Source organism: Doryrhamphus excisus, chromosome 9 (genome assembly GCF_030265055.1).
Source record: "Doryrhamphus excisus isolate RoL2022-K1 chromosome 9, RoL_Dexc_1.0, whole genome shotgun sequence".
NCBI lineage: Eukaryota > Metazoa > Chordata > Actinopteri > Syngnathiformes > Syngnathidae > Doryrhamphus > Doryrhamphus excisus.
Window position 1 is genome coordinate 14,279,834 of NC_080474.1, and position 288,358 is coordinate 14,568,191.

A 288,358-nucleotide genomic window follows, 5' to 3' on the forward strand; every position below is an offset into this window, starting at 1 on the left:
AAAAATGGCATTACTTTTGTTGTACTGGGTCACATTTTTTTCGGAACTGCGATCTGTTTTATTCTTGAATGCTGAAATTAATACATTAATGTGAAGACAAAAGCAGGAAGTAACTTTTCCCCCGCATCACTGTGCTCTGGTCTCTCTGCTGGCTGCTCATAGTGCTCAATGTAAGTCATTCTGTGCAAGGCCATTTTCACATTTTCATTTCTGAGTTACCACTGTTGGAAAATGGTTTTGTTTGCTGTCAAACAAGTATCTGCATGGGAGTTCCTGGTCTCAAAAGTTACCTTAGTTACCTCACTTTATTGGCGAACTTGAATAAAGATGGAGGGGGAGAAAAAATTGTCCTAATGGTCTTAAATTGAAGAATCAATGGCACCATGTGCTGTTGTGAAATGCCAATTACAAGCCATTTCTCAGAAGATATACAGACATTTATGTATACATTGTAAATCGGAAGGCGTGTGTGTGCGTATCTGCAAGGTGGAATATTTTTCCTATAGGTCGCATGACAGTAGTATGCCTGGGGCAAAATAGTTTTTCATTGTTATAGAATTGTTTTTTTGTACTTGAACATTGTTCTGTTTTTGTACTTGTATGATACGTACATCCTTCAGTCACTATGAGGAAATCTACACTTCTACACTCCACAACAATACACAAATGGTCAGTTAACTCACACAGGGCATCCTCCGCGTCACCTCCAGAGCCTTCTGCTTGGCCGTCTCCACTGCATACTCTTGTGGCGCTTTGAAAAGTCGCTTGTCAAGAGTTTCTTTGAAACAGGATGGCACCACCTCAAAGCGCATGCCCTGCCACAAAGGAGAAGACAGTAATTTGTATTTTGTATATTTTGTGGCGCATTCCAGACACTTACAGCATTACGGAGGATCTCCAGCCGTCGTGGAGATGAGCTCGCCAGCACAACCAGTTTACCGGCCAGCTTGGAGATGACAGGGTTCATCACCATGTTGGTATTCTAGTCACCTCACTGCCCTTAAAGAGGTAAATGAACATGTCACCAGTTACCAATTACAGTGGAAATAACATTATATAAATATCACACATTTTGGCTTTACAAAGATAACCATATGGATGTATATAATGTGTTTATTCTTGTGCTTGTAGATAGCTGTGGTATAAAGCGCGATAAAATATTTAAAAAACAGCTCCAATACTGCATTGCAAAATACACTAGTAAAAAAGGTCAATTTGCGGTTATTTTGCTGAGTTTTTTTTCCCCCGAAAACATAACATGTATCTCTGACGCCTTTATTACGCGTAAAATATCTAAAACAAATTTGGCTTACAACGAAAACTTTAGTCATCTTAGATGCCAATATGGGCTAACATGTCACTTTATAGACTTCATACTCACCGACAAAAAATATTTTAAGCTCCTTTTGAGTTGTATAGATGGTAGCACGACCGTGCCAAAGCAAAATATATTATTTTCTAGCTGAGTGCACTACTATTCGCTAAATAAATGGACAGGAACGTTTAACACTTACCGAGAACCACACAGGAAGTGAACTGCTTGTTCCACACGGACGCATTTGTGATGACGTAACGCGACGAACGAATTGACCAATCAGACAGTAAGAACGGCGACAGAAAAAAACACTTTATAAATATACATTACATATTCATATTCAAACTCATCATTAACTTACATTTGTAAAGATATATATTAGCAATTGATGTGAACGAAAGATGGGGTGGGATTAAATAAACTCTGCTGCTTCCTACTCCTTTTGAAAGCTCCATGTTGAAGTGTGATTTGTAACATGAAGTTCCAACGTAACCTGTATGCATGTTTCAAACGAAAACAGACCAAGGCAAGTTTTTCAATACAAAATAATGTAAACATTTTAACATGTGCAGTTTTATATTGACTATATATATATATATATATGAAATGAGAAAATTAACATTTAGCACAATTTTACTTGGAGGTGACACCCTTGGCAAACAAGGGCAAGGTTGGTGGTGTTTGGAAACAAGTTTGTTTTACATTTTCAAACCAGCCTCTGCTTGCCTTAAAGGGATAGTTTGACATTTTTTTGATTTTTGACAGGAAGTGGAATGACATCACTATCAGTGTACAGCGTAGTGCACCAAAAATGACTTTTCTACTTTGTATTGTGGAGGAAAGTAGTTCCAGGTGTCTCTTAAAGGGGGACTGCACTTTTTAAAAATTTTACCCATCATCCACAATCCTTATGTGAAACATATTTCTTTCCCTTTTCTGTGCATTACACGAGAGAACAAGTTAATATCAGCTAGCTAACAAGGGACGTCAATAGGACAACTATTTCAACTATGAAGCCTTGAAATTTATGTACTATGTACTTATGTATGCTAAAGCTACCTAAAGCAACACATTTTAGCGTTGGTAATGTCTCATGTGGTCATTACACGTTTTTTGGGGGGACTATCAGTAGAGCCACTAATTGTGGTAGGAAACAGCTGTTAGCAACTCTGCTCCCTTTATGCACACTATACAATGCTACACAGACAAGAGCTTTTGCTCCCTGACTTACACAATATAAAAGTTAGGACACTGATAAACGGTTACTTACTGCTTTCTCATTCTGAAATAATGCTGGAAAGGAGTCGGGCATCAGCAAGTTTGTCGGCTAGTCCAGCTGCATACTGGCCCATGTTCACGAAACAGTCCAGTGAGGAAATGCCTTTGACAGATTAAAATGCTTTTCTTTTGCTTGTGGGGAATCGGGAACTCCAACCACTTGTGCCTGATGGTGGCGTCTTTACACAAATGTGGCTTTCTCTTACAAATGCTAGCAATTAAACAGAGAAGCAGAGCTTGGGGGAGAGCAGAGAGTCCTGCCCATAAGGAAGGCTGCCCCTCTATGACATCACAAAGGAACAGTTTTGCAACACCCTGTGGAACCGAGCGTTTTGAGCCATTGAAAAACTTCTATTGGGGTCCACTTCCAAATACGCAAACCTCATTATCTGAAACTTTAGCAATTTATATTTACATTTACAGGTCAGAAAAGTGGAAAATGTGCATCATGTGGTTTATTGTCATACAAAGCAGCCAATTCATGTGCAAAATAAGATACCTAAAGCTTGGAAAAAAAAACAGCATTAGCTTAGCTTTCGCATAGCCTGACAATAACTGGAAGTGTTGTTGAAATGCAATGATGTTTAAATTTGCATTAAATAAGTTTACTTTCTGGGAAGTTCCTCATAGAAACATTTCTCGAATTATAATATATAAATATTTGCTCTGGATTAAACACACATACACAGGTGTCCTTAGGAAACTAACCCTTAATGAATATACAGACTACTAGTTTAGTTCGCATGAGTAGAGGTGACACATCTGGGAAGCTTACGTAAGAAAATAAGTCACAATTGGATAAAAACAAGCTCTACGGTAGCCGTACTTACAACAGTTGTAATAAATATGACACAGTTGTGATGATAAAGGTGACGATAAGAGTTCTTACAAACATCCAGAGCGCTCGTGCTCGTCTTTATTGTTGTAGCTTTTATCCATCACCGTTGCCATGGCGACCACCTCAAAACAGCGCTCCACTTCAGGCTCAGGCGGCATGCAGTCGTACCCTTTGCCCGCCGAGTTGATGCGCTTGCGATTGCGGGCGCCGGGCTGATAGAGCTGCATGGCCGGACGGTCCTGAAAAGAGAGCAGTGAAGGGGGCGGGGCAGGTTACACCAAATGGTTTTATTCAATTCCGTGCATTACAGTAATTAATTAACAAACTGATGACTGTTTTGGTTCAGTTTGTTGCAATATGCTTACAAACTTATCAACTGATTGATGAGAGTCCACTTTCTTGTTAGTAGATTGGCTCAGCTTACAGTAGCAATTATAACTAGGTCGCTAACTAATTAACTAGTAGTTCAGTACAGTACTCATTGTTTGGCATTTCCATTATTAACTGCCCCCTTTTGTTTGGGTACACTCTACCCACTGCTCCAACTGCTGGTTCCAGTGGCCCCCAATGCAAGTGGAGTGTAACAGCAAAAAGTTCAACCTCATAACTCCGCACCTCTATCCAGATCTGCAGCAACCTTCCACCTAATAACTGCCCTGTTTCCACCAGGTTGGACAATAAAAGTTGAAAAGCACAAATACGACGTCCATCTCATGCTCACCTTCTGGCTCACCTTGTTTCGGAGGCGCTCCTTCCTGTTTCCGGGGTCGTCCCTGTCCTCCTTCATCTGCTTGTCACCGCTGTCGGGGCAAAAGGGGAAGACGTGGTGATGGCTCTCTTTCTTGGCACGGTCCTGGCAGTAGCCTTTGCCCCACTTGGTCTCGTCTCTGCGCCGCGGGAACTTGTCGAAGTCGTAATGGTGCCGCTGGCGTTTCCTCTCCTCGTCTTTACCGCGGTGATCCTTGTCTCGCTGTCTGCGACACTGCTGCTGCTGCTGCTGCTGTTCCTTGTCACTCTCAGCCTGACCTCTAGTGAAGACATCCACTGCAATTTTTGCTTTTTTGTCCTCAAAGTTGATGATCAAAATACAATTAAATAAAACTAAAAAGGTGAAAATAAAACAAAAAGTAAATGACAGGAATTTTCTAACTTTATTAGCACGTATATTAGCACTTATTACTTAAAATGATTGAGGCCATAATGTAATTTAATTAATTAAATTTAATTAAAAATTTAATTCTATCTGCCCATCGATTTTCTCTACTACTTGTCCTCATTAGGGTCACGGTTAAGCTGGAGCCTATCCCATCTGACTCTGGATGAGAGGCTAAAAGTGGAATTAATTCATTCATTATTAGTTTGATTAAATGAATTTGAAATACAATTTATGAATTACGCTGGCGACCAGTCCAGGGTGTACCCCGCCTCTCGCCCGAAGACAGCTGGGATAGGCTCCAGCACCCCCGCGACCCTCGTGAGGAAAAAGCGGTAGAAAATGAATGAATGAATGAATTTATGAATTACGTTTTTACTATTATCATCACAAATTTCCTATTATAATTATTAGTAGGAGTATTAATATTGTGATGAGCAAGTCAAGGGTTGTAGCTCTTTTGTCTCTACACTACATGACTACATAAGTTATATTTCTGTATTTCTGGTTCTATGGTTATCATCACACTTTCCCTATTTGCCTTTTGGAGTGTCCTTGTAAGGTGGCATCAAAAAAACATGAAAAAAGCAAAATATTTGCCCATGCTTACTTTTCCTTGGTGTCCTTGACCTTTATCTGTCCATTTGATTTGTCCCATTTTCCCCTCTCTGTCTCCTCGCTCTTGTCCTTCATGCGGTCCGAGTCAGCGTCCTCATCACGGTCGCTCTTCTTCAGGAGCTGTAAGTCCACTCTTACATAATCACAGGAAACACTATACAAAATGTACCATTTTTACCTTAATTTTTATGTCTTTGTCCGACAGTTTCTTCTGTTTGTCCGCCTCTTTACGTTTGCGCCTCTCCTCCTCACGCCGCTTTCTCTTCTCCTCCTCCCGTTGACGCTTCTTCTCAAATTCCCTTCGACGGCGCTCCTCTCGCTTCTCCTCTCGTATTCGCTGTTATGATTTTTTTTTATTATCATCACAAAAAACTAACATTTATATGTTTTTATTGATGTGTCTTACCTGTTTCTCCATTTTCTTGTTTTTGATGTACTCCAGCAGGGGTGTTGTCCTTTTGGCTGAAGCCAAATATTAATACAAAATATTAGGGAGAGCTTTGTGGAGGATGCAGCTAAACAGCTACCTCAATCTAACCTCAAGAATGCTCTAATGATAATGTTGCCTGTGATACATACTGTACTGTACTGTGCTGCTACTGCCATCTCGTGGTGTTAAAAAAATGACACCATGAATAAGTTGAGTTTGACATGCATGTTAAATGACGTTACCTATAAGTTCTTTGGTTTTGGCTTCGATCTCCCCCAACAGGGTCTCGGGGTTGGCCATGGATTTCTCCTCATCACATGAATAGTTCTCCAAGAAGCGCTTATATTCGGGGTCTAAGGGGATGAATCGACATTACATTTCTCTGCCTCTTCATATGCAGCACATGAAGAATAGCTCATTACCTTCCTCAATACTTCCGGCTTTAGCATCTTTCTTCTTTAGCTTCTTCTTCGAGATCTTCTGGAAGGGGGCAAACTCAACCACAGCAGGGAACTCCTGGCCTGAAAAAACATGACATTGTATTTTATGACACTGTTACACCAATACACATCACCTGTAGAGAGATGTGGCATCTGTAAAGCTGTTCACAAAGGAGTGCTACAGTGCTGTATGCAAAGGCTGAAAGAAATAGAAAAAGAAGATCACATCATCACCTTTGTTGTCGATGAAGACGTAGCCATCAAATCTGTCCCGAAATAGAAGGATGTCCTCCGGGTTTTTAAAGTTGATGTAGGCTCTGGAGAACAGGTGGGGGTACAGACTGAGGACACAGAAGAGAAAAGGGGTTGGTACAGTTTAAAAAAGGGGTGTTTATGTTGATGAGAAAAAATACCTCTGATCGGCCGGGAAGAACTCAAAGTAGTCGTAGGACGGCAGCGGGCTGAGTTGTTCTTCTAGCTGCTCCTTGGACAAGTGAGGTGGGAGCCTTCGAATGACCACCTGCAATCAGTCAATCAAATATTAGTTAGTATTCTGGATCTATTACAAAAGACACCGAATGAATGACAAAATACCACAAACTATGACAGCACCCACTTTCAGTACTCGAAACATAACAACATGGCTCTCAACCGAAATTAAATGAATTTCATATTGTACTATATTTAGGTAGGTACTCACAACTACTGAATGATCATAAAAGATGATGATGAAATTTTCTGTGCCTTATGATGATTATGAAGACGTATCAACAACCAATCAGCAGGAAGTAAAAATGAAGACACAACATTCAAACATCACACTAACATTTCAACATTCTATTCCATAAATGAACAAAACAAAAATATTTTCTTCATTTACAGGTATTGGTATTACAGGTATTATAAGATAAGACACATGTCATTATACTTCTACTATCTCACTATATGGTAGCATCCAAAGAAGCTGCTGCTGGAGTACCCAGCATGCTTTGCAAATCTCACAATTACTGTAGTAGTAGTAGTAAGTATTATTGCTATGTGAGTCTCCCAAATTTCCCAAGGGAGGATACTGTCCACTTTATTAGGCACACCAAGCACATACAGCCCCTCCAATACAAAGACTGTACTACAAAGATAATCATGACATGCATCCGTGTAACAGTTTATTATTGTTTGGTGTAGAATTACTGAGAGATGTTACTTATATGCTAGCAACCCCATTTAGCATAAAATGTAGTATCATGCCTGTTTATACGAGTGTGTTTCAGTGCATTGTTGTTTCTGCTGGTCTTGTCTTGGAATGTGAGGATGTACCTAATGAACTGTCCGTGAAGATAGGTTGTTAAACGCTTTCGTATATGTTTTTCAATCTCCCACAAAAGTCATACATGTGCCAATACTGGCCAAGCTGAATGATTGAATAATGTAAATTCGGGTGGTAATAGACCCTGCCTCTCGCCCAAGAGTCGGCTGGAATTGACTCCGGCATTACTAGGCGAAGCTGGTGGGAACGAGCGGTATGGAAAATGATAGGTATTTGAGTGAGTCTCTGTCCGCGGTGCTGAAAACCTCCCGCCGTCCGCCATGTTTGTTCCAACAAGCAACATAAACAATAATAGAAGAGGTCGCTTCCATCGTACCTTCGTAAAAACCTCCTTCTTCTCTTCTTTCTGCTTGGGAATGTTGTCCAGCTCCCCCGAATCGTCCCTGAACTTGATCTCCACGACACCCTTGTCCTTCGTGGCTGTCATTTGTTCTTTTTCAGACCTCATCTCGATCCATTTCTCGAGCTTTTTTCTCGCCTGCCCGGGCAACGTAGGTCTTTGATGTGTTCTCGCGAGATGGAGCAAATCTCGCGAGCCCAGTTTGCCTTTGTAACGAGTTTTCAAAGAGGTGCTTCGTCAAAGGATATTATTTTAGGAAGAAATTCAAAGTCATTATTTAAACTAGGCTTACTGCAGGCTAAGTAAATCATTTCAAATGTAAATTAATAAACGGGAATTATGTATTATACATGTTTATATCACAATACGGTGGCCAGTTATTAAAATATTTGCAATGCTTCATCTTTTAAATATTTGTTCAATTTAATATTAAACTTCCATTCTTTTTAAACATACTATTATACAGGTCTTCAATGACCGGCTTACTCACCAGACATGTCCATGTTGGACATCAGAATATAAGGTGTTTGAAGCAAATGGTGGTCACACCAGATACTGAACGGTTTTCGGACCCCCACCCACTGTAGTTAAACTGCACATTTTAGAGTGGCCTTTTATTGTGACAATTGTGGCCTGTGCAATAAGGTTAATTTCTTTTGTCAGATCTCAAGGTTGATGATTATAATTCAAACAAATGTTTTTTTGAGTGTGAGAAAATGTTATTGTCTGTGTGAGAAAAGTCTAAAAGTGTTCGGTGAGAGGTTTTAAAGCCTTAAAACATGTATTCTTATTGTAAAAAAAAACAAAAAAAAACATGTTACTTGGCAGATTTCACTGATTGGAGCCTATTTTGGGTACACAGCCCCGTAATAAAGGAGAGAACACTGTAAAACAATACTAATTAAACTTTCCAACTGTTCTTATATTCCTAAATACCTGCATTGAAATAAATGTATTTAAATATATTGATTGCAATCTTCTCATTCATCTGTTGTACAGTACATGACGCATACACATATCTATTAGCTAAAATCCTTAAAGATGAATGAATTATTTATTGAACTTGAGTTGCTGGGCGCTTCTCTTCTGCTTTTATGGCTCTGATGCCATGGTAAATATCCACAGGTCTTGTCAAGAGGAAGAGCATTAAAAGTGACTACAAGTGTATTTAATACGGTTAGTTTGTGTCCTTCCAGAGTACAAGGCACAAGCTAACTTGTCTCTTAGCTTTTTGGCTTTGCATTGCCATATCTTCAAAGTGGCAACACCAGGATCTACTGCACAACCCAAGAAACCTGGCTTATCTTCTGGCATGCGTCTCCGTGACAAGCTGTTGCTATGACAGTTCTGCCGCCAGGTTTGATGTGTGGGTATAAAAAAAAAAAAAAAAATCACGTGCTGGTGTCCGACAAGGTGTCCAACATCACGTCGCTTTCATACATGTCGCACTCCAGTGTCAACGACAACCGCAGGGGCATGTCCAGCACCATCTTGTCCTGACTGGACAGCGGTGTCTCCGTCGACATGGCGCTGGCGTCCTCAAGCCTCGGTGAGGCCAGCGTGTCGCCAGGCTCGGTTTTGTGGAGTACCTTGATCAGGGCCGGAGTGTCCATGCTGCCTTGGACCTTGTCATCAATGTCGGTTCCTGCTTAGCAGATGAAATTGCAGATAGTAGATAAAAGTTATATAGTAGTCAATAAAACTAGAAAAATATTGAAAACCACTTAAAGACAACCACTGAACTGGAGATAGACATTTTAGCGACAGAAAGTGGCATGCATGTCTCTGTCCTGGCTGCACACCAAAATAGGGCTAAAGCAACAATACATCAATGTCACTAATTAAAAGTCACGCAGCATCCCAATAAATATCAATAGATTAAATCAAAAGGTGCATCGTACCTACATAGGCGTCCGTTTCGCCAATGTACATGTTGATGCAGTGACCAAGCATTGTCACGGAAAACGCGTCATCTCGTTTCAGTCCAAGTGCCTGCGTAGAAACCACCCCAACAAAATTAAAAATGTATTAAGAGTATTTCCATTAAGTTCAAGCAACACAATGCTCTATACACCCATTTGTTTTTTCTACCGTGTGGAAGTAGTCAATGGCGCTCTCAAAGTTGCCCATGAGACTGTGCACGTAGCCTATAGCAGCATAGGTGGAGGCATGCTGGGGGATCAGCACCAGGGCTTGACGGTGGTACTCCAGAGCCTGGTCGTACTTTCTACAGAAATACATATATTAGTTAAAAACAATAGTAAAAAAAAAACATATTATAGGGCCCCGCAACCCTAGTGAGGATAAGCGGCATAGAGAATGGTTGGATATTAGAGGGATGGTGCAGGATTACTTACTTCAGTTTACGACATACGTGACCCAGGTTGTTTAGCAAAGGCTCCCATTTGTCTACAGTCACCTTAAAACAGTAGTAATAAAACAGCTGAGTCACTTTTGTAAAATAAAAAGATAATTTGTTTTGCTGGCACTTACTTCATTCCCGATGGCTTTTATCTTCTCCATCGCATCAAGGAAATACTTCTCAGCCATCTTCCAGCTAGAGCATAGTGGGGGAAAAAAGGTTTTTTACACAACTAAACATCTCCACAAATGGGAGCTGTCCCGGATTGATGCATTTGTATAATGTGTGTGTGTGTGTGTGTCTGTGTGGAAGAGTGACTCACTCTCCATTCTGAAATGCAACCACGGCCACCTCATGTATTACAAATGGGTCCTCTGGAGCAATACTCAGCGCTTGGCTGAAGAAGCGCTCTGCCAGCTTGGAATTGTTGGTCAGGCCATACTCCAGTCCAATGTACAGCATAGGTAGGTGGCATCTACATGACAAAACAAACACTATTATTGAACACTATGTTTTGTAAAACTAATCAAAATGTGGCCGATATTATTGGTAAAGATAAAACACAGTGGCATAATTTGAACACTATGGTGAAGAAAAAAGTTGCACCACTTGACTGCTGCTTCGGGGAAAAGGAGTAAAATATTGACTGCTTGGCACAAAGCAACAGATGGTGCTATAACCACTCAGCATAAGGCCAATTTAGTCAATCAGAAACCTTTTTAAAAAGGCATGTTTGACACAACCTTTAAAGGGGACCTATTGTGCCTTTTCCACTTTTCTAACCTATAAATGTTAAACAATAAACGATAAATTTTTTTTGCTCATTTTGAAGTGAGCTCTGAAAGACATTTGGTTTCAAAAGGTTCCCGGGAGGGAACCAGTACATTTGAGATGAGCATAACCAAATTTGTGAACTCCAAGCTCACCCTTTCATTAGCTGGGCGGCTGTGAAGTAGGCAGCCATGGCCTGGTCATGCTCGCTCTCCATTGCAAACGAGTGACCATAGGCAATCCAAGCAGGACCGTACGTCCTCTCCAAGGTGGTAGCTTTGCTGTGGGAAAGGCAAAACAATCACCATCGAATTACCAAATGCCTTACCTCTAGATGTGCACTTTATTGTGCACTGGCTTAATAAATAAATACCTGAGGTAGCGACGGGCGTTTTCGTTTTTATGGCCGACCATCAGATAGTAGCAGCCCACGGCAAACCAAGACACCTGCAAACATGTATATATATTTTTGTCTTAGCTCATAATTGAAATGAATGAAAACCTAAGTGGTGTAGAGGCAACACTTACTGGGTTGTTGGGATACAAGTCTACAAGTTTGTGTGAGAGGTAAAACAACTCTGCAGGACAAAACATACACATAAATAAAAATATTTTTAATTGAAATTTCAGTATTGATTCATGAAATACTGTGTGTTACCGTTTGCTTTTCCGAGTTCTACTAGCGTTCCTATATGCACTGGTAAACAGGTAGCATGGAAGGGGTCTTTCACCATTACCCTAAAAATGCACAAAAGGAAGACAAAGTGGGCTGCTGCCGTACACACACACACACAGGCACGCACACAAAATCACATTTATACAAGACAGTGACTTACATGGATGTAAGCTTGTAGCACATCTTAAAGTCACAGTTGTAATAATGTCTCTCTGCAAGAGACACCACCATGTCCAGATTGTCCTGGAGACCATTGACAATGGCGGGCACAACCAAGTCACTGGGCTTGTTGTACTGTAGCGAGGATACACAAAAAATTAGCAGGGCAATATGATGCATTCACAGACCACAACATTAGTTAATCTGCACATTTGCTTTTACACTCAGTTTATCGGTCGTATTTGATCAATTAAGACATGCTTATTATTGTCGTTGTTTGAGGTGTGAGAATTGCACTGCATGATGTCAATAGTTGTTTCTAAAATGGTAAGCAATTGTGAGAGAGTGGTCTGGATGGACATTTATTCAAAATTAGCCACATGAGAAATTAAAAATGTGCTGCTTTGTGTCTTCCCTATCTAACAAAAGACATCAACAGTCTCCTACCTTCTTTAACTTGTTCTCAAAGAGAAAACGAAGCAGCTCCTCTTCTTCTTCTGTGCACTGCTGGCTCAGAGGTAGTGATTCCAGGAAGTCTTTCTCTATTAGAAACAAAGATTCGTTGACAATTTTGCATGACTGACAGGATGGAAAATTAAAAACAAAACATATCTGGAACTGGCCTTCACCTTCCTGGGCTGTAAGCATGTGGTGCGATGTCAAAAGGTCGAAGGCTTCAAAACAATACACATCCAGCTTCAAGGCCTCTTTGTAGCTGGAGGTGGCCAACGGCCTGTTGTCCATAGCGTCATAGATCTTGCCACGCAGGAGGCAGATGGAGCTGCTGATCTTAAATATAAAAACATGTTTCTTGAGTCCACTTGTTTTTGAACCTTTTGCTTTGAAGTGCCACTTCCCCTTCCGGTTTGTGTGTGTTTATCAGTGCAGAAGTTACTGCTGATATAAGTTTTCAAATGTTAGTTAGAATATTTACAACACATTTGAAGATTCAATGGCGAAATGATTTATGATGTTATGACACTTATTATATGCAGGTATATTTGATGCCATTGTTACCAATCAAATTAAACTTATTTATAAACCACTTTAAAACAACCACAGTAAAACAAGGTGCTGTAAGAGAATAATAAAATATATGAAAAGAACAGAAACCTCACAAAAACCAAAATTACCCCAAGAGCGCAGCAACAACTCATTCAAGAGATCAAAAAGTCCCCACAACAACATCCAAAGATCTGCAGGTCTCACTTGCCTCAGTTAAGGTCAGTGTTCATGACTCCATCATAAGAAAAACACTGGGCTAAAACGGCCTACATGGCAAGTTCCAAGACGAAAAACTACTGCTGAACTAAAATAACAGGCTCCTCTCAATTTTGCCGGAAGACATGTTTATGATCCCTCAAAAAAACACTCTGTGTGTGGTCTGACTAGACAAAAGTGAAACTTTTTGACAGATGTGTGTCCCATTACATCTGGCATAAAAGTAAAAACAAGTTGTACCAACAGTAAAATACAGTGGTGGTAGTGTGATGGTCTGGTGCTGTTTTGCTGCTTCTGAACCTGAAAGACTTGCTCTGATAAACGGAACCATGAATTCTGCTGTCTACCAAAAAATCATGACAGAGAATGTCTGGCCATATGATCGTGACTCTTGAAACCAACTTGGGGTGTGCAGCAGGACAATGATCCAAAACACACCAGCAAGTCCACCTCTGACTTGTGGCTGAAGAAAAAGAAAATGAAGACCTGAAGATGGGTGGTCCGCTTTACGAGTCAACGATATTCCGTGTCAGAGGGAATTCGTTTACATAGCGCGTTAGATGGGTGAGGGTTAGCTGCCGGTGCTGTCCATTTCTTCCAAGAGGAGCCTTTGGAGTGGCCTAATCAAAGTCCTGACCTGAATCATATTGATATGGTGTGGCATGACCTTAAGATGGTGCTTCATGCTGGAATACCCTACAATGTGATTGAATTACAACAACTCTGCAATGATGAGTGGGCCAAAATTCCTCCACAGCGCTGTAAGAGACTAAATGCAAGGCATCTCAAATGCTTGCCTGAAGTTGTTGCTGCAAAGGGGGGCTCAAGCAGTTTTTATGTTAAGGAGGCAATCACTTTTTCCCCACAGAGGGCCATGTAGGTTTGGATTTTTTACCTCCCTTAATTAAAAAAAAAAGTTTCATTCAAAAACTGCATTTTGTGTTCATTTCTGTTGTCATTGACTAATATTAAAATTTGTTTGATGATCTGAAACATTTAAGTTTGACAATCAGGAAGGGGTAAATACATTTTCACACCACTCTGTGTGTGTATGAGACAGTCATGAGTGACAGCCACGTACGCCTGTCATCGTATTCGGCCTGGATTGAAGTGTCCCACAATAATTTTTATGCAGTTTTGTTTGCAGCTGTGAAAAATATAGACATTTGTGAGGCGGCTGCAGTCTTCTAAGACTTTTTGAATTTTTAAAAATGCCATCTTTCACCACTAGCAAACAATCCCTTTGGGAGAATTGTGTGATATAAATAGAATAAATAGTTTTCTTCCTGAAATAAATTTTTCAGTACTGAAATTTACTTACAGAGGCAGGTGACATGTCCCAATCCTTGTTTGGCTCCGGCGTCTCAACCTCCTCCTTTGTGTTCCTCTCTAGTGGCTTCTTACAGCTTGGCTCCTCTGCCAGAATATCCAAGGCCTGCTGGAACTCTTTCGCAGCATACTAGCAAAACAAACAGTCCCTAATCAGTTCAATCCAACTCCAGCTTCCATTATTATTATGCTTAAATAGGAACTTACATGGCACCGTGCAGCCAGACACTGACAAGCTCCATACAGCTGCATTGGAGAGAATAACAGTCACAATAGTTATCAATGAAACTTACATGTCCTTCTATGTATATCTAATTAAACTTTGCTACAAGCAGACATTCTGTGTGACACATATCAGCCAAAACATTGGGTCCGCTTCAACTGTTTAAAATGCTTAAATAACTCTTGGAAATACCTTATCAAGTTTCCTGGATCGGAGTGCGTGTGAGGCTCTGTGATATTGTGATGTCAGGAAAAGGCACTGAGCAAGCCAGTAGATGTCCTGGGGATCCTCTGAAGGACATAAACAGAAAAATAGAAAGTAAACATCTAATCTAAACATCATTTTAATTTGGTCTTGAATGCAACATCAACTTTGAAAGAGACAATCTGAATCAATAATGTTCCTCACTGGGGCTGACCACATGGCGTTCCTTTACTTCCTGAGACCCAGAAAATAAACAGCATTGCTGTTTTTTTTGCATTAAATATGCCACAATAGTGTTTTCTACATTGTCCTTTGCAGTTTTCTTACATTTTCTTTCTTTCTTTTTTTAAATAAAACTTGAATTATTTCCAATGAAAAGCAATTCATAACTGTTGGCATACTTTTGTTCCAATTGTTTTCTACAAAACATGTTGGTTGGTATGGCAGCCGTTTCGGGAAGACATGTGTCCGATATCGTTTGACAAACCTCAACAAGGATGTCCTCTCCACAGCACAGCAGCTTTCATTTTTAGTAATTTATTTTTCTTATGAATCAATATTGTTCACTGAAACGCACAATTGCGAAATTATTTCCGGATACTGATTAAGCAATAACTTATCTGTAACAAATTTGATAGTAGCAGTCCATCATCACGCTGGCGGCTATTGACTTACCATGAGAAAGAGATGCTACCTTGTCGGCCCAAAACAGCGCAGTTTGATAGTGTTGCTGTAATTACACATACATACCAAACAGGCACTCCAATGTTATTATGTTAAAATAAGCACGTTGACAGCAGTTTTTAACTACACTTCAACGCAAGCTAACACTCAGCTAGCATCAAGCAAACTACCAAATAACACCATTACCTGGTCAATGAACTGCCGTACTCGCTTCCGAAGTCGCTCCAGATTCATGTTGAATCTTTATACGCAGCAGTTCTGGATATATATCACAAATAGGTCATTTTAAAGAGCCAATAACAAAGTTACCTTAATGTGCTACAAGTACTACCTTGCCACTGTGTGAAACCACGGCCGTATACAAATTCAGGGTCTGCAGCCTTCGAAGTGCGCATGTGTGGTATACTGACGTCATAGTGAGCGAACGCTATAGCCAATTGCAGGGTACGACGCCTCCGAAACACCCATCCGACGCGTTTGACGTTTGGCGACACGTTCGGGTGCTGCTCCCATTGAAGCCACTCCTCATGTGTCGGGCACTAATGGATTGTTTAGTTTATATATTTTTTTATAGTAGCTATCTGTTTAATACTGAGCATTTCAATAAATGACCATATAAACAATAAAAGTGGACTTTTTGGACTAGAAATGTAATTTATAGGTATATCGATGAGCTGTTTACGAGTCGACAGATTTGATTCTTTTTTACGGAGTTGAACCAAAAGAGTGAGTTCAACTAGCCGACCTATCCAAAATTTCCATCACTGAAAGCCACGATCTGGTCAACTAAATCAGCTAAATAAACTGAACAGTCCTAGAAGAGCACCACCCCTGATTAGTAGTTTAAAGCTATTGCTAATATGAAGTGGAATTAAACAATTGCAAGGAATTGTAAGAGCAGAATATCTTCCTTATTCCCAAATCTTAGCAATGAAGGCAGCGGATGCAATATCAAGGACATGATCTTCATTTAATTTGGTACTCATTATTATATATAGAAACACTCAAATAAGACATTTGTTTCCTCTTTTCAACTGTCATCTGTAGAAACAGGATTGCCTCAAAACCTGGTGAAAGTCTTCTGTTGCATCGTTACGTAGTTTTCCTATGGCTTCTTTTGCTGTTGTTATCATGTCAGTTTATTTTGTCTTCATTTTTGTTTTGCTTTCAACTTCATTGTCAACACTTTAATGGTGTTGTGCTGTAGCTTCATCCATTGCTGCTACTTTGTCGCTACTCTTTTTGCTGGCCGTCTCCTTATTGACACACAGAATATTATGCAAATAAATACAATTTCAAACAAACAGAATAATTTATCACTATTTCTACGCAAATAAATTAATTTTTTAAAGTCATTTTGTTAAATAAAATACATTTTAATTGTTAAAGTGGCCTGTTGATAACAACAACAGTAAAAACCTGTTGATGACGTCTTTTTCCTCCTGGGTAGCGTGCGATGGCATCCATCACTGTCAGTTTTTTGAGCCAGTCTTGGTGCCAGTTCCTGACGTCATACTGAGACTTACACCGGTTCAGACGCAGCAGGATCTCTTGGTTCTCTCTAGTGATTCGGTCCAACTCTCGTTGTCGTTTCTCCATACCCAGACTACACAAAAAAGATGGGTTTTATCGCCATGTACGTAAATACCTGTATATTCCTAATTTATTTCAAGACGTACCTTTTCCTCTCGTAATCATTCTTGTTGTCGATCCTCCCAGTGGTCATCATAATGTGGGATATTTTGCCTTGGAGTCGACTGTTTTCCCTCTGAATCTTCATTGTCAACTCATCTTTTGAAGTCTTCTATATAAACAGTCGATAGTGATACCTTCATTCCTGTCCTCTGCAAGTTATTACTGATGTCATTCACTGTTATTTAAGGTCTTTCTTTACAGCTCTTACAATGGTTCTCTCATCAATTGTTGTTGTTTACCTTGATATACCTGGTCGACCTCTGTTACTTTGTACACCAATGGTTTATTTCTTGTTCACAAAATTCCAAATGGTTGTACTGGCTATGACCAATGTTTGTGCAACAATTCTTTCCGTCTTCTCTCAGATTCACAATTGTTTGTTTTTCACCCATATCGTTATTTTGTGGGCCGCACAGGGGTTAGTGGTTAGCATGTTGGCCACACAGTCAGGAAATCAGGAACACCTGGGGTCGATTCTCCGCTTGGGCATCTTTGTGTGGAGTTTGTATGTTCTGCGAGCATAGGTTTTCACATTCCAAAAACATGCTAGGTTAATTGGCGACTCCAAATTATCCATAGGTATGAATGTGAGTGTGAATGGTTGTTTGTCTATATGTGCCCTGTGATTGGCTGGCGACCAGTCTAGGGTGTACCCTGCCTCTCACCCCAAGACAGCTGGGATAGGCTCTAGCACCGCCTGCGACCCTCGTGAGGAAAAAGCGGTAGAAAATGAATGAATGAATGAATGTGAGTGTGAATGGTTGTTTGTCTATATGTGCCATGTGACTGGCTGGCGACCAGTCCAGGCTGTACCCTGCCACTGGCCCAAAGTCATCTGGGATAGGCTCCAGCATACCCCAGCTATATTCTCGTGAGGATAAGCTCCATAGAAAATAGATTGATGGATCTTTGTGTTGCTTTCACTTCTATAAATGCAGTCAACTGAGCATAGGCATTCAGTGCAATTGATTGATTGAATGAACAATGTAATAGGACACACCTGGGCAACAAAACACACCTGTCACATGCTCCAATAATTGTGCTCACATGAAAAATGAGTGGGTTCAAACAAAAGGGGCTATCTTCTAAGTTGAGCATCCAATCGAGATGTAAATGATAGTATTGTACATGATAAATTGACAAGATATGATTTGAGGGCTATGTCAGTAGCAGCCTCCTCCATTGCTAAGAATTAGCAATAAGTCTTTAGATTAAGTGATTGTAGAGATATGCACCGAGTATCACACCCCTAGCAATCGGTTGACTGTGCTTCTCTAAAACATCCAAGACCCTGGGCCATCACGCATGTTCCTTTGCTTCCAATGACCGAAGATGAAAATGGCTGTAAATAGCAGTATTAGTTAGATACCGTGAAAGATTTTCAACACATCAACAAAACCAGAATGGAAGTTTGCAACGTCTGTGGATTTTACAAGAAGGATGGAAAACTGCCATCTATAAGAGCAGCTGTGAAGTATCCTGTCAGCACAACAAATCCTGACCAGCAGATCAACAGAGGCAAGTAAGCTAGCCTTTTTTCTTGGGTGACTGCTTATGTTTTTGGTTTGTAACATGTTCGCTTTTAAATGTTACACCTCAAATGTTCAAAACATGATGCTAAGGCTGATATGTTGCATGCTGACTATAGGTGTGGACTCAAATCATGTGACTTTGACTAAAGTTAGTTAGAACTGGAGTCAGTGTTGATGACTTTGGACTAGACTTGACAATATCATCACTGACTTGGACTTTCACTGCAGTTAGGTTTTTTCAGTGAATTTGTTGAGTAAAATGTTTCATAATTATTATATAATTTCTAGTAAGACGACATATTTTCCATTTGAATCTGCCTCATTGACTGCATCTATTAACGTCCAGTCAGGTTTAAGGACAAACAACAAATGTGTGGATTATATTTTTATGCGCTGACTCAATCCTGAATGTTAGGTCAGCACTCTTTTGTGACAAAGGCTATGTTCACACTGCAGGGCATGATGCCTAATTCAGATTTTTTTTGTTCAAACCCGATTTTAGATCAAATTTTCATTTCTCTCAATTTTTGTCTCAATTTTGCCAGAAAACATCTGGATGATTCCCAAGACTTTTTATAAAATATGGTCTGAATAGACAAAAGTTTGACTATTTCTAAGGTGTCTGTCCCATTACATCTGGTGTAAAAGCAATGCAGCATTTCTGAAAAAGAACATTATACCAATAGTAAAACGTGGTGGTGGCAGTGTGATGGTCTGGGGCAGTTTTGCTGTTTAAGTACCTGGAATTCATGTAACCATGAATTCTGCTGTCTACCGAAAACCCCCGAAAGAGAATAGCAGTTTGTTAGTAAAATGAACTTGGGTCCTACAGCGGGGCAATGACCCAAAACACACCAGTAATCATTTTGAGATGTTGTGGCATGACCTTGAAAAGGTGCTTCATGCTGGTAAACCCTCCAATGTGGTTGAATTACAGCAATTCTGCAAAGATGAGTGGACCTTCACAGCACAATGAGGGTCTACTCATTGCAAGTTATCGCAAATGCTTGATTGCAGTTGTTGCCCAACCAGTTATGTTTAGGGTGCAATCACCTTTGCACACAGGGCCATGATGGTTGGCATTTTTTTTGTCTTCCCTTAACAGTTCTGTGTTCAGGTGTGTTGTCAAAGACTACGATTTAAACTTGTTTGGCGTTGTTTGGATTAATAAATTGAAATCTCACAGTTCCAATACCTTTAGTATCTTCAGCCTCAAAGACAGGTGATCATAAGTCATTGGAGCTGTTGTGTCTACTGTTGGTTTCATGGTCATCAACTATAGGAGACATAAAGACAGAATATAAAGACGACATAAGGTGTTTTTTTTAAAGTCAAAATTACCTTTTTTCTGTGTAAATCATATGAGAGCTGGTCCCATTTCTGTTGAAGGTACTTGTTCCCACTGGGCAGCACTGGTTGATATGCCAGATGTGATAACATACTGAAAAACAGGGCAACACAATAAGGTCTAATTGCAGAAAATAAGTATAAGTACAAATATGCGTATTCACCTCACTGAAGTTACACCTGCAGGAGAATGTTTTCAAGCCTGAGTTTGTTTTTCAAGGTAACTCCTGGTTACCTTGGCAACAGCAACAGCAGTAGACAGCTGAATGGTTTCTATTTGGACACACACGCACACACATGCACACACACAAAAAATTTTAATATAACATTATTAACAAATGTAAAGTGCATTAGATTAGAGATCTGAATCTCAATGGGGGAAAAAAATCTTTGGTATGTTCCAGCACGACTACAATCAGACCTTGAAAATGTACTGCTTAACTAATACACTCAGAAACACACTCAGCCACAGAATAGAACAAAATACATATTAGTATTACATATATTTGCGCCAGAGAGAAAATTACTATGATTTTGTTGAATGAATCCCATTGATATGGTTTGTGAATGAATTTGAATACAGGAAAACAGTGTCTCCTACTGGTCATATCTAGCTATGGCAGCTTGTATGTTAATTTTAATATCACTAGTTTGAAGTTTGCACTGGTGTAGCAGTAAAATGCACACTATTTAACAAAAGGAGACAAACAGAATATTAATATAAAACACAATAAAATATGATAAAAATGAAAAAAACGGGTTGTTTTTGCTGGACAGCACATCCAATCAATTCAAGTTAATTTATTTTGCATCACTGACAAACACTAACCCCGCAGCACACATTCATAAACTACCTTGCATGTCTGATCCCTCACTCTGTCAAATAATATATACAATAGTGTGTAAAAAATGAATAATAATTGGCGACCACTGTTCTTATAGCAAAAGATGAGCTCACTATTTTCCTAGCACATTTCATGAGGTATTTTGCACTTTCAAATTTGTATAAATGACCAATATTATTGAGTAATAAAGTGTATAGGCTATTGAACCCTGTTTTGGTTTCTTATTCCAAATGCCTTGTGCATACGAGCAGTCGCCAAGGTGATCACCATTCATGTTTTTACAGAGTTCCACTCCCAAACGTCTGCAGTCAGTGCTGAAACTGTGACAAATGCCTGCATGGCTGCTCATATTTTCCTAAATCGTCCATCCCCCGGGGGTGAAACTGTGAACGAGATCAGGAGTCAGTGCATTTCCCCAAGGTCACCATAAAGGCGTTTTTTGCGTGTCTGTGTGATGGAAAGTGACTAAGGTAACACATCCCATGAGGGCATCCTGTTTAGAGGTGCAGAGCTGCATCACACTCCTTTGTCAGATCCCTGAAATCCACACCTCGTCTCTCTTGCTGACTTTATTTTGTCACATTAAACTTGCAGAATAAAAGAAAATGTGTCTTATTTCCACTTGTTTGCAGTTTCTGCAATTGGCAGCATGGGCTTACTAAGAATGAGATGATGCAGATGATGATATGCTGTACATTTTATATATATATATATATATATATATATATATATTATTTTTTTGGTTAATATCGCAGCATATTTACACCATACTTGCAGATCTGGAAAGCCCTCATCAAGACCTTCAATTTTACATATGACTCGATATGCTTTGTTACAATTCGATTTTCAACCTTCTTCCTAGTGAACTTTGACCTCAGGCTCACCTTAAGGTTGAAGTGAATCACCACTCAAAACATCTTAGGTGGGCAGCTAACCTTCGCAATACGTTTTAATCCGCCAATTTTGGAGAATAGGATAAAAAGTGAGGCTGCACGGGTGGTTCGCAGACACGGGTTCGATCCCCCGCTCAGGCATCTGTTTGTGGAGTTTGCATGTTTTCTCCGGGTACTCCGGTTTCTTCCCACATTCCAAAAAGATGCTAGGTTAATTGGCGACTCCAAATTGTCCATAGGTATGAATGTGAGTGTGAATGGTTGTTTGTCTATATGTGCCCTGTGATTGGCTGGCCACCAGTCCAGGGTGTACCCCGCCTCTCACCAGAAGACGACTGGGATAGGCTCCAGCATGCTTGCGACCCTCGTGAGGATGAGAGGTATTGAACATGGATGGATGGAGGATGAAAATTGAAAACACCGAAAATTTTGTGAAGATTGTTTGACATTGCTATGACCTTGAACTTGAGCTGACACATTGATGCTTTGACATGCAGAAAGCTCTCAAACCAAATAATCTATATTATGTGTAAGAAATGATTTTGGTATTGACTTTAGCTCACAAACTTTGCTGAAGAAGTACCAAACATGTGTGCCATCACTTCATAACACAACACTGCTTATATGTCAACCGCCTGTTCTTTGTTTTCATTAGCAGCTGTTCACTATCTAGGGGCCTGGCATGAATACTACAGCCGTTCCCGTCATTTTTCAATCTGAATTAAAAAAAAAATAGCAAGCTTTTCTGACTGTGTGTGTTACCAGTGTAAAATAAGTATAGCAGCTGTTTTTCCCTGCATGGCTATTATTCCTTACCATTACTTCTGCACGTCCTGCAAGGTCAACAGGAGTCTGTGGAATCAGCACAAGTGAAAGATCTTTTTTTTCCTCAGTCATCTATGCTATTGATCCATCCACCGCAATGTAAAGTATCATTGCACCCTGGAGGATATTGTCTGACAATGTTGTCAGGAATCATTAGAATACTTGTTGTTGATTGCCAAGGCAGGAAGTGGCCCCCGGTGAGCACTATAACGGCCATCTTTTCTGGGTGAGATTAATGGACGGGGTCAAATTTTTCCACTTGGTCCCGAAGGCTTTAGTGTACACGTTTGCTTCCTGACTAATGACAATGTTCACTGCCATTACTGTACGAAAGACCTCATTCAGGATGGAAGTAGTACTGTGTCAACAAATAGAGAAAAGAAAGGGTTAGAGGTTTTTTCACTGAATTCGCTATCCTGTCATTTTGCATGAGAGCAAGTCTTACTGGCTGTCTTACTGTCATTGTTGCTTAATTCTTCAGAAAAATATTTCTAAACGTTCCATCATTTGTCATAAATAATTAACATTTGTCATACTTTTTTGCACATTACCATTTTGACATTTTTGTTTTGATCAAATAACGGAATTTGCATATGTTGTATATTACCGCAGTCCTCAATAGCTCATTTGTTGCCCTCGTATATCACTCCACCGTTATGCAACCCCAAGTCTTGTTAACTCGCTTAATTATTTATAGCCTTTTACAGCCGAGAGCATTAAATAAACTGCAGCGTGTATGTGCCAAACTGTCATCAAAACAACCACTTTTGGGGGTCAGGGAGGGTTGTCGAATTTGGATAAAGCCTACTTCCCAGTCAAATCCATTCCTCTAGAGCTTGGAGGCATTAATGGCCCGTCTTGATGGAGCCTGCGAGCGCTTTAAGAGTCGTTGACTATTCCGCCATCCATTAGCTGAAAAATGTGTTGACTTCAAAACAGGTTTTGATAAATCAGCTCGGACGGCTTATTCAGGTTTTGTTAAAGTCAGCCTTGCCTCTGTGGTTTGTTTTTTTATGGTTTGTGATTCTGGTAAAAATGATTACAGATGCTTTCCTTGTCTTGGAAGGAAGACATGCCTCCCTTAAGATGGCTCGAATGTCCATTTCCATTTGTAAAAGGTCAAGGTTGCCTTTGTAATGATTCCATTACACTGATTTGAGGGATACCACTGGGGATAGAGGAGCAAGCTTTGAACTCCTTTTTTTTTGGTCTTTTAAAATAAGGCTGTTCTTGGTTTGAATTTAATCTAGCCCTAAAACAAGGATAGTGTTGGAAAAAAGCAAACATAATACCCAAGTAAAAATGAATAGTGATGGTCGATGTTTTTCTTTATGGCGGCCATGTTTTTGAACCAATCTTAAGCAGGAAGTGAACAAATGTAACAGTTACTGATTGTAAAAGTACCAGATGGAGTGGTATGATTTAATACGATTTGCTTCTTCCTACTCCTTTTGGACATGTGGAACTGTGAACTGATTATATGATGCACTCAATTGTAATCTGATGCATGTTCAAATGAAATAAAAACATTACCATTACTCAATTTTTACGCACTTGTGCTTGTGAGTCCCTCTAAGGTGTATACCATATTCTACAGCAATTCGGCTGAACACCCTAAAGTTCATTCATTCATTTTCTACCGCTTTTCCTCACAAGGGTCGCGGGGGGTGCTGGAGCCTATCACAGCCGTCTTCAGGCGTGAGGCGGGACTGGTCACCAGCCAATCACAGGGCACATATAGACAAACCACCCTAAAGTTATGAAATGAAATGTTTGTAAAATGTCTATCACCTTTTAAAAGCAAAGCCAACATGTTTCGAACTCAAACTATGAACAAGCTGCTCTGCCGCTGTTGCTTGATGCAGTGTTTTTTGAATTTTTTAAATTTGAATTTTATGATGTTTTTCACCAAAAAACATCTTGTCAAAAATAAGTTATTCATACATTTCATTCATTTTCTACTGATTTTCCTCACAAGGGTGCTGCGGGGGGTGCTGGAGCCTATCCCAGCTGTCTTTGGGTGGGGTACACCCTGGACAGCCAATCACAGGTCAGTCTGACTTCCAGGGATTAATATCAGAGCCACAATGTGGTTTAAAAGTAATAACAAAAGCAACAGTGTACAACTGCATATTTTACATGTAAGGAGTGGAATAGTTAGTTACTCCAAACAAACATACAGTCACACTGTGAGGTTGGGTGGCTGTACTGATACTACATTAAATGTAGGAGGCCTTGTTCTTTAAGATAAAGAGCATATTACAAATTAATAATGCATGACACAATACAGGTTAACACAATGAGGGAATATGAGCTGTGTAAAACCTTGAAATGTTTTGAGAAATGTAGTCGTTCAGCACTAACAGTAGCCACGAGCGACACTTGATAGCCTCTGTATCATAGAGCTACAATATATGAAGGAAACAACATCAATCAATCCATCCATAAGCATCTTACTGTATGTTGTTGTCTACACATCACCCTGATCTACACCATGGAGCTTGCCCCTTCAGAAACATCCCATCACAGTGTAAAGATGACTAATGGAAAAGTGCACTGCTTAGTTACTTGGTATGTGGTGCACACACACCTTGCCTCACCACTTCCATCACTTGCCCCAGATCATAAATATTTTCTCTATGGCTGACATGACCAGGCACAAACAAAGTGTTTTACATCATGGAACACCATTCTTTGTTTTTGGTATTTGATTGCTGAAAATATATCTCTGATATCATGCTGCCAAACAGTACCTAAACCAGGCATTGGTGACTCAGACTATGTTCACACTGCCTGATTCAGTTTTTGTTAAAATTCAATTACTCATGTCGTATGTGGTATTACATAAAACAATTTTTTTGGGCATCATACTCTGTAGTGTGAAATTAGCTTTAGCCGCTGACTAGGGAATCACCTTTTATTATGGGTGTATGTAGTTTATTTGGTCATAGAACCCACACAGAATGATGAACTGAGTTTCTCTGTCCTTTCTTTCGCTTAATAAGCAATGCACACTGTGTATTTCTGAGTGTACTTGCGTGTGCTTGTTTAATATGGCTGCAAAGAAACCCCCAGTGATGCCACAAGAAGTTGCCAGAACCCAGAATTGATCCAAAACCATAAAACTACAAAGACCATGAAATAAATGCATGGCAAAATGCTGCAAATTAAGAATACTGTAATGCATCAAAGCTGCAAGATCAAAAACAAATGCCAAAGAAATACTGCAACTACCAAAAACACACACAAAACAATACATGACAGAACGGCTACAAATTCAAGGAACCAAATGGATGTTTGCCAGGCTACCAGGGGAGGCAACGGAGAGACATCCATCTTTAACCTTCTGGTACCCAGAAAAGAAAAGCATGGAGCCCTTAGCATTCCAGGATTTTATGGCAAAATTGCCTAAAAAAGTCATACCCAAAGTAAATTTGGAGAAGAGCCATGGTATTAAGCTGTTTTGAAATCTAACAAGCTGAATTTTTTATCTGCCACAGAAAGAATCTAAGGGCTACTGACATTAAGGAAGATAAACTAAACACTGAAAACAAATGACTTCAGGGACGTGTATATATTTTTTGAAGAATGTGCATTCAAAATATCCAGTATGATGGAATGAAGTGGACAAAGGTATGAGCCCATATCTTGAGTCCTTATGTTACAAAATTTACAACCAAACACTGATTTTTAACATCAGGTGTTCCACATGTGTGCAATATGAAGACACAAGTCTTCGCTAACTTAAACACAGCGTCATTAGTTTGGTAAAATAAAAATACAGAAAAAACGCCAATGTCAGTTTGAATGTACTTTGCACGGCGGACGAGTGGTTAGCACGCAGACCTCACAGCTAGGAGACCAGGGTTCAATTCCACCCTCGGCCATCACTGTTCACATGTTCTCCCCGTGCATGCGTGGGTTTTCTCCGGGTACTCCAGTTTCCTCCCACATTCCAAAAACATGCTAGGTTAATTGGTGACTCCAAATTGTCCATAGGTATGAATGTGAGTGTGAATGGTTGTTTGTCTATATGTGCCCTGTGATTGGCTGGCGACCAAAGACAGCTGGGATAGGCTCCAGCACCCCCGCGACCCTCGTGAGGAAAAGCGGTAGAAAATGAATGAATGATTGAATGAATGCATGTACTTTGAGTTGATCTGTTGAGTTGGGTGAGGTGTTGGCCAAAAGTTTGATGTCCAGAGGTACAAACAATAAAATGTAGTAAATATGCACATCTTATGAATATAATGAAAGTCTCAAGCAGCAGTTAGTGTGTCTTTATGAATTAAGGCTTGGTGTTGCCTTACTATATACACATACTATACTCACTATACTTTACTGGATCATTGTCAACATAGTAGAACCTTTATTTGCTGTTGGAATATTGTGAGGTTTCAAAGGTTTTCTGCAATCAATTTTATATCTGGTTTAACATTAGTGCTGTGTGAGCATACAGTTATAATTGTATCAGCGAAATAAGCTTTCTAATGATATATTACGACGGCACGGCGGCACAGACCTCACAGCTCGGAGACCAGGGTTCAATTCCACCCTCGGCCATCTCTGTGTGGAGTTTGCATGTTCTCCCCGTGCATGCGTGGGTTTTCTCCGGGTACTCCGGTTTCCTCCCACATTCCAAAAACATGCTAGGTTAATTGGCGACTCCAAATTGTCCATAGGTATGAATGTGAGTGTGAATGGTTGTTTGTCTATATGTGCCCTGTGATTGGCTGGCGACCAGTCCAGAGTGTACCCCGCCTCTCGCCCGAAGACAGCTGGGATAGGCTCCAGCACCCCCGCGACCCTCGTGAGGAAAAGTGGTAGGTAATGAATGAATGAATGAATGATATATTACAGGGAATGGTATGCAAATAGGGGGCGGTTTCATCATGGTAATAAAAGATGGCCTGTGTGCTGGGGTGTTAATGGGTTAAATACATTTTTTTTTGCAGTGGATAACAGTGTCTTTGCGGCTGAATCATTCTTTAATCTGACTTTTCTCCTGTTTTGATGAGCTGTGTTGTGATTTTGGATGATTTTTGTGTTTGAAGTGGATATTTTAATAAAATATTTGATTAATAATGGATTAATTTCACTTTCAGAAGACGGCAAGGTCCAATAAAATTTATGTTGTGGGTCCCTGGACCACACTTTGGACACCCCTAGTGTACAATAATCCCCCCTACACAGTCTATAGCTGTACTCCCTCTGTTTTTTTTTAACCCCAGTATCTTAACACACTACTTTATGAATAGCACTAAGAGATGTAATGTACTACAGTATATGCTTACAAGGGCACTATGACCAGCATATGATGATAATGCTTAATGTCGCCATGTGATGCACAGCAGCAGCATCAGCATCAGTCTGACATGACGGGGCACAAACCACGTGTTTACGTAATGGACCCCTCCTCCTCCTCCTCTTCATCATCATCATCACCATCATCCACCTCTTTTCCCCAACACTGGCTTACACGGGGGGACTTTTTTTATTTTATTTTTTTACAATTTTGTAATTTTTTTTTTTGTTGGGAGCTGGGGGGGTGGAGATGCGAGTGCACGCACAGCGGGAGGGTATCCAAGCAAGTGTATCTCCGGCTCAGACGCATCGGTGCGGGACTGCTTGAGACATGCAAACTGCGGTGTCTGATTTGGACTTGGGGAGGTTCGCTACATAGGATGCATCCTCCCCTGACTGCTGTGACGCGGTGCTGATCCACCCTCTGCTTCTTCTTCTTCTTCTTGTCCTCCTTTTCTTTTTACAACTAAAAAAAACACCACAAGGCTCTCTCCTCGGAAGCCTGCCGTGGTTTTATTGTTTTAGTTGTGTGTGTGTGCGTGTGTGTGTGTGTGTGTGTGTGTGTGCGTGCATGTATGTGTGAGTGTGCTTCCTGGCGTCTCCTCCCCGGTGCGACACATGCAATTAAAAGAGTACATTTTCTATGATCGAAAAGAAGAAGAAGAAGAAGAAGCAGCACCAGAGGATTACATGGTTGTCTATTTCCTGCTTCCTATATGATACAATTGGCAGCCTCATCCTGGAGGACTGGTCCAGCTGTGCTGCTGCTGCTGCTATCATTACTACTACTAACATTCTTCTTATTATTATTAATATGCAACGGCAAGGATCTCATCTCTGTTTGGGTGTCTGAGCCACTGGATTCGCCCAAATCAATCAATGTGGTTTCTTTGGAACATTTTCAGCAAAGGAACGCATATGCTGCAGTGTCTTTGTGGCAAGAGTCTCAAGAAAAACAAGAATCCAAGTGGTAAGCAGCAGAATTATTTGTCATTACTGGATGGTGTTTGTGCAGCTATGTAACCTCTCACTCACACACACACACACACACACACACACACACACACACACACACGGCGAGGAACTTATTTTGTGCACCTTTTTTTGGAGAAAGAGGATGGGGGAGGGGGGCGGCATCCACCGGTAAAAATACCACACAACTTTTAATAACTACAGTTATGACAGCAAGTAGGTGATGCCATCCTGCTTCTTACTGCAGCACTCTCCATTAAATGGGTTCACCCCCTCCACCAAGTCAGCTGCATTGGCAAAAAAAAAAAAAAAGCAATGCAGGGTTTTTTTTTTATAGGGGGAGAAGGGGTGCTGATGCTAATGAACAACAGGCTGCATCAGGTGATATTGTTGAGAATTGTGTGTGTGTGTGTGTGTTGGTGGTGTTGTGTAGTGCTACTTGTTACTTCATGCCCTGGCGAATGGAAGATGATGAGCTCAGCATCAGCAGCAGCATCAGCAGCACTCCACGCACACACACGCCGCAACTGCACCACATCTGACACTGCAGGAGAATCCGTGAAACACACACAAACACGAGGGGGGCCATAATGTGAACCCCCCCCCCCCCCCAAACACACACACACAATAAATCAAAATATGTCAATTAACAATTACATCAGTAATGTCGGATTGACTATATGTTTGCTGCATCATACAACCATTAACATTTCTAATGTTTTGCATGTAGCCAATGAAGCTAACTGAAATATTGGTAACAGCGAGGTGTACTTATTTTTTTTGGCTCAGAAAAAGTACACAACACCAACATCAATTATTTTTTTAACAGTTGTTTTTTCAGCTAAGCCATTGTCTGATAAAATGGTTGACTTTGGAATTGGGCTAATTGTTAGCAACGTAAGCACAGCTTAAGTATCAAGTCTCAATAAAAAAACAAACAACTTATTTACTTTTTCCCCCCCAAGATGCCACCACTAGCAATGTTTCATATATAATCCAGTTTAGATAACATGTGACATTGCAAAGTTTACCTAGAACAGAAAAACATTTGAATGTATCTATTAGCATTAACTTTGTATTTCTAAAATACCCAAATTATATTACTGTCTTACTAGCTACTACTAGCTTACTACTACTAGCTTTAATGCAAATGAGTTTTTTGTGGGCTACACGGCGATCGAGTGGTTAGCGCACAGAATTGGATTCAATTCCACCCTCGGCCATCTCTGTGTGGTGTTTACATGTTCTCCCCGTGCATGCGTGGGTTTTCTCCCACATTCCACAAACATGCTAGGTTAATTGGCGACTCCAAATTGTCCATAGGTATGAATGTGAGTATGAATGGTTGTTTGTCTATATGTGCCCTGTGATTGGCTGGCGACCAGTCCAGGGAGTACCCCGCCTCTCGCTTGAAGACAGCTGGGATAGGCTCCAGCACTCCCTCGACCCTCGTGAGAATAAACGGTAGAAAATGAATGAATGAGTTGTTTGTCCAGCAATGTGTATCTCCAAGCAGCGTTATTGTGTACTTTTATCCACTTTTTTCATATGCACTGTACCCCTGCGCTCTCTCCAATGTAATGGATGCCATTTATCACATAGAACAATGTAACATTAAGGGGAGTGGGGCAGGAGGACGTTAGCGACACTAGCCAACAATCACATTTTAATTGCAACATCATGCTTGGGTAGCCTATTAGCTGAAGGAAAAACAAAAAATATCAAATCAAAACTCCCACGTTAGTAACCTCCCGATTTTCAGATGTGTAGAAAAGCCTGCAAAAAATAATAGAACTTCAAAAAAGAGCATTTGGGTGCCGCTTTTCTCAAAAGTGACTCAAATAATGGAGGAACATGATTATCTTTCTCGTGTTTGGTGCTTCTAAACGGGTTTTAGGGACACATGTTAGTGTTAGAATGTCATTAAAAGCCACTTTAGCATACTAAGGGACCTTTTTAAATACCATCTCCTTATTCTATGCCAAATAAGCTGCATATTTCCCCTAGTCCATTTGTAGAAGACATCAGTACTTGCTTCACGCACACACAGCAAATTGTAGTTCATGTTTCTCATTTTAGCTTTTATAGCAGCTGACCAGTTAATTTGCTGCTCTTTGCCTATTAAGTCAATTAAGTCATTGTCTAGAGATGGAGTTTCAGTAAGTTTTGAGTGACGACACAGATGTCGTCTCAAACCTTCGCGAATGTCATTTTACGAGGGAAGACGGCAACAGTGATCTAATGGGGTCAGTAATGTGGTTAATGTTGGAGGAGAAGGTTATGTCATCAGCTGTCCTCACCAATAAAGGCTGGAGATTTGCTTGCTGAAATATCAGGTGCCCATTATTGGATGCATATGATATTATTTGCATTAAGGTGTATGACATCATGATTCAGGATGCTACTGTTGTTGTGATTCCCTACCTAACTACACTGATGGCTGTAATCCAGGGGTCTCAAACTCAATTTACCTGGGGGCCACTGGAGCTAGGGTCTGGGCAAGGCTGGGCCTTCCCCCCCCCCCCCAAAAAAAATGTATTAAAAACAGAAAAATATACAAACTTTTTCAGTGCTTTGGTTCCGATTTTCTACAATAAAAGCTCTGATAAAACATTCCAATGTTCTCAAATATCTTAATTTTTATTTTTCTGCACAAAATAAGATGAAAAATAAACTAATCAAGAATAAAGAAAATCAATCAATCAATCAGTAATAAATACATAAATATAATAATAATAATAATAAAATGGCAAATAATAAAAACTTAAGAAACCACATATAGTTGGGTAGACAAATTATTTTTTTCAGATTAAAATTAACAAAGCATTATTAGAGCCCTGTAGACATGACAAAACATGACTATAGTCACATTTATACTTTTTTATTTACAACATATTGCGCAACTGCAGGGTCTTGAGACACATGCTAACTCGCAAACTAGAGAGCTAGCGACCTAAACGGTAGCCTTCAAGTTATTTCCTTTAAACTTAAATAGCCAAAAACGTACCACTTCCACACGGATAGGGAGGGTAACTATTAACAGTTATTTAACCTTTAACATGAACATTAATCAAACATAATTTTTTGTGGGTACATGATACCATACAGCATCCATATCAAACTTGCGTGGGCCGCACTAACATTAAACTTTCATATCAAGGCGGGGGCCTCAAACTAGTGTCCTGCGGGCCACATTTGGCCCGCGGGCCGCATGTTTGAGACCCCTGCTTTAATCCTTTGTTCAACAACACAGGTTCTACAGGATGTGAATCTTGTGCTTAACTGTTGCAACATTCACACATTTGCATTCATCCCTACGGACAATTTAGACTTGCCACTTAACCTAGCATGCATGTTTTTGGAATCACAATCTTGGAAACACCAATCTCCTGACTGTGTGGACAACAAGCTAACCATTTTGGGTATGGCAAGTTTATTTGTGGCATCACAACTCTTTGTACACTATGCGTAACAAAATGTGGTGCTAAACAGTAGCTTAACTCGCAAAACACAACTCTTACAATTAGAAAAACGACAACAACGTTTGGCTAAAAATCCCTTCCCCCCAACCAGCATGGCACATTGCTAGTTTTCACCAGAGTGCATGAGTAAAAGGCTTGTTTTTACAGATTCACAGGAAGGAGTTATTATTAGTAGCGGTAGATTCTGGGAATGTACTTTTGTTTGTTTGGATAGTCTGTGGTGTGTCACAAATTTCTTAACAGCTGTGCAAAGTTGTCTTTAAAAAGGACAGCAACAGATTAAACACATTAGTGATAATGATGGTGACTAAAGTGCGGTCGCCCTAGTAACCGCTTTTTGTATTAAAATGGGGCGGGGGTTATGCTCTTGTGTCTATATACATGCAATCACAGCTATCATTTATTGAATAGCTGATCTGTGTCAGTTAACCTCTCCTTTAAACTGAACTCCAAGAAGATTGCGAGTGTGATGAGAGCTGCTCGGCATGGGAATTAGAGGCGTAGATATATATATATATTTATATCTGCAGCACCTGTGGAGTCAACAGCTGCTCATTTGGAAAAAGAATGACAATATGACTAAAGTGACTGATGCTGATCACGTCCAGAATGTCTTACAACCCTTTTTGGACTTGCTTGCTTGTTTTATTTTGAAGCTCAGGCTCCATGCATTTGTATTGTTTGCCCAACCCTAATGTGCCTCAGCTGTGCCTTACTTAATGAGGAGTCTTAATAGTCCCGCCTGCCTGCTCTCATGCAGTTTGTTGTCGTTTGTGTTCATTGTGTGCATAAGCTGCCGTGGTTATTTTCAGCTGGTGTCATATCTGGATGTTTTACTGCGTGGTACTTTAAATATGTGGTCTGAAATATACTTTTCACATGTAGTAATGTATTTAATTTGTGAAAGACAGTGTGCTATACAGTAATCCAATGTCAAACAAAAGAAATGGCTGTTGGTAGATGTTGTTTTTTATTTGTACATGTACATTTGTGCATGTTGCGCAAGTGTAAAAATAAGTTAGTTAAAATGTAAAAACAACAAACTATTGTAGCTTAACTTTGATAAAAATATCAAGATTTCAATTTTTTTTCTTTTCATTGTGGCCCTATTCCTGCTTTGTAATGTTCCGACCAATAGTAACACTAATGTTTTGTTATGTAACAAAACAACAACTAACAGGTGCAGAAATCTCAGTGCAGTCACATTCTTCAGTGTTTACAATAACACTTATGTTGGGTTGGGGGAAATGTCTATTAGCAGTCCCGCTTCCTGTATGCACACTCTATAATGCTACAAAGACAAGCGTTTTTGCTCCATGAGTTAAATAACATAAACACAGTTAGGACGCTGATAAATTGTTACTTTCTGTTTGCTCTTCTAACTCTTCCACATGACCAAGTAACGATGGAGAGGCATCGGGCTTCAGCAAGGCTAGTCCAGCTGTATAGTGGCTCAGGTTCACAAAACAGTCCCTTGTGAAATGCCGTTGACTGATCAAAATGTATTTATTTTGCTGGTAGGGAATCAGGAACTCCAACTACTTGTTCCTGTTGGTGCCATCTTTTGGGATTGTAAACAAATGTGGCTTTCCCTTTTGAGCCATTGCTACCAATGTAAACAGAGAAGAAGAGTCCGGGAAAGGGCTGATAGCTTATCCGGCTTACAGACACGAAGAACATATTCAACACTATTTCCCCTGTTTATTCAATGTTTTAGCCGTATATGTTTATATAGTTATTGCTACAAATCACCGTAGTCTGTGTGAGAGTGTCATGCTCCTTGAAGTGATGGCACCCTCTCTGGTACCCCTTTTCAGGAGACTGACCATTTACTTCATCATTCTGTTACTTGGTCATTTCTCTAAAGACATAAATATATTAATGATGCTGTTCAATCAAGGCAAATAACACACCCGGTCCTCTTTGTTTTTTTTTGTTTTGTTTTTTTTTTTAAGTCTGATGATGACTGCAGAAATACACGTCGAGGTCCACCGGGTCCTGCTGCTTTCCTGTGCTCTGAGTACATCTCATTGATTTGATTATGATTGATTGCTGATATGATTTCATGAGTCACTGCTGGCCTGCAGCTCATTTATTACGCTTTGTCCATAATGTGAACTGTGCAGGAAAAGCTCCATGACACCATGCTGCTCTCGCTCTTACACTTCTGAGATTCTTGTGTGTTTCTGTTTCTCATTTTGTTGGAAAATATGTGATAGTTCATAAACTGTGTGTGTATACATAGATAGATATACAGTATCTACAGGGTCCAGCATACCCCTGCGATCCCAATGAGTATAAGCGGCATAGAAAGTGGATGGATGAATATTATCACTCACAAGAAGTTAGGGATATTTCAGACACATTACAGGATGAACCTAAAATGTACTAGTCTATAAACTTCACGTGAAGTTAATTTGAGCTTCTCTAATTTCGACTTGTTCAATGCTTAAAGACAACATGCTGCGTAACGTAACAGTTGCGCATATGTGTGATTTTGTTGTTGAGTAGTAAGTATGTGGAGTGTAGATAGGCTTAGGCTGCTTCGGTCGATTCCGGTCAATTTCCATAAAAAAAAACATGTGATTGGCGTATGCCGATAAACGCCTTACAGAACTGATCACAAAACTGTGCAGCGGCAAATCCTACATGTCGCCTGAGTTGCTAACAAAATGGCGTACACAGGCTACGCCAATCAATGCTTTCACTCGCTTACCAAATCTATCTCAGTTTGACTATTCTTGCATCTTTGTTTACATGTTTTGCCTAGCTGGAACTGGCTGTACTTCTGCTCTTCGGACTCCAAATGAGACTTTTTCCCCACAGTTGTTTTTAAAACAAACACACAATGCATTTCGGCACTTTTGTTTCATGAGGAAGACCCAATATGGATATCATATTCATGGGGTACGTCCTAATTTGTCACAAAATTCCTTTCACTCTGTTGTTGTCATTAAACTAATTATATCTTATCCTCAAAACACAATTTTTGTGTGGTTGTTTAATGAACATAAACACATAGCGTGTACAGTCTTATTATGGTGATACCATGACAGGGTTCTCCTATCTCACCAGCTGATTTTGAGTTGCTCTCCAAAGAATATTTGCTTCAACTCTCAGTACTAGAATTCAGACTTTTTATATAATAATAAATGAGCACAAAATGGCATAAGACGATGAGCTCCAAATGTCATAAACCTCTAATATTGATGAAAGGTGGACACTGAATTTATTCTGTTAATTGTGTCATCTTGTTATCCCTCGCGACTTTGCAGTCTGAATTTCTCTGCTTCATTCTATTGCTTTTAATATAAAAAAATATAGTAATTAGTCAATCATGTTGCTTCGTCATTTAATAGGTCTACCATTGGTCAAAATGTAAGCATATGCACAATGTTAAAATTTTTTTGGCCTGAATTAGTCATTTTCAAGCATAGCAACTGGTAAATAAAAAAAATAAAATATTAAAGTTATTTAAATATTAAAAATTAAAATATTTAAATAAATAAAATCAATAAAATCAATAAAATCAAAAAAAATCAAAAAAATAAAATCAATAAAATCACTGTGCAATATCTGATCAACCTCCATGTGCAATATTAAGGGCTCTAAATGCAATATACGAAGTTCTATGTGAAGTATTTCCATAATGCCTCCTATTAACTCACTAGCAAGATCTCAGTGTATAGACTGGTCATATATCTCATCTCGTTTCATATTATCGACATACTGTATTTGTATATAACTCTGGACAAAAACTGTTGATTTTGTTAATACTTGGGTTGTTTATAATGTTTATTTTTCTATATTGTGTATTTTTGTACTGCTTAACTGATTCTGTACTCTTGCTGCTGTGCAATACAAATTTCCCCACTGAGGACGAATGGCATATCTTAATTAAATACTCAAATTGTGTGTATGCAACACAATAACAATAAAGGTGATTCTGATTCAAAAGACACATTCAAAGATGTTGACGTAGTATTCCACACTAGTCACCAGGTGTCAGTAATGTCTCTAATAAAAACACGCGAGCACACACGAAAAAACACACACAAGCATGAGCTTAAGTAAGTAAATAAAAAGTCCTACTTCATAAAAATTCTCTTATCACGGTCGGTCATGAGCCAATTCACTGCAATGAACGATTCATTGTATTATTGTATTGATTATCTGTTGGACATTAGGATACAAACATACAAAGATTTGTGCTTTTTTTTGGCCAATGGGACAACACAATGCTGCCTTTGAGCTACTTCGGTGTCCAACATCTTGAATTTGATTTCAATGCCCAGCACTAAATGGGATCATTGTGCTGGCATCATTTCCTTCGCTATGATCACTAAATATATTTTTAAGCTATTAGAGGAGTTTTATTTTGTTTCACTTGCCTATACAGCCTGCCTTAGCCCCTCCAGTTTTTTTTTTATTTTTTTTATCCTGGTTTCAATCATATTCCCACTGCAGCCTGCTAGGCGTCCCTGTGTGTATCTACCTCAGTGATCGTCTGCCTCCTGCGTCTTGATTACGGGGCCGTATCAGCCTCTACTTTGTGAGTTAGATTGAGTTAGTCCAGTGACAGTCGTCTTGTTGTCTTTGTTGTCATGGCGGTGTGTAGAGCAGTGCAGGAGGTTGTGTGCTGGCTGAGGTCCGCTGTGTAGATTTTTACTGCAGTGCAGCAGGCTTGTCTTGTGCTGCTGTGGTCTCTTTTAATGCCGCTTTCTCTCACATCTCGACTTCTCTATAGTCATTTTTTTGTGTGTATGTATGGTTTCAGAGAAGTAGAGGGGGGAGGACATCAGCTTCAAAGGTTTTATTTTATTCATCCCACCAGGCAAGTCTCGTGCTTTGCTGCTTTTATTTTCCAGGCGACTCACGCAGCTTTGGGTACATTTTTCTATAAATTTCATGTCTCGTTGGACCTGTGGCATTTTTATATGAAAAAAATGGGGCCACCAGCCACTTAGGTAGACTGCAGTACTCTATTTTGTGTTCTTAGCCTTTTTACCTGCGGCAGTGTACTAACCCATGCAGACAACAAACACTGCACAGGTATAGTTCCATTATGTTCCTACTACAATAAAATGTCAAATGGCAAAGAGTTGTGGCTATCTAAATCAGCAGAATTGGCCGGATTGTTGTTTTCTGGTCAATTGGTTACTCTGTGGAATTTGGAAGCACCCAATCACTTATCCTGTTTCCTTGGCAACATTAGCCAATGAAACACATGTTTTTGTAGTTTTAGTTGTAGTTTTACATGCAGAAAACAATTTTTAAATGCAATACATAAATATATATAAATCATGAAAATGTAAAGTGCTCCTGTTCACAAAATTAAAGTTCGCACTTAATAAAACATTTTTATCATACTGCTGTCGTAGATATACAAAAATTATGAAATGGGAGTGAAATGAAAGTGATTTTTCTGAACGAACGACATCTTGATTATGACATCATGACCAGAACACATTCGGAAAAACGGATTCATACACATACAGCCTCACAATAACATCTAAGATTCCTAGAACATTTATAACCAACACCAGAAATTCAGAGTAGAGGAGCAAATATTAGAGATGTGAAGGTGAAGTTCCTGGTAGGACCGTCTGGTTCTGATGTCTCTTTCTCCACCTCATCTAGACCTGGAAGAAGTGACAAAGTGTAAAAAATAATACATATTTCAATATAGGAGCACTGGAAATACGCTTTTCAATGATATTTTTATATATAACAAGAAATAACAATATTAACTTGGTATCTTGAGTACTTGAAGGTTCCGAAAGACACAGTGTGGCAGCTAGACACACGTACACCACTTCCTTGTTAATAGTGTTCAGTATACAAGTATATGCATGTAAGAGTCAACTGCTGGTGATAGACAGGTGATACAGTGTATTCACAACATGGCATTTTACACACCGTATTGTATGCTAACTAGAAAATGTACGCAAACATAGGCAAAATTTTGGTGGTAATTTTTCTCTATAGCTATAGAGAAGGAAGACGTAATTTAGGTTCAGTACAAAAACATTCAGGTTAAGTATGATACAGACTCTATATTCCAGTCCAGGGTGCACCCTGGACTGGTCGCCAGCCAATCACAGGGCACATATAGACAAACAACCATTCACACTCACATTTATACCTATGGACAATTTGGAGTCACCAATTAACCTAGCATGTTTTTGGAATGTGGGAGGAAACCGAAGTACCCAGAGAAAACACGGATGGGGAGACCATGCAAACCACACACAGAGATGCCTGGCTGAGAATTGAACCCAGGTCTTCCCGATCTCCTGACTGTGCTAACTACTTGGCCACCGATATTTACCAAAAAAAAAGCAGGCAATCTTTGTGTTGAGAAATGTTGAATTTGGTCAGGTTTTGACTCAACGTTAAAGAAAGGTGGCAATGATCATGTGGACGTCTGTCAGTCCTATGATTGACAGGTGATCCAAAATCGAAAAGTGCGCCTTTAAGCTTTTTGCCAGCAGCAGAACTACGATTGTAACATTACATCACCATATGTTAAATTAACCTGTTTCATGTCGGTCTAATCTCAACACACATTCCCTATCAGTGGGTGAACAATCTGCAAAATTGTAAAGACCATCCATAATTGTTCATTTAAGAGCATGGAAGCACTATAGTCACATCATTGTTCTATATTGGACTCAACTGTTACGGAATTGTCACCACCATACAGAACAAACAAGCTTTAGGTTTCCACAACAACACCATGAGCACTTGACATACTGCCACCCGCTGAGAAGGTGTCGGCGTTATCAGTGGGACGTAGTTGACTCGCGTTGTGACGCTAGCATTTTTACAAGCGTGTGACAGTTCAGGCTTAAAGGGTGATGCCAAGCTGGTTGTGTCACATCAGCAGAAGCGTAAAAAAAAAAAACAAAAAAACTTGAAAGCAGAAATATTTGCTCTGAATTGTTGACTAGAAGTACAAAAAGACATGCTTGATCATTTTTAAGAGGCAAAATATGGAGGTGACTTCTTTCACTCGGATTGTGGAACGACGAGTACGCAGGGTACTTAAGACTGAAGAGAACGGTGAGTCCCAAAAAAAGAGATTGATAAACCTTCATTAACTGCATAGGTCCGTTCGAATTCTAAACTGTCAGACCGTCATGCATAAAACCACTGATTTTAAAATGTAAATGACGATATGAAAAATTAAGTTCATGCATCCATACCACAATGTAGTACATAACAAAACATTCTCACTTCTGTAGCAAAACATAATCATTATTTCCTCAGACCATTCTACACTTAATACAGATCCACGCATACCCCTAACTTCTAATGGAAATTTATTCATATTTTTGCTGTAAAATTGCTCTAACAAAAATGAAAATACATTCTTGGATTCATACAAACTATAACCACCAATACTATGTTCGGAAATAAGTTTAAAGGGGACCCATTATGGTCATTTTTCAGCCGATTGTATTGAGTGGAGGACTCATATAGACACATGATAAACAGCACAGAAAGCTTTCTAGATCTTACGGAATCTGCACCTACTCCTGCTGTATATTTGGGGATTTTATGCTTCCAGTGAATACGGTCTGTGTTAATTTATTCTGCCCACTCCGCTGTGGTTGGTCACACTCTCAAATGCTTAGGGGGGCTTCCGGTGTTGTACCGCCTACTGCCGAACCCAACTTTATAAGAGTTGATAAAAATGTCCACTTTTAACATACAAACATACGTGTTGGATCCCGAATTGTATTCAGGATTAGAGACTGGACAGTACCACGTTTCTCAAAAAAAGAGGTGACTTCAAACTCTAGTAGACCCACTGATTTGTGTGGGAAATGCACACTATATAATGCTACACAGATAACCGCTTTTGCTTCATGAGCAAAAGAGGACACTGATAAATTGTTGCTTACTGCTTGCTCTTCTGACTCTTCCACACGACCAAGTAACGTAACCAAGTAATAAAGTGAAAATAAATTCCTACATGCATTACTCACTGAGAATAAAATACATTTGTTGAAAAATGGCATAACACGTAATGATAAGAGCAAAACATTTCTGGTTACAAATCCACATTTTCTTCCAAATTACTTCAGTAGTGTTTGCATGAAAACAAAACCTTCTTGGGGTAGATTTGACATAAAGAAGCCCACAGTGACAGATAAACCATGTGATAACAGAACATTATCAATGCCCTCCGCCGTTACGTCAATAAAAGTGATCACTGCATTGCAGAAACCTGAAGGTCAGCCATTGTAGCATGTCTCTGTGTGTGTATGTGTGTGAATGTGTTTCTCCATGACAGCTAAGCCTCCTCCTACGATTATGAGAAAGAAAATCAAAGCAGGACAAAGACACACGGGAATACAATCCGAAACCGTGTTTTGCTCAGGTCTCACATTCACAACGTTTTACTTAACTGTGAGACTTTCAAGTAACATACCACTGGTGCGGACATAAAAAGTGGTACCTCGTTTGGGTGTTTGATACTACAATTATGTATCAATTATAGATTTATGCTCAAATGTACAATCTTGCAAATATTTATTTTGGAGATGCACCTCATGCATTTTGAACACATCTAGTTAAGACTGCTATGTCTTTTTGAATAACCTTTGGAAAAAAAGTGCTCTTATGAAACATACAATTGGCATCACATGCTGTCCTTCTTTAAAGGTTATGCCAAACAGAATATTTTTTTCTTTTAACATATTGTGTAGAGTACCTCTCCACATGCCAACATTCTACAACAATTGTAACCACAAAATGACAATGCTTTCCTTAATCTCTTCATCTGTTTCGCTTTTCAACAGCGCCTCTATTTGGTTTAACCTTAGCTGTCGATGTCAAAGGTTCCGGTGGTCTGGCTTGTCGGACTAGGTCTCTCTTTGTTGATACTAGGCTTCAGTCTTGCCTTGTATGCCAGCTATCTGGCAACACGGCAAACTTCTTCAAAGCGATCATCATTAAAATGCACCAAATATAATGATGACCACTTTGATAGGACGTTTTTTTCTGTACAGTTTTTCAAAACTTTTTTGTCTTTTGGCCAATTTAAAAAAAAGATAAAAAAAAAAACTGAGTCGTACCATTACTGCACTGCGACACAAGGTCTCTGGATTATCTCCAAAAACGGAGATTACACAGAAAAATATATATGAAATATAAAGTGATGTGCAATGTTTTTTCACCATAATGTCGCAGAGGTAGTACAACTTCTAATGTTAACAAATATTTAAAAAAAAATGTACAGGTTCTTCCTCAGCCTGTGTTGCACTTCCCTGGAAAGTCTGGTTGGGTTTGGTTCAGTATTATTTTTTTCATTCAAATTTTTCATTCACTTAGTAATTGACACAAAAATGCCTTGCTTTGTAAAGTTAACAAAAAAAAGTAAATTTTTGAATCCACTTTATGTCACAATTTATTAGTATACAGTTATTTGGTCAGTTTTTGCTAAAAATGCCCCACAAATATTGCACTTTAGTCGATTTGTACTCCACTCCACTATGGGTGGTTCCAGTGTAAACATATTGTTAAATGCATTTATTCTTAAGGCAGTATTGTATTGGATCTCATCATCTTGCTAGCCACTCTATGTGATCAGTGTAAAGCAGGCTGCGGAGAACAATGAGACTTTTTCTGCAAGGACAGTGATTACATAACAGCCTCTCATGGCTTTAATCACTTTTCTTGCTAAATTTATACATCATCTTCTCTTGTTTTTCCTCTAACTAAGTGTAACATAAAGCATATGGTTGTTGTTGATCTATCTGCTGACTGATTTGAGGAGGAGGCGATACGGCAGCAGCAAAATAAAAAGGCCACTTAGCGAAATCGAATCCCTCCGCCAAGTCCATGAGCACTTAGAAAAACGTCATCCCTCATGGAAAGGAATGTCAATCACTCAGCATGCAAACATGCACTCGTCGGACACTTCATTAGGTACACCTGCACTATGTAATGATATCCATCACTCTGTGTACATTAGGGACAAGTTCAATTTAGTAACCAAAGCCAGTGGGGTAAAAGAAGGGGTATGCTAGTGGGACAGCAAAGGTGACGTCCTCCTATCTCTGAGGATCAGTGACAAGGAGAGAGGGAGAGGGAGTGAGAGAGGCGGTCTCTGCTATCAATCAATGAGGCAAAGAGACAAAGTTTCCGTCGCAGAGGTCACCTGCCCTCAAAGCAAATAATAACAGTGCTCTAGTCGTCTGCAACCGCTTGTAATCGTAGCATTGGAATGGCTCTCAAGGTACTACAAATCACAGGACGTGAACGGATGTCTTGGAAATGTCTGACATAGGTGATTTATATTAAATAAATTGCAATTAAACCGCATTAAAATGAGTTAAAATACTTTTTAAATGAATTTTTGGCCATGTAAAATAGTTTTATGCACTTTAGATGTGAAACCATATTAGGTTCCTCAAGTGGGCGTTTGGTAAAATGCCTTTATTTCTCCCTGGTATGAATCTTCATAATTCAAAATAAACAAAAATGAAACAAAATAAAATGGTTTTTGAGTGATTGGTTCCTGACTTAAGGAAAGGAAGGGGGGAAGAAAATTAAATCAAATAAAATATTTGATTTTTCGGAACCATATTTGGTTCCTCAAGTAGCTATGTGCATGCATCACTATGAGGCATTAAAACCACATGATTCCTCCCAATCAAAATAAATGACAATATACGTTAATAAAATATTTTGTAGGTAGGAGTCTTTCATAGCGTATTGAACCACATTTGGTATGAAAACATGATAATAATAATAATACATGATTGTATATAAGGAATATTTAAATGTAAAAAATGCAACAATAAATTTAAATGTGAGGCATTTTATGGTACATGGAACCTTATTTGTTTCCAAAAAGTAACATCAGCAAAAATACATTCGAAGTGAAATATAAAACATATCATATTGGTAGCTGCTAAGTTTGTAAGGATGACAAATTGAAGCAATTGGGACTGGATGATGGTATAAACGGCATTATAGCAAAGCACAAGTACCATATCTTATGATAGAGATACTATCTGTAGCAGTGCACAAAGTATTCCATGTCAGCCTTGAACCAAAGGGTACTACTATATATGTACTATTTACACTACAATAACTTTATTTGCTGTTCCTGTTCCTCTGCGACTATTATAATCCTTGTTGCAATCTGTTACAATATTACACCGCCTTGCTCCTTACCTGGTGATATTTCTGTACCTTTTCTCATGCGGTCTTATCTGTTTACTTTTCCTTTTTCCACGGCTGTGTCGCTTCTGCAAAATGAACTGACAGTAAAAGCTTATCTTTCTAAGACCGAGCAGGACTAAACGTGGGGTCCAAAGGTCCTCCGAGGCTTAAAGACAACATCCAGAAAACATCGTTGCATTTGTGATGCTCAAGAAGCAACTAAATTGTCTTAATCTTGTTTTGTCAGGACTAACTATGATAGGTGTCACTCTTTGGAATGGGGGATGTTCCTGCTGTGGCACCACTACATGTTTTATATGAAAGATCCTGTGTGTTTTCCTATTCTTTTTTTATTGATTTTCCACATACACCTTTGTCTTCATCTTTAACCCTTTTGAATGAGCAAGTCTTAATTTTCATGTCTTTTTTTCCTGACAGTTGTCACTCTTTTGGATAGGAAATGTTTTAGCTTCGGACTCATTTTCTGCATTTTTTTATATAGTAAGTGAGTAGTAGTAAGGAAGTAAACGTTAGTAAACAATGCCTGGTGACACTTTGGGGTGTTTATGTTGTTTTCACGACTCCTATTGTTTGGTCTGTGGTCGCAACAATGTCCTTGTGAGTAGGCCCAAAATGGCGACAGCAGCCACTATAAGATTTTTTAGGTCTAAGGTTACTTGAGGGATGTTCTGTAAAGGTCTAACCCAGGGGTGGACAAACTTTTTTACTCGAGGGCCATATTGCTTTAACAAAATTGACGGGTGGCCAGACTATATATTTTACACGTAACAGTCCACGTAGAATTATTGCATTTGTAAAAGCAATAATGCAATCTGCTATATGTGCCTGTTTCCCTTTTTTTAGGAGCACTTTGAAAACCGCAAACCACATCAAATAACAAAATTGATAAAACAGATAGTTAAACCATCAAAAGGTTGTCTCAAGCCATGATGCAGGGTTATATGTTACGTTTAAATGAAAGAACAGGTGGGCCGTATTCAAACACTTGGCGGGCCGGATGTGGCCCCTGGGCCGTAGGTTGCTCACCCCTGATCTAACCGAATAATTCAACTGATGTACCATAAATTCCAGTGTATAAGCTACTACTTTTTTTCTTACATTTTGAAATGTATGGCTAAATTCTAATCTGCTAATTGTTTAAATACTTTAAATCAGTGAGGAGGCTCTTTTTTTTTTTTTTAGCAAGAGCTAATCACAAGCAGTATATCAGAATATCAGTAACAGCATAACAGTCTGACTCATGGTGTCATTTACAAAGAACACTTTTAAACTCATCACAAAGCAACTCAAAACGTATACCTGACAGATATACAAACATGTACCAATATGAGTATAAAATGTTAGTTTTCCCAAAATGCATTGCATCTGAGCAACTCACTCTGTTGGACAGAGGCAGCATTGCTGAGCCATCCATCCATTTTTGATGCTACTTCTATACTTAAGAAATTATGGGAAAACATAATTTTTAACTTGTATTGGTACATGTTTGTATATTTTTGTTTTGTATACTTTTTGAGTGTTGCTGTGTGATGGATTTAATGTTTTTGCAAGATGACACCGTGTCTCAGACGGTTATGTTGAGTAATGATGTCCTGCAATTTCCAATGGATTGACAGGCTTGGGGTGAGGTTTTTCATTGCTCATGATTGGCAGCTGTCAAATAAACAGATGCCTGGTCCACACTGACTTGTGTGTGCCATTTCATGGCATGGACACAATTTAGTGGGTTTCGCTTATACACTGAAAGTTTTTTTTATGTTACATGTAATGCTAGCATACTGTAGTTACTGTAGTCAAAGGCTGATGGCTAACCTAGTCAAACTAACTAACTTTGTTGTCATGTGCCTAGGTTGTCGTCTTTCCAATTACTGTATTTTTATTTATTTAATGGCATATTTAATTTCATGATCTTTTAAATTATTTAATTGCATTTGATTAAAACCAAATTAATAAAATTGTTAATTTATGTAATTATATGGGAATTCATTTAATTGAATTCTTAATGATTGTTTTATGTATTTTATAACTTTTACAAGTTTTACTTTTACTCTATGGACTTCATGTCAATGATCATTGCAATCCATTCATTCATTCATTTTCTACTGCTTTTCCTCACGAGGTTCGCGGGGAATGCTGGAGCCTATCCCAGCTGTCTTTGGGCGAGAGGCGGGGTACAACCTGGACTGGTCGCCAGCCAATCACAGGGCACATATAGACAAACAACCATTCACACTCACATTCATACCTATGGACAATTTGGAGTCACCAATTAACCTAGCATGTTTTTGGAATGTGGGAGGAAACCGGAGTTCCCGGAGAAAACCCACGCATGCACGGGGAGAACATGCAAACTCCACACAGAGATGGCCGAGGGTGGAATTGAACCCTGGCGTCCTAGCTGTGAGGTCTGTGCGCTAACCACTTGTCCGCCGTGCCGCCCCATTGCGATCCATTGCCCCCAAAATTGATGTTAATTTAGACACCCCAAAAAAACGATTCAAAAAGGCTTGATACAGTCATCTGATTTACTGATTTGCACTGCTCTATATTCGATTACCACTCTGATGTGTTACTGTAGTTTGGCGCCAATGCCAAAAGACAATATTTAGCGACAAGGACAGCCAGCAAAGCACCATTGTCCTTTAAGTTACAACACAGTGCCAGTATTTTGTTGCTGAGCCTTTCAAAAAAGTGCCACCTCACACCTTCTGCTTATTGTATGTTTGCAGCTCATCATATTAGCGGCACTGATGTATAAATAGAGCAGCACTATTTGGGAAGTTGAAGTGGTGTGATGGGTGAGGGTTAATGGCATGGTGGCAAAAGAAGTACAACATAAGCAGAAAAAAAGCTGCAGCCAGATGAAACATTATGCAAATAACATGACGTTGCAGTGAAGCATCGTCTTTATGTCAAGTCTGTAGCGGTAACACACTAAAAGCTATCCCTGATGAATGGTGTGTGTGTTTGGAAGGCTCTGCCTCACGTTATGTCAAGAAGGTCCTTCTTTATGGCTCAGTCCATCACATAGGAGACAATATGTCCAGGGCCAATGTACAACAGGATGATATATAGTGCGATGCGAGACGACTGAATACATGATAAATGATAAATGATGTGACACTATTAAGAAGATGCTAGCTAAGTCATCTTTGTTGAAGTATACATAAGGGACAAAATAACGACTTTTATATTTTTTTATGACTGTTCTCTGCTAATCTGACTTTTGAATTGTTCGGCGGTTAATTCTCTTTTACATGAAAACGTAATGTGCTAAATGTTAGAATTTGGTTGATTAAGGCGCAGTTGATTCAGTTTCTGCAGGAGCTACATTCCTGCAGACCTTTTTTGCAGCATCATTTCGCCCAATACAAAACTGGCATGGAAGCAGAAGTTCAGAACACTCTTTTCAGTCTACCTGAAAACAGTTTTTCAAATTCTAATTAAAGGGGACCGATCATGTACTTTTCGGACCTATAAATGTAGTTAGAATGTTGTATTCTCATGTTAAATGATGCCAAAGTTTCAGATAATGAGGTTTGCGCATTTGGAAGTGAACCCTGAAAGAAGCTTAGGATGGTTCTGTCCACTCGTTTTTTTTTATAACATCGAGTTCTACCGACGTACTATTGCCCACACTCACACACACTAAGCGTGGCTCTACATAAACAGAAGTCCTCAGAAGAGCTAGGTAGTGTGACCAATCACAGCAGAGCGGGCGTACCTAGAGGATGGCTGAGGATGGAGTATACTAAACAGACTGTTTGGGTCTGAAGCAGGAAGCACTGCAGAAATAGGTGCATAATCAGGAAGATCTGGAAAGTTTCTGTGTGAGAATGACTCAAAGTTGGATTAAACAAACTGTACCTGAAGGTTTGTCCTCATCAAATATCATGACATCACTACTATTAACAAAACATTTAAAAAAAGAAGTACAAACTTTAGAACCGAAGGGTTTATTAGATTAGATTGCTGTAGCACTTGTGTCGTCTCTGGGAAACGTTTTTGTACTTGTCCACAGCAATAGGACCAAAACCCCGGGCCCTGGGCTTTGTAGTAATGGTGGCGTTTCAGGTGGCTGTTAAGGTTTGATGTGTTGAAATGTAGTGTTTTTTTTCCCCTCATCGTGGAATGTTTACAGATTATTCGGCTTCCTCTGAAACGGTGAGAAGACCCTCACAATCTGACATTTTTGTTTACAAGTGAGCTCAAGGGAAGTTTGCATCATGTCACAGAAAAGAAGCACATGATTTGTTCATGCTAACCCACCTACAGCACAGTATGGGTATGGCTGTTTTTTAATGTTATCAGATTTATCAGTATGACGATATAATACCTCATATTGTGTGCCCTTAATTTTTACTTAATTTTTAAGTGTCGCCAAAAAAAGCTAAACCTGCTGAACAGAATCTTTGTGTGACATCATGCAGTTTGAAAGTTTTGTGTGACGTTACAAGTGTATTTTTATTGGAAACATTTGTTGACTGAATTCAACCCTTTTTTGTTATATACATGAGCAGCTAAAAGTTTGAAGACACTTTCTCCTGCTATCAAAGCAGAACGTGTGTCCAAATTTTTGACTTGTACTGTGTATATGTTCCCCAAGTTCCCCAACACACTTTTTGTGTGAAGACTGTAAAAAAAACATGAAGTATTTGTGTGCAATGTGGAAAAACAATAAAGTGAAATATTCATAATGGGATTTTCATGGTTGAGAGAGAGAGAGAGAGAGAGAGGTGTTACTTATTGATGCAATGGAAACATGTTTATAAGACTAGCAGCATCTGGCCTCATTTCTCAACACTTGGCCTGAGCTACATTAGACAGGCAAGCACGGCTTTGTGTGTTTGTGCTTATCTATCTCCAACCTGGTGACCTGTACATGATAACTCAACAACAAGGAAGTCCCACCTGCTCTCCTTTCTCTCTAAAAATAATGATGACTATGATGGAATCATTTTTCTTGTCCTCACAATATTGCTCTCCCCCCCACTGCACCTTCCATTTATATTGCTGCTAGTTTTCTCTATGAACAATACTGCTGTCACAGCAGCTGTATATTACTTTTATCACCGGTAGAGATGAATATAATAAATTGTCATAATAATAGTCATCTGTCGATTGTTTGGAATTGAGGATTAATAGCGTCTTGAGGTAGTGGAGGAAAAATGGAGTGCACTAAATGTTATTTTAAAATCTGTATTTATTTACTAATATTATATAATTAATCACTCCGGTTGCCCACATTCCAAAACATGCTAGGTTAATTGGCGACTCCAAATTGTCCATAGGTATGAATGTGAGTGTGAATGGTTGTTTGTCTATATGTGCCCTGTGATTGGCTGGCGACCAGTCCAGGGTGTACCCCACCTCTCGCCCGAAGACAGCTGGGATAGGCTCCAGCACCCCGCGACCCTTGTGACGAAAAAGCGGTAGAAAATGAATGAATGAATATAATTAATCAAAATAAATGACAATATATAATAATAATTTAAATTTAAATGTAATTAATATTTACAATTGAACAATTAATAATTAAGTAATCATTAAGATTATATTAAATGATTAATTAATATTATAGAAGGGTGACAGTTTTTCCTATTTATTTAATTTATTTATTACAATTTTCGCACTGAAATGTACCTTACTTATCATTCGTGAAATCCATATATTCAACTCTAGCTACTCTAAAGCAAGAGGTATTGTTTTGATTTCTTTTGACTTAAATTGGATGATTCCATTTTTTTAGAAACCTAATTTTGGCCCACACTATGTCGGGATTTATAGTAAAGAAAGACTGACTGACCAATGCGTCTCGCTCTTCAGGGATTTCCTTATCCATTAAATAAGTTGATCCAAGTTTAAACTCAGTTCCCCCTCAAATAAGAAGAATGTTGAATTATTCCAAGGTGAAGTATTTTATCATGCACAGTTATTACCATTATCCTGTCGTGTTCTTTCCTCTCTTAAAAACCAAATGTACCCCCCGTGTTGAACACATGGCCCGTCGTCCACACAAGCACTTTAAACTCCCAATGTTTTGAAATGCACATCAAATATAAAGCAAGCACTGTAATGCTGTGTAAACTTGGTACAAGTGCGTGTACATTTTGGCCTAGCTACAGTGGAATATAATAGAGCAGCTCTTATCTTGTGTTCAATATATAATGATCTTAACTCCACCTTCCTTTTTTTAGAACAGAGAATAAAGCACTTTTGTTGCTTGTTGGAAGCACGCAGGCGTAGCGGAAATGACGACGCTTATTTAAACAATTAAACTGAGCTTGGATAATTTAAGGGGATTTGACACAAATGGCAATGCACTGTACTAAAGGCTTTGTTTTTACTTGTCCTTATTTAACCCAAAAAATATCGCAAAATTGCATGTTTTGGAGTGACCTTTTATTGTGGCCAACCTAAGGCACACCTGTGCAATAGTAATGCTGTCCAGTTCAGGTCATGAAAATTGGGAGGAAAAATAAAAGTTGTATTTATATTCTTGTTGTGTTCGTTACCTCACTTCAAGTTCATCATATGCGTTCCACAAATATATAAAATATTTTATTATTTTTATGGGACACTTATGAAACAACACTTTTATAACAATGTAAAGTAGTCAGCGTACACCTTGGATAAGTTTACTGTCTTTTCTAAAGAATTTAAATTAAAATTCATTAAATTATTATTAAATTCTAAACCACTGACAACAAAAGGGAGTATACCCCTACTAAAATTGTATCCAAAAAGTGGAAAATTTAATGTGGATATCACACCGCCTTAAATGTCTTTGGCATGGAGTTCACTGGAACATCCACTGTTACAATTGTAATGATGTGATTTTATTTGTTTGTTTTATTTGAAACAAAGTTATTGTGAGAACACTAACATTGTGTTACTCAATAAAAAAATATGAGGATGATCATAAATATCCTCAATTTGTGTATTTGTCAGTACTATATGTACGTATTATAGTGTTCTTTCATTTATCGTTGGGAATAGGTTCCCAATAGGTTCCTGCAATAAGTGAATTCCGTAAAGTAGCCGTTATTTGTGTGCACTATACGTTTTAAGGCTGCAACACCCCTCGCAATACAATTTATACACTATAGACTCATGTTAAAATTCAAATTTTGCTTGAATTTTAATGATCAATCTCTTCCACACAAGAAATTATGAAGTGACTCAACTCTGGCACCATTTGGCTGCAGGATTTTTGTATCCTTGTTAAAACATATTGCTCTTGTTGTAGTATTTTACTCGTCCTTATAGTCCTCAATGATCTGAAGATTCATTTACAGTATTTCATAACGGCGCCTTAGCGATCATACTTATAACAGGAAACAAGACAGTGGTGCACAAAGATTTTTTTGACAATGGTCAATCAGAACGCAGTACACAATGGGCAGGTTCTCCATTAGCCAATCAGGACTGTTGTGGCGCTACATTTAGCCGGTACATGTATTCTTTAATCCAGCAGCAATGGGTCATGTCTTCAACTCTTATATGAGTATACAACATGTGAGGGTTGTAGCAGTCGTTGACACAAAAGAGCACTGATAGATCACTCTAATATGTACAACACAAGGAGGTAGAGCACAATGCACTTTAATTAGCTGTTAAAAACGAAGCAAAAAAGATGTAGCAAGGGAACAGTATATGTATTTAGTTTTCTCTTTGGGCTTTTCTCATCCCATGAAGATAAATTAGGGTTGCCAAAGGAACGACTACCACCCTTAGTCGTGTAATCTATTGCTGTTGATCAGTAACACCGTTTCAACTTTTAAATGCAACCATTAATACATCAATATATTTAGTAATTAAAAACATTTTATTTCTGTGATATCAGGTGTGCCACCAGGATTTGTGGGCCCTATGACAAATGCTGTGGAATTCTCCTAACTTCTCTCATCATACAGTGCCACTGACTGTGGTTATACTACAGAGATTGTAGCGTACTAGCCATTTATGGCCTGTGAAATCATTAGAGGTGGTCCTTTCATGAGATTCTACAATAAATAAAACCTCAGATGAACACAGTTTTTTTTTTTTTTTTGTGATTACAAGAGTGTACAATAAAAACGAAGTAAGTTTCTTTGTGCCAGAGGGAAGAAATAGAGTGCTTTCCATTAGGTGTTTGCAGTATGGGAAGGTATTGTATCTGTGCTACACACTGACTGGACTGTAATGCAAGGCTGTTGTCTTTTTCCATACAAATACCATAGTGTAGATTCCCGCAATTACACCCCGAGACCTGACAATCACAAAAAAAGGAAAAAAAAATTGACATTCTAATTCTTACTTTAATACGTTAAAACACATTTAAATTGACTTTAAGTATTCACCACCAATGAATGATAGAGGATCCAGAGGAGAACAGACAGAATGTGAATTGAGCCTGGTCATCAGGCTACCGCATCAGCTGTACGTCTGTCTCCTGTAGTGCCGTCTCTCTTTAAAGCAGCTACGTATGCGGCTCTGCTGCTCCACAGGGGGCTAACTCCTCCCGACAAGCAGTTTGAGATCATGTACTTGCGTCTACCTCACTGCAAGTTTTGGAAGCTTGTGCTTCTGTGAATGAGGTGGTCTTTGTGCAGAAGAAACTGTCTATTTTCAGAGAGGAAAAAGTAATAAAATAATAAATAAATATTTTTAAAATAGATAATATGTGAATATGCAGGGGTTGTGAATACTGAATCATAAATAGGCGGGGATCCACTGAAGTGAAGCAGCTCTTTTTCACACTTTTTAAAATAAAAACAAAAGCCACTCATCACCACTCACTATCTCCCACTTGTGTTGCATATGGAAACTAATAATAGGACGTGTGTGTGTGTGTGTGTGTGTGTGTTTGTGTGAGAGAGTGTGAGCCACCATTAAGCAGAGGGGATCATTGTGATGTTGACATCCACAATTGTATTACCTGTTGTCATACACTTAGACTGCACCTATTCCACCCTTTTTAAAGTCATTTTTAACCCGCTTTTTGGTCTGGTCTACCCGTGTTTCTATGGTTTAGTCACCATCTAGCCATTTTCCACGGCTCTTTCTTCTCTCTGAGTCACCTCGTCAATATCTTTGTGTACACTTAACCTTTGCACCGACTTTCCTCTGCCTCCTCTTGCCTCCCCCCTTTTTTTCTGCTCATCACACACACACATATTGTGATGACGCACACGGAGTATTGAGTATGGAGGGCAGGTACAAACATAGCATCCAGAATCAAGGGAACAAAGATTATTAATTAATTAATTAATTAACAAAATGTGTAAACACTCGTTAAATAGAAAATAAATCTGATTTTTTCCAGATTTTTTTTTTTGATTTTTCATTCATTTTCTACCGCTTATCCTCACGAGGGTCGCGGGGGGTGATGGAGCCTATCCCAGCTGTCTTCAGGCGAGAAGCGGGGTACACCCTGGACTGGTCGTGCCAAATTATAAATTCCGAAAATGCAAACAATCAGAATTAAGATATGAGTGAAATCATTAGAATATTGGTGTTTTTACACGTGTGTGTGTGTATATATATCACCAAGAGAAGTTCAGATTAGAGATGTCAAATGATTAAAACTTGTAATCAAATTAATCTCTTTTCAAATTAATTAATCATGATTAATCCTATTTGCCATTATGTGGGGAAATATGCCATTTTTTTTATTTTATGAAGAGAAACATACTGTAAATGACAGGACATAATAGTAGCGGAACATTTGAATCACACTTTTATGTTATTATAAGCCAAAAAGGGTTGCGTTCAAAGACACCACATAACATAAATTGAATTCACATAGTTTTTCCGAGCCTATTTAGATGCAGCAAATTGCACTTCCACAGTAAGAATTACATTAGTGTAAATAAGAATATTCACTTACTGTTTTTCTTTGTCTCTCCATCTGCCGTCATAACAGAGATATATGGCTTGACGTCATGTGCAAGCGTTAATGATGGTAAAAACTAATATATACAACAATAAAAATAATACAAGACAAATTAATTTGTTACTTAAATGAAATGTTGATTTTCATGCAAATAAATATGAAGCAAATTAAATATAAAATGAGATATGGACAGATTTTAAATATGTATTTTTATTGTATGTCAAAATATAATGAATATGAAGCCCATTAAAATGTAAATATTAATTAATTAGAGGGTAGAGATTTTTATAGATTTTTTGGGCGAGAATTAAATCAAAATGAATTAAAATTAAATTAAAATTTAAATCTAAATTAAATAAAATAGAATTAAATGAATAAATTCAGAGTAACTGATCGTTTAAAATATCATGTAATTTATTAGAATGTGGATGCATTTTTGTGTCCTCAATTAAAGACAAAAATGTACATGTAAATTAACTAATTCTAATTCAAATGTGGAATATTTTGTACTAGAATTGTGAAAAAGCCATTAAATTATAAAAGTAATGAAATAGATAATTTCAAATGTGGATTCATTCATTAAAATGTGCTAAAAATGGAGTCAATGTAAAGTCTATTAAAGAGAAAAAAAATTATATTATGTTCATTAGAATGTAGATACAATTTCATAAATATGGAGCTAGTTACATAAACATCTAAAATATAAATGAATTAATAAAATTCTGTATGAAATAGAATCTGCTTGCATCATAGTTTTTAAGAGAAAAGCACATTTTATGTGAATAAGTTTCAGTTATTGTGTGTGGAAACTAATTTATATTTCTGGTTAACAAGATAAATTAATATGCCAAAAGGCCCTTTTTTGTACATGTCACATTTAAGCCAGGATCACTACTTTGTGTTAACTTGTCACTTTGTTCGTCATCTTTCATCACCATCCGCCAGGAAGGTGTGAAGCCTTCTCGGGGGCCTGTAAACACCTCATGTTTTGCCCCTTTAAACGTCTACAGATGATTCTCTTTCTGCATCCTCTTTTGAATTAGTAGCTGTCACATCATGTAAGAAAAGCCATGCATTAACCATCAACTTGTTTTGCCGTCATCACCATCAACAGAGAACAGATGGTGTTGTCGCAAGATCGTGTAGTGTTGATCTATTTTTCATGTGGCATAAGTGCTGAGAGGCTGAGAGGAGAGCTAAGGTCACAGCCTTGCCTCCACCTTGAAAAGGAAGACCTTTGAAGGCATCATGATGATGCCGTCATTAGCATTATGTTGCCAAATATAAGACGATCCTGAATCAACCCTAAATATAAGATGACCCTTGTTTTTTTTATACAAAATTCTAAAAATTCTGATCTTTGTGTGTGAGTGACAGGAAGAAAAACTCAGACTTCATCTTGAAAGTTACTTTTTTGTATATTTTAAGTTTTTTTTTCCCAGAATTTGTGTGCACCATCCCCATCTGCTTTGTTGTCAACATGCAAATAAGAAAAGCACAATCCGCAGTAATGACTTTGCCACGGACCTTCAGTGTGGTCTGACAAGTTTCTCTTGTGTCTCTCTGAATTTCGTGTCTCCTGTTGACTTTAAACAACAGATGGCCATGAATATGTCCAATGACGGCTAAAATGTGCTGGAGCTTCCTTGCTGAGCTAGGTATATATGTGGAAACGCTATACGTGCTAAATACAATCATAACACACCACAAAATCACCACTTTATGTTAAACCATGTCTAACAGTAACAGAAATTAGACCTACTTATTTTCTATTATTATATATGCTATGGGGGGGGCGGCACGGCGGTCAAGTGGTTCGTGTGCAGACCTCACAGCTAGGAGACCAAGGTTCAATTCCACCTCTGTGTGGAGTTTGCATGTTCTCCCCGTGCACTCCGGTTTCTTCCCACATTCCAAAAACATGCTAGGTTAATTGGCGACTCCAATTTGTCCATAGGTATGAATGTGAGTGTGAATGGTTGTTTGTCTATATGTTCCCTGTGATTGGCTGGCGACCACTCCAGGGTGTACCCCGCCTCTCGCCCAAAGACAGCTGTGATAGGCTCCAGCACCCCCCATGACCCTCGTGAGGAAAAAGCGGTAGAAAAAGAATGAATGAATATATACTATAGGGCAAGTGGTTAGCGCGCAGGCCAGACAGCTAGGTCACCTGAGTTCAATTCCACTCTTCCACCCTACCCTCTCCGGGTACTCCGGTTTCCTTCCACATTCCAAAAACATGCTAGGTTAATTGGTGACTCCAAATTGTCCATAGGTATGAATGTGAGTGTGAATGGTTGTTTGTCTATATGTGCCCTGTGATTGGCTGGCGACCAGTCCAGGGTGTACACTGCCGCTCGGCTCCAGTACGCCCGCGACCCTTGTGATGATAAGTGGCAGAAAATAAATGAATGAATGTTTACTATTGGATAATACAAGTGTAAACATGACTGTAGGGGTGTTATTTCCTGTCTACAGGGCTTTAATGATGGTAAAAATACTTATTTAGGTTTTCCATCTATTGATACTGACTCCTACTTTGCAGAAGTTAAATTATAATGGTCGGATCTGGAACCAATTCACCACGATAGGGACGTCTGTAAAGTATCTGTGTAAAGAATCTGTGTTGTGAAGCTTACCACCCAATTGTAGGCAACCGTGGGGCTTTGCCACCAATCCACCAGACGACCAGCTCTTCCTCCTTTGCCACTGCCACTACGCCACTACGCCATTATCAAACAGCACAACCTGTTATTTAAAATCGTGCATTGGTGAAGTTCTAATGCTCTTCTGAGTAACATTTCTTTTTAATCTAGTTTGAATTTATCGCATGTAGAGTCTCTTAAAATATCTCCAGATGTATTATTTAACACATTTGTGCATTTGGGCTTGTGCCTTTTGTCATGTTCCATCCGTCAAAAGTCATTCCTTTTTGGCTTAGTTCATTTTGTAGCTGCAGTACAGCACATTTCCACTATTGGGTGGAATACGTTGTTGTTGTTGCTTTCTTGTCTGTTTAGGTCGTTGTTTGCTGCTTGACATCAGCAGACTTCCTCTGCTCGTTACTGAGTGAGTCAGTGTCATGTTTGAGTGAGTGATGGCTCAAATCATTAAGCGTCTCTCACTGCTAAATGGCTGCCAGGACAAGGCAACAGAGGTCCTATACGTCCTATATTATCAAATGAACTATGGTTTGGATGAATATTAGAATATTGTCAAAAGTATTATGAGAACAGCACTGAACTAATAGTCTTCTTTGTACCTTCTGTCACCAAAATGCTTGCCCTTGTGTGTTAGTGCACAAGCCCGTTCTGTATTTTATGTTAATTTTTTTATTCATTGACAAGTTACTAGTTGCACATATCCACACTCTTTATGCAACCAACGGTATCTGTCCATTATCTATCGCTGCAACCACCGCTATCCCTGCAGTCTGTCACATCTATCTGTCACCATTGCTATCAACATGCCGCTTTCCTATCTATTACCGTAATCTATCGCCCCAAAGTATATATTGGCATAACCACCACTATCTGGCTTCCATCTTTTGCGGTAACCACTGCTATTGATGTAACCTGTCACCCCTACCTATTGCTATCTGTCACGATCTGTATGCCGGTATCTGTCACCACAATGTGACGGCCTTGCTGAAGCTCCTGGGGCTATCCACATGGAAACGTTTTCAGGTCAAAATGGCAAAGTATTTTATCGTTTTATCCTTTCATACACACAAATGGCGTGTGTGCTTAACTGTCTTTGTCATAACCCATGAAACAGCGGGGTGCTGTCTATCAGGACTCTCAATCGGCACTACCTATTGGCGCTATCTGGCCGCTATATATCTTTGCCACCATTGCTATCACTACAATCTGTCAGCTCTATGAGTGGCCGCTGCTATCTACATGCTGCTATTTATCTGCTGCTATCAGTGACGTGTGTTGAGGTCTATGGCTGATGAAGTACTGACTCCTTTGGAGTTATTAGGGTTAGCGTGAGGCGGCTGCCTTTTCTTTTGGAGTTTGCATGTTCTCTCCATGCATGCATGGGTTTCCTCCCACATTCCAAAAACATGCTAGGTTAATTGGTGACTCCAAATTGTCCATAGGTATGAATGTGAGTGTGAATGGTTGTTTGTCTATATGTGCCCTGTGATTGGTTGGCGACCAGTCCACGGTGTAGCCCGCCCCTCGCTCAAAGTCAGCTGGGATAGGCTCCAGCATTCCTGCAGCCCTCGTGAGGATAAGCGGTACAGAAAATGGATAGCTGGATATTAAGATAACATAAAGTTAAGATAACCTTCCTATTTTATGTTGATATCCACCCAAGTGGCAATAACTATAGTTTTGAATTGGGTTTGTAACCCCAAGATTGAATAGAAATGTTGCTAAATATGCCTGAATATTTTTTGAATTATATTGATAATTAAAGTGCACTTACAAACTGATAATGTATGATCTTGGTCAAAGTGACTCATGTTGAATACATTCATATTGATTATGAATTATGTATTTTGGTGCATCTTCTATTACTTGCTTTATTCAACTCCATTCTTTAAAGTGTCTGAGTATTTTGAAAAGCGCTATACAAATAAAATGTATTATTATTATTATTATGCTTTATAAAATGTAGCATGATTGTTTAATTTTGTTTTATTTGCTACCACTAACAAAATCTGTAATATTTATTTCTTAGTAATATTTACTCAGCAGCTAGGAATGCACCACATGGATCTCCATCAGATAAATTTGTCTGAGCTAAAGTTCCAGCTTTAATGTTACTCCAATACTTTATCCATCTTTGGTGGTCTACCAGTGTACTGCTGGACCATTAATAAAAGTGGTCTCTTTCTAATTGAGGGTGTTTATTGTAGGCCAGGGGAATATTGAAAAATACGTATTTCTGTTTGCCAAGACTTGCTGGAACCGGCCTGATTCTGTCTGGGTGATTTACACCACCTGTAGTAGTAGTAGTTGTTGTAGCAGAGCTTCCTCTATAGCAAACAGGATTTGAGTGGGGACCTCGGCTGGGGGTTGACTGTACGTGTGTGATGAATTACCTGGTTTTAATGTGCTAACACGCATCAATGTGTTGCTGTCACACCCTCATAATGTGTGCATACTAGTTGCACAGCAGCCTGGGAGGGGTGTCGTCTACCCCCACACCCTCTGCAAAGAAAAGGCAGTAATGGCGTTGAATGGATAGGAGGCAGTGACTGACTGGAGACTTCAGGCAATTTTACAATGCGAGTACACATTAAAAGACCTTTTATGCTGAAATAAAACAATTAATGAATAATAATAATAAAAAAAGTAAAGTAACTTAAATTTTATATATATGTGTGTGTGTGTGTGTGTGTGTGTATATGTATATATATATATATATATATATGTGTGTGTGTGTGTATATATATATATATATATATATATATATATATATATATATATATATATATATATATATATGTGTGTGTATATATATATAACATTTTTTGTTGTAATTTTGGTATTTTTTGGTTTTACTTTTTGTAAATGTAATTCCGAGTCCAGTTGTCATTTGTTTAGCTAGCAAATATGATGCTAACAAGGATTAAAAAAAGGGCATTCAGAACACAGTTGGACGCAGTATATTAAAGGGGACCTATTATGCTTTATTCCACTTTTCTGACCTAGAAATGTAGTTAAAATGTTGTATTATTGTGTTAAACGATGCCAAAGTTTCATATAATGAAGTTTGCACATTTGGAAGTGAGCCCTGATAGAAGTTTGTGATGGCTCAAAACGCTCTATTTCAAAAGGCGTGGTAAAACTGCCCCTTTGTGATGTCACAGAGGGGTGGACTTTTTATATGGTTCATAGTTAGGAAGCACTTTGGGCGTGCGCCCAATCACAGCAGAGTGGGCATGCCGGGAGGTGGCCCGTGGGTGGAATAAATTAAAACAGACTGTTTTATCAGATTAGATTAGATTAGATTCAACTTTATTGTTATTGCTCATGTTACTTGTACTGGGCAACAAAATGCAGTTAGCATCCAACCAGAAGTGCAATTTTATAAATACCTTAGTAGTAAGTAAATGTAGAAATAGAATAGAGCTGTAAATGGACAGATCTATGTACAAACTATAACAGGCTGTGACTATAATACAGTGAGGATATATACAGGGATATAAATGACTCTTATATGGCTATTGCAGATTATACAGATTATAAACAGTATGCACAGTATGGATGTAACAATATATAATAACAGTAATATGTACAGTATTGCAATGAAGTGACTATGATGACAGGAAGCACAAATCAAAGGAAATACAGCTGGAAAAGTTTTCCAGCAGATTCTGGAAGATCTAGAAGGTTTTCTGCGAGGGGTATTGTGTATAGCTGCTCTATAGGAGTCCACTACTCAATACAACGGGTTGAAAAATGAGCATAATAGGTCCCTTTTAACAATACTACAAGATATGTGCCGAATTGTATTATATTTTGTAACTGGAGAATAAAAGAATGCCGAGATCTCACTGTAATTCAAAACTAAAAACAGAATAACACATTGAAGCATTTCTGCCATGCCTGTGTTTTGAGGCTTTATGGCATTTGCAGAATTATTTTCGTTTTGATGCAGCATGGACGTAGCTGTGGACATTACGTTTGCAAATACCGCCCACCATATGATACATACATACCAGTCATCTCTGTGAGAATGTATCATTCAATTCATTTATTATTATTATTATTATCAATTATTTGATAAGAAATAATTTGCATTGTGTGTGTGATCATATTGAACTTAACACAGAAAATAATACAGAGATTAGAATAGCAATTATATAAATATAATAAAAATCATATAATAATGAGTGCACAATTTTATGTAAACCAAAACATATTTTGTGATTTTGTGATTGATTAAAAATATATATATTTTTTATTTGATCAAATATAAATATAATTAAGATTTTATAGTATATATTTTTTTCTTATGCTGAAAGGTGGAGTTGTCTCATATACGTAGCTCATGCTGGATTAGTGCACATTGCCAGAAGCGGTAGTAAAGCTCGGTCTAGATTCTGATAGCGTGTTCTTAATCAGCTAATGCAGTCCAGCATGTTGGCTCATGGCGATGAAGTTCCTCCAATGCTCATTTTGAGTGACCGTCCCACTCCAGCCCATCCATCCATCCATCAATTCAGACCATTCTCTATCCAAAGAAAGCATGCTCTTGATAAGATACTTTTACTGGGAACCGAGCTCAGCTTTTCAAGTGATACAGTGGGAGGAAGGAGTGGGTGGGTTTATGGTGGGAAGATGCATGGGTGGCTCTGGTAGCAGGCACCAGACTGAGAGAATTTATTAATATCATACCACAAGGAGTTGTTTATGTAACTAGCCTGTTTGTGTGTTTTTGGGGTGCTTTTGATATGTTTAATATGTTTGTGTTAGCAAGTTAGCGTCACACTTGAGTGTGAATGGTTGTGGGCGGATGTTGTGGGAGCAGCAGTGGGGGTGCATAGAAAATGATTCAGCACTCCATGGACAGAATTCATGCTTTATGTGCTTAGTCTTCCATAAATATGTGTGACTTTTATGCTGCTGCAGCATGGTGGGTATTGTGTGGACCAGATAAGCTATGTCCCCCTAACCATCTTGTATGCTCTTTAAGGTACTTGTCCTTCCAACTTGGGCCACGCTTTTCAAAATACAAATATTGAGACTTTGCTTTGCCAGAATTAAAAATAGACAGCATATAGGACCAAATGTTTTACATACATGTAGCCTACCAGTGCTATTTTTATTTGATTTATTATTTAATTGTTTATTTGAAAGTAAATTGTTTGGCGTAATAACGAATAACATTCATTATTCATTTTCTACCACTTTTCCACACGAGGGTCGCGGGGGGTGCTGGAGCCTATCCCAGCTGTCTTTGGGCAAGAAACGGGGTACACCCTGGACTGGTCGCCAGCCAATCACAAGGCACATATAGACAAACAACCATTCACACTCACATTCATACCTATGGACAATTTGGAGTCACCAATTAACCTAGCATGTTTTTGGAATGTGGGAGGAAACCGGAGTACCCGGAGAAAACCCACGCATGCACGGGGAGAACATGCAAACTCCACACCGAAATGGGGTGGGATTTATTATTTAATTGTATTTAATTGTTTATTTGAATGTAAATTGTTTGGCGTAATAATGAATAATATCGTTTCTAAAAAGTGTTTGGAAAATTTATAGTCATCGTCTTTGATATGGAGTTCCACAGGGTAGTATCTTTGGTCCACTCACATTTCTAAATCAAAAAATTTTTTTTTACTTATTTAGTGATTTAACAATAAGACAATATTTTTCTTCAGCGGGTGAGCTTATTAGTGCTTTTATGCAATCAAAGCTTTGTTCGGTCTTATATCATTTTAAACCAATTGTTCAGATGTTGTCTTCCAGATAAGAGCGATGACTTTAAAGCAATCTAATTCAAGCTTATCGATTTATAGGCAGCGTTTCCCTGAGCAGACATTGACCACTTGTCAGGAGGAGGCTGATGGAAACGGGCTGTGTTTTTGTTGTCGTTTATGTGCTAATGTGCTTGCTTGTATGTGTTTGCGTGGACCTCCACTTCTTACTTATCCTCGGTGCTAACCCCCACCATTTCTGGCACTCTAGCTATTTTTGGCATTGGGTGTCGAAAAGGTTAACGTCTGTATCAGCCATAGAAACGATGGCTTAAGAGAAGAAGAATACATAAATACAGCAAGGATACTCTGTACATTAGACAGTTACAGTCACTTACTGAATGTAAGCCTTTATACTGTTTTTGGATTTTTGATATTATTCATGACACTGTCAGCTCCCATTCCTGGAAGATATTATTTTATTTCATCAGTCCATTAAATCATTTTCTTAATGTAGAGAAGCAAATTTTCACAAAAAGCCACATAGCCTTGAATCATCTCAGAGATAATTAAAGCTAAACACAGTGTTCCTTCTTTAGTTCTATATACTCTCATTATCTTTCCCTTCACAACCCAAATTGGGTTGTGTCTACTTAACGGAAGTAGTATTGTTTAAATAATCTAATACGTTTCATGGTGAGAGAGTGCTATCCATTTTCTATAAAGGTTAATGTCAGCTCCCAATGTTATATCAAGCTTCCATGTTCACATTAACAGACAGCTGCTCTCCGAGTTTCTGTAGTACTACAGCCCTACTACTACTACAACTACTGATTGTGATTGGAAGCATTGTGTGCTGAGGCTGTGATCTACGTATAGTATGTCCTCCAGCACTAGCCTCTATTGTGTAACACACAGAAATGTCTCTTTCGGCTACTCAGTAGCCTTTGGTACACCTGGGTAATACAGTAGGATTATTAATGCCACTCAATAACATGGGAATGTCTCCGTTACTTAAAAGTGGAAAAGGAATTTTCAGTATCATTTTTTCTGATTACGATTTTGCCTGTAATCTCATAATGGAACATTTCTACTCATAAGTTTAGTTTGTTATAGTTTTAACAATATTTTAATGCTGTATTTAAGTTTAATTTTATTTAAGATATTGTTTTATTATTAATGTCTGGCTTAATTGACTTTTTAGTATGACTTAATAACTTCATTTAAAAGTGGTCTTTTATTGTTAATTCTCATTAGTCTAGAAAACATTTTGTTTCTTGAAGTGTGTTGATCACAACACAGTTTTTTCTCAAAAACCTACTAAATTTTACTAAAAAAAATAATAAGACTTTTTTTCCTCAATTTTTTTTTTCACAAAAAAACATTCTTCAAAAATATTGCAATCCTCTCGAGTTGCCTTGCATTACATCACCTTGACGCTGCATGAAGTTAGCCATGGCATGTCCGACATGATAGAATGAGGAAAAAGTTCTATTACTATTGTGTGTGGAAGTGGTAAGTTTGTGGTTTAAGCTTAAAAGTTACAAAATACATTTTAGGCTAACTGTTTTGCTCCCCTGTGATTGGCTGGCGACCAGTCCACCTCTCACCCAAAGTCGGCTGGGATAGGCTCCAGCATACCCCTTCAATCTTAGTGAGGATAAGTTGCATAGAAAATGGATGGATGAATGTTTAGCTCGCCAGAGTTGTGCAATGTGGTGTAAACAATGAATAATAGGAGTGTAAAGATGACTATTGGTATTCCTCTATTAATGAGTCAACACAGTTTCTATGCTCTAACTATGAAAATATTCCATGTATTAATATCCATCCATCCATTTTCTATGCTGCCTGTCCTCACTAGGGTTGTAGCGGTAAGCTGGAGCCTATCCCAGCTGTCTTCGGGCGAGAGGTGGGGTACACCCTGGACTGGTCGCCAGACAATCACAGGACACATATAGACAAACAACCATTCACACTCACATTCATACCTATAGACAATTTATAGGCTATAGCCTATATACAATGAACCTAATATGCATATTTTTGGAATGTGGGAGGAAACCCGAGTACCTGCAGAATGAAATTCTATATCATGGGAATTCATTCATCACGGTTAGGTCTGGAACCAATTAACCAATACTACTTTTCACAAAATTAGATTTCATTCCAGCAAAAGTCAAATAGTTTTTCATACAACTTTTTCCACAAATGTTTATTGTAAGAAAATCCAATTTTTTTAATTTATTCTCTCAACTTTCTGACTATGTGACGTTATTCTTCTCATCATTGTGGACCTAATACTTCTTCATTGCAGCGAGTACTGATAAGAAGCGTCTGCGGATATTTAACGGTGTCACCAATGAGATGAAGGCTTCTCGGCCATCAAGTTGACACAGCCATAAAATCTTAATTAAAGGAGAGATGGAAAGATTTGACAAATAGATTGAATTGGTTTTGCCGTCGGAGGTGTTATGATGAGATGTATAGATGTCAAAACACACCCTGACCACTTGAAGCTTTTTTTTTTAGTTGTCTTCAGCTTCTCATTTCATCCACAGGATGCGATTGAACTGTAACATCCACTTCGGACACAAGGCTGTTTTTTGCGTATCTTGCCTCCCTTGGATATCTTGTGGATGTTTAATTCATGATATCACTCCACGCTGTGTTGGCCCTCGGCAAATTGGACTTGATGGGTTTCCATTTAGAGGTTGCCCCCCTTTTACTTGTTTCACTGCTGAAGTCAACCATGAGGCTTGTAGTCTTTAGGGGAGGAGGGGGGGAGGGCATAAGGATGAACACGTGTGTGTGTGTGTGTGTGTGTGTGTCCTGCAGCACTGTGATTATGCTGAGCCCCACACTGCCCTCTAGTGGTCGGGTGATAGTACAGCAAGTGCAGCATTAAACAATATACAGTATTATAATCTATGAGAATAATTCCATGTTTATCCTTTTAGCTTCAGTGCAGTTATCATTTCCATAAAATTTGCATGTCATTTATTTTTCTTTTTAAGCTTCACATCACCTTGGTTAATGACGCCTAAGGCTGTAACATTGGCCTTCAAAGACATCATTAGTGTTTGATTACCAATCTTCAGTGGACTGTGATGCAAGCAGGATTCATATTATCACCCGACGGGACTTCTAACAGGAGATATAATATGTTTTATGGTGATGGCATGACCTTCTTTGTGTAGCATTTGACAGGTTGTTGAATTTCTATATGACTGCAGTTGAGTACCTGTGCAGAATGATAAAATACATACAAATCCAACACTAAAAATAAATAAAATAATGAAAAATAATGCTATACTATAAACAAATATACATTTGTCAGTAATGTCATTCCAAAATGATTAAAGATTTGAAACTATTACATTAGCAACAACTGGAAATTCTACTTCCTGTCAGACCAAAAACTCATTCACTGATTTCAGTAATGCAATTTTTTTTTTTAGCTTTAAGTTTGAATCCTGTGACGCTAATCATTTTGATGTGGTTGCTTTACTGCTGCTGGTTATTAGAAAGGAATGAATAATGAATTATGTGTGTGGGGAAAAAGGGACTGAATTCTGAGAGAGTTAGTTTCATGTGGCCCCCGTTAAGAAAATCTTATTTTTTGATTAGCCAATCAGTGGAAAAAGCCGACGAGTGTACTGCTCACTCATGTGTGTGTGTTCTTGTATTTATGTCTTTATGGGGACAAAGTGTTTATGTCAAGGGTGAGTCTGTTTGTGCCATGAAGTGATGGATGGAGCTTATACAAAAGCTGCTTTTCTCCATTCCACACGGCCTCACCTGCTGTCACCCTCATTAGCATATTATTAAACCCTCACATGCATCCGGCAATAATAATTCATAATAATACACATTTTCTAAAAAGTTACATCGTGTTTTGCTCTGAGGCAAAGTTCCAGTCAAATGCAGTTGTCCCGTCCTCGCCACAAGCGTTCCGACGAATTGATATTCTCCCACGTTGCCAATGGCTTCCCGACGGAGCGCCAAAATGCTGACAAAGCATCTTGCTTCCTCTTCTTCTGCCGCAGACTTAAAAATAGGATGTCACAGTCAGGATATGTGATCAGAATGCAGACGACATGTTGCTTTACCTTGTCTTCCATGAAGCCAGCTATTCTGTGCTAATGCTAATTCTTTGCTTATGCTTGGTTAGGAACCAAGCTTAATCAAGGGGCTGGGAATGAGTATTATTTAGTTAATCAAATAAATCAGCCTATTATTCCGCCTGCTTTTGATGTAATCAGGTGCAAAAGTCGCATAACAACCAACGCCCACCAATTAGTAATAATAACCTGCAACTTACATGAACATACAGTATGTAGTGAAAAAAAAATCAAATTTGCAAAATGAACGATTGTTTGTTCAACATCATGCATGTCATCTGTTCCTGACAGGATTAAAAGTGTCTGGGGTCTCGTTCTCGGTTTAGGGAAGGTTGCAGCCTGACGTCCACAGGCGGATCGGTGGAGAGTCTGGAGTAATGCAGTCACTGTACTGGTTTCAGATAGGGAGGTTTTAATATTTTTGAAAAAAAACAAACATTTGTATGGCTCAAAATACATGGTTTCAAAAGGCGTGGTAAAACCGTTCCTTTGTGACATCACAGAGGGACAGACTTCCTTATATGGTTCATAGTTAGGAAGCACTTTTTATGACAGGTTTTGGCAGGAAGCACAAATCAAAGGAAATACTGGAATAGGTACAGATTCTGGAAGATCTAAAAAGTTATTGTGTGTAGCTGCTCTATAGGAGACCACAACTCAATACAAAGGGTTGAAATATGAGCATAATAGGTCCTCTTTATCACAAATTTGAAAAAAAACATAATCTCATCACAACGGCATCAATCCAATATTATTGTTACTATCAATATTTGGATTGATCCACCCATAATTTGTACCCCACAACCTAATGAAATCATTAGAATGTATGTAAGTGACACAATGAATGAATAAACCTGGCGATGGGCTGCACGGCGTACGAGTGGTTAGCACGCAGACCTCACAGCTAGGAGACCAGGGTTCAATTCCACCCTCGGCCCACTCTGTGTGGAGTTTGCATGTTCTCCCCGTGCATGCGTGGGTTTTCTCCGGGTACTCCGGTTTCCTCCCACATTCCAAAAACATGCTAGGTTAATTTGACGACTCCAAATTGTCCATAGGTATGAATGTGAGTGTGAATGGTTGTTTGTCTATATGTGCCCTGTGATTGGCTGGCGACCAGTCCAGGGTGTACCCCGCCTCTCGCCCGAAGACAGCTGGGATAGGCTCCAGCACCCCCCGCGACCCTCGTGAGGAAAAGCGGTAGAAAATGAATGAATGAATGAACTCGGCGATGACGGAAACAGGAACATGTTTGGATTATGACTTGTTGCTAGGCGGAATTCCCTCCCCTTGCGTCCTCTAATGCCGTCAGCACTATAAACACTTGACATGTCTCCTGTAAAGGTACAGCACGGCATATCTAATAATTTCATTGTGTTGTCATCACAGTTCAATCACAATGTTCTCAAGGTCCAATCACCCCCATTGCTCCCCCCCCCTCCATTATAAATAGCATCTTCAGTGTTAACTATGTAATTCAAGCAAGAAATAGGCTATTTTGGAATGTAGCTTGCCGCGTTTCATTAACATCCCTGTTGGAGGGCTCCACGCTACGGGCCTCACTTTAATCTGCTCCAGCCCGAGTTGGTGGCGGCGGGGGGGATGGACCAGCACGCCATCACGTTCTCGAGAGGGGAGACAAATTACAACATGGCTCGATATAGTAGTGCCCGGCGGCCATTATGGGACGTACACTTAAATGATTTTATGACACATGCTCACAAGATGATGAGCCAGCCAGTTAAAGGTTTGCGGCCTGGGTCGCAGCCTCCGCAGCCGACCATTTGGATCATTCCCCGGAGGACGTAAAGTGAATTATTAATGGAGTGCGTTGGCAGCGGAAAGACTCATTGGATGTGTGCAATGAGCCAACGTGCTCTTAATTGAATTTACTAGGAAACGGTACAAAAACATTTGAGCTGGACTATTTTATTTTCTGGTGGTCTCTAAATGACCAGTCATGACGCAACACGCTCCATGGCCGATATTTGCACTGACAATCCTACATTTGGTCAAGTAAAAATTCTACACAGTACAGTGGACTCTGTAATACAGTGGAACCTCAGTTAGAGTCCACCCTGGTTAGTGTTTTTTTACACCAAAGGCTTGCCTTGGTTTGCGTACATTTTCTAGTTATGGTACAATATGGCGTGCGTCTTGCTGTGAGTCCAAGTGTGTCCAATGTCCTTGTTAGCGCACAGGCCACACAGCTTGGGGTTCGAGAGCCCGCGTTCAATTCCCATCTCTGTGTGGAGTTTGCATGTTCTCCCCCGTGCATTCATCGGTTTTCTATGAATAGTTTGTCTGTGTGCCCTGTGATTGGCTGGCGACCAGTCCAGGGTGTACCCCGCCTCACATCCAAGACAGCTGGGGTAGGCTCCAGCATACCGTATAGAGGGTCCTTGTTTTTTTTTTCTTTGTTGTTGACTGGAAAGGATGTTCATGACGAGGTACACATTTGAAAGATTTGAGTTTATTTTTCCGGAGAAGAGATCAGGTTTTTCTGCACGCTGGGTGAGTGGTTATCGCGCAGGCCTCACAGCTAGGAGACCCGAGTTCAACTACACCCTCGGCCATCTCTGTGTGGAGTTTGCATGTTCTCCTCGTGCCTGGGTTTCCTCCCACATTCCAAAAACATGCTAGGTTAATTGGTGACTCCAAATTGTCCATAGGTATGAATGTGAGTGTGAATGGTTGTTGAATGTTGTCTATATGTGCCCTGTGATTGGCTGGCGACCAGTCCAGGGTTTTCTCCCGCCTCTCGCCCAAAGACAGCTGGGATAGGCTCCGCACCACCACAACCCTCGTGAGGATAAGCGGTAGAAAATGAATACTCCAGTGTAACCTGTATACATCAAAATAAACTAAACCATAACCATAGTAACTTTAAATGTTCATTTGTTTCTTTCATTCATTGTTTTATGCATGTAAAACCATAAAGCGAAAAGTATAAAAATGTGTTATGTGCTAACATTTTTGGTTATCCGGAACAGATTAATGGGATTTATATGATTTCTTATTAGAAAAATGTATTCCATTAGCATCCATTTCAATTAGAGGTGGCCCTCCTGGAACCAATCACTCAAATGTAAAAAGAAGTTAATGACTGTAAAATGCTAAAACGTGACTAACAAGTGACATGCGGTACACTGGAGTCTGGCTTCTCTGAAAACCTAACTTCCATGAACATACGTACATTCACTATTAATCTTTGCTAACGTCGCGTAATTAGGGCATATTTTTTCCCTGCAGTCCCTGCATCGAGTCATGGCACGGCGGGTTGATGACAGAACACGGCCCGGAGGCAGAGCTCTGGCAATAATCATCAAATAGCTTATTTATCCGGATTGTTTCGGGTGACATTTTGCCCTGGCCCCACCGTAGGACATTGAATGAACGCTAATGACATTTCCTCAGAGCTGATTACATTAGAATGTTTGCTGCTGATGAGACGGTCGCATCACAGCCTGCGTACAATTGTCTTCCATTGCAGCAATTCAGTTTTATATATATTTTCTTATGCAAATCATTTTTAATTATGTTTACTATGATGCATCTATACGTACTTTGTTTGTCACATACTTTGTATTTAGCACCTTAATGTCAGCTTAAGTGCTCATTTAGTTGCTTTACATTGTTTTAATTGGCAATCTGCAAAATAAATTGCAACACATATACTTAATATGTGTTGTTATGCCACTAAATTTAAAGAATGCACAGGTTTCTAAGCTTTCTTGTGAGCAATTGAATGCAAACTGCTCGGGGGGGCCAACTGTCAGTTAACCGTAACCATGTTAGGTTGGAGGAAGAGACGGTATAAATGGCCGGCATGGCATCGGCAGTCGGAAAAGAAAAGAAAAAGAGTTCTTTTAGCTAAGAGGGGCTTTGGAATGGGACCGCCATGGAGACTCGCTCGTTTACATGCCGGAGGAAAAAAAATGTAGGTACGTGTGTGCTCGTAATGCTCGTTTGATGGGTCGTTGGGGGCACACAAGCCTGATGCATGGAAAAGATGGTGTTTTTATTTATTTTGTTTTAATTGAGTCACTTTGTGCCTGAAATATTGAACTTAAAACAATAACTTATATGTTAGTGGGCTACTTTTTATTACAGTCAATCAAAGTAACTGCAATATATCTCATCTTTTTCATTGTATGACACTGAACTGCAAGATACAATTTACTGAGGTCTCACTGTTGCAAAAATATCATTATTGGTAGAAAAAAAACCCATACCAATATGATCTGATTTTTCATTTTTATGGCAATATCGGCCAACAAATCCTGACAAATGTAATAATGGCTTTTGATAACGAAAGCATCGGAACAGTGTCAAACTTTGTAAAACAAAATGTAAAAATGTGAATGTATGTGTTTTTAAGGTCAGTTTTGGCAGCGACTATAGATACTTTATTATCATTATTCGAAAAAAACAACATTCTTAAAGACTTTTTTATTGGTTGTATAGTTACACTGTTTGATTCTCCGCTTGGGCATCTCTGTGTGGAGTTTGCATGTTCTCCCGGTGCATGCGTGGGTTTCCTCCCACATTCCAAAAACATGCTAGGTGCATGTTATGGACTCCAAATTGTCCATAGGTATGAATGTGAGTGTGAATGGTTGTTTGTCTATATGTGCCCTGTGATTGGCTGGCGACCAGTCCAGGGGTGTACTCCGCCTCTCGCCCAAAGACAGCTCCAGCATACCCACAACCCTAATGAAGATAAGCGGCATAGAAAATTATGGATGGATGGATAGTTTCTCAGATAGCAGGCAGGTCAACATATGGAATCCTATTATTTTTATCAAATTATTTATCAAATTCTTCAAAAACAATACAGTTCTTTCAAAATAACTTATGTATCGCTTCACAGATTCTGGTATCCGCAAACCACACATTTTTTTTTTTTGTATAGTGATGTTGCTCTCTCTTTTTTATTCTTTTGTTGCTGCACTGAAGCAGAGCACTTGTGTGATTAGAAGAGTAGATCATACACACACACACAGAGCCTCTCCCTCTGAAGGCTGTCACGGTCTGACAGTGTCCGCTGCTGGTTGGAGCGTTTTACTGCAAGTCAAGAGGCTTCATCGCCTTAGGAGAAGCGTAGCGAGGCATGACATAAGAAGCAATCTATGTATAATGTATACTTTTTTTTTTTTTTTTTGGTTGATAAAAAATCGCATCAATCACTCCGAGCGAATGAGTGTCCTCTCTAGTAGGGATGGATGACCGTGAATGAATGGGTCATCTGTCAGCTCCCGCCATGCAATAATAGTACAGCTGGATTCAACAGGTGTGTGTGTGTGTGTGGCGTGCAGAGACCACCCCCATCCAGTCCTAGGTAACATCCATTCTTCTCCTTTCCTCCCTCTTTTTTTGCAGCATAGAGCTTTTAATTACAGCCACAAACAGCAGATGGCTCTCTTGAGTTTTAATTTGGCTGCCTGTGATTTGGAGCATGCAGGTTGTTCTTTCACCTTTTAAATCTCCAAAAATATGAAAAAAACAAACAATTGAATTCAGTTTGGTGTTTTAAACAGTACATACAGGAAGTTCTCAAACCGAGTGCATGTCTCTGTCCAGGGTGCTGAAAACAGATAGCACTATAGATATATTGAGTTTGGAAATTCACATTATTCGTGTCAATAATATCATTCCTTATGTACTAGACTTTATATTACTATAAATACTACAATATGTGGTATTGTTAATGCAAAAAACTTCAACAGATAAGATATGATAAGATAGTATTGATCAACATTTTTCACATTTGTATATTGTAATTTGTGTTTAAAAATATATAAGCATGCATATACACACGTGTGTGTGTGTATATATATATATATATATATATATATATATATATATATATATATATATATATATATATATATATATATATATATATATAAATGATTATTTCTTAAACTATAATGTTTAGTTCGTGCAGTGCATATATTTATGTATGCAGCTTATCACCACACAGGTTCGATAGCATTACAATTCAGTGCAGTCCTGATTCACCCAGATTCACTCAGTCCTCGCTGCTGCTGCTCATGGTGCACATGCACGAGCATCGCTTAAACAGCAGAGACTCCCCAACCCCTCCTCTCCACCTCCACGTGAACGCGCCTCGGCTGACAGGAGGAGGGAGGAAGAGGAAGAGGAGCCCCTCTGGTGAAAAGGAGGGAAAAAGGAGTGCATTTGCCTTCCAGCACGCTGAAAGCTGCTAGGTTTTTTTTTAGTGATATTTTTACTATTTTTAAGGGAGGGGGGCATTGGAGAGTATCAGTCTGGTCTGGAAGAGGACAGAAAGGAAGGGTCCGATTCTTCTTCAAGAGTCTTATGCATGCATGCGGGATTACGCACAAGATTCCCTGGATGTTTTTTTTTATCATGTAGTGGGAATTCCTTGTCTCTGAGTTATAATAAGGAGATCTTTAGACACTAAAGTGGACTGGACGGGTCAAGTCGCCACCATGCAGGGACCGTGACCCAGTGGCCGTTTAGTGCGCACGCCCTCCAAGAAAACGGGGGGTGAGGGGGGGTGCTGGTGCTGGTGGTGATATTCGGTGGGAGCCATGGCCGCTGCCATCGCGAGCGGGCTGATCCGGCAGAAGAGGCAGGCGAGGGAGCAGCACCTGGACCGGCCGTCGACTAACCGGCGCCGGAAGAGCCCCAACAAGAACAAGGGGCTGTGCAACGGCAACCTCGTGGACATCTTCTCCAAAGTGCGCATATTTGGTCTCAGGAAGCGCAGGCTACGGAGACAAGGTGCAAGTCAAGTTTGTTTTTTTTTTTTTTGTGGAGAGGGGAGTGGGGGTGCGTCCACCGGTTGATAGCTGTTATTGGACCACCCCTCCCCTCTCATCTGTTACAGGCTTTAATATCATCATTAATGAATTTTACGCGTGCGTAAAAGGTGCTAACATTTGACCACATGTGTGCTGCTTGTGATGATCAGTGGTGTCCTGCATGGGGTGGTAACGAGCTAGAGAGCATAGATTATATGCTTCAGCCCAATGTGAGAAAAAAAAACGTATAATATTGTATATTGTAGCTGGCTTTTCTGTGATGCATTCAAGGACAGCTCCACCAGTTTTGTAAAAACAAAACAATACATGCATTTCCTTTTTAATTGTGGCGATCATCAGGTATCATCTGAGGGAACCTGTTGCTCCAGACATGCATGGCAGCTGGTGTATCAAGTCTGACTGTCTGCAAGCTTACCATGCAAAGGGTTAGAATGTACGCATGAGTGGATTAAAATGGCTTTTCTATGCACATGTGTGTGTGTGTGTGTGTGTGGCAGATAGGAGGACACATCTGGAGATAGGGTCAGGGTGCTTCAAAATGGCAGATGAATATTGCTGTTGTCCTCTGTCACCTCCAGTGCAAAGCCTCCCTATATAGAACCATACTGTGTGTGTGTGTGTGCGCACAGACGATTCTCTCATCTGGTGTGCAAATAAAAGCTTTGGCTTGAGACCAACAAAAAAATTCTAATCATGCACATGGAGCTTCAAAAGTCGAATGCAATCTCTTTCGTAACAAATGCTCCAATTGGAAATAATGAAATTATCTGTTCCAGGGTCAAACTGTCACACTTATAAGACATGTTCAACGCCTTAACATAATTTCACTGGGCTGTACTGAATTTTTTAATTGAACAATACTTTGCATTTGTGATGGCTGAACAAATTGACACTTAGCATATTCCTAATCAATCCAAAAAGTGTTTGTAAAATAGTCATATTTGAACCTTTTAATGTAGTATTTCTTACATGATTATAGGAATATTTGACATCACAAATTTCATGTGCTGTGTGGAAATTAATTCAGATTGAGTGGGGTGTCCAAAGTGTGGACACAATGACTTATTTTTTATTGGCCTTCACTATATGCTATACTAGTGGTGTCCAAAGTGCGGCCCTGGGGCATTTGCGGCTTGCTTTTTGTTTTTTGTTTTTTTGGCCTGCAGTAAATTGTAGAAATGACATTAATTTAAATTAAAAACAACAGCAAAAGGCAAAATGTAAAGAGAAAAAGCTGAAATATTGATAATAACAATCGATAACGTTTTCTTCAGAATCAGCATTTTTACAACATTAAAATATCAAAGTGGCCCCCATATACTTTAATTTTCAGTATGAGGCCACCCTTGAAAGATATGGCCACCCCTGGTCCATATCCATCAGAATGTTCACCCCTGGTGGTGTAATGATACACGTGTCTGTCTTTCATTCATAGCAGAGGGAATGGGGTCGATTCCCGGCTGGGGTTGCATCAGAAAGGACATCCGGCGTAAAAACTAAGCCAAAACCTTTCATGTAATTGACTTTCTGTGGCGCCACCCTATTTGCTCTGTTTGTGATAATCCACAATTAAGATGTGGATGTTTTGATCAGATAGCATAGCATATATTGGACTGACCATCAGAAACGCGAGCTTTCCCTTTGTCGAATTATTAATCATCCGTATAAAAAATGTGTTAACACCAATCTGTTACATTGATATTCATTATCACAAGTTGACCATGTATATTTTGTGCAAATTCAACAAAATGTGACTCCTCTTCCTCTTGTCAAGATATTTCTATTTCCGCTTTAATTGAAATTAATTTGTTTGTTTTGGTAGCTAGCGATTGCGCTCATTATTTGAGAATCTGAGGATTAGTCTCAAATGTGATTAAACTGGAAGTGATGGGATGAAGGGGATGCAATGTGTCTGTATTCTCATTTCTCAATTAGACGCATTCATTTTCATGCATCTTCCTTCCTGTAGACCACGTCTGCGAAGTTCCAGATCTTTCTTACTACGTCAGCTTTTCCACGACAATAATAATAATAATAATAATAAAAATAATTGACACATAGCTGTGAAAGACCTGCCCGCCTTAGCCCGCCCGCCTCAGAGAAAGGTCTGAGATTGTTCTACTGGTTCTACTGTCATCACCTCACACTCCACCACAAAGTGCCTCAGGCTGTACAAAAACAAGGGGAGAAAAGCCTTTTGTATGCCCTCTGTGGCCATGTTCTGTTTTTTTTACTCTTATACACACACACACAGAGTTCAGGTGAAGTTGATTGTATTCTTCCCCCTTGGGGCTTTCTGGGAAGGAGCACAATGTGGTGTGATGTCTTGTCATAATGTCGATGGCTTTACCACCTTGGTTCGTGCTCACATGGCCGAATTGGGAAAAAAAATCTATACATAGTGCAGCTCCAAGCAGAAGATAACTGCACTGTAGTTACTGTATGTTATTATCCCTTTGGTGCAGTACACAAAGCTGCCAGAGAGGGTGGTGTTGAGCTCAATATGACAAAGTAAACCCTAACAGCCTGTAATTGGACTTCCAGGCTACAAAGTGGTATGGAAACAAACTTTTCATTCTAATTTTTTATTTTTCCCCCCCATACAGATCCCCAGCTCAAGGGTATAGTGACCAGGTTATATTGCAGACAGGGATACTACTTGCAAATGAATCCCGATGGCTCTCTTGATGGCACCAAGGATGACAGCAGTAATTCCTGTAAGTAGACTACTTTTTTTTCATTATTTTCTTCTTTTCTGGTACGTTAAATTGTCATTTGTTGCTGGGCAAAATCATGAAGGGCTAAATCATGTGTGCCTATGCCTGTCACACCCACTCAGATGGTTAATTGACACGATAGACAGACATGTTTGAGTGGTCACTTGTTGCTAGGCAGACCTGGGGCACCTCAGGCAAATTACCATAATAAAAAAGTTTTTTTTTTTTGCTTTGTCCAAAAATATGAGCGAAATATCTCAACACATTCTGGGATGTCAAAAGTTAGCACGCTAATGACAGTAAGAGATTTTAAATAATTAACTTCCTGCGGCACCTCGGTCAATTTGGAGAGAGTCATTCATTATCGCTCAGCCATTATTCATAGACCGCATATAAATAAATGGGATTCATTTTCATTGAGAATAGGTGAATATATTCACCATGTGCACACACTTTGAATTTAAAACATCAAGTCAGGGGAGAATTGTAATTTATTTACCCTCATTAGCATTAATAATGATCCATTTGGGCTGCAAATAAGCTAAACCCTTGCCCGGATTTGATTTATGTGAGCAAGTGGTGAAACTTCCAAACCACACAGTCATCCTGGAAACAAGACGAAGTAGGGGAAAAAATGTGGGTATTAATAACCATGATATGACACAGCTCTGGGCTAGCTGCTTCAGTGCGACACTTCTCATTAGCCTGACAGCTTGAGGAGATGTGGCACATGTCACTTCACATAGGTTAAAAAGGCCCAGTGCGATATATTTATTTTAAAATGACATAGAGAGATTTGTTGCCATTTCTACATTGCAGTTTTTAAGTGTTTCTAGCTTTGTAAGTACCATATTAAATAAAAAGTTGGGATATTGAGTAATATTAATAATAATATTAAGATTGAAATGCAAAAAAATGCAAAAAACACCTATCACAAAAAGTAAAATATAGTAGAATGAAATGGAAGAAAAAAGTGCAAGAAGAATTAATGTAAATACAATTTCATTCATTAATTTTCTACCGCTTATCTGGACTGGTCGCCAGCCAATCACAGGGCACATATAGACAAACAACCATTCACACTCACATTCATATCTATGGACAATTTGGAGTCACCAATTAACCTAGCATGCTTTTGGGATGTATATAAAAGTATGTAATTGTGTACAAGTATATAATTAAGTACAAAGTATATAATTACAATATAGTTATACGTTGTTTAATGCAACATAAAAGCAGTTGAAAACAAGATGAAAGTAATACTACAGTGGTTGACTTCCATCCATTTTTTTATACTGCTTATCTTCATTAGGTTCATGGGTGAACTGGAGCCTACTGTAATATTACTGACACCATCATTTACCATGTAGTGCCAAACTAGTTGGATGTGAACTTTGATGAAAAATACATGAAGAAAAGTTGGACTGATGCAGCGACTCCAAATTGTCCATAGGTATGAATGTGAGTGTGAATGGTTGTTTGTCTATATGTGCCCTCTGATTGGCTGGCGACCAGTCCAGGGTGTAACCCGCCTGTCGCCCGAAGACAGCTGGGATAGGCTCCAGCATACCCGCAATCCTTGTGAGGATAAGCGTTACAGAAAATGGATGGACTGATGCAGTGTGTTAATAATACCACAAGCCGCACCATAATGTATGCTAACTGAGAAAATGTCATAAATGTTTTCTGTTGGCTACCCAGGGAATCCGATAACCGAGGTTCCACTTCATTCAGTTTCTGTGGCATTTTTATTTTCAAAATTGGAATTCTAGGGTCAAACTGTGGTCATCATAAAACCTTTATTAACTCCAGGCACATTTTTTTAATTGAACATTTTTACACCCCTAACTGTCACACAAGGGTAAAAAATAATTTCATTATCTTTTATGGTCCAGAAGCCACCTAACTACCAGATCTCCAGTCTTGCTGACACCAAAGCCAACACCAATTTTCTGTGGCCTTTTTAAAATGTCCTCCATACAACACATTTAATGTCCCAGGCCAGATAAGTTTCTGTTGCAAGCAGAGTCCATTACCATCCTGGAACATGCAGTCTGTTATAGCAAACAACAGGCCTATTAAAGTCCACCATGCGGCCATGATGGGCCCCAGATACACCATCAACCTTTTCATTAGCACTTTTACAGGAAGTTGTATGTGGATGATACACTGTTTTCCTACATCTGAGGATACCATGTGGTGTACTGGTCAGGTGTTTGATGATGATATTGTTATCTTTCAGCTTTGTTCAACCTTATTCCCGTGGGCCTCCGTGTCGTCGCCATTCAGTCTGTGAAGACGGGCTTGTACATCGCCATGAACGGGGAGGGTCATCTCTACACATCTGTGAGTACAAAACATAATGTTCATAATTTTGTTTCACAAATTATGAAGGGGGGCGGCACGGCGGTCGAGTGGTTAGCGCGCAGACCTTACAGCTAGGAGACCAGGGTTCGATTCCACCATTCTCCCCGTGCATGCGTGGGTTTTCTCCGGGTACTCCGGTTTCCTCCCACATTCCAAAAACATGCTAGGTTAATTGGTGACTCCAAATTGTCCATAGGTATGAATGTGAGTGTGAATGGTTGTTTGTCTATATGTGCCCTGTGATTGGCTGGCGACCAGTCCAGGGTGTACCCCGCCTCTCGCCCAAAGACAGCTGGGATAGGCTCCAGCACCCCCGCAACCCTTGTGAGGAAAAAGCGGCAGAAAATGAATGAATGAATGAAATTAGGAAGGAAAAATGCTGCTTACAAAGCCAATTGTCACAGTTAATGAGCAGGGTGAGCTCCTCCACCACACCTACTTTTCCCATCTGGGGGAAAAAACTACCCATCGAGATGGAGAGCCTTCGTTCTGACCATCAACACTCAGACGTTTGGTCGGCAAAGTAAATGCAAAGGGAACAGTCATTGCAAAAGAAATGCTTCAGCATCTGAAGAAATGCTGCAAATGTTTGACACCCCTACTAATAAAGTACAATGAAAAAATATATGACAATATTGCAATCTACTAACATAATGTCGACTATGTTCTACTTTTCTGCACTCTGTGTGTATGCTAGGGGCGCCTCCGCCTACTGAGGCAAAGAGACGGTAAAGCTCTCTCTCTTCATGCTGTTGTTCTATGGCAAAAATGCGCTAAAGTACTCAAACCAATGCAGAGTGAACTCTACTGAGAGATAATGAAAACAAACACATATGCACATGGCAATGTATTTAGGGCAGCAAAATTGAGTTAATTTTCAATTTTCATTTATTATGTGATTGTGGGGTACATTTACCCCAAGGGGTATACTAATTGTAATAGGGGGTACGTGAATAAAAACACCTAACACTCACATTTCTGACCCATAATGTTACAATATACAATATTATGCCTACAAATGCCCAAATTCATCAACACCAAAAAAAAAGGAAAATCAGGTGATGTTTCTCTTTTTATCATGTTGTTTCGGCCAAGATGGGCGCCGTTTCAAGAGGCTCTCATTGAGTTGGGAGCAACGTGTTCTTCCTCGCCGCTTGCTTCTTCTTCTTCTTCTGTGTGTGCTAATGGAGGTTGTGATCAGCCGCCCACTCCACCAGGCCTTTTTAGTCTGGTAATGGCAGCCTTGTGAGATTCTCGCTCCTTCATCCCCCTCCTCATCCTCTGTAAGGAAGCTTTTCTGCCATTACGGCTTTGTCGACATGCTTCTTCTTACCCATTAGTCCTGTTTGATGGTAACGCAATCACATTTGAAGTTTGTATTCATGCTCCTAAACATGTTGGGGGGATAAAGCTTTTAACCAGGTACACTTGCATAAGACCAGAAATGACTCACAAATTAAAGCCAAGCAGAAGAAAAAAGTATTTCAGGGTGATGACGGGTTTGAAAAATGGCGAGTCCATGTATCATATTCCTTTGTGTGCAAGGCCCTCAAGGCGCAGCGTGGAGATGCTATCAAAGCAGAGCACAAAGGAAGCACCTCGGAACAAAAGGAGAGCTTGCTCATTGGACTGCCGCTTTTCTATCCGAGCCAATCTGGCAAATTTATCCTCGCCGGCTCCATCCTTTGGGATTCTTCCAGGAGTTTCTACGAGGATGATTTCACGAAAGCCTGAAAACTGACCTCCTTCATTTAAGGATCATGTTTATGTCACGTTTCGTGGACTCGCTGTTTTGCAAATTTTTGTTGTTGTTGCTATTTTAGTGCTTTTTTAATTTATAGCGTATGAATGGTGTTACGGCCTGGCCCTTTAAGAGAAATGCAGTGTCCATCTTCCAGTGTTTTGTTTATGACTGGCAACATTTAAATTGTACACGATTCTATTTGTGGTCATTTGTCATTATATAAGAGCATAAAGTCTGAATTCAAGCGTTAAAATACAAAACTGCTCAACTGAGAGTTGAAGCTAATTTCTTTGACCCTTTGGTGAGCTACTCAAAATCAGCTGGCAAGCTAGAAGACACCTTTGGTAGTATTACCATCATGACACTAGACACGGAATATGTATTTGAGCTTTATTTTCGTGGTGCAGTGTAGCGGTGCATGGTAATTTCGTCCAGCGCACCACTGTGCACAGCCAATTTGGTAATATGGTAGAATGGACTGCGCCTGTCATGGATTAACAGGATCCCAGGATGCATAGACAGGTCTTTATTCTTAACTTGATCTGAAAAGATTGTACATTAAAATAAGAAGGATGAGGAGGAGATCCCGGGAAAGAATATACCATCAAATCTCCTATTTGATAAGCAAGCATGATGCCTGGATTAGCCTGCTGCTGTGTTTAATGTAATTATCACTTAACTTTGTACTCCTATTCATGACACAGGAATAGATTACATATGTCCCACGAGGTGGTCCATGTGGTATTGCGCATAGTGGCCTCTGATGAGCAGTCCAGTGGGCCCTACGCATTTAAAGGCAGAGAGAGGTCTCTTACGCCTTCTTAAACCATCTCTCCTCCGTCTTTGCCATTTGCACCAGTGAGAGGGACGGAGGTGTCGGTGCGCTGCACTGCGTCAGGCTGATACGATAATTGCAAAGTGCGCTGGCCACACCCCGTTGTTGCAGCGTCGGCCAGGCAAGTACATTGGACCTGGGCGCTACAATTTTAGAGTCTACAGTTCTGCAATTTTCCAGACAATTAGGAGACGACAGCCCCAAAAGCTGTTAATTTTAGTGCTTTTCACACTGAACAGTGACACAGACGTCAACCCCCAAATTTGTTAGCTTCTGAGGTAGTGTGAGTGGAGTCCCAGGTGGTACGCCGCCTGTGTGAAAGGGTGTTCCACTATACCACCATCGCTTCTCCTGCAAATATGCCTCTCATGCAGCATCTCTGTGTGAACTTGTCTTGTTGGACACGGACAAATAAAGGTCAGATCAACGTCTGGTGTGACATATACAATAATTGTCGGACCTCAACAATTGCTTTCAACACAACAGCTTGTTTTTATTTACTTCCTGCTGTCCTGCCACATCCGATCAGTAGGAAGTGTTCAGATTCCCATGGGAGTGTTTTGATTGGCCATGAGTGAAGAAGTCCAAACAACCAGACAATGCTTGTGTAGGGGAATCATCTCAGTATGGTGTTGGTACACACACGTACTTTAGGTTCTAGCAGCATACGGAGAGCATCGATGTAAATTCGCAGCTTCACACATGTATAGCACCTCCTCATACGCCACCTCCAGTGTAGTGTGTGTGTGTGTGTGTTTTGTGGTGTCATTGCCTAACAGATGGCTTTGTGTGAACCTGTTTAAGTGGTGTTGATGGCAAATTTGCTGTTACAGTTGCATAATCTTTTTTAATGACAGTGGTCATGTAGTCAATCAAATTTCTTGTTTACTCCTGTTGTGTTGACTTGTGTTAAAAACTCAGTCAAAGTCCAAGTCCTGGTCCACCATGTTCTTTTTACTATTAAAAAAAGTGTCTGTCTCGCCGCATCCGCAAAAAAGAAAACAATTTTGTACATATATAAGCTGTAATTGTCTTTAAGCTGCAAGTGCCTGTGTTGTACCATGAGATATTTACACAGAAAGACACACTATAAACCTTGCAATCCTACTTACACTCAGCGTTCTCAGTGAGATGCTTTTTTTCATTGATGAAACAAAACGTAATTATTCTACACATGATCAAACTTAAGATTTGTCAGATGGGGTAGGAGGAGTACCAGGAGTTTTGCCCTGATGGTGTTGCTCATTATTTTCCAAAGCGTTGCTCTCTGCTGCCTTTAATGCCACGACAGAGAGAGTTTGGGTCAGAAGGGCTGCAGGGAGAGTGGCCTCATGCATTAATAAATAACAGGGTTAGAGGTAGACGTCTAAACTGCCAACCAGCAGCAACCACCTTTTTAACTCCTTCCAATGATTGGGAAAAGTACCTCACGGGTTTAAAGCTGAGCTTTGTGCTCTGACAGGGTCGTATTTGTTTTACACCAACTCTCTCTCTGCACAGTAAATCTAAATTCAACACAGATAATTTTGTCATTAATGGCTTGTTCTTGTTCCCTGTCCATCTATCATTCAGTATTCCCTAACTTTCTTTGTAGTAAAGCTTTCATCATGTGCAGAATTGTAATGGCTAGATGTGCCAGAAGGAATATCACGGCATAAAACATTGTCAGTAAACAACAAACTATATATTTGAATGATATTTTAATATTCATGGCTCCCCCAACCTAATTTTCATGCAAAACAAATCCTTAAAACATAGTATGGCATAGCTTCATTTTTAAATCAAAGTACAAAATATATTTTTTAAATGGGCCTACATTAAAATTAAAAAATATGTAATTAATTTTCACAATGAATTTAATTAAAATAATTAAATATAAATAATTAAAATAAAATAAAATAATTAAAAATAAATACCATAAATCTGAAAAAAAAGAATTGTATTCAATGAATTCAATTATTATTTTTTTTTTAACTTCATTTGAAGTTCAAAAAAGTCATGTGCCAACTTAACTGAGAACAAAACAATTTTTTTGGTCATTTTTTTATGACAGTCACATCGCAGTGTGACTACTTGTTGCTAGAAAGAACAAATCATCATCAATGGGTTATGGTTATGTCATGACATATTTTCATAACATCTGTTATGAAATGACTCAAAAAAGGCATATACTGGCGTCCCTTGTTTATAGTGGTTAAATGGTTCAAGACCCATCCGTGTTAAATGAATTTCTGCGATATAGGATTCAATGTTAATACATTTAATATTTTCATGGTTCGAGCATAGAAAAACCTGCTTATGTCTTTCTAAATAATGTTTTTAACATCATTTAGAGCCCTGTGGACATGAAGTAATACCCCTATAGTGACCATCATCCGATTATTCAATGTATACATCACATTGCAACTCTTATGCTGCAGGGACTCGAGACCAAAAAAGAAACTTTGTCATCGTTTAACACGAGAATACAACATTCCAACAACATAAATAGGTCAAAAAGTGGAAAAAAGCATAAGAGGTCCATTTTAATATTGAACATTTTCAAGATAATTTATGTTGTGTGCTAAAGGAGAGATGGTCTTGTTATATAATTATTACGTCATTTTTTTGTTTGTAGTGGATGCACTATGTTAGAAAGCCAAAATTGTTATTTGTATGTTTTTTAAGTGTGTGGCAGTCGGGGTCCGAAGGGGGATCTGTGAAAACTTTGTGAACTACTGTACGACAGTAAACACTTGTGAGGACATCCTCCCAAGTGATTCCCACCCAATTAATGTCTGGAGACTACTTGCTGCTGCTTTACAAGCTGCTGCGACTCGCTCGCAGATTAACGCTGCTCTCGAGGCAAAGAGTGTGCAATTTGTATTTGTGCGGTGCTTGACATTCATGCAATAGGAAGGCAATTAGGACACAACAAGGGTCTTTAAAAGTGAGCTTTCTGGGAGTGCTTGCTCTCTGATTGCCTTACTGCAGCAGTCAAGACGACGTGACAATCACACCGAATGCTTATGTCCTTTGACGATATATCCATAACTGGAAGGAAGGAAACTGAAGGAAACATAAACTGACATCAGAGATTTTGCTATGTTACATTAGAATTTGGTATTTACTTTATACTTTAGAGCAGGGGTCTCAAACTCAATTTACTTGGGGGCCACTGGAGCTAGGGTCTGGGCGAGACTGGGCCGCATCAGGTTTTCCAAAAAAAACAACAAAAAACGCATTTATTAAAAACAGAAAAATTAATTAACTTTGCTTTGGTTTCGATTTCTACAAGAAAAGCTCTGATAAAACATTCCACTGTTCTCAAATATTTTGCTTTTTATTTTTCTACACAAAATAAGATGAAAAATAAATAAACAAATCAAGAATAAAGAAAATCAATCAGTAATAAATAATAATAATAATAATAATAATAATAATAATAAAACGGCAAATAATAAAAACTTAAGAAACCACATATAGTTGGTGGGTAGACAAATTATTTTTTTCAGATTAAAATTAACAAAGCATTATTAGAGCCCTGTGGACATGACAAAACACGACTATAGTCACATTTACGTATACTCTTTTTATTTACAACATATTGCGCAACTGCAGGGTCTTGAGACACATGCTAACTCGCAAACTAGAGAGCTAGCGACCTAAACGGTAGCCTTCAAGTTATTTCCTTTAAACTTAAATAGCCAAAAACTTACCACTTCCACACGGGTAGGGAGGATAACTATTAACAGTTATTTAACCTTTAACATGAACATTAATCAAATGTAATAATTTTTTATAGGTACATGATACCATACGGCATCCATATCAAACTTGCGCGGGCCGCACTAACATTAAACTTATATATCAAGGCGGGGGCCTCAAACTAGTGCCGCGTGTTTGAGACCCCTGCTTTAGAGTATACTGTATATTTGCATATTTATACCATTACCTGGTGTTTTCTTCAACATTCCAACGAATGAATATATTAAGATTATGCAGGAATCGTTTTTGTGCATCCTTGCTGCTATAAGCTTGTGTTTTTATTTACCACAGCCTTAGAGGGGGGCTTTGTGTTATTATGCTGTCTTGTTCATGCTGTTGCTTGGATCAAAGAGTGGGTGTGTGAAGGATGGGGATTCTTTCACTGTGACAGAAAAGCCCTTAGTGTTTCTGTTGCCTGCCGACATGTAATAGCTGTCTATATTTTTCTTTTTTCCCCCCAACCCTTCTTCTCAAGCGTCCCAGGCAGAAATGAAAGTAACATTTTATAAAAGGTTCCCTGCTTCCCTTGGAGATGCAAATAATCAATAAGTGTGAGAGTGCTTCAGAAACCTTCTAACGCATGCTTGTACCGTATGTTCTCTCAAATGTGTGCTGTCAGTGAGTCGCATGTAAAAAGAGGCCAGAAGGTTATCGTGACAAGGGTGTCCAAACCTTTTTCATCAAGGGCTGCATACTGAAAAATCAAAGGATCTGGGGAGTTATTTTGAAAATCAACAAAAAAAAGCACAAGCAGTCATCAATTTTGATTAGAATGCACCACGCACCACTCCTAGTGAGTTCATTTTACCGCCACCAACATTCAACCGGCTATAGTGAACAGATGGATGAAGCGAAAGAAGCCAAAAATGTACCACTTTCACACAAATTGTGAGGAGAACCTTTTTCTTCACTCTGTTTCATTCATGGCACGTCGGCTCTCGTGTCCATGCAGTGTGAAAGGTAATGTAATCTAACGTCTAATGTCAACAGTACTGATCCATAGTGACCAGAATACTACATATAACTTGTCTTTCAATATATATTTATTACAAATAATATACCATAGTAAACCACAAAGCAGCAACCATTTTTCATTCATTCATTCATTTTCTACCGCTTTTTCCTCACGAGGGTCGCGGCCGTGCTGGAGCCTATCCCAGCTGTCTTTGGGCGAAAGGCAGAGTACACCCTGGACTGGTCGCCAGCCAATCACAGGGCACATATAGACAAACAACCATTCACACTCACATTCATACCTATGGACAATTTGGAGTGGCCAATTAAACCCACGCATGCACGGGGAGAACATTCAAACTCCACACAGAGATGGCGGAGGGTGGAATTGAACCCTGGTCTCCTAGCTGTGAGGTCTGTGCGCAAACCACTCGCCCGCCGTGCCGCCCTCTTTCAATATATATTTATTACAAATAATATGCCATAGTAAACCACAAAGCAGCAACCATTTTTAATATATATATTTTTTTAACATGTTCTAGAGAGGGGGTAATATTCAGGCCAGGTTTGACCCTACTTTTATCTTGGATTTAAAGAGGTCTTGTCTGTAGTCACTTTATGTCCTCTAAGGGATTCCATCTATAGAGGGGAATCCTCTTGTGTCCTGGATACTAAGATATACTGAGTGCCTTGGCTTCTTTCCTGAGACAGAAAAGAACGAAGAGGGAGGAAGGACAAGAGTCTTTTTGTGATCAAATCCTGCAATCTTATTAATTAAATGCAGTAAAGGATTAACGCGGGTAATTTGAACTACTAAATCGATCTATTAAAAGTCTACAGGCACTCTAATCTGCATTTTAAAGAGCGGCTCTTTGAAAAAGAATCCAATTTGAAGTACAAAAGGCATAAATTTGACCTGAAAAGGTTCTCCGGCTGATACATTTCTTGTTGTGTAAGCGTATCTGTGTCGGATGAGTCAGTCAAGCTGCTTTGGGTCAGTGTAAAAAGGGGGGGTGTTGCTCTTGAGGGAAACTTTTATCGAACACTTAAGTGCTTCAGGTGACCAAACACCCATAATGTGTCAGAGCCTCTGCTGGCCTTTCGCTACCAGGAAATGATGACATATCGTTAGATGCTGTTGCACTTTAGACAGACTTTGTTTATATTAAATGGATAATTAACTTTAGCACTTATTAAGTACTGTTTACACAATGTAACATTTTCATTTTTTTCAGTAATGACATTGTTAATACATTTAATAGAGTTTGACCTAAATCATCATCATCACTGATTTGTCATTAATTCAACTAATCATCCAGCGAAACAACGCCATATTAAAGTACGTATATTGTCTGTCCTGTTTATTTATTTACTTGTCATTGGGAAACTTAAACTATGGTCTTTTGGACTATATATTACTACAATTAATGGCTGAACAGTGTACAAAGTACATGTTCACTACACACTATTTCTGGATTCTGCTCACCATCATGGCAGCCAAACCAAACCAGGGTGTAGCAGGCACTTTTTCCTAATGTGGAAGTAGGGTTCTTTATTAATAAAGCAAGTAGTTTCAGGTCTCACTTTGCAACAAGGTACACAGAAATAGAGTATATTATAGCGGAATTTTGAAGAACTAACTTTTGGAGTGTTGTGTTGTCAATCGCATTGCTGCTAACTTTAATGTTCTGGTTGTGAACAGACCGATAAGCCCTGGAAATATAGTCGGTTATAATTTCTCACATTTATTTAGTTCTGCATTGAGTAATAAAACATTGTCAAAACATGGATATATCATCGTGAATCCGTCCATCTTTCCCCCCTCATTGATTAATGGGTGTTATGGTGGCAGCATGAATAAACAATTATTTGTTTCCATGGCGAGTGATCGGTTTATGCTGCATACTAATGTGCATCCTGCTTCCTGTTTAAGGGAAAAATACAGCTGATTCTGTCTTCTTATTGTTCTTCATTTGTCCTCCAAAAAAAAAAAAAAGTGTGAGTGCTTATATTTGGGATTTTCCTACACTTTGCAACTTGATTACCTTGATTAACGCATGAAGACTACCTTTATTTTTAGCCGGAGCGGGGCGGACAATATGGAAATGCTTTTATGAACCTTCTGCCTGGAGATGAATGGGCGACAGCACAGAGAGAGATTTGACGCCTCCCAATTCATTTGTCTTTGCCACTTTGAGGCGGAGACGGAGGACGGAAGCGATACTCGGCTAGCTCCATCATCATTTGCGCAAGACCCATGAGGCTGACTAATAAGTTGCTCCAAGAAAATGAAAGAGTTTTGTGGATTTAACCAATTTAAAAAGAGGCAAAAATCAAGAATGCTAGCTGAGGTGATGCCAAACAATGTATACTTTCTATATTAAAAGGACATAGAAAGTCAAAGTTGAGGGTCAAGGTAGGACTGAGTGTTAGGCCCAGGTGAAGGTAATTAGCAAGACATACAACACCTACGCCGCACTTTTTCCTCACGACAGGAAGACATATGACGGCCATTTCATCTGGCAGTATTTTTCTCTTCTTCACATTAGGAGTGTACGAGGAAATGAGCCTGATAACCTCTGCTAAGGTCGAAAATAGATCACCATTGGGAACATCTCTTATATTCTCAAATAAATCCCCGAGTAGGTATTCAATCATCTTTTGGTTATTAGCAGAAAAATCAAAGAAAAATCACACTAACAACAAACACCAAGCAGCTTGCTAGCTAAAACAACAAACAGGAAGTAGCCTGTTTGTTGAGTGGGTTTGTCAAAGTTAATGCCTTTCGTTTATACAGTCTTAAATTAAATATCTTTAAATATCTTTGTAGAAAAGTGAAGTTATGAAAGTAAGTATTTACGTAAGTATTTACTTTTTACTTATTAATTTTCAGAGCAGCCTTGACACATCCAATAAAGTGGCCATGTTGACATAAGGCTCAGCGCTTGATGTGGTGTCAATATATATAATACATTCTAATAATACATTTTATTTGTATAGCGCTTTTCAAAATATTCAAAGACACTTTACAGAAGAATGAAGTTGAATAAAAGCAAGTAAACAGAATAGAAGACACACCAAAATACAACATTCATTGGTTAATACACAGTTAAAACATGAGTAAAAGCGGGCGGGGCACATGCTTCTAATTACCAAACATATCGGAGGTACAAAATAAACAAATTATCAAATGGAAAGTAGTTGCCTGCTAACTGGATAATAAACAGGAAGTATCCCTTTTAACTACCCAACACACAAAGAGTAACCCGCTAACGCAAATTTAATCAGTTGTTTTACTGGCAAAAAGTAGTTTCTGATCAGTCATTGTCGTTGTTGTGTGTGTATCTTTGTAGGAGCTCTTTACGGCCGAATGCAAATTCAAGGAGTCGGTGTTTGAGAACTACTACGTCATCTACTCATCCATGTTGTACCGACAGCAGGAGTCGGGCCGGGCCTGGTTCCTGGGTCTCAACAAAGAGGGTCAAGCCATGAAGGGGAACCGAGTGAAGAAAACCAAACCGGCCGCTCACTTCTTGCCCAAGCCATTAGAAGGTACTGTACATGCAACATTAGGTGGTACAAGTGTAAATACTGTGTAAATAAACTGGTCTAATTATTAGACTTATGGTAATGTTTTAATTTCATTTGAACATGCATCAGATTACAATTGAGTGTATCACATAATCAGTTCACAGTTCCACATGTCCAAAAGGAGTAGGAAGAAGCAAAGCTTATTAAATCCTACCCCTCCATCTGGTACTTTTACAATCAGTAACTGTTACATTTGTTCACTTCCTGCTTTCCTAATATATTTTACGTTTTTTAATTTTTTTTATTTTATTTTTAATTTTATTTTTGTCACATACCGAAGTTCGAGGTGATATAACTTAATAGGACGTTGGATTACTGCCTTGCATGACTAATGCTGTCCAGAGATTAAAAACTAAATTGAGAGATTAATTAATTATGAGCTCAAATTAATTGATGTCATTAAACTCACTGAAACATTGTTTTTTTCATTTTTCTGTGTTCTTTTGTCAATCTCCAAATAATTACAAAATGTGTAAAAACACCAAAAAACAGTAAGAACACGTTTCTGAGCAACATACGTAGGTATTCAACCAGCCAAGTTCCAGTGATCTTTGGTTCTAAGAACACAGTTGGACAAATCTTCCACCAAAATCTTTTGTTGTGCCGTTGTATATCTTTCTGATCTTGGTTGTCACTGTAGTCCTACGCGGTGGCTTGTATAATGGGTCATTGGACGTAGTTTGCAACACCTCTGTTAATCCCTCATCTTCCACCATGTTTATTGGCTGAAGTTCATCACAGTCCACTTGGCAAGAACATTCCTCAGCCTGTCGGTCGCAAACTTACTCATACGTGGGGTGTTTAGCTTGGTGAAGAGTATCGCTTTACAGCTATGGTTGACTGTTCCTGCACTCACAACTGGGTGCTTTTCTGTTGATGTCGTACACAGAAGGCATATGATACTCCTTTATCAATGGTGCCATCGTTAGTGTTGCCAACTTGGCGATTTTGTCACAAGATCTAGCGATATTCCAATCCCCGTTGATTACATATTTTCTCAAAAGCGACTGGCGACAAATTTAGGGACTTTTTCTGCCGTCGTTGGGATGTTTTTTGGTATTTGAGGACTCAAAAGTGAAAGCATTTTGTGTTCTCACTGAGCCGTTGACAGGATGTTGTGAGCTGTGATGTCCTGTTTTACATAGCAAGATCTAAAACATCATCTTCCGTAAGCCTCCATGTGGATGTGTGTTTTATTGTTAGTCTATTGCTACTCTTTATTAGTAAAATGAAGTGGGTTTAGCTCACAATTCTTTGGGTAAATGTAAGTAGTTGGGTAAATGAAAGCCTATTGTATTCCTATGTTGTCAGTTTCTCAGTTGCTACTACATATACTTACCAGAAGAGTGTGCTCCTCACGAATCGCACTGACTAAACACAGCATAATCTGTTATGTTAATATAATGTATGGCCAAGTCATGTGGCAGTTATTTTTTCACAAGTGGACAGTTTTGTTTTTCTTTTTTACTCCACCATGCGAATGAGTGACTGTAAATTTACAATTTATCATGATGAATTAATTGCAGACCCGATAGTAAACTATGAATCTCCACGAAGTATTATTCCTTATTCATAGATTAAATATTTTGAGTTAGAGCATAGAAAACTTGTTTGCGACCTTCTAAATGCAGTTTTTAACATTATTAGAGCTCTATAGACATTAACTAACACCCCTATAGTCACCTTTACACTCATATTACCCAATATAGTACACATAATAAGACAAAATAAGCAATTTAAGACATAAATAAGACTTGTGCATGTGTGTTTTGCTACTTCTGATTGTTCTTTTGAGTTTTTTTTTTAGAAGATATTTGTTGACGTTTTTTCCCTTGTGTCCGCAGTCGCCATGTACCGAGAGCCATCGCTGCACGACGTGGGGGAGACGGTGCCCAAGGCGGCCGTGCCTCCCAGTAAAAGCACAAGCGAGCCTGTGGTGATGAACGGAGGTAAACCCGTCAGCAAGCCCGACAAACCAGCCACATAGCCACACCCTTCCACCTCGACTGTGTGCGCTGTCGTGTGGAGAGGGGCGGGGCTTGGTGATGATGGAGGCGGGGCCCTTTTTTCCTTCCTCTCTCCCATCTCACTGGCGGATCCATTTCTTCTCTTGCTCCTCCACTTGTCTCTCTTCTGCCTTGTCCTCCCCCCTTTTTCCAGCTGTCTGGTGGAGGGATTCTGAGCTGGGGGAGGGAAGGAGGGTTCTCCAGCGTAGGATAACGGACCTCTTTGATCCTGGAATGCCTTTAAAAAAATTCCCTCTGGAACTGGTGTGAATGTGTGTTTTACAGCCACTTTGCTTGCTGAGGGTTCCTACTTAAAAAAAAAAAACAAAAGAAAGAAAAAAAAACTTTTCCTTTTCTTTAACGTGCACCTGCAGATCTATTTTCTATACCACAGTTCACCAGCTATGTCCTGGGATAGCGGCTGTATAGATAGAGTAAATATTTGGGCCACGGTCCTCTATTTTTTATTATGCGTATGCTCGCTTCCTTTCCGTCCTCCTCTTTCTCTTTTCTAGAATCCTCAGTTTATCAGTTAAACACACACCCACATCCACACACACACACACACACACACACACACACACATACATATACACAGCTTGGGAGGCTGCAATCTTCACATTGATGGAGTGCTAGTTACTGCCACTCCAACAATCAGTGTGAGGGGATGTGGGTGGGTGTACGGAATGGTGGATACATATCACATCAAGCAAACAAGCAAGCGGTTCTCTCCTCCATAGAAGCCTGAAATCTATTTTTCTTGATGCTTATATCCTAGAGTGTGGGTTCTAGGAGTATCTCTAGGCCTTGTGGGCCTCCGTTGCCGCCGGCTTCTTGGACAATTAAGAGACTTTAGTCCGTGCGACTGCGGCATCCACAACTGGCTGAAACATTTACATCTGCAAACTAAAAAGCATGGGTTAATCTTGTGTTCTCTATCTCTTGCAGCAACAACTTACTGTATATTGTAACATTTTCATTGTATAATAAAAAGCTACGATGGTGGGGGTGGGGGGGGGATGACTCTTAATAAAACTTTTTAAAAGATTATTTATCTAACCAAGAGGATGCGTCTCCTAGCTCAGCATGCAGAGTCCAGTACCGATCATTCTGGCCTATCACGTGCCTGTTTTGAACCTCGATATATATATTTTTTTCCCGGCATGCAAAAACCGGTTCCCAGTCCCCTACTGGGCCAAAAAGGTGCCTCGCCCTCCCCTCTAACCCACCCATTCATTTAGAGGACACGTAGCACTTGTCAGTATAGCAAGAAACACCCTGTTCACTCTGAAATGACCAAAGGTTTGTTTTTCTTTACCACCCGCCAACTTGTCAGCCTGCAAATTGTAGTACTATGGAAAAAAGTAGTCATATTCAAAAAAATTGGGAGATTAAAGTACTTAATCCTGAGAGAAAAAAAGGTTGTTTTTTTGTTGTTTTTTAGGAAAAGGTTGATCTCTTTAAAGGAAAAAGTTGCAATGATATGAGAAAAAGTGGTACTCTGGCGAGCAAGATTCCAGTTGAGTCCACAATGCTCACTCTGAAATTTCTTTATGGCCTTTCAAGCAGACTTGCTGTAGTCTGCAAGTTGTAAGCCCATCTCAACTGTCTTTTGGCGCCTGTTCGCCTGGCCAATCACAGGCCACATACAGTATAGACAAACAACCATTCACATTCATACCTATGGACAATTTGGAGTCACCAATTAACCGAGCATGTTTTTGGAATGTGGGAGGAAACTGGAGTACCCGGAAGGAACATGCAAACTCCACACCCGATCTCCTGACTGTGTGGCCCAACCTGCTAACCATGTGGCCACCGTTACACCCAAAAAATTCAATTGAGAAAAGTTAGAATGTTATAGATGTCGGTGTATTAAAATAGAGAGAGAAAAGCTCTCATCTTGGATTACTGGTTTAAAGTTGTTGGTCTCACAAGATACACAAAAATACAGTAGTTATTGAGGAACTAATGAAATAATGAGGAAATCACGAGTAACTAATGAAGGACTAATGAGTAGAGTAGTTACAGAGGAACTAATGAACAACTAATGAGAAACTAATGTTTTGAGTAGTTACTGAAGAACTAAGGCACAAATTCAGAGTAGTTACTGAGGAACTAATGAACAACTAATGAGAAACTAATGTTTTGAGTAGTTACTGAAGAACTAAGGCACAAATTCAGAGTAGTTACTGAGGAACTAATGAACAACTAATGAGAAACTAATGGTTTGAGTAGTTACTGAGGAACTCAGAAACACATTCAGAGTAGTTACAGAGGAACTAATGAACAACTAATGAGAAACTAATGTTTTGAGTAGTTACTGTGGAACTCGGACACAAATTCAGAGTAGTTACTGAGGAACTAATGAAGAACTGAGAAACTAATGAGTATAGTAGTTACTGAAGAACTAGGGCACAAATTCAGAGTAGTTACTGAGGAATTAATCAACAATTAATGAGAAACGAATGAGTATAGTAGTAACTGAAGAACTAAGGCACAAATTCAGAGTAGTTACTGAGGAACTAATGAGAAACGAATGAGTATAGTAGTTACTGAAGAGCTAAGGCAAAAATTCAGAGTAGTTACCGAGGAACTAATGAAAATCTAATGAGAAACTCAGAGTAGTTACTGAATAACTAAGGCACAAATTCAGAGTAGTTACTGAGGAATTAATCAACAATTTATGAGAAACTAATGAGTATAGTAGTTACTGAGAACTAAGACATACATTTAGAGTAGTTACTGCGGAACTATTGAACTGATGTAGCTCTAATGGCTAAAACACATCAATGTAAAGTAGTTACAAAGGAACTACTATAATCATGCGTATCTTACTAAGTGTTACCAAACTGGGTTACAAGCAAGTTGTTCTAAATTTTTTTTTTTCAAAGTGATATTAAAGGCGTAATTATGCGGGAAAAAAACATAAATGTAAAGTATTGAATACCATAAATTTGACTTTAAACCTGTCAAAATTTTCCTTGGAGATTTATGACTTTATTCTCATAAAACGATGACTCTTTTTCACCATAGTACCACTTCATTCCTCTAAGATTGCGACTTTGTCCTCACAATATTACTTTTACTTTATTCATCATCACCCTGCTCACTCTGAAATGACCAAAGGCTTTTTTTTTCTTTCAACCCAGAAGACTCTTTGAAGATTTCACTTTCACTGTGATAGCTTTTTTTGTTCCAGATTATCTCCCCCCCGCACCCGCTCTTCTACTCGGAAAGGTCTCTACTTGATGTCATTTTACTACAGAGCTTTGTCTACCTTCAATGAGTCGCTTGCATGTCATTATCAGGAGGGATATACAATAAAGTACGTAGTGTATGACTACTTTGACATGGGCATGTTGCAGGCTACGCCGCCCCTCGTAAGCTATTCTGCACTTTCACCTTGTATCCTCGTCACGACTGTTAGCGGATAATGACCAATCCTTTGTCTTGCGCCGACTTGCTGTTTTTGCATCGAGAAATGTCTACTTTATCGGAATGAGACGTGACCATATGGGGATATTAGTAAAGATGTGTCCACGTGGCGTTAGATATGTCGGTGTGGCGTTCAACAAACCCCAATAAGTCAACTTCATAGGCAGTTGGACTTCTTATTGGTTGTTTAGCAAAAAAAAAAAAAAACAATGTTTGGATCCATGTTGCCACTTTCCTTCATCTGCATTTCTCTACCAGATTTGTGCAATTTTGCCACCTAATGTACTGTAGTTCCATAAGATTATTTTATTTGTTGAAGGAAGAACTGTATGTTGATCACCAAATTGTTGCTTTGTACTGCTTTTCTTTAAAAAAAAAAAAAAGGCATATGCAATATGAGTTTGTCCACAGTTTGTGTTGTGTTGTATACAAGCGTACAATATGTTGAATATGTACTGTATGTGAGAGTGTACTAGAGTGTACTGTACTGGTGTGCAGTACATATATTATTGCACATTAAAGAGAGGTAAGACAGTTCAACAATTGGTGGTTTAAGAGTTGCGTAAGAGTATTAGGGCCACACTGGAAAGAAAAACAAAATTCTGAGGAAAAAATCGGCATGACACAAGAATATGTTTTCAGTAGAACTTGCACGATAGGGCGAATTACGCATGTTGCTTGGCAGGATGAAAGTTTGTGCGTCGTGCAGGCTTGTGACGCCGACTTTTTCATCGCTTTTTGCCCAGGACCATCCAGCAAGAGTTTCATTGATGGACCAATGAGCAGACAGGATGCTAATCAATATGTACGACTTGCCGTGTCAGATTTACAGCTATCTGACATTTCTCAAAAATAATCTAGTGCTATTAAAGAAGGCGGCATTGGAACTCGTTGGTGCCATAGCGGGTAAGTTTATCAATTACATGGACAATTTTTGTAAGTTTATCGGCAATATTAGCAAGGTCCATAAGACCATGGAATGTGAAATGAACACATCACTCACCGGTTTGCTGCTTGTAGTCACTTGTCGCCGCCTGTGTTGCTGCGTGTTGGCGATGAGTCTAGCCAATCGCAGTCATTCGTGTGTGGCGGCCATAAGTGGACCAACACATCAAGTCACAACACATCAACTTTTCCACAGTGGCCACTTAAGCTGATGTCGTTACATAGTCAACACCTTAGTTGTTGTATTATCACTTCTACATTTATTCAATTCAATAAAAGAAACAATGGAGGCAAACCAGTTCAACAAAATTTAAAAAGGTTAAAAAAAATCCTTAATTTTTATGTCTCTGGTCAAGTAAATCTGTAAGTAATGGCTTGTTTTGGTGTGAGGGATATCGACCTAAATTGTTGGTGAAATGAGGACAAATGACACATTTCACTGCACAATAAAACAGTCGGAATGTTATGATTTGTTAACACAATTTCATAGTGTTATGTGAAGGAAGTTTGAAACTTCAGTGTGAGACTGAAGTCATATTACAAGAAAAAGTTGTTGGCATAGAGAAGTCAGACTTTTGGAGGAAAAATTGTGGAAGTAGAAAAAACAACGTTGTTCAACAAGTGCATGTCAAAATTTGCCACCTAAAGCAATATTACACTATAAAGCTACGTATTTGCAATTGTGATATTACAATAACGTTCTTCGAAAAAAAAATATTGTAAAATGTACAATTTTATTCTTGCAAAATTACGATTGTTTTTCCCTTTAGCATTAGTCACATGACAACGTGACTGTGTTCTCCACCCAATTTATTTACGCATTTCAGTGTGGCCCTAAGACTAAACAAAAGTAAAACAAAGGCCATAGTCAGATGTTGTTATTAGGCATCTTTCTCAAGTGTGATACGTTATGGACAAACATTTTTTTCATTAATGACCTTGGATCCTTCTCTGGATGAATGAACGAAAATCCCCTCTTCTAAATTTTAGAAGGTGTTCCCAGAAATGCTGTTTAGGTAAAAAAAAATGTCACACATCCCGATGCTTTTGATCATCAGTGCATGTAGAGTAAGTTGTCTTTGTGTTTTATTTTCTCCATACCAGAAAGTCCCGAGAAAGAGTCACTATTGAATTTTTTTGGGAAAAAAATATACATAGTTTGTCATGTTCTAATAACTTTGTAACCATGTATGTTTATTCGTATTTGGTTTCCATGCAAAATGTCGTTTCATGCGGCACATTTAATGTTTTATTATTTCAAATAAAAAAAACATAAAAGAAATTACAAAGCTTGATTTTTATGATTTATTTATGGATCCGACATTTGGATTTGTCACCAACTTGCTGCCTATATGGTGGAGCCATGTGCACATAAGCGTTCCTACATAATTAAAATTGCATTGATAGCAAAAAACAAATTGTGCAAGATACATTGTAACCAGTACAATTAAAATAAAAAAAAACAATAGTGAAGTCCATGTTTAGCGTCTCCAAGCCTGGTTGTGACCTTTACAAGTCATGACGTTACGGCGTTTTTTAATATTCTGATCACCATCAGATCTCAGTACTCAGTCCCCACCCAGATTTCGCAGGCGTTCCCCGTCCATCCATCCCAACACTCACAAGTGCCACAGTTGCACAGTCCGTTCCCTGAAAGGAGGGGGAAGAAGTCAGTGTTGATTAGGTAACTTATTGCATCCATCCATCCATTTTCTATAGTGCTTATCCTCAGTGTTGTGAGTTATGCTAGAGCCTATCCCAGCTGCCTTCGTGTGAGAGAGGCGAGGTACACCCTGGACTGGTCGCCAGCCAATCACAGGGCACATATAGACAAACAACCATTCACACTCACATTCATACCTATGGACAATTTGGAGTCACCAATTAACCTAGCATGTTTTTGGAATGTGGGAGGAAACCGGAGTACCTGGAGAAATGACCGTGTGGCCTACATGCTAACCACTCATACACCGTGCGGCTCTAAATTCATTGCAGTAAAGTAATAAAAAAAAGTTTTATCCAGGAGGAGAATAAGGGCAATCAGATAACAGTGTGTTGCAGCAAAGTGGAAAATATAAAGTACAGTTCTGCAACATGCAGAGCAAAGGCACGGCAACCCTAGAAACTAACGTTAGTTCTCAGATTTGATCCAAGAGGACAATGAGGGCAGTGAGAGAAAACACTGCAACAAGAAACGTATGATACTGCAACATCCAGAAATTAACGCAAAAAGTTTAGATGAAATTTTATCTAAGAGGAGACTGGGGGCAGTGAAAGAAAGTAGGGCGGCGTGCAAAGGAGAGACTGTCAAATATACATAATAATGCAGCATACAGAGATAAGAAATCAACAGGGAAAGATGCTTTAAGCATCTGTCCTCACGTTTTATGCAAGACTGAGATTACGGGGTATAATATTGTATTAAGACCCAGCTAAAATTAGCATGTGTCATTTCCAGCCGTGTATGCTCTAATGTTACAATGACAACCGCTCTGCCAATGGATAAAGGGAACAGGAGCTGAGCTGAGTAGGTATCGTGCAGTGGAAAAGTGATAGCTGGTGCTCACCTGTGCATACGAGATCGTCGTGTTTGTCACACTCTCTGTCATCACACTCACAGTACTCCCCGGATACCCACCATTCTTTGGGGGAGCAGATGCACTGCCCACAGTGACAGGAACCTGTAATTAAATGTCATTTATTATAGTTTTATTATTTTATAATTTATTTCTATTCATGTATTTATTTTAGTATTTTTTAATCAATATTTTAAAAAAATGTTTGCCTTTGCCACTGCACAGGACGCCGTCCGAAGTCTCACACTGCTCCTTGCTCTGAGCGTCGCTCATGTCACATGACCTGGGGTAGCGACACAGCTTGCCGAACCAGCCCTCCTGGCAAATACAGCGTCCGCACGAACAGTAACCGTGACCTGGCAGCGTAGGGTGGAAACACAACTCAGTGTTTTGATTTTTCTTTTTTTCTTTTTTTTTTTTATAGCATCACAAAAGTTTCTTCATGGTTTAGAGTCAGCATACGCCATCCTTTGGCCTGTGGATGCATACACAGTATGTATTTGTACATGTGTGTACCTCCGCAGACCTCTCCAGAGAGGTCCTCACACTGGCGGTCATCACACTCGCAGTTCTTGCCGTGAACTCGACTGTCCCCAGGTGGGTGACAGGTACACTGTCCACACTGGCACTGACCTACAAAGACACAGGGACAAAGTGTTCTCACATCTTGGTCGTCTTTTTATTATTGACTCTAGAGTGTGGGCAAAGAGGTATTACATTTTGTTTTGTGTTTAGTTTTGTAATTTTCCCCACCCATAAATAATATAAGTAGAAATAATACGTTCAAGGGCCAAACTGTGGACATTTGAAGCCCTTACCAATTACACAGGCAATGATTCGATTCGGGGGGATCACATACCACTATCAACTTCGAACTTATGAAAGTACGTATGAAAGTGTACCCTCCTGACTATAAGGGGATGCTGAACATACATATTTACATGGAATGTAAATGTGTAGCCTATTTTAATATAAAATCAGCCAAATTTACACCCTAAGTATTTTGAAATGGAACATGACCCTAAAGAAGTACAGTGCAATTTATGTGTGCAGCTTCTTGCTAAACAGGCGAGATCATTTCAAACACGTAATGCTGTTACGCCATCTTTGTTTCATATATCCACTGTGGATTTTAATCAAACAAATGAGGCTGCAAACTGAGTGTTTTGCCAAGTTGTTGTTTTTTTTCCAAGACATTTTTTCATATGCACTTTTCTGATGTGTGATATGCCCACTTGCTGACGCCGACCGTGTTTTGATTTTGACCATCTTGCTTTCTGAGTCATTAAATAAATTAAGGTACTGTTGTTGCACACCTACCATGTTTATTTATTTAGTTGAGTGTTTTAGCCTTTTTTATTTTAGGTTGAGAAAGGCTCAAATGAGATCTGTTTACTTGTAGGGATCCACATTAGCTGTTCTCTAAAACAATAACAATGACATTCAGTGATTAGTTAACTATGGACAAAATCTAAGTAAACCTCACTATGTAGAAGTCCACCAATTATACATACATATATCAGGTGTAGAGCTTATCTGACTCACTGTCACCTCTTCAGGAACTAAGTGGTATTACAAGACCAATGGTACTAATAAACATTGTTGTAGCATTAAATTTAGTGACTTCTGATTTAGAAAGTTTTACTCTGAAACTCAGTAAACTGAATTTGGAAAATGTGCATGCAAAGTCAAATTTTTGCCATAGATCACAGCACCATCTGTGCAAGGGACTGAGTTACCATGACAACCCCTGATGTCATAACACCCCTTGCCTTATTGATTCTGTATGGCCGTCAAAGTCTCCACACCTGGAGTGCCTGTTTGCGCATGTGTTTGTGTGTGCGTGTGTGTGCGTGTGAGACAGACGATGGTTTCACTTGTCACACTGCTCTCTGATAAAGTCACATCAAGAGAGACAATTTTGGCTATGTTTTCATGGCTACGCCTCCAGATGCACGTTGAAAATTGTCGCTGCTGGTTTGAGAGCGTAGCAAATTAAATTGTGCAATTTTGGAGCATGAAGGCACAAGCTCTGTTACTAGGGCAGCGTTGTGCACCATCCTGGAAGAAGAGAGGGAATACAGATTGAAGAAGAGAATGTGTAGCAGTTCAAGATTTTAGTTGGGTTCAGTTCTATTGACGTTTTTCTGTTTGTATTGTTATTAACATGGAGGGGTAGAATTTAATAAGCTTTGCTTCTTCCTACTCCATTTGGACATGTGGAACTGTGAACTAATTATGTGATGCATTCAATTGTAATCTGATTCATGTTTAAATGAAACAAAACCATTACCATTACATACGTCAAGGGGATTGGATTGGCCGATTTTGATTATACTGCAGTAGTACTGCTGACAAATGGCGTCAGAAGTGGTATCCAGAGAGTAAGGCACATGGATGCTTGTTCTGTGATGTCAGAAATGGGATATTTAGCCATGTGGTTGTCAGTGTCAAGATCTCTTGGATCAGATTTTGTGACAAATGGTGTCAAAAGTGGGATCTTTAGATGGGTGGGCCAGTTTCTGGAATGTGGAGATAATGGATTACTACTAGTTGTCTTAGTTCTGAGTCAAATAGTATCAGAAGTGGGAGACAGAGATGGTTGATGCACTAGGATGGTTGAAGTGGGGTATGGGCTGGACACAAAAATGGGGTTATAGTTCAAGTAGGGTACAACTGACTTTGGAGATCTGTAAAATAAAAATGACTGGCCAATGACTGACCACCGGGGAGGGAAGAGAACAGTATCGGAGTTGAAGGTGCGTCGTTGAAAAATAGTGACAGATGTGGCTTTTCAGTTGGGTCATCTGTAGCACCCACGGTGTGGTGGGACCTTTAAACCTTTTTCCAGAGTATTATTAGAACTTCAAAGACACAATAATGGTGTCAGTAGGATCGTTTTCTACAAGATAATCGGTAGTTTCGAAGGAAACATTCAACTTTTGGAGAATCTTTCTGAAAATTTGCCGTTTCCAACTGGCACGTTTACGGTTAAAATCCACAGGAGATGGTCAACATAATCATGTGTTACTACAACCTTACACTCAATTTTTCTGGAGGCTTACGTCCTTCAGGGATACCCATCCACAGACTTCCATGGCAAACGGTGTCAGAAGCGGGATGTTTAGTTGTAAACAATATTTCCAGAGCCTTGGTTCTTCAGTGTACATGATGTCAACTAGATAAACCTGCGTTCACATCACAGTTGAGGGTACTAATGCTTGGAATTGCATGAGAAACGTGTGTCAGAAGTGGGACACTTAGCTGTGAGGTCATCCATGTCTTGCACATTCATCCTGGAGTCATCCTGAACTTTGTTAAAACCCATCCCAGGCAAGCTGTCTAAACGCCAACCCCAATAATAAGTCAGTCAGTCAGTGACCTTCAGTGTAGTCCCAAAGTGAGTGTAGCAGAGCCCCGATGGAGTTCAGTCAAGTGGGAAGTCATCGGGATGACACATACTGTAAGAGGCAAGGCGCAGAGGAAAATCACATCTCAAAATGTCAGTCATAGTCTGGCTTTTTGTTTCGCATCACCTCACTAAATAAGCTGCAACTGTCCCGCCTTTAACTCTGACCTTCTTTGGTGTTATCAAATGCCATCTGCGACAATTCCGCGCATTGACATCCTCTACTGAGGAATCCCGATGATGAAAGCAGGTGTTTCCTTCAGGAAATACCACAGGGAAAAAACTGCTTTCGTGAGGAACAGAGGGGAAAATCCTTCAAGCTGCTGGTTCACATTTCAGGGCTTTTCTACGCTCAAGCTACCATCTGTGGCATTCATTCATGCCCAGGCCATTTTCTCCATCTTGTCCCTCTCCTGCATGGCTTCCCTCATCTTGCCACTGAAGCTGACGTGATTGCAATAAAGTCCAGCCTCCAACAAGACCCATGGAGAAAAAAGAAGCTTCTGTTTCTTGACTTAATTGAAGCTGTCAATGAATTACCAGCACCGTAATAGCTGAAAGCAATGCCATTTTACATGGCAGGACTCTTTGGATTCTCTTTCATGATTCTAACAAAAACCTATATTGTTCTGTTGCCGGCAGGAATAATTTAAAGGTATACCGCTGGAGGTATTGAAGTTAATTAACTCTTCTGTCACATTAATCTGTGCTGTTTTATTATGTTTAATAGGAGGATGGTATTAACACATAACCAAAACAAAAGCTAAAATGGCATGCAGATATCCAACACGGCCGAGTAAATCTAATTTGGGTCAACACATTCATGGCTAATCCTTGTCCTGTATCAGGCTTGATTTTGTTATTCAAATCCATGCATTGTTCACTGATAAATTAAAGACAATACCACAGTATTGTGGTTTTGGTTCATTAAATATAAGAACATCTTTGGAAGAGATGCTAATGTACAATTTTTTATGTACAAGCTGTTTATTTGAAGAAAGGCATTATGAAAGGGGCTGCTAGTACATTATTGTACAGTATTCTGACAAAAAACATGTCTCGTGGGCACTAGGCCTGAGAGATAATTAATTAATCACACAATAAATGAAAATTAATTCCTTGTCTCTCATCTCCAAACAGGCAGGAAGAGAGTTCACTCTGTGCATTGGTTTCAGCACATTGGCACATTTTAACAGCGTGAAGAGAGTGAGCCCTTTTATCAGTCTTATAGTCTCTGTCTCGGCGGGTGGCGGCGGGGCCGCTAGCATACACACAGAGTGCAGAAGAGTGAAACGTAGTAGAAATTAAATGAGTAGTTTGCAAGATATTGTCATGTATATTTGTCATACTTTTCATTGTACTTTTGCTATGTTAAAATTCCATCTCGACTCATTCTCGTAGACCCAATCCTCGTGTATCACCTCGTGAACTGAATGTCTCATGACACCCCCGTGTATACTGTGATAGAGATATCGTTTTTTTCCCATATGCCAGCTTTTAGAACTAGACTAGATGACAGAGAACCTTGAAAACAAGGTTCTAAAAAAGATATTGTACAGTTTGTGTCAGAGATGTTGACTTAAGTCACGCCACTTGGACTCGAGTCAGACTCGAATCATAATTTTGATGACGTTGTACATGGCTATATCATCAAAGACTTGACTCGACAATGACTCGAGTCATCAACCAGGATGATAACTTCAAAATTCAAAAACCCACTCTCAACAGGCCCACTCTACACCCTGGCTTTTTAATGCATGACACTGTGTAGGGAGGGGAAAGAGGAAGGATGCTAAATACAATTAAATAAATTAATAAATAAACAAAAATAAAAGAATAAAGGAAATAGAAGTGGAAAACACTGTACTTGGGATAGCAGCGAAAATAGGGAAGTAGTAAGACTCAAATGTGATTATTTAATTTGAGGTATTTTAAAGAATATTTTTGTTTTTTCTCTCACATTTATTTTTTAATCTCACTGAAACAATACCATGACATTGATGTTTTTAATATCCATGTTAGCTTGTGATGACTGGTTTGGTGACTGTATAGTTGGAGTGGTTTCATTCTTTTTTTCTTTTGTACTGGACGATGTACGATACAATGACTAGTAATGAACTGGTTGCTCTTGGCACGTAGTTGGGTGCCTCAAGCTGGGTGAGGGTGGTTGGATGTGGGGTTTTCATTCTTGTAGACAAGGAATAATATATGTTTTGTTGGGATGAGGTTGGAATCTGGGTGGTTGGGGGGGTGGGACTAGATAAGTCTTGAGTTCTTCCCATTCCCTTTCGAACATGTGTACGTTTATATATATGTACATAGGTATTTTTATTCATTTATTTGAATTCTGTTTGGTTTGTTGTGCTTAGGATGATGTTTGAAATAAAGAAGGGAAAAAAAACTTTATATTTTCAGTGAATCTGTGGAGTAAAATGTGTTCCCTAACTAACTAACATGACAATATTATATCATTTCATGTTCTTACATTTCTGTAAGTGGCAGACTGCTGGAGAGTGGCACCAGGATGTGTCAACATCCTAACAAATTACAAGGTATGTCTTCAGACTTAACTCGACCTGCCTTGTCTTGACTTGAGAGTTGAATAAGAATTGTATGTCTTTGCTTGAGACTTGCAAAACACTGACTTTCTCCTACCTCTAGTATGTGTGCTTTGAGTAGCACACCATTTGTCATGTCAACAAATGAGCACCGTGAGACCCTATATAACAAGTCACATTGTTCCGGTGACCATTGTGTGCTTGTATGGAACATTTGCTACATCATCACTTCCTGCTACATGCAGGATGGAAACAAAAAAAGTTAGTGTACCCGTTTTTTCTTTCCAGTACAAAACATTCTACAATCGATGTTTCCTTTGTGTGTTTGTGTTGTCACTTTTAATTCACTATCACCCATCAAACAGGCTCCAGAGTCCATGAGAAGGAGCGAGCTGCGTCTTTTCCCAATGTAACAACTATCCAATTTGGATGTATATATCGACCTTTTAATGGTCAGAAGCTGGGGGGGAGACGCTTCCTGTGTCCAGCAGGGCCGCTAATGAATCATGCAGTGTGTCATACCACCTTGAGGAAAACGATAACACTCCCTTCTGTTTGAGAGGTATTCATTTTTCAACATGTTTATTAATATAGAATCCATTCAAAAGAAGCACTAGAAATGATCCATTTTACACACAGAGACAACGTGAGAGAGGAGTGCAGGTGGTAACCATGGCAACAGGAGCAAAAAAAAAAAAGGATTTACCTCGTCCGAAGCAGGGCAGCCTGGACGTTCCCCGGCACTTCTTCACGCTACTCTCCAGAGACATTGAACAGGAGAGAGGATGCTCGCACTTCTTTCCGGCCCATCCCTCCTTGCAGTCGCATCTGCCGCAATGACACTGACCGCGACCTGAAGGTGAGCAAGAAAAGAGTGTTTCATACAGGAAAGTGGACACAAGAACTATGTAGAAGTGAGAAAATTAGTCGGTATAAAATGTAATACCTAGCCAACACATGTTAACATAAGCAGTTAGCATGGGTGTGTAGCTCTGCTAGCATATTCTACATTTAGCACTTTAGCACACATTAACGGTGGAAGTGTTTTCATTTTAAGGTCCCCTGTTTGGCAAAAGAAAGATTTGTCCTCACCCCATCTTGTTGTCTCCTCTTTTGAGAGAATAGGCCGTTTAATTTTGGCTATTGAAGTTTCGGGTATGAAGCAAAAAACACCTTTATACAGCCTTTGACCCACCCATAGCTAGATGTACCCACCTTGTGTGTATAGCCACCAAGGAAATATAGCACATCCTAAATTAAAGCTCCGCCAAATATACAGCAGTTATATTGGTATGTTTGATTTTTCGTTTTTCTTCAACAAATAAGCTAACCTTGCATGATGTTGTTAAAATGTGAGTGTAATTTTAAATCTAGCTAACATAGCTACATGAGTGTTGCTAACATTTGTGTCCTACTGTTCCACTCCTTAATGTTATGTTAATGTATGTGATTTTTATTCAAGACCAGCATACTTATCTTATTTTTTTTATCTTTTTAGTCCTATTTTATGCTTTTAGTCTTTAGCTTTTAACTCCAGTGATTCCTCAGGGGGGGGCGGTCCTCCACACTGGGGGCTGTGTCGGGTCTGCTGAGGGGGTGCCATCCTTGGGTCCCTCCGACCCGGCCGGCTGGGGGTTCCTCCCTTTAATGTGGGGGTCCGCCCTTCTGTCGGAGGTGGTCCCCCGATGGCACGGAGGTGAGAGTGAGTGGCGGTTCCTTGATCCTCAGTGCCAAGCCATGTCTCCCTACTGTGTGTGATTGTGTGTGTGTGTGGGTGGGTGGGTGTGTGTGTGTGTGTCTAGTACGGACGGTGGGAGGGAGGGGCTTTCTTAGTAATTGTTTTTCCTTTTAATTGTGGTAATTGTTTTTAATTCTGTAAAGCACTTTGTCTTGCATGTCTTTGCAGGAAAAGTGCTCTACAAATAAAGTTGATTTGATTTGATTTACCAGCACGAAAACATGCTGGAAAACATGTGGTGGTATGCTGGTCTATGTTGGTAGCTGGTCTATGCTGTTTTTTTCAGCACGGAAGGTAAATTGTCCAGCGGTCAAATATCATTCACTTCAAACAAGTCTCACAAAATATAAAGTGACTAACATTACAAATTTTCTAACAGGAAATAAATACTGACTTACAAAAAATAAAGTGATCAAGAACATTTAGTACTTTACAAAACTAGAACTGCGCCCATATTCTGTAATGCGGTCAGACTAGAGCTTATACTTCACCTTCAAACCCTCTTTTAACGGAAACACACACATTATCCGCTCAAAATTACTGTCTTTCCTGCCAATGACTAGCAACTCATAAATCAAATTTTAGCTACCTCAATTTTTGTTACCTTTTTATTATTGCATTAACTTTGACAGCTCTTCTTGAAGAGAGAGGCGTGGCTCATTAGCATTAAAGGTACAGACACATAAAACCGCCTTTTCTCCGTTGGGCTTACTAAAATCACTTTTAAACTTTGAGATTTACTTCAAATAGTTGAAAAACACATATGTGGCATCTTTTCACTTTTTAAACTCACCCGAGCAGAAGTCGTCGGTGTACCGATCGTACGTGGAGTGGCAGTTCCTCTCGTCACACTCGCAGGTATCTCCATGAATATCCCCCCAATCGCCGGAAGGATCGACATCGTAGCAGCTACATTCCCCGCACACACATGTGCCTAACACACATACACACTGTATAATTGCACAACTGCCTCCAACGGAATTGTTTTGAACCTCACTTTGTGCATCAATGCATGCATTTAGCCCCCAGCAATGCACAGCTGCTAGCAGTGTGACAGCACCCTAAATAGAGTACTATTAGTGCCAAGAAGATCATAATGACATCATATGAAATAGAATTACTTCCCCCTGAGTAATAATACTAAATTGAAATAATATACTACTTTGTCTTTTAACTTGATTGGAAACACCAGCTTTACAGATGCCCGGTCTGCTTGGCAGCCAAAGTCATATGGCTTACAAGGTAAGGTAATGCAATTGTCTAATTTTGCCCATTTGTTAAATTGTTTATAGGTATAGGAGCATTTCAATTTAAACATTGCAGGCATAATATGTATAGCTCCAATTATCATGTGAGATCAATAAATACGTTTAGCAAAAAGTTAAGATGAAGCTGACTAAACTGAAATGAAATCAGCACTGTAATTGCTTTATGCCTTCAAAGCAAAGTACGAACAGACCTCGGTTACTGCATATCTTGCCGTCTGGAGATGTGCATCTCCGCTTGCTTTCCCACGGGCTGATGTCACACTGGAATTCACATTTGTCTCCATGCCAACCAGCAGCACAGTAACAGTTTCCACAGTAACACTGGCCGTGGCCTGGAAGCACAGTACAGTGTGCAACAGCCTCATCAGGTCAGTCCTGGTCCGGGGCGCTACGTTCAACATCATTTTAAGATGCCACCTACCTCCACACACCTCACCGGTGTCCTCGTCCAGACACTCGCTGTCGTCACACTCGCAAAAACGTCCCGTCACCAGGCCTTTGTTGTCCTTGTTGGCACACATGCAGTTGCCACAGTGGCAAGTCCCTTAAAGAAACAGAGACACTCAAAACTATGTGTTTTTTCTTTGACTTTTGAGTGTTTTTTGTAATATGCTTCTTGGGATGTAGGACTGGGTGTTACACTTGGGAATATTGACTCTTTGAGGTTTGTTGCTTCATTTCAATGGATGGTTTCATGAAGAAGTGTCTCTAAAAAGTGCAAAATTTGTAATAATCGAAGGGCCTTCCTCTGCAGCTTGTCTAGTAGTGTAAGTGCTATGGTGCCTGCTCCACTCCAAACAGGAGAAGCATACCCAATATGTGGTCGTATGTATGCCTTATACATAGTGATTTGTGCTCTGAGAGGGAGGAGGTTTTTCATACATCCCAGGATGTACAATCTCCTAGCAGTTTTCTTAACAAGTCCTTTGATGCAAGGAATCCATGTTAAGGTGTTGGTAATGATGACCCCAAGGAGAGTAATGCTTTTCGTTGGCATCAATTTCATTTTCATGAAACAGAGAAGATGGTGATTCTGCTCTCATTTCCTGATGATGATCACCTCCTCAGTTTTTTCTGGCATTGAAAGTGATGCACCGGTCAGAAGCCCATTTTTCAATGGCATCCAATAATCGCTGCAGGCTTTCTGCTGATACGTCCCCGAGTTGTGGATTTTTAATATCAACATGAAGAGTTGAATCATCTGCAAACAGGTGGAGGTTGTTCTCTAAGTGTGAAGCTAGGTCATCGATATAAATCAGGAAGAGTAATGGACCAAGTACACTCCCTTGGGGTACGCCAGCAGATAGAGGAAAAGCTGAAGAAGTAAATCCATCTAGAACAACACAATGTCGTCTGTCAGCTAAGAGAGATGCAATCCAACCATGTAGGTCTCCTTGAATGCCAAATGGCACACGGGCAGAAGGTCTTTATGTCAAGAGAAATCAGAAACAGCTTGGCAAGTTTTGGAGCAAGCTCATGCGCACATTGTTTAAGTACAGTTGCTGAGATCTCATCTGGCCCTTTGGCCTTAGAAATGTCAAGGGAACGGCGTTTTCTCAGAATGTTTGAATTTCAAGGTACAGAGGGAATCACTAGTTTTTAGTGCTAAGTTCAGGGGACACTTCGTAGTGTCATCGAGATGAGCATTAGCAGCAAAGGTGTAGTTTGTCAGCTCGCCCTTGTCTTTTGACCATCACTTATTAGTGGAGGAACAGCAGAGGATCTATTACTGTTGGTAACAGTTTCCAGCACTGCTTGAGTTCCTACTAGTACGTTGGCATTCTGATTTTCCTTCTGCCACTTTTTATAGGCCGCCTCATTTCTTTGAACTGCTACATGGCCCTCATCATTGAACCACGGTTGGTCAGAGTACCGGTGCATAGTTGTTTTTGAAAGGTATGAAGAAGTCCATGGCATCACTGATGTTATTCTTCATACAGGACCATGCTGCATTGACACTTGGCCCTTTTGAGAGAATGGTCCACTCAGCATCAGCAAGATATGAAAGCAATCCACCCCTTTGCGCTTGTTAGCTTTGCTCAAGATTGAAAGTGTGTAATTAGCTACAGAGGAAACAACACAGTGATCAGATGAAGCGAGAGGAGCTCTGACAGTGATAACATGGCTGTCTGGAGACGTGGTGAGGAAGAGATCCAGTTTGGAGCTGCTACCATCTTTCCCTATTCTAGTAGGTTTACAAGTTAGTGGAGGTTATTGAGTAAAGCAAACATAAATATCAGTTTGCGCTTCCAAGCCAAATTTCATGGTGGCCATTCAAATCCCCAAGTACAATGACTTCTGACTTTGGGTGGTGCTCTTGGATAATGTCAGTGTTCTCTGATATTATGTATATGATTCATGTATATGATTCATGCTTGGAAGATGTAGTTTCAGGTTAATCATTTCATGCTGTGGATTCAAATTGTATATTAACCAAGCTACAGCGATATTATTATTGTAGCAGCTAACATGAAAAACTATTTTTATCTCGCAGACTAACAGTGCACAGTATTTTTTCATGCTACAAAAATATTGTGAGAACTTGCTTGGTTGTTCATGAAATCAATATTCCATTAAGAATGCAATTATAAAGGTTCATCTAACAACAGAAGATAACAAATGTAAATCAATTTATGCTCACTAATTGTTCGCCATCAGTACTGTATCTCATTATTACACGTACTTAATGATGAATAATGTATGTGTAATGTAAGTGAATATGGTGTGTGCGTTACCACACCTCTGTTGGAGCACACCACCCCCTGTGGGTTTTTACACAGCTCCCTGCTCTTCTTCCCGGTTAGGTTACACTCCTCTTGGAACTGGCAGGCTTCTCCAAACCAGCCGTCATCACACTCGCACTTGCCACAGTCGCAGTAGCCACGATCTAAAGGGAAACAAAACATGCTGCATGCTGTTTATTCACGCTGTGATTAAAAATGACAAACAAAGTCTAGGATACGTATTACTGTGTTATTGTACCAAGAAAATGGTGGGTCCTGAACTATACATTACTTACTATGTGTTTTTTTAGGTTTACCTTTGTTTTTTTTCCCAGAAAAAATGTGCCTTTAGAATACTGCTTTGATTGAATGAACTGGAAAAAACAATGGGACCACAGTTTCATTCCTTACCTAATCCCATTCAAAAGGAATTAGGATAACATAAGATTGGCTATGGGCTGCACGGTGTTCGAGTGGTTAGCGAGCAGCTAGGATACCTGTGTTCGATTCCCCACTCGGGCATCTCTGTGTGGAGTCTGTTCTCCCCGTGCATGTGTATGTTTTTTCCGGGTAGTCCGGTTTCCTCCCACATTCCAAAAACATGCTAGGTTCATTGGCGGCTCCAAATTGTCCATAGGTATGAATGTGAGTGTGAATGGTTGTTTGTCTATATGTGCCCTGTGATTGGCTGGCGACCAGTCCAGAGTGTACCCCGCTGCTGGGATAGGCTCCAGCATGCCAGCGACTGTCGTGAGGATAAGCGGTATAGAAAGTGGAATTGGCTACAGAGGCAAGGAAAAACCTTATCAGAGGAAGACACCTCTAACAGAACGAAAAGTTTGGAGAATACATTACCTCAAGAAAACTACATAAAAACAATATGAGGAAGACGACGGAGGCAAGGAAAAGCTCAAAAGCTCAGACAGTGTATCAGCATCACTTGTGACTATGACCCTCAATAACTGGCCTGGAGGTTTCACAGTACAATCCAGAAAAATCCTCATTGTTTGAACTCTGTTGTTTTTCTGGCCAGAGGTCCCGAGGTTTTGAGCCTTCCTGCCAAAGAGCCAGTCAGGATCCTACCCAAGGGGCATTGTGTCAGCAGTGGTTCACATCAAACATCTCCACATGCACATGGAGCATTACATAACAGCTGCTGCAGTTTGCAATAAGCACACTTTCCACTATAGTAACATACTTGAGAGAACATTCAGTTACTGAATAGTTTGTTACTTCAAATCCACATTAGAATGTGTTTTCACTGACATATACGGTATGTCTGTCTGCTGAGTCACCCAATGATTGCAGTGTGGACTGCCAGGAGAAAAATGCCACTCAAGTCTTGACAGTGCATGAATATCTTGTCTATTTTGAAACATAATCAGTAAAAGGAAGGTTGTCAGGGTGATACATATAAATATTTATTTTTTTTAACACAGACCAGCGTCTCATATTGATTTTTTGATTTATAATTTTTTTTGATCTGGCTGACTTGCTGCTCTGCTCTCATTCTAACACCCACAAGGACCGAAGAGCGAGAACTGATAATTAGTCACCAAGATGTGTGATGGAGTCGATTAACTGGCAATTTATAAAGTGCTGTGCAAAAGTAATGGGCCACCACTTGCAATGTTGTTAAAATTGCTTTTTTAACAACAGTGATTTTGTAAAACAGTAAACGATAGTCATATGTGTCCTACTTTCCGGGTATTTCTCTTAAGACAGTTTTTCCTTGCTTCCAGTACCTAAGTTCTGGATGCTTCTAGACACACACTCCACAATCTCAGTTCTGCTAGAGGTCTCTTCATCAGAAGGAGCTGTTTCCCAAGTCCTTGCTCTCGTTAATTTTACATAATGCACGAGGCAATATATACTTGTCGACACACTCCATAGTCTCTGCTCTGTTCAAGGTGTCTTCTTTGCCTCTGCCACCAAAGTTCTTTCTTTTGTTGATTTTCTTCAACGTATGAGGTAATGTATTTCCATGGACAGAGTTCTGTTCTCAGTTGTGTCAGAGGTGTCTTCTCTATAAGGAATTTTAAGGAAGGCGGTTGCACATGTTAGTTTTCTTAATGTAGGAGGTAACGTATAATATAGACACACTCCATAGTCCTGGTTCTGTTCAAGATATATTCATTCAAAGGAGTATGTGAAACTATTACTTATAACATTGCTTGTTGATATAGAAAAGGTTTTGATGGCCAAAGTTTGAGTTGAGAATTCCATTATTTCCTATGGAATAATAAATTATTTGAATTTCATTGTGGCCAAAAGCGGCAGTGAACCACCAAATCCTAGTTTCAATTTATCAAATTGCACATTTCAACGCTTACAAAAAGGACAGAAGAAGAAGATTTGGACCCTTACGAACTAAGTATGCAGTGTACATAGTATATTGAAATGTAAGTCGGGTGCATGCTATGATTGATACTATGATATCTTCTCATTGTAGTCGGGTTAGGATAATGTGAAAATGATTTTTGTATCACTAGAGCTCACTTTTAATATAGTGGTTTATTTGAACTCCTGTTGTGTAATAATACACTCACCAGCTTGGAGACTAAAAGTTGGAAAATAAATAAAAAGGAACAGACTTCACATGGCTTTTCACTGGAAGGAGGAGGAAGAATGGGAGGAGGTTTTAAAAGGCAGTGCCACGTTGAGCCTGAACACCATAAAGTTATTATAAAAACATGTCAAACTGACTCAGTTGTTTGGCTTTGCCTCTCTATCTGTTACAGTGCAAACATTTTTAAACAATTTACATCCAGTGATTTTCTGAAGCTGTTATTTCATCAAAATGGGACAGAGAGATGTGGAAAAGGATAGACAATGGAAAACAAAGACAAGGCACTTTTGTACATTTGGACAGCAGATGCTGGTCAAGGCCAGAATCATAATACTGCAGCTTGAGCAAGGTTTCACTAGGGTTTGGTAGGATTTCGTACCAACAGTGTAAAAAGTAATTACATTTTTTAAACGAATATGTGTGGACAATTATCTCCCCAACAAATAATGGCAATAAAAATAATGAACGGAGTGAAGTGAGCCAAATGCTGCTTGTGAACCCCTATTATGGCGAAAGGAATGGGCAGTGCCATGCCCACTCACCAAGCTACAGTAAAAAAAAGTCTTTTAAGGTGGGCTGGCTGTCAGAGTGTGTGGGAACAGAAGAAGAGTTGAATCTGGGTGAATTTTTTTTTTTTTTCAAATGAGAAAGTGCTGCTCTGAACCAGTTTTCTGAGTTAAAAGTGTAGAATGAATGTGTGGCTTAATCGTGAATGTGGTACTAGCATGCTTTTATTTTGATAGCCAGACACACCAAATACTGGATGTGTTGACGATGAGTTTGGAAAAAAGGATTTTCATATATCAATTCATTTTCTACCACTTATCCTCACAAGTGTCGTGGTGGTGCTGGAGCCTATCCCAGCTGTCTTCGGGCGAGAGATGGGGTACACCTTGGACTGGTCGCCAGCCAATCACGGGGCACATATAGACAAACAATCATTCACACTCACATTCATACCTATGGACAATTTGGAGTCACCAATGAACCTAGCATGTTTTTAACTAGTGGTTACTGTTTGCATTGAAATGTGCCTGACACTTTGAAAAACCTGCCTGTGAAGTTTTGGTGGTCTGTGCACACTGTGCACACTGCGCCAAACTGAAAGTGAAACTTCCGCTGGTGCGCCGCCACACACATCTTGGCGCAGCCTGGTCTACCAAATTACCAAATTGGCTGCACACAGTGGTGCGCTGGACCAAATTACCTGGACCATATTATAGTGTGTGCCACACTCCGCCACACTGCACCACTTCATGCTGCGCCACGAAATTAGAGGCCTCTGTGTTATCCTAATCCTTTTTTGTAATGTTCTGAAGATCCAAAGACACAGCATTACAAACAAGTGCAATGGAGTGGTGGTTGCATTACAGAACGAATTACATGTGTAAAAGGGTGACTAAAAATAACACTATTTCTGTGTGTGAATGAAACCATACATGTCCCTATATACCTCCATCTCTGTTTTATATAGAATAACCAATAACACCGGGGGCACTTCATTCTAAAGACACAGGGGAGTGGAAAAAAGGATTGTATAGAGTTTCACTTGAATGGACTTTTGAGAGCGAAAGCAATGAAACGAGCACCAGAACAACAACTCTGCCTTGAAAGTACAATGCACTGAAAGGGCACACTGTGTATTCAGAGACATAAAATGTGTTTGTTAGTGTTTAAAACAATAACAAAACAAAATTAATGAAACTGCTTTTCATTTGTATTCCCAGAGAATACAGAACAGCACTGTTTATTTCTATGGACATGCATTCAATATACTGTATGTCCTATGTGCACCTGGTGTTTCCTGCTGTGTGAGTGTGACGCCATGAAAATGAGCCTCATCCTTTGCACGTGTGTGTGTGTCTGTAGGTGTGAAGCACCATCCCTCTCAGACGCCATCCAGTGCACCGCTGAGTGAAACCCCATTATCAAGCCGACAAGCCGGGCCTCGTCGTTCCAGCCTGCTGAACCATAATGAGCTTCTCGCAGCCAGACAGCCAGCTTGTCTGCACAAATAAATCACTCCAGCCATCACGTGCACCCTCCCGCCTACTGCTAACCTGCGCCTCTTATTCATATCTCTATTAGACCTGTTCAACCCTGGGTGCAGGTAATTACAGGAGACACCCAATATATTTACATCATAAACATGCTGGCAGATTTTCACGCAACTCTTGAGGTCCAGGCAAAAGTTTTGACCCACTATCCCATGCTATTCAGTGATAAGATGTCTCAAAATATTTGACAGGAACTGAAATACAAACATCTAATTAGTTTTGTTGCAGAATTTTTATATTCAGCGTTCATAATATTAAACATATATATTTTTTTTACACATAGACTGTGGTCCAACATCGATAATGAGACACTTATAATTTCAGTACTAACCACTTATGTAGAAAATGTTTAGGTGCATGCTTTGAATGGGAAAAATAGTAGCGCCATCCGGTGGACAAATAGAACAATTTAAGGTCAGAAGTCCAAATTGAAAGGAAGGAGTGTTTAAGTATGAATGTATGTTAGTTTAAGATTGATGTGGGATCAAAAATTGAATTTTCAATATGCCAGTTTTTGCCACGAGAAACACATTTTTAGGCTAATTTAACCAATATTCACTCAACGCAGCCAGACAATATCCAGAGGATCCTTAAGAGGTTATGCAACATTTATGCGGCATGCTAACAGTACACAAGCGTTATATTGAATGCACTGTGCGTCTCCATGCAGTCAATAAAATATAATATTCCACCTATATGTGCAACATAAACACACTGACTTATTAAATTAAGAAAAGCCCTTTTGACACAATATGGATTTTTCAACATTTTTCAACTTTACAGCTGTCACGATACTTTATATACTATACGTAAATATATACCAAAACTTGTATGTCATTGTATGCGCTCTTTGTACGCACCATTACATTTTTTTTCATTGTGTGTGGCACAGACCCAGTCATGGCACTCGCAGCGAGGACCATAGAATTTTCCTGGATCTGACGCCTGGCAGAGGCACACGCCGCAGTCACACTTGCCCCTCCCGCTGCAGATGTTCCCGTCGGGCGTCCGGCAGCGGCGCAGGGATGACTCGGCCGACAATCGACACACGCCTGCTACCTGGCTATTGAAAAAAAAATAGAACAGCAAGGGTAAGTCAAAGGCCAAATGTGCACCCTCATGTGTTGCATTCATCTTGTATTGAGCTGCTGACATTTATCCTCATTTTATTATTTTAATGCGTTCATGTGCATAACAGCCTCATTTTGGACCTACAGGAAGTAAAGATTGTCGTTTATGCCTTTTAATTTATTCATCTACCTAAGTCAAGTTTATTTACTGTATTATGCCTTAATCACAAAAGAATACCAAGAACAAGATGGCAACAATTGATGACATCCCATAATCTGAACACCCAATGTGGCAAGGAAAAACTCAAAACCACATTTGGTGAAAAAAAAGAACCCTTGAGAAGGGACCACTGAGCAGGGAGGGGGGTCAAGGCTGCAATGGATGTTGAGTGGGCAGCATATGACACATAAGTAAATTCAAATAACCTAATAGTCCAGTTCATAGATGAAGTGACATCCGGAGAGTCTTGGGATGATCGTCAGTACCTTTAACACATCTCGCCATTGTCAAAAGACCAGCATGTTGCGAGCGTAGGTTTCTGGACGGAGCTTAGTGTACAACTAGGTCAATCAAATAGGAAGATGCCGACCCACTAGGAGCCAGTGCAAGTTGGCTAGTACTGGAGAAATATGGTCTTCCTCATTTACGCATCCTTGTGAGACGATGCAGTATTTTGAAATAACTGCAGGCTTTTAAACCTAGGCAAGCAGCACATTACAGTAATCAAGACAAGATGTGACAATTTAATGGAAGGACAGTAGTGGAGAGTATGCTGGAGCCTATCCCAGCTGTCTTTGGGCAAGAGGCGGGGTACACGGGACTGGTTGCCAACCAATCACAGGGCACATATAGACAAACAACCATTCACACTTACATTCATATTTAACTGATATTTAACAGTTTAGCATACCCCTGCATTGTTTTCTGCATTGTAGGTAATTAAGTAAACAAAATATGAATTATATCATATGTGGCTCCTGTATACTTATATTTTTCTGTATTCAGCCCTCAATTGGACAGAAAAAAATATAGTACATGTGACATAATGTGACAATTTATCACTATAAACTATACAGGAAAAGAACTGCGATAAATGGCTAATACAGGAAGGGACAGTGGAAGTTGGAAAACAACTTTGCCACTACCACCCAAAGCTTCCACTCTTCTGGGAAGGAATGCTGCAAGATTTTGGAGTGTGTCTGTGGGAAAGTCGGCTATCAGGACCACGAGACTCCCATCTACCCAGGATTGAGGTCAGTGTTCTAAAGCTATAAATAAATACTGTAGTACTATGTCAGCTTAAAAATGGGTAGCACACCTGTGGTTTAGTCTATTATTTAGTTTATGCCTTTATGGGCCATACATTGTACAAGTTAAGCTGGAAGAGAAAAAGGGCTTTACCCAATATGTTCCCAAAAGATATACAAAATGTCTTGATATGATGAAAACATTAAATTCAAGGGAAAACTAGCTCTTGATTGATTAATTAAATCCAACCTTTTAGAGTAGGCTATGTTTGTACGTGTCTTATGAGTCAAGTATTGTAATTACAGTCTTGTTCTCCTTCAGTTGCCAAGACTACACCTCCGTGCACTTTGTTTTTAACAGGGCATAACCTTGATGAATGAATGGATGACTGACTCATACCCACTGTAGCTTTCACATTGTTAAGCCTGTTTACTAAAAATGCCTTTGAAAAACATTTTGCTCCTTCCTGCAACTAATGCATGTGTGGGTTTGCCAATAAATGAACTGTACTGTATATTGTACAACTTAAGAGCACCTGCACAATCTTCAAGGAGGATACTATTTTTGTACTATTTTATATGGAGGTAGTTGTATTGGAAGTGTTTGTCCAAACTCCTTGATGCAGTAATCTAGATGCTGTTTTGTGTGCCTGGAGCTTCAATGCTCACAGGCTGTTTTTGTCCATTGTGCATCTTATCCACTTTTTGCACTTAGACAGTGATTACATAGCCTGTTTATTGTAAGTTGTATTTTAATATCACTCGCTAGCTTGCTAGTTCACCGATACCAATACCAATACTGATCACATACAAGTAGTATAAATGTTGAATTGGTTTATCATTTATTCATTCATTCATTTTCAACCGCTTTTCCTCACGAGGTTCGCGGAGGTGCTGGAGCCTATCCCAGCTGTCTTCGGGTGAGAGGCGAGGTACAACCTGGACTGGTCGCCTGCCAATCACAGGGCACATATAGACAAATAACCATTCACACTCACATTCATACCTGTGGATAATTTGGAGTGGCCAATTAACCTAGCATGTTTTTGGAATGTGGGAGGAAACCGGAGTACCCGGAGAAAACCCACGCATGCATGGGGAGAACATGCAAACTCCACACAGAGATGGCCGAGGGTGGAATTGAACCCTGGTCTCCTAGCTGTGAGGTCTGCACTCTAACCACTAGACCACCGTGCCGCCCTGAATTGGTTTATATTAAGTTTTTTCTTCTTGTGAGAGCTACTTTTACCAAATGAAAATGGCCAGGAGCTACTCATTTTTGTAACATTTATTTTCATGGCTTATTTCAAGCCAAACAAAGCCAATATTCTTGTTTTACCAGAACATTAATAAGCTGCTGGTATACACAACTCACCATTTGTATTTCAAAATGCATTTATATCTAGTCTTTTCACATTATTAATTAAAAACCTGGACATAAAGCAGGTTAGCCTGCCTCTGCTGGGCCCCTCCAGCTGCATCCGCTGCCTTCTGAACTCCACTCTGTCTTTTATGCCCGTAGAGGAGACAAAATGCCGGCCCTTGTCCGTCAGCTTGGCACCACTGCTGAAATCAGTGTGCACAACGCGCGTCACAAAGCTCACTCGTCACGGTCTATACGCGCTCATTGAACAGCTGAATTAGAGAAGTGCTGAGACTGATGTGCACCCACCACTGAGTCAGAAGTGGTTGCAGGTGTAGGGCACACACGTCACACGTCATCCGTTGCCATCCGTTGTCAACCAAAGTTCCTCCTGCACTAAAAGTACTACATAGTATCTGCATGCTCCCAAATCCGTAATGAGGCGGTACTCATTCCCAAATTATGCCCACATTTGCAAGTACAGCGGGTTGATATTGGGGCTTTATAGCTGCGGGGTACACCCTGGACTGGTCGCCAGCCAATGGCAGGGCGCATATAAACAAACACTCACATTCATACCTATGACAATTTAGAGTTACCAATTAACCTAGCATGTTTTTGGAATGTGGGAGGAAACTGGAGTACCCAGAGAAAACCCACGCATGCACAGGGAGAACAAGCAAAGAATCAAACCCATGGTCCTGACTGTGTGGACAACATGCTAACCGCTCGTCCACTATGTGGCCTACACAAAATAGAATAACATTTTTTTGAACATGATTGTTTCTTATGGACAGATTTCTCGAATCAACTACAAGAAGTTCTTTGTAGCTTGAAATGATCACGATCAAGTAGGGGACTAAAACCTGCATTACATACACTGAACTGTATCGTTCCTGCATTGCATGTCCCAAAAACTTGCCAGGAAATACTGCACCCTATGCACCCTCTGTACCCTCTCAGCCCAGTATAAACATGAAAAACAGTCTGAAGTTGTGAAGAAACTCACCCCGCCGACTGTAACAATGTGTCCTCCGCGCAAGAGAGCAGAATTAGAACCAGTGGCACTAGCACGGGCTGCACCCAAACTTCAGTGTGCATGTTTAAATCCCACAGTATCCTGGAGTTAAAGTAGCTTGAAGGAATTTGCCCCGAAGGGAGACACTTGCAGAAGGAGGAAGGAGGAAGAAACTGAAAGGTGGAGAGAGAAAAAGCAGCAGGAAAAAGTTCTAGAGGGGAAAACTGCCAAAATGAAAAGTTCACTCACCAGTTGTAATGAGAAACAGACTGTTTTTGCTAGGATTTTTTTCCTTCTTTTTCCAGATGATTCTTTTTTTTTTAATGGAGTCCAAACCTGCCACGAGTTCCACATGGCTATGGAATCATATGAGGCAGTTATCATTACTTTCTTGTCATTTGAAGTCAAAGAGTGAAAACCAAAATAGAGGACTTATTTAGTTATTTCGAATATTATTTTTGAGATGCAACACAATTGTATAACAGACTCACTATATACAGTAAAGAGTTGGACCTCACTTTACACTCATGTACTCATGTGCTCATGTACACTTGTCTCCTTAGTATGTTTTTATATTACTTGTACAAAGTGTGCCTTTTTATATTTATAGCAATGAGTCACCAATAGTAATTTTGCTATGTGAAAAACACAATAACAATAAATATTCTTGATTTATGAAAATAGTGTCAAATGACGTCAAGCAAAACTCTACAGATTTCCCCTAAGGCCAAGCAATCCTTATTTGGACTTTATTGTAGACACCCTTAGGCCCCTGTAGGCTCTGTGAGAGACTTGCTAATGTACTATAATAACAAACCATCCATCCATTTTTACACTGCTTATCCTCACGAGTGTCATGGGTATGCTGGAGCCTATCCCAGCTGTCTTCGGGTGAGAGACGGGGTACACCCTGGACTGGTCGCTCCGCAGTACCCAGAGAAAACCCACGCACACACGGGGAGGACATGCAAACTCCACACAGAGATTCTTGAGCTGGGAATCGAACCCTGGTCTCCTAGTTGTGTGGCCTACTTGCTAATCACTTGTCCACCGTGCAGCCTATAATAATAAACCGTCTTTCATAAATGTTGTATGTCCCTCAGAGGACTTCATTAAAAACTGTAACAAAAACATATCCAAAACACCTTCATAAATAATTAGCTCCTGTATATTATGATTCGCATATTGGTATAGGAATAATGCATTATTCACTGATAAACTAAGGAAATTGGTGAAAAATGCTCTGCCTTGCAATGTGAACAATAAATAAATGCACTTAGAATTGCGTCAAAAATTCAGGAGCTCCTCTTCGGGCAAGGCCTACCTGTCATTAAGATTTAATCGGATAGGGTTAACAACAACGGCAGGTTTTTATTAACCATATTAACCATTAACCTACGGAAATTCCTGTAGATTTGCAATACTAAAAAAAATCTGTCTAGGGAATACTACTGGGTTAGTAAATGTGTTTCTTAATGTCAGCATTATATGGAGGTATGACAGTCGCTCCACGGTCTTACTAACAAGACTTACATTTGACTCGAAAACTAGCTTCTGTTATACAGTCTTAAATTGAAGTCTGGGAGCAAATAATACAGCTTACCCAGAAATAATGCACATGCAAACCTTATTTGGCATATCATGGCCTTTTCGCATCAACAATGACAGTTCTATGTTGTTCCTCTCCGGTTCGAGGTCCAAGATGTTGTGTGTATGTCAAATCATTGGCATTCCTGGGATGCTTAAGCCGTCCTTTGAGTGCAATTGCTTTCACATGTGCTTGCTTAACATCTGAGATATCCCGACTTTATTTGTTCTCCACTCAACTTGGCCAGAATCCAACGCTGCCTCTGCTGTATCTTGTGAGTTTAAAATGTGACCAGATATCTCATTGGAGAAAAGCTGGAGCAGGGCATGTGTGTATTACTATCAACATCAAATTGTTTTTAATTACTTTCCTCCTTTTTGCTATTGTTTTTTAGTTTGCTTGTTTAAATTTTAATTTGCTACAAGACACTAAACAAGCTGCAGGCTGCACATGTTACGTGGCCCTCACTCACAAAATATACATTCTATATTATAACTATGATATTACATAATGAATATTGTATAGTATCATAATTAATATAATGTTAAGTAAAGAAAATAAATGTATACAAAATGTTTACAGAACATATGTGCCATATTCACAACATGTATTTAAGTAAGTACACCGTACATATATTTTTTAAAATGAAAATAAATTTATATTTTAATGAAAATATGGCCTGCAAGTATGGAAAATAAGACATTTTGGTCAAATTGCATTATTTTCAGTCCGCATACCAGTGAATAATACATGAAATACATAGATTTTCAAGTTTATTTAGCATAATAATTATACGTATTTACTAAAGTTACACGAAACTCCGTAGCAAAATAATCATGTTATTCTTACATTAAAAAAATTAAAGCAGTTCACGATTAGCTCCTTATCCACTGTTGCCATGGAGACGGTCGCTCCTCTGTTGCGGCTGCTGCTGATGAGATTGCAGGCTGCGTGCGCACGCACATTTCCCCACACACACTCAACGGCAGGAGGAGGAAAACAGCTGATGTCCGGGAACAAGATGGGACACGCTCGATGAAAAGAAGAAATAAAAACACCCCCTGTAAGTCATACTATCTGTTTCTCCAAATATGACATGTTATATGTTGCGACAACGTTCATTTGACTATGTTATGCTTGCTAGCTTGTTGTGCTGCGGAAGTGGTGATGTAGCATCCTCCGTAGTAGGCCTTGATTCGGCATTATGGCGTGTGTTCACTAAAAATATAACTTGACACCTTTGACCGATCTCATGACATGTTTTTACCCGTCTACCCGTTACATTTTGCACCATCATCTGGCTTGTTGTTGTTGTTATTAACTTGCTGTTAAACCAATGTAGCGCTCAAGTGCTAATGCGTTTCCATAGTAACCTTGGCTACTCTTGTGACATTCACGCTAATCTCAATATGGTGGACGCTCATTTCCTGATTGTTGCTGCATGTTGTCAATAATGGAGAGAAGACAGCTTAGTCTTTGCAGGCAATCATGTCACAGAATTAAATGAAACAGTGCTGAACGTATTGCCTTTCCTCTGAGGCTTATTGGGAGGAAATAAAATAAAACAATAATAGGACCACTGACGTACATTGTTATTACTGCCCCTTTCGTAGGTGCAGATACTTTAACATGCTGAAGGATAACAGTCTTTCTCGTAGTGATGGTTATTTAATACCATATGTGCTGCCAATGGATGTTTCTCCTTTCTCAGCACTATGTATAATGTTCATTTTCACATCCACGGTGATGCCTTTTTTTCCCCCTTGGCGTATTTCCACCAGAAGACATGTTGAAGTGCAAGCAGTTAATTACAAAGCAATGTCATTTACACCATGGAGCTTGGATTGACCATGGACGACACATACAGTAGTCGCCCATGGTGCACGAGATGAGTGTACACTGCATCCTTGCTCGTATTTTATCAGCTGTGTGTGCTGAAGCTAGTTCTTGAGTGAGTGCAGTGTTTTTCGGACCAAAATTATTTTTAATTAACTTACGTGAGTGCGTACGTAACCACAAAATCCCCAAAACTGTGAACGCCGTAACCCAAGGACCACTTGCGTTATTAACTTGTTCAAAAAGTAATGTTGACTCTATCAACGTCTTTTGCTTTTTTTAACGTGAGCTACAGATCAAAGTCTTATGCGTCTTCCATCCATCCAGTTTGTGTACCGCTTATCTTCACAAGGGTCACGGGTATGCTGGAGCCTATCCCAGTTGTCTTCGGGGTAGAGGACTCGTCGCCAGCCAATCACAGGGCACATATTGACAAACAACCATTCACACTCACATTCATATTAAGCCAATTAACTTAGCATGTTTTTGGAATGTGGGAGGAAACCGGAGTACCCGGAGAAAACCCACGCACGCACGGTGAGAACAGGAATTGTCATTTCCTGTTATGTGCTCTTATTTTGGTATGCTGTACTTCCTGCTCGGTGTGAGATGCAGCCATCAGTGGAGCAATGTGTGCAGCTGTGTTCTGTTGTCACCGGCTGGGTTTATACGTTCAGCTACGTCACTTTGACTGTGCTGATTCATTGTCCATGCTGTTCGTTGTCCATCCATGCTGTCTTACTTGTTGTAACTTCCCAGGACTTACCCGTTTGTGTTTTCACAGAGCTTTTTGTTGCCTGTTGCCTGCACAAATGTGAGTACCTGCACTTGCTGGTGCTTATTAAAAGAACTTTTTCCAATACTTGCATCTGTCTCAGCATACTGGTGTCCAGTATTCGACAGCTCATCAGAATCATTACACATTAAGCTCAAACCATGATGTTAAAACTTCAAACCATTTCAACTTTGGTGATATTAGTCCAGTGTTGTGTCTCAGTTGGCGCACTTTCATACTTACACTGAATTTTCTCAGTACATATGTGCGTTTAAACCAAGAAGTATGGCAAAGTGCAGTGTGCTGGCAGTACTCGGATGTTGCACTCAAAAAGGCCAAAATCATGAGTGTGCAGGACACTTACCACCCCCAATATTCACCATCTTGGCTAGGTAGCAGAAGGGGAGAGACTAACCTGAAATAATGGTAGCATTGAAAATTATTGAACAGAAGTAGATGAAGAAGCAGCGTATGCTGATGCTCCTAAAAAGTCCAAGTGTGTTGTTAGGTAGAGTCTTCAAACTTGAGCCAAGAAACCAGAATTACAATTAATGTGATTGCATCCTTCTTGCCAGGAACATGTCCACTCCAATCCCCCCCAAATGGGAAGTAAATTGCAGGTTCTCGACATTGGTCCTCCCACATAATAGCAACCAGGGCCTGCGATTTTCTTGTCACTTTGGCTCTCGTCTCCATATGTTAAGTGCAACAATCACATTCAAATTGTTTCTAAATGTAGCTTTAAAAGGGTAGGATTGCTGGTAAAGTCTATTTTCTTGTCATTTTGTATTGTCGGTATGCCACTGCTAAAATATAAATTTCTCTGATTTTGACCACACATTGATATGCTTCTATGGTGTCATCACAAAACATGAGTTGTTGGTTGCGCTATGAATTAACTTTGGCAGTTAAATCAAATTCGATTAACCTGTTTTATACGTGTGATGAAGCTCTCTTTGTGTTCTCTTTTGTACTGTTCTTGCACATGCTCTCCTTCACTGACGGCTGCCACAGGACCCCCAGGCCTTGAGGACAGCCACTCATCCTTCTTACATCTCTGTACTCTCTGGTTGGTCCCTCCACCTTTCTGTGCCCTGGGGATGAACGCACCAATGAGGAGCCTCACAGTGAGTCCCCCTCGAGCCATCACCTCTACGCCCATCTTCCTCCTCCACACCTCCCACTCACAGAGCGTGTCGCATATATGCCTTGATGTCAGACGTGGTGGGCATTCCTGTCTCTCTGAGCATACTGTAGATGTGGGTAGAGTGTAAATGTACGCCATATAAGCCATGATGTTGACTAACTGTTGTGTGTTATTTACAGGGTATGCCTGATCGCATGTTATGTGCAGTGCTGGAGCAATTTCAGCTTTACTTTTCCCTTTGGTATGTGCGCTTTGTCTCCATTCAGAGTGTCATTTCTTCTTCTTCTGTTCATCTGTTTACACAGCCCGTATGCACCTTTCTGTCACTGTACACACACTCACTTATGGACATGCACAAGCGCACACTTTCTTACACTACACTTGAGTTGTGCGCTGTGCAGCATGATGGAGATCATATGTGTGATCTCGTCACATGGTAAGTAACTGCCGACGAATACACTTGTCATGTGTCCCATGTGTGCTACGTCATGTAACATGAGAGCCATTCAACACATGCAATGTCAAATATGATAAGAAATACAACTCTGTTCTGGCAATTCAAGTCCAGGATTTTTCCAAAATTACTGTACTTGCTCACATAGTGGTCTACACTCTAATAGATGCCAGACCTCACTTGTTGTGCATAAACACGGTGTGTTTATGTTGAACAGCAACTATAGTATTTTGAAGAAAAGTCACGTGTAGTATTAAGATTAATACTTACTACTACTACCGCTGTTACTGTCATACTTACAAGCTTATAGTACGAGAGCAAGATTGAGTGATTCTTTTTAAATAGTTAGTTAGCATGTACCCCATAAATGTGATTTAGCCAATTTTAGCTCGCCCATGGGACAAAAATAAGTCAGCTTGCTGCCACCAGAGAGGCGGTGAGAGCCAGGCAAAATAAGTCAGCAAAGATGCTCAGAAAGTTGAATAAGATTGAAACATCATATGTTGGCTGTGACAAGCTGTGACAAGCTGTCGTCAAATGACTCCACATTTTACAAGCTATTTTTCATTCTCATGATAAAAAGTGAATGTAAACACACGACAGGTCGCCTACTTTTATCTTGTCACGCCCCAACACAGCAGACAGGCGATTACAGTTCATGTTTATCAAAATAAAGTCCAGTAAAACATTTTTATGATGTTTTTTTCAAACTACTTGTGGCCAATACAGTATATGCATAAATAAGCTATTCATGTAGCTACAATATTTATATTTAACATATACTGTATATCCATTCATACAATATATAACGTAACAGTGTTTTCAAACCGGGCTGCACGGCGATCGAGTGGTTAGTGCGCAGGCCACACAGACCCGAGTTCAGTTCCACCCTTGAGTTCCAAAAACATGCTAGGTTAATTGGCGACTCCAAATTGTCCATAGGTATGAATGTGAGTGTGAATGGTTGTTTTGTCTATAGTCCAGGGTGTAGCCCGCCTCTTGCCCGAAGACAGCTGGGATAGGCTCCAGCACCCCTGTGACCCTCATGAGGATAAGCGATAGAAAATGAATGAATGAATGTTTTCAAACAAATTTTTACCGTGTGGCGGCATATTTTCTTTTGGTGGTGCAATCAATTACATGTAGCAGAAACCCTGTGGTTAAATTAAGCTAGGTCTTTATTATAAGCTTTTAAAATTGAAAATATATATATATTTCTTGGACCTAATGTTGTGGCAAAGCACTTTCACACCATCTTGATTTTAAGGGTCCTTTAATAAGGTTTATATGTTAAAATCTACTCTAAATATTGTAGCTTAATTCATGTTAACCCAAGGTAATGAAAAAGTGATGTTATGTCCCAATGACCTGGACTTGAATGCAGATGCAGAATGTTGTGGTCCTCCTGATATAGCTTTGGTCACTGTGTGGTCTCCCCTGCCCTCTCCGTCTGTCAGATCCACTCTCTGTATAGCACGGCAAGCCCCAGCATGCTGAAGAGGAAACAGAGCTCCCGGGTCGAGACCCAGCCCATGACTGACTTTGGGCCAGATGAGACCCTAGCAGACAGTGCGGACATCTTCTGGATCAACAAACCAGTAAGTGCACCGCTGCGTCATCATGCCACTATTAAGTCTGTGTATGAACAAACACAATAAACCTTTTATTGCCCCCTGCTTTCTGCAGTGGGTACACACCCTGCTAAGAGCCTGCGCCATCATCAGCGTCATCTCGGTGTGCATGAACACCCCCAAGACGTTTGAGCACTACCCACCCTTGCAGTATGTGACGTTTACGCTAGACACGCTGCTCATGTTCCTCTACACGGCCGAGATGATTGCCAAGATGCACATCAGGGGAATCATCAAGGTAGTACCCCTTGGCGTTATATTTTGTAGATACTATGTATATATGATGGGCACCCCTGCCAGGCGAGCCCCCATGGGTTTAGAACACATGGAGCCACCATCCATGAGGGCAAACATACAAGGCTGCAGAAATATGTAGATTGTCAAGGCCAGGAGCTCAGGTTGAAATATATGGCACTCAAAATTTTGTGATGGGACAACCATCAAACCTGTGCCCAACCCCACAGATTATGATACTAAAAGGTACTATTTCAGACAAGCACAGGAAGATAAATATAACTGCAGCTCCAGAAGAACCTATTTTTGCCACTTTAAATTCAACCTTATTAGTATTTGGCTGTGTAATTCAATAAAGTAAAGCGGCTTTCTCTAAGGGAGACAGATGCATCCAGGAATGGACAGCTGGCTGATGAACAACACATAATCACAGCCATAAAAAGTGTGGGAAGGCTAACTTGGCGAATTACGGATAATAAGCCGGGAAGCAGATGAGGATGAAGTGTGATCCACATATGGCCAAAAATAAACCCTTTTTTTGACAGATAATAAATGTCAATAAATCTTGATGACATGTGACACAAATGAACCAACACACATTTCAATTTTAAAGCTGTACTAAAGCTTCAAGCCATGATCCATAATGCCGAGTATCGAGAGCATACAAGTCCTTTATTTATAAAATCACAAATATTAAAACTTGCTGATTTAGTAAATGTTCTAACAGCTAAAATAATGCATAATGCTAAAAATAACCAATTATCAAAAAAAGTCATACAATACTTTTCTACAAGAGAACAGAAATATTATCTCAAGGAAAAACTAAACTTGAAACACTTGCATTATATTCTTATGTTATATTCATGATCATGAATTACTATGGTTGTGAAATATCACTATATGGTTACACTACCTTACACTCCTTTATGTTTGAAAAAAAATCACCTCTGGAATACAGGAACTGAATAAATGCGTTGCAATAGAAACAGTTGAGGTGATAGGATTTGTGATGTTTTCCATTCTAACTTGATGCATGTTCAGATAAAATTAAACCGTCACCATTGTACTACAAAATAAACAATTCGCTACATGGTTTTGTACAGTATTCGTCAAAAACATGGTGTTTATATCTAAGCACATTCTCCTGTTTTGCAGCTTTTCTTTCAGGGGCGGCTTCTTCTAACTCTCCTGCAGCCAACGTCCCCTTGACATTTAACTTTGTTTATACCTCAGGGCTTTTGTTGTCTTTTTTTTTTTTGGGGGGGGGGGGGGGGGGGGTTAACAAATCGGAAGGAGGTTGCCTTTCAGAAGACTGAAAATCTGAAGATTTAAAATCACTTATAGCATTGTATGTACTTATTGAAACATCGCAGTGGGCTTTTAGCTGAAGGTTGTTGTTGCATATTTGCAGTATATTACAAAAGTGAGTCCACCCCTCACATTTCAGCAATTGTTTTTGTTATATTGTGTCAAGGGAAAGTGCGATTAGAAAAAACAAACAAACAAACAAACAAAATTAAATAAATAAATAGTAAAGAGTAGTCAGTGTATAGCAGTATAGATTTGCAATTCACTGGAAATTAGTCAACACGCAGCCATCCATACATCCATTTTCTATACCGCTTGACCTCATTAGGGTCGCGGGGGTATGCTGGAGCCTAACTCCGGGTGCGAGATGCGGGGTACACCCTGGACTGCTTGCCAGCCAATCACAGGGCACATATAGACAAACAACCATTCACACTCACATTCATACCTATGGACAATTTGGAGTCGCCAATTAACCTAGCATGTTTTTGGAATGTGGGAGGAAACCGGAGTACCCTGAAAGCACGGGGAGAACATACAGACTCCACACAAAGATGCCTAAACAGTGATTCGAACCCAGATCTTCCCAATCTCCTGTGTGTGGCCAACATGCTAACCACTTGTCAACACACAGCCATTATTGCCTAAATAACTGGCAACATAAGTGAGTAGTAAGATAATTAATTGTCTTGCCTACAGTCAAACAAGCTGATAGTCATGATTTGGGGGTGCAAGATTGCTGCCGGCATGGGCAAGCATGAATTTTACTATGTACTGTGACATTCCGAAACACAGCGTGGTCCTGGAGGGAGGAGAAATACGTTTAGTAGTTCATATCGTACACACACATATCAATGCGTGTGCTCAATTGCACCTTCAAGAACTACCTTGCTGCAGCCAGAGACAAAGACAACAGAGACAACAAAGATGCAAAAAAGTCGAATGCCGATAGGTTGATAATGGAGTGATCAAACAAGCTGGCATCGATTGGCGTAGCCTATGGCAAGCTGTCAGACTAAAGCCATTGAGGTTTGACAGACCAGTTTTGACAGTAGTATGACAAACATATTATTAAGTGAATACATACAATACTTTACAAGTTGGTGTCATAGATAACAATGGTGCAACCATAATCACTGTTCTTCCTTCTAAGCCTTTTATTTGATATCACAGTTAGGCTATATATTATTGCTTCAGAATTACGATTGTGTTGCTTTAACAACAGTTTTTTTGTACTCATTGACACTATGATGTTAGATGTTAGATGTGTAGATTTTGTACAGGCTGATCCCTGGCAGGCCCCTGGCTGCTGTTTATGATAAACTTGTAAACTTGTGTGTGTGTGTGTGTGTGTGTGAAGCACAAAGCCGTGGGCTGTCTAATTCTCTGCTGCACGTCATTAAAAGTGTTACATTCTTGTTTTTCAAGTGTTTTAGTTAAGTGTTGAGTTGTTCAGCCATTTCCCCTTGCCTCTGCACACAGGGGGATAACTCCTATGTGAAAGATCGTTGGTGCATGTTTGATGGATTCATGGTGTTTTTCATCTGGGTGTCCCTGGTGTTGCAGGTAGATTGCAACATTCACTATTTTTACGACCTTTTTTTTTATCGCTTCAAAATTGCTTATGCAGCTTTACTTAAGGCATATTACTGCTTTAACAATCAACCTCTCTTTGTTTTTAGGTGTTTGAAATAGCAGAGCTGGTGGATCAGATGTCTCCATGGGGGATGCTGAGAATCCCCAGAGCGCTCATTATGATCCGGGCCTTCAGGATCTACTTCCGCTTTGAGCTTCCTCGCTCCCGTATCACCAACATCCTAAAGTATGACACCGCGGAAACTGATTATATTTTTGCTTTAAAACATTACATTGTGCATTTAAATGTGTTTGTGTTAAATCTTCTTGCTGGCAGGCGTTCAGGGGAGCAGATATGGAGCGTATCTATCTTCCTGCTGTTTTTTCTCTTGCTGTATGGAATTCTGGGTGTTCAAATGTTTGGAACCTTCAACCATCACTGTGTTACCAATGATACACAGAAAGGGTAACTCAATATTTTTACTCTACGTGAGATTGTTCCTGTGTGGCGAACCACCCGACACAGAACTAGCCTCATTTTAAAGAACAATTAAGTATAACATGATTAGAATGACTGTGGTCATCATGAGAAATCCCACACACTTGCTCTTCCTCAAATACAGCATTGTATTTACCATTAGCAGCAAGTGTTAACATAAATTGCATGTCCCACAGCGTGCACCCTTTAAATTAAACTCATTCATTCTCACCAGCTAACCCATCTATCTCCCTGTTTGTGCCACCACTCCCTCGGGGAAACTGCACTTGTTGACCATTAACAGGTGTAGAAAGCGCATATTTAAACCAATCACACGCTGCGGTTGCACTGATCTAAAAGTAGCATGTGCTTTTTCCTCCCATCCAAAATCCTACGTGTGCTTCTTATGGAGTGTTTTAAAAATACGTAGAGAAGAACAGCTGTGTCTAATCCCTTAACTGCTGCACGTCCTTGACCCAAAGTCAGAGCTCGGCAGCTTTGCACACAGAGGACATGATGGAAATTGGGAATAAATGCAGCAGGGGAAATGAGATGAAAAAGGTTTTGGACAAAAGGAGGGACTCATCTTCTGGGTGTCAGGCTTTCTGCAGTCTATATGTAACTCTCTGTAACTACACATCCACCAGTGCTGGTCAAATGGATTCTGTACCTCAGTTATCCTCTAGGTGCATTATCTAATTAAACAAATACAGATGAACCTTGGTTAGCGTACACCCCAATTAACTATTATTTAAAGAAATAATCTAATTGTATAAATGTTTGCTATTTGAAACATAAACATAAACGTTATTTTTACGGTAGTGATCTCTTTGACACATCTGCTGTATAGTCAATTATGCAAAACTGTAACAATTCAGCTCTGGTTTCCTCAATTACATGAATCATTCCTCATCATGTGGTTGTGTTTCTTTTTCATCTGACTCACAGGACTATTATTACCATAATAATTTTTTATGTCTCTATTGGGGATTCATCTGTCTTCTGTTTTGCCATCAAGGAAGCTCATTTAGTTTGATAAGACACAGTGGTTATTATTATTTCAACATGTTTAATTATCCTTATCTAGTTTTCACTGTAACGTTTTTTGATTGCCCTTTCTGATGTGGTGAAACATGTGAATCCCTTAGCCCCTTTAACGGGAATGTTGGGTGAATGTGTGGATAGCCAAATTTGAAGGTACTGTCATCCCGTGACACTTTTGCAGTTCGAATTTTGCAGCTTCACAGTTTTTCAAAATAAATACATTCATAAATGATTGCTGTTTTGTGGTTGACGATGGGCTATTATTAGTCAAAATGCCGCACCTATATAAAGCTTTTCAAAACGCCACTTTCAAAAAGTTTTTTAGGCAAATGCGTGCAAAAATTGTCACAACGACTGGACAGCAGCAGGGGCGGAGGGGATCAGCAGGAGGGGTGTTTTAAAGCAAGTATCGGCCGATGTCGATACTGTCCATTTTCACTGATATGGGCCAATACTGATCTGTGGCCGATCGATCAGAGCACCCCTATAAATATATATACATTTTATACATATATAGTATATACATACAGTTTATGTTTAGGACTTGCCTTGCTGCCCCTGACTGGGTTGCTGTTTTGTTTATATTTGTGCATTTGTTCAGCAATGTGACATGGAACAGCTTGGCCATCCCCGACACCCACTGCTCCCCGGATGGCGAAGGCTACCAGTGTCCCCTGGGCTTCAAGTGCGTGGATCTAGAAGAACTGGGTCTCAGCAGACAGGAGCTGGGTTACAGTGGCTTCAATGAGCTGGGTAGAAGTCATATTCAGTCATGTCATGTCAATTATCTGTGAGCCCTGGACTGATCCCAACTGTTTCTTGTTTTTTTTTATAGGAACAAGCATCTTTACTGTATATGAAGCAGCCTCTCAGGAGGGTTGGGTGTTCCTCATGTACAGAGCCATTGACAGTTTCCCTCGCTGGCGCTCCTACTTCTATTTTATAACTCTCATTTTCTTCTTGGCGTGGCTTGTGAAGGTTTGAGCTTTGTGTCTCCTTGTTTTTATTTTCTCTCTCTATTGCTCTGCTTCCCTCAGCGTAGCTGATGATGATAGAAGTAGGGCTGTCAAAAATAGCACGTTAGCGGTGGTAGCTAATTTATTTCATTGATTTTCTCAGCTTAATTAATGCATACGCATCCTGGCAAGTCAAGCTTCTCTGTTATGACGACAGACGGAGGCACGGTGTAATGTCCCCACAGAGTGTGACACCTTTTTATACCTTTATTCTATCATGAACACATCAACAGCAGTGCGATTCCAACACAACATATGTATCTCCTGTTGGAATGTCACTTCCTCGTTATCCCAAGACAGACTGCAAGATGCATTCTGAACATCACAGCAGCATCTTTAATATATGTGTATGTGTAGTCTAAATGAACAGAAAAACAACAAGTGGATATTATTATTATATTATATATTTGTGACTCTTAATGCGGAAGTACAATTTGCTGTATTTAAGTATTTCACGCAAAACATTGTTTAATAATAACACAGCACCTCTTCTATTCAATAAAACAGTGTTAGATAAATAGATTTTCAGACATGTGTGCCATCTCTTAACTTTTATAATTTTCAGTTAATGTGGTGCTGTTAACACCTACACATTTACTGTGTATAATTCTGCCCAGTCATTAATCATTCTTTCAATAAAGTGCAGTATATGGGCAAATATCAGACATCGTGTGACATAGTGATTAATTCCGATTAATTGATTTGAAAATCCTGATTAATCTGAATAATTTCTTATTTATTTGACAGCCCTAGATAGAAGATCACTATGTGGTATGTGGTACTCACATCAGTGGCATTTTTTTTTTTGTCTAAAATGCTTGTTGGGGGGCCTGTCATCAATTGCGGGATACAGCATGGAAATTACGTTTTTGTTGTTTTTGATTGTGTAAATAAATTTTATTTACATTTCATTTATTGATTTTGTTTATTCACATTTGTGTCTTTTTTTACAGAATGTGTTCATTGCAGTCATCATTGAGACCTTTGCTGAAATCAGAGTGCAGTTTCAGCAGATGTGGGGGTCGAGGAGCAGCACCACATCCACGGCTACAACGCAGGTAACAATGCATAGCTGCATGAGAATTTAAATGTACTGTTGCTATTTAATATGAGCCTTATAACGCTACACAATGGAAGCCTTGCAGTGGGTACGACTTTTGCAGATTGGCATTGGTGCTGTCAGTTTTGCTTATGGCTAACTAATGTTGTATTAGGTGGGTGGTACAGTGTAACATCCATCAACAACGCACATGTTTGGACTTTCATTGGTGATACAGCACTTTTGGTGTTTTTTATACTGGGGACGGACTCACACTCTTATTTAGTTGCTCTTTTGGGGGGCCGCAGCTGTTTTATAAACTTGTAGCCAAAGGCTAGACTAGTATTGAATGTTGTCCAGTGTTTTTAATGGTGTGTGTTTATTTATTTATTTTCCCTGTGCCGCAGATGTTCCATGAAGACGCTGCCGGAGGATGGCAGCTTGTAGCTGTGGATGTCAACAAACCACATGGCCGAGCACCCGCTTGTCTCCAGGTAAAGCCCATACACAGAGTTGTATTTGATGCTGTCTGTGTTCATGCTAGGGGTGACTTTTAAATGTGATGAGATTTCTTGTGTTCTTGTTTTGGAGAAAACAACTGTTTTTCCCCCGCACAGCTGAGGCACCGTGTTGCAAGCAGAAGCTGTAGCAATTCTACATATTAACATTTGATGTTCGGACTTGTCTGCACCGTTAATCGCCATTACCAATAATCGCTGTCAACAGTAATAACGCTTCATAACACATCTCATATGTAGAAAAGATCTGTGTTGACAATAATGCAACATCTCTGAAAAACCTGCCTTTGAGGTTTTGGTGATGTGTGTGCACTGTGTACGCTTTGCCTGCCCCCAGAATAGACCAGGTCGGAGCTGACCATATTTTAGCGCACCTTTGGCGTGCTGTTTTGTCACAAAATTGTCACTGCACCAAGCTGAAAATGTGGACACCTCCCCCTGGTGTGCCGCCACGCCCATCTCGCCACAGCCCAGTCGAACAAATTACCAACCTGGCTGCGTACAGTGGTGCACTGGACGAAATTACCACTGCATGGGGTGCACATGCTCCGCCACAAAGTGCTAGGGAGTTTGACTTAACAGAACCTCTGATGCTTGCAGTGAAGTAGTGCACTGCATTCAAACTTCGAAATTCACTGTATGATTTTGTACCACCTTAACTCTCAATGTCGGCTGGTGAATCTCTGTGTTCTCTAAAAGTAGTAGCAATCTTGATGAACCAACCTTGTGTTCTTAATAACTGCCACTGTGATTTTTTCCACCTCTGGCTCTTCAGACTTTGTAGGGGGTTTACTTCTGCTACCACAATAATGTACAGCATACCTTCTCCCTGGCTGATTACAGTCTAGACTGAATAAACAGTCTGAGTCACATTCATGAATGCCCATTGCGCGTCACATTTTCTTCATTTCCGTTGCACAACTTAAACAAATATTTACCCAACTCTTGGTTTTATTTATTTATTACCAACATCACCCTTAATTACACTTAGATTCATTTCCTCCTCTGTCATTCTTTATTGGATTACACGATCCATCGCTTTATACGGATTTGCACCAAAATTATTCATTTGTCCGTGCAATAATGATATCCTCTTCAAGGTTTTATGACTACCAAGACTGCTGGGATAGGCTCCAGCATGCCCCGCGACCCATGTGAGGATAAGCGGTACAGAAAATGGATGGATGGAATTATACATGATAGGGGATAGACATTGGACTAAATCACTTTGATCGACCAATATCCTTTGATGCTCTAAACTCCCGCTTCTGTGTCAGTGGGCAGCAGGATCAAGTTGCCCACAAGGACATAAAATAGCATGGATCTCAAGTTACCTTACTTACCACATAGCTGTCATGATTGTCTATAGACAGAATGAATCTGAATCAACAGCGCTTGTGCTAGTTGCAGCCAAGTAGTGCACTTTATTTTGCTTCCATCACTTCAAGATGCAATTATTCAGCAATCGCTTTCACACAGTCGAGTGACAATCAGTTCATCAGTCGTTGCCAGGTAAACGAACCTGAAGCGTCTCTAATTCATTTTTAAGATCAAAAACCCTAGGACAAGACAGTTATATAACAACAATACTATTATTTTCCTACTTTGAGGGGTTTAGAATTGCAGTTCAAGTACATTTATGCATTTTTATATACTGCTTATGGAATTGCAGTGTAATTATTACATGATGTTGCACTGGGGTCTAATTAGTAGATCAGGACACTTCATTAACCTCAACATATCAGCGAGGCTGCCACTAAGACAACCACTGTGTGTGAAAGCGAGGTGGAGGACTTAGAATTTAAGTTCATTTGAAGACAGTAACTCTTGAGATGATAAAGTTAGTGACAATACTCCATGGCCATACAGTGCGAGTATTTCACTTATGCGCCTAGAAATTAGACTGTGCAAGTGGAAAAAATAAAAAGGGGTACGAGTATGAGTACATTTTTCAGCCCTTTCATTCCTAGTAGTATTTACATACAAAGTGAATAAAAGTAGAGTAAAACTTTCACACATTTGTATAAGTCTCAGACAACTTTTCTTTGTTCACATCTGCAACTCTCGAGTGGATGCTCGATGATGTCTCAGCAGAGAGTGCAGCTGTACTAGCTGACGTAGTGCTGATTAGCTGTTATCAGATGGATACTGGTACATTGCAGAAAAATATGACTGCTCTTTGTGATGTAAGTGCTGTCCCACTGATTCGCTAAAAATATATATTTTTATTTGTATGCATCATATTCCACTTTAAATTCTCAGACAGTGTTCATTAACAATGACAAGGAAGTGTTTTTTTGTCATGCATTTACTCATCAACAAGAGGCTTGCACATGGAGCGCGCCCCCACAAGCCCGGTATGTGTGCACTGCTGTGGAAGCCAGTCATGTTATGTGACTTTATGTGTGGTTTAGTACATGTGTTTACAGGATGTAGTATGCCAGGCTATGTGTGATATGTTAATATTTGTGGACCTCAGTCCCAGGGAGATGTAGGCCTAATGATAGCACTGTGTTTACACAGTACAAGTACACATGTGTGTTACTGTATACGTTGTTTGAGTTTAGTAATAAAATTGTGTTATTTAAGAAATTTTACATGAATTAACTAGTTTTCTCAGAGTGAGAAAGCCAATCATACAGCCCTGTACTCTGCGTTATTGGCTCATTTGGCTTTGTCGCCGCCTCCAAAAAGAGCAGGTGGCCAATCAATTAGGTGTTATCTCCAACTGCTGCTGCCCTCAGAACTAGCACACCCACATATGAACAAATGGGAGAATCATGTTTACACGCAAATCAGAGCCTTGCACGTGTCCACTACTGACGTAGGGTTGAATAGAGTCTGGTGTAGGTAGCGTCCATCTGCCAGCTTGGAAATTATTCTAAATCATTTGATGGCCAATTTTGTCTGCAGCCAGGCAGAGCAGAGCAGAAACTCACACCTCACTTCCTGTGCACATTCATGCAGATGGCCTTGTAGTCTGGAGGCTCCAGTATCTTTCCTACCTGTCTGCTGCCTTCTGCTGTGGTTGACAAAGCAAGGCAATAGCTCCCTTGGTGAGTGTTTGAGGGGGAACAGGAGATATCCCTCATACATCAAAAAGAAGTTGGGGGCGGGGGGTCCAGTCTATTCTTTCAGCCAATGTACAGTACTTAAGATTAACTCATAGGGCTCTAATGGGCAAAATAAAAAAGTGCATTTTTCCTTTATATGTGGCACACAAAAACTGTATTGGAGTGCATCGCTTCTGGGGTTTAAACATCCGCACAGGTGCATCCACGCCCATGTTGCTGGAAAACCTTCTATTTGAACCTACATTTTGTAGGATTTCCCACTAAATTCCCATAAGAGCTGGCTGCCCCAGGTGATACATTTAATGGAGCAAAAGGCTCAGAGGGAAGTCAGCCGTGTTTATCCCTCTGGTTATCCAGCTATCTAAATCCTCCCTCTATGTGATGATGATGTGCTTTCTTTTTTCACTCCATATTTGTGTGTGTATGTGTGCCTGTGGACCTGCATTGTTGAAGCCTACCCTCGGTCTCTTTTTCATAGCCATGCACTCTATTGGCAGTCTTTCACAGTGGGGGGTGGGGGGCTTTTTGCCCCAAGCTGCTATCAACAGAGGTCCAGCTGCAAGCTGTGTTCAGCTTATCTCTAAAGCACCACCGTTTGGATCGGGCCGACCACGAGGGAAAAGAGTGCCGTTCTTCCTTGTAGAGACGTCGTTTAAAAGTAATTCGTGCAAGTCTATACACATCATTTGGACTTCTTTTACTTGAGGGGGGAAACACTTAACTCAGGGAGGCACATAATAATTTGAGTTAAAAATAAAAGAAAATGAAAATTGTCACTGTAAGACATGCTGAGCATTGTATGTTTTAGAACATATATACTATATTCAAGATATTTTTTACATTTTTACAAATGTCCCATGTCCTTCATACCCTATCTCAATACAGATATACCACAACATATGATCCAGAAATTGTATTAATTTAAATACTCCAATTAATGCCTTTGTTTAAAGTCTCCAGTAATTACCAGGTGCTTGGTCTACCAAAGCAAATGATGCCTGTGGTCTTCAATGAGAGTGGGATGAAGAAAATGGCATAGGCATTGACAGCTGTGGCTGTCGGCAACCTCCCGATCCAGATTCAAAACAATATGACATCCAGCAGCCTTATTTGCCTCTATCTGCACTTTAAAATGTTGTTTGTGCTACTCAGCTGTTGGTGTGGTTTACAATGAACTGTGCTCCATTTGCTGCTGTGTGGCAGTGCTGTATACTTGTGAGTTGCATGAGAAAGTGGAACTCCCTTTGTCCCTCCAAATTAATATGCAATGCAGAAATGATAACTTCTTATACATGAGTTTTTTTTATTTGGGAAATAACCGGCTATAATTACAGCATATATGGGTCATACTGTAAATACACACCTCTGCTATGACACTGCTTGATACCGCAGTGGTATGGAAACAGGAATTTAGAATGTTCACCTGTCTGCCCACAGCCATCAAGACTGAGGATTTATAAAGCCAGACTTTTCAAACAGCTCTGGTGTTTGATCCTATTACATTTTGGAGGCGTATTATATGTGAGTGTTTGATGAGTGTAGGTAATAGAGAAAGAAGAAACAGATCAGGTGAATGTCACAGGTTTTACTTGGCAGAACACAGCCGAGTCCTCGGGCAGGCTTCATCTGACATGTGCTGCTCTTGCCCCGTGCGGAGGCAGAAGGAGCATTTGTCCTTTTTGGCAGTCTGGTAAACAGACAGAACGGGAGGAAGAAGCCATCAGTCTGCATAAAGCCTGCCGCTGTTGGCTTGTGTTATACAGTCGCAGCCGTGGGAATCGTTCCAGGTATTACTAAACCCTCCAGATGATGTGATTATTAACAGTAAATGATGTTCGTTTTATGAACGCAGCCGATTTGTATTGTGTTGTGTTAGACATTGCACTGGTGGTACAGTGAATTAAATAATTTCAGCATTCAGCATTAAGTCTGTTGAAAGTGTATCCCTCTCTAAATACAATTGAATCTGAAAAGCTAAGCATTCCAAACGTTGTAGAAGTAACATTAACCGATGCTCGGTTGTATAGACGGAATTTGGTCAGTCTGGCCGGTCAGTAAAATACAAGCAACACAATTCATGAAAAATTACTGACATACAAAAGTCATTTTAGTAAAGCCTAACATAAATACACAGGCAAAACTATTCCTGTGAAATACTCAGCATATACTTCGCTGTTCTCTCTGGCGACGTCAGCGGGAACGTAGTTTTATGTTATTTTTGTTTCATGTACACATTTATTTTACACATGAGTTGCTCACCAAAAAGTTCGCGAAAAAAGTCGGTGTTCGGTGCATGTCCTGTTTGCCAGAATGTTGTGCGTGAGGAATCTTTGCTATCAGTCAAAGCTTGCTTGTGTTCTGTATGTGTCCTGCAAAATGTCTCACTTTTAGTGTTAGTGTTAGCGTGTGTGTGTGTGTGTGTGTCTGGTACTGCAGTAAGCACCTGGTGCTTCAAAGTCGGCGCCAGAGGCAACAAAAAATAAATAGCATTCATCACACAAGTGAAAATGGGTTTCAGACAAGCTGAGGGACAGCAGTGGAGAAACGTCCTTTCTCTGCGATGATGGATTTAAATTGATTTGGACATCTTGACAACAGTCATGGGAATTTTGGGAAATTGGATTAATGCATTGACACACATAAGGCTACGTTCACACTGCAGGACAATTCACATTTTTTGCTCATATGTGACCTGTATCGATAATTTTTGTGTCCGTCTGAACAGTACGATTTGGATTTTTGCAAATGCAACCCAGGCCTCTTTTGTATATGGATATACAGTCAATCCAATGTGTATTCGATGGTACATTCTGAATGTTCATGTCTAGTACATCAAACCTATATATCATCGAAAAGCTTATTTTTAACATGTGGGAGTTGCGCAGGTTGTCCTTTGATGTGCAGACTTTATGCCCCCTGCATAAAGGTTGTGATTGGACATACTTCCAGCCCGTCTAAGCGGGTTGATTCTCCAAAGCTGACAGAGAATATGGTCAAAGTCAGGACTTACAGAGAATCATCTGCTTTGTGCGCCCATACGGCCCCTTTTCTGTTTGCTATATCTCCCTCTATCTTCCTCTCTGCTTGCCACACACACACACACACACACACACACACAGCTCATTTCAGCCAAAGACCCATGGGGGGAGAGAGTCTGGCTCCTGGAAATGTCAAACTGTTTTGTCATGTTCAATCTCAGTCAGACTAACTACTGTGTGTGTGTGTGTGTTTTAAGCAAAAGGCGGTTAAAAGCAAACAGAGAATTGCAATTGTTTGCTTCAAGATGCTATTAAGATGCTACTAATATAAGGTGACGTTAATGATATTTTATATGTTTAAGTTCATGTATTTGCAGATGACATTGTGATTTGTAGTGACAGTAGTAAACAGGTGGAGGAGATGCGAGAAGAGTGGAGGTTTTCCCTGGAAAGGAGAGGAATGAAGATTAGCTGCAGCAAGACGGACTATATGTGTGTAAATGAGAAAGACCCGAGTGGAAGAGTGAGGTTACAGGGAGAAGAGATACAGAAGGTGGATAATTTGAAGTACTTGGGGTCAACAGTTCAGAACAATGGAGATTGTGAAAAGGAAGTGAAGAAGCGTGTGCAGGCAGGATGGAACGGGTGGAGAAAAGTGTCAGATGTGATGTGCGATAGAAGAGTTTCAGCTAAAATGAAAGGAAAGGTATACAAAGCTGTGGTGGGACCAGCCATGTTGTTTGGTCTAGAGACAGTGCCACTGAGGAAAAGATCTCAGAACTGGAGGTAGCAGAGATGAGGATGCCAAGTTTCTCATTGGGAGTGACCAGGATGGATAGGATCAGGAACAAGTACATCAGAGGGACATTACATGTTAGAGGCTTTGGAGATAAAGTCAGAGAGGCCAGACTGAGATGGTTCGGACATGTCTAGATAAGAGATATTGGTAGAAGGATGCTGCGTGTAGAGCTGCCAGGTAGGAGGCGTAAAGGAAGACCAAAGAGGAGGTTTATGGATGTAGTAAAGGAGAACATGAGGGTAGTGTGAGAGAGACAGATGCAGAAGACAGGGTTGGATGGACGAGATTGATTTGCTGTGGCAACCCCTTAAGGGAAAAGCCGAAAGAGAAAGAAGTTCATGCATTTGCAGTTTTGAGATATATACATTCAACAATGTATGTCAAACAACGAGTGAGAACCTTTCTTCTCGTTAGTCACACACACAAATTACCTGGCAAGATGCAGGTACCCAAGTCTCCCATAGTCCCACATTGGCAGCTCTGGATGTAGTTGAACTTCTGATGTAGTTTTTGAAATTTTATGTAATTTGTTTATTAGAAAATGTCAGTTGCTATATCTACCTCTGCATGTGCTCTAAAATGTTGGTTGCAGTACTTAGCTATTTGTGTGAAACTCATGTTACGCTTGCCATAGTGTTACAATAAGTCACAGTATGCTGATCATAACGAGTTTTCATATTTTACATTTCTGGTATACTGTGTGTGTTGTGTTCAGGTGGATAGGTGGCAGTTTTCCAATACCTGGGGTGAATTCAGTGTTCCTAGAACACTGTCTCTCTCAAAGTCTTCCTCTCATCATTCACTCCGTAATCCTTCCGGTTGCCACTCTCACATGTAGGTCTTTTTTTAGGGGGTGAGCCAGTCCACCCACTCCCAAGCTGTTCCTTCTTGCTACAAACACGCACGCACACACACGCAGTCCATCCAAGGCCGTGATCACATCTGTCAATTTGGTATGGTATGATATTGTATGGTATATTACATGAAGGAGCATCATCACATGGTTACATTTGCACAATTCAACATGTCTGACAAGGACCAGAGCTTACATTTAATGCTACCACTTCTCAGTGTCAATTATTGGTAATTCATGTCATAACTTTTGACTTGACAGCAAGTACTTTGGCTTCCTGCAGTCCTCCATTTAACTTCATGTCAGCTGCAGTTGAATGAACACACACACTTTCTCCTTTTTTGTCTAAACAAGCAGTATGTAGTTTTCCCCCCTTTGTTCTCCCTCCATCACATTTTATTTGTGTCCTGATTGTTTTATCTTGTGATGTTGTTGTAGGCGTTCAATTCCACTGTGCGTCCCATGAGAAATAACACACACTGATTGCCCCTTTCTCCTCTTGTTTCCGCTGTTGTGAATAACACACTGATTTTGTTGTCTGGGTGGGCTGTTGTGTTGATAAAAGACTCCTGATTGCTGTTTCCTTGCAGTGTGCCTGCTGGTCGTCTTTACCCCGTTTCCCGGTACACACACCATGGCATATGAGTGGCATTTCTATACAGACATGCAGAAATAATGCCTCTGCTTTCTTTGTGTGCTGTCTAATATGTGATTGTTTGACCGATTATGTTCAATGGAAGGCAAACTCAAAAACGACAGCCCTGCTTTGTCTCCACAGCAACTGATGCGGTCCTCCGTGTTCCACATGTTCATCTTGAGCATGGTGGCTGTTGACGTGATCGTTGCCGCTAGCAACTATTACAAAGGCGAGAATTACAGGAGGCACTATGACGAGTTTTATCTGGCAGAGGTGGGTTTCCGATTCACAACTAAGTCAACATTGTAATGTGAAGTGAATGTATTTATTCTGAACTCAAATAGAATACAAATATTTGTATCAGATTACTTTTTTTCCTCTGACTAAATATAATGTTGAGTGGTTATTAGACATGTTATGACCCTATTAGGACATTTCAGGGTTGTAAATAATCCAGATGCACGAACATTACAGTGTGATTTGGCATTTTGATATTTTGGAGTGTGTAGTCGTCCCTTGCCACTTCGCAGTTGTTGCAGCTTTAATCTACTATGGTTTTTCCAAAAATATATTAATTAATAAATTATTCTGGTTTGTGGCCTATTATTATTATGAGTAAAAAATATACATACAGCAATTTTTTTTATTTTTTAAATTTAATAATGATTCAGGTATGGGTACCAAATTCTGTACTTTTATAGGCACTGATCAAATTACTACAGAGCACCGATTCACGTCAAATAAAAAGTTTCCATGTTTTGGTACCTAAACACCAGGCTGCATAGGGTGTCATAGCAGTGCTCCTGATAACATTCAATTCTGGCTTCTTCTTCAAACAGAAGAAGCCAGCAAGGGAGTCACTGTTTATACCACAAGGAGTCAAATTAAAATCATATATTCATATCATATTTTTGTATATGGATACAACAAAACCTACCTGTTTAATAAATGACGATATTTTGGAAGAAGACACTTTTAATGAGATGACATGACGCCTGGAAGCATCCCGGTGTGTGGAAACGTATCACATGTCAAAACGTCATTTTTGTGTTCACAAATGAATTACAATAAGCTGAATCATTAGTGTGTATTTCGTTAGTCAGTGATAAGTACAATGATGTGAAAAAGTGTTTGTTGCCTTCCTAATTTTTTCTTTTTTTGCATGTTTCTCACACTTTGTAACACTGTTTCAGCTCATCAATTAGTCAATGAAAGAAACAATGTAACACAAAATGCAGTCTTTAAATGAAACATTTTATTATTAAGAGAGAAAACAACACATTGAATCATTTTTCATACAAGCTAAACTGCTGTTGACTAAACCAAAATACAAAAACAGGTTAATATTATTACATAAGCTAACTTGTGTATCTTTTTCCATCTCAGGTAGCCTTCACTGTTCTGTTTGACCTGGAAGCTCTTCTGAAGATATGGTGTCTGGGCTTCACAGGCTACATCAGCTCCTCCCTGCACAAGTTTGAATTGTTACTGGTGGTGGGCACCACCCTGCACATTTACCCTGACCTTTACCATTCCCAGTTCACCTACTTCCAGGTCAGAGTTCATTGCTAACATAATGAGCCAATGTTGTGCCCCTCACTATGTCAACAGGAGTAATAATGTGCGATGCGATTGCTGTGATGCTATTGTTCTCTCCAGAGGTGAATCTCTGCAGTTCATCCTCACCTCTCACATGCTACGAAGTCACCTGAGTAATATCATGAACCATTGTGTGCCTTTGTTTAGCTTCTTCAGCTGACATGATTTAGATTTATACAGCTCATTTCAAGCCTATAGCCGAGGTGTACAGGTGGTTTTATAGGCTTTACAGGGGAGGGTTATTATTACATTGCGCTTAACCCTTTGCCCTTGTTGTTGGTGCGCCTGAGGACAATTGCAAGAGGGAGAAGTGTCTTCCTGATGGGTCTTTAATGAACTCTGACCATGCAAGCTGCCCTCATCATAATCTCAACAGCTCCCATCTACACTCGTAATGCATATTCTCAAACAAAGGTTGTTAAGCTATAAAAATAGCTGCATGCACAAGCTCTGTATTTTCCTTTATTACATACTTAGACACACCAAAGATGGCATGGTTGCAGCCCAAAAGCAATGTCTATAAGACATTTTGATTCATGCAATAAGAATGCTCGATATTGGCTTTCTCACCGAGGTCCAATAGGCCGATACTACAATATGTGCTATGTGGTTTAGGTGTCCGTATAAGAGCATGTTACGTGCAAAGTATGATGAATACAATCAGTGAAATTATAAACTGGGCTCATTCAGCACTATTTGTTGGTTGCTTCTTATCATTACTTTGCTGCATAAGTAAAAAAAAATCAAGCAGAAAATCGGAGTTAAAATAATGACATTATAAACCTTGTGCAATGTTAAGGAAAGGAAATAAATATTTTGAAAAATTATACATTTGGAATAAATTGTTAAAATAGAATTGGGAATAAATTTGGACGAGCGAAACATTGAGGATGTCGACTTTAATTGTCCCAATGAAATTGTAATGCCAATGTCAGTAATGACTATGAATGTCTCATTCACGCTTCTCTTCATTGCAAGTGTGTCGAACCCGGGTTTCATTCCAGCTTGGTCCCAGTGTGACATGCTGACATTTAGTCACAAGTGATTAACCTTAAATATCTGGGAGCAATCAAAAGTATGCTCTACCAGTAGCATACGTGAAAATGTCCCACTCCAAATCATTATGAGTGGTGTTATATCCAACAGAGTGGCATGTCATTACCTTTACCTAGCCGGAACAAAATGTCACATGCTTTTCCAGCCTTACTTTGTCTACTCAGCTTTGTCACGGCATAGAATGATTTTTAATCAGCCAATGGAGCCCTCTCTTCTTTCTTGTGTGCCTAGAATTGTAATGACTTTAGTAGTGGTGTGATTCAACAGCTCAGTCAGTTTGATTCATTCAGAAAAGGCATGGATGATTCTTGGACCTTTCAAGCGGAGCGGTTATACCAAGCCAATATGGGTTGAAACGGATGTCTGTGACAGCGGCGACGTGTTACATCATGCAATTAGATTTCATGCAAATTGTTTCCTTGTCTTGCCAGTTCCCAGAAACATACTGGCAGTATGACAGGGATGCTATTGTGTGAGTGTAATTTATAGGCTGTCAGTGGTAGCAGGAAAACACAGTTTGTCTGCCATATTACATTTAATCCCATTCTAAAGGCATGTATTTTAAAGGAAACAGGTGGAGAAGCATCATGTCCACACATTGTGACATTATCACTGAACTATACGTATGCATATTCTCCTTTCCCGCAAGGTCCTTCGAGTGGTTCGCCTGATAAAGATCTCTCCTGCATTAGAGGACTTTGTTTACAAGATATTTGGACCAGGCAAAAAGTTAGGCAGCCTAGTGGTCTTCACAGCCAGCCTCCTCATTGTCATGTCGGCCATCAGCTTGCAGATGTTCTGCTTTGTGGAAGAACTGGACCGCTTCACCACGTTTCCCAGGGTAAGACATCACCATCAGTGTACATGGCCTTTTTCATGTCGTATTTGATTTATTCTGGAAAAATTACACCTCTATACTCACACAGTGAATCGTTTATTGTCACATTATTCTTTAAATAAATCCATGCATTTTCTATAACGCGTATCCTCACTGGGGTCGTGGGGGTATGCTGGAGCCTATCCTAGCCTAGATTGAATTTGAACTGTGAAGTGGCAAAGGGTAACACTATAGCGCTTTTGCACCTCCGAGGCACTCAAAGCGCTTTGGCACTGTTACCGCATTTACCTACTGATGACGCAGCATCAGGAGTAAATGAGATTTCAGTGACTTACCCAAGGATACTTCAACAGGATCAAGAGAAGACAGAGGATCAAACCCACAACCTTTAGCTTGGAAAACAACCACTCTTACCACCTGAGCCACGCCCCAAATATGACTTCACTTTAATCGTATGACTTCATACTCGTAAAATTGACTTTTTTTTTCCTTAATTTATTATGGCATGTAGGTCACACAATCAGGAGATCGGGAAGATCTGGGTTTGATTCTCTGCTTGGGCATCTCTTTGTCGAATTTGCATGTTCTACCTGTGCATGTGTGGGTTTCTCCAGGGTATTCCGGTTTCCTCCCACATTCCAAAATCATGCAAGTTAGGTTAATTGGCGACTCCAAATTGTCCATAGTAATGAATGTGAGTGTGAATGGTTGTTTGTCTATACTATGTGCCCTGTGATTGGCTGGTGACCAGTCCAGGGTGTTCCCCGCCTCTCGCCTGAAGTCAGCTGGGATAGAGTTTATCCTCACAAGGGTCGCATGCGTATTGGAGCCTATCCCAGCTGTCTTTGGGCGAGAGGTGGGGTACACCCCGGACTGGTCGCCAGCCAATCACAGGGCACATATAGACAAACAACCATTCACACTCACATTCATACCTATGGACAATTTGGAGTCGCCAATTAACCTAGCATGTTTTTGGAATGTGGGAGGAAGCCGGAGTACCCGGAGAAAACCCATGCATGCATATTATTAACTTATTTTAAGCATGTATCGGTTTTGTGTCAATGTAGCCTTAGTACTCCCATGTCTCCTGTAAAGTGCAAGCCAAAGTAGCAGGTGGTACTATATCTATTTACTACATAAAGAAAGCCCAAGTATTATAAACCATTTGTATTGATGGTGAACCTTAAACCAGCCCAAAACACTTAAAAAGAGAATTAAAGCAGCACACAAGTTGGCTCATGAGCAGATGCCGTTTAAAAATAGTGCTGTCATTCTTTCCATTTCCTCGTCTGTTCTGTATGGCTTCTGCCTCACACCCCCACACGTTTATGTTTGCATCTCTCTTCTGCTGGCAGACATGTAGGTTGTATCATTATTTGCAATGAGTGGACTGTGGGTGTGAGCATGCGACTAGAGGAGTGGTGGATAAGAGAGGAGGTTGTTATTTGCGCGTGAGAGGCTTAGAAGAAGAAAGTGCAGGCATGCCTCAGTGTCCCAGCATCCTTTGACCTCTACATGCAGCAGATGATTATGCTAATATTGCTAAATCTCACAGTGACAGCTGAGAGAGATGAGAGATGGTCACAAGAAGCATTATATCCGCCTCTATCTTCAATTTGTGTTGTCCACAATCCCTCTCTTACCTCGTCTTTGTTTCATTTGCTGTAGGCATTCATGTCCATGTTCCAAATCTTGACCCAGGAGGGCTGGGTGGATGTCATGGACCAGACCCTGGTAGCAGTGGGTCACATGTGGGCTCCAGTAGTGGCAATTTATTTCATCCTCTACCATCTGTTTGCTACCCTGGTAAGAATGTTAATAGTGAAAGATAATAAAAGAGTTTAGTATTTACCTTCATGCTGGAATTTAGACAGTTTAAAGGTCCTTTTAAGTTTTGTGTTTGTGTAGGGACCGATTATGCAAAAATTTCAGCCATTTGTATTGAGTTGTGGACTCCTATAGAGCAGCTAATAAAGTGAAGCTTTCTACATCTTCCAGAATCTGCACCTATTCTTGTATTTACTTGGATTTTCAAAAACGGTGTGTTTTAATGTATTCCACCTACGGCCCGCCTCCAGGCATGGCCACTCTGCTGTGATTGGTCACACTCCCAAACGCACTACTGTCCGAACCCCACTTTCTAATTTTGTCAGTACAGGAGTTGATAATAATTGAATAAACCCTTTGTAGGGTTACGTGAAAAGTTGTTATGAGCTAGTGGATGAGCCATGTTTAAAAAACTCAAGTACCACCGACTGGTGGTCAACAAAGGCTATTAGCAACTCCAGACATTGGTGAGCTTGTAATTTGCACCCGCTCCCTGTATGCATACTGCCACAAAGACAACCGCTCATTTACACAAAATAAACACAGTTAGGACAATGATGATGAATTGTTACTTACAGCGTGCGATTGTGACTCTTTAACATAACCAAGTAAAGTTGGAAAGCCATCTTGCTTCATCTTATGCTCACGGTCGACACACTGTGACATCACAAAGAGCCAGTGTTCGAAAAAAACGAGCGTTCAGTGCCATCCTTAACTTCCTTCAGAGCTCACTTCCAAATACGGCAACCTCATTATCTGAAAACTTGCTATCGTTTAACACAGGAATACAACATTCTAACAATGTTGAGAGGTCAGAAATGTGGAAAATGCATTATAGGTCCCCTCTAATGCTAATAAGTTGTCCATGAACTGCTATTGTGTACTCTATGCACGTTTTATGTGAACTTGTCCAATGCAATAGATGTCATATATCACATACAACAATGTAACATTGTTACATGAGCGACAGTGAACAGCAGTTCTAACGTTAAACTCTAACATTTTAACAGCTATAACCTGTTCACTGAAGAAAAACAGAATGATTAAATGTACAACTCCCACGCCAGTAGCTAACTGACATTTCAATGTGTCCTATGTGAAGTGGTGGGCGTATATTTGGGGTGGGCTCATCTCGCTTGGAATGGGTCAGAGCCATGTTCTTTTCTGTCATTAAAACCTGGAACTTCAAAATAGATTTGTTAAACTTGAGAGACACATTGATTATTTATATTTGCTTGCTTTAATATACTGAGTCATTGACACCTTTTTAACCTCATTTCAAAGTAGCCTCAGGGTACATCTGTGCCCTGGAATAGACTGAAGGAAGCATGGCTGCCAATTTGTGCCGCCGGCCACGACCAACATGCATTCACTTTCATACACACAGCAGGACACAAGGACACATCAAGGACACAACAGCAGTGACTGGGAGGGGGAAAAGTGGGAATGGATCCACCGATGGCTTCTGGTTTAGTTTTTTTAATATCTTGATAATTTACATACTTTTGTGTAATCCCCTTATTATTGGGTAGTTGTCCCGATGACTCACACACACTAATCCCAGATAGACAGACTAGAACAGAACGTCTTTTTCGGACAGAACAAATGGCTAATAGCATTACAGAGGCTCAAAGTTTAAAATTCTTTTTGTATAATAAAATCACATGATCACATCTGCGTTACTGTGCCCTTCTAGATTCTACTCAGTCTTTTTGTGGCCGTCATATTGGATAATCTGGAGCTGGATGAAGACTTGAAGAAGCTCAAACAGGTAGGAAACATGTTCTTACATATTCTCTTCCCACAATCTAACCACTGTTTCCTCCGCCACCTGTCATTTCCCTGCTAACCGCAATATTTTATTTAAAAGCCAAGTGGTTTTCTGGTGCCAGCTTGGCAAGACTGACAGGACTGAATAATGTATCCACATGTGGGCAGGCTCCTCTCGCCCCTTTTCCTCCTCTCCAGAGGGTTGAGCAAGTGGGCAGAGCTAATTAACAGTTAAGGACGCATACGCACACATGACTGTGGCGGTCAATAGGCCAACTTCAATAAGATAAAGTATAATGGGTGAATGGTTTAATTCATCTTGGACATGCACACAAGCACAGTGATGAGCTCAATGTATAAAAAAACAAACTTAATGTACGACAAGCAGACACTGGTCCGGTAAACTGTCCATCTTTCGCATCCAATATCATATTACTAAATTCATTTGTGACTAACATACCAATAAATGTTTGCAAAAATACTGGTTTTACATCTAAATCTACATTTCAGTTCAGAACTTGCAACATTGACTTGACGTAGGCTGAAAACACACCCAAATATTGGGTTACAGTGAGTATTTCATGCAATCCATGTAATTTAAAATCTGTATTGCTGAACACGATGCTGTTTGGTGTTTGTAGTAAATCTTGCCCTAACATCGTGTAACCCCCGTCATGCTCCATATACTCATGGAATATTAGTTGGAAAAAAACAGTCAAACATATCAGCTCCACTTGGATTACGCTCCCATCCGTGAAAGACCTCAAGAACACAGTGTGTGTGTGTATGTGGCACATTGAAATGGAAATTTATATATGCAGTCAAGCTTCAAGCAATAAAGCTTACCTGCACAATTATGCATGCTGCCAGTGAGCCTTCTATCAACTCATTTCCTGTATCTTTTACAAAGGGAAAAAGAAAGTCTTCCTATTATATTATTTTTTGCAGAGTTGTAATAAAGCAGTGGAAGACAATTTCCAACAACAGTTATTATTGTTGATTATACACTACATCTATCACTCTTGAGTGCTTTCGCTCACGCTGAGAATTTTTCAGTATTCAAAGCGGCCGCAAGTTTGATGCAACTTGAGGATTTTTTTAAGTCCAATAGGTCACATCACGCTGTGAATACATTCCTGCAGCATCAGTAGATCTTCATGGAGAACCTGTGAGTCATGCCCTATTAAAAATGCACACCCTAGAGGCCAAAGAGCCTGTTTGGCTGCAGGTATTTGCAGAATCACCTTATGACTCACAACCCAAAATAGCGCCAACGTCAACTCTATCAAATAAAAGCACCGTACGACCGAAAAAGAGACAGAGATACATGCATGCAGCTTGTAAAGGCTTTTAAATGCTTCTTAATTTACAACTAATGACGTCAGTTGAGGTCAAGTGGCAATATGTCCACACTCTACTCCATGTCGCCACTTACTGTACCTATTATGCTCACTGCATTAGTGCTCAATAACAGGCCGCACAGTCAGGTTAGTTAGACAGTTTTGTTCTGATTTCGAAAAATGTCAGAGTAAGTTTGATTCCCAGCTCTGTGGTTGGCATCACAATTTCGCTCTTTGCATGACTTCAACACTTTTGTGGTGGTTTGCATTTGCAAACTACATTTGCAGCATTTCTTTGAATGCCAGCTTTTTAGGGGTGTCACCATTAATAGTTAGACACTTAATTACAGAATAATTGAACGACGCAAGAAACATGATGTTCATGATGCTACATTTTCAACATGTATGAGATGTGTTATGAAGCTGACTTGGAGATCACCGGTGCTTGTAAAATAGGCCGAATGTAATGATCAGAAATTGAACTGCTCACTGATTAAGGGTGCAGGCAAGTCCATTGAGATGGCGGGAGCTGTCTAACTCCAATGGACAAAACAGCCACATGTAACTCACTGATGCGGGGACCACCGAGGTAGGTTTGAGGTGTTCGTAAAGCACTTAATGAGCGATTCTGATAATGCCTCGTACACTGCCACTTCCATATTACTGTATTATCATTCATATATTAGTTCACAGTCTGATTGGCTTCTGTAGATGCTCACTGAACTGAAATCTAACCCAATTTAACCCTCTATAATACTATTTCAAACAATAACATGGAAGGAAAATGGAGTGGGATGGTTACTGTGTGCCCAGGAGACAAGTCTCTTCACATTTGATGAGTATTCGAATCTTCGACCATTGAAGACTGACTGACTTGAGGCATGCTACACTGAGCAGCCAGGAGAGAGTGTGTCAGTACATTGCCTCTAGGTCTCATTTAGTTTAATGTTCAGTTCTATGGTTGTTATTATAATATTCCCTTTTTGCTATACGCTTCAATGGTAGCATCACACAAAAAAGCTAAAAAAAAAAAAGCATTATACACTTGCAGAATTAATCCTTTTAGATCGTCATTGAGCTGAATGTATCTGACTTCATGCATTGCCTAACTGTCATGCAAGCGGAAATTGTGACGAATCTGCAGAGGGATGATTACTTTACCGGGAGGTAAATCTACAGAAATCTAGGTCTACCTGGGGCTATCTATGGCTACCTCTGTAATAAACAAAACATGATCAATCAATAAGGCGTTGATAACGCATACAGTACAAAGCATCATTTTTATTCAAATAGCCTTGCTTCTCTACGGCCTGACAGCTCCATTCCTTTTGATTTGGTGAGTGAGTCGTTTCTACATGTCAAAAACTTACACCCTGCTGTGCCGCTCTTAATATGACGTGATGGAAGCGGTCTCCAAGTGAAACAGTGGCCCTGAAGCCCTCCTTGAGCTTAGCTTACATCGCTCTCTCACATGTGTATGCACAGCGAGAGCGATCTTTTATCATTTGCAAGGTGGAAGGAAAACCATGCTGTAGAGGACAAACAACATTTAAAACTCCAACAAACACACACGCACACACACGCACACACACACAGACACAGTCATCAGCGTTGATTAGGATAATGAATTTACTGTGTGAAATTAGGTTTGCTTCAATAGGTTTAATAAAACCAAGGTAGACAGACAGCAGAGGAAAACAGAAGCGACATGTCGTCACAGCACGCCCACACAATCATCAGCGTCCTTTCTCTTCAGAGGTAATGCTGTAAAATGCTTCACAATACAATGTGCATATAGTACAAGCAAATGTTTTTATATGTTGTAGGCTTACAGACATCTAAAGTGTCACATCCTTTTTTCCGGTCTGATTGAAGACCACAGTAATTGGCCAATAGCTGCACGTGCTATTAAAAGCGATGGGGTGACACTGCTGCACCTTCATCTACTGTGTTACACTTGGGTGGGCTTCACTGATGGGGAGAGACTGATGGCCCACCAAACACCTAACAAATCATTCCCACATACCACAAGGGCTAGAAGGAGGGCTTGCAGAGATAGGAGGGAAATATTTATCCTGTGTCAGTAAATATCGTTCAAATTGAAAAGAAAAAAAAAAGAAAGGTGTTTACGCCTCAGGTTGTAGTGGTGATCATAATCATGTGGGTGTGTTTGTAAGGAAATGTGTAGCATCACCTCGGTCCTCAGGCCGGTTAGATCGTGAGATGCATTGTTGGGATAAAAGACTAGACCAGTGGTAGGGAACCTATGGCTCGGGAGCCAGGTAGGGCTCTTTTGATGACTGTATCTGGCTCTCAAGCATTTCTTACCACAATAAAAATGTATTTTTGCTAACATTTTAAAGTAAACATCACAGAAATCACTGTTAAAAATAATATTAAAAATCAAAACTTTCTTATGCATTTTAATTCGTCCATCTATTTTCTACTGCAATATGGCCGACCATATCCATCTTTCCTGATGATATTTTCCAGGTCAAACACCAAAACTTGATTATTACTGGGTAATGCTGTAGTCTACCTTGGTCATTGAGATGTCAAAAAAACATGTAAATATAAACTTTCCTCCTTTAGTCAAATAGCTAAAGCTGCAGAACCAAGCCTTCTGGTGAAGATGGCCAAAAGAATGAAATATACTGAATACGGTTCAAAACTATGCAGCAGCAGAAGTTGCATTAATGGCAGCAAATATTTGATTTATTATTAGACACTGCGCTGCTCACGAAAATATGCTGGCCACACCCCATTTGCGTGGGGTAGTGTGCCTGGTCTACGTAATTAGAGCCCATTATATCTAAAACTGTTGGTCTTACATAAAAATGCACACATTTTATTGCATTCAAAATGTATATGGCTCTCACAGATACACGTTTTAAAATATCTGGCCTTCATGGCTCTCTTAGCCAAAAAGGTTCCTGACCCCTGGACTAGACAATACAAAGTAAGATCACATTGGTGTACGTCAGCAGTGACAGTTTTTCCCACTTTAATAAGCAATAAATGAGGTTGTTTAGTCTTCTTTAAAGTATAATTAACCATAACAAGAACTCCATGTTTTTGCTCCATAAAAGCCTGGAATACATATTACACTCACAGATGAATGAAATTATTAAAAAAGATAAACCAAACAAAAAAACTATTGCTGTCATTACAGCTGTGGTGTTTATTTACCTCAACAGCAAAGGAGGATGGGAGTTATTGGGAGAGAGGTTGTTATTTCTAAAATGTGAAAACTCATTATAAATAAGTTCATTATAGAATTTTAATATGCATGACAAAATGGAAAGGAAAACCGAGCTCATTTATCAACAAGTATATTGTACAACACAGCAACAGAATCGATGTAATAGCGGTAAGGAACAGGCTGCTCAGCGCTGATGGGTTTATTGTAAACAACAGTACGACACAAGCATTAGTTTCACACCAACAGCTGCGTGAAGAAAACTTCACGTCTTATGCTTCAAATTCAGATGCAGCCACCTTGTGAAGTTAATAAAAAAAATACAGCCACAGACAATATTTTTTAGTTAGAGACCCAGGTGGTTAGTAACATTTGTAGAACACCATCCATCCATCTGAGTCGCTGGGTAGCAGTAGCGAAGTCCAGACTTCCTGGTTACTGGCCACCAGGAAGACACAGAGGCGTTCACAGGCCAGCTTTGAGACTTGTCTTTCCAGCGTGTCCTAAGTCTGCCTCGGGGTCTCCTTCCAGCTGGGCATGCCCAGAACACTTCACCGGGGAGGTGTCCAGATTAGATGCCTGAGCCAACTCGCCTGCCTACTTTTGTGAAAGACCAGTGGATCTACGTTGAGTTCCTCCCGGATGACCCCTGGTCCTCAACATAGGTCCTCTTAGGACCAGTTACCCTACAGAGCAAACTCATTTTGGCCGCTTGTAACTGTGATCTTCTTCTTTCCCTCACGATCCAAAGCTCCTTACCATCGGTGAGGTAGGACCATAGCTTGACTGGTAAATGAGAGCTTTGCCTTCTGGCTCAGCTCTCTCTTCACCACGATGGTCCAGTACAGTGACCGTATTACATCTTTTTAATATAGCCATTTCATCTGTGACATTTTCAATGAGATCCTTTGTGCTTTCTCCAGAAAAAAATAAACCAACTTTAAGTCTTTTATATATGGTGAACAGTTTTGGTTCCAGTATTGACCCCTGGGGTATACCCCAATATATTATGGAACAATCTTACTTTTGAATCTTCCAGCTTTTGCGGCTTCATTGTACTTCATCATTCAAAAGAATTGTGGTTTTGTTGACTGTTCAAATACAGTGATTTAGCAAAATTACATTACTTGATCAGTTCTTCTCCCCAATGTCGTCTGCTCTTTGCAACTTGTGCGTCACACCTACCACAATTGATTTCCCCAGCACACACTTTGAAGGACAAACGGAATGTTGTGCTAAATATTGGATGTTTGCTTTATGAGGACTGACTACAGACATCAGCTGTGACAGTCTGTACTATCTAACCATACTGCCATCTAGTGACAAGCCTGCTCATTAGAGGAGATAGCAGGAAGTTAAAGCTTGTGGATAAATGTCTCTAGGAAACAAATGTGTGAATGTGGAAGATCTGCCACATTAGCTGCTGTGTGATGGATGGATAGCGGATGCAAGCATTTGTATTGTTGAGGCTGCACGCCATGTACTGTAAAAGCATTTAAAAAAAAGTCTCCAGGGAGTTCCGCGGACCCCAGATAAAATCTTTTACTCACCCCCTCTCTCAGTGTGACAGAGCTATTCGGAGCTGGTGCGGAGAAAGACTTTGCCTTAACAGCATGTGGCCATCAGAGTCGATTTGGTGACATTCCATTTTTTTCAGCTGAGTTGAAGCGTTAGTGTGGATGGAAGATGGAGATAAAGGAATGTGAGAGAAAGGAAAAGTGTAAATTACGAGTAAGTATGTTGTACTTACGAAAGAATTAAGCTAAAATAGATTTTTATGAGGTAACTGCAACTACTAATCATTTATGTTTGGTTGTAGTTATGTTACGATACAGTAGATCTAAAATAGATTGCAGATTGCAGTAGAATAAGTTTGTTTATGCTAAAAGAACAATACCTCCAATGATGCTGAGAGTGAAGATTCAGGAAGGAGTGATGCCAATATTACATTTTGAAGTCTTATGCAGGGATCGTGTTTTGAGTTGATGAATGTTAAGTAAGTTTGATCTGATTTGATTTTCCTTGGACCGCAGCAGCTGTTGAATACCGGCGGGAAAAAAAAAAGCATCTCATATCTCACCCACTAGAGCTAACGAGGGACGCTGGGAACACTAAGTGGAGGTAGGATTGCAAGGTTTATAGTATAGTATTCCACAGTATTCCATAAAGGCAAAAAAAAAAAGATTCTCCCCTAAGTTTACCTATTTGCTCGGTGCCCTTGGAATTGTCTCGCGGTGGCCTTGGCCAGTAGCACTCATAAATAAATTGGGAAATGTACAGTTAATCCATGTGATCGGTATCAGAATCAGCAGCATAAAACGGTAAACGGAGCATCCCTACCGTCTAGCGAAAGTGCCAATGAGAACCCAGAGCAGAGAGAACCCAGTCTCTTGTTTGGGAACACTTGGCCCTCTCGAGGAAATATATAAAGAGGTAAAGACAATATAAGTGTGCTGTAGAGATTGCGAAACGCGCTACAAGCCGGACATATTAATGCCGCACTTCAGACAATAACACATTTTTATTTCCTAAAAATAAACAATGTTCAAACTACACCTGGACTGGTTGCCAGCCAATCACAGGGCACATCGAGGTCTTCTCGATCTACTGACTGTGTCGCCAACATGCCAACCACTCGCCCACTGTGCGGCAAAAAAAAAACAAAATACTAAAGCAAAAATAAAACCAAGCAGTGCTGGTTTACATTGTGTTCCCTTAAATAACCAAACAATGACCTTGAAACTTTACCAAACCGTGATTATGGCGTACCGTTAAAACCTTCTACATACTGTTTGTACACTTGTGACAGTAACATACAGTTGTAGCCTCTACTAAAACCTCTATTTGTGCATATAAAACAAACACTTTTGTGAAGGTGAATTCAAACTGATCAAAGGCATTATGTAGTGATTGTATTACCACCTCCAGCTAAGAGCTTCATTGTTTATTAATTAAACTAAAAGCTTGCCCTCTCTCTGATGTATCTCAGATTTAATGGACCGAGGGGCTTATTTATAGGGAATTAGTGGGAGAGAAGAAAAGGGTAAAAAGAAGACGACAGGAGTGAGCGGAGAAGACAAGAGCGTACCCCCCTCCCCCCCAACCCTTAGAGAATTTGCGATTACAATGTGTTGTTATCTTTTGAATGTCACCTTCAGTTATCAATTGGGAGCGACTGCAGGCGCCACGTTCTGCCAAATATTCTAAAAGTACTTGCACTGTGAGTCTCATTGCCAACAGTATTACACCAGCTTTATTTTGGAGTTTTGCTTGTGATTTTTATACACAGTTTACACCATTTTTAGAACAGGTGATAGCAACTAGACATTTTAAAACACATTTTTTTTTTATTCCTGTTTTTGGGTCAAAGACAGCGGTTTCATGTGATTCTGAGTTGATTTAAAATATCTTTAGTTCATAGTTGGTAAGTAACTGAAGGCGCTATCCTCCTAGGTTTGGTGCTTGGTCGTATAGGACATCAGGACTTTTTTGCATCTGAGGATTGAGCAAGAGCATCTTGAATTGGGTACGGTAAGGGATAGGAAGCCAGTGGCGGTCCTGGAGCACAAGTGTGAGGTGGTCTTGTGAATGGTTACAGGTGAGGAGGCAGGTGTCAGAGTTTTGAATGTATGGAGTATGTTAAGGAGATTGATTGTTGTAACATAAAAAATGCTATTACAGTAATCAATGCATGATGTGATGAATGCATGAATGAGGGATTCAGCTGCAAGGTAAAGAGAGAAAGGGGGCAAGGCGGACATTGTTCTTGAGGTGATAAAAAGCTGTCAAAGATGACTCCAGGGTTATGGTGAGGGGGAGAGTGTGACGTTGTCAAAGGAGAGTCAGAAGTCATTGGCTATAGAGGTGAGGGAGTTGGGACCTATTATGAGGACATCTGATTTGGTACAGTTGACGAGGGAGGGAAAATTTAAAATTGTTTGCATTTAGATGCTCACATCATAAAAACAGTTTCAGAGGATAGCGTGGGTATGAGGGTTGATTCATGTAGTGGATATGCAAAGTTGGATATCATCTGCATAAATTGAGACCATGACGATGGATAATCTGACCAAGGAGGTGGAGGTAGAGGATGAAAAGAAGAAGACCAAGCATAGAACTTTGAGGAACGTCTTTGGAGAGGGGTACAATAGAGGAGCAGCAGTTATTGAAAAAAAGATTAACTGTTTCCTGTCTGTGAGGTAAGATGTCAGCCATGTGAGGTTGTGATGTCCAAAGTGGAGAGAATATTTTAGGTGCGAAAGCAGAATGGAACGGTTGATGGTGTCAAAAAGAGGCAGTGAGATGAGAATAGAGACTAGGCCAGTGTCTTTTGTGACCTTGAGGAGGGCACTTTGAGAGCGACGGTGAGTATGGAATCCGGATTGAAATTGTTGTTGAGATGGGTTTTGATTTGGGTGGCAACAGAACCCAAATCATGAAAACAAGCTTTAACTCCAGTCAGCAAGTCCACATTTACTCTTGTCAATTTGTATTTACCACAGTGTCTGTGAGGTAAATTACACTTCACTTAAAGTTAAGAGGTTGCCCAGGTGATTTAAAAAACACTCAAAAAGATGGACAGAGACAATTTATTGAATGCCATGGACAGAAATGTAGCGTTCAAAGCCAGTAACACGGCAGTAACCTCAATAATGCATTTGATGGCAAAGGTGAACATATACACACTAAAAGACTGTAAGTGTGCTTTTTTTGAGTCAATAATAATAATAGTACCATGTTTTGTGTCTTAAAGGCAGCTATTAGGACTTTATGGGCTATGTGGCTCTACAGCAGCTCCAAGGCATGCCTCATTACCCAACTAATGAGAGGAGAGGGTGACCTCGTTCACTCTCAGTTTCAGCTCCTTTTCCCTGGGTATTACAGCTGGACGGGCCCTCAGGCATGGAGGATTCACGCCAAACTGCTTGAGTGTGAATAGGTTATGATGGATGACATGATATACATATTAATGTTGGTTTTGATCATAGCTGCTACTGTCAGGGAAAATACTGATTTCATGCATAGAGCTTAAAATTCTGAACGACACATGACTTGCTTAGAAATTGCTTGTCAGGATGTAGTAGAGGTGTAATTGTGCACCGCAGTCATGGTTTGGTACACGCTTCGATTTTAATGTCACGATTTGGATCATATTAATTACAGTAAGGGAAGAAAATACAAGACCTGCCCGATACAATACACCTGAACAGCTTTTCTTTAAACAGCCTTAATGATTTTTAAAATGAAACATAAAAAACTGCAACATGCTTGCAGGTACTTCTTTAATAAATAAAATTGAGTATGTTGGGGTCACTTTGATTTATTTATAAACAGTTAAATTTAGGTCAATGTACTGTATTATAAGCTATAACGATTTTGTGTTATAGGTGACAACACATATTAGGGTAATGGTTAAATTGTATTTGAATATGCATCAAGTTAAAATTGAATACATCACATAATTCAATTCACATTTCCACATGTCCAAAAGGAGTAGGAAGAAGCAAAGCTTATTAAAGGGGAACTGCACTTTTTTTAATTTTGCTCATCAACATGAACACATATTTCTTTCCCTTTTCTGTGCATTATAATATGAAAAAACAAGTTAATTTCAGCTAGCTTACAATGAATGCTGTCATTGGGATACACCTATTTTAAAAAACCTTAACCTTAACCCTAACAACGTTGCATCATCTGATATATATGCTGTGATCATTAACACGTACAGTGATGATAACATGTAATAGTTACAGTATCTTGCTGTATTTGGATGATTTAAAACCCTACCGAAACTTCTTTCCTAGGGCACGTTGTGTACTTGGCTTGTTCCTATCCCTGTATCATTTGTAAAGTGTCCTGTAATCAGTTTGACAATCTGGACATCTGAACTTTTGTGAGTAGAAACCCCTTTTGGACCCACGGTTTCTACTTCTGAGTCACTGCTATTTCTTTTATGTTTTGTTAATAGTAGTGATGTGATGATACCTGGTTAGGACAAATGTACTGGTACAGTTTGGCAGATCCAACTTGGTTGAGTCATTCTTTCCTCCAAGTGTCCGCAAATCGGTCTTGAGAAACAGGAGGTTATCAATATTGGTAGCTGCATCTAAAAAAAAATACCATCTAGATTTCTTTTGGAAAATGTCACTTTCTGAGTTTGTCAGTTTTTTACAAGATGTCCACTGTAAATTTTTGTCCATTTTTGTGTATTTTTGTATTAAACAAATTTTTATTTTATCTGCATGCCCCAACTTAACTGTAGCTACAGCACAATGCAGTCTTAATCTTAATAGTCCGCATCAGTCTTCCTTTTAGCCTTGAGTTGGGGGGGAACGCGGTGAAAATCCAAGACACTTGAGCTTCCCTTAGCTTAGCCGAGCCTGAAATTGGCTTGAATGGGGGAGGAAGGGGTGGTGGGTCACCTGAGCGATTCTCAAGGCAAAACACATTAGTCTCGGCTCTATTGTTACAGTAAATCTCATCCATTCACCGTCACACACACTAAAACTACAAACGATTGTACACACTGTAGACATGCAACACACATACGCATACCAAAAGATAATATTCCCGAACCTTTAATGGGATTTCGCATTTCTATAGGATGCGTCTTTCCCTTATTTTCCTGTATGCGTGTGCTTTATTGATCCTGGATGTATTGACCAGGCCGAGGCTTCCGTGTGTTAGCACTCACACTTACAGTAGTGATCCATGGCAGCTTAATGGTCTTACCAGCACACCAGTTGAAGCTCTCGGAGAACATCCTTGCATGGTGCCAATAAATAAGACGCTAACAACGACTACAAGTAGCTGACAAACACTTTTACAATAGCCTCTGGACATTAATTGTAATAGCACTTCTTTCAGAGTACTATATAAATGATGCAGTAGATCGCACCATTGGATGCCCACAGTGGAAATAAACCCAGGTAGACATATACAGTAATTGGCTTGTGTCACCCTTGACAATTGTTTTGAATGTCTGTTTCAAACATTTGGGGGTTTAGATGGGGAAACAAGTGGAAATAAGTTGACAGCAAGCAACAAAAGACGATAGTTGGGCTTTAATAGGACAGGTTTCTGTGCTCGCCCGTCGACTGATTAGGACCGATGGGAGCAGTACAATGCATATTAATTATGTGTTACTGTGCAACATTCTTTTGTATGGCGTTACCCATTGTGCAAGATCCATTGGAATGATGCGGCACAGTCTGTTTTTCGTTTTTTTTTTTACCTGCATGTCCGCTGTATGTTCAATTTCTTAACGTTTTGAAAGACTAAGCAAGGGATGGCATTATAATTGATTAAGTATTCTGAAGGCCTAAAAGATTGAATAGATTGAGATTACTTGAGTTACAGAAAATTGTCTGCCAAATATATATATATATATATATATATATATATATATATATATATATAATATGCAAAAATATTACAATTGTATAGTTAAATAAATGTATGATGTGTATACATAATAAACATACTGTTTAAAATTGTGACGAAAGTAATAACAATAATTAGTGCCGGAGCACTAAGGCTCATTGGTTGTGCCAAGGCCTTATTATTATTATTATTAGTAGTAGTAGTGTTAGTATTAGTATTATACTAATTATAATAGCAATTGTTATTATTGCAATTATTATTATGCTTATATTCAGAATAAACATTCATTCATTCATTCATTTTCTACCGCTTTTTCCTCACGAGGAACATTTATGAAATAAAATGTTTCAACAATATATATTCACACAATATATTAATATATAAGATTCCTTATAAGAAAAAAACATACATTTAAAACATAATTATATTTGTGGGAAAAAAATCACTTTCAAGAGTCTTTTCAGGCATTTCAATATTTTTAATAAAAAAAATATTTTTTTTATAAATAAAAATATTTGAAATAAATTTGAACATTTCACATTGGGAAAATTTTACATTTTGTCAGTCAACTATCTTAAAGAGACAACTTGTTGCTTTTGATTGTATTAGTCGACTTCCTTGTTAGTCTTTTTGGTCTCACAGCCTCTCTCATGTTTACTTTTGCCTTTCATATGTCAATCTTGAGCATATACTGTAGAGAGAAGGATTTGGAGTAAATACTGGCGCATAATGATGTCTTCTCCTCACCCACACAGTGCTGAGAAGAAGCTCTCACATGTAAATATGCCAGTTAAAGATGGAAAAACCAGGGAAAATGTGAGTGCTGTCCTTCCCACCACCCATAAAAGAGGAATGGCAGTGTCACGCAGCATGAAGGGGCATTTGCATCTGTGCACAGATGGACAGACTAAAAACATGAACGACGCTCAGCTAATTTGCCACACAGCGAGTGTCCTGCTATGAATGATAAGCTGCCATTCACAGCACTGCTTTAAATTCACGTCATTGATGGCCCTAATCTGCAATGCATCAGAGGTTATCTCCATGCCAGCACCCAGACACAGACTACCTGCAAGGGAATTTCAATCAGCCTCCCCATATGTAATTAAATAGAAATAATTGCTTTCATTTTCCCTTTTGTCATCTTTTTTATTTTATCACAATACACATGCTGCTGTTGTTTCTCTTCATTGTTTCCACCAACCACTCCAAGTAATCTTTATTTTCTTTCTTTTGTTGGCTTCTTCCATTATTTTTCTCCAAGTAAGTCAGATATTAAGTGTGCATTTTTGTGTGTGCTGTGCTGTGTGTTGAAGGTAAGTGTGTTGCTGCCATCATCAGGCAGACGCTTAAAGCTGCACGCTGCTTTCCACTGTTGGCCAAACCTGACCCAATCAACCCCCCACTCCCCCATACGTATAGAGGGCAAACTTTGCAATCCCTAAATTGTCCCCAAATCCAGGTCCTGTACTGTTGCCCTTCTTTGTCCCATTGTCATAATTCAGCTGTTAAAGTAAATACCAGGCTTTTATTCATGGATAAATATAGCGCTACGGAGATTTGAAATAATGTGAATTGTAGCCTGCACAACTGAGTTTAAAAAAGACAAAAATATGATGAGGGAATTTTAAAGGGACCATGCACAAGATGGCCCTTTGCAAACTGCCAGTTTTGGAGCATTTTTGTAAAGAATCTGCTTCAATACTTAGCCAAGGCACTTCATAGATTTGCTTCATTTTCATTTGCATTCAACATCTTATAATTTATATTTTTATATGTTTACATTTTATTTATCATGTAACTTGTTTTTTTTAATCTGAAAAACAAGTTTCCACAGGTTTACTTTCTGTATGTACCAGTGTTCCATTCAATAACTGTACCTTGCTTTTTTAGCTCAAGCAAAGCGAGGCCAATGCGGACACCAAAGAGAAGCTCCCACTTCGACTCAGAATCTTCGAAAAGTTCCCCAACAGACCTCAGATGGTTAAGATCTCTAAGCTGCCATCGGACTTCACTGTGCCCAGAATCAGGTATGAATGTCCCCCATAGATACTTTTGATACTTTTCCCATAGAAAATAGGACATAAACTGATCCAGGGTCACCATCATTACTGTAACTTCCTTCCTGGGCGCATTGATATCAAACAGAAATATAGAAACTGACGCCTACATCTACTGTAGCATTAAAGTTTCCAAACTTGAAAGTAAAAATACAGTAGCGACAATATGGAACTTAACCTTTTGTTAGTGGTCTGAGGCATCCAGAGCGCAGTACTGACGCACTGTGGTGAAGATCGTTACTAGCCGCCTAGTAGCTACCCAGTGTGGTGTGGCAAGGTATAAGTACGTCATTAACATAGTTCAATCGGCGTAACAATGTTTACAATAATAATAATAAAAATGTTGGTGTATCTTGGTAAATGTGCACATCACATTATATGTAAATGGAGCACTGTCTGTGTTTTTTGGAGTTTATAGGCGGAATAAGTGTTTCCCATTATGTGCGGTAATTAACTGTCTCTTTTTTCTGTTTTTATGTCTTTAGAGAAAAAAGAAAAAAAGAACGACATATGTGTTCATGTCTCGCATAAGGATTTTTTTTCAAAGCGCAGTTTTTCTTTAACTACCAATATGGTGTTTTTCACAATCTGCCAAAGTGATCAAATTGAGGTAGATTTTTAACAGAAGAGTGGAAGTGCCTCTGACACGTTCAATTTCATAATCAATTCAATCATTTAGTGCACAGCTGGATCCTTCACTTCCCCACAATCATTCTCTGGAGCCATCTGGTGCCAGCGAGAAGCTCCAACTGGTACACCTTGACATGGTGTTCCAGTGGATGCCTGTCTTAATCGTGCATTTACATTTGGCAACTAAAGTGCCTTTTCTCCTGTCAAGGGAGAGCTTCATGAAGCAGTTCATCGATCGCCAGCAACAGGACCCAAGTTGTCTGTTCCGAAGACTCCCCTCGGCTTCGTCGTCGTCCTGCGACCACTCCAAACGCTCAGCCATCGAAGACAACAAGTATATCGACCAAAAGGTACTTCTTTCACACTCCAGTTATCACTCTCCACTGTAGAGACATGCGGATATGAGAGAGATAACTCCTTTGTCTCCCTTCCGCTCAATATACCTCGACAATAAAAATGGAAGTAATAAAGAGTTATGGTGTGTTTTTATCAAGCACTGACTTAATTGACCTGCGGTGTTTTGTAACCCAAGTATGGTTCTCTCAGCTTCGCAGGTCAATATTTAGCATCCAGGCTCGGAATCTGCTGGAAAAAGAAACCACAGTCAATAAAATACTACGGTAAGTCACGTGTGCATCTTCACAGCACGTATACAGTTGCCTTTACAATACAGTTTGATTGAAAAGTTATATAAAGTGAACTTAGTCACTTTGTAGTTCCATCCATTATTTATGCCGCTTATCCTCACTAGGGTAGCGTGTATATTTCGGGCAAGAGGCGGGGTACACCCTGGGCTGGTCGCCAGCCAATCGCAGGGCACATATTGCACATATAGAAAAACAATCATTCATACTTATGGACAATTTGGAGTCACCAATTAACCTAACATGTTTTTGGCATGTGGGAGGAAACCGGAGTACCCAGAAAAAAAACACACGCACGTGGAAAACAACAGCAGATATTTAAACCCAGATCTTCCCGATCTGCTGACTGTTTGGCCAACATGCTAACCACTTGGCCACCGTTAGGATAAATAATTAAAAAATTATGATGGCTGTGTTTGATCAGACATTTTGATGAGCTTGTTGGGTCATTATATGCACATTAGTTGAGTGAATTTACTCCCATCAAAAATCGGGTCATACTGCTAATTTTTTTTTCTCGTTTCCAGTATTCCTTTAACCATTTTCAAGATACAACCTTGTGAAATAGTAATCTAAAAACTGAATATTTTCTTGGAAAAAAAGTGTACAATTTGCTACATTTGAGTATGCTGGATATCATGAAATAGAAGGTAAATTTTGTGATGTCTATGAACACAATCCCTCATAACAACACAATTTAAAGTGCAATTCATATTTTTTTCCCACTGGTCTACTCAGCTCTTAATATCATCATTTATCTTTCTATTCATTGAATACAGTAAAAACTGGCATATTTCAGACATAGTTGTGAGTGGTGATTAATCACAATTAATTAGTTTAACTTCTCCGATTAATCTGATTAAAAAATAATCATTCATCATCAACATAGCATGTTTTTGGAATGCAAACTCCACACAGAGATGGCCAAGGGTGGAATTGAACCCTGTTCTCCTAGCTGTGAGGTCTGTGCGCTAACCCCTCGACCGCAGTGCAGCCCTATTTTATGGTTGTATCAGAGGTTATTTTATGTTATTGTATTTCTTTTCATTTCATTATATTTTATGTATTCTAATTCATTCCATTGTATTCAGTTTTAGTCACTTCTATTGTATTATATTTTATTTTATTGTCTTCCATTCTATTAAATTTGATACCCCTAATCAATACCTGGAAGTCTCTGGTGTTGTGCAAATAAATAAACACATCCACCATATGTAATACTGTGGCCTGGGTTGTGGCCTATAGTAGGTGACCTTTAAACCATTAACCAATGCTAACCCATGCTAATCCTGATCCTCACTTTGGTAAATTGCTTGATGCACATATGCACCACACACACACACACACAAACTCACACACACACACAGACACACTCAGGCTCGATTCAGACTCATTTACTATGGTGCTGAAAATAAATGGATAATTTGCAGTTCAGCATGGCAGAGCTGGCACCTGGTGTACATTAGCTCACCGGCGCCGTGTCCAATCTGGCTCGCCCCTCCTCGTCCTACTCAAAGACAGACAGTTTATCAGTAGTCATAACACGTCCTGTCTAGTCTGGTCTGCCGCTGTCCTCAATAACACACAATCAAGTTCACCTCGGCATCTCTAGTTTAGCGTATGATTCTCTTTGGCCACATAAGGTGAGACATTGCTGAAATGACTGAAGCATATACAGCTGTGGATGATGACTTGATTTACTACTATGATTATATTGATGAACCCAAATGTTGGGGCAGCAGTTTAGTCTAAAACCCTTTACTATAAAAATGTATAATAAATAGAATTAGTGCAGTCAAGAAATTAATAAAATACATTAATTGATGTAATTAATCTGTATTAATCTCACCTAAAATTGCAGTGACAAGCCTTCATTTGGAAGTATTTTCATAGAAATTTATTATTATTATATTATTGTGGCAGATCAAAAAAAGAGGCTTTATAAAGTCATTTATTGTTTTTAATAGCCTTTTTTTTTTAGAGATGAGGCCCCAGAATGGCATAAACCAGTCAATCTCACAATACATTTTTTTCGTCCTTGTAACAGCGGCAGGGGGCTGCATGACACAACACTGAAAGCATAGAGAGAGATGGTGTGAACAGCCATTACCAGGACAGATAGACTCAAAATAAATAAAACAATTACCAGCATCAGTTAATCTGTACATGTCACTGTCACAATTTCCGTAAAATAATGAGGATTTATTTCATTTGACTCAGGGCCTGCACAAGACAGCGGATGCTCAGCGGATCCTTGGAAGGACAACCAGCCAAGGAGCGCTCCATCCTCAGCGTCCAGCATCACATACGGCAAGAGCGCCGTTCTTTGCGACACGGCTCCACCAGTCAAAGAATCAGCCGTGGGAAGTCACTGGAGACCCTCACCCAAGACGTGAGTTTGCGTTTGAAAGAGCTAAAAATGTCAAAAATGTAAAAAGCACAAACCGCTCATAACTGTGTCTCGTCTTCTAAAGCATTCAAGCACTGTCCGCTACCGTAACGCCCAGAGAGAGGACAGTGAGATCAAGATGATCCAAGAAAAAAAAGAACAAGCAGAGATGAAGAGGTACTCACACATTCCTCCTGAAACAAGAAAATACTTAAAGGTTATCTTCTCACTGGTACGCACAACAGAAAAGTCCAAGAGGAGGAGCTGAGGGAGAACCACCCATACTTTGATAAGCCTCTCTTCATTGTGGGCCGGGAACATCGCTTTAGGAACTTCTGCCGGATGATTGTTCGAGCTCGCTTCATTGCGTAAGATGATGAAGATGATTCTATTATGTTGTATAGAAATTAAATTGAATATACTTTGGCGTACTCGGTGTACATCTTATATAGTATCAGAGTCAACACGCAGCCTCAATAGTTGTCAACACAAATGAGTAGCAAGATCATTTTTTCATGGTGCTTGGGCTGCACAATCGGGAAAGGGAAACAAACTCCAATATGTACTATGATCTTGTGAAGCAGAGTATGATCCCCTCCTTAGGGGAACTTGGTCTCATGGCTGTTTTCCAACATGATAAAGAGCCCAAAAACACCTCCAAGATGACGAGGGTCAGAGGAAGCTGGAGGTGAAGATGATGGAAACAGAAGGTGAAGGAGCACAAGGTGTCTAACATCCACCAGTCTCAGGAGCGGGCGAGGGTTGCAATAACAAGCTGTGCATCTCGGGTCAATTACATGCCCAAGAGGATTAAGGCAGTGTTACATAACAACAGTGCCCATACTAAATATTCACACCAAGGACGAAATTTAGACATGTTCACTGTGAGGTATATGCACTTGAGTTACCAGATATTTAGACAACAATGGCTGTGTGTTGATAGTAATTACAGTAGTATATACAGATATACTGTATAAGCTGTCTACACTGATTATTTTAATGCATATCCAATTTTAATTTCTATAATATTGTCCCAATCTGCTATAAAATGATTCCTGATATGTTAGGGTTTTACTGAGGATTCTTATTATTGAGTCATGATTCTTATTTCTCTTCATCTAGATCCAAAACAGACCCGATCACAGGAGCAGTGAAGAACACAAAGTACCACCAACTGTAGTAAGTTTGCACTTGCAGAGCTCATTATTCGTCAAATGTGTGTCCTTTTTAAAATGATAGGATTTGGCTATTGTTTCTAAACTTCTTAGCCATGAGATTATACCTGTACTGTGCGATGACACTTAAAAGCTTCGCTATGGCAACCAGCCACACTGATTGAAGAGCACAACGCTTCTGACTATCTCAAGTCTGGTCATGTTGAGGCGGCACCATGTGCTTGCAAAGTGACTTCAAAAGACTCTGATCCCACGATTGCTAATGAGAGCTGTCAGGTGAGCGCAGCCCCTCGGAATAAATGGGAGATCTCCAGGCGTCCGTGTCCGAAACGAATTTAATTATTTAGGATCTGGTTGAAGGCGCACATTTCCTCTGAGAAATTTCAGTCACAAATCAGCATACATACTAGACAGCCATCACACCTGCATGGCTTAATTAATATGATTATTTAAGAATATTTAAGAACAAGTATAATTGGATGTTCTTATCATTCCGTAATAATTTGCGGGATTTAAGAAGGCTTGGAAATCCCAGAAAACACACTCAAAACATTTGCTTTAAACTTACTAAACTAAACTTACATGCTGCAGTTGTTTTTTAATTAAACCCCAAATTGCTCCCAATAACTTGGTTAAAGTGTGATTCAAGTGTCTTGCTACCACTGCAGAGACTGTATGCAAATTGACGGACTTCCTTAGGAAGCACTTTGGGCCTGTGACCAATCACAGCAGAGTTGGCATGCCTGGAGGCGGCCAGCTGATGGAATAGATTAAAACAGTTTTGGTACGTTTTGGCAGGAAGCACAAATTAAAGGAAATACAGCTGGGATAGGTGCAGATTCTGGAAGATCTAAAAAGTTTTATTTCCGGTGAAAATGCGCTGCTTCTGGCTTCAGTAACTGTTTGGCGGATATTTCACATTCATGTTCACAACAGCAATCCCGTGTGAAATGCTGTTGACAGTTGAAAATATTTGTCTCTTGCTCCAATAACTTCTGCCTTGCCTTGTAAACAGAGAAGCAGAGCTTGGAAGTGGGTGGAGGAATCAGAGCTTAGGGGAGAGCAGAGAGTTTATCGCCCCTACAGCCACAGCTCCCTTGTGACATCACAAAGGAACAGTTTTGCAACACCCTCTGGAAGTGAGCGTTTTAAGCCTTCAGAAACTGTCAGGGCTCACTTCCAATCTCACAAACCTCATTATCTGAAACATTGACAACGTTCAACATGAGAATACATTCTAACTACATTTGTAGGTCTGAAAACTGGAAAAAACATAATGGGTCCCCTTTTCAAAGGGGGCATCTATGACCTATGATCTACAACTTTGGTGTAATTGTTAATGGTTTTGTAACGTTTTCATTAACCAAATGGCATTTCACATGTGTCCTTGCAGTGACCTTCTGGGCCTGGTTACTTATTTGGACTGGGTGATGATCATTGTGACCATCTGCTCCTGCATCTCCATGATGTTTGAGTCGCCCTTCACCAGGGTCATGCATGTGCCCACCCTGCAGGTATTCAAAGTCGTGGCATGCAGTAGTTTAAACAAAGAAAAAAAAATCTAACCATCACATCCTTTTCTATTGTTTCAGATTGGGGAGTACGTCTTTGTCATTTTTATGAGCATTGAACTCAACCTGAAGATCATGGCCGACGGTCTGTTCTTCACTCCCACAGCAGTCATCAGAGACTTTGGAGGTGTCATGGACATCTTCATTTATCTAGTAAGAAAGCCCCTAGCCTTGCAGTGTTCTATGTACTATATGCTTTACTAGTTTTAATAGTTCCATTTTTGTGTGTCACATTGTCATAGGTGAGTCTCATCTTTTTATGCTGGCTTCCTCCGGATGTCCCTCCCGAGTCTGGAGCTCAGTTGCTGATGATGCTGCGCTGCTTGCGACCGCTCAGGATCTTCAAGCTGGTGCCCCAAATGAGGAAGGTGGTGCGGGAGGTCCTCAAAGGGTTCAAGGAGATTTTCCTGGTGGGTGCTTGTGATATCCGCCCACCTATAAAGCACATATTAAACTAAAAAAATAAATAAAATAAAATAAATACTAAAAATACTAAAATGAAATACAAACAAAATGATTTAAATAAATTAAAAAAAATTAAATGAAATTAAAAATAAAAATGACAAGAGTGCAAGAAATACGAAAATCAATAATATAAAAAATATTTTTAAAAAGTGCACAAATTAATACAAATAAATTGAAATCAAATAAAAATGACATAAATAAAAGTGTAAAAATAATACAGCTCAAAATAAAAATGACATAAATAAAAGTGTAAAAATAATACAGCTCAAAATAAAAATGACATAAATAATAGTGTAGGAAATAAATTAATAAAATGAAAAAAGATTTAAATAAATGTAAAAAAATCCAACAAAAATAAAACAACTTAAGTAAAAATGTAAACAATAATTAAAATGGCCATTTGAGAACCCCTGTTTTATGTCAAGATATGAAGCTGTTACGGAGAAGGTAAAAGAGAAAAAAAAAAATAAAATAAAAAATATTAAACTCAAAATTAGTTCAATGTAAAATCTCCGGAATAGTAATAAATAATGTTATGTATTTCTTTATTCAAGTACCTATACATTCATCCAATTTATTAAAGCGCTGGATGTTGGGGTGACTCTCTTGGTTGACACGTCTACAACAGGATACAGTACTTCTGATTTGGAACATAAACATAAAGAGAAGCAAGTTGAGGTCCCTCAGTTATCTCGGACGCCTCCTTGGTGAGGTGTTTCCAGGCATGCTAGGCCAGGAGGACACACTGGTTCATTAGTTTTAATAAAAATGAATATCTATAATAAATAAATCATTCCAAAAAAGAATTAATTCAAATAAAATTATAATTTCTCCATATACTTTATCAGTGTGATCTTGCTGCAGGTTTCCATTCTCCTACTCACGCTGATGCTGGTGTTCGCAAGCTTTGGAGTTCAGCTATTTGCCGGAAAGCTGGCCAAATGCAACGACCCCCATGTCCTTAAAAGGGTATGGCAGCAGACATGAGCTCATCATTCCTTACTTGCAGTATATGCTCTGACAATAATGAAGCAGGATATGATAATGAAAGGCTGATTAATTAAATAGCATGATTGTATTGTACAATAAAACTATGCTCTGTTGGTCACAGGATGATTGTCACGGAATATTCAGGATTAATGTTAGCGTATCCAAAAACCTCAATCTCAAACTGAAACCCGGAGAGAAGAAACCAGGATTCTGGGTGCCAAGAGTCTGGTAATGTCCCCTTTTTTTAAGTGTTGTCTATTTTAATACAACTGACGATTAATGTTGTATTTGTGGTCACATTCTAGGGCCAACCCTCGCAACTTTAATTTTGACAATGTGGGAAATGCCATGTTGGCTCTCTTTGAAGTACTGTCTCTAAAAGGATGGGTGGAAGTCCGTGATGTCATCATTCACCGCGTAGGACCGGTACAGAACTTTATGGAATACATTTTTACTCACTCATGTTCACGGTAACGGTAGCTTAAGTGTGAGGCTTCTGTGTCGGCAGATCCACGGCATCTACATCCACGTCTTTGTGTTCCTGGGCTGCATGATTGGACTTACTTTGTTTGTGGGTGTCGTCATTGCCAACTTCAATGAGAACAAAGTAAGGACTCTCTTTAAGAATGTGATATATACTGTCATACTGAAAAAAACACCGGTCCATGCTGTACTCTGCCGCTCACTCAAAGTCAGAAGGGGTGGGCTCCAGATAATTGATGAATGGAATGGATAGGGTTTTCCAAGAAAATTATGACATTAATGTTGTAACATAACTTTTTTTCTTAAACAAATTGTAATGAACTGAAGTATTGATGATATTCAAGTACAAAAGTGAGGTCTTGTTTCTCTCCAGGGCACTGCTTTGCTTACAGTGGATCAAAGGCGATGGGAGGACCTGAAGAGCCGGCTCAAAATTGCTCAACCTCTCCACCTGCCCCCTCGTCCAGGTACATATTTGAACAACTATATTAAAATCACTGCCCTGCACTTGACGAGCGACCAGTTCAGGGTGCACCACACTTCTTGCCCAGGATGGGCTCCAATGTACACCTGCGACCCTAGTCAGGAATAAGCAGCATAGGAAATGAATGAATGAACATTAAAATCACATCAGGGAATATCACAGCTCTGCAAAGCACATACTTTTGTTTGTGTTTTTTAATTTGGATGTAAACTTGCTCCAAGGTAGGTCCCTGGGAGTATGCGGGAAGGAAGACACAGGGACTCGGGAGGCTTTCATTTCAATGCAGACCTAACAACATGTACAAATTCATAGTACTCAACGTGCAATTTTATTCTTGAATAAGCTTGTATGCTCTTCATTTTGTTGCATTTTCCTGGTTTTGTTTTTAAGTTCAGTCTGTACAGTACAGATAAATTAGTAAATTTCAGTTTCTCTAGTATTTCATATCGAGGGGGGTGCAAAAAATGTTCTGTCCCTCAGGAGGGGCATGACAGAATACAATTGAAAAGCTTTTGAAAAAACAATTGAAATTTCAGTATATCTTGAGGAAACCATCACTGTCAAATCAGGCTAACTTTGGTCACCAAGTCAACCAAATAACTCCCAGTTATATTATTTTACTACTCACTTGCTGCAAAGTATGCTTTTTTCTGGCTTCTTTTACAAAATCACTGCATTTTTATTTTTTTTTTGAGAGAGAGCCGCTGAGATATATCTGAGGCATTATGGGTATATATCCTCTTTGCGCATTTGAGGCTGACAACTAATAAAAAAAAATCAATAGTAATAGTAGTCAGCAACACTACTTTGACACCAGATGAATCAACCTGGTTTTCATCCACAGCCAAAGACCTTTGTTAACAGTCACTCGTAGACCATCACTAAACTGACCTGAGCCCCCAGTCTCTGATGGTTATAATGAAAGTGCATGTACAATCATATCTAACATATTCACTAAGCTTTCAGCTTAGTTTTAGAATGCACCAGAAGAATGTGGATGGATGCCAGTGTCAGGGAAATGTGCTGAAGCTTGCAAGTTGCAACTGCAGCATTTTTTTTTTCGTACAAATTGCACTACGGTAGAAAAATGTGGAGTGAAAAATGTATTTGATTTGGAAAGAAATCTGGGAGAAATGTTCAATAATATTTTCATTTATTTCAGTTTCAGTTATTTCATTAAAATTACATGTGTTTCACTATTAATATAGTCTATATTTATTTTATTAATATACCACTGTGACTTTACTTTTTATTATTCAATAACTTTTTCAATACCTGTCTTCACGGAAAGGATTTGTCTTTTTTGTGGCAAAATTAATCAATCCAAAGCCATAAAATTAACAATTAATTAACTCCTCTCAAAAATAAACAATAATTAATTAATGATAATATTTTTTTAAGTAATTACACAATTATTTCACAATTTTAACAATTCAAATGTCTAGTAATTGGCTTTTTATATATTGCTATTTTGGAATAGAGAAGAAAATGATGTTTTTTTTAATTATATACAGTAATTGCTACCTTTTTAATATTGAAAGTTACACAAATATAACACTTAAAGTTCCAACAGTAAATGAGTAAATTTTAGACACAGAGGATGTTTGAATAAAAACAAAAAAATGAGGGATAAATGGTGCTGGTCCATCAAACAGTCCATGGGTGCCATCTAGAGGACAACAATATACAAACAGCAGTCAACTTATATTAATAGGACCACACCTGTAGCCTATTCAGTACCTCCACCTTTAATCATGATGAACTAATGTAGACATATGATTAAATATATGTACACACATGATTGAATCTATTTTTTTTATCATTGTGCAGAGAATGGGGGATTCCGGGCCAAAATGTATGACATCACTCAACATCCATTCTTCAAGCGTGGCATTGCTGTGCTGGTGTTGGCCCAGTCTGTGCTGCTCTCAGTTAAGGTGAATATAATCCACTGTCTCACACTTTTAAAACGGCCTAATTATGCTGAATAACTCATCTGTTTTTGTTCTCCAGTGGGACGTAGATGACCAAGTAACGTTTCCCCTTGCCACCATGTCTGTAGTCTTCACCTTTATATTTGTACTGGAGGTGAGTCTGTTCATGAGCAGATATTTAATTTGTTTAGTTTTTAATTAGTTTAGTTTGCAGGTGGCCCTTAGTTTACATCTGAGTTCCGTTCGTTCGATTAAGATGCTGATCAAGTTTTAAAGTAGGTCAGAAAACACACATACTGTACCTACATTAACACACTACATTAAATCACTCACACTCAACAGAGAACACTTGAAGGAAATATGAAATACACCAGTAAAAAGATTCAATACTAGAATGAAATTAAACATTGGATAAAAACATGCATAAAAACATTGGAAGGGGCGTTGCAAAGGAGAGAGAGACAGGCTTTTTAGGGTCAGGAAGTCTCATATCCTTGTAGTTGCAACTACATATTGTTCCATTTACACTATGTATACTTCCTCCGATTTATTCTTCCATCTTGTGCAGGAAACTACTTAGTTTTTACTTTTTCTACAGTATTAATTTATAGGAGTGACAAAAGGCCATAACACGAGGGCCGCCTGTACTTTCATCTGTATCCATTGTCTAAAAGCCGTGTGTTGTTGCCTAGGTGACCATGAAGCTGATTGCCATGTCTCCAGCTGGCTACTGGCAGAGCAGACGAAATCGTTACGACCTGCTAGTGACGTCGCTCGGCGTCATCTGGATAGTCCTGCATTTTGCTCTACTGGTTAGACCCATTGGTGTTGTGTTAAAAGGAATGGAAGCATGTATTTCAGCAACTTAATATGTATCTATTCTCTGCTTAGAATGCATATACTTACATGATGGGCACATGTGTGATTGTCTTCAGATTCTTCACAATATGCGGCAAGCACGTAAGTGATTTTCTTTCAATGACTATGGTATTCCTTTAGTAAAAAACATATACATATGTTTTAAATGTAGTACTGTGGTTCTACATGATGTGGAAGTGCCATTCCATGAGGTTGGTGTGTTTTTAACGTCATGAGAATGTCCCGGACAACTTGCCAGGTACACAGCTGTAATCAGTGACTGCTGATCTGTACCATTTTCCGCTTCTTCTGAAAGTGATAGCCAGAAAGTTGTTTTTTTTTTCGGATGTAAGAATTTTGTCTCTAAAACTACGGCAGGAATAGGAAGAGTTTTTTTTATTTTTTTCAGGGTGTTGAAGACTTCTCGCCACTTAGCGGCAGCTTTTGCGTGAACATGACACAGTTTGGTGCCTGATTCTTCAATATTAATTAATTTATATTCAATATTCAATTATTCTTTACCAGTTGAGGTAGAAAGTTCTGAGTGTTTTTCATTGATTTTTTTTTCTCAATTTGTATACCTCCACAAAAAAATCATTTGATGCCACCATAGGAGGCAAAGCAGCTTGAAAAAAGTAATACTTTTTTCACATTTACATGGAGACCGGAGTTAGATTCCCCCCCTCGGGCAACTCTGTGTGTTATTTGGCGACTCCAAATTGTCCATAGGTATGAATATGAGTGTGGATGGTTGTTTGTTTATATGTGCCCTGTGATTGGCTGGCGACCAGTCCAGGGTGTACCCCGCCTCTCGCCCAAGACAGCTGGGATAGGCTCCAGCACGTCCACAACCCTTGTGAGGATAAGCGGTATAAATTGAATGAAAGAATGAATTAAATGTAAATATAACATCCTCAGACAACCAGTGCGCAGGTGCAGCAGCTTGAAAAAAGTAAAGAATAAAACCTACAAACAAATATAAAGGAAAACAAGCACCGGTAGTTGAAAAGTCGAGTTGCAGTTCTTTTTCTTTGCTTTTTTTTATTCACGTGCTAAATAATTTTAATGTACAACCAGCCCACAATATTAGTCCAATTGTGGTAGAATGTTGGGTTCTGTGTCATATAAAATACATGATGCTTATTGTGCCTGATAGCACACAACTGTATAGCAGTATATATATACGTATATATACAGTATATCACAACCACTGTATAATAACGTATACGGAATGTATGGCCCTTCTACAGGTGACACTGAAGATGCTGCTGCTGACTGTGGTCGTCAGCATGTACAAGAGTTTCTTCATCATCGTGGGAATGTTTCTCCTCCTGCTATGTTATGCTTTCGCTGGAGTGGTTCTCTTTGGCACTGTCAAGTATGGCGAGAACATCAACCGGTAAGGACATCACACACAGCAGAATTCAGAATAGAGCAGTTGTTCTGATTCATGTTCATCTCACCACCTTGCAGGCACGCCAACTTCTCCACAGCGGGCAAGGCTATCACTGTCCTCTTCCGCATTGTTACAGGGGAGGACTGGAATAAAATAATGCATGACTGCATGGTGAGATAAAAGCTGGACTCAGATCCATCCATTTTCTATACCGCTTGTTCTCACTAGGGTTGCAGGTATGCTGGAGCCTATCCCAGCTGTCTTCGAGCAAGAGGCAGGGTACATCCTGGACTGGTCACCAGCCAATCACAGGACTCAGATCCAGGCTGTTTTTATTATTATAAACAGCAGAACCAGTTTTGTAAAAGGTTTAAGGTTCAAGCGAATTAAGCGGTTCAACTTGATGTTACTCACCACCGACAGGGACTAGCTTTTTTCTGTCATAGTCAATTACTTTTTTCTGTCTCGTGTCCCTGCTTCTCTGGGACTGCTTTTGTGTGGTTTATATGAACACCAGCCAGTCGTGACTGACCAGTCATTTTATCTGGGACCATTTTTATTCCGTTTAATTCAGAATTTTGAAAAACATTGATATTTCTTTTGTTCAATCTGTTTATATTAACCACCACTGCTAATATATGGTTTTATATTGTTGAGCTGGGAGCATACAGCAGCTCCAACTGAATAGAGGCATTAATTTCATGTTTTATGTGCAACAACTATTAGTGTTTTAGAAAATCTATACTAACTGTTTTTTCTTTTTTTTTTAATCTCCCTAGGTGCAGCCTCCGTTTTGCACACCGGATAAGCATCGATACTGGGAGACCGACTGCGGCAACTATGCCGGAGCACTTATCTACTTCTGCTCCTTCTATGTCATCATCGCTTACATCATGCTCAACCTACTTGTCGGTCAGTGCATACATCTGTTGCCGCCTCTCATTTAGGGAGAAATACACATTTTTTTTAACATTTCAGTTTCTTTTCAAGTTGAATGATTCAATGACAACAAACAGGAGTAGCAGAATCCTGACATAGCAGGATAAAGGACTACAGGGATGAAGCACAGCGTGTATTCCTGTGGTTTAATGAAGTGTGTTTATCATTATGCCCCCCACCCGCACCCCACGTCTCCAGTAAGGAAGACACAGATGGTGTTGACAGTTATTGCATTTCAAGAGATTATACTCTGCTACTTTGGCAAAAATGAGCCATTTGTTTAAAGTACAAGTTGAGAATCATTTATAGGCATAATGTGACTCTTTTGTGATACAGCCATCATCGTGGAGAACTTCTCTTTGTTCTACTCCACCGAGGAGGACCAGCTGCTGAGCTATAATGACCTGAGACACTTCCAGATCATCTGGAACATGGTGGATGACAAGCGGGAGGTGAGGAATTACCAGATAACTTCTTCCGCTCTAATGGGAAGACTTTCTACAACATCTTTGAAGTCTGTCCCTTCGGAATGTGTTTCCATTTGTGAAGTCATAGATGTTTAATGCTGATTATCTCAATCTTAGGGCGTGATCCCCACATCCAGGGTGAAGTTCCTGCTGCGTCTGCTCAGGGGCAGGCTGGAGGTGGACCTGGACAAAGACAAGTTGCTGTTTAAGCACATGTGCTATGAGATGGAGCGACTGCACAGTGGAGGAGATGTGACCTTCCATGATGTGCTCAGGTGAGCTCGGTTTGCAACATACAGACATTCACCTGTAACTCGTATGTATTTCCTGTTAAATATTTGGACTGGTATCCTTTCTTGATGGCTTGGCAGTTTGTGGTCTTGAAAATTATGTTTATTTATGATTATTTTATTGTTGTGTTCTGTCCAGTGTCATTACAATTGAACTACAATGCAAATACAGCTGGAGGAGTATGCAAATCACATATGCAATTAGATGTAGTGCATGATGAAGCTGTTGGATAGGTTTGAAAATAAATATAAAATAAAAATTAATAAAATAAAATACAATAAATGTATGAAATAAATAAATAAATAAACTCTGGCACATTTAATAATTGTTTGCTTTTTTTAAATTCCATTCTATTCATAACAATTATATCGTAGTTAAATAAAATTGCTGTTCTGCACGAACTGGTTTAAAACATAAACTATATATACTCAGTTAAATTTAAACAAATTATTATTACTATTTTATCACTATTAACTGCTATTCGGTTTGAATATATACTGTATATGTCAATTAGCATATTATTCCAAGTTTGTCTTTATTTCTCTTTACTTGAGATATGCCTGACTAACTTGAATGTATTCAATTCAACAAAAATGTTCTCACCAGATTGAAAGAGTTAAATGTCTGTGAAATAATCTGCAGACTGATTATAGGGTTGTGCTTTAATTGTGAAATACAGTGATGGTTAGTCCTAAAACAGAAATAGATTATGATAAAATTAAAATAAACTACACGCTCTGTGTACGAATGGAATATAGCCGTTCATTGTTTGTGTGTGTGTTTGTGTATGTGTGCTGGCAGCATGCTATCCTATCGCTCTGTGGACATTCGTAAGTCCCTCCAGCTGGAGGAGCTGTTGGCCAGGGAACAGCTGGAGTACACCATCGAGGAGGAGGTTGCCAAGCAGACTATACGCATGTGGCTCAAGAAGTGCCTCAAACGTATCCGTGCCGTGAGTCCTTTTCCACGGCGCCATCAGTTCTCGCTACTCTTTACACAGAACTCAGCTTGTGCACATGTATGACACACGGTCCCCACTCTGCTTGCCTTTCGCAGAAGCAGCAGCAGTCATGTAGCATCATCCACAGCCTGAGAGAGAGCCAGCAGCAGGAGCTGAGTCGCTTCCTCAACCCCCCCAGCATTGAGACCACGGTGCCAAGTGAAGACCACAACGCCAACAACCCAGACAACTCCTCTCAGCCTGAGGTAAACGCACCCCACCCGACGTCCCAGCTGGCAAGCATGATGTATTGTCTACAGGTGTGCGCTTCTTGCAATGCCGGAACAAAGGATGTGTCTTCTTTGTTTAGATGAGTGGCCTCCAGCAGCTGCTTAGTCCCACCTTGTCTGACAGAGGAGGCTACAGGCAGGACTCCTCCGACCTGGGGAAGCCACAGAGGAAGCTGGGACAGTGGCGGCTGCCTGCAGGTATCTATCTGTGTGTCACCACAAACACCACCTATTTATGTTGATACAAAAATACATGGCTTTCTCATGACTTGTCAGCCTGAAATGGATCTCTAAACTCATTCAGGTATCGGTTCACAATCCAATAAGATCCAATACAAGAGCTGTATATTATATGATATTATATTATACCAATATTATTCACAAGTCCTAAAGTAAATTGCGTACAGCGACTCACACATGAATTGAAAAAGGAATGGAAATATATTGGAATACATTTATTCAAAATTGTTTGAATTTGTACTATATTTACTGTTTGTAAGTTATTACCTTAAAGGGGACCTATTATGTTAATTTTCCGACCCTTTGTATTGAGTTGTGGACTCCTATAGAGCAGCTACACATAATAACCTGCACAGAAAACTCTTTAGATTTTGCAGAATCTGCACTTATTCCAGCAGTATTTCTCTTTGATTTGTGCTTCCCGCCAAAACGGTCTGTTTTCATTTATTCCACCCACAGCCTTCCCCCAGGCATGCTCGCTTCCAGATGCGCAAACCTCATTATCTGAAACTTTGGCATCATTTAACATGAGAATACTATATTCTAACTACATTTATAGGTCAGAAAAGTGGAAAAATGTAGCATTTTTTGGATTCCTTATGACGTGTGCTGCTGACCTCTTGGCCAGGTCGCCCTTGGAAATGAGAACCTGATCTCAGTGGGACTGGGGATCACAGTGGGATCTGGTTAAGTAAATGTAAAAAAATGTTATGTTATGTCAAGTCCTAAATATGTTCTTAATATAATATCCAGTATTATTTTGTTAAGTTACTCAAGTAAAAAACACTTCCAGTCCATCCATCCATCCATATATTTTCTATGCCACTTATCCTTGTTAGGGTAGCAGGGGTATGCTGGAGCCTATCCCAGCTGACTTCGGGCAAGAGGCGGGGTACACCCTGGACTGGTCACACTTCCTGCGCCTACTAGTTAGCTTCCTCTTTTGAAAATTGTTCCCAAAGACACTATGTGGCAGTGAGAGACCACAAACACACCACCTTCCTGTTTTGCCATGAGTTACTTCTTGAATTCACTCATGTTTTTCACCCCAATAACCAAAATGGAGCCAAAGAAAATTAAAGTAAAGTAAAACAGGAACATGGTGGTGGTTGATCTCGCTGCCACATCATGTCTTTGAGAACAGGTCAAGTAATGTTAAATGTTCATCACTTTCATTTAATTAATTTAGTTAATGTGTATAAAACTACAAACACATATTTTGTGTTAACATTTTTGAGAGTCAATCACTGCTGGAATCATGGATGGGTGACGTGATGTAATGTAGCTGACATCAAGTTCTGGTTGCCACATTGTTTGACCTCTGCACATATCTTTTACATGTAAAAAACCACTGGACAGTAGGAGGTGAGAGAGCGTGGAGGAGTGTAGCGTGCAGAAGGATAGGCATTATAGGGATATTTTAATGCAATGAGTGTACATACGTATGCACACACACAATTTACTTCCAAATGTGAAAACTAAACAGTTCATGGTTTTGTATTGTTGTGGGATAGTTGTTATATATAACTATTTGAGCCGGTAAAAAAAGCAAAACATTTGTGTCAAAGTGAAAGTTATGTGTCCATGGGTAAGATACTGAGCCCCCAGGTGGTCCTGATGCTGTGTCATCAGTAGGTAAATGTGCTAACAGTGTCAAAGCACTTTGAGTGCCTTGGGGGTGGAAAAGCATTATACAAGTAAAGACCACTTACCATTTAATCCTTCTTTTAGTAGGTTCCATGTTCATATAGCCATACAACACAATGTTCTGTGTATATTTTATCACCCACGTCTCCCCTTCTCTCGGGGGTGATGCAGTGCAAACTCTAACCACAATAATCTATAATAACGGGATATGAAAAAGTGATAATACGTATTCTATCATGTGTGCGTGTTTCCTCAGGTCGCACCAGTGTCAAGTCCATTGTGTGCAAAATGAACCCCGTCAATGACGAGGCCTCCTCGGGTTCAGAAGTCAAAAAGTGGTGGACCCGTCAGCTGACGGTGGAGAGCGACGAGAGCGGCGATGACCTCATCGACATTTAGAGACGAGGTGCATCCTCCCTCTGCCCTCTCACTGCTCTTGTCTTCTTTTGCCTCCTCCGAACAATTAATGAGCTATGGATGCTGACTGCAGCTGTTTACTTGTTTTCTCTCGACTCCTGGCTGGATCAATGCCACAGATATTATTTTAATGCAAAGTTTTTAAACAGAAAAAGTATTTTCAGCTGCGTGGGCAAGATCGTGCCTGTTTGGGCTGGCAGTGTCTGGTTGATACCTCTGGGGAGAAACGTGTTTCCTGTCCTCTACGAGTGTCTCTTTGTAGACACATCTGGCCAATGTGAGGCGGTAAGGCCATGCTGGATCGATGAAAGGAAGCTGCTGTTTGTGTGTTCAGCTGGAAGGCTGTTTTCATGTCTGTGTCTTGTTTTCTCTGGCTATTTATCACACACACATATTGATTTTAATATGCTCACTTTATACTATTATAGTTGCTAGAGAAGCATAATCTCATAGATTTATGACTGTGAATGTAATTAAATATAAAATGCTATCTTCTAATTAAAGGCCTACTCTGTTTTAGGCATTAATAAGAAGACGTGTCCTTTCTTTTCAATGCCATCACTTGATTTTTGAATGGATTTTGCAGTGGTCATTACCGCCACCTACAGGACACAACTCAAGTGGAGGACTTTCACAGCTAATCTTATCACACAAATTCTACCACGTTTGTGCATGTCCATCAAGGTAAGTGAGATTTGCAACACCATTTAATCTTTGTTATCTATATTACAAAAATGCTCAGTGTCCGATGCCGCAATAGTATATTGGAATTGTGTTGACCAAAATCTAGCCTTGCTGCTGGTGCTTTAAATAAGACGCCATTTTGTGTCTGTAGCTTTAATGCTAATTAGCTGTGTTTGTCCACACAGAGTGTGTCTCCAAGAAGCTGCTGTGCAGCTCTGTAGCCTGCACTTGTCCAACATAACAGATGTCATATATCACAGAGAACAAGGTAACAGGCTTTATTTTTTAAAGTGTAGTGAAATTTTTATGCAAATTTTTATACAAACCTGTCCTCCAGCACTGTGTAAACAAGGTAGACATATCGAGCGGAGTCACAGCCTGTGTCATATCCATGATAAAAGAGGTTTTCCTTCATGATGTCATCAAAATTCAAACTTCAAATGTTTTTTTTCTACGTTTGGTGCTCATAAACAGGCTCTAAGATCACACATTACTTTGAGAACATAACTGAAAAATCTGTATTTAAGTAATTTATATACCTGATGACAATGCTAAATTTATAGTTTAATAATATTTAAATTTAACTAACTAGCTATTTAACCAATAAGATGATAGAGATGCAGATACATTTTTAATGGCACACAAAACAAATGAGCCTTTACATTTCACAAAGTCCTCTAGAGTAGACCTTTTACTGAGGGAAAACCTGAATAAAATCATTATTTTAATATCAATAGTTACAACAATACACACAGTGGCCCTGCTTGACTGTATTATCCTGAGATTTAGTCATTCCAAGTCAGCACACAGTCAGATGTTGTATCCAGATGTGACCGCCCATCCTCTACACAGGCATACACAAACATTTCCTGTGTAGGAACACACATAATTTTGTCCCTGAATTATTTCTCTCTAGTTACCGTAATTTGTCTGACAATCACTGCGGGTTAGAGTTTGAGCCAATTGACGAATACACTCACATTCATAGCCAAGCAGTTCCCCTTAACAAGAACCCTTGTTAGACTCATAATTAGCCCATTAAAAAGAGACAGGCTCTTTATTTGTCCATTCAAAAGCCTGGTAAGTTTTGCATGGAGTTTGATAATGAACATGAGGGGGACAGCAGAGAATCAGCATGTCGGTGGGACGCCCAGTCGCTCTATAGAAATCCTGACTTTAGTGGTACATTCCGGCCCCTCTGGAAGGAGAGAGTGCTCTCAGCGACATATGGTCCTGTAGGGAAACAGTGTGACATCAGGCCTCTTGCTAATCAACTGTCTTTAATTTGCCCCCTTTCTCCTCACCCTTTTCTTCCAGCGCCACCGTCGCCTCTTAAGCTCTACTTAACTCAGAACCGGGCTCATCAAAGCGCCTTTCTCCTCTTTTCTTCTCATTTGAGCCCTGCGTGGTGTAACATTTGTGCCTTTTAATTGCCTCCGCCTCGCACCCGCTCATATACCCCCCCATTGTCACTTTCCGCTTTTACTTAAGGCCGACGCGAGTCACTTTGGTAATTGGCAAGGAAGTTCTTAAGTGCAGTATCTGTCTGTGTGTCGAGATTACCTGTAATTAAAGTCCACGATTGGCTTTGGTGGCTCTTTTCCCTCCTGTTGAGATGTTGCCTTAAGAGCTGCCCCGCCGCATTGACGGAACACACCTTTTCTGATTGTACTAAACTACAACTCAAGACACTTAACTTTGTCTTCTGGATGAAGACATCTCTAAATAAAGCATTTATACCATATATCTTCCAATGGTGGCGTCCTTGCCAAGAGACACCATGCCCAAATTTATTTACCAGATGCATCTATAGATGCCGTATTAATTTCAGTACTGTACTGTGCGCCGCATCGTAAGCTTTAATAACACATTTTCTTATATTAATGGACTCTGCTTCAGTAGAGGCCATGCCCGACTTGTCGCCAGCATCAATATCATATTTGATGTCCTTCACACCAGTAGACGCCGTGCCCCACTGAATCCCCATGTGTGTCGTTCGCTCTTCACAAATAAAGTGTCCGATACTTTCTCACTTAGCTGGCTCAGCTCCATTAGTCTCAAGCCCCACTTAATTGCCAACTGCATTGCCCACTCTTCCCAAATGAAACATTTCATAGCCTCCACTCCAGTGTACACCATGCCCCAGTTAAACATTTGTATAAATGAACGCTGCATCTTAAAGAGGAATATGGGGAGAAATTAAAGTTCTAATGACCTTCGACTGATACCGCCATGTGTCTTAAGCACATTTATTAGACAAATCAGTATAATTAAAAAAAAACAACACAAAATTGGTTCAAAATGCACGCCTCACTTCAAGTGGATGTCTGGTGCTCAATTGAGTGAATAAACAATTCCAATATTTACTTTGTGAAGTCTCACACCTCCTCAATCCCTTTGGTTTTTAGCCTCCTATGAGGCATGTCAGCGTCCACACCAGGTCCAGGTCTGGGCCTTATCTCGTTCGTGCGATTCCACGCAGATGGCTACTACAACTAATACAACAATTAAAAAAGTATCACATTATTTTATCAGCAGGTGGAAAAAGCAATTAAAAACTGGCATAATGTGTTGATTAAAATACATTAAAAGCAGAGCACTCATGCTCATTTTCCAATCAAGTCGCTTGGCATTCATCCACTGGACGCAGCTGTTTTTGACCTCATGCTTTTTGGCTTTTTGGCTTTTTGGCTTTTTGGCTTTTGGCGGGAGGTTGGGTGCACAGTGACATTTTGGCTCATTGTGTGACAAGATGCGACATTGCATACTTGTTCTGTTAGCATATTTTAGTGTCTGACCTCATGTTTACCATTGTCCACTTGCTACAGTGGATTTAAAGCCAACTACTTTGCAAATGTAGAGGGAGTCCAAACATAAATTCCTTTACTCTTTTTCAACTTTACTGTCCAGTTTATTGCCAATTTTCTATTTATTTACATCAATACTAATGATGTTTTGGTGCATGATTTCCATCCCAATGGATCCATTCATTCATTCATTTTCTACCGCTTTTTCCTCACGAGGGTCACGGGGGTGCTGGAGCCTATCCCAGCTGTCTTCGGGCGATAGGCGGGGTACACCCTGGACTGGTCGCCAGCCAATCACAGGGCACATATAGACAAACAATCATTCACACTTACATTCATACCTATGGACAATTTGGTGTCGCCAATTAACCTAGCATGTTTTTGGAATGTGGGAGGAAACCGGAGTACCCGGAGAAAACCCACGCATGCATGGGGACAACATGCAAACTCCACACAGAGATGCCAGAGAGATTGAAACCCAGGTCTCCTAGCTGTGTGGCCTGCGCGCTAACCACTCGGCCACCTTTTGTTAGCTAAATAATTGTAAAATAAATACAGCGACACTTAGTTCATTTAGAGATGTTTTATGCTTGAAAATACTTAATTCCTGCCAATAATAACATTTGCTTCAGAATGCATTTTGTTGACTAATAATCAGTCAACCCCGAAACAACTATTTTTATTAAACCGAAATACTATTATTGGATTTAATGCTGAAAAGGAAAGGGAACAAACTGTAGTTTTTTGAATGAACACTATACAATCTTCCTCACTGGGGTTAATGTTCACAACTGAGATACTTTTTATTAGACTCTTTATTGTTCCAACCCAAACTATACTATGTCAAACTTTCACCCATAGTTAAAGTGTAATTAAAATATTTCATATTTCACGCATAACATGCACCTCCCCTTTTATTACATGTCACCCCCCCCCCCACCCCCCACCCCCCACCCCCCAAAAAAAAAAAAATCATTTTTGGTGCAGCTCATCTTCAGCACAGTTGAAAGCCACCCGACCGAACACTGAGCAAGCAGCTTTTTTGTCTAAGGCATAAAAATCTAATTTTCACTAAATGGCTAATCAGTCCCATTCAGTCTGGTGACCCGCTTCCCCACTTCTACACCTGGCTCCTTTAATTACACTGTAACTGAAGCTTTGTCTGCTGTGGAAGGCCCAGATTTGAAATATGGGTGGAAATTTCACAGAGAGAAAAATTACACATGCCTCAACCCATTCAATTACCCAACAATCAAAGCAGAAAGGCCTGTAATTGCAGTGAAAAGCTACCTAAGACTTTTTTTCTGGGCACACTGAGGGTATTATTAGCACAAAATAATGCATACCTACAGGGGGTGCTGTGCTCAAACAATTACATTTCCCCACAGAGCGCAATCTTACAGATCACTGAGAAAGGGTTTTTAATGTGACTGAAGCCCTTGGTGAGACATTACCTTATCATTTTGTGTTCATTTTAATTCTGCTATTATGCTAAATTGTGCGTACATATGGTAGTTTGGGAGCAGGGAGCATAAAATGAATGTGTCATTACGGGGGAAAGCACATAATTCATGCGGCAATGTGATTTAAGGGAATGCTTAATGTCAATGTTATTGACAGAAGAGATTGTGAGCGCAAGGGAATCATGTTCACTTTTCAGTTTTTTTTACGTCTTGAATTTCATAGAAAGGTAAGCTACTCTTCTTCTTTCTCTTTTGCAAATCAGCAAATAAATCGCCTCCATCCAACTCTGTCTTCAGCATTGGTTCTCTCTCACACCAACTACCCTCATGTCCTCCTTCACTGCATCCATAAACCTCCTCTTTGGTTGTCCTCTACGCCTCCTACCTGGCAGCTCTGAACGCAGCATCCTTCTACCCATGTATTCACTATCTCTCCTCTGGACATGCCCAAACCATCTCAGTCTGTCATGTACCTCTGATGTACTCATACCTGATCCTATCTATCCTGGTCACTCCCAATGAGGATCTCATCATCCTCATCTCTACTACCTCCAGTTGTACTTCCTGTCTTTTCCTAGAAAAATAAGCTACTCGTAGTTTTAGAAATGAAGACGAGCTGGAGATGGATATTAATGTTAATGTTAAGGTCATTTATGTATTAACAAACTTCAGGCGTTTTTGCAGCTCCATCTAATGTGGTTATTTAGACTTTTCAGAAATGCTAAAATTCTAACACATATTTTTAAGGCCCTGTCCATGTCAGATAAAAAAAAATGCATACTTTTGTAAGGTGTTTCGGCTTCTTGTCCACACTCAAACTGAGGTTTGAGGTGGAAAACTCCGGCATTAGCATATGCGTGTGCATGGCGAAGACAGAGCTTTTGGCTTGGAGCCGACAGATTTGGCAATTTGGGATGAGACCTGATCGAACAAAAAAAGCAGAAGGAAAAAAAGCATGGACAATTTGCCAGACCTCCATTTCTTTCAGCAGTGGTAGTGTCGGAGCCAATGGCGTTTCATCCATTTTCAGTTTTGTATTCAATAATTCTTGCTGAAACTACTAAATAGTACCGCTAGTTTGGTTGCAACCCACGTGTCTTCTCTTGTGAATCACCTTTCATGAGTATGTACATGACAGTTCATGCTTCCAGTGACTGTTCAAGGCATGACTACTTATAGAATGATTTATTTCAAGGTAAAAAGGGTGACATAAAAAACATACAGTGTATTTCTGTCTAGAGATGACTGCAGGCTGCATCAAGTCTCTCTGTTACACACACAAACACACACTAATGAGTCATAAAGCCTCACTGCCACCTCAACTTGACAAATGGCAAATGTCAGCGGCATATTCTCCCGGTAGGCATAATTTTATTAAGTGCAAATATCACTGCGCTCCTTAGGAGACACTCAAAGGTTAGACCAACAGCTGTAGCAGTTTCATGTGTGTTATAGCTAAGGATTTCAAAGCCGGACCGGCTCCTGCTCCACTTGATGGACACAAGCAGTCAACCATGCGGTGGAGTGACGCTCCGACTAACGAAATGCAATAAGCAAAGATCATGTTTATTTAAAAGCCTGAAACAAAAAAAAAAAAAACTAATAGGGGACAGTGGAGCAAAGAAGGCTAGACGGCCAGATCATTTTAAGCCTGTTTATTGGCTGTGGTAATTTGTTGACTCACTCATCCATGCACGGTCTTTATGTTTAATGCAGGCTTCCAGAAGGGAAGGGGGTTTAGGAAATAGAATGACAGGCAATGGGGGGGTCACCCGGAGAGATTAGCCTGCACCTCTCAGTGTGAGAGCTGGAGGTTGGTGAATATCAACAATTAAAGTGGGCCTCAGATGCTTAGAAAGTCATGTTCAATACACCTGGGCAATAATTGATGGGGATATATGCTGAACATATATATTATATATATAGTATTTCTTACTAATTGTTAGCCCAAAGGTGCCACAGTTGTGTAGTAGAAGTGTGTAGTTCAAAATCTAGCCTTGATGCTGAAATGTAGACAGATTAGAAGTGCTTTTGCACTTTTAGGGTCCAAAGCTAATGTGTACTTTTTACATATACAGCGGAACCTTGGTTGGCGTCAATAATGTATGCCGATCCCAGTTGACTCTTGGGCAAGGGATGGGGTATAGCCAGCCAATCACAGCCTACACTGGAAAAATGTGTTTTTTTGTTACAGTAAATGTTACTTTAGTTATACATGTAAACCATGTGAGTCGTAGTTAATTTGTTTATTGAAAAAAATCTTTGTTGACTAATATTAATGTGTAGTCGGTAGGAAATGTTGCATATTGTTTTTGTTATGTAAATTTAAATGACAAGACTTTAGTCATATTTATTTAAGTAGGATCTCTAGAATCAAATGGTAATGTCAGAGGCACTCATCTCTGTGAACTCTGAAAAGTGAACTCTTGGTGGCCCGCCAAGCATGGCTGCTCGATACCTATGGCTGCCATTGGCTAATGACTTGCTATGCTGAGACTAATGCATTGTATTAAAATGGCAGCTGTTTATTTTAAATTCGTATCTGGTACCTGTCTTGTAGCCTATATTGTTATTATAATGAATTATTATTTGAGTGTTAATTTGCTGTGTGATGATTTTAACACAAGTCAGACTCTTACATTGAGTATTTTATGGTTTACTCAATATAATTGCTTAAAATAACATGTAATTTATGTCAAATTTATTTAGTTTGACAAGATCTTGGAGAGTTCCTATATAACGAGTGATCGGCTTCTGCTCACCAATGAGCTACTGACTTGCTAATACAGTACTTAAAAGATTATTTGTAATTCTGAAGTACAATAAAAATCACAAGATTAGATGTAGACTAATAAACTAGCTACACCGCTAGGTTGAATGTTTAAGAAAAATACACTGGATAATATGGCATATATTTATTAATATATTTCTGTAGGATGTTTTTAATAAATAAGTAGGGATTACTTGAAATAAATTGAAATCATTTGCAAGTACGGCATAAGTAAAAACTAAATTTTTAAGTGAAGCTTTATGAAGCTTTAAAGTGATATGCTAATAAATGTTACTCATTCATTCATTCATTCATTTTCTATACCGTTTATCCTCACGAGGGTCATGGCATGCTGGAGTCTATCCAAGCTGTCGCTTGAGAGGCGGGGTGCACCCTGGTCTGGTCGCCAGTCCCTTGTAATATTTACTTTGATTGTCTGTGTGGAATAAAGTAACTGAGCTTTTTGTAAGTAAATGTTAATAAATGGAAAAAATGTTAACAGAAAACACTTAGTAGTTTTATAATAATAGTTTTACATGCAGAAAAAAAACAATTTTTTTTGAGTGCACTTGCAACAATTCCAACATGATCATTTAGTTCCAGTTCCATCCAACTGTCAGTCGGATGTCTAGGATTTAACATGACACCCGTCAAGACCTGCGCTGGTCTGGGCACATGTGGTCAAACACATCTCCCCTGTGAGTCCCATTTACGGAAATATTTACCTCTGTCATTTCTATTTAGAGACCCCTGCAACACCAACCTCTCGCCAAGGGCTACTAATGGAGAGTGAAGCCGAGGTACTCTCTTCATACTGTGAAATTTCATGATGGATAACTGTTATGTCGAGTGTGTTAAAAACAGTCTGACAGTTGTTTGCATGTGTCCCCCAAAAGTTGACTGTTGTGTGCCTTCATAGTTTTTAATACCAGGACCACATAGTGATGTAACGTTGGACTACACCATGCTGGACTTTTAACTGAACACCTGTCTAGCTCATGTCGTTTGTTGTATAATTTGGAATTCAACCAAAGTTTTGTGCAGATAAGTCTTGAAGTTGGAGCTATCTATGCATCATGTCAGCATACCTCATAAGATCACAGTTGAAGGGGCACTATAAGATGAATTTCGGTGTGTTTAGCTTTGAAATTTTGTGTCTTTTTCTCTACAAAGAGGAGATGGCCACGAGAAAGAATATATACATAATAGACATAGAAATATAGAAAATGACATTCAAATCAGATTCAAAGTATCCAGTATCATAGTACACTTTTTGTATTTACATTGATTAACTTATTTTTACACTTCAATTATGCAATTCAGAACTTTTTAATGATGTTCTAACAATGATATGTGTCCTTGGAGCTTGTTAATGAACAGCAAACATGACAAAAATCTGTCCTCTCTTCCACTTCTGAGAAAAAAGGCGCTTTTAAAGTCACAACTTTCATGACGTCATGAAGTACAACAGTCTCCTTCCTTATAAACACGATACTGCCTCTGATCTGCTCCATGTCTACAAATGTGTCCAAAGGGCCGCCTTGTTAAAATATATACTTTTTTTAATCAGGCTTCGCTACACATCTTAAAATAAAACCTGGAGCTCTGCCAGCTATCCCAAGCAAAAATATAATATCCATTGGGTAACCCACAGCTATATGAAGTGATGATTGTCTCATACAGGAAGCAGTGTACAATGTTCTTTACACCTTCCTGCCTAAAATAAATACATTGTACATGATATGCTAAATCTGTGCCTCTCAGTGAACCTCACTACACACACACACACACAATTTACAGCTGCACTGACGACCCAGCTGCTGTGGAGGTGGAAGCTCCTTAGGGTGTGTGTCTGCACTCCCCAGTATTACTTGACTCCTCTCCCTCTCTTTCCACCAGCTCCCTCATAAGATAATGTGACAAGGTGTCAATCAAACTGAGGCCTGAGGGTTTCATGGTGACAAGAAGGTTTTAAGGCGCAAACACTTTTGTGAGCATCACCAGGGAGAAGGCAACAGCAGGGATCACACCACAGACCAGGTCTGACATATCTCTTGTTTTTTTTTTTTGTTTTTTTTTAACTCTTTATCCTGACCCCCTTAGAAGGAAGTAGTCGCTCGGCAGGGGTCATCAAAAATGTTTAAAAATAACATAAAAAATGTTAAGCCATCCTCCCTGGCTTATATGATAATCCTGATATCTATTCCATCTTCCCGCCCAGGGGCCCACACTGGGCAGGATCCTGGCTGGGTGCTGCCACTCTTCCACTCAGAAGCTGTGATATGTTTTGATATCGCTGTCATTTTAGAAGAGGGGGCGGGGCTAAAGACACCTGTGGAGGTTGATGGGTAAAGTTGACAGCATCGGACAGGATTTAATATCTTGGGATGGCGTAAATGCTTCTGGCTCTTGTGAAGAACATCTAGACTTCCCTAAAGGCCAAACAACCATTGTCTGGCTGATTCAAGAAATTATGATGTTCCTGATTATTGTTGTGTGCCTGTCCTGTAGGTAGCAGCAAAGCACATTAACTGCACAAATTAATTAACTCGAGCGCCATCTGCTGAATTTAGTTGGTCACTTCCTGTCTTGACCCAATGAAAAGTGGGGGGGGGAGCCAAAATCTGTATTATGTGGTTCTGCACCAAAATTAGATGTTTTATTTAATGGGAGTTTATTAAATTAAATTGGTTAAATTGGTTCCCTGTAATCAAACAATTACACTATCAAGAAAAAGCAATATTAACACATACAAATAATTATACAAATAATGGAATAAATGTAAAAAAATGATAATAATAATAAAAACAAATAATAATAATAAATAATAATAATAAATAATTTGTAATTAATTAATTAGGACTATAAGATAATTATCGGACCGGTAATTATTTGGACGATTTGAGGAATTATGACATCATCCGATAACATTAAAAAAAGAACTGATAACCGATCAAAAAAAAAATCCTATGAGGTGAGATGTGCTGTAGGTCGGTTGGTGTGGGCAAATCAAACACACCTTTTTTTTTTATATGTTCCTGAAGTTGTTTGTTAATAATTCCTGCAGTATGATTGTATAACCTCAGTGGATGTCCATTCTACTTACAATATTAGTACATTTTAATGTATTTGTTGCAACTTGCCACTCATGTTTTCCTGCTGCAGGAACAGAATTTGTCCCCTGCTGTGAAACACTTATGCTATGCGAACATTGATGTATACAGCAAATAAAATGTGCGCACTCTATGCCATGACAGCAAAATGTAAATATGATCCGATCAGAGGCTTTCCCGCTGAGGGCCTCGCCAAGTGAATCCCGTGCTGGACAGCGGTCTCCCAGGTGCTCGTCTTGATGTGAGAGCCTTTATCAGAGCGCATCACCACCTCCACCTGGCTGTCCTTCGGCCTCATGTAGAGAACAAAAGAGTCCTTCAGCAGAAATGGCAGAAGGCCTCAATACAGTGAATCTTATTTACCACATGTAAGCATTGACAGATGAGTATATCATATATACTGTATGTTAAGAATTCATAGATTCTCTTGATGCTTTTTTAGGAAGAAACTGTGTGAAACGTTAATGGTCTTCTTTCCTAGCAGTGAGATGTTGCGCAGGTAAGAGGTAATATTACATTTTGCTAGAATGTAAAAATGGTTAAGCCATATTATTACAGTAGCTCTGACTAATTACAGTACAGTCATTTTAACTTACTTACCTGCAGCTACTCTTCACATTATGTGGGTATATAAATAGACAGCTGTTTACTTAATGTGTGCATATGATTGGACAGGCAGATTCCTATGTTTTATGTTTTATGTTTTTACACGATATTCTATATGTATAAAAATGAGCAAACATATTACATTATGTATGAACAGAGAAATTTGGACAGACAAATACTGTATTTACATTGTGTGAGAATGGCAATGGACGGCATCTGTGTCATATTTTATTTTATTTATTTTAAACAACTCGACTGCTGAGTTTAAAAAAAAACTTAAAAAATTTAGGAATCGTTTATTTACCCCCCGTAAATCGGAGGGAAAAGATGTCATATGATCACTTTAATGAGCATATCAAAACATAGTTGTGCAAAATAATATTTTACTCAGTTGTGTTCTCAAATGCTTACTTTTAATACAATATGCTTACTTTGCAGTTATTCTTCATTATTCTGATAACAACATGTCATCTTCTTGCCCATCTGTACCAGGATGCTGTGGACTGTGGCGGCCAACTTGGTTCTTTCAGTGATGGTTTCTTTGCTCCTGCCTGCTGTGTCCTTCCTCATTAATGCCCGGTATTCTCCATCTTATTTTTGCTCTTCCACATGTCGCAACTCAACAATTACTGCTACCTTTCACTTCTCATTAAGAAGCTCACCCTCACAGAAGTTTTGACAGGCAACTCGTCTTTGTCATGGTGCTTGGGAGGATTCAAAAATCTAAATAAGTTAAGAAAGTGAAGTGAAGTGCATAAGCAATTGTAAAAAGAGAAAGAATTCTAGAGCAGCTCCTAGACTGGGAGGAAAGATGTGATAGGTTGACACAGGACACAATGACTGGACAGAACAGGTATGTCCAAATATCCTGTTTTGTGCTATTTTCAGTCTAAGGAAGCTGCAATTCACAACTGGTCCTGATTTGTAATTACTGGAGTTGGCTTATTCCGGAGAGTGCATGTTCTTCCTCACTTGCTGATTCATTGTGAGTGTCTTTTTTTTTTTTTTTTGCTTTAGACGCAGGTCTCCATAGAATTTGTGATGCTGCCTATAATATATTATCTATTTTTTTCCTTTTTTGCCACTTTGAAAGGAAGCTCCTGCTATCGTGACTTCCTGAAACTGCTTGTGGCTCTATTAAGACTTTTTACTTGCACTACGCTCCTGTCTTAATGCCAAAACGTGACAATTATGACTTTATTCCCATAATATAGTCAACTGTAATCTCAACCTAATTTTCTAAAAATGACATCTTCATTTTTGTTTTTATGCCTGACGACCCTAGTGAAGAGGCAGAGAAAATGGATGGATGGATTTCAACTCAGGCTGCACGGTGACAGAGTGGTTAGCAAGCAGGCCTCACAGCTAGGAGACTGGAGTTTGATTCCACCCTTGGCCATCTCTGTGTGGAGTTTGCATGTTCTCCCCGTGCATGCGTGGGTTTTCACTGGGTACTCCGGTTTCCTCCCACATTCCAAAAACATGCTAGGTTAATTGGCGACTCCAAATTGTCCATAGGTATGAATGTGAGTGTGAATGGTTGTTTGTCTATATGTGCCCTGTGATTGTCTGGTGGCCAGTCCAGGATTTACACTACCTCTCGCCCGAAGACAGCTGGGATAGGCTCCAGCACCCCCGCGACATTCGTGAGTATAAGCGGGGGGTGCGGATAGACAGGACTGTACCGCTTGCATTTTAGTTGGATGTGCTACCGGTAGTTCAGAGTGACTCAAATAGCAAAAGAACAGAAAATGAAAAAAGGCTATTTTACAGTCCATGGAGAATAAGATGTTAGGAATAGAACTTGAAGCAAAACCCAGTGGATCACCACCCATGGGGGATGATGACAAATATATATATTGTACACTACTGTATTTATCCATGTGCATAATCAACTAGATTTGTTCTCTACGGGGAAACTATGAAGTATATTTGTCAATGCTTTGGGACAAGTTTGTTTTGCAAATACATAATTATTTTTCATGAAACAAACAACTTTATTAATAATACCATAATATTTGGAAGATATCCCAGTGTGACTGGAGAAAAGAAAGTTGAGATTAAAAGTTGACAACCAACAAAGTCAGCTTTTGTCTTTGAACAAGTTGATGTATTGTTTTTAATACAATTGCCTTTACAAAAGATGCAAAAATTGAATTTATGAAATCACTAACTATTTTGTCTCAATGGGCGTGATTTTTATTTTATTTTACTAATGGTGACAGCAAAATAAAATATTTATTTCTTTAATTAAACTCGACAGTAACTCGACAGTATTTCTTTAAACTCAACAGTAAGTGAAGCATCTTATTCAATGCAAGGCAGCGGCTTGACAACAACCCATGGCAACTATTGGTGCAAAACCAACACGTGACCACAGCTTATACAGGAAGTAGCTCACGCTGGAGCGTGGTTATTTGTTTACATCCGACCTCGGTTGGGATTTCCTTTGGCTGTTCGAGCTGTTCATTTTCATGGAAAGAAATACATTTTTATAGGTTCCCGGAATCATCGATTGTTCAATGTGCGCCGGCTGTTGGAACGGCTTCAATAATTGTGTGGCTTGTAGCCTCCGCCGAAACATGCTAATGCTAAATGGCACGGTGCTCCTAGCATGTGAGTGATTTATGATTTAACTTAATTATGTCACCCTTTGAACAAAGCCGGTTTTAGCATTTGTGTTTGTGTCTGTATTTGGCTTGTAGCTTGCTACCAAAGAAGCTAACACAAGAACCTGTCAGAAGCGACACAAGGACTGGTAAGAAGCCGCCGGTCAGTGCACACATGTGTATGTCCATTTTTAGCTAGTAGCTTTTGTTGCCTGTATATGCCATTGTACGTCCCTCTTTTTCTCAGGGACCTGGACGATGTTAAGGAGTCAACGGCGTCCTATTGCACCATGGCATTGTCTGAGGTTAGCTGGGATAAGGATGTCCCCCTCCCCAGGCTGGGTCCGGTCCAGGCTAAAATCACCGTGGGGCTGGTGGCACTTATGTGCTTCATTAACAGTTACGATGGGGAGTTTGTGTTTGACGATTCAGAAGCCATCATCAACAACAAGGTAATAATGCTCACAGAGCATGTCTGCAGTACAGTGGTACCTGTTTATAAACTTAATCCCTTTGTTCTCTAATTGGTTCTCCAGCCTTGACAAACGTCCCCTGTTTTTGTAAAGGTTTGTCATTTGTGTACATTTTGAACACAATATAAAGATAATATGAAACTGAAACTAACAATAACTTAGAATTAATTAAGCATAAAGTATAATTGTAAAAGTAAAAACTAAAATCTCACATAAGCAGAGGCCAAGGATGGTGAGAACAGTCAAACTCAACCCACAAACCAGCTCCAAAGTCCTACAACATTATCTTGGTGCAGATAGTGTCACTGTGCATCGTTCAACTATTCAGTGCACTTTGCCAAGGGGATGCTGTACAGGAAAGTCATGCGGAAGAAGTCTTTTCTGTGTACATGTCACAAACAGAGTCACTTGAGGTATGCTCAAGCAAATTTGGACAATCCAGCTTAATTTTGGAATAAGTTACTGTGGACTGATGAAACTAAAATTGAGTTATTTGGACATATTATTTGGACACCATATGCATGGTGGATGAAGAACACAGCATTCCAAGACAAACACTTGAAGGCTGCATGCATTCCAGTCAGTATCAGCAGATTCTTGCCAACACTGCTCTAGAATCTGTAACAAAGTTGAAGTTGGATACTTCCAGCAACACAATGACCCTAAACACTGCTCAAATTCTACCAAGGCATTAATGCAGAGGAACAAGTACAACGTTCTGGAATTGCCATATTAGTCTCCAGACCTGAATTTTATTGAAAATATGTGGTGTGGTTTAAAATGGGCTGTCCATGCTTGGAAACCATCAAACCTGACTCAACTGGAGGTGTTTTGGAAAGACGAATGGTCACAAATACCTTCAACCAGAATCCAGACCCTCATTGGAAGCTATAGGAAGAATTTATTTCTGCAAAAAGAGGAGCTTCTAAATGTTGTAATTTTTTTCCCAAAATGTATGCCTACTTTTGTTTAAAACATTATTGTACATGTTCCGTAAATCCGATAAACCTCATTTCATGTCTCATCTATCACTGTGTTTTTCTGCTACATGATATATTTAACTGAAATTGCTAGTGATTTATAAAGGAAAACCTTGCAAATTATCAGGGTGTTTTGTGTTGCAGGATTTGAGAGCAACCACGCCATGGAACAACATTTGGAGCAATGACTTCTGGGGAAGCAACCTGAGCAGCAACTCCAGTCACAAATCCTACAGACCGCTCACTGTCTTTACATTTAGGTTAGGACTCATTTGGCACAATAATGGCACTTCCACATGCAACAGCCATTTTTTTTGTTGTTTAAAGATCAAAATCCATATGCATAAATATAAAAATCACCATCACACTTCTGGTGCTGTTACAGGTTGAACTACATATTAGCGGGCGGCCTGCACCCTGTTGGCTTCCATGTACTGAACATCCTCCTTCACGCTGTCATATCTGTTCTCATGGTGGAGGTGTTTGCCCTGCTGATAGGCGGAATGGTTTACGATGAGCGTGGTTGCATCCCAAATCGTGCTCCCAAGACCTCCCTGCTGGCTGCACTTCTCTTCGCTGCACACCCGGTCCATACGGAAAGTGTAAGATTGCACTGCATGCAGCATTAGGTAGACCTGGTGGCAGGATTGATCCTGTGGATAATATATGGCTGGGTGCTTGTATGTGTGAGTTTTACTTTATTAGGTGAGGTGGCTGTTTTCATTAATAACTGGTAGGAAGAGTGATCACTTTGATTATACAGCATGTCTTGATTGGCCACCCATACGTGTGCTTATGCTAAGGTCTGCAAAATGTGCAAATTGGGCAAAAAATGTAATCCTTTGCACTGACACAAAGTTGTACTTTAAACAAACCTGGACCTAGCAGCTCAATTGATGCCAGTTAAGCAAGCTCCTGTCCTGTGCTTTGAACTTGTCCATGAGACCGTTGCCTTTGGAGACTTTGTAGCATGTTAGATTTTTATTTTTGGTGAGGCTGGGCAATGTTGGAATCCAGCAGCTAACTAAGACATAGATGCCCCTGCAATGGCATGTGGTGGCGGCTGCGTTTTGTCTCTGTGTCATCCTGAGCGTCGCCACACTAAACGTACAGTGGTTCCATGCCAAGAAGAAAAAAGGCATTCTCAGCTGGGAGCGCCAGGACCAAGGTGCGTGTGGCCGTTCCGCCTCGCTATTAGCTGCGTTGGGAAGCTTATTGACCCGCGAGTGCGTACGTGTGTGTGTTTGCTCGAAGCGTGGCTGGAAGGCGCCGGCTTCCTCTGCCTTTTCTCTTTAATCATGCAGAGCAAGGACGGGGTGGCTGTTGGCGTGGACCTGCTGTACGTATCAAAGCAAGGCAACCCCCAGGATGTGAAAACATATTGTACCCACACACACCGTTGAGTCACACACAACGCGGAGGGATTAATGAGAGTCTTTCCTCTTCGAAGTAGTCCTCCGGTTGCAACAAAACAAGAAATGTGCAAGGAAGTCACCTATAAAACCTACAATAATTTAAATAGTAAAAAAATAAACAATGGAATCCTGCATTTTGATTCTTTATCTGAATGTTCACCAAGATTCTTGACATGTCCATACACAGGGTTCTTATGTAATTATGAAAAGTATGGAATTTGATTTGATGCTCAAAATCGAAGTATGGAAAAACAGGTTTACAAGACTGTTGCCGCTGTTTTGTTTTCTGAAAGATAAAATAAGGAGTAACTACTGCATACAGGATGTCTATAATTTTTATAATCAGTGAATATATATTGTTATATAAATGCAGTACATCAGTGAAGCCTACTAGTGTTATAATAATAAATTCATGGATCAGCACAGAAATGGCACCAAATCTTTGTCCCATTGTCCCATAAAGGTGGCGGGTATTGTGGGTCGAGCAGATCTGCTGTGCGCGCTGTTTTTTCAGCTTTCCTTCCTTACCTACTGCAAAGCCTTCAGCACAGGTGAGTGATAGACACTCTTGACATCATGCATCTGACCAATCGCACCTCCTCTTCCCTGTTTATGTTTTCTGCATTCAGGCGTGGACAAAGATGGCGGCTTCTCCACACGGTGGATTGTGATCAGCCTCTCGTTTTGTGCTGCTGCCATGCTTTGTAAAGAGCAAGGCATCACCGTCTTGGTAGGAAATCTGCTCTGATCTCCGCAAGTCAGTGCATGATAATTAGGCATATGTTTTACTACAGGTCGTCATAAATGGTATTCCTTGGCAGTTTAGCAGTTCAGAGCTTTGTTTTTAAAGGGGTTAAGCAGGTATTACAGACTCCATTTCTGGTCTGGTCGTGTAGTTTCTCTAGTAGATGGATGAGACTCCACCCACACATTTCAAGTACAATAAATGAAAAAAAAAAGTATTGGACACACCTCAAATTATTAATCAAGGGTTTGGGTTGGAACTGTGGTTTTGTAAAGTATGATATGGGTCTGCTTTTGGGATTGAGATGTAAGTAATGGCTGGTGAAAAATGTAAAAGCAAACCTGCTATAAACTAAGTTGGACAGTTAAGACAGTTAAATGGGACCTGTTATGCCTTTTCTGACCTGTAAATGTAGAATGTTGTATGCACGTGTTAAACGATGCTAAAGTTTCAGATAATGTGATTTGCGCAGTTGGAGGTTATTCGGGATCCAACACATTTTAAAAAGATACATTGCTGTTTATTATCAACTCCTATAAAGTTGGGTTTGGCAGCTATCCGGAAGTCCTCCTGAGCACATGGGTGTGTGACCAACCACAGCGGAGTGGGCATGCCTGGAGGCGGACAGTGATCGGAATAAATTCAAACAGGCTGTTTTTGCGGGAAGCACGAAATCCAAAGAATTACAGCTGGAATAGGTGCAGATTATGATAATTAAGAAAGCTTTCCTTGCTGGTTATTGTGTGTAGATCAACACAAAGGGCCGCGTGGTTAGCGCGCCGGCCACACAGCTAGGAGACACAAGTTCGATTCCACCCTCAGGCATCTCTGTGTGGAGTTTGCATGTTCTCCCTGTGTATGTGTGGGTTTTCTCCAGGTATCTGGTTTCCTCCCACATTCCGAAAACATATTAGGTTAATTGGCGACTCCCAAATTGTCCATAGGTATGAATGTGAGTGTGAATGGTTGTTTGTCTATATGTGCCCTGTGATTGGCTGGCGACCAGTCCAGGGTGGCTGCCTCTCGTCCGAAGACAGCTGGGATAGGCTCCAGCACCCCCACGAGCCTTGTGAGGATGAGCTGTAGAAAATGAATGAATGAATGAAGGTCTGCTTTAAGTTTAAATTCAAAGTGAATAACTTTTTACAGTGACTAAGAAAACAATTTGGGTTGTGTAAAAAAGTCCAAAACAATATGTAAATGTATATATTTCTAAATTTGCAGAAACAATTCAGGGAATAACCTTTTCTACACCATTTGCATATAGCAAGGCTCAGAAGGGCATGCTTGAATGAGTTGTGGTGTGGAAGAACAAGACCCATACGCTATCCATACTAGGTTAGCCTATTGGCAGAGCTTTAGGCTTTGTTTTAAGATCTGTAGCAAAGCCTGCTATTTTTACACCGCTACACTTTGTGTAGTTGTGGGTGTATGCAGGGGCCGGGCTCATCTAGCTAGGGGCTGGTCAAGTAGGAGGGTTTTCCTTCATAACGAGATGAGAGCGTTTTCTCACTTTTGGTGCTCATAATCAGGCCGAATTATTTGACCGAAAGCATAATTATTCATACTCCCCAAATCTTGGAGAAATCCTTTCAAGACATTTTAGCTGCTTGGGTAAAGACAATCTCCATGCTTCCTTTTTATTTTCGCTTTCTGTAGGGGTGCTTTATTACTGTGACATTAGCTCATGCTTTCTTTTGTTGCTGACCCATATGATTCTTATGCTCTTGTTTTCCTTCAGGGCGTAAACGCAGCTTTTGACGTCCTCGTCATCTGTAATGTTGACGTGTATGAACTGAGCCAGAGGCTACTCCTCAGGAAGACCCCTCTTAATGTGAGTTACAGTACGTACGCCTTTCGCCCCACCATCCTCCCTCTTGTCATAAATGATGCTCTCCCCCCGTATGATTGATGTCACATGACATACATTGCATATGCAAAGCCACACTAATTAGAGGCAGACAGGCAGGATTTATATGAATGTACGTAAATGTATGTACTGTATATCATGTATGTAATGTTGTGTGACAGGCACGTGAGATGATGCGGACCGGCCTGCTGACGCGATTGGCCCTGGTGGCTCTGAGCGGCGTCCTCATGCTCTACACCCGCTGGAGGATCATGGGAACTGGGCCACCAGCGTTTACTGAAGTGGACAACCCTGCCTCGTTTGCGGAGAGCATGTTTCTCAGAGTTAGTGCTATGGAGCCCGAGAGTACTTTTTTATTGTCTTAAAATATCAGGACACAAAAGTTTACGTGGCCATTTTATAGTGCAATATCATCTAGTCAAACAATATCAATGCAGCTGACGGAGTCCACAGATACTTTAACATTGTTTATTTTTGTGGTTATAGTTATGGGCCAGGTGGGGGTTGGGTGCCCCTAACATATGTGCCCATACCCCTCCTATCTCCCCTTCCTTCACCTCCTTTTCTCTGGCTATTCCTCCCTGCCTGTCCCATATAGTGGCCTTGTGATGCCGTCCCCCCCTGCAGGTGTGGTGCCTGATACCCGTGGCTGGTGTCTTTAGTTGATGGGGCGCGGGGGGCTCTTGGTCCTCCAAGAGTGGGTGCATGACCGGTGATGATGTGATGGAATATATGGGGGGGGTGGTGGTCTAAACTTGGCATCTTGAGGGTCAGAAATCCATATTCTTTTACCCTGGGGCTGTGAGCTTCGGTGGTGTCATCATAGGTGGGGCTCCCATGTATCACTCCCTCTCGTCTTTCTCCGCCGCTATTAAATTGTGAATAAAATAACAAACCATGTTGCTTGAAACATAATGACCATCTAATCACATGTCATCCTCTCCCCATTCTTACCACCCTGTGTGTGATTGACAGGTGGTCAACTATAATTACTACTACAGCCTGAATGGCTGGTTGCTGCTGTGTCCCTGGTGGCTGTGCTTCGATTGGTCCATGGGCTGTGTGCCGCTCATTAAGGCCACCGCCGATTGGAGAGTGGTGTGGCCACTGCTGCTCTGGTGCATCCTGATAGGCTTGGTAGGCCAAGCCTTGTTCTCGCCCGACGTGCAGCAGAGGAGGTAAGCGAGCAGAACTGCTTCTGGCTCCATGTCTGGAAGATTGGGAACACAGTGTGACCAACAAACTTCCTTTCGTTAGATTGATTAATGTGAAGAATTGAAGTTGTTTTGTTGTAGCCTTTTTTTTTTCCAACGTTCACAGGTTTGTGTGTGTACAACAACATCCTAACGTGCCCAAATTTAATAAATATAATAGTTATTACAAGTAGATTTTATTAATTATTTATTAAATTATACAATATTATAGTTACATTTTGGCGCAAAATGGCAAAACAATACCCTTGTTTTTAGTATTTATTTAATTTTTTGTCTGAAAGGAATATAACTTCTAAAATTATTATACAAATGTTTTTTTAATTAATAATACATAATCAACCTTTCTATTGAACACAAAATTATAATTGTATCTGATTTAAAGTCCATTTGCGTTTGTAAGCAATATCAAAACAATCATTTACCCTAAGACTCTCTGTCTCTTCTCTCTCCTGACTAGGACCCTGAGTTTGTCCCTAGTGCTACTGGTGGTCCCCTTTTTGCCGGCCTGCAACATTTTCTTCCGGGTGGGCTTCGTCATTGCCGAGCGAGTGCTCTACCTGCCCTCGTCTGGTTACTGCCTCCTGCTGGCCTGTGCCTTGGGACACTGCTGCCGCCGCTGGTCCAAGTACAAGGTCTTCATCCGTTTTACACCATTACAGACCTGTCAACATGTACGCATGTTCTGTACACGGCACACATTTGACCCTTCAGTACGCTTGTACGCTTCACGGCTCTCCTGGTACTTTTTTTGCATATCACTAGTTTCAGGTATGAATTCAGTCTCTGCATGTGGAGTGGCGTGCACCTCCAAAAAAAATTCTCAAGGTGAAGCGGACTTTTACCTTAAGACTTAAGGCTTACATTGTTTATTGTGTGAATATGAACACGACGCAAACTACTCTGATTTCATATCATACAATTTGGCAGGAAAACCCCTATTATTACTCTAACATTCATACATTCTAACGTTCATGTTTCACATAAGGATCGTGAATGATGGGCAAAATTCCTCCTCCAAAAAGTGCACTTCCGCTTTAACACATGGCCCACTTCTATCTGTCGAAATCCTCCTACTAGCTTGACATTGACGGGTGCCCTTTGATTTCAGATCAACATTTGCAATAAAAGTGACAAGGAATTATTGCATTACATTCAGCTCCAGTATACTCTCTCTTTATTTGCCATTAATGGGCCTATGTTCACTTCCAACAGAAGCCATCAAACTGTATGCTAAATGAACAATCAAGACTTTTAAGCACTACATATGCCTCACACACTTAGTCAACTCATCTTAAATTATAAAATGTATAGGTACTCACTATTAATGAATGATAATCAGAGTGCTAGAGTCATGGGCTAGTGCACCTGATAGCAACTATGGCGTGTTCAAGGACCCCCAAAGAAGTGCAATTTCAATGCTTGAAGAAAAAAAACTTGAATGAAGGATACAGACATAAACTTGTAAAAGAAAATGTCAGCTTGTATATATGCTATACATTATATGCTGGATTGTTATTATCGAGATTTGTTTTCTGTGGAAAAAAAATTACTATTTTCAGGGGGAAATAAAACAACCAAAAATCCACAGAACACGTTAGTGTTCACGTGAACACTAAATGTATGAATGTATCGGGATCCCCATGGTATTTACTGTAATTTCAGGTCTTTAGTTCAAAATGGTCTCACACAAAACTTTGCCTCTCTTTGTACAAGCTTACTACTGAACCATGTTTAGGCAGCAAATGTCATTTTGTTGCCATTAATTAAACCCCATGCTTTTTGCTTCCATGTAGTCATAAGTGACTATTAGGTCCACATGTGTTAAGGCGTACAGACTAAACATCACCATGTTGATATAGATTAGGCATGATTGTTGATTAATCATGTTGTTAGTTTCTAAGATGTGGGGGTACACTCATATTTATTAATTAGTATGTTTAAAGTGCTTTTTCTGCCCTCCTCCCCACAGAAGCTGCTGTGTCTCGCCATGGTGGTGGTGTTGTTCACTTTTGTAGCTCGCTGCGCTCTCCGCAGTCACCAGTGGCGGTCCGAGCAAAGTCTCTTCACCAGTGCGCTAGCCATCTGCCCCCTTAACGCCAAGGTAAAAAAAATAGAAAAGTTCAAAATATTAAAAGCCCACTCTTGCCTCCTCATCTGCTAATTGCTCAGGTCCATTACAATGTGGGGAAGAACCTGGCCGACAGAGGAAACACCACAGCTGCCATTAGCTACTACAGAGAGGCCGTCAGGTTGTTGTTGTTGTTGGCATGTAATGTACGTAGATGCAGATGAGCATGGTCAGCATCATCCTTCGTCTTGTAGGCTTCACCCCGCCTATGTGCATGCCATGAACAACCTGGGCAACATCCTAAAGGAAAGGAACGAGCTGACAGAGGCCGAGCAGCTGCTATCTAAAGCCGTTTCCATACAGTAGGTTGTCAGTCACGTCACAAAACCCCTGCTTGGTGCCAACTCTTGACGATACTTTTTTTTTACAATAGACCGGATTTCGCTGCTGCCTGGATGAATCTGGGCATCGTGCAGAACAGCTTGAGCAAGTTTGAACAAGCAGAGAAGAGCTACTGGAATGCCATCCGCTTCCGGAAGAAGTACCCGGACTGTTACTACAATCTGGGACGCCTGGTGAGACGTTAAATATTTTAGAATAGTCTTACACATACACAGAATACACTGATATCTGTCCTGATACTCTCCAGTATGCAGACCAGCAAAGACACGTGGATGCTCTCAACGCATGGAGGAATGCAACAGTGCTTAAACCTGATCACAGCCTAGCGTGGAACAACATGGTCATACTACTAGATAATATTGGTATGTACGTATGCAGTGTATATATACGTAAACATACAGTTCATACACACACACACACACAATATACTGGTAATGATAATGGTTTAATGCATCAAGAACATGCACACAATCACATAAACACAATTCACAATCCCGCATGTCCAAAAAGGAGTAGGAAGAAGTAAAGCTTATTCTATCCTGCAACTCACCTATTCACCTATATTACCAGTTACTCACCTATATATTACCACACCTATATTATCAGTTGCCATATATTTGTTCAACGTTCAACAGATTAATTATGGTAATACATTAATAATAACTGATGTAGCTGTTAGAGGTATAGTTTGATAATGACACCAAAAGTGACTGATTAGTCAATGTAAGACTGGTTACACATAGGGTGACCAGATCCAAACTCACCAGGTGTGGGACGCAGATGACGCTCGCGGCGGACACCAAAAATGCATATGGCACAGCTTGCCAACTGTTCAGTAACATACTATATACATTTGCATGTTTCTTCATGCTGTTGAATGCAAAAGTGTGTCCAAACTTTTGACTGGTAGTGTATCTGTCACTCAGCCACAGACAAGGGAGCTTTAAGTTTACATTGATCATTTTGGTTTTCTTTCGTGAATACATTTCCTGTGCCAGTTTACTTTGAAATGGTCCTTAGTTCAGTGTGTCCCAGCAGTACCGGCCAATAACCTTTGTGTCTTTTGAAAGTGGATCAAACGGGCCCAACATGATTAGACCGGAAGAGCGGGAACCAGCAATGCTTGAAATTTATGTATTAAGGCTTTGTCTTGTGAGTTTTTTGGGGTTTTTTTTGAAGGCGCACCTCCCCGCCGTGTGGAGAATGCTCTGATATTCGAACGCTCCAGCCGTTTTGTCGGGGAGGTGCTCCCGTGGGGGGGCGGAGTCTCCCAGGAGGGCGCCACAGCCGTCCAATCAGGGGCTCTGTATGTCTACTGATCAAACGTGGGCGAGCACAGCCAGAACAGCCCCCCACCCTCCTCCCTCCAGTCCACAAATGTGACTGAAATAATCATAGTCTTCTCCCCTGCTCACCAGCAAACAAACACAAAAAGAGAAAGGAAGAACAACGGGTGTCACTTTCATGTGGAAAGTGGGAATATTCTCTTCCTTTGTGGATGGTTTCCTGAATAAAAACACAAGCTAGCTATGACTAAGGGCTGACTGCATATCTGCCTGTTTGTCTCACTCCATTTTTTTTTTTGGCCAGACACCAGACGGGTCGGTGACAGAGATCAATAACCCAGTCGGGCCTTGTGTTCAACCCTAATTAGGGACCAAATCACTCGTGCGTGTGAGCAGAAGGCCAAGCTCAATCCCAAATGTGGCCAGGAAATAAAAGCAGACAGTAAAGAGTGTTTACGAGCATTTTCCTGCATCTTAAATTGGGACATTCTCTGCCTCCATCCAGCCATTTTTTGTGCCACTTATCCTCACTAGGGTTGCGAACATTCTATGCCTCTTTCTTTAAATTTACCATTCATGATAGTTTATATCATAAACACAGCAAGCCATGTGGGGTCATCTATAAGTATATATTTCTAGTTATAAGGTTTTTTAGATAAATTTTTTAAATAAATGTTCTAAATTACAATTACGGGGCTGCACGGCGATCATGTGGTTAGCGCGCAGACCTCACAGCTAGGAGACCCGGGTTCGATCCCACCCATCTCTCTGTGGAGTTTGCATGCTCTCCCCGTGCATGCAGGGGTTTTCTCCCAGTACTCCGGTTTCCTCCCACATTCCCAAAAAAACATGCTCGGTTAATTGGCGACTCCAAATTGTCCATAGGTATGAATGTGAGTGTGAATGGTTGTTTGTCTATAGTATGTGCCCTGTGATTGGCTGGCGACCAGTCCAGGGTGTACCCCGCCTCTCGCCCGAAGACAGCTGGGATAGGCTCCAGCACCCCCCGCAACCCTCGTGAGGATAAGCGGTAGAAAATGAATGAATGAATGAATTACAATTATCAAACATTTGTATCTTTATATGCATAACATAAGCAGTTAGTTCAACCTAAGGTACATCAGATGTATACATAAGCTCCATCCGTCTCTTCCAGGTAACTTGGGTCAGGCAGAGCTGATTGGCCGAGAGGCTCTGAAGCTCCTCCCGAAGGACCACACCATAATGTTCTCGCTGGCCAACGTCCTGGGGAAGTTAGAAAAGTACAAGGTCAGTTCAGCCTATTTTGCATGTTGACTTTGATCTTGAAAAACATGAATAATATCCACATTTCTATTTTCCTTTTTTTTCGCCTCAGGAATCAGAGAGCTTCTTCCTCCAAGCACTCCAGATCAACCCAAACGCGGCTGGTTGCCATGGCAATTTAGGTGACTTAGGTTCTTTTGAAGTTCTTTTTAATCTCACAAAAAATGAGCAGGATTTTATTCCATAAATACAGTAGCTGTGCGTGCAGCAGCGTACATTACAACTGATTTTCTTTTTTATTTAAAGTTTTTAGTAACATTTGTTTGTGACATTTTAAAAATAAGTGAAACACCGTTATTTGTATGTTAATGTTCCAGTGTAATTTACATCTTGCTTTCTTTGACAGCTTCAATAAAGAAAGCAACAAGTGTCCTTAAAAAGCCAAAGAAAAAGCAAACCACGTTAGCATGACATTATAGGCATTTTTTTCTTCCCACAATGTGTGGTATGATTATAAACTATACAATCTCAGAGGTGTTGGGCTTTCAAAAACAATGCAGCCCCACATTTTGTTGAATTTCCTCCTAACATTTCCTAAACATGCTAAATAAACAAAACATGTCTCTTCAAGCCGTGCTGTACCATCGCTGGGGGAAGCTGGAGCTGGCACAGAAGCACTACGAGCTGTCTCTTAAGTTGGACCCCCAAGCCCCGGGGACGCGAGACAACTACAACATGCTGCGTCGCAAACTGGACCAGCGCAAACGTCACACGCCCTGAGGGTTTGCCCACTGCCACTATCAAACACTCCACATTTCCTTCACTGATACGGCACAATGCGGCTGCCTTTTTTGTAGTTATTGGAGGACACCCTCACATCTGATGTCTCCTAATTAGATTTCACGTCTTGTATCAGGCGCAGGTGTGAGTGGGGCACTTGATCGTCTCCGCCGCTGTGTCATCGTTGTTGTTGTTGTTTCCCTGTTTGAAGACCATGTGGAACTCATCGTCCTCCACACGGTGTTGTCTCAGCTGGACACAACACCAGGCACGTGTGGACGAGAAAGAATTCTTCATGTCGGTTATTTGGATTGACCTTTTACCTCAACTGTTCCTCTTTATCGTGCTCAATGTGAAGTATTGATTCACTCTGACTGAAGATCATAGGGAAACGTTGTATTCTTCCTACCGGTCACAATTTATTTGCATCACAATTAATATTAGTGTCTGAGTAACAATACTTGAGATCTCAACATGAACCTAAAATTGTCTCTTTTTTTAAGTTTGGATAAAACTAGCCATATAATTTTAATGTGGATCAGGATAACAGTGCAGATCGAGGAATCAATCACATGTCATTATTTATGCTTTTACCCCACTTTTTGGGTAGCACATCAGTTAAACGACAAACTTGTTAAATTTGGTGCAGATCTGAATAAAGATTCAGAATTAAGACATTTATTTTCAGTTAATCGTAGGATAAAAGTGCAAATGAAGAAACTCATTGTCACTTGACAATTACATCACATTACGTTTTGTGCCAACATTTTTCACTACATTTTCCCTCCCTGACCAGTTTGGCATTTCAGTAACTTGTAATTCTTGCTCTTCTTTGGTGCAGTGTATGTTTCATATATTGTGCATCATATAAGGCTTATATGAGCTACTCTTGAAAAAGGCCACTATTGCATTTTTTCATACAAGACAGTACATAACAATCGTGAAAACTATGGTACATAAGGAAATCACGTCAACATATTTTTCATACATGTTTCATATGATTATTAAGATAGTAATATTTATCATAATAGCTATGTTAACTTTAAAAATGATATGAAACATGTATGGTATGTTGACATGTGATTTCCTTATATACCACATACATGATCCTTGTGATTTATATTGTATGGAAAAAAAATGCAATATACTGTATGAAACAGTGACTGAAAGTATTTAGTCTAATTATTTGCCATATGGGTAAGTTTAGGGCTAAACCAATGTCAGTGAAATTTTGTAGAGGGATGGTGCATGGTCCAAGGAAGAATTGAGGGATCACAAGACATTGGGGGATATTTTCCCCCAAATGTAATTTCCAATATGCATGAATGTTAATGAAAAAAATAATCAGTTGGAATTTTTGGGGCCCGGGCAGACGTCTGCCGAGTGCCATTCTTTGTTCTTCAATTGATGATGATGCTACCCTGCAGCCTCGCCTTAATGGGAGAAAGGTGTTTGTGTTGGGCCTCTCTTCAGAAGGAGGCAAGAGGTCAGAGAAGACAGGAACCTTGACAGCGGACTCTTCATAAAAACACTGCCGCTTCAAAGAACAGATGAAGGGGGGGGAGTAGGGTTGGTGTCCCCTGGGGACAACACACACAGAGACAGATCAGGCGACCTTAGTGTGAAACATCAGTCAACAAGTGTGCACCCGAGGTTAAAGGTCAATACACTTCTATTTTTTCACCTGCTTCCTTCAGCTCGAGGGGAACTTTTGTTTGCGCTTACAGTACAATGCAACACTTTGTTACTTTGATGCTCCTCACGTCTCATTGGATGTTTGATCTGCTAAATATGAAACCGATAGCAGGAGGGAGACCATATGGACTAAAGTCTCAGGACATGCATTTTAATTAAGATCATGGGATACATCAGGGGAGTGGGCTAACTGGGTTGAAAGAGAAACAAATGACAAAGAATGCATGTCGGCATGGTCTCAGAGCCTTGCAGCAAGTGCAAACCTTTACCTTTCTTTGTAGAAATGCATTTTATACAGTATTATTTGGATATAAAATGGGAGACAATTATGGCGAAAGAACTAATGCAGAACTAGTAGATTGAAACATAAACATTGACACACATGTCCAATGAGCTCTAGTGGGGATGCGTATTTAATGCTGCAGAAAGAGTTAACTCATAACTACAACATAAGCGAGTATTTCACTCTTAATTCATTTAACAAAAACTGTTTACATGTCAGACCCTGGTTTGATTCCCTGCTCGGGCATCTCTGTGTGGAGTTTGTATGTTTTCTCCACCCACATTCCAAAAACATGCTAGGTTAATTGGCGACTCCAAATTGTCCATAGGTATGAATGTGAGTGTGAATGGTTGTTTGTCTATATGTGCCCTGTGATTGGCTGGCGACCAGTCCAGGGTGTAACCTGCCTCTCGCCTGAAGACAGCTGGGATAGGCTCCAGCATGCCTGTTATCCCATTACTTTTGTGCATGTAATGTAAGCTTAAGTATTCAATTACTGTTGTCTGACTGTAAAGGTCACCATTGTTAAAGGGGGATTCATGCTATGGAGCAAATGCAGACAGAATAGGATCAAATGGTGACATTCAAGAATCCCTTGTATTATTATAGTCGGTCACACAGTGTAATGATGTACCAACCACTCACTTTTTTGGAACCTTTCTTTACTTTTTGGCAGGGATCCTTTTCACTTGGCACCTTCTGTTGCTGCTGCCGCTGCACAGCTGTGCGGAAGCATCATTGGGCAAGAAAAAGGATGAAAAGGCGGGGGGTGGGGGGTGCCTTTATCGTAATCATTCTTTGAATACCTTTCATTATCATAAAATATGTTGGGCATTAAAGGGATGGATTCACCAAGCCCCGTCGACATCTTCATTAGCCATTCTGACTGAGAGAGGGGGGGAAAAAACCTGAGACTTCCCAGGGAGTGACATTAATAAAAGATGGGTTGGTAGCCTGCTTATGAAGTGCTCTCCTTGTACTCCTTGCACCTTTTACTCGCTTGGATTGTCCGTCATAATCATATCATGATATCCACTCCCAGGTGGAGCGCTTTGTGGTATTGTGGGGAAAAAAAAGCAGTTGTGAAGCTAAGAGAAGATGGAAGATCAATCAGAGCCATTGCACAGACATTGGCCATAGCCAGTACAACCATTTAGAATGTCCCGAAGAAGAAAGAAAACACTAGTGTACAAAGTAACAGACGTTGAATTGGTAGACCAAGGAAAACAACAGCAGTTGACCACAGGAAGAGAGCTCTAAAGAAGGACCCTAAAACAACATGAGCAGAAGTACAGAGGCTACACCAAAAGATCCAAACCACTCATTAGCACAAAGTACATAGACAAGCCTAAAAAATGATGTGACAAAGTTTTATGGACTGACGAAACAAAGATGAACCTTTACCAAAGTGATGGAAAGGCTAAAGTTTGGAGAAAGAAAGGATCTGCTTATGACATTCAATATTGATGTCATGACGTCACGTTTAAGCTCATCTGTGAAACATGGTGGGCAATGTTATGGTCTGGGCTTGCATTGCTTCTTCTGGGACGGGCTCATTAATCTTCATGGATGATGTAACCCCTGATGGCAGCAACAAAATGAACTCAGAAATCTGCAGAATCAACATTTTGACAACATTTTGTCTGCGAATTTAAAGAAAGATGCATCCAAACTGATTGGGCGATCCTTCATCATGCAGCACGATACAATTCCTTGTCCTCACGAGGGTTGCAGGGGGTGCTGGAGCCTATCCCAGCTGTCTTCAGGCGAAAGACTGGTGGCCAGCCAATCACAGGGCACATATAGACAAACAACCATTCACACTCACATTCATACCTATGGACAATTTGGAGTCGCCAATTAATCTAGGGACATGTTTTTGGAATGTGGGAGGAAACCGGAGTACACGGAGAAAACCCACGCATGCACGGGGAGAACATGCAAACTCCACACAGAGATGGCCGATGTTGGAATTGAACCCGGGTCTTCTAGCTGTGAGGTCTGCGCGCTAACCACTCGACTGCCTGTACACCTGTACATGTGGCGGTCAATTGCTTACTTCGTTTCTAGTTGTTGCTAATTGTGATATCGTCATTCTTCTTTCGGGATGTCACTGCTTTTCATTCCAATGCCGTTCATATGATTTTGTATAATTTTAACATTTGTAAAAGGGACTGTTTGCAAGAGTTAGGCAGCTAACCTTCAAATGTGTTGCAAGCATTATATCTCGCCCTCGTCCTGCTACGAGCATGTAAGCTACACCCACGTTACAAACACATACACAAATGGGTATTTTGTTGTTTTTGTTGTCAGCTAATAGCAATTTTGCATAGTTTTGCTCCTAACATTAGCTATTATTGAATGCATAGCCTATCATGACAACAGCATGACTGCAAATGTTGGTCACTTCACAGAGACTGGTTTTGTAAGATTATTGGGGTTAAATAACAATATTTAGGCAATTTAATTTATAATTGTGAAAAGTATAAGCAATTTTTTTCAATCTGTTCTTTTAAACCACTAAGGGTGACATATGATAACCAGTGTTCATATTGTTTTTTTTTTTTGTTTAAAAAGCTCATTTGGTGTGAGCTTTTTTTTTTTCAAGTGTAAAAATAAGGTAAACCGTAAAAACAAGTAAATTTGTTGTACATCTTAGCTTTAAAGGCAAATGATGGACATTCTATTAGCATTATAAACAACCCTACAACAAGTGTAAAAGGAAGTTAACCACTCTTGATGCTAAAATAACTGAACATGACAAATGACGTTGAAACCAAGATAACCTCCCGCCTCCACCACTGCACTGTTTTAGTAAAAAAAAAAAAAAAAGTTAAGTGTTAAAGTAAAGCTCTGTACAGTATTTATATTATATAGCACTAGCAGTCAACTGAGAATGCTGGTCCTATCAGTACCCCCATTGCTTGGCTTTGTTGCCCCCCTCCATCCACAACAATCCTAATGGACTGTGATGGGCACCTCCCTCTTGCTTGTCTAATTGATGTAAATTCAGTTGCATAGCCGCCCCCTCACCCACCTCAGTCCCCTTGTGTGTTTCCCTGTAAGAGTAGTCGGGGTCAAAGGTCATGCCGACTAGCGCCATCACTAGAGTGGCACCCCTTTATTAAATGAGCAGAGAGCAGGAGAGTCATGTTACATGACACCACCCTGCACAACATACGACCAGCATGGCACACGATAACAGCAGCGACGTGCACGCACGAAGCCCCCACCTCCCTCCCTGCTCCTCCTCGCCTGTCACGGTGTCTGGCTGGGATGCGCTCTGTCATGTCAAGGAGGGCTACTGTCACTGGTTATTGGGCCTATCAAGTCCTACACGCTTTGGCATTTGCAGCCATGCTAACCATAACAGAGCAACCACAGACCCCGCCCCACTTTTTTTAATGCTCCAGCCCAAGAATTATACCCAATTTACCGCCAAAATTAGAAAGAGTGACAGGGGAGTTGGAGTGAAAGTTCTTGAATGACATTGGTCATAATATAATATCAAATAAAATGTATAATTAAATGTACACTGTGGTCGTATGCAGGATCCGTCCAAAGTCTGACGACAGTTTCTCAATTAATTGACAGTTTATACATAATTTAATACAGTAATGCACTTAAATTAATTGAGTTAATTAACTCCAAATATGGGCGGCACAGGGTTCAATTCCACCCTCGGCCATCTCTGTGTGGAGTTTCCATGTTCTCCCTGTGCATGTGTGGGTTTTCTCCGGGTACTCCGGTTTCCTCCCACATTCCAAAAACATGCTAGGTTAATTGGTGACTCCAAATTGTCCATTGGTATGAATGTGAGTGTGAATGGTTGTTTGCCCTGTGATTGGCTGGCCCGCCTCTCGCCCGAAGACAGCTGGGATAGGCTCCAGCACCCCCGCGACCCTTGTGAGGAAAAGTGGTAGAAAATGAATGAACTCGAAATATCCAAATAACAAAAAAAATTACTTTTCTTTGTTTTATGCCGACAAACAACATTTGCCTTGAAATTGAGAGGTACGTGTTTTGTTTTTTATTGGACAGTGACAATATTGTTAATACAAAAATATATACCTTACCCATAATAGACCTTCTAGTCTCTACAGCTGAGAAGTGCTTGACTACAATATGAGCAAATATGGTAATTACTGGAAATGAAATGCTTTAAATACAAATCCATTGTTGTTCTTATAGGGACCGTTAACCAGGGTGTTTACATGGACACAAATAGGTCCATGGATCACTTTTGAAACGGCCGCCTATAGTCAAATACTGTAAGTTGTCTGCCGTGTCTTTTAGAATAAGTTCATGTACAGTATATGACGTATTTAAGTTTGGGTCCTGTTTTGGAAGAGTAACACTATCACCCCATCTGGCTCATTATTGGCCTCCATGTTAACCTATTGTATCTTCCCCAGGACTGTTTCCAAGCTGTAAAAAATGGAAGGTCAAGGGTACCACCCTGCAATGACAAGACGTTCTGTCTTTTTATACGTGTTAGTGTTGCCAAGTTGTGATCGGGGCTGCTAGGTAACATAATGGACGAAGCACTGCCAATTTGGCTCCCTGACAAAGCCTGCAAGTTACCAAAGATTGATTCTGTTTCTTTGTGTGTCGGTAGCCCCCAGGGGGCGGGGGTGGCCGGCAAATGTTGAAGTATAATAAATCCATCTTAAATAGTAGTTATTGGCATTTGGCACTGCAAGGATGAGCATTTTGGGGGGTCTTCAAGTCAACGACAAAGTGTTTGAAGATAAAAGGGGGAAATGTGGGTGGCTGTTTTTGCCCGAAAACAAAAACAAAACAGAAAAAAAATGTTGGGTGCAGTGAGATGGAAATGTATTAACTGGCACCAGCTAATGTGTGCATTATTCATTTGCTGGCGAGCATGAAGAATGCATCTAAAGAGGTCTGAAATTGCAGACGTGCAGCCTGACTGCACCGTGGGCTGCTTCGTTTCATCCTTTGCGGGGGAAGGAGGGAGGGTTGGCCGTCAGGAGGAGGGGGCCTAGGCGAGAGCCGGGCCGCGGGTGTGTTCTTTCCTGGACAGTAGGGTCTTCCAGTAACAGCTGTGCTGCTCTCATGAGGGTGCAGCAGCAGCACTGGGTGGGAGACTGCTTGGGACAGATGGACCTGCCCCCTGTGCCACTCACCCTGCCCCCAACATCCACTCCATCACTTTTATTATTAAAAATACATTTAGACACTCACACTGTTAAGGCATCTGATGCTCACAGACCTTAAGTTGGACTTACACCTTCATAAGTAGCCACCTTAGTCCTAGTTAGTCCAAGACTTTACTCTTAAGGAGGTTCTAAGTAGAGCGTCAAAATGCAAAAACCAAAAATGTCTTTGAGGAAGCAATTAATTACAAACAACCATTAAAGTGAAATGGGTTTTTCATCAGTTTAGGAGCCCTCATATCCCCCCAAAACAGACTTCGCCATTCTTGTTCTTGAAATTGTTTTAGGCATGTTTAATGCCACTGAAACTTCCCTTGCCGTCCAACCCCAAATGTTCTCAATCGGATGTAGATCAGTGGAACAGTTAGTCCAGAACTCTGCGACACGACTTTTAACAGGAACCAAAAAGGGGGAGCACATCAACCCAATTCTGGCCTCCATACATTGGTTGCCTGTTGCCTGATTTTAAGATTTTATTGTTTGTTTTTAAGGCGTTGAATGGGCTGGCCCCCAAATACATCTCGGACCTCATCCAAATTTACTCTCCAGCGCGGTCACTGAGGTCCGAGGGCCAGCTCCAACTTGTGGTGGCTAAGACGAGACTTAAGACCAGGGGGGACCGAGCTTTTTCTGTGGTTGGCCCCAAATTATGGAACTCTCTCCCCTCCCAAGTAAAAAAGGCCCCCAACATCGAAAGCTTTAAGTCTCGTCTTAAAACCCACTTTTATTCTCTGCCTTTTAACTCGGAGTGAGTCGTATGGTCCTGTGTCTTTTAGTTCTTCATTTTTATTGTAATTGGTTTTATTTTTTATACTTTTATTGCTTTGTTTCTTGTTTTTAATATTTTAATATCTATTTTACTATTTTATTTCTTAAATGATCTTTTAGTTTTGGATTATTCCTTTTTATTTTTACTAGTCTGTGCAGCACTTTGGAAACTCTGTTTATAAAATGTGCTATATAAATAAAGTGGATTGGATTGGATTGAACATACAGGATGGTCCAAAAGAGTGAGGTTTATTCCTCTGGAAGACGTCCAGCATTGTGGAATGTCTTTACCTCACAGATGAGGGCCGTCAGTCATGAGGGATGCCCCCTGCAACATCTCCACATAGCCAGCTGTGGTTTGATTCCCCCGCACCACCGAAAGCTCCATTGTTCCATTGAAGGAAAAAAGCACCCCTAGTTGGTGGCCCCTCCACTGTGCTGTGTGGAAAAATCTCAGTCATGCCAGTAACATTGGAACCTATCAGCACCACCTTTCAGTGTCCCATGCTTGGTGCGGCGGATTGTCCTGAGTCTTGACGGACACCCAATCGGATCTTCTTGCTCTTGCTCGTTTTTTTTTTTTTTTGTTGTTGTTCTTTTTGTTCATTCATTCATTCATTTTCTACCGTTTTTTTCATCACGAGGGTTGCGGGGGCTGCTGGAGCCTATCCCAGCTGTCTTTGGGCGAGAGACGGGGTACACCCTGGACTGGTCGCCAGCCAATCACAGGGCACATATAGACAAACAACCATTCACACTCACATTCATACTTATGGACAATTTGGAGTCGCCAATTAACCTAGCATGTTTTTGGAATGTGGGAGGAAACTGGAGTACCCGGAGAACATGCAAACTCCACACAGAGATGGCCGAGGGTGGAATTGAACCCTGGTCTCCTAGCTGTGAGGTCTGCGCGCTAACCACTCGTCCACCGTGCTGCCCCCTTTTTGTTCATATCCCTCAGAAACTTTGAAGAACATGAAAGAAGATTGCAGTCTAACAGAGAATGCTTTTTTTTGCCGGTACCATCAAGAGATCATGACAGTGCAAATTTCTGACAGAAAATGACATTTTTTGTGGATCTTTTTATCCCATTTTTAAGAATGCGCCTTTCCATCCCTTCCCAGATTCGCAATATTTTTCTTATACATGTACTTTTTTCCAACTCCAGTTCTTCCTTGGCCTATGTCACACACTAGCACACAATATTGGCTAATTATATTACAAAATTATAACACAAAAATATGGTCCTGGCCCATGACTCCTTCCAACATTCTGTTGAAATCAGTGAAATCATCCCAAAAACTTTCTGCAACCTCTCAAAGTCACCCTAGAGGGGGAGGTGTGGTGCGTGAATGGGTGACGTTTCATCCTGCTGACTCGTCTCCTGCCTCCTCCATCCTCGCTGCCTCCAGTGGTGCTGCATTATCGGCAGTGTTGTAGGCGTGGGGTGTGTGCCAGTGGCATATGGCCGGCCGGTGATCTCTACATTCATAGCAAAAAAGACAGGCCCATCCATCATGGCCGAGCTCTTCTAACGCTCCCTGAAGAACTCTTCTTATTTGGACCTTAGAGTGTGCCAGTTTTTGGTAAATACTAATAAATATAAAAGCGCAGAAGCCAGGGTCAGGCCTTGGTAGACCAATTAATACGGAGCATCTGCTGTGAAGAACGACCACATTGAGGCAGCTGAACAAGTCGGAGAAACGCTTCCTGCTTGCTCCAATGGCCAGAGTGAACGTTCAGCAGCTACTCCTCCATTAGACCAAATGAAGCCATTCTTCTGGGAGCCTTTTTGGGCCTTCACAGCCAAACCACCTTTTGTTCTTAGCCCGGACCTCTCTCGCTCTCTCGCTCTTTTTTTTTTTTTCTGCCAAATTTAACAGAAGGCTCGGAGGGTAATAGGGGTCCAGGCCGCTACCATTACCTTCTGGAGCGGAGCAGCTAGCGGAGAAAGACAATCAAGGCTGAACCCCGCTGTCTGCAGCAGCCACTGAAAAGACTCTAATTGGGCTTTTTTACGCCGCATTTTTTCACCGCACCATCACTGCATCATGAAAAAGCAATTAAAGCTCATTCTCATTTTTTATCCTTTCACTGGAAATCACTTATGTGTCCAAGGAATATGTCTCTCTCTCTCTTGCTCTCTCTGTGTGTGCATGTGTGTGTGAATGTGTGTGTGTGTTGTTTGGCAGTGGGAGCAGCTGTCAACCCCCAAAGGAAGACAAATAGATATAAATAATCAGTCAAATGAAAGAAAATGAAAGCTCTTTGCACAATCGAAGATCTTAAAACTTTTATTTCATTTGTTGCAAAAGCCCCTCTAAGAAAAATTAGACCAGCACTCCTTAGTGAGATTGGATTACAGTTCTCTTTAAGGCCTCTAGGGGCAGTGTTGCCCACAAAACCCAGCACTGCAGTCGAAAGGCATACATATGTTGAATATTAGAAGCATGTTTGGCAATTTTGAAATGTTTTCTGATGAAATTATATATATCTATAAATATATATAGTTGATTTTTTTCTGTTTTTGTTACAGAAACACTGTCTCATTCAATAGCATAATCAAGTGTGTCCAGACTTTTCAGGGGTACTGTAAAGAATTGTTAATTATTTTTTTGCAAATGTTTTGACATCCAAAAATATTTTAGAAAGTTGCAAAAAATCCTAAATTGTTTAAGCTTATTTTATCAAATTATATGTATTTTTAGTTTTTTATCTTTAGAGATCTATTTCGAATTGATAAACATTCATGTTACCTTTTTAATACAACAAAATAGCTTTTTGTAGAATGTACAAATATATAATAAAATATATATAACCTGTGTGGATGGGGGTCTCTTTATTATAGCATTTTGATTGAAAATTATTTGTTTATGTAGTGATTACAAACAAACCTACACTTCCTTATGCTAGTTTTGATTGTGTAAAGATAAAATGGCATGTCTCTTGTTAATGATTAAAAAAAATATCAATAGATAAACACCAGTTTTGCAGTGGTCAGGCATCACACCTCATATATTATAACCAGTTTACATAAAAATGTAATTTGCATCATCAGCTTTTAACGTCTGTCCCCCTTCTGCCACTTAGTGAGCCTATAAACGTCAGTGGACCCTCGGGTGTGTGTGTGTGTGTGTTCTGGGACCGATACATCAGTCAACATGCTGTCAATCACAGCTCAGCTTCTCTCACAATGGACTCCACACACTCGTGACGTAAGCCTCGACTAAGCTTTAAAGTTGTAATCAATAAATCCGTTTTTAAAACATTAGGTTTAAAATATGTTAACGTAGTATATGGCAGTTCATTTATAACCAAAAAATTATATGTATTTCTAATTAAAGTATGCTAGTGCTATTTTGTTGTTACAATATGGCTAAAAATTCAGCCAAAAAATGCGTCGAGGGCTTGATTAAAAATGTAATGTCGGTAGAAAATGAATGAATGAATGAATGAATGTCTGGTGGAATCCTACAAACATTCATTTTTATTGTTTTTGTTTGTTTGGTCGCCCACCATTGCTTAAATATGACACGAGCCGGCTACGTCTAATTCCTGGAGCTGTAGTGTAAAGAGGAAGACTTCAACTTAATGTGTTTTTCTAATTAAAGCTGCTGACAAGCCCGGGGGTCAAACGGCAAAAACGGTGCATAAAGTCACAAAGACTCGCCAAAGAAGGGTGGGTGGGGTTGGATTTTGGTATCCTCATTGAAGCCGTATGCATTTCAGCAGCAGGGCCATACTAGCGCTCCGGCGAGTTAACCTCCTAGACCACCAATGTTTACACTGGGACCGTGTTCCAGATCCGAGGGGATATCCAGTGTCGGCCCTTCAAAAGTAGGAGAGGGTGGCGGGGTTACTGGGGGCCGTGAGCTGTCAGAGCAAAGCTTTTAGGTGCTCCTCAAAGGGCCACATTAGGCAAAGTGCAGCAGCTGTGGAGACACGTATGAAACAATATTTTCACTGCAAATACAGCTGAACCTCTAGCAGGGAAAGAAAGCAAGCCCATGTACAAACAATGGAGTATGTTGCATGTTTTAACACTAAAATTAAGTCAAAAGAGTGCTTTTCCACATAAATACAACATTATTAAAGCCCAGGGGCAATAGTGTGCTCTGTTTTGGGTTGCAACCTTTCGAGCATTGCTTCTCCATTAAGTTGCTTCTGCTCTTCATGGCTTTAAACAAAAAAAACACTAGCAAAAATATACTGTACCATAAAAATATTAATATTAAAAATAACAATTTTAACTCCAGATCTTTGTAATACATGACAGGATTACAAAATACTGTTATATATTTCTAATAATGATATAACTTTATAATATTTAATTGTATTAAATTATTTTCATAATAATTATTATTACATTGGCGGCACGGCGGTCGAGTGGTTAGCGCGCAGACCTCACAGCTAGGAGACCAGGGTTCAATTCCACCCTTGGCCATCTCTGTGTGGAGTTTGCATGTTCTCCCCGTGCATGCGTGGGTCTTTTCCGGGTACTCCAGTTTCCTCCCACATTCCAAAAACATGCTAGGTTAATTGGCGACTCCAAATTGTCCATAGGTATGAATGTGAGTGTGAATGGTTGTTTGTCTATATGTGCCCTGTGATTGGCTGGCAACCAATCCAGGGTGTACCCCGCCTCTCGCCCGAAGACAGCTGGGATAGGCTCCAGCACCCCCGCGACCCTCGTGAGGAAAAAGCGGTAGAAAATGAATGAATTATTATTACATTTTATTTAAATACAATATTTTCCAAAATAATCAAATTCTTACCCTATTTATGTGGGAGAAATCACATTATTTGATTATTTCAATGTCTGCTACAAATTTTTTAGTCACTAAATTTACAAAAAATGATGTTTTCACATATTTAGTACAATGTGGTTATGTGTAATGTTTAACTTTTTAGATATTAGGAGCCATATATTGCCAAATACATCATTCTAATGTGACATTGTAATTGATTTTTATCGTTACATTTCTTGACTGAAGTTAATATATGCATATATATTTATTTTAAACCAACTTAAGTGACCTGCTATGCTTCATTTCTTAATAGTGGATTATAGGAGAATTAGTAGTGCACTTTTTCCACCTGAAGTTTGTCCACAGGACCAGAAGATGGCAACATACCTCTGACTTAGACCCACCTGCACCCCTTTCCCCTCCCATGATGTCCACCAGGCTCAATTAACATGTATTCCCATGTTGGCCCTTCTGGCTTAATTTATTTATCATTTATTTATCTCCCAAGCAGCTAGCATGAGATGTGAGCAGGTAAATATGGTGAATTATTCACTGTGTGGCCTACGAGCACTATTTGGCACCTTGGATCATTCTTTATTAGCACATTTCCTTCTTTTTCTTTGACAAATACGGTGGGCGGCCCACTGTGACAAACCCAAGGAACAACAGAGTGACTGGTGAATATGTTACTAGTATTATAGTACTACTGTCTCTTCAATCTGCTGTGGTAAACAATTTAATATTTGATGTACCGTACACTGAGTGCCACCCCTGCCCCCCTACTCCTTGCCCCTGTTTGTTTTCTCCACTTTGTGTAAGGTTATGCAAGCATTCTTATAGTGACAATGAAAACATGCGTGTTTCTTCATAAATGGACCTGATTGAGACACTATTGCTGATTAGTTTTGATCTGAAATGCCCCTGGTGCTGTATTAGATTCTTTTGGAGTAACTGTAGCTTTTTTCTTGACTTTTCTTATAAGCATGTGATGATAATCATATAATGTATTACATACAAATCTGTCTGGCTGCGTAGTACAGATAGCAGCTGTAATAACAAACAATCATGCTACAACTCACAAACTTGAAGCGGGAAATTTACAATAATAGTCCTTGTCACTTCTGGATTAACTCTAGTTAGCTTTGTTTTTTGGGGGGCTGTTTTTGTGTTAGGCACAATAAATGGAGGAGGAATGTGATAATAACCATTAAACAGGAAATTAAACTTATTACATGTATATCTGTTCTGGGTGCTTCGTACCATATACTTCAATATAAACACAATACATAGTTATGCTAATAGCTAATTTGTTTTTACTACATTTGAACCTCCAGTTTCCCTTTAGCTTTTTCATAGATTATTTTTTTATAATGCCACCACAGACGGTTATGGAGTGGAACATTTAATTGAACAGGAAATTGAATATAAGAGCGGCACAGATCGGTCTGTGTCCTGGCTGCTCAGCATAATTTAGCCAACAAGGAATGTGTTTGTTGTATTATTTATCTTTTTGTAGGTCAGTTAATTGATTGCATACATGTCATTTATTTTCTGGAGCTAAGAAAAAAAAGTCCAATATAGGATCAAACTGGTGGGGGAAAAAAAAAATGGTTACAAAATCATGTACCTGTACTTGATCGCACAATGCATTGTGGGCCGTGGGTGCCTTTTTAGGACGTTTATATGACAGTCGTAGAGAGACAATGTAACAAGCACCAGTACTACACAAAAGAGAAAGACAATGGGCCGTACCGAGACAAGGGTTCAAGACCTCAAAATTGTACGGCTTAAAGAAAATACCATTGTCATTTCTTAGGTATGTAAATTTGACGGTGAAGCTCAGGCATCGGCATAACAGTTTATCACCCAGACGGTGCATCATAAGCTTATTGTAAATGTTCACAGCATTCAAACATAGCACACGTTACCATGTAACCTTGCTGACTTCCGGCGTCACTGGCATGACAAGGAGATAGCTGCGTTTCTTTGCACAGAGCACAGTAGAAAGGGGGGGGGGGGCATCATAATCTGGGGTGCTTTTTCCTTCAATGGAACAATGGAACTTCAGGTTGTGCAGGGGCGGCAAATGGCAGATGGCTATGTAGAGATGTACAGGGGACATCTCTGGTCTGTAGCACAGGTGCCAGTCAGCTGATTTACAACCCCCTCCCAATACTACAGATGATGGGTAGCTAAAGAATGGTGGGGTGGGGGTCTCGGGCAGACGGCTCCTCAGGCCGACAGCAGCTGTGCAGGAGACAAGTGAGACTCCAGAAGAAGGTCCAGTACATGCATAACACATCTCAATGGGAAACGTGTTTGTTTTTCCACAGGACCTTGATTCATATCACTTTTGTTTACAGGGATACTGCAAAGAGTGAATGAGGCCCCTTTTTTCCACTCCATGGAACACACTTGTCCACAGTTCCACTCGCTGTCAGTGCTTGTCCATTGGCAAACAAGGTATACTTTCTCAATGATATTAAGCCACATGTCAAGCAGATTTGTCAGTGTAACATTTGAGGGTACAGGTCTAATAATGGCCAAAAGTAAACACGCATAGTAATGTTTAGTTGAATTTGTTTTATACTCGATAGTCTCCACTCTGCTGCAGCGTTTCCAATTCCTTGCTAACTTTAGTCTCTTCTTGGATCAAATTTGACACATATTTCTTGTAAAAATACAAAAAGTGGTAATTTTTTATGATTTTGAACAATTCTATGCAATGTTTGTTATACAATAATGTTTTAAAAATATATACCAATTAATAAATCATGCTGTTTCATGGTTCAATATGGCCTATTAGTAAAAAAAAATTCCCATGTTATGCATTTTATTCATTCAAAGATACAGTGATATGTAATATAATAGGTCCTTTTTTTTAAATCGCAGTCCATTGGTTCCAGATCTGACCGTGATAAGTGAATTTCCTCAAAGTATCTGCTTATTTCTAAATCAAATATTTTTGTAGTTAGAGCATGGAAAACCAGTTTGTAACCTTTTAAATATAGCTTTTAACATTATCAAAGTCCTTTGGACATGAAATAGCACCCCATAAACAAATCAGAAGCAGTTTCAGCCATAAAAAAGACATGTGATTGAGTGTGTTGTTCTAAATGTGTTGAGATGCTACTGTGTATTTCAGAGGAGTATCCTTTCACATGTAGAAGAATACCATCTTTATCATTTCTAGACCATGCATGAATCCAGTATTGGTCCATATTTCTACACATTCTGAGCATTCTTTGATGCACTCTGGTCACAAGTGTCTCCCTTATGCTTGGGAGACATAATGAAGTGCAAAAAGTCAACTAAAATCCAAAACTCAAATTGTACTTCGTTAGTGTAGCAACATAACAATGTATTCCTCCACCACACGTACGTATTGTGTTCTATTTTTCTTTTTGTACAATATTAATCATTTACGGAATTATGTCATAACAACGGCATACTGTAAATGCAGCCATAGATTGACTTTAAAATAACCATCTTTTTCTGTGCTCCCTTGGTCGCCTGTGGCAACCATCTTCATCCAGCCTCAATTAGCATAGTAATTAATAGACGGAGCAAACAGTTTGGCGTTATTACAGAACACAATTATCCAAAAGGGTGAAATGCTAAACACTGTCTGCACTCTCCGTCTGCCTGGAAGTGTTTAGTTATCTGGCTAATGTGTCTGCTCCGCCTGGGCTTTGTGCTACGCCACAGCTGCATTAATCTAATTAAACCTTACTGAAAACGAGCCTCGGCCTTTGAGTGAGTGACACCCCTTAGGACTTCTCTTGCAAACAGGAAGGCGACGAATGCCAACATGGCTGCCTGAAAAGCCACCATTCTCCAAAGAGATTTAACGTGATACACCTCTCCTCTTGTTCCCGCTTGTCTAATTAGGAGCCCACCAGGGGAGGGGTGGTACGGTGGTGTAAATAAATAGAGCTGTAGGGGCCTGTCATGTGCGTCGCGGCCGCACCGAGGGATGAGATGATTTGTCGTGATTGACAGCTACATTGAGACCGGCCTGATGGAGTTGTCAAAGCGGCGCGCTAACGGCAGATGTACGCCGCTGCGCTGCGTTGCACACACCACCGCACGTCACGGCGTCTTCTGGAGCGTCATATTCCCCACCCCAGTTTGCTTTTGCTCGTGTTCCTGATCCGAGGTTGCTCTCGCGCCAACAAACCAGCACTTTTTGTCACTTCCAGGTCGTATTCCGTTCGATAAGGGTGCCCTCGTGGGTGTGGGAATGCCACATGTGGGAACAGAAAACTATCCCATTTCTCGTTTGTGTTAATTTGGACGAGCAGGATTGTGTTACTGGCAGGACAAAAGGAAAATCTTCACTATGAGCGCCAACTGGGGTTCTTGTAGCGTTTCATCATGTGTGTCCATAGAGAGTCAGCGGGGCGCGTATGTTTTTAGTCAGCTGAATCCTTTCTCACCCTCACTTGATGTAAGAAACGTGTTATAAAATATGATTTTATCCTCTGCTTAACAACAAATAGAGAAAGTAAGCCTTTGGGGAGTAGCTTTATCGGCTAGGGAACCACATTTGGTTTCGTAAGTGGACTGTGTGAGTACACATTAGTAAAACATATTAATAAAATGATAGAAAATCGAACAAAAGTAATGACTTACAATAATAACTTATAAATATTGTTGTATCTCACCATAATTAATACAATCATAGTAAATATGAGTTATGAGTAAGCGTCTCCAAACTTTTGACTTTTAGGTCAAGAAGCGGGGTACACCCTGGACTGGTCGCCAGCCAATCACAGTGCACATATAGACAAACAACCATTCACACTTAACCTAGCATGTTTTTGGAATGTGGGAGGAAACTGGAGAACATGCAAACTCCACACAGAGATGACCGAGGTTGGAATTGAACCCTGAGCTGTGAGGTCTGCGTGCTAACCACTCGGCCACCGTGCAGCCCCACACTGCTCTCAACCAGCTATATATTTACTAGGTTTTACATTTTTTACAACTCAAACTCTATATCCGGCTCATCCCTACTCCTAAACACTTTTCCATATCACCCAGAATATTAGAAAGTGGGGTTTGTTCATAGTTAGGAAGCACTTGGGCCTGTGACCAATCACAGCAGAGTAGGCATGCCCAGAGGTGGGCTGTGGGTGGAATAAATTAAAACAGACCATTTTGGCTGGAAGCACACATACAAGGAAATACAGCTGTAATAGGTGCAGATTCTGGAAGATTTTGAAAGTTTTCTGCACTGGTTATTGTGTGTAGCTGCTCTATAGGAGTCACCAACTCAATACAAAGGGTGGAAAAATTCATAATAGGTCCCTTTTAACATTATTATAACCTTTTAAATGAAATAATACTTACTATTTGCGATGAAATTAATATGCAGAATTAAACCATAGCCAAGGATGCCAACATCAGACTGGAATAAAACATATTTAGGTTGATAACTTATCTATTTATCAGTGCTCATGTCAAACTTTATCCTAATGTCACCATGTAAAATACATATTTTTTACCCGCAATTACTTTATCATGAATCAACTAATGAATTATCTTCAATATTTCAAGTTAATTAACATGATAAGGTTTATGTTTTTGAAGTGTGTAGGAGTAGGGTGCACAGGGGGTACTTCAGGTCAAATGTCTGAAGGAGTACTTGACTAAAAGGTCTGGGAACCACTGACTTAGAGGACTTCTATTTGGATGGAAACAGGAGAAATGTAGGAATAGTGGCACTAATAGAATGAATACTTTAGCTCTTTATGGCAAAATTCTGGGCGGCCTTCCTAAGAGAAAATTAAAGGAGCATCAGTGTGTGTGTGTGTGCAAAAGCCAAAAGGGAATCTTCTTTGGTTCTAACACAGACACACACACACGACTCGCTTTGCCTTAACGTGCATTAGCTTTGCAAATGTTTTTCAAGAGTCTATTTCGGTCTCCTTTGGAATAAATGAATGGCGACGAGGGGAATCTGCATACAAAAACACAGCAGGCTGGCAGCCATCAGGCCTCTCTGCTCCATCCTTACGGAGTTCTTCAAATGGCTGATTTTTATTTAACGGAGGAGAGCACCCGACGCAAATGTATATTCGTCTGTACTGCAGTTTGGCACCTGTGCAATGTTTCACCTTCCTTATATTAAACAGGGAACACTGTTATTGGATTTTGAAGACAAAAATGTTGGTGGCGCAGATGAGAGATAGGCCGCTGTGTCCATATACGATTTCCAGACAAAGGGCCTCACCGTTTTGATCTGTAGGAAATCATGTAAACAATCTAAATTCCAACTGTAAATAAGATCTACTGGGAAATTGTATAAAAACTAGGGCTGCCATCAATAATGCAGAATAGTGTATTTAACGCATGCACTACAGCAGGGATGCCTTGGGTCAGATGCCATACACACAGTGGAGCACATAGTATGACGCACTGTGGAGCATCCTCAGCAGTCCCACAGAGCCTCACACTGTTTTAGAACTTCATTCTGACCTGAACACACACAGTAGTATACTGCTGTTTATTTTGTGTAAGTAAGCGGTTGTCTGTGTAGCATTATAGAGTGTGCATACAGGGAGCGTCTTACCTGCATGCTTGCAAATCAAAGCTCAGCGATGGCTGGAGGACCCCTGTGGGTACGCGTACCACACTTTCGGAACCACGGCTATAAGTGATGCTAGCCTCCGTGGAAGCAAAAGATGACAGCTTCTCCCCAACGTTTCCACACAGGTGGTAGAAGCAGCCTGGTTGAGTATTGTTTTCTGCTTCAATTGGTCTAAAGGGCAGCCGTAGTGGTTCACGATGATGATGATGATGATGATGATTGTGATGGTGCTGACTGTCTATTGATTTGTAGCCTCTAGTTGATAGTTCACAGCAGATGACACTCTTTCCTTTGCCTTTAATTACACAGGCTGCCATCTTTTCTTCTGGCTTCTAAATGCTTCTAAACACAGGAGTGGGAAAAATGTTTATATTTGGCACACATTCTGACTCTTGATACCCTTGATAGCTGCACAGTGGACAAGTGGTTAAGGTGCAGGCCACACAACTAGGTGACCCGAGTTCGATTCCACACTTCGCCATCTCTCTGTGTGGAGTTTGCATGTTCTCCCCGCGCATGTGTGCGTTTTCCCCGGGTACTCCGGTTTCCTCTCACATTCCAAAAACATGCTAGGTTCCAAATTGTCCATAGGTATGAATGTGAGTGTGAATGGTTGTTTGTCTATATGTGCCCTGTGATTGGCTGGCGACCAGTCCAGGGTGTACCTCGCCTCTCGCTCGAATACAGCCGGGATAGGCTCCAGCACCCCCACGACCCTCGTGAGGATACGCGGTAGAAAATGAATGAATGGTTTTTCCTGTAGTATGGAAGTGAAAAACCAAAACCCAAGTGTGTGCAGTGGAAATGTGGTATAATCACTAGTCAGGTAGTTTAGTTTAATATAGCGAGTGAGACACAGTGGTGTCAGTGGGAAAAATAGCTACTTACCCATGTCAGTCAGTCACTTTTCTGAATGGTACGAGGAAAAAGGGGTGCAGTTTGTCTATATGTGCCCTGTGATTGGCTGGCGACCAGTCCAGGGTGTACCCCGCCTCTCACCCTAAGACAGCTGGCAAATTATAAGTAAAATGCAAACACTTCAATGTGGAACTTACCTGCTTTTTGTGAGAGTAATAAACACTTTTTGCACACTGAAAAAAAAACTTTTTGATGCTCATCAGTTAAATGGCAGCTACCAGTAAGAAGCTCAACCTGTATCAATTGGCCACATGTCCCAAACCTGTCTCCTGGTAAGACATGCGTAGACACAGAGAGAAAATCTATGGTGTGGCTACATTATCTCCCCAGTCATGGCTGCTTGCACTCGTTTCATGACCTCTCCGAGGGAATCCTCTGTCTGCCATTAGGTGAGCGTATTCATTTAATGCCCTTCTGACTCTCTAGTGGGCTACATCACATTCTCTTTTTTTCGCTTGTGGACACAAAGTGGATGACATGTGAGGTCATCACACTGGCGTGAGGCGTAGTGATGCTTGCTAAGCCTTCCATCCATTCGATACTTTGATTGCTGCCTTGTAATTAAAGGGCTGTCGTGTTATGGAGGTGGGCGGTACTAACCAGCACTTATCCGCTCCTGACATACTGTATTGTCTGTCCTGCTCCCTGCTGCCGTCTGTCCTACAACTTCACTGGAAACCTATTAGGATGTACAATTTTTTATTTGACTAATAAAACTCCTTCCACATTCCAAAAACATGCTAGGTTAATTGGCCACTCCAAATTGTCCATGGGTATGAACGTGAGTGTGAATGGTTGTTTGTCTATATGTGCCCTGTGATTGGCTGGCGACCCGTCCAGGGTATACCCCGCCTCTCGCCCGAAGACAGCTGGGATAGCACCCCGCAACCCTCATGAGGATAAGCGAAAATGAATAATAAAACTCCTGTCATGCAGAATGTCATGCTAGTTACTTTGAATTTACTCATAATGTTTTCAAGCCAGTGTACGGAAATGTCAATGTGTGTACTAAGGGAGGGCGATACTGCAAATTTTTGGTATTGATCTGATACCAACTAACTACAAGGCCAGTACTGCGGATACCAATACTTTTTACCTGAACATCTTCAACATTGAATGATTTTGTGATTATACTTGATTTTAGAGGAATAATCACAGAATAGGCTGCACATCGGACGAGTGGTTAGCATGCAGGCCTCACAGCTAGGAGACCCGAGTTTGATTCCACCTTCGGTCATCTCTGTGTGGAGTTTGCATGTTCTCCCCGTGCATGCGTGGGTTTTCTCCGGGTACTCCGGTTTCCTCCCACATACCAAAAACATGCTAGGTTAATTGGTGACTCCAAATTGTCCATAGGTATGAATGTGAGTGTGAATGGTTGTTTGTCTATATGTGCCCTGTGATTGGCTGGTGACCAGTCCAGGGTGTATGCCGCCTCTCGCCCGAATAAACCCGGGACTGGTCGATTGTAAGACATTAAGAATGTAAAAAAAACATTTCAAGAAGCTGTTCAACTTCAATATCTGGTTGCATTTAGAAATAATGGAAATAAAAATAATCTGCTATTGCATCAAACTGTCGGCATCATAAAATTGTTTAACTTTTTTTACACTTGTATTACAATTAAAAAGGTTTTAAAAAATGCATTAGCGATTTCTTCAAAACGTTTTGCGCCACTGTTAAACTCGACTATTGGTGTGATAGTGGATGGATATAGAAATAATCTGTTCCAGGTTCAAACTGTGTCCATCATAAAAATGTGTAGGTTTTCTAAATTAATGAATTATTTTTTGGTTAACAGCGGCTAACCTTTTTTCACACAGTTGACCCTGGAACAGATTATTTCTATTCCTGTTATTTCTTGTGGGAAACATTTCAAAATGGGAACAAAGTGGAGGTTGACCAGCATCTAGAAATTGATTCTTTTAAAATTGAGATGATGCAAACACACACACACACACACACATGTCATAGTGGCGCATGTGCCGATGTGCCAAACGTGCATGCTCGAGTGCAGACAAGCACATAATCAATGCAGTCTTACAGCAGGGGATGACCAGTAGGGGGGCCCGTGACCTGCCAGGTGACCCGTGCATGTCTCCACTAGCGCTGGTGCACGCTCACATGTGTGTACGTGCGTGTCTATTAGACTGAAAGTCAGCTGTTCAGCCATGCAGGTCCACTAGGTTTCATTTAACAACTTTGGGACACAAATAGTGGCGGGCTTAATGATGTCAACGCAAAGTAAAGTGGCAGCGGCAGCATCCACTGCGGCCTATGTTTGGAGGCCGCTAATGACAACAGGCTGCATGGAAGTCCTGTCATAAAGCAAGCAGGAGAGCTCATGCTGGGCCTCGTAAATCTTGGCCCCCTCTGAGGGTTACTGGGAGGTCTGGGAAGTGAAGATTTCCTACTTATTATTCTTAGGAAAGACACAGACGAGCACTCAGTGAACCCTGGTCACGCTAGGTCATGACCTTGGGAACGACGGTCATTGTTGTGTCAGTAACTATGGCGATGAAGCGCACCGCCATGCTGCCACACTTGCTTTTATTTTAATTTAATGTTCAATAAAATAAATTAGAGCTGTCTTAAATGTGTCGACTTTTCAACGATTCAATTCGGAGAAGTCAACATCGCAGTCAAAGTGTATGAAAAAGTCATGTGATCAAGATTGTACCAATTTGACTACATCTTTGTTTGTATTATTCATCGCCTATTTTAATACAATATCAGCCTGTCATAATAAAGACTGGAAATTACATATGTGTTTAACTTTAAAGACCTATACTTACAACGCAATAATAAAAGTTACACAATCCAGAGGAGCTGAGGTCATGGATTTATTGGCTCATAACAGCTACAAAAAAAAAAAAAAAAAAAAATCAAAAGTGTGAACGTATTTTGAAAAGGTTAAAGATGACCCTGACAAAGTAGAGTGCAACTTGTGTCAGCGGCTTCTTACATGTCACGCCACAACCACCAAGAGCGTATCATTTGAAACGGGTAACTTCATTTTATGTCCCGACTGTGGATGTTAAAGCAATAAATTAGGCTGCTAACAAGCTGGCATGTTGTTATTTTTCAAGCCATGTCGTTGCTATTTTATGTCCACTTCTCTGATGTGTGATATGCCCACTTGCCCACAGTGACTGTGTTTAGGTTTTAGTCATTTTGCTTTCTGTGTAACTAGAAAAAAAATGTACTGTTGTTGCACACATGCCATGTTTATTTGTTTATCGGAGTGTTTTTGAGGTGAGTAAAATAAGATGTGTCTATTTGTAGGCATCCACATTAGCTGGATCTTTTTATTGGATACATCTAAATTGCCATTGTACTTATTTTTCAATCTCAAACAACTTTTCCCATAGAAAATAAAAATTAACACGTTCCAGAGTCAAATTGTGACCGACTTTTTCTTCTTCTTAACATTCTTATCTATTATGTTACACATATTGCAGGCCTCTTTTTTGTTGCCGTTTTAACATTCTTAATGGGCATGCATGTGTAAAAATAATTTGGCCACTGACTTAATACGAAGACCCAGAAATGGATCATTTCAATTGCCACAACAACTATTGAACAGCTTCTGAATGTAAATTAAGTAACATTTTTACATTAACAATCATACAAGTCGGAGGAAAAAGTAACCATTCTTCGCATTAAGTCGCACAAACAATAGAACATTTAGTTGTATATTTGATGATGAATAACGTACAGTTACTACATGTCTCAGGAGATGGGACAATATTTTAACATTGCTTGTGAGAAAACAACAATGACAAAATATAGAACGGGACAAACGTTGCCGGAAGCAAGAGACGCCGGGAATGCTGTGTGCAACTTAGGTTGCAAGGTTTATAATGTACATAAACCACTTAATGTGTGCTTCCAATCCTGTCTTGCTCACTGCTACTTCAATATTATATGTGTATTGTCATTCACATTAGTTCACAGCCGGATAGACTTCTGGCTGCCCTGTTCTTGTGAGACAGCTTTTTTCTAATCCAGAATCAATCGTGATGACAGGTTCTGATGACATTCCATATGCTACCAACAAACAACAGGACAGACTGAGTGGATACACCGGCTTCAACTTGGACCAGACAACATCGCTACGAAGACTCAGTAAGATGCTTGTTTTTTCTGAGCATTTTTTTTTCACATGAGGATTATTTTGAACTAAGCTCAACAGGGAGCACACATCTTATGCTGAAAAATACTATTGATGCTATTCCATCAGTCGGCATCCCAATGAGATACTGTAAATAACTGTGTGTGTGTTTGTATTTTTCACTATAGCCTGATCTGCTTAGCAGACAGCAACATTGTTCTCTGCCTAGGAGAAGGTGGCGTCTTACCTTGTTGACGGAAGTGGCGTTAGTTCCAATAAATTGGTCTGTGAAATCCATACGCCTTGGAAAGACGTCCCGGTAATGTTTTAAATCATCAAAATGTGGCAGGTAAGTAAGTATTACATGTTATCATCAATGTACTTGTTCTTGCATGATTTCAGCATATATGTATATAAAACGATAAATGATAGGCTTTTTTTTTTTTTTGTCAAAATAGGTGTGTCCCAATTACGTGCATTGTTAGCTAGATCATATTAACTCATTTCTGGCCATTATAATGTACAGAAAAGGCAACAAAATATGTGTTCATGTTTCACATAAGGATTGTGAATGATGGGCAAATTAAAAAAAAATTAAGATGTTTAATGTTATTGCTACAATTTTCCACCTGCCAATAAACAATAATTTACATAGTTTGCCTCCCTCCCTTAATTAAAACTTAAATTCAAAGCTTTGGCATAGAACCAAAGGTCATGTCTTCTTTTGTGGTAGACTTCTCGTCCATTCTATCATTGCCCTTTACGCAACTAACCAAATGCCCCCTTTTCATTTATGTAAAACAAGGGTAAAACAATAGGTAAAAAATCCTTTATTGCTGCCCATTGTCCTTATATTTCTGGCCAAAATCACAAATAAATGTGCAAGTAATGGCTAGTTTTGGTTATCTCGACATCCACGTATGTCAACTTGAGTGAGCCAATCCGAGGTGTTTGGAGTAATTCTTTGCACATTCATGGGCATTCATTATGTTGCGCAAGACCGCCAAGACTCTTAATACACTTCTGTTTCTGAGAAGAAGGTGGTAGAGGTCAGCAAACACACCACCAGCAAGGCAGAGGATAGCAACTTCTCATTAACGGATTCTCATTCACATAGAAGTCTAGGAGGTCTTCATAGGAGTCTTCATTTTTAGTCATGTAAATCACTCCTTTAAAGAAAAAAATATTATTTATACACCCTTTGTATTTAAAAAGTTGCCTCCCTCCAACAACATAAAAAAAAAAACATCCAAAACATGTGTAGATGACTCATGTTCCACTTGCAGCTCTGCTAAGAGCAGTGTAGGCCACGCCAAATGTGGCCAGAAATAAGCCCCGGCCCCCCCCACCGTGTCTGAGATTGCCCGCCACAGCGAGCAGGAGGCCCTCCAGATTACTGTAATACGCCAAGGGAGAGCTGCCTTTTAAAAGTCAGTAAAAAAAAACCATGATATATACTGTATATATATATATATAAAACTTTGATTGAACCGTCTTCACACTAGACTTGGGTGTACCACATAAGACCTCAGTTCAGTGAGAGCATCGAAAGATGAACTTTTTTGATCATTTTTGCCTTTTTATGGCTGAGTTTCTGTGGCTGGGTAAACTTGCTTGCTTGAAAGTTAAAATGTTTGATATTACATTACATTTAGTGACAGTTACAAAAAAGTTACATTCTTTTTATACTTGTGTGACAGAGTAACTCCATGCAATGCCATGGAAATATGTTGTCATGCAATGCTAAAAATGTTCATTCATTAATTTTCTACCGCTTATCCTCACGAGGGTGGCAGGGGGTGCTGGAGCCTAGCCCAGGTGTCTTTGGGCGAGAGGCGGGGTACACCCTGGACTGGTCGCCAGCCAATCACAGGGCACATATAGACAAACAACCATTCACACTCACATTCATACCTATGGACAATTTGGAGTCGCCAATTAACCTAGCATGTTTTTGGAATGTGGGAGGAAACCGGAGTACCCGGAAAAAACCCACGCATGCACGGAGAACATGCAAACTCCACACAGAGATGGCCGAGGGTGGAATTGAACTCAGGTCACCTAGCTGTGAGGCCTGCATGCTAACCACTCGAATGCCGTGCAGCCATGCTAAAAATGACCATTATTAATCATTCATTCATTTTCTCCTGCTTATCCTCACGAGGGTCGCAGGGGGTGCTGGAGCCTATGCCAGCTGTCTTCGGGTGAGAGGCGGAGTACACCCTGGACTGGTCGCCAGCCAATCACAGGGCACATATAGACAAACAACCATTCACACTCACATTCATACCTATGGACAATTTGGAGTCACCAATTAACCTAGCATGTTTTTGGAATGTGGGAGGAAACCGGAGTACCCAGAGAACATGCAAACGCCACACAGAAATGCCCAAGGGTGAACTTGAAGTCAGGTCTCCTAGCTGTGAGGCCTGCGTGCTAACCACTCGATCGCCTTGCAGCCCTCTAAATTATCATAAAAATTGTAATTATTTACAGTCTAAAGAAATTCCCCCTGTATTATGTGTGTCGGACTGTACATTTTCTTCAGCAAAGGTTGTCATTAACACAAATTACTGATGATGTCAACACTATAACAATACGATATCCTCTCATCATGATAGCAATATTTTTGCATCACATTTTTTGCCACCAAACTGCTGACAAATCATCAAAATCTCTCATCTTCGCCACTCTTTTTTTTTACACTTGGTCGTAAAGAGGTAAAAATACAGCTCACCAATGCAGACAAGGACTAATTAATTTCAGGTAGTGGGGGTCATGGAAGAGGGGGACGCGGGTCACAGAAAACAATAGCATAATCCCGGACTAGCATGCTTAAATAAACAGTCAGAAATGCCCTGTATGGGTAAGACAACCTCCGACACTTTCCCTGTCGGCCTGCGAATCAGCTGAAGATGTAATTAATGGATGTGGGAGGGTCTGGTGGGCCAGAGGATTGGAAGTTGACCTGTGGTTGAGGTCAGTGGGAGAGGAAAACCAAACAAAGTTGAAAGCCATTAACGGGTGAAGAAGGACAAGGAGGAGGTGGAGTTTGTCCTCTAAAAGGATGTGTAACAAAGGTGCAGGTGGGCTAGGATGGGTCGAGGTGCACTATGGCCACAGTGGAGACCACCAGGTTAGCACCTAATTACACAGCAGAGTCCTCAACACGCGAGTGGCTGTCTGGATGCTGCAAACAATGGAGCATGTGTGCCTGCAAGTGTAGAGGGTGGGGAAGAGGAAACCAAGCGGACCACCAGTGATTAACCTGGGTGAGATGTTTCTAAAGAAAAAGGAGGACTGGGGGGGGGGAGAACATGAGGAGAGGCCGGACCGGACTGGCCTCTAACGTATACTTAACTTGTGTTGCAAGAAGGCAGGAGCTGATCAAGGCGGATACAGTGACACTTAAAAGAATTGGTGAACATATGCACTCGCAAAGACTTTACCACAGCACACGTCTAAGATATCATCGTCGAATTTAAGACTCAACACAGGTGTATGCTGCTTTGTTGGATGGACTTCTTTTCTTCACAGTGAATACAAAGAGGGGTCGACCTCCACTAAGGTCCATCAACACAACACATCTGGCTGCATTTTCTCATTCGGTTTATGCTTTATTGAAAGAAAAATTAAGTAAAATGGCCCAAAGCGGTTATTAGAATACCAAAACATCTTGCAAATAGTTACATGTGTTGCACCCAGTATATTCTACTTGATTTTCTGATATTCACCAAAACAACAGCCGAAATATGACATTTAACTGTATTACATTCATGTTCCTTTATAGGCCTTTGCTTTCTTTCTTATTTAGTTTCGAAAATAAAACAATAACAATAGCTTAATGTTAAAATGATTCAAGACCTCACAGGACACTAGCAATACAACAACTAGCTTGCCAACTCCATTCATAAATCATCACTGAACTTAACAATATTGTATTTACCTCTTTTTGGTCAGGTTTAGGTGTTGACCACCAACTTTTCATGTTTCCGCGGTTCTGCTGTCTCCATCCATGCTGTCACTAATGAACATAGGGTTTGAGAAAGAGGGGGTGATTAAACAAACATGAAGATATTAATGAAAGAAAATTGATATTTTTATTAAATTGGAATGATGTAATTATATTCAGGGGGTTGTATGGGCTGGAACTCATTTTTGCATGACCTCTTCTTATCTTATGAGACCAGATCTTCCAGATCTGTTGATAGTGTGATCACTAGCCTACCTTGTGGCCCAATGTTGAATCAAAATAAGTCTTGATAGTGATCACAGCAAACCGGGATGGCAAATTGATATTTTGTAAATGAAATTGATGGCTGCAGCAGTGTAAAGAAAGGTGACAAAGTAAATGCATCAGAAACAGGAATATAAATGACAATGTGACAATATGTGTAATCAAAAATGACGGCTTCCCAGCCTTTCCCCTCTGCTCCACCCCTGCAAAAGCAAGTGCGCACCATTTATGTCTATTAGCTTCTAATAATGTTGAAAAAATTATTTATCATCTCTAACTATGAAATTAGTTCTGCACGGTGGAGAGTTGATAGCGTGCAGGCCTCACAGATAGGACACCCGTGTTCAATTCCACCCTCGGCCATTTCTGTGTGGAGTTTGCATGTTCTCCCCGTGCATGCATGAGTACTCCGGTTTCCTCCCACATTCCAAAAACATGCTAGGTTAATTGGTGACTCCAAATTGTCCATAGGTATGAATGTGAGTGTGAATGGTTGTTTGTCTATATGTGCCCTGTGATTGGCTGGCGACCAGTCCAGGTTGTATTTATAAATGAAATTATTTATTTATTTTATTTATAAATAAAGAATCCTACTTTGCGGAAACTCATTCATCACAGTCGGCTCTGGAATCAACTAACTGCAATCAACGATAGATTAGTGTATTTGAAAAACACCCTTTTTTGAAATTTTCAATCAACCAAATAAGGTTGAAATTGTGCCAAATTACAGGGTGTCTATAAAGTTTATTTACAATTATTTACATTACAAAGTGATTTATGAGCCATCAAAAAAATACAAAAAGAGCAACATATTTTGAAGTGTTTACATAATTTATAACCCTATACACATACTAGTTAGGGATATTCAGCTTTCAGGTAAAATGACAGGATGAACTTTAACCTGTACAAGTGAACTTAATTTGACCTTCTCTAAACTTTTGAATATGCATGTCAATCTGTTAAATATTGCAGTACTTTTTGCACAACTTACTGTTCTCTAACAAGGAGATCAATGGCAAAATTCAGGGGAAATATTTTTTTTTTACTTTTTGCAGAAAGACCTACAGTACAGCATGCTTTTATGTGCCTCTTCCAGTCTCTCTGTATCTCTGTTCCAACCTGCTGATGACACGCTGTGACGCTCTAAGCTCAGTGGCCACTTTCCTCTGAGAGCCTCGTGTTTGAAGCGTCGAAATGGCGAGGTACTGTTGATCAATTGTTAGCTGTGGTCTTCGGTTCATGTTCTCATAATGATGAGGAGAAATGTTTAAATGTCAATTCTAATTGATCCGGGGCAATTCATGCATCACACACGTGTTTTGTTGTAGAAATTGATAATGAATTTGAGGTCCTTTTTTACATACTTTGCAGACAACGTGTATTTTTGCATTTCCTAAAATGACGAGAACAGTCATCATGAACATCATTGTGTCCTCCGCTACAAATGTTACACAAGCGTTCTACAACCGAGTATACGTGGCTAACGAGCCAATCAGACATGCCAACAGAAGCGCCATTAAAGGGCCCCCAGCCCCAGCTAGAAAAACAAGGCCTATCCACCTGAGACCACAGTGGGACAGGATGTAGGCTACTTATAGCAGAGCCAAAGCAGGCCACAAGAATAGCAGGAAAACACGTCTCGCTATGGGAGCCTTTTGAAGTGCACCACCTCCAAACTATTGTAAAATATACGCCAGAGCAGCATCTTTGAAGGCAGGTTATCCTCCGCGGCCTCATGTCCTGTTGTGAACCAATTGTTTCCTCTTTCACTTTGTCTTTATTTTCCTGTAGAAACTGACACCGCGTTATTGTTCTCTTGGGCCACAGCACACACATGTAGAATTTCTGTGTGTTTGTGTGTTGTCCTGATGAACATGGAGGTGGACAGTGAGTTAAACCACAGGTGACACAGGGGTGGCTGACCTCCGACTCGCCCAAAACCATTTCCTCCACCCTGAAGGTTGCGACCCGCTGGCCTAAGAATGGCCTATTAGTGTAGTACACCAGCAAGCTCAGTGTGATGTCATTGTGTAAACAGCCACACTGACATATTTCTTCTTGTTTTTTGCGTGGCGCTGAGATGGTCAAGCTTGTAAATTTTTGTAAGTTATGGCGCGGTTCTCAGTGGGGGCGCATACACCTGCCACCATTTGTGTGAAAAACACCAGGGTGTCACGACATGCTACGAGGCCAAGGGAAGTTATACGACTGTATCAATGTTTGAAATTTGTAATATTTATCACATGTAACAATCCAAAACTTGCATTCTTAACATGTTCTTGGTCAAACATTTTGCCCCAGTTTGCATACATCTTCCAGTTAGTATGCAATGATGCACATCTGGCCGTGTTATTAAAACGCTGCACGAGTCCAACTGTATTGTTAATGGATTTTTATGTAGGTATTTTTAACACCATCATTAGTATATGTAACATGCTAACAAAATAGCAACTGGAACAAGAAGTCAGCTACTATGTCGCTCATCTATGATGTCATCTATGATGTTAATACAAAACATGTATTTACAATTTAAAAATGATAGATTTACATAACTTGAAAATTCTAAATTGTAAATAATTAAATTGTTTATGATAACTTACAGGGCTGCATGGCGAAGAGTAGTGAGCGTGCAGGCCTCACAGCTAGGAGACCCCAGTTCAATTCCACCCTCGGCCATCTCTGTGTAGAGTTTGCATGTTGTCCCCCGTGCATGCGTGGGTTTTCTCCAAAAACATGCTAGGTTAATTGGCGACTCCAAATTGTCCAACGGTATGAATGTGAGTGTGAATGGTTGTTTGTCTATATGTGCCCTGTGATTGGCTGGCGACCAGTCCAGGGTGTACCCTGCTGAGGCTATAGCACCCCCGCGACCCTTGTGAGGATAAGCAGTAGAAAATGAATGAATGAATCAAAATGCACTTGCAACTACAGTTCTTGAATAATATTTCAATTTTGGAACACAGTGCCCATAAGTACTTCAAATTTCATTGGTTACTTACAGACAGGTGACACAATTCGTTAAATTTAGGTGCTGGAAGAGCATGTGAATTTATGCCTCAGTAATGACCAGCTAACGTTGTGAAATCCATCAAAGAGTACTGTTTTTCCAGACGCCATGTTTGTATACCACAATGCATATACATCACTGACACAATGCACTCAAACAATTTCTTAATACTCAGCTTTGTGCATAAACATTATTTTACAGGACAACACACTGACGTAAACAAGAAGCCAGCGCTTTGCTTTAATGACGGCAGATGAGAATAATGGATTGTTAGGACACTTCCTAACGACGGCTGTAGGTTTGCAGATAGGCGCATTAGAAGTCAAACACTGTTCTGGAATAATAGGGAGGCTCAGAGATAATGTACTCTCACGAGGGGGCCTCGACATTAAGCAAGGGCCCAGCAGGGCCTCGTCTTGCATGTGTACCCGCGATGCATTAAATCCCTCAATGACAAAAAGATACGGCAAAGGTAAATCTGTAAGGCGTGTTGTACTGGATAAAAGAGCTAAAATTAATGAAAAAAAGCAAGAGATAACGTGGGAAAGTTCAGGTGCTCGGGTTAAAACACAAGAAGCGATAGCTCACTCTTCACGTTTTCCAACAACTAAAATCCTGAAAACAAACCAAATGAAATAACATCACACTGGGAGGCGTGCAAACATTTAGTGCCGCCTTCTATTGTTTTTTTTTTTTATGTCCATTTCCCAGCATCAACCTCTGCAGCCTCCGACCCCCCGCACTCACACCCCCATCCGAGCACAGGACCGCTCTAACAGCAGCCCACCCTCGTTCATTAGATATTAATTTATTCATTACATGTTAACTCTGCCAGACCTTGGAAGAGAGACGCCAGGTGACTCTTCCTCATTTGGTCCCCGCCGTTATCCAGCAAAAAAAAAAAAAAAACTAAAACGATGTCACACAGCTGGAGAGATCATTCCATAGAAGAACGATTCATCCGTCTATTCATTCATTCATTCACCAAGCCAGCCGGTCCATTAATCCGTCCATCCATCCATCCATTATTTTATACATGTATTCATCTAGCCATTCAATCATTATATCACATGATGATATGTATGATACATGACATGATATATATATATATATTTATATATGTATAATATGCTGTACATTTTAAATAATAAATGTATGGGCTGCTTATGACATGACATCCATCCATCCATTTTCTATCCTGCTTATCTTCACAATGGTCATGGGGTATGCTGGAGCCTATCCCAGCTGACTTCAGGCGTGGGGTACACCCTGGACTGGTCACCAGCCAATCACAGGGCACATAGTACAGACAAACAACCATTCACACTCACTCATTTGGAATGCGGGAGGAAACCGGAGTACCCGGAGAGAACCCACACATGTACGGCAAGAACATGCCGTACATGTGGAGCCTATCCCAGCTGTCTTCAGGCGGGAGGCGGGGTACACCCTGGACTGGTCGCCAGCCAATCACAGGGCACATATAGGCAAACAACCATTCACACTCACATTCATACCTATGGACAATTTGGAGTCGCCAATTAACCTAGCATGTTTTTGGAATGTGGGAGAAACCGGAGTACCCGGAGAAAACCCACGCATGCACGGGGAGAACGTGCAAACTCCACACAGAGATGGCTGAGGGTGGCCAAATGACATCTTCAATTAAAATTGAGTAAGCACATTTTCTTGCAGTGAATTTGCGTCAAAATTGCAATCAGATGTTGATCCATGTCGATATCAACTATTATGAAACATTGCAAATCATGTTTCAAAAATATTTATTTTGAGTTTCACTAGAATTGGCACCTACTGTACTTTGGATTTAGAAAAACCCAAATGAATATATTAATTCATTTGCTGGTTGATTCATATACTCATCCATCCAACCATTCTTCTATTTATTCATTTATCCATCCATCTGCTCATCGATCTATTCTAATATCCGCCCATGTGTTCATCCATCCATCTATAAATCCATGCAACCATCTGCTCACTCACCTGGTCATCCATCCCAGTAACTATCTACAGTATGTTGTATTATAAAAGTGTGTGTGTAACAGATAAATGCAAAGGTAAAGGAGATAGTTAAGGAAGTGGCAGGTAGGACCAGGCAGGTTCAAGGGGGGGAGACTGAGGGACTTCCTCAGACTTCAGCCAAGGCGAGGCAGATCAGAGTGAGTGGCGCCAGCGAGCGTCAATCCCTCGGCGCCGTTTCAATGGAAGCAAATCCGCGATGAAGAGCGAGCCGAGCTAATCCAGGGCTAAGTGACACCTCGGCACGCTAATGCCTACACTGACCACAGTGATCCGTGAGGCCGAGAGGAGGGGGGGGCGGGTGGCTGCGCTAGACTTTAAAGGGGCCCCCAGGGTCCGCGGTGGGCCCTCAGTGTGGCACCTGCTTAGCATCCCGGCCGCGCTGCACGCCGCTATAGAGGGACGTCTCCGGCTGAGGAGAAAGGCTCATTGTGTGCAGGCGCCTTTGAGGCCATTGTTGTACTGCGCTCAGGCTAAAGCCCACATCTGCACCATTCACTCTCAAGGAAGTTGTAATCACTCCCCAGCTCTTAGCGCCAACTTCATAGCCAGAGAAGCCTTGTGAACTTGCGCTAAACAACAAAAGTTGGAGAAGGAGGGGGTGAATGGCGGCGGCGGCGGCAGCAGTTTAAATAGAAACTCTTACATCCCACCCCCCAATTTAGACAAGTGCACTCATTCAGTGACACACAAAGCTGAGGGACCTCTCCATTAAAAGAAGCCAAACACTGTGGAACCCTAACATTCCCAAACATCACATTTGTTTGGGTTTTGAAAAAGTAATTCCCATAGGTATCACTTTGTGACATTATTAATTGTCATATATATATGTGTGTTAAAAAAGGCTAGCTATTTTTAATGTATATAAAATGATAAAAGAAAAGTTTGACTGAATTAAGGTCTAAAATGTTGGTCAAATTACGACCTGTTGGGCTTCTGGGTGTTCCACTGATGTATTTATCTCCTTTTGCTAAGTTCTAAAAAATAAGTAATTACTAATAAATAACATAATAAAACGGCGACCAGGGTTCAATTCCACTCTCTGCCATCTCTTTGTGGAGTTTGCATGTTCTCCCCGTGTATGCATGGGTTTTCTCTGGGTACTCCGGTTTCCTCCCACATTCCAAAAACATGCTAGGTTAATTGGCGGCTCCAAATTGTCCATAGGTATGAATGTGAGTGTGAATGGTTGTTTGTCTATATGTGCCCTGTGATTGGCAGGCGACCAGTCCGGGGTGTACCCTGCCTCTCGCCCGAAGACAGCTGGGATAGGCTCCAGCACCCCCCGTCACCCTCGTGAGGAAAAAGCGGTAGAAAATGAATGAATGAATGAATATAATAGAACAACAGCCAGAAAAATCCAAAGAAAAAGCTAATGTTACTGACTTCAGATTTTGCGTATTGTCTTGTGTTTTTTGCGATTTTTGAGGCGGAATCACTGTCTAAAAAAAATCAAATAACAGCAAAATACATTTCTTCTCTTTTCAGCTGGTCTTGAAGACTTTTCTTAACATCGCTTGTTATGGTTGATGAACACAATTGAACACAATTCTAAAGAAAAACCAAAACAAATGGACAATACGTGTGATCGTGATTTGAACTACAAAGTTTTGCTTGACTTTAGAGGCTCATTTTTTTTATTGCAGGTCAAGTATCGAATATCACGACCTCAGAGGTGTCCAACTTTCAAGGTTCCACAGTAATTGTTCGTCTGTATATTTTTTGTCTTTTCTGTGTCCATGTGAAGTTTCCAAATGCCCTTTTTAAAGACGTCGAAGAATTATAAAAATGAATCGGTTTTGGATGCAGCTTTCATTTACATATAATTACACTTTAATGGGAGTCTGACTGAGCCGGGCTAAGTGGCTGGCAGCCCCAGACCCCCTCAGATACGGGATGACAGGATGGGACGCTAGATCTATCTTTGGCCAATTAAACGAATCAATTAAGAGACTATTGTCGAGCTGTGTAAGTGATGTTACACAGCGGTTAAAATGGCCCCCTGAGATTCTGGGGGTTTGAGTAGGCGGGGCTTGCGACCACATTGCATCTCCATGTGATAGCACTTATTTGTGCTTTGCTGTCATGTCGTCGGAGGTGGGCACATTATGGAAATTGGCATGCATAAGGAGGGGTGTTGACTTGCAATCACCCTCCAAGGAGAAGTCGCTCCGGCTAAAGTCCCCTCCAAAGTTGCCTAATGGCGTCGACGTGTCCAGCTGTGTGCATCCGCTCGCTTAGGTAAGGGTCGCACAATTAGCATCGCCCCGCCCTCCCGCCAGGCATTGATGCAGATAAATTATCATATTAGATTCACCCTCCTCGCTCCAACTGATTGGCTCCCAAATTGTTTTAGATGGCTGTCATTAATCCTTAGCATAGGCCAAGTGCTTTGGTGTGCCCGCGCCTTGGGTCGAATTAACGCAATGCTAAATGTTGGAACCCCCTGTTTCCTTAATTTGCAGTGTTAAGGCGCCATTAAAGGCAGGAGTAGCAGTTAGCGAAGTAGTTGTCTTTGCTTTAACCAGTTAGCTAATTCAGACATATGAAGGTGATCTTATAAAGGGTCTGTATCAGAATTAGGCAGCAAAACACAAACATGCAAAATAACAGGGGAGCGACTTCTGTCAACATAATTTAACAATAATTATACCATTAATTAATTCATTTTCTACCGCTTTTCCTCACAAGGATTCGCGGGGATGCTGGAGCCTACCCCAGCTGATACACCTTGGACTGGTCGCCAGCCAATCACAGGGCACATATAGACAAACAACCATTCACACTCACATTCATACCTATGGACAATTTGGAATCGCCAATTAACCTAGCATGTTTTTGGAATGTGGGAGGAAACCGGAGTACCATGAGAACATGCAAACTCCACACAGAGATGGCCGAAGGTGGAATCGAACTCGGGTCTCCTAACTGTGTGGCATGCGTGCTAACCACTCGACTCCTGTGCAGCCACTAATAATTCATTCATTCATTCATTTTCTACCGCTTTTTCCTCATGAGGGTCGCGGGGGTGCTGGAGCCTATCCCAGCTGTCTTCGGGCAAGAGGTGGGGTACACCCTGGACTGGTCGCCAGCCAATCACAGGGCACTTATAAACAAACAACCATTCACACTCACATGCATACCTATGGACAATTTGGAGTCACCAATTAACCTAGCATGTTTTTGGAATGTGGGAGGAAACCGAAGTACCCGGAGAAAACCCATGCATGCACGGGGAGAACATGCAAAATGATAAATATAAATTATATTCATAGCGGGCTGCACAAGTGGTTAGCGTGCAGCGCCTCACAGCTAGGAGACCAGGGTACAATTCCACCCTCGGCCATCTCTGTGTGGAGTTTACCACTAATAATCTCATTTTTTAATGAATAAAATAAGTCCAAGTTAATGCAGGCATATCCCATCTAACTACTATTTGTGTGTCCTCAATAGGTTTAGCCACTTTTAAAACTTAGATGAGCAAAAGTGTCATGATGGCGACTTCTGTCAACACACCTCCAACTTCCTGTAAGATTATGTTCGAAGTCCAAATGAGTGTCAGAAAAACAGCTATCATAATAAAAACATTCCCCAGAAGAAGAACTACAGATGCTTGTAAAGTCAAATTATGCGTGCAAAAGAAGAAGAAAGATGTAAAAGCACACATTGAAATATATTACATGAAAGCTGCTATGGATATCTCCATACGGGAAGACTGGCACATTTATGAAAAGAAGCATTCCAAGGGTCCAGTGTCATTCCTTTTTTTTTTCTTTTTTGACTTTGTAAGCCGACCCTGTTTGTTTAAGACCCAAAGGGGGCCGTCCTGGCGCCTGAGCTGCCCCCCTAAAGTCAAGTCAGCATCAGCAGTGGTGTGTCTTCTGATGGAGTTCAAAGCCTCTCTCTCTTTCTCACACACACACACACACACACACAAGCACACGCACACTCAATACATATTCAGTGGCTCCATATGGTTATAGTTCAAGTTGTTGCAAAAAAGTGTAAAAGAGTAGGAGAAGCTTCTGAAGAGCAATCGGAGAAGGAAGGTGGAGGCTGTGTGAGGTTCTGTGTCTCCATGGCAACAGGAATGATTGACAGCATGCTACATGTTGAGCGAGGGTGGGCAACCTTTTGGCCTCAAGGGCCATTTTTGTTGTTTAAATGCGACAGGGCAGTCGAAGCGTTTACTGCTATTGTGAGAGTGGTAGGGATTAAAGCAAGTCATATGAGTTAGAAAGTTGTTTTTTTTGTTTAACAGTCCTATATAATAGCATTTTGTTTGCTAATTGTACATAAGTGTCACAGATCCCACAATAGTGTATTGGCAGTTTGTCCAAACTCTAGCCTTGGTGCTGGAATTTAGTGCTTTTAGTAAGCCCTACTGGGAACATGCCAGTATTTTACAGTATGTATAGTATGTATGTATAGTATGTAGTTTAGATATTTCAAACGTTTTTGAGTACCTGGGCTCTTTTTTTCCGGGCATAAGTCTTCTTCTTCTTTTAGGATACATTCCCATCCATGAATACTGCTGGGGGGCATCACACTCCTCCATGGAAAAGTCTATGCCAGGGTGCTGGAGAGAAGGGTACCACCATAAATCCAAACTCGGCTACAAGAGGTGCAATGTGGTTTTCCTACTGGACTTCCCTACTGAGACTGCTGCCCCTGACCTGGATCACCGGTGGATTGACGGACACCAGCAGCGGTCCAGTCACCTCCCATGACATTTTGTGTGTCTGCTGTTTGGGACAAGAGGACACAAAGATGTAGAGCTTGTCAGTGTGAGTGGCACTTTGCGGCAAGCTGGACGGGATCGAGCCCAGAGACGCAACGGATTCGGTGTGAGCTCAGGGTAAGTTGCAGTTCTCTTGCAGTTTGCTACGGGCTTTGCGTGTTGAAAATCCATGCAAGCCACATGCGTGTCTCTTACGATTTCCGCCATTTTTACACATAGCCAGCATGTAGGAGCAAATACGTCAGGATGTAATCCCCCTTTAGATGGCATGTCATGCAATACCGAAGTCCAGCGATATTTTACTCTTTTTGGTACACTTTGGGGCGGCACGGCGGCCGAGTGGTTAGCGCCCAGACCTCACAGCTAGGAGACCAGGGTTCAATTCCACCCTCGGCCATCTTTGTGTGGAGTTTGTATGTTCTCCCCGTGCATGCGAGGGTTTTCTCCGGGTACTCCGGTTTCCTCCCACATTCCAAAAACATGCTAGGTTAATTGGCGACTCCAAATTGTCCATAGGTATGAATGTGAGTGTGAATGGTTGTTGTGTGCCCTGTGATTAGCTGGCCACCAGTTCAGGGTGTACCCTGCCTCTCGCCCGAAGACAGCTGGGATAGGCTCCAGCACCCCCCGCGACCCTTGTGAAGAAAAAGCGGTATAAAATGAATGAATGAATGAATGGTACACTTTGAAAAAACTCCCCCCGATTGCAGTATGTAAATATCTGGCGATTTGGCTTCCACTAATTGTGTTGCATTATTGCTGGTAGTCCTCAGGTTGAGTTGAATGTGTGTTGACAGAAGTGACCATGCTGTCAATTTGGAAGTCACTTGAAGATTTCAAAGTTGTTAGCAGTACAAAGTGTTTGTCTGACTCAGGGTATTTACTCCCAGATGTGCTGCTAAGGCCCTACACCTAATTAATTGTCCTTCACCTGGTGTGTGTGTGTGTGTGTTTAGGCATGTCGACAGCGCTAACCCCGTGTTTCTCTCTTTTCGCCTGTCATCTGGCGAGGCTAACCCCTGCTAGCTCCCTGCCAAATGCTCGCGCTCTCAAGGCAGCCGTACACACACGTTGCACACTTGCGGCGAATCAGCTGAACCGTCTCTGCCCTGAGAATAACCCCATGACAGACAGCCCTAGTGGCCTCCCCTTGTCAACGCAGCCTGCCTGGAAATATGACAGCCGGGGCGCAGGGTGGACAGGCTTCCACAAGGCGAGGCTTTTAAGCCTGCAGAGGCTATAGGACCCCAGGTATATAGCTGGGATCATGAGATGCTATATTATTCCTGAGGGTAAACTCCTCTCTATGGTGTAACAGCTGCATCCCAAAGCAAGACGAAAAGCAAGATTGGGTGTACCTTAACTTTCTAGGCCCCACCTGCATGGAGTTTGATCAGAATTTTTATGAAACATACGGTAAATGGTCTTTCACTTGTATAGCACTTCTCCAAAGCGTACATTTATCTACTGATGACGCAACATCAAGAGCAACTGGGGGTTCAGTATCTTGCCAAGGATATACAAGGATATACATGGACATGATCACGGGCAGGCAGAGGATCGAACCCGCAACCCTCAGGTTGGAGATGACCACTCTACCACCTGAGCCAGTCCGTCAAAGTTAAAAAATGTTGGTCAGTACAAAATGTATTCATATAGCATAACAATTTCCGCCATAAGAATAAATGGAAATATAAATAATCTGTTCCAGGGTCAAACTGTTGATAAATGATAAAAACCTTTATTAACTGTACAGGGAATGTTTTGAGTTCTCGTCACTTTTATTCTTCGGCATTAATGTTTTTGGAATGTGGGAGGAAACCGGAGTACCCGGAGAAAACCCATGCAAACTCCACAAGGAGCAGAGAATCAAACCCAGGTCTTCCGATCTCCTGACTGTGTGGCCTACATGCTCACCATTCAACCACTGCGCAGCCCTTAATATGAAATTGTGTTATGTTATAATATAATATAATATAATATAATATAATATAATATAATATAATATAATATAATATAATATAATATAATATAATATAATATAATATAATATAATATAATATAATATAATATAATATAATATAATATAATATAATATAATATAATATAATATAATATAATATAATATAATATAATATAATATAATATAATATAATATAATATTCATTTGTCAATTCAAATTAAGTTTTCACTTTTCATTTGATTGTTGTTTCCATTGACCTTAATTCAAGGGTTCCTCAGCTTCTAGTCACTTTCATCCCAGCATGCCTGAACTTACTCAACAAAGGTTTCCATCTCCCATTAAGATCATTAAAGTCTGTTTTGCAAAAGCACATGGTGCTTTAAAAAAAACAAAAAAAAAAACTGGCATTGCTTGACTTTTTTTCCCTGTGATGGTTTCATCAACTTTCTTTAATGCAACACATTACAATTTACATTGAAATGACAGGAATGGCAACAGGCTGATGGAGTCCAGCTCTGTTATTATACAGCAGGGGACAAAGCGAGCAAATAAAGGGATTATAATGGAGGTTGTCTGTGGTCAAGGTTATATGGCAGCGTTTGGCTGCCAGTGTAGAGTGGTCAGTCCCTGCAGGACAAATATTGAAAAGGTTTGATTTGGACCGTGGCCGGGATACTTTTTTTTGTTGTTCTTCCATACCGGTACAATTCCAAATTTGCAGGTTCCCCTGATGAGCCTCACACTTAAATGAATCGACTAATCCTAGCTGAGACTAGACACCAACTGAAAACAATCATAGCCAACATATCTCATTACAGACAACAACAAAAATCCACACTAAGGAAAAAAAAATATTGAGAAAATACTGTTTTGTTATTTAATGTCAAATATTTTATCATTTTAATAAACAACAAAAACACAATTTTCAATATCTTCAAATTCCAGGAAAGTCACTATTAAATGCAGAACCAGAATTTTTAGGAAAATATGTCTCTAAAATCATAGAAAACCTCTGAGCCATGTGAGTGTGAATGGTTGTTTGTCTATCTGTGCCCTGTGATTGGCTGCCGACCAGTCCAGGGTGTACCCCGCCTCTCGCCCAAAGACAGCTGGGATAGGCTCCAGCACCCCTGTGACCCTCGTGAGGAAAAAAGCAGTAGAAAATGAATAAATAAATGAACCTCTGAGCCTCAAAGTTCCATGTACAGCATAAAAACATGTAACATATTTGGGGGGTGGGGGGTAGACAAAAGGGGGGCTGCAAAAAAAAAGGTTTGGGAACCACTGATTTAACTAGTTAACTTCCATTGCTAGTGAACAAGGACATAGAAGAAACTGTTTTTTGAAGCTAACTTTTCACTTTTTTTGCAAATGTTAATCCGAAATTGGACGAGAACGTCAACATCAAGCTAGCATGTGGGTTTAAGGGGTAGGAGAGGTCCGTGTGTCAAAAGTAAATATTTATACAGGCCTTTCAATTACTCACGTTTTTCTGCAATACACTGGTAGGCATGTACTGTATTTTCATAATATCCACCTACTGGTATTTGATGCTTGTATAACAAAGTATCACAATATCCATATTTTTGACTGATCCTAAAGAATATTCCTTGGAAGGTAGCATTCTCATATAAAGAAAGACTGATGTTAGAGCGGAGCATAAGGTACGTCCAAGCGAGGCAGAGCAAAGCAAGCACTGGGAGTGCACTGCTTAGGCCAAATACATATTTATGAGTCACATGGCTGACTTTTCAAAGCTCGCCAAGCTCGGGAAGGCATGCGGGTGCACAAGCTGGGCAGGGAAAGGGCAGCCGGAGCGGGCCAGAATCTGCGGGGATTTGAGATTCACTCCACCTTCTCTCTTCTTGCTTGTGGTTTGATGAGAGAAGAACCTTGTCGCATTTGAGCCATTTTGATGTTGGGATCCTTACATAATGTTAACTAAAAGGTTCTTAGGAACTTCTGTCTTTTCTCTGACATGATTGTTTTTGCCTTTTCAAGGTTATCATGGGTGATCTGGCAATGGAAAGGAGCTTAGGTAGCACCGGCTCAGGACAGCTATCGACCGGGCCCGTCCAGTTTTGGTCTCCTTCACCCAGCACTTCTTCTTCAAGGCTGTCTTTAATCTCTCCCTATGCACCCTACCACCCTACCGCCCCAATCCTGCCGTTTGATGTGTTGATGCCCTTCTTTGGCTTACTCAATATTTGATCTATCCCACTTTATACAGGCTAAATCCAGTCGAGGTGGATTCACATGGAACATGGAGGCGCTTGCGTTCTACTTTTTCTACTGCACCCCTTTTTCCTCGTACCATTCAGAAAAGTGACTGACTGACATGGGTAAGTAGCTATATTTCCCACTGTGTCTCACACGCCATATTAAACTAAACTACCTGACCAGTGATTATACCACATTTCCACTGCACACACTTTTGGTTTTCACTTCCATACCACAGGAAAAAACATTCATTCATTTTCTACCGCTTATCCTCACGAGGGTCGGGGGGGGGGGGGGGTGCTGGAGCCTATCCCAGCTGTCTTCGGGCGAGAGGCGAGGTACTCCTGTTTACTTCTTGAGCTTAATGAGTAATGAGACAATTTTTGTCCAATAGGAGATTGAGGGCGGGAAGAAATCAGAGCATTGCAGCAAAGTGCAAAGATCACAACAGGAGCTATGACAAAATGAAGGAATGAAAAGTGGATTTAAGACATATACTGAGAAACAAGCTAACATAAAGCAAATATTATTTTTGGGCAATATTTCCAAAATTTGAGTGCATTTACATAAAATTCAATATAGTTCCAAATGTTTTTTTTAATCTTTTTTGACAGGCCCGATGATTGGGGACCATTTAACGGGCCATAGATGTTGGCATGACACAAAAAAGGCTTTTACACCGAAATCCTGAAAATTAGGCATATCCAAACACTAGGCAAAAAGCATTTTTTGCCTCTTACACAGAAGAACTGAGTGTGTTTTTACACATCTCAGAATCAGACTGTCATCCCATGATGTGTTGACGCCTTTCATATACAACAAACACAAAAAAAAAAAAACCACAGACCAACGCCAGGCAGTGTGAAAAGGCATGCTACCTTCAACATAACAGAGCAGCAGACCAGTGTCCAATCTGAAAGTTCACACCCTTGTCAACCATTACGGTACTGACTGTTTGCACAGGCATCATCCTGGCTCTGTTATGGTGCTGACACTACCACCGAAGCCAGAACATTGTTGTATCATCTGTACAGTATAAGGCAGTAACATCAACCGATGCTTCACACTAACACTAGTGCTTCTCAAATAGTGGCGCCAATAGTTTCATGCATGAAAGATGCTGTTGCCAACAACTGATACCAGCGCTTTGCACGGATAAATAAATATTTAGTTGTGTTGTATGAAAGCAATGCCAAATCTACTGTTATGTCTGTGATGCATGTATTTACTGTGTGTGTGTGTGTGTGTGTGTGTGAACGAGGCTAAAGAGAGAGCCCCTTGTGCACATTTTCAACTCTTGTCATTTTCTGGAAGACATCCACCATATGGTTCAGCCGTCTGCATCATGCATAATTACAGAACTCATATTATATGCAAGGCGGCATATCAACTGTATCAAATAAAACAAAGAAGCGCCAGTGACTAATAAAACCTGTATTTTTCCTATATGTGTTATTCTGACCAGAAAAGAAGATCCTCTCTTTCCTTGCTGGGAAAGTATTCAAAGAGCGCTTATTAGCAAGCAGACGGTTTGTGTAACACTGAACTTCAACCCTCCACTCTTGTGTGTCCCACATTAGTTCCACTTAGTTGGCTCCCAATGACCTATTCAATGTAAATGCTGTGAGTTAGTAATGAGCGGCGGATGCTTTAATGGCTGACTACCTTCCAAGTAGGCCTATAGATAGAATGCAGAGAGCGGTGTTGTTTAAGGTCATAATGGGCAAGTGAATTACTGAGCCATGATAGATTGGGAAAAAAAAGCCAGCCAATAGATAAACACAGTGTCAAAGGGGCTAACTAGAACAAAACAACACACCTCAGAGGTTCTTGGTGGAGAAAAGAATGGGTTGGACTAATTAGAAACAATTAGACAAAAAGAAACACATTCTATTGTCCATAGATGTGTGGAAGCTATATCGTTACTTGTAAAAGTACAGAAGCAAATCAGATATTATCTCGCTGTAAGATCAGGAAGGTCAGAAATATCCTGAATGAGTGATACCTTTACTCTTAATCCTCCCCGGATATGCCTGCCGCCTCCTGCTGAATGCATCTGCATACATTTACACTATGAGGAATTACACCAACAATGTCAATATTTATTATTTAATTATTATACTTTATTATTAAGTGTTAATCCATCCTCTGCAGTCTGAACATGACTTTACATGCTCTCTAAAATGTAATGAGATGTATCCTAAAATTCTGCCTCTGCAAAGATAGTAATGGTCACTTTCCATTGAGACTGCAAGTGCGGTATTCAAAAAATGAGTACAACTGATTTTAAAAAATGTCATTTTAGGAATCCATCAATACATCTTTGTCGACTTATCTGAGGTCAGGTCTCAGGGGAAGCAATCTAAGCAGGGACCAGGTGGATCCTGAGGCATTCCCAGGCCAGTTCAAAGATCAGGGTCTTTCCCAAGCCACCTCAGTGTTCTTCTCACATTATCTCTAATCGAGAGTCAACCCATTGGAAAAAAATAATTTTGGCTGCTTATAACAACGATATTGTCGGTCACTACCCAAAACTCATGACCATAGTGATGGTAGGAGCGTAGATCGACCGGTAAATTGAGAGCTTTGCCTTTCGGCTCGGCTCCCTCTTCACTACAATGGCCCAACGCAAAGACGGCATCACTGCAGACACTGCACCAATCAGCCAGTTCTAATCCACCCTGGTGTCCACCAAAGGGTTCTGGGATTACCGTCAGGCACCGATGACCTTACGGCCACAGATCCGATCAGACACCTTGACAATGGAAGTATGGAACATGGTCACAACTCATAGTCAATGTGGGCCTCCTCCCTTTGGACATGGTTGAAGTTGTACTGGAGGTACGAGTTGAAACTCCCTCTGGCAGAACCTCACAATGGATCTGGGCCTGACAGGTCTGACCAACATCCTCGGTGATCGGTTGAGAGCTCTGTCCCTCTCATCACCCGAGTGTCCAAAACATGTGGTTTCAAGTCCGACGACACGACCACAAAGTCAATCAAGGAACTGTGGCCAAGGGGGGTCCTGGTACCAAGGGCACCATGTGGGCATCTTTATACTTGAACATGGTATTCGTTATCAGTGCCAAGCACTGATGTCTCATAACAAAACACCTCTCGAGCTCAGATCAGGGAGGCTGTTCATCCCAATCACGTCTTTCCGGGTCTCACTGCCAACATGAGCACTGAAAGCAGAAAGAAGGAGTCCCCTAAGGGAGCACTTTCCAGTACTCCATGTAAGGACTCCAAAACAGATGGGTATTCTGAACTGCTGTTTAAACCTGAATGCAGGGGGAAACTACGCTCTTCTTCATCGGGTTAAACGCCACCGTACCGGCTCTGAGCTGAGGGCGACAAGAATCACCACCCCTGCCCGTCACCTCTCACTGCTGGCAACACCAGAGTAGAAAAACACCCAGCCCTTCTTGAGAGGACTGATTCCAGAGCTCTTTCTGTGATTCCAGAGCCCTTGTTGGTGCGGAAGGAGCCACCAGAGACGTGACATTCTACCTGCCAAAAGCTAACTTTTGCAGCCGAGGATCGGACCACCAAGGTTCCCGCTGTCGGTCACCAACAAGCTCACTCTGCATCCAATCCCTTTGCCTCCATGACCTCAACAATCACGGTTCGTCAAATCACGATTTTTTTTCCTATTTGCATAATTTTCTATGAGGAAATTTTAATATGTGAATAGATTGTGTTTGATGCCAGAGTGTGGTTATATTAGAGTAATATGCCAGCATACCAAAGATATATTTTTTCCCTGTTTATTCTAATTGTGTGTTGATGCACATTCGGTGATGAGGGCATACCCGCAAGGTCCTCAGGGGTTGTTGTTTGACGCCAAGCAGCACGTGCAGATGCCAAGTTCATTACGTCGCTTTTGGATTTTTTTTTTTTACCCGGTTCCCCTCGCCTCTTAAAGCTGTCATGTCTGCCCCACCGTGCGATCTGCAGCAAGACAGCAGCGTTACCTCGGAGACAGACATCCTGCACATCCCAGGTTGATCTCCCTGTTACCATGCGGCAGCCATTGGAAACAGATGGTCTCCAAACAGCCTGTCATGTTTACCGCTGCCGCCCTAAAAGACAAGAGTCCGACGATACGTTCCCTCAGGAGACACGTGGGATCACACAGGCCCTCGCTAAAGCAGGTGCCTAGATGGGTGGTGGTGGTTTGTTCTGTGCACTCACACACACCTTGAACTTGTCTCCTGCCTTATCCAGCACTGGGCTCACATTCCTACACACACAAAATGGACATGCCCAAATGTCCTCCGCCAAGCCGTAGCCCGGACATGCTACATTTACCGCAATTAAAAACAAGCACGCCATTTGAATATCTGATGACACCTCGCAACCTGCTCGTTGGGCTCTGAAGATAATGACCGTCCCAGCGGAACCCTCCGGAGAAATTGTCCATGTCACAATTAATGAAGGGGATTTGCATTGGTGTCTCAATTAAGGCCGGAGGAATTACAATAAAAGAGGCACACTTCGGAATGAATTAATGGAAGAGGAACTTTGTACAAATGTGCATGCTTGTGACTGCAACAGCCGCAACATTAGGTACACGTGATTGGTATATTAGCGGTATATTTATTTTTTTAGTTTTTATTGTGCTGTTGTATGTTTAGTTCAATGATGCAAGGCGGTCAAAAAGTGGAATCGAGGTATGGTTAAAGGGTGGCTGACATGATTGATTAACTTCCATTAAATATGTTATATATTGTTTGTAATTATGTTCCACACTGTTCAATTCTTTAAAGCAAATGGTAAATTTGCAAAAATTACATTATGGCGCATGCCATGACAAACTAGCTCTCGCAGTTAAGAATCCTTTCCAGAAGTAAGACCATCGGGTTTGTTTGTGTTCCCTGTCTGGGCTTTGGTTTCCGTTGTTGACGCTCTTATTTTGTATTGGACTTCCTCTTTTGCCTCGTCTGCCTTTGTTGCCATAGTCACCCACACCTGTCCCTGATTTCTGTGTGTATTTAGTTCAGTTGTGTGCTTCTCCCTGGGTGGGATCATTATAGTTTGTCCGTCTACGTCTTGAGTCTTTGTATCCTGCTGCTGCAATTATAAGCATTAAATTCATCTTTACCTGCATTTAGTCCCGTTCCCTGCATCCTGGGGTCGCAACGCAAAGCTCTCGTGACCGACCGTGACAGGGTTAACATCGCTCAGGTAAACAAACATACAAGACAGAGGATGTATGCAGTCATTATAGTGAAGATTTCAGTGATGTGTCAATAGTTTTCGAGAAGAAACATTTGGAGGTGAAATAGAGAACTTGGAGAACATGAACTTAAGCCTGAAGTCATGGAGTTAAAAATTGGTCCCCTTCAAAACACAGAAAGTAAAGTGTATATTACTCTGGAGTTGCTCATTATTACCTTTTATTGTTTTAAATAGGCTCCTAAATTAGCGTTAATTGTTTTTTTTATATAGCTATAGTTTTATTGTATATGTATATATGTATATGTATATGTATATCACCGTTGTCACTATGCAGCATTTTTTAAATATCGGATTTGGTGATCAGGAAAAAATCTGATACTGATGTCGACTGATATCACATGTTTATTCTGGTATCAGAGCAGATCGGAGCAAATTGGCTATTACAGAAGTGTGTATCAAACTGGTTTCCTTTCGCATTAATTGGTACCCAAGAAACAGCTCTTGGTTTGGTTGGTGAACCCTGATCAAAAACAGGAAAAACAAAAAAATAAGTGCACATTGTTATCACTCACTTTGTATCTCTTAATGCAGAATTTTATTTAAAGATGCTCGGAAATCCCCCCCAAAATCACTCAAAACATGTTAAAAATGGGGATATTTCAAACAGTGTAACATGATGATTAATCATGATTAATTAATGTAAAAACTGATTAAAATTTAATTATTTGACAGTCCATCCATCCATTTTCTACCCGTTTATCTTCACTAGGGTTGCGGGTGTGATGGAGCCTATCCCAGCTGTCTGTACATCTTGGACTGGTCGCCAGCCAATCACAGGAGAGAATGGCAGCCCTAAAATTTAAATGACAATACCACAAGCTCAAGGCTTCTCTGAGTAAGTTTTCGGTGAGATTAAAAAAAAAAAACATAATCAAGATAATAATGAATATATCTATTTTTAAATGCCTTGGCAGCACTAGTTAAAATGTTCTATGATGTTAACAGTTTGATCCTGGAAGAGATTATTTTTATTTCCATTGTTTCCTATTGGAGTAAATCAGATCAACCAGCATCATGGACTGGATTGTGTTGTACTTTGGCATGCCACTACTTGCTTACACAACACATAATTTCTTGGCTGTCAGCATAATCAGTTTGAAGAACCTCAGCATTGATGCAAGTGGATAATATCCTGTTTGGGTTCCCCATTGATCTCATGTGGCAGTTCTAAGTGGCTGCTTTTCTTCACTCTGAGGGGAGTGTGTTCCCGTGTGTGGGTGCATGTTTGTGTGTGTGTGCTAGTGTGTGTGAAGCACAACTCAAGGCTCACACAGACAGGAACTCTTCAGCTGAGGGGTGTCAACAATGGCCAATTAATTATTTACAATGACACACTCTCACCGTGGCCTCTTGAGAAGGTCTTTAAGGTGTCAGACGGGTGTCAGTGTTGTCAAAGTGTTGTGTTTTTATTGCTGCTTTATGCTCCATTTACTTACAAGTACAACTAAATGGAATGTGGGCATGACCCTCGTCAGCAGAACGTCAAATTTTCTCTGATTCTGAAACAAGTTTCCCTTAGGACACAAAGTAAAGTAAGGCTAGAAAAAGCAGAAAAAAAATCAATTAAATTAAGTTGATACTCAAAAAGCAAAAACACGTAATCAAAATGTCCAAAAAACATTTTCTTTAAATTCTTTTGTATGTTTGGATATTTATGTTTTCATAACTCATATTGACAAATGACAAAAGAGTAACACACTCAGGCACCTCACACGTAAAAAGGACTTCATCACAGTAAACATATAGCTTTGATAACAGGCGGCCACATGTTTGGTGCCTCCCTTATGGTAGCCAATGAAAATGCTTCAAAATCTGATCTTGAGATTTTGATAATGTTACCATAATAAACCAAATAGTACCACAGTGGAACCTGTAATGAATGATGACGCATAGGGTAACTCAAGAGTTACATTGTTGCACAAGGTTACCACAACAGGTTGTGTTTCCGTTGTGAAGTTAGAAGTGAAGGTGTAATGTGGCGACGTCCTGCCTCTGTCACAGTTTTATCGAAAATTGTCGATCGGCTTTTGCTGATATAGAGCAGTGAAAAAAATTTAACTTTGCTATGGAAAAAATATTAGTCCACCGTTGTTTCTTCGTTTTTTTGTTAGTTACGGTGTTAAGGTAGTTAGAATGTTGTATTCTCGTGTTAAACAATGTCAAAGTTTCAGATAATGAGGTTTGCGTAATTGGAAGTGGATCAAAATGCTCGGTTTCAAGAGGCATGGTAAAACTGCCCCTTTGTGATGTCACAGAGGGGCAGGCTTCCTTATATGGTTCATAGTTAGTTGTTAGTTAGTTAGTTAGTTGGTTCACTTTGGGGCGTGTGACCAATCACAGCTGAGTGGGCGTGCCCGGAGGCGGGCCATGGGTAAAATAAATGAAAACAGAACATTTTGGCAGAAAGCACAAATCAAAGGAAATGCAGCTGGAATATATACAGATTCTGGAAGATCAAAAAAGTTTTCATTCATTCATTCATTCATTTTCTACCTCTTTTCCTCACAAGGGTCGCGGGGGTGCTGGAGCCTATCCCAGCTGTCTTCGGGCGTGAGGCGGGGTACACCCTGGACTGGTCGCCAGCCAATCATCGGGCACTAAAAAAGTTTTCTGTGCGGGTTATTGTGTGTAGCTGCTCTATAGGAGACCACAACTCTATACAAAGGGTAGAAAAATAAGCATAATAGGTCTCCATTAAACTGATCACCAGTTAGGCTGTTCACCAGTTAATCAAACATTTTTCTGACTTCTAAACCACGGTAACCCCCGGTAGCTTTCAATCGTTCCATAACAGAGGAGCTACGGAGCCGAATAGCCAACTTCAAAAGTGAAACTACGGTACACTGGAGACATGTCTGCACTGTGGTGTTGCGTTTTCTTCTTCATGCGGGTGGCAGGAGTCGAATGGCAACCAGCTTTGAGGTGCAATACTGCACCCACTATGTTGAACAGTGGCTTAGTTACGAACGTGATACGGCAACTGGATCAACCTGATCATGTGGCGGGAGCCGATATTCGATCTTCAAAATACAGCAGATCGGATCGGGACATCACTAATTCAAAGATGCCGTGAATGATACATAGTATTCTACACTGACACTAGGTGTCAGTAATGTTACTAAAATGTTTGATGAGATATAGAAGAACCAGTCTTGGTGGACTTCCCAGAGGAACAGGCTATTTCCTGCAGAATTTTTATTAATGGCAACTATCAAAGATACTACTTTACATCATTTGTTCACCAATAATAAACATTCATTCATTCATTCATTTTCTACCGCTTTTTCCTCACGAGGGTCGCGGGGGTGCTGGAGCTTATCCCAGCTGTCTTTGGGCGAGAGGCGGGGTACACCCTGGACTGGTCACCAGCCAATCACAGGGCACATATAGACAAACAACCATTCACACTCACATTCATACCTATGGACAATTTGGAGTCACCAATTAACCTAGCATGTTTTTGGAATGTGGGAGGAAACCGCAGTACCTGGAGAAAACCCACGCATGCACAGAGAGAACATGCAAACTCCACACAGAGATGGCCGAGGGTGTAATTGAACCCTGGTCTCCTAGCTGTGAGGTCTGCACGCTAACCACTCGACCGCCGTGCCACCCACCAAAAATAAACAAAAAAACAAAATGACACTTTAATGGTAAAATCAATTTTTACATTTTTAAATCAAAATCCAAAATAATGTTCCACACATAAGATAACCAAACGGTGACTCTCAGCAGCGGAATAAATCAAGATGGGGGTGGGGTGCAGACACGGAGGACCTCCAGGGTTCAACAAGGGTTAAGTCCAAAAAGGGAAAATAACATCAACAAACGCGCTTGTCAGTAATAAAAGCTTCATTAAAAGGTCAAGGGTCTGGAGAGGTCATTTCCAAAGCTTCTCCCCGCCTCTCGGAATTGTCTCGACACAGAGCGGCAACCCGCCCTCTGCTCTGATGCAACATGGCAACTTTAAAACAAGCACTTTACATTCAAAGGTCAGCAGGGGGAGGGTGCCCCCAGAACCCACACAAAAGTCTATTTTTTGTATAAAAGTGTAGTATTCAATGCATACATGCATGTGTCTCCATGTACAAAAGGTAAAACAGTCTGCCTCTTAAAGGTTAGTGAAATTCTCCCCCCAAAATGCATTTAAATGTCAAATCGTTTCAGCCCAATGTTGAATTTACCGGAAAAACATGACATAACGTGTGCAGCAAGGTCATTAGCCTGACCTAGCATGAAGAAAATTGACTTTTACTAATTAATCTTGTTTTTTTTTTAATGAATTTCATAATGAGATGTATAAAATAGATGTCACCTAACACTGACATGTGCTTTAATTATGTTGTGTGTGTTTTTTTTGGGAGGGAGATGATACCTGCAAAATCCTGCTTCTGACACGACACATTATGAGTGGCGGCTTGATTAATTGTGACATTCTTAATTAGAAAGTTGACGTCTGTCATTGAGTGTTATTGAGTGATGGGTCCATTAAGACAAGAAGAGCGAGGCATGGTGTTAAAAGGCTCAGAATGAGAAGGACAGGCCAGACAGTGTTGGTATTTGAGGAATGTGTGTGAGCATTATGTGACAGCTGTGTGTGGGAGGGTGTACTATAAGGCAATGATGGCCATAATATAACAACCCCCCCTTCCCTCAACCGTTCTGAGAGGCTTCCATTGAGAATGATAACAAAAGCAGACTATGGACACCCCCTCCTGCTGATCAGTAGCTGCACAAAAGTCCCCCATCTTGATGCATGGAAGAACATAACATTGGTTGGGGCAGTTGGAGTCAGAAGATAGAACCATAGATTATTATTGGTAGGGTCAAGATTAACGTTTAGTCATTAAAGTTTTGGATTTGTGGAGAAATTAGAGGTGTTGGGTTATAATAGTGTGAGAGTCTAGGTGTTACAATTCAGTCCCAGCATGAGGTTTTAATTCAGGTTCGGGTTTGGTTTTAGCAAGGGTTATGGTCTAGGGCGTGCTTAGGATTTGGGTTGAGGGCTAAGATAGAGGTAGGGATTATGTGTTACGGTTAGGCGTAATGGTTTAGGGTTTGGTATGAGGGTGAGGTTTCGGGCCTTAGGCCCTATCCACTCAGGAAGGCTCCTTGTTTGTTGTTGTTGTTGTTGTTTTGGCCGGTTGGAAAAAATTAAAATTAAATTACACTTAAATTACACCTAAAATTAAAATTAAAATTAAAATTAAAATTAAAATTAAAATTAAAATTAAAATTAAAATTAAAATTAAAATTAAAATTAAAATTAAAATTAAAATTAAAATTAAAATTGCAACTAAAACTACAACTACAACTCAAACTCAAACTCTAAATAAATAAGTATGTTAGAATGAGGGATGGGATTAAGGTTAAATTTGGGTCTCTGGGTGAGGTGATAGATGGGATAGGATGTCATGACTAGGATTAGGTTTAGTTTCAGGTGAGTTCAGAGTTCCAGGTGAGAGTAGGGCAAGTATTAGGGTTCTCGGCGCAAGGTCAGGATAGAGTTAGAGCAAGAATAGTTATATTAGATTTAGATTCGGTGTTCAGGATTTAGGCAGTTGAATTAGGGGTTAGAGTTCGGTTCATTTTTCTAACCAGTTTATTTCCTGCATTTTAACCAGATTACCAATCAGTTATTACTTATTTGATTGTCACAGATCAGCACAATTTGTCTTTCACCAATGAAATGCAAACATCCTCCCCTACGTGAGATGATTAGACGTCTCCTATTCACACCTCACACAAACCAATTTAGCCTCAATTGAGAAGCGCTGATTAGCAGTAATTGTTCTATATTGCTTTGCTTCATCGGGTGTAAAAAGACACAAAAACAGAAAGACGATCATCACAACTCCCACTCACTTCCACACTTGTAACATTGAGAAAAGTAAGAAGTTGAGACATTTGGCACCAGTTTCTTGCCTCAAAAAAAAGAGCATTGGAAAGGCCACAGTGGAACGTTGTTGACTCCAATATGGAAAGTATACGAGAACGCTTGTCATATGTTTTTCAGTGATTAACATCTCGTCGTAATCCAGGCTTGGCAGAGACAGGGACTTGAGCGTGCGCTGGCTGGCCGTCTGCCAGGCTGGCGCTGTGACTTGTCTTCCCACAGACAGAGAGATGAGTCTGGGACAGGACAGGAGGGACGAGGGATGCAGACACAATACTGGCAACGTGACAACACATCAGGGATAATCTCACACTCCTGACTCACACATATGTAGTAGTTATTAGATGTTTCTTCTAATGAACGACAAGATGTGAAAATAAACACTGAGGCATAACAAATCAAACAAGCTTCCACTCATGTTGTAGAATCCCTGGGTCTGGTCTATTTGTTCTATTTAGCGAGAACTTTGGACATAAAACCGTTTTAATAGTGCAAGCCATCATTAAGGGAGCTTTCTTCATAACCGACATCACAGGGGGCGGCAGGAATGATCAAGAATAACGCATGGTGCTTTGTAGCCTGCATACAAATTTGCAAATAAGGAGGGGGCGCAAGGGGGGGAAAGAGGCAAGCCCAAAGAGGTCCTCGGTAACAGATGATGGGTTGTGGTGTGCGGACCCGAGGCCAAGATCTCGCTAAGTCGGGTCATTTCTGAGCAGGGATGGGGGTGTTTGGGATGGGGGGGGCATAGTTGCATTGACTGGTGCAGGGGAGGGGGGCTGTGAATTCAGCACTATACTACAAAGCCGGACTCCTAGGGCTCATGAATGAGGCGAGGAAATGATCAGAAAAAAACAGGGAGGGAAAGAACCCTGAGAGATGTTTAGACAGATGGTGTACTTAAAACAACGGCAAGAGGAGGGGGGGGGGAGTATTTAATGATATTTATAATTCACAAAATAACTGATCTCCATGTCCCCTCACATGTCCCAAAAACAATAACACTGTTGCGTCATAAGAGCGTCTCCATGCTCCATTACACAAAATCATTAAAAATTAATAAGACGTTATTCCTCTTACAATATTATGAGAAAATAAAATTCATTCATTTTCTACCGCTTTTTCCTCACGAGGGTCGCGGGGGTGCTGGAGCCTATCCCAGCTGTCTTCAGGCGAGAGGCGGAGTACACCCTGGACTGGTCGCCCAGCCAATCACAGGGCACATATAGACAAACAACCATTCACACTCACATTCATACCTATGGACAATTTGGAGTCGCCAATTAACCTAGCATGTTTTTGGAATGTGGGAGGAAACCGGAGTACCCGGAGAAAACCCACGCATGCACGGGGAGAACATGCAAACTCCACACAGAGATGGCCGAGGGTGGAATTGAACCCTGGTCTCCTAGCTGTGAGGTCTGCGCGCTCACCACTCGACCGCCGTGTCGCCAAAATAAACTTTGTCCTCCAAATTTAATTACCAGAAACTCAACATCATATGACAAGAAAAAGCCTCTCGCCCAAAGTCAGCTGGAGCCTATCCCAGCTGGCAAGAGGCGGGGTACACCCTGGACGAGGCAGACCTGCCAACATGTACACATTTATAGTACTCAACATGCAATTTCACTCTTGAATACGCTTATATGCTCTCAATTTTATAGCATTTTCCTGAATATTATATTCATTCATTCATTCATTTACTACCGCTTTTTCCTTACGAGGGTCGCGAGGGTGCTGGAGCCTATCCCAGCTGTCTTTGGGCGAGAGGCGGGGTACACCCTGGACTGGTCGCCAGCCAATCACAGGGCTTCAATATTATATAATATACATATTTCATGACAAAAAATGCAGAAACATGCAATATTATGTGAACAAGTGGATGGATGTTACAATGCAAACACGAACGTAACACCTGAGGTGTCCTGGCTGGTCCACAAAATCTTACAGACCGCTAAAAGTAGGTGATCTGGCATCACCATGGCAACAATGGAGATTCCAGTCTCCTCATGTATCATCATGGTGATTTTAAAGGTGTCATTTTCACCCTAAATTGCTACACATCGCTGCTTTAAATTACAAAGCCATGGAAGAGGTTTTAACATAGAGACTGGTACTGCTCATGCACAAAGATGGCATCACCGATCATAGACTTTAAGCAGCAAAGGACAGAGAGCCTCCCAGCGAGAGCTTGGCCGTGTTAATGCCACACATTGTCAGCACGCCGCCAAAGCCTCCACCTTGCCTTGATAATCATAATCCATTTCCAATGCTATTGTCCTCCCATGGAAGAAGCCTCCCTCCATGACACCCTAAAATGAAGGCAGCAATAACAGTGTTGAGATGGTATGTGGACTTTATGTGTGTGTCTTTCCCATACACATCATACGCTAATCATACGCTTTCTTTTCACCTCCCATGTCATGACTGAAGCTTCTAGACACACCTAAAAAAAAAAAAAAAATCACATTTATGACAGCCATAAAAAGCCCCAAACAGCTTGATTCTGGGCCTGTGTTCAAAGATTTTAAGCTAACATTTGATCGTTGTTTATTGACCACTTTGACACAGCACACTCCGATATATGTGTGTGCGTATGTGTCTACCCAAAGGCCCTTCTACTCTGCTTGGGGACTCATTACCAAGCAATAGCGGTTCTGCTTGGTCGACAAAGGGAGCGAACAGCTATGTGTTTTTCTTTTTTTTTTTTAATGGGCTTTTCTGGATTCTGATTGAAAGGATTTTGTTTTTTTACGTACATTTCTCGGTCAAATCTGTCCATTTTGGGAAAGGTTTTGGAATCGGTTGTACACTGTAAAAGCAAATCAAACTTGTGTGGGAGTAAAATAGATTTGAATTATTAAGCTCCTTTCAGGCGGCATGGCGGCAGACCTCACAGCTAGGAGACCAGGGTTCAATTCCACTCTCGGCTATCTCTGTGTGGAGTTTGCATGTTCTCCCCGTGCATGCGTGGGTTTTCTCCGGGTACTCCGGTTTCCTCCCACATTCCAAAAACATGCTAGGTTAATTGGCGACTCCAAATTGTCCATAGGTATGAATGTGAGTGTGAATGGTTGTTTGTCTATATGTGCCCTGTGATTGGCTGGCGACCAGTCCAGGGTGTACCCCGCCTCTCACCCAAAGACAGCTAGGATAGGCTCCAGCACCCCCGTGACCCTCGTGAGGAAAAAGCGGTAGAAAATGAACGAATGAATGAAGCCCCTTTCACACAGACATTTTTCCACCTTTTTTACATATCAGTGTCATTTATACAACACTATGACATGGGAAAAAATATCCCAATGGTGAGGAGAAGTCGACCCGGCAGTTTCCCTCCTTGTGAGGTAGTATCAGAGCTGTAACAAAGGTGGGACACCATCTGTGTGTAAGGGTATTCTGGCATGGTGGGATAGGACGTTTTGTTGCTGTAAAAGCAAATGAAACTTGTGTGGGAGTAAAAAAGATTAGAATTATTAAGCCCCTTTCACACGTGCCAGTAAAAACAGACATTTTTCCACCTTTTTTACATATCAGTGACATTTATACAACACTGTGACATGGGAAAAAAATATCCCAATGGTGAGGAGAAGTCGACCTGGCAATTTCCCGCCTTGTGAGGTAGTATCAGACCTGTAACAATGGTGGGACACCATCTGTGTGTAAGGGTATTCTGGCATGGTGGGATAGGACCATACACTTATTTGTCCCGTTTTGTTGCTGTAAAAGCAAATGAAACTCGTGTGGGAGTAAAATAGATTAGAATTATTAAGCCCCTTTCACACGTGCCAGTAAAAACTGACATTTTTCCACCTTTTTACATATCAGTGTCATTAATACAACACCATGACATGGAAAAAAAATATCCCAATGGTGAGGAGAAGTGGACCCGGCAATTTCCCTCCTTGTGAGGTAGTATCAGAGCTGTAACAAAGGTGGGACACCATCTGTGTGCAAGGGTATTCTGGCATGGTGGGATAGGACCATACACTTATGACTGTCAGGGATGCCATGAAAGTAAGCAAAGTTTCTGCAATATTCTTTCTACTATTTGCGGACAAATGCAGTGTAAAACTATAAATAAAAGAGAAACACAAAAAATGTAAACCCCTTTTACACAAACCTGTGTAAACACATCCCTGTAAAACTGCCACCAATGTTTTTCTCTGTTGGGCAACATGGGCAAAATGTTCCATTGTCAGAGATAGTATCAGAGCGGTAACAGAGGCAGGATGCCATTTGCAATGTTTGCAAAACATTGTTGAAAAATGATTTTTTTTTAATGGTTCGGGTAGGGTTGTCCTGTTCGATATGCATACACTTTTTAAATTTTTATCTTTATTGCATTTGCTTATTGTTTATTGTGCTTATTGTTGTTACTACCACTACGGAGGGGTAGCAGTGTAGCAGAGGGGTAATAATGTCATGTGATGATGACCAGACAATGGAAAATGTCACCTACTGTGGCATGGTTTCGGTCCTGGCTGCTAAATACAATATGGCCAAGTCGATATTGTGAGTTTGCATTTGTGCAGCTAAGTACTTACATATGATAAGAGGAAGAGATTATGTCTTTTGATATTATTTCCTTTGAGGAAAATTGGTTCTAAAGTCCATTTGATTAATATTTTGGTATTAACATATTAAGAACTATCATAAAAAAATGTCCAGTGATTAAAAGTGTAACATCAAACATCAGTTTTTGTCAGGAATACTGGGAATTGTTCTGACTGCACAGCATCATTGATTTTCACTTAAGTCTCTAAGGTGCTGCATGTAGCGATACAACATCCCCCACGCACACCATCCACAATATTTAGCCGCTCACCAACAGGGGACTCCCTATTGTCAAGGTGGCGGCAGATAGGTGGACATTGTGGCTGAGAGACCACTTCTTCAACATCTGTGCGAGGTCTATTCAGGCGGGCACGGCAGGGGAGCCTCTCCATCCCAGCACAACACATATGAGATGCCCTCTCCATTTGTTCACTATCCATTCACCTGCCCGCCTAACTGCCCTCAGTCCCCCACCCAGCGCCCCCCGCCCCCTCATCCTGTGCTATTGTGGTCTTTGAGGGGCCGCTAGATATAAAAGCAGTGTTTTATAATTAACTGTGGTTTGTTGTGGAAAATGTAAGTGGAAAATGGAGCATAGCTTACAAAGAGAGGAGGATGTTTGTGTGGCAGTTATCTACCTGGATCATGATGTGATCGTCAGTGATGATGCCACCTTACCGATGTTGTATAGTTTGTACAAAGAAGTTTTTGTTTTTGAGGGGGACAATCACAATTTCACATGAATCAGAGAAAATTGTATGACAAGTCATATTTAGGGGAAAAAAATCTATACTTCATGCAGTTTTATTATTTAAGGGGCGCAACAATACGTGTATTTGGATCAAACCGTTCAATACACATGCGTATTGAATCATGACCGTCTGTATCAAACGATACAGTATTATATTTACTTATGTAATGTCTGATGGCGCTCAGTGTATCTGTGATCTACTACTCTGGCTTAGATCACTGAGCTCCGCCTCCCATACTCATACCATGCTGGAAATGTTGAAAAAGTAGAAAAATGTTGCCATTTTAAATAAAATTTACATTTTAAAATGCATGGTAATTCATTTTTTGTATCAAAAAAAGTATCAACGTATCAAACCGAACCGAATCGTCAATTTTTCTGATGATATTCTGACTGTTATGATTAGTAAAATGGAAAAAAAGTGTTTTCTTTTTAATATGACTTCATTGTCATACACGAACACAACATTTTATCATACTATTACATATTTACTGACATATTTGTGATTTGTTTTAGTAATATTACAACTTATCGAAGATTTTTTTCATAAAAATGTAAATTAACATTTTTTCCCAAATCCCTAAATGGCATTTTTTTGTGTGTAACATTATTCCAATGTTGTTATATAATGTTGATTTCATCCCTCCATAAGTATATTTAGGGGAATGCATAGGACTCATGTGTAGGCACTTTTTACTGTGAGATTCTGAGTGTAGAAAATCAATCAAAGTGAAACAAAGCCGAGTGCTAGTGCATGTATAACTCCCACTGTAAATATCAATGTAAATATCCCTGGATGGCACATATAATATCAGATGCAGAGGCGATTAATCTCCGGAAAGACACACATTGTTGGTGTTTTTTTTTTTGTTTTTTTTTTTTGCCATGCGTGGTCACAAGCAGACATAATTGATTTGAACACAGAGTGAAGGACAAGGAGTGTGTGAAGCTCAATTGCAAATCAATGACACAGTCCAAAATGCCCAGGCGAAAGTATCCCAGGGAACCTCACTCCCATCCGTTGTTAGTATTTTTTTGGTTAACATTAAAAAAGAAGAAAAAAAAAAAAGGAAGCGTGCCTTATGAAATTGCATATGCAAAAGAGAGAGGGGATGGTGGTGGGGGGAGTGGTTGGGAGGGGGGGATCCTTTAGAGACCAAAGCAGTGGGTGTCATGGACTAATTGAGCAGGGCCTGTGTACTCAGACATCAATAGGTTCCATCAGACTGCACAGAACTCTATAATGGCACATCCAGGCCCAATCATAGAGGGGATGGCGCTGATTACACACCTGCACATATGCACACTGCAAAGCACGTACATATTAAGCCAGGATATGAATTAGCATGGGGGCCAAGATGAGATGAAAGACCATTTCCTGTGCCGATGTCTCCCATGAGCTTTCAGAACCACAGAAACTGAAGGAAGAATACGGGTTAACCTCTCACTCTTGTCCAGTGAGGAGAAATTAATGTTTCACATGGACCAATCTGAAATGAATTTGGCAAAGCAAGAGGGGAGGCAGCAGGGGGAAATCAATAGTGAAAAAAAGGGGGGGGGCAGGTAGGAGCATCACCAATGCGATTTGCCAAGTGGGAGCCAGCAGCGGCCATCAAATAAGCTAGAGCTAAAGAATTATGATAACACTCATTAAGTGTGCAAGGGCTTTTGCTGGAAAATGTTGCCATGCAGGCATGACAACGCTAAATGGGCTGCGCACGCTCCTCTCCTGTGTGTGGCTGCTGCCAATCAGGCATGTCCTTTCCAACCCACACAAGTTTATTTTAATTGGGAAAAAAGACAGCATTATACATTGCTATATTTGTGTGTTATGGGGAAAATAGTGATGGCATTGATGAAGCGTTAGAAGGCTTTTGCTGGAAAAGTGTTATGATGCAGACAAAACTGAGGACACCCACCCTCCCCCAATGGAGGCACCAGCCAATCGCATGCCTCATTTCAACCAAGTTCATATCATAAAGTCAGAATAGGAATACACTCCCATCAGCTTTTCCTATGCTACATTTAATTTACATTTTTACGTTTTAGCCCTGCTTAAAAGTTGACAAGGAACATCGGGGACGGTGACACCCCGAGAGCCGGCCGGGTTCAAAGTTCAGCAGTTATCCTGTCACAGTTGGCGTACTGATTAGAATAAATCTACACTCTCAGCGCCATACCAAGCCATAACGGGTCTGACCTACCTCTCTCTATGCTATGCTAAACCTCTGTGTGTGTGTGTGTGTGCACATTAGTCATTTTACATACAGTTGGGTAGTTTTTTGCAACAAAAAGATGCATAACATCCATTTGATCTATCACACTAAATTATAACTTAGTTCTAATTTAATGACAACATTTTTTTTTTTTACAAATATAACAACATGAACTATTTACAATTCACATTTGCAACTGAACTGTGGTGTACACATGCACGTTTTCACTTCCTGGTTGCCGCATAGCTCTTTTATAAGGCAAAAATTCAGGCCGTGTGCTTATAAAATGCACTTCTGCCACCTTGTGGCTGTTTTTTCACCTTAAAACCATACCAAATGTGCTCTTTTCTATTGTGGAGTTGCATCATCACCTCTTTGTGCCTGTTTAAAAAAAACAAAAAAACTTTAAAAGGCTTATAAATACGTGTGAGTTAAATGCAAGTGAGTTAAAAGTCAACTCAAAACTTACCTCTTAGCTGAAGTACGTATATATGTAAAGAACTGACGGTTGACTGTTGTTGCTGATACAGTATGTATTAGAGACACCCTGCCATGTTCCTTGGACTAAGACTAAGACTTCAGATTCAACCATCTACTTGGTTTTAGATCTTAACTCAAATGGTCAAGACAGATGGCCGCCCTGTCTCTCGTCCGAGGTCTGTTAAGGTTTCTTCCCCAGTGGGAGTTTTTCTTCGCCTCCGTCGCCAAGTGCTTGTTCATCTGGGGTTTCAGTTAGTTCCCTGTTTTTCATTGATCAGTGTGACCACCATGTGTAAAGTGCTATGAGATTACTGCTGATTGATTGAATAGGTTCATATTCTGGAAGATCAAGAAATGCTTTTTGGTTATTGTGTGTAGCTGCTCTTTAGGAGTCCACAACTCAATACAAAAGCCAGAAAAATGAGCATAGTAGGTCCCCTTTAAGTCCTGCCTTCCTTCATGCGTGGTTTGACTTTACTGTCATGGGCCTGTTTTGTAGTCACCGTTTATGCAATCATTGGTCAGCCCACATGTCAATCACGTCAAGCAAAACATTTTCCCATGATAAAATCCAGTGTTTGTGTATTGTTTTATAAGTCGACTTTGACTGAAATGTACAGTACATACAGTATATAAGTCACCATAGAGAAAACCGTATATCCTCACTGTACTCGCTTCTCCCATAGGTGTCTGCTATCAGAAAGTAAACATCTCATCCTCAGTGTGAGGAGAAGTAGGGGGTGGGCCACTTAAATAGCTCAGAGGGCAGAACCCTGCAGCCCCCTTATAGAGGATGAAAGAGCCCCCTCTCTTGTAAAAAAAAAAAAATCGAGACTACCCTAGTCCACATAGACGCTCTATGGCAGACCACATATGAAGAGCTGGAGGCAATCGCAGTGGGAGTTAGCGTAGAGGAAGGGGGGCTCACCTATGGAAGGTGTTTTTGGGGTGAAGTGAGGTTAGCTGGCATGGCCATGTGAACTTTTCTTTCCAGGACAGCTACAAAAACAGGCTAGCACCATCATATTGCCACCATGAATGCTAATGAGTACACTGGTTGTTCACAACACAAATAGTTTTTATTCATTGCAGGCAAACTAACACTAAGCGAGAAAATCTTTTCCAAATTTGCATGTCATCTGTTTGCACAGAGCGCTGCACATGCTGCCGGTGTCACCATCAATACAAAAGCTGTTTTTGGCCTCCAGTCTGCATATTTTCATTAATGAGCAAGAGCAGTGTAGGCAACCTTTCATTTTTCTTTGTTCACATAATTAATTATTTTTTTATTGTAAAGTTATGTATTTATCATTACAATAACATTTTTACTTGGTAATAGCTATGGAATTTTTCATAATAATTTCTAAATTTAAAAATATTGTTTTCTCATAAACCAGGGTTCAATTCCACCCTCGGCCATCTCTGTGTGGAGTTTGCATGTTCTCTCCGTGCATGCGTGGGTTTTCCTCCCACATTCCAAAAACATGCTAGGTTAATTGGTGACTCCAAATTGTCAGCTGGGATAGGCTCCAGCACCCCCGCGACCCTGAGGAAAAAGCGGTAGAAAATGAATGAATGAATGAATGTTTCATAAAATGTCTCATAAAATGTAAATATAATCCTTATAAAATGAATACCATTTTCATAAAGTTTTCTTGCAAAATTAGAAATTTAATTTTCTAAAATTTTCTTAATTTTCTAAAATTTTGGCAATATTACACTTAAATTTTCCACAAATTATGACTTTATTCTTGCAATACTTACAACTTTTTCCTGTAATTTTTTTTGGTCAATTTTGGAATTTAATCCTAATAATATAATGACCCTTTTCTCATGTATTTATTTATTGTTTTTTTATGATAAAATGTACAACCTCAATTTCCTTCACCACATGAGACAATTATATATCATATTTCAATGTCCTGTTTGTGGTAATGTAACAGCTTTACTTTCACAATTCTGACATTATTAACAATTATGATTTTATTCTTGCAATACTTACAACTTTTTCCTGTAATTTTTTTGTCAATTTTGGAATTTAATCCTAATAATATTATGACCCTTTTTTCATGTATTTATTATTTTTTTTTACGATAAAATGTACAACCTCAATTTCCTTCACCACATGAGTCAATTATATATCATATTTCAACGTCCTAGTTGTGGTAATATAACAGCTTTACTTTCACAATTCTGACATTATTAACAATATCATTTGATTTGGTTTTATTTACATGCTATTATTTCATTTCTTTGCAGTGTTTTTGCTTTATTGTGGAAAAAGCAGTACACTCCACAAGAATGTCAGTGATGTATTGATATTTATTTAAGTCTTATAGTATCAGGCAGAGCGAGGCAAGCAAACAATGAGTCGGTCATCGATCATCTCTGCTGCTGCTTTCCTGAGGGAAGCTGCATGGAGTCGACCAGGCAGGTGGCTGTCATAAACATCACAGTTGATCCCCATCACATTTGACCTGTTGCTTTTTGACCCCTTGGATTGCTTTCACTCAACACTGACAGCACTGGGCCTGTTGCCCTCATAATTCAGTAGGGTTTCATGGAAAAAGGAAGGTATATTGGAAATTGAGCGCATGACAAATTTGATGCTGTGGCAGTCATGTTTCTGGAAAAATACTATTGTTTAAATCTAGTCTGTAATGCAGTAGTACATATATCAAAATCAACTTTATTTGCCCAAGTATGGTTACACAAAGAATGAATTTAACTTTAATTGAATTAGGTCTCACTGTATATACATGATTAAAAAATGAATAAATAATGAAGTAATTAAGAGGTAACATTGAGATGTTCAAAAGCAGAATAATATAATGACTGCAAGTACGTGGGTGTGTCTGCTTTTATACAAAACAACAGTAAGTACATACAAAATAAACAGGGTTTATATTCAAGTGATCTTTATTCTGCAGATGTGATGGTCCTTTGTAGTCGGTTCCTGTCCTTTTGGTTGCAGATCTAAACCAGACAGTGATGGAAGTGCACAAACCAGACTAAATGATTGCATGCAGTGTAGAACTGGATCAGTATCTCCTGGGGCAGATTGAACTTCCTGAGTTGACCACTTCAGGTTCCAAAAGATTGTAGTTCCCAGAAACTGGAATGTGTCCACATGAGACACTTGACTGTCTTTTGTGTTGGATTTTCATATTTCCTGTTTTGTGCTCTTATTTTGTACAACCATTTCCTGTTTGTCAGCTTTACTTTTGTTGGTTATGCTTTGAGCACACCTGGCACTGATTGGTGGGCTGTCATTTACTTCAGTAAATGTCTCTTCCAAGACCAGGGTTCAATTCCACCCTCGGGCATCTCTGTGTGGAGTTTGCATGTTCTCCCCGTGCATGCGTGGGTTTTCTCCGGGTACTCCGGTTTCCTCCCACATTCCAAAAACATGCTAGGTTAATTGGTGACTCCAAATTGTCCATAGGTATGAATGTGAGTGTGAATGGTTGTTTGTCTATATGTGCCCTGTGATTGGCTGGCGACCAGTCTAGGGTGTACCCCGCCTTACGCCCGAAGACAGCTGGGATAGGCTCCAGCACCCCCCGCGACCCTCGTGAGGAAAAGCGGTAGAAAATGAATGAATGAATGAATGAATGTCTCTCCCAAAGGAGACACATTGTGTCTCTTGTCTTTTTTTTAATTGTTTTTTTTTATTAATTCACTTTTGCTACATGTTGTTGTTGTATTTATTTTTGTTCCGTCTTTTACTTGCACTTTACAAGTATACTTGGGTCAGACGTGACCATCAAAGAGGTATAAGAAGAATCCTGAACACTTCCGTTATGCTAAACTGGCGTGAGAAAAAGGAAAACTGTCTGCCGTCCCTTGGAATTGGCCAAAAACACTTTCAATACATTTAAAAATCTACAATTAATCCATGTGATGGGTATCAATATCGACCGATATCACTCATGCCTGATTGGTATCAGAATCGGCAGCATAAAACCCTGATCTGAGCATCCCTAATCACTTTAATATACTTCTCATTGTTATTTACCTTGCATCGATTGGCTGTGAGAAATCACACGCTTCTCCTGCCTTATAGTGGAGATCAGTCGCGTTGGCAGCAATCAGGCAAAGGGGGCGGTGGGTTGTTTGAGGTGGGTTTGTGTTAGCGGGGTGGAGGGTGCTTAGGTCAGGGGAACGTCTTTCTTCTTGTAACCTATTGTTCTTCCTCTCTACTTTGAAAACACACGGCGACGCTTTCATCCATGCCTTTGCTCTCAAGAGAAACAGGAAGTGTTTGCATCCCAGACCTCATCCATCATCTGGCAGCAAAGAGAGAGAGCTGTCACTTTTAGAAGACATCTCACTCACATAGTTGTCGACTTTCTTACAATGTTGACTCTGCTCTCTGACATCTCCTGAGTAAGGAACTTCTTGACTACTAAGGGTCCAGACGTAAAAATCTAGGTTTAGGCTAGTGTTTTGGTTAAGGTTAGAGTTAGGGTTTTGGTTAGAGGTCTGGGTAATGACTTTGATAATGAATGGAGTTAGGCTAGAACAGCAGTTCCCAACTTTTCTGAGCCTGACTCACCATCGGAATGATAATAGCATGGGTTGATGAGAATGGGTGTTGTACTGGATTGAATGGGAATGACAATATTATCAATGAAATTGTGGAAACTTCTGGGTACTTACTTACCATGGTAATCTGAAAAGACGAAACAATAAGTGGTAAACAGACAAGCCACACATGGAAATATACAACTTTCATCGTTATTATTTTTTATTATGGGGCAAAATGTCATAATCATTTTCATTTCTAAATTACAAACTGAAAAAGTGTTTACATCCTTGTTAAATTAAAATATACATTCATTTTCTACCGTTTTTTCCTCTGTCTTTGGGCGAGCGGTCGGGTACACCCTGGACTGGTCGCCCAGCCAATCACAGGGCACATATAGACAAACAACCATTCACACTCACATTCATACCTATGGACAATTTGGAGTCGCCAATTAACGTAGCATGTTTTTGGAATGTGAGAGGAAACCGGAGAACATGCAAACTCCACACAGAGATGGCCGAGGGTGGAATTGAACCCTGGTCTCCTAGCTGTAGTCCAACCACTCGAACGCCGTGCCGCGCCCTTTTAGAACATATTTTCTCAAAAGTGACGAGTGACAAATCCAGCGACTTTTTCAGATGTCGCCGAGGAGTTTTCTAATAAGGTGGAAGCACATATTGTACAATATATTCACAAACAATCAAAGAGCCATTCGTAAAATGATGAAACAAACAGAAATTAAATTTTTAAATTTTATTTAAGTCGCTGGGTCTAAGAGTTGTTTTTCTTTTTTTGAAAAAAAGGAAACAAATTGTGAAAGGTGTGTGCATCTTACCCATAGTTATTTTATGACTTTTTGTAATCGAGGTATTTGAATTATCCGAATAATCGTTGCAGCCCTGATATCGAGCAGCCAAACCACCCAGAGAAAACCCACGCATGCACGGGGAGAACATGCAAACTCCACACAGAGATGGCCGAGGGTGGAATTGAACATGGGTCTCCTAGCTGTGAGGTCTGCGCGCTAACCACTAGACCGCCATGCCGCCTAAATGAAAATATATTTCTTTATAAATGTACAAAATGTAGTTGTATTTTAAAGTGGCTTGCAGTATGAGAAAGTATGAGCACTCATGCTTTAGAGTGTCCACCTCTGGTCTTCTTCTTGCAGTCACCTCCAGGCTAACTCTAATAGCAATCAATGAAGAACCCGACACAAGAGCTAATTCAATTTCCCTCCACCCATTTTTTCATCAGGGCTCAAAGTCCTGTCCACAGCTGATAGGGCCCCCCCGAACATGTCTGCAAGGAGGGGAAGACTTATCCCAGCTTTCAGCCACCCTTCTGTAATAGACACAGATAACCGGATTGTTGGAGGTGGTGGAGGGATACAGCTCACCTGCCTGAGCGCCCCCTCGTCTAGTCTATTAAAAAAAAAACTTAATCAAGAGACCTTCACTCCCACTTTTTGAGACTTAAGGTGGGAGTCAAGGGGGGGGGGATTAACATTCGTGAGGCTTCAGTTCAGTTACCTGCGCTTGTCGAAACGATTCCCTGCAACGAGCACAGCGGCAAAAAAAAGTAAGAGCAGTACAGATAAGAAGAGAGGCTGGTTGTCTGACAGCTGGTGGCCCATAAGGTCGCTTTGAGGCTGAACATGAAGGACGAAAAATGAAACAATGAGGGAGGGAAAACAGAACAGGTCAAATCCAACAATTGTGTTGAAATAATTGCTTCCAATTGTATGACTTCAATTTTTAATCAAACGTTTTTCCTCATAAAATGTTAACTTTGTTCTCATAACTTTTTTACTTTTTTTTAACATACTTTTTTCTTGGAATGTTGTGACTAAAATTATATTTTTATTCATATAAAATTACTTTTTAACGGCTTTAATAAAATTATTCATAATTTTTGACAGTACTTTAAAATTAAAACATTGTTCTCATAAAGTAGTAACTTTTTCTTGCAATTATTAAAACACCTCATAAAATGATAACTTTGTTCTCATATCTTTTTTACTTTTTACTTTTTTTAACATACTTTTTTCTTGGAATGTTGTGACAAAAATTTTATTTTTATTCATATAACATTACTTTTTAACGGCTTTAAAAAAAATGTCATAATTTTTGACAGCACTTTAAAATTAAAACATTATTCTCATAAAGTAGTAATTTTTTCTTGCAATTATTAAAACACCTCATAAAATGATGACTTTGTTCTCATAACTTTTTTACTTTTTTACTTTTTACTTTTTTTGTACATACTTTTTTCTTGGAATGTTGTAACTAAAATTCTATTTTTATTCATATAAAATTAACGGCTTAAAAAAATTATTCATAGTTTTTGACAGTACTTTAAAATTAAAACATTGTTCTCATAAAGTAGTAACTTTTTTTTTTTGCAATTATTAAAACACTTTTTCTTGACCTTCTTGCTCACAATCATGAAATTGTGACTTTTTTCATGTAAACTGATGCCTTAATTCCCACAAATTTGACTTTCCCAAAATATTTTGTACTTGATAGAATGAAGAATTTACACCACGTAAAATTCGATAATTTTTTCTCATTAAATTATTTTATTTTTCCTAATATTAACAATGTATCCTACTTAAATTATGGCATTTACCTCAAAAAATTGTGACTGACTTTTTGATTGACTTTTGTATTTTGACTTTTATTGGCCTGCAATTATGAGTTCATTCTCTTAAAAGTATTTTCTTTCTCATAGTTATGACTTTATTCTTTAAAATTACAAATCCTTATTGTATTTTTTCATTTTTTTTAATTTTCAGCTTTACTCTTATGTCTTTGCCGCTGCCCTGCTCTGCCACATGCTAAATAACGCAAAGCTGGGATAGCGACGATAAGTGTGCAGCAATCCCCCTCCACGTGTGGGGACAACATGGTAAACAATCCTAACATCACAGACACAACAGCCCTCGGGCTCTGCAGCGGTCACACTCTGTGAAGTGTGCACTCATGTTTGTGTGCACCCCCCCCTTTCACTTTTACTTGTGTACCAATGTCATGTTCAGCCGAGTGAGGAGATAAGCATGTGTCTCCATGTGTCTGCAGCAACATCCCCGGTGAGAAGACATCTGATACCAGATGTTTATCATTGAGTATTTTGACCTGTTTTTTTTATGCATACCGAATATAAGACAGCACTCTTTAAAAGTAGATTTAAGAAGCTTTTGGTGAAATCTGAGCTGGATAAAATAGCAGAATATATATATTTTTTTCCAGTTTGCAGCCTTTGGTTTAATAGCATAGCGAGATGTACAAATAGGGGTTGTGGAGGGGAGGCAAATACAGTATGGACCTGAATATAAGACAACTGACCCTTCTTTTTCAAGACTTATTTTTTGAAACAAAAAACAAGCAGTCACACACACACATTCACACCTATTGACTTGGTTTTCAATTATCCTACCATGAACATTTTTCAAACACACACACACATGTACACAACGATTTATATTTAATTCAGCAAGTTTCTTAGCTGTTGGACAGTTGTTTCACGACTGCTTCATTGATTGCCATTATCTTACAATTTGTATCATAACTCCTACATTATTTGCTATGGGTGTGTTTTGGTATTCTGGTTCATCTTGGTGTGGATTTTGGTGGAGACTAAACACTTTCATGACGTAAATAGAAAACAAATACTGTTTATTTTTAAATTCTGCCATTTCAACCACATCAGATTTTGCAAAAAGCTTCTAAAATATACTTTTAAAGCATTATTGAAATGCAGAAAATTACATATGGAACAGAAAATGTTGGTTTGGATGTATAAACCACCGGTCTTTTTCTTGCTGCTAGTAATGCTAACCCTACTTCTATCCAGTGAACAAAAATTAATACTAAAATATAGATCTCACATAATAACCAAAAAATACACCTTTTAATGTTCCATGTTTTACACATGTAGATTTCTGTACATTTATTACAATTTCACACACACGTATTTAATGCTCATCTTTCTTCCTGAACATAAAATTACCAAAAATACAAATAAATCCAAACAACCTTTGTCCGAATAGCAAAAAACAATGTGTTATTGTGAGGCATACACAATAGGCGTGTGCGGGTCAGCACAACAAAGCGTCTTTTGGCTTGTTGATTCCTAATGAAGAATGTATAAAAAGGGGATTAGCCTTCAAACAGTACAATTTTTTGTAGTTTCCCCCTGCAGTTGTGCTCCAAAATGTCTCTGAATGCAGCATTAGCTAATTAGCATTTGCTTGTCTTGTTTTGTTTTTTTTTCTGAACTTTTAACACAAGCCCAAAAAATAGCACGAGAGCCCACCGCCATTGCTGCCCTACTCCCCCCCATTCAGCAATGTTTCTGTTTGAATCAAGCAGCAGTGTTCTCTGGGCCTGTTTGATCCTTTTGACCATGCGGGGGCTTCACAGTGTTTTTGCACCAGCAGGTAGTCACAAAGCTAAAGCGGTTAGCCAGGGTCATCATTCTTCCTCCTCCCCCCATCCCTCGCCGCTCCTCGTGCACAGATGGGGACCCAACGAACTCTGACAGAAGGTCAGTGCTAAATTACGCATTTTATGAATTCTGGCTTCGCTTTTTCAGGCTTTGGAGAGGGAGTGTATAATGATGGAACGCAATTAGCGGACATTTTGATTAACAACGGCAACAATGGTTTGCCATTGTATTAATTCAGAGACTTTTTTAGGGAAGTCGGACATGTTTCTACTGTTAAAGGCACTAAAATGACTAAAATTATTTTCTGTCATACCCCCACGGTTGGACATAAATATTTTTGCCCCACCCATTTGAAATGCTATCAATACTTGCATCCCACTGTATGGCAGAAACAATACCACTAAAGTCATCGTCAATAAGTTCACCAATACAATATTTAAAACGTCACTACTGAAACAGGAAAGAAGCTGCAGTGTTGCCAGCTTGACGAATTTGTTCAAAGCCCTTTTACAACATTAATTAATCCATTCATTTTCTACCGCTTTTTCCTCACGAGGGTCGCGGGGGTGCTGGAGCCTATCCCAGCTGTCTTTGGGCCAGTCTTTTCGCCAGCCAATCACAGGGCACATATAGACAAACAACCATTCACACTCACATTCATACCTATGGACAATCTGGAGTCGCCAATTAACCTAGTTAAAATAAATTAAACTATTACCTTTACCGTATTTTTGATAACAAACATGTCAGATTGGAGATAAGTGATTTTCATTGGAGTGATAAAACACTGCATTAATGAAATAATGTAATAAATATATATTTTTAATATTTTTAATTGATTTTTAAAGTAATTTTTATTAATTGGTAGGGGGCGGCATGGCGGTTGAGTGGTTAGTGCGCAGACCTCACAGCTAGGATTCCACCCTCGGCCATCTCTGTGTGGAGTTTGCATGTTCTCCCTGTGCATGCGTGGGTTTTCTCCAAATTGTCCATAGGTATGAATGTGAGTGTGAATGGTTGTTTGTCTATATGTGCCCTGTGATTGGCTGGCATGTAGGAAACCCTTTTTCTTGTGAGGAAAAAGCGGTCGAAAATGAATGAATGAATGAATGAATTGGTAGGGATTAAATTAGTATTAAGACTCAAATTAAATACATTCAAAATGAAAAGTAAGGGTTTTGTTTTATATCATTATAGAATATAAAATACAATATATACATACACAGTAAGCTTGTTGATCAAATTATGAAGAAAATTTAAATTTTAAAAATTAAGTACATGTAAAACTTTTCTTTATATGCTATATTGTTTATGATTAAATTAATAAAACTGTATTAAAATATAGTAAACATGTCAGTTTCTCTGATTGAAAACGGATTTTTTACTAAAAAAGTAAAATGTTTTGATGAAAAACCATAATAATGCAGTCTTTCAGAGGAAGTGAGGCTAAAGAATGTTTTTCTCATACTCATTCAGTGGATATAGTTTGTATTTTGAAATATTTCAATGAGTGTTTGCACATGCATTAAGCATGCTGTTGTTGCCATGGTAGCCATGTATCTTCTGCTTTGTGGTCTGGTTGGACTTTACATTCCATCATTATTTATATCAAGACCTTATATTGAAGTGAAACCTTTTCAGTGTGTGTGTTACTTATAAATTACACTTGATAACCATTGGAGGAACCAGTAAACAATCCAGTCCTTTACTTCATCTTTACCTTTTATGTTGCTCTTAACGACATTTAATTATCTCCTTTGTCTTTCTTTAAACACAAATTCTGCTTCCCTGTGCTGCAGGGTGAGTTGAAAGTGCCGTGTGAAATGTGTGATGTTTGCAGAGGAGGCATCTTGGCCGTCTTCCAGCTTATTGTGCTTCACTTTTGGACTGTCTGGGAGCGCCATGGCGGCTTTACCTCAACGAACAAGACAGATGACAAGCGCTACAATCTCTTCAGACACATACAATGTGTAAGATGCATAAAGACATGCAAATGAGCATTAGTTTAAAGTGCGACAACCTTCAATGAAGTGAACATTTCATTGGGGAATTAGTATGGCTTTATTTCTTACGTTGGGTCTGAGGGTAGCGGTTTAGGGGTTAGGACTTGGGCTGGTGTTAGAGTAAGGGGTGGTGTTTTGGATAGGAGCAGGGTTGGGGATAGCTAACCTAATCTACCCCAAACGCTGACCCTAAGGTCAGGTGCATTTTCACTACTGTGATTTTTTTTATTTTTAAGGGCCAAACTTACATGGCCCTGTGTGACTAAGTGATTGCCCCCCTGTTTAATTACCTTAACTGTGGTTTATAACACATGAGTTCAAGTAGAAAAAGTTATAAAGTCTACCGCTTATCCTCACAAGGGGTGCTGGAGCCTATCCCAGCTGTCTTCGGGCGAGAGGCAGGATACACCCTGGACTGGTTGCCAGCCAATCACAGGGCACATATAGACAAACAACCATTGACACTCACATTCATACCTATGGATAATTTGGAGTCGCCAATTAACCTAGCATGTTTTTGGAATGTGGGAGGAAACCGGAGTACCCGGAGAAAACCCACACATGCATGGGGAGAACATGCAAACTCCACACAGAGATGGCAGAGGGTGGAATTGAACTTGGGTCTCCTAGCTGTGAGGCCTGTGCGCTAACCACTCGACCACCGTGCAGTCCAACTTTTAATTAGTGTTTTTTAATGTATTTATTTTTGTTTTTCTTCAGGCAATTAATTTTCGAGACCTGATTGCTGGTGCTTAAGGAAGCTCAGGCCAAAGGGCTTTACCAAGGCCGCTACGCTGTCATCTACTACGCTTTTCTAGTTCAGTGAAGGCATCACCATGTTCTCTGAAGCCATGATGAAGACACCAGTGTGTGTGTGTGTGTGTATGTGTGTGTAAGTACGGCTTTCATATGTCTCACATGAGACATAGCCAGAGTGGACTTCTCGCTGAGAGCAGAGGGGAGGAATATGGCTTAAAAAGGTACAAAAAATATCAAAGAGGAAAAAAAAGGAGGTCAAGCTCATCTTGAGTGACAGTAGGAATTTCCTCTCCACATCAATATTTATTTCATGTCATATGACTCAGTAAGTGTCTCATTATAGTTCCAGAATGTCTTTTTTTTCTCTCTGTCTGTGTTAAGCATCGTATAGCTCTCAACGCCAGCCGTCTGGCAACGTTCACACACGGATCAGCGTGAAGCATCAGAACTCACAGGAGGAGGCCACTCGCTTACGATACCTTCTTGTTTGCTGGAGCGCTGCTTGCCCACCTGCACACCCCCCCATGCACTCATAAACAAATAAAGTGGAGAGACATTAATCCCCATTCCAGTAGTTTGTGAGCACTTCACGTCACCTGACTGACCGTAGCATATGTGCATGGAGGGGCAGCACGCTGAGAAGAAGATGATGTGTTCAAGTACTTTCGACCTGCAACTGAAATAGGAAGATATTATGCGGTCTTTAAAATCATTTCAATTAAAATGGAAAGAACCAAAACATATTATACAGCAGGGGTCTCAAACACGCGACCCGCGGGCCAAATGTGGCCCGCAGGACACTAGTTTGAGGCCCCCGCCTTGATATGAAAGTTTAATGTTAGTGCGGCCCGCGCAAGTTTGATATGGATGCTGTATGGTATCATGTACCCAGAAAAAATTATTACGTTTGATTAATGTTCATGTTAAAGGTTAAATAACTGTTAATAGTTATCCTCCCTATCCGTGTGGAAGTGGTAAGTTTTTGGCTATTTAAGTTTAAAGGAAATAACTTGAAGGCTACCGTTTAGATCGCTAGCTCTCTAGTTTGCGAGTTAGCGTGCGTCTCAAGACCCTGCAGTTGCGCAATATGTTGTAAATAAAAATAGTATAAATGTGACTATTGTCGTGTTTTGTCATGTCTACAGGGCTCTAATAATGCTTTGTTAATTTTAATCTGAAAAAAATCATTTGTCTACCCACCAACTATATGTGGTTTCTTACGTTTTTATTATTTGCTGTTTTATTATTATTATTATATTTATTTATTACTGATTGATTTTCTTTATTCTTGATTTGTTTGTTTATTTTTCATCTTATTTTGTGTAGAAAAATAAAAATTAAGATGGAATGTTTTATCAGAGCTTTTATTGTAGAAAATCGGAACCAAAGCACTGAAAAAGAGAAAATGAATGAATAATAGAAGAAGTAGGAAATATATTGTATGTCACATCAACATGCATTTTGAGGTTCCACTGTATTCCCTTACATAAGAGCTCATTTGAATCATTTATTTACAATCAAATCAAATCAGCTCTAATCACTGGCTTATTAAGCATTTTCAAGAAAGTAAAAAAAGAAAAGAAAAGGATACTCCCTTAAATTAAATTAATGTCATCGCTTCCATCCGTGTATGTTTATATTTTAATTCCCGGCTAATTTCCAGGCTAACTGGTGGAATGATATTCAATTAGTTAATTAAGTACGATCCAGCTGCGTGCCATCTCGCCACACCGGGGGATGTCTCCCTGCAGACCGCTGCTTTTTAAGCCTCTCTGCGCTAATTATCACAGTGACATTATCAGCCTGTACCTGGCCTTCTCTCGCTTACCTTAAGAGACGTTATGGGATCCCATCGCTTGCATCGCATTATGGTGACTTTTATTTTGTTTTATAATAATACTGTGAATTTAAAATTGGTGTGTTCGGAATTTAAATTCAATTTGTCTTTTGTTTTGTTTTTATTATTCTATTTTTGCAAAAATGTTTCCAGGACCAAAAAGGCAGGTGTGATACGATGATATTTGAGGTTCATTCATTCATTCATTTTCTACCGCTTTTCCTCACGAGGGTCGAGAGGGTGCTGGAGCCTATCCCAGCTGTCTTCGGGCGAGAGGCGGGGTACACCCTGGACTGGTCGCCAGCCAATCACAGGGCACATATGTTTGAGGTTGTCTGGCGATAATAAGATAACTAAGATCATATATGAATTAATAAATCAGACTGGTTTGTGGTGGAATACGACCTGTTATTAATCCAAAAATTTGTATTTTTAAGCAGATTTTATGTATATTTAATGTTATGTGTTTTCAAGCATGAAAATAAAAAAATGAATAAATACAAATATAAGGCATAGTATTTTACACTGGTCACTAGGTGTCAGTAATGTTATTTGAATGTTCAGTAAAACATACAAGTGCCAGATTTGATTGCCAGAATAACAGGCTTTTATTGCATGTTTTAATTATTTCACAGCAGGCATAATAATAATAACATAGGAATCACAATCAAAATGATAACAAATGATAACAAGCTAAAACTCAACTTTGCTGATTAGAATGCTCCTGAGCTCGGACAACTCAGACAATACAAGTGACCCAAAAAAAACCTTTCCCTGGGTCTTTTGTCGCACAGTTGTGTCATTTTCAGCCTTTCAACAAAGAAAATAATCACTTTAACATAAAATTTGGTAAGGATTTGAAATCTTGTGTCGCAAGTGTATGTATTTTTAGCTTCTAGCGTCCTCCTGTTAACATTATTAAAAACACAGAGGGACCTCAAGTCTTGTCCAGCCCACCCGTGTCTACCTGACAACTGATGGCCCCCAATCTGATTAGAAAGGAAGGGGGATGAACGTCTGCTGGGCCATCCATGCCATGGCGAGCCGATTACCATGGCGATGGGTAATTACGGCTGTGGTGGCGTCTTTTATCCTGCTGACGCCACTTTGATTACGTTCACCGACAATTATAGACAAGCTTAGCATGTCCGTCCACACCGACTTGCCCCCGAACCGCCAATCACATGGGTTCCCTCCTGGTTCCCATCAGTTGACAACACAGGCCCATCATGGCATCTCCGGCCCACTTTTAATCGTCCCTTTCTCTCCTGGTAGCTTCCTCCCACGGTTTATCTTCTTTCTCGTCCCCCCCACCCCATGAGCACGAAAGCAAGTGTTATTACGACAAAGCTCCCGCTGCAGCATTAATTGAAGGGAGTTACGGTGGGACAGAAACAACGGGGGGTGGGTGGCGTCCATTATCACTCCTGCTTTCAACAGGTCTCACATTTGGAAAACTGCAAATTGCCAAAACCTGCAAGGGCAAAATGTTTGACGTTTTGTGATCTGCAACCATATGGCACAGGCAGAGAAGCGTCAGTGAGTGGGGGCTGGGCAAGAGGGGGGGCGGCATATGAGGTAAACAGATAAATAAATGCACAATGTGATATGAAAATGCGGCCAGTGCTGGAAAACAAATCAAGAAAATGATGACTATTTGGCGTAATTAATGAGCCTGCAAAGAGATGTGTCAGCCACTCTCCCCGCCGGGGTCCTGGTGGCCAACCCCCTCGACCATGCCCTTGCCTCCCGTGATGCTGACAACAGCCATACTGTGGATGCTAAACAGCCTACTGTGATGTCCAGGAGGGTGCAGGACTACAAGTTCACATTGAGACAAACAAGGCCTTCCCTGCTACGTTTTGTGACACTTGATAAACGTTGGCCGCATTCATGAAGTCTCATAATTACTTGACCTGGTCGTGCCACGTCCTTAGTCTGACCTAATGTGGCTATTAAGCGGACTTAGCAATCAAAACAACAATTAGCGAGAACAGAAAATAAATGGTCCCTTCTGCTCACAGCTTTCCTGCATTTGTGCGGGAATGCTATTGCAAGACTTGGTTTGTAATCTCTAAAATCTATCTTGCCTCTACACGACTTTGGGTGGTTGGTTTTACTGTGGAAAACTTCAAAAACAAGCTAGGAGACCAGGGTTCAATTCCACCCTTGGCCATCTCTGTGTGGAGTTTGCATGTTCTCCCTGTGCATGCGTGGGTTTTCTCCGGGTACTCCGGTTTCCTCCCACATTCCAAAAACATGCTAGGTTAATTGGTGACTCCAAATTGTCCATAGGTATGAATGTGAGTGTGAATGGTTGTTTGTCTATATGTGCCCTGTGATTGTCTGGTGACCAGTCCAGGGTGTACCCCGCCTCTCGCCCGAAGACAGCTGGGATAGGCTCCAGCATCCCCCGCGACCCTCGTGAGGAAAAAGCGGTTTTAAAATGAATGAATGAATGAAAACGACAAAAACAACATTAAACACATCAGCCGGAACAAGACATGCTAACAAACAACAACAGTGGAGGAGAACGAGGTCTACTGTATTCACCAACACTACAGACACTACAGTTTTATCCAAGAGGACACTGTGGGCTGGAGGAAAATGGGGCACAGCAATAGCGTGAGATAACATAAGCACGTATCCTCAAATATTATTAGGAGAGTTGCTGCTACAAAAACAGACTGTGGATTATAATATTGCAGCAATGGGAAAATTGAATGGTAGCCATATCCTAAAAGTGTAACCTGAGAAAAGACTGAGGGCAGCAAGCAAAAAAGAGCTACAGTGGAAACTGTGGCGTGTAAGTCTGCAGCATCCACAGAAACAGGGTAAGATGACCTTGGCATCTGTCTTCTGTCCTTGATCTTAGAGAAGAATGGCATTGAATCGCGTTGTGCGTTTATCATTTAAATCTGCGTATCCTCAAATATTACAACGGGGCAAGCAGTAGTTCTTTACATCACCCATGTAGTGTCTGCTTGGGCCATGTTGAAACCTGGATTAGATTAGATTAGATTAGATTAGATTAGATTAGATTAGATTAGATTAGATTAGATTAGATTAGATTAGATTAGATTAGATTAGATTAGATTAGATTCAACTTTATTGTTATTGCTCATGTCACTGGTACAGGGCAACAAAATGCAGTTAGCATCCAACCAGAAGTGCAATTTTATAAGTACCTTAGTAGTAAGTAAATGTAGAAAAATGGTCTATGATCTATGTACAAACTATAACAGGCTATGACTATAATACAGTGAGGATATGTACAGGGATATAAATGACTATAATATGGCTATTGCAGATTATACAGATTATAAACAGTATGCAGTATGCACAGTATGGATGTGATCACCGTGTACTAGAAATAGTATTTTGTGGTACCCGTGAGTACCTGTTTTTGCTAATGAAAATGTGTATGGATGAAAATGATATGATGAAAAGTATTGCTCTATTATCTTCCCAGCCAGCCAGCTAAGAGCAAAAACATCTTTTGTTCTAAGCCAAATATGTCTTCCAGGAGGCCTTGTTTGAGACTGTAAATTCCCTGAAAGCGGTTGAAATTAGGATCTGCCTTATCCCGGTTACAGTCGCGGCATGGTACCGACAAAAACAGATGAGTGTTTCTCCCAAGGGAGCGAGTCACGGTGTATGGAATCACTTAGCACTGTTGGCTGTTATTGCAGCTATCATAAAAGGCAACGTGCATGGGAACTCTCTGTCAAAACTGGTAAATGTTTGTTGCTATAAAAACACATTCATACAAAACTGTCAGGTGAAACTGCACGGCGAAGCAGAGTTATCATAAAGGAGTAGGAGGGTTTTTTCAGTTGTGAAAAGTAAACTCCAAAAAAAAAACAACCTGAAGAAAATCTTGAAAAATCTAATATCACCTAATACACAAACATTACCATAGCAACACAATATACAGAGGTTACATTAGGTAATATTTAGTTTCTTTTTACTTTTAACGTTTCATTTTTTGTTTAAGTCATTAACAAAGATTTTAATAAAGTACACTAAACACCTTACAAGCATTTTTTAAAATTTGAAATGCATTTTACCCTAATTTTATTAAAAGTTAATTAATTTTTTTTTATTTTTTAACAAAGATTTTTAGACTTTTAAAGTACAAAATCATTACCAGCATTTTTATCATTTTAAATGCATCTTATCCCCCAATTACATACAATATGTGCATAATTGAATTACAATATTCCAATATTTCAGTTTTCTATTATATTATATTTTGTTAGCTGGGTTGAATTGTTGCTACTAAAGGTGTTTTAATACTGAAATATTAATATTTATTAATTTATTAACTGTCATTTTTCATTTAGACATATATTTACTTATAGTTTGATTATTTATTACAGTTTACTATTTATGTAAAATATGAAGTGATTATTCAAAATTAACACAGTTTGCTTACGATTTCATGAATTCTTTTTACTACAATTTATTCATGTTCAATTGCATTTTATTTTATTTTTGTTTTTCATGATACACTTGAAATTATTACCAGCATGTTATTATTGCATTTCTTATTATTGCTGGTTGAAAGCATAGGTTGACTGAATATTATTACATTTTTAATGAATTTGTTATGATCTGTACTGTGCCTGAACTGACCTTTTTTTGTAGATTCTCTTTGAGTAAGCAAATGTATTTGTTCAACAGAGAGCTGCACTAGTTTCCTTTAACAATTTCTTTCTTTTATTCACACAATGCCAGGTTTCATTTATTAAACAAAAGTCAAGCTCCTCTTTTCCAAATTAGCTTTGCTTGGATTCAGTATTTGAGGGCCTGACAGTAAGCCTCCCTTTTCTCCCAGATGTGTGATGGAACCCAAGCACCTGCCAACCTGCGGTGAGTGAGCAAGCAGGTTGACAGGAAGTTTAAACAAATAAAATACAGGAAGCAAGCTTAACTGTAACTCCTCCCAGTGTCTGTCTTCTCTTTTTGGGGGGAGCCCAATTATCATTGCTTAAAGGGATTAATTACTCTGAATTCTCTTTCTGTTCTTTTCCCCCTTCGGAGCAAACGGGCCATAAATCCTTACTGGTGTGGCGCAGACTGAGAGGAACACTTGGATTAGCATAACAAGTTAGAGAATCACTAAAGTGCCTCCAGAGAAAACAGCATCCCCAGCACACAGGATGCAGGATGGGATTTAGGGGGGCTATTTAAACGGAATAAAAATGTTTGGGGAAGTAAAAGAGGCGGAGACACCGGGGGAGGACACAACAAAGGTGATTTTTTTGTAGTCCAAACACAAAAACCGATATGCATACCACATGCCAAATATCACAGGTAGCATCGAAACAAAGAACTCTAGTGGGATCTGCTAAACTGTGTTATGTGAATGGACAGACAGATGTTTACATTATGTACTGTATGCATGTGAATGGACAGATATTATTATTATGTGTGTGTTTGAATCAAGAAAGGAGCACACAAATGGACAAATATATGCTTTCACTGTGTATGTATGTGAATGAACAGAAATGTGTTTGATTAAGATAAGATATGCCTTTATTCGTCCCTCAGTGGGGAAATTTGTAAAATTTGATTATGTATATGAATGCACAGGCACGTTTACATTATGACTGTATGACAATGCACAGGCATGTTTAATGTATAGATGCATATGTGTTTTGATTATGGATGTGAATG

The 288,358-nt window shown here is 40.2% G+C and overlaps 7 protein-coding genes and 1 long non-coding RNA gene across 27 annotated transcripts in view; 4 read left to right on the top strand and 4 right to left on the bottom strand.

The window, feature by feature from the left end:
- Nucleotides 1–1,555, bottom strand: part of asmtl (acetylserotonin O-methyltransferase-like) — an 8,111-nt gene extending 6,556 nt beyond the window's left edge. For 3 of the 4 annotated variants that reach the window (XM_058081097.1, XM_058081094.1, XM_058081096.1), the window contains exons 1-3: nt 1,382–1,518; nt 881–999; nt 684–815 (exon numbers count right to left, since the gene is read on the bottom strand). In XM_058081097.1, the coding sequence (XP_057937080.1) occupies nt 684–815; nt 881–973 (225 nt within the window). In that variant the 5' untranslated portion in view covers nt 974–999; nt 1,382–1,518. Of the gene's footprint in view, nt 1–683; nt 816–880; nt 1,000–1,381 lie in introns of all 4 variants that reach the window. The other variant, XM_058081095.1, reaches the window with a different exon arrangement.
- A 1,475-nt stretch (nt 1,556–3,030) lies between these two features.
- Nucleotides 3,031–7,917, bottom strand: upf3a (UPF3A regulator of nonsense mediated mRNA decay). 2 transcript variants are annotated; one of them, XM_058081098.1, is made up of 10 exons: nt 7,713–7,917; nt 6,486–6,592; nt 6,307–6,413; nt 6,055–6,153; nt 5,875–5,985; nt 5,609–5,664; nt 5,381–5,539; nt 5,195–5,322; nt 4,153–4,459; nt 3,031–3,670 (listed from the first exon to the last, which is right to left on the bottom strand). In XM_058081098.1, the coding sequence occupies exons 1-10, from the start codon at nt 7,842–7,844 to the stop codon at nt 3,479–3,481; spliced, it is 1,398 nt and encodes a 465-aa protein (XP_057937081.1). In that variant the 5' UTR covers nt 7,845–7,917; the 3' UTR covers nt 3,031–3,478. The 2 variants fall into 2 exon arrangements, with proteins under 2 accessions (XP_057937081.1, XP_057937082.1); XM_058081099.1 differs by having other exon boundaries at nt 4,165–4,459; nt 7,713–7,916.
- Nucleotides 7,918–8,350: 433 nt separating this feature from the next.
- On the bottom strand, nt 8,351–15,793 carry cdc16 (cell division cycle 16 homolog (S. cerevisiae)). Of its 2 annotated transcripts, none has more exons than XM_058081102.1 (19): nt 15,697–15,793; nt 15,552–15,623; nt 15,357–15,411; nt 14,670–14,767; nt 14,462–14,500; nt 14,247–14,384; nt 12,334–12,493; nt 12,152–12,246; nt 11,706–11,839; nt 11,528–11,607; nt 11,398–11,447; nt 11,243–11,316; nt 11,025–11,150; nt 10,421–10,573; nt 10,230–10,293; nt 10,094–10,155; nt 9,828–9,963; nt 9,638–9,728; nt 8,351–9,381 (listed from the first exon to the last, which is right to left on the bottom strand). In XM_058081102.1, exons 2-19 carry the CDS (start codon nt 15,597–15,599, stop codon nt 9,128–9,130), a joined length of 1,857 nt encoding a protein of 618 aa, XP_057937085.1. In that variant the 5' UTR covers nt 15,600–15,623; nt 15,697–15,793; the 3' UTR covers nt 8,351–9,127. The 2 variants fall into 2 exon arrangements, with proteins under 2 accessions (XP_057937085.1, XP_057937087.1); XM_058081104.1 differs by having other exon boundaries at nt 9,176–9,381; nt 9,642–9,728.
- Nucleotides 15,794–18,121: 2,328 nt separating this feature from the next.
- fgf14 (fibroblast growth factor 14) lies at nt 18,122–96,296 on the top strand. Of its 5 annotated transcripts, none has more exons than XM_058081701.1 (6): nt 18,122–18,578; nt 75,277–75,387; nt 77,630–77,733; nt 88,388–88,586; nt 90,470–90,574; nt 93,834–96,296. In XM_058081701.1, the coding sequence occupies exons 1-6, from the start codon at nt 18,464–18,466 to the stop codon at nt 93,881–93,883; spliced, it is 684 nt and encodes a 227-aa protein (XP_057937684.1). In that variant the 5' UTR covers nt 18,122–18,463; the 3' UTR covers nt 93,884–96,296. The 5 variants fall into 5 exon arrangements, with proteins under 5 accessions (XP_057937684.1, XP_057937685.1, XP_057937681.1 ...); XM_058081702.1 differs by having other exon boundaries at nt 18,437–18,582; XM_058081698.1 differs by lacking the exon at nt 18,122–18,578 and adding an exon at nt 27,956–28,776.
- On the bottom strand, nt 96,219–118,763 carry itgbl1 (integrin, beta-like 1). The gene is made up of 11 exons (XM_058081696.1): nt 118,603–118,763; nt 114,773–114,975; nt 109,304–109,450; nt 106,985–107,107; nt 106,755–106,895; nt 106,089–106,229; nt 104,264–104,410; nt 98,107–98,223; nt 97,800–97,946; nt 97,582–97,695; nt 96,219–96,664 (listed from the first exon to the last, which is right to left on the bottom strand). Exons 1-11 carry the CDS (start codon nt 118,692–118,694, stop codon nt 96,576–96,578), a joined length of 1,461 nt encoding a protein of 486 aa, XP_057937679.1. The 5' UTR covers nt 118,695–118,763; the 3' UTR covers nt 96,219–96,575.
- LOC131135605 (uncharacterized) lies at nt 104,277–116,990 on the top strand. Its single transcript, XR_009131625.1, has 4 exons — nt 104,277–104,416; nt 113,725–113,965; nt 114,805–115,003; nt 116,060–116,990. It is a non-coding gene; the product is annotated as an uncharacterized LOC131135605 (long non-coding RNA).
- A 2,394-nt stretch (nt 118,764–121,157) lies between the features above and the next one.
- Nucleotides 121,158–181,446, top strand: nalcn (sodium leak channel, non-selective). Of its 9 annotated transcripts, none has more exons than XM_058081199.1 (46): nt 121,173–121,262; nt 122,820–122,849; nt 123,825–124,069; nt 124,137–124,198; nt 125,869–126,009; nt 126,098–126,280; nt 129,067–129,150; nt 129,267–129,406; nt 129,497–129,625; nt 131,283–131,434; nt 131,517–131,659; nt 132,651–132,755; nt 133,144–133,230; nt 141,737–141,868; nt 142,982–143,149; nt 144,900–145,091; nt 146,760–146,897; nt 148,615–148,689; nt 162,504–162,640; nt 163,509–163,650; nt 163,847–163,920; nt 166,165–166,336; nt 166,419–166,510; nt 166,579–166,701; nt 167,456–167,512; nt 168,902–169,022; nt 169,101–169,232; nt 169,322–169,489; nt 170,409–170,513; nt 170,656–170,762; nt 170,840–170,960; nt 171,043–171,141; nt 171,391–171,484; nt 173,332–173,438; nt 173,515–173,589; nt 174,128–174,247; nt 174,327–174,395; nt 175,544–175,692; nt 175,767–175,860; nt 176,469–176,601; nt 176,965–177,080; nt 177,213–177,370; nt 178,188–178,338; nt 178,443–178,592; nt 178,697–178,814; nt 180,760–181,446. In XM_058081199.1, the coding sequence occupies exons 4-46, from the start codon at nt 124,157–124,159 to the stop codon at nt 180,900–180,902; spliced, it is 5,238 nt and encodes a 1,745-aa protein (XP_057937182.1). In that variant the 5' UTR covers nt 121,173–121,262; nt 122,820–122,849; nt 123,825–124,069; nt 124,137–124,156; the 3' UTR covers nt 180,903–181,446. The 9 variants fall into 9 exon arrangements, with proteins under 9 accessions (XP_057937179.1, XP_057937180.1, XP_057937178.1 ...); XM_058081198.1 differs by having other exon boundaries at nt 123,825–123,937; XM_058081196.1 differs by lacking the exon at nt 122,820–122,849 and having other exon boundaries at nt 121,158–121,262.
- A 9,120-nt stretch (nt 181,447–190,566) lies between these two features.
- tmtc4 (transmembrane O-mannosyltransferase targeting cadherins 4) lies at nt 190,567–211,214 on the top strand. 3 transcript variants are annotated; one of them, XM_058081206.1, is made up of 23 exons: nt 190,567–190,684; nt 191,902–192,125; nt 192,200–192,256; nt 192,856–192,942; nt 194,862–194,979; nt 195,069–195,121; nt 195,220–195,424; nt 196,570–196,685; nt 196,811–197,027; nt 198,304–198,391; nt 198,470–198,570; nt 200,327–200,419; nt 200,617–200,778; nt 201,431–201,633; nt 202,127–202,301; nt 203,639–203,770; nt 203,839–203,918; nt 203,992–204,099; nt 204,171–204,312; nt 204,387–204,501; nt 206,582–206,694; nt 206,783–206,852; nt 207,302–211,214. In XM_058081206.1, exons 7-23 carry the CDS (start codon nt 195,263–195,265, stop codon nt 207,448–207,450), a joined length of 2,226 nt encoding a protein of 741 aa, XP_057937189.1. In that variant the 5' UTR covers nt 190,567–190,684; nt 191,902–192,125; nt 192,200–192,256; nt 192,856–192,942; nt 194,862–194,979; nt 195,069–195,121; nt 195,220–195,262; the 3' UTR covers nt 207,451–211,214. The 3 variants fall into 3 exon arrangements, with proteins under 3 accessions (XP_057937189.1, XP_057937190.1, XP_057937187.1); XM_058081207.1 differs by lacking the exons at nt 190,567–190,684; nt 191,902–192,125; nt 192,200–192,256; nt 192,856–192,942 and having other exon boundaries at nt 194,081–194,979; nt 195,069–195,135; XM_058081204.1 differs by lacking the exons at nt 190,567–190,684; nt 191,902–192,125; nt 192,200–192,256; nt 192,856–192,942 and having other exon boundaries at nt 194,082–194,979.
- Nucleotides 211,215–288,358: the final 77,144 nt, after the last annotated feature.

Bases quoted from the DNA above. Each gene is read 5' to 3' on its own strand.
- upf3a (XM_058081098.1), bottom strand. From the start codon at position 7,844: ATGAGGTCTGAAAAAGAACAAATGACAGCCACGAAGGACAAGGGTGTC. The intron at 6,414-6,485 runs GTATTTTTTCTC...CTGTGTCCTCAG, and splicing joins TTCTTCCCGGCCGATCAGAG to TCTGTACCCCCACCTGTTCT. The intron at 5,323-5,380 runs GTAAAAATGGTA...GTGGACTTACAG, and splicing joins ACAAAGACATAAAAATTAAG to CTCCTGAAGAAGAGCGACCG.
- cdc16 (XM_058081102.1), bottom strand. From the start codon at position 15,599: ATGAATCTGGAGCGACTTCGGAAGCGAGTACGGCAGTTCATTGACCAG. The intron at 12,494-14,246 runs GTAAGTAAATTT...TTTATATTTAAG, and splicing joins GGGACATGTCACCTGCCTCT to ATCAGCAGCTCCATCTGCCT. The intron at 11,448-11,527 runs GTAACACACAGT...TTTGTCCTGCAG, and splicing joins AGAACTCGGAAAAGCAAACG to AGTTGTTTTACCTCTCACAC.
- fgf14 (XM_058081700.1), top strand. From the start codon at position 72,437: ATGGCCGCTGCCATCGCGAGCGGGCTGATCCGGCAGAAGAGGCAGGCG. The intron at 75,388-77,629 runs GTAAGTAGACTA...GTTATCTTTCAG, and splicing joins GGATGACAGCAGTAATTCCT to CTTTGTTCAACCTTATTCCC. The intron at 90,575-93,833 runs GTAAACCCGTCA...TTTTTGTTCCAG, and splicing joins GCCTGTGGTGATGAACGGAG to ATTATCTCCCCCCCGCACCC.
- itgbl1 (XM_058081696.1), bottom strand. From the start codon at position 118,694: ATGCACACTGAAGTTTGGGTGCAGCCCGTGCTAGTGCCACTGGTTCTA. The intron at 106,230-106,754 runs GTCTGTTCGTAC...TATGTGTGTTAG, and splicing joins CAAGATATGCAGTAACCGAG to GCACATGTGTGTGCGGGGAA. The intron at 98,224-104,263 runs GTAAATCCTTTT...GTGTCTTTGTAG, and splicing joins GCTGCCCTGCTTCGGACGAG to GTCAGTGCCAGTGTGGACAG.
- nalcn (XM_058081196.1), top strand. From the start codon at position 124,157: ATGTGCAGTGCTGGAGCAATTTCAGCTTTACTTTTCCCTTTG. The intron at 173,439-173,514 runs GTGAATATAATC...TTTGTTCTCCAG, and splicing joins CTGTGCTGCTCTCAGTTAAG to TGGGACGTAGATGACCAAGT. The intron at 175,693-175,766 runs GTAAGGACATCA...ACCACCTTGCAG, and splicing joins TATGGCGAGAACATCAACCG to GCACGCCAACTTCTCCACAG.
- tmtc4 (XM_058081206.1), top strand. From the start codon at position 195,263: ATGGCATTGTCTGAGGTTAGCTGGGATAAGGATGTCCCCCTCCCCAGG. The intron at 197,028-198,303 runs GTAAGATTGCAC...TGTCCCATAAAG, and splicing joins ACCCGGTCCATACGGAAAGT to GTGGCGGGTATTGTGGGTCG. The intron at 200,779-201,430 runs GTTAGTGCTATG...TGTGATTGACAG, and splicing joins CGGAGAGCATGTTTCTCAGA to GTGGTCAACTATAATTACTA.